At 40.1% G+C, this 288,358-nt stretch overlaps 8 protein-coding genes across 10 annotated transcripts; 6 read left to right on the top strand and 2 right to left on the bottom strand.

Annotated features, from left to right (window-relative positions):
* The first annotated feature begins 31,136 nt into the window (after positions 1–31,136).
* On the top strand, positions 31,137–46,730 carry DEK (DEK proto-oncogene). The gene is made up of 11 exons (XM_054381791.1): positions 31,137–31,148; positions 31,264–31,410; positions 33,087–33,188; positions 33,641–33,750; positions 36,368–36,462; positions 39,030–39,150; positions 40,357–40,539; positions 42,554–42,686; positions 44,691–44,839; positions 45,973–46,043; positions 46,724–46,730. Exons 2-11 carry the CDS (start codon positions 31,275–31,277, stop codon positions 46,728–46,730), a joined length of 1,107 nt encoding a protein of 368 aa, XP_054237766.1. The 5' UTR covers positions 31,137–31,148; positions 31,264–31,274.
* A 7,820-nt stretch (positions 46,731–54,550) lies between these two features.
* Positions 54,551–80,921, bottom strand: KDM1B (lysine demethylase 1B). 2 transcript variants are annotated; one of them, XM_054381786.1, is made up of 20 exons: positions 80,819–80,921; positions 79,528–79,652; positions 77,855–77,944; positions 76,934–77,045; positions 76,084–76,200; positions 75,058–75,096; positions 73,783–73,987; positions 73,338–73,522; positions 71,688–71,864; positions 70,278–70,352; positions 69,188–69,325; positions 67,548–67,719; positions 65,713–65,840; positions 64,148–64,279; positions 63,694–63,768; positions 61,493–61,609; positions 59,061–59,186; positions 57,592–57,714; positions 55,546–55,698; positions 54,551–54,634 (listed from the first exon to the last, which is right to left on the bottom strand). In XM_054381786.1, exons 1-20 carry the CDS (start codon positions 80,906–80,908, stop codon positions 54,551–54,553), a joined length of 2,463 nt encoding a protein of 820 aa, XP_054237761.1. In that variant the 5' UTR covers positions 80,909–80,921. The 2 variants fall into 2 exon arrangements, with proteins under 2 accessions (XP_054237761.1, XP_054237763.1); XM_054381788.1 differs by lacking the exons at positions 65,713–65,840; positions 67,548–67,719; positions 73,338–73,522; positions 73,783–73,987 and having other exon boundaries at positions 80,819–80,908.
* A 3,422-nt stretch (positions 80,922–84,343) lies between these two features.
* Positions 84,344–95,237, top strand: TPMT (thiopurine S-methyltransferase). Its single transcript, XM_054381842.1, has 8 exons — positions 84,344–84,483; positions 86,475–86,567; positions 87,560–87,692; positions 88,124–88,176; positions 92,340–92,414; positions 93,148–93,233; positions 94,235–94,279; positions 95,122–95,237. Exons 1-8 carry the CDS (start codon positions 84,344–84,346, stop codon positions 95,235–95,237), a joined length of 741 nt encoding a protein of 246 aa, XP_054237817.1.
* Positions 95,238–96,095: 858 nt separating this feature from the next.
* NHLRC1 (NHL repeat containing E3 ubiquitin protein ligase 1) lies at positions 96,096–98,516 on the top strand. Its single transcript, XM_054381968.1, has 2 exons — positions 96,096–96,106; positions 97,184–98,516. Exons 1-2 carry the CDS (start codon positions 96,096–96,098, stop codon positions 98,514–98,516), a joined length of 1,344 nt encoding a protein of 447 aa, XP_054237943.1.
* A 19,028-nt stretch (positions 98,517–117,544) lies between these two features.
* Positions 117,545–224,677, top strand: KIF13A (kinesin family member 13A). Its single transcript, XM_054381844.1, has 40 exons — positions 117,545–117,599; positions 117,932–118,022; positions 159,796–159,808; positions 167,085–167,145; positions 174,626–174,718; positions 175,195–175,375; positions 176,435–176,522; positions 177,820–177,954; positions 178,472–178,584; positions 183,177–183,288; positions 183,651–183,863; positions 185,551–185,661; positions 186,806–186,940; positions 188,066–188,196; positions 189,913–189,999; positions 190,107–190,273; positions 196,557–196,767; positions 199,389–199,551; positions 200,152–200,292; positions 201,846–201,995; positions 203,041–203,205; positions 203,804–203,977; positions 204,514–204,665; positions 204,785–204,917; positions 205,059–205,205; positions 206,317–206,355; positions 207,658–207,757; positions 208,393–208,519; positions 209,464–209,519; positions 210,642–210,766; positions 211,754–211,930; positions 213,226–213,318; positions 213,889–214,041; positions 214,447–214,524; positions 215,009–215,056; positions 215,501–215,606; positions 216,319–216,470; positions 217,023–217,127; positions 222,075–223,176; positions 224,292–224,677. Exons 1-40 carry the CDS (start codon positions 117,545–117,547, stop codon positions 224,573–224,575), a joined length of 5,967 nt encoding a protein of 1,988 aa, XP_054237819.1. The 3' UTR covers positions 224,576–224,677.
* A 4,160-nt stretch (positions 224,678–228,837) lies between these two features.
* Positions 228,838–240,405, top strand: SIRT5 (sirtuin 5). 2 transcript variants are annotated; one of them, XM_054381754.1, is made up of 8 exons: positions 228,838–228,967; positions 231,288–231,421; positions 234,534–234,759; positions 236,340–236,427; positions 237,268–237,321; positions 238,226–238,349; positions 239,802–239,917; positions 240,285–240,405. In XM_054381754.1, the coding sequence occupies exons 1-8, from the start codon at positions 228,859–228,861 to the stop codon at positions 240,358–240,360; spliced, it is 927 nt and encodes a 308-aa protein (XP_054237729.1). In that variant the 5' UTR covers positions 228,838–228,858; the 3' UTR covers positions 240,361–240,405. The 2 variants fall into 2 exon arrangements, with proteins under 2 accessions (XP_054237729.1, XP_054237730.1); XM_054381755.1 differs by lacking the exon at positions 237,268–237,321.
* Positions 240,406–240,746: 341 nt separating this feature from the next.
* Positions 240,747–245,205, top strand: NOL7 (nucleolar protein 7). The gene is made up of 8 exons (XM_054381967.1): positions 240,747–240,892; positions 241,021–241,081; positions 241,173–241,231; positions 241,413–241,444; positions 242,461–242,548; positions 243,200–243,321; positions 243,404–243,481; positions 244,583–245,205. Exons 1-8 carry the CDS (start codon positions 240,747–240,749, stop codon positions 244,654–244,656), a joined length of 660 nt encoding a protein of 219 aa, XP_054237942.1. The 3' UTR covers positions 244,657–245,205.
* On the bottom strand, positions 245,202–285,461 carry RANBP9 (RAN binding protein 9). The gene is made up of 14 exons (XM_054382009.1): positions 284,999–285,461; positions 276,421–276,532; positions 264,598–264,650; positions 262,418–262,585; positions 259,424–259,446; positions 257,234–257,418; positions 256,096–256,208; positions 254,697–254,805; positions 253,139–253,329; positions 251,323–251,470; positions 249,574–249,695; positions 247,502–247,653; positions 246,718–246,829; positions 245,202–246,326 (listed from the first exon to the last, which is right to left on the bottom strand). The coding sequence occupies exons 1-14, from the start codon at positions 285,459–285,461 to the stop codon at positions 246,196–246,198; spliced, it is 2,082 nt and encodes a 693-aa protein (XP_054237984.1). The 3' UTR covers positions 245,202–246,195.
* Between the last annotated feature and the right edge of the window lie 2,897 nt (positions 285,462–288,358).

Below are 288,358 nucleotides of genomic sequence, written 5' to 3'. Positions count from 1 at the left end.
ACTTTCTGTTTCAGAATTTATGTAATGCAGAACAAAAATAATCTCCTTCCATGATTCTGCATCAATCTTCATGGAACCTAACTTTATAATTTATCCACAAGAAAAGACAGCAACTACAATCACTTGACTCTTCTAAACATAAGCCTTTATCCTCTAATAATGTGAAATACATTAATCCTTCCCAACTCTATTTGGCACAACTTAGCTTCCTCCTGAAATGCTGCAATTCTCGGCAATTTAAGACCTAGAACTACAAAAGCTAAAAATATTAGAAGCTGGATGTGCATATATTAATTCACATTACCAAGAACTGAGTTAACAAATGAGCTCAAGCTTCCCAAATCACATATTCTGTATTCTGTTTTGTATTCAAACAAAGCCTAGTCAAACAGAACTAACCAAGACATAGAAGACTGAAATAATTTCAAATGTATTATGTTCTCTTCACTGCACAGTCTGTTCAGCTTAGTGCCAACACAGGCTTTCTTTAAATCTTAAACTTCATTCATGGGATAAACTGCTGATTAAATCAAAGGAACCTTCTCCTTGACAACAATATTCGATACCTGACTGGCATTTTCGCTAGCCAAGGGTGTTTTGCTAGCTTTATGGATCATGCTGCAGCTGATGCTATTTTGGTTCTATGATGGCTAGAAGCAGCAGCTGAGACAGATCCAGGACCGTCATTTTCTAATCTAAGTCACCACATGCATCGTGCTTCATCAGTGATGAAAAGCAGAAATAGAGCAGCTGGACGTGTCTTAGGCTGAAAAGTATCTTTGGCCATATAGCGTCCAGAAGATATTTTAATGAAGTCTAATATCCATAGCTCAAATTAATTTTCTGTGCAGCAACCTGAACTACACATACACACTACATGCAGACCACACATTCATCCTCAAAGAAAACTGAAGTTTGATTCTAGTAATTGTCAGTTATAACATCAGCGTTTAGGGAAAGAGCCATGCTACTCTCCATGAAATCATTTCAAGGCTCCCCACAAGACAGGCCAAGATAAATGTTACTGTGCTGAGGATGAGAAAAAATTCAGTGATTTTCTCCTCATCCCTGGACCAGCAACATAGAATTTGGGAATAGCTGCAGAGCAGGGGTATAGGTGGGGTGGAAGGGCTAGGAGGAGAGTTATGGTAAGTGGTAAAGTTAATAGACTGCAGGGGAGTACAGGTAAGGGCTTGAAAGAAGTCTAGAGGAATTCAAAAATATCCCTAGGAAATGGGTATCAGCAAAGAGTCACAGGGTTCTCAGTGTAGGAGAAGGTTTAGGAGCTGTCAGGGACAATCTGGACCCATAGGAGGTTTTTTTTTCTCCTTTCCCCCTAACCTCTCACCCTGACTTTGGTGCAGTGGACCCTTCTGCCTACTGCTTTTAAACACTGTATCCTCTTTTCCTTCTCTCTCCCCTGGCAGGCAAAGCATGCCAATTTCTCTCCCATCATCCTTAGGTACATTTCTTCATACATTTTTTTTCTGCCACTTCCGTGGGCAGCTATGTAATGAAAGAATGATAAAATGAGTTTGATGAGACTTGGAGGAAAGAGAATTGTAAAATGAACCAACAATATTCTTTCCCTACTCTGTATGCTGTTCTGGTCAGTTAACGCTTCATTCACCATCAGCCAGAATTTTCCCTTACCAGTTTAATTCTTCCTTGTAAATTCAAAGCCTCCTTTTGGATAATGGATATTTTGAGTTAATAAGTATCAGAAATCTGATTGAAAGAAAAGCCAAATGGAAATCTCTCTCTAATCCTGAAACAGTTCAAACAGAACTCTTACTCTTGTGCCCACTACACCATTATATTTATTTGCTTCCAAAAATTCCACTTGGAGGCTACATGCTTCATATAGAACAACCACACAACAGGCTAAAAATAAGCTGCATATACCTTTGAATGGAACAGAACATCATGGCTAGGAAAATTCAAGAAAATAAGGAGTGTCTGACTGACAAATAAAGTCTTTCAAGTAAAATTAGTCTACTGCTGCTGTAAACATTATTTGACACAGAAAAATCTCCACTGGTTTCTAAAGTATTGATCCCATGAACCAAATATCTATCAACCTATCTTTCAAGTCCAATTTGTTTCTTTGATGATTGATTTGCCATAGGGAAAAAAATGTCCTTCATTTTTCTAAACAAGCAACATATACATTTTCTGTCCATAAACTCTTCTTGAAACAAGTGCATACACGTGTGCATGTAGAATATTTCAAAGCACAGTTGTATTAATTTAGGTGCATAATTTCAGGCTTCCCCTTGACAATATATAATTATGTTGACTAGAGTGTGTAAATTGGGTACTATAATAACTAATTCAATTTGTAATGTCTCTCCCTTTCTCTAATATCAATTATCTTCTACAACACCACAGTGTCACTGCAAAACACTAGAACAAATTATGCGCAAGAACCACTTTACAAGGAGAAATCAAGAGGATGTAAGAAAAAACCATATCTGATTACAAAGACTATGTAAACTGAGACAGTGAGATCACTCTTTCCCTAAGCTTATAGAGTAGGCCTGTTTCATATTTTTCCCCATCCACATACAACAAGTTTTGCAGCTCCCTCCCCAAAATGGTATCAGGACTGCCCAGGGAGGTGGTGGAGTCACCATCCCTGGAAGTGTTTAAAATAAGACTGGATGAGGCACTTAGTGACATGGTTTATTTGATTAGATGGCTGATAGGTTGGACTTTGATCTTGAAGGTCTTTTCCAACCTGGCTAAGTCTGTGATTCTGTGAACACTGGAATAAACACACTGGGTCCAAATTTCAGTCAGTATAAGATGACAAAGCCTTTACAGGCTTCCCTAGAAATTCACACCAGCTAAGAATCATCCTTGACATACATGAAATCTCTGTTTGACCCTTTTCTGAGAAGCAAGTATAAAATAATTGAAAAACACTTCCAAACAAGCATAGCTATATCTTATATTCACCTCTGTGTACCTGGATCATATATAGCACAGTGCAATGCAGATTTGGGCTTTACAATACAAACACTACTGTAAATTAACTACCATGGATATTGGGAAAAATTTCTTCACTGAAAGGGTTGTCAAGCCTTTAAACAGGCTGCCCAGGGAAGCAGTTGAATCACCATTCCCTGGAGGTATTTAAAAGATGTGTTGAAGTGGTGCTGAGGGACAAGTTTTAGCAGTGGATATGGCAGTGTTACATTAATGGCTGAACCTGATGATCTTACAGATCTTTACCAGCCTAAATGATTCTATGATTCTATGTAAGGAATTAGCATAAAGAAATACAAACCACATAGTTATCTTAAAATAAACCACTTGGAACAGGAATATGAAAAAAATCTTGACTTCTAATTAGAAAAATTTAAACTACTTAGATGACTACATATAAGGGCCCCACTTCTCAAAAATTCTAATACTTGCTACATAACAACAGGTCACACGTCTCTTCTTTCAAAGATACTATTTTACTTTTTCTCGAAAAAGAAAGCATTATTCTAAAAAAAAAAAAAAGGCACAGTGGTTTTGATTATTTAATTCAAGATAACAAGGTTCAACAATGATTGAGTGCCAGCTTCTGCATTTGGGTCACAACAATCCTATGCAATGTTACAGGCTTGGGGAAGAGAGGCTGGAAATCTGCCTGGCAGAAAAGGACCTGGAGGTGCTGGTTGATAGCTAGCTGGAAATGAGATAGCAGTGTGCCCAAGTGACCAAGAAGGCCAACAGTATCAAGCAGCCCAGGGAAACGATGGAATCACTGTCCCTGGAAGCTATCAAAAACCATGTAGATGTGGCACTTAGCAGCATGGTTTAGTGGTGGGCAGGGTAGTATTGAGTTAATGGTTGGATCTGATGAGCTTGGAGGTCTTTTCCAACTTCAATGATTCTACAAAATTCCTCAAACTCCTCAGTTATAAACATAAGACTATTATTTTGTGTTAGTCTAAAGAGCCCTCTAGTGTTCACCTAGCACAGGCATAATAATTCCATGCAAATCTCTGCCTAGTTCTAGCAAATGACTCTAGCTAGCAAAAAGCAAGTAAATTTTAGGTGATAAATCTGCCTTAGGAAAATAATTTAAATTCCATAGTTAAAACTGTTTATCAGGAGAATATTTCTATATAGCTTTCTGTAGAATTTGAAAGGACTCAAAGTTTTAAATGTCATTTCATCCAAGTGTTAATAATATTCATTGACATATATTTATGTATATATAGTAAAAGTCTTCAAAATGAACCTTTCCCGTTCAGTCACCACCAAAGGTCAGTAACTAATGGGTCATGCTGCAATTATCTCAAAAGTGGTATTTTTCAAAAGAGAGCCAAACCAATCCCACAGCAGATTTGCAGAGTGGCAGTGCTCAGTACAGGAGATGTATTTTTTTCCCTGAAGGTTATATGTGGTGAGTGGAGCAACCCCCCCATCACCAAGCTGGCCACTCTTGTGAAAGAGAAAAGCAAGGCATGGGTGAAGCCACAGCCTCAGCCAGTGATTTAAGTGCCCTCTACACCGATTGTAAGGTCAGATCCCAGAGATCAGCCTCCAAGATCAGCATCCAGAGTGGAACTGTCCCTGTGGCAGTTTGGCAATGCAGCAGTGCTCAGCAGATGGGGACTTCTTTTTTTCCCAATGGAAGGTTACGTGTGGTGAGCGGAGCACTGCCCAGATGAAGTGCCTCTACATGAACGCACACAACATCAGCAACAAACAGGAGGAAGCTACTGTGCAGCTAGAAAACTATGACCTGATTGCCATCACTGAGACATAGTGGGATAAATCCTGTGATTGGAGCGTGGCTATTGATGGCTACAGACTTTTCAGAAGGGACAAGTGAGGAAGGAGGGGTGGAGGTATTGTCCTCTAAGTCAGGAAACGGATGGAGTGTGAAGAACTTCCCTGAAGAATGGCCACAAACAGGTCAAAAGCTTATGGATACAAATCAGAGACAAAAGCAACAAAAGGAACATTGTGGTTGGCATCTACTACAAGTTACCTGATCAAGAAGATTAGAATAGAATAGAATAGAATAGAATAGAATAGAATAGAATAGAATAGAATAGAATAGAATAGAATAGAATAGAATAGAATAGAATAGAATAGAATAGAATAGAATAGAATAGAATAAAGAAGGCTAGAAGAGACCTCAAAGATCATCGAGTCCAACCTGTCACCCTAAACCTCATGACTATCTAAACCATGGCACCAAGTGCCATGTCCAATCCCCTCTTGAACACCTCCAGGGATGGTGACTCCACCACCTCCCTGGGCAGCACATTCCAATGGCCAACCACTCTCTCTGTGAAGAACTTTCTCCTCACCTCCAGCCTAAACCTCCCCTGGCGCAGCTTGAGACTGTGTCCTCTTGTTCTGCTGCTGGTTGCCTGGGAGAAGAGACCAACCCCCTCCTGGCTACAACCTCCCTTCAGGTAGTTGTAGACAGCAATGAGGTCACCCCTGAGCCTCCTCTTCTCCAGGCTAAACACTCCCAGCTCCCTCAGCCTCTCCTCATAGGGCTTGTGCTCAAGGCCTCTCACCAGCCTCGTTGCCCTTCTCTGGACATGCTCCAGCAATTCAACATCTTTCCTAAACTGAGGGGCCCAGAACTGGACACAGTACTCAAGGTGTGTACAGGGGTACAATGACCTCCCTGCTCCTGCTGGCCACACTATTCCTGATGCAGGCCAGGATGCCATTGGCTCTCTTGGCCACCTGGGCACACTGCTGGCTCATGTTCAGGCAGCTGTCAACCAGTACCCTCAGGTCCCTTTCCACCTGGCTGCTCTCCAGCCACTCTGACCCCAGCCTGTAGCTCTGCATGGGGTTGTTGTGGCCGAAGTGCAGCACCCGGCACTTGGACTTGTTGAATGCCATCATGTTGGACTCTGCCCATCTGTCCAGCCTGTTAAGGTCCCTCTGCAGAGCCCTTCTACCTTCTAACAGATCAACACCTGCTCCCAGCTTGGTGTCATCTGCAAATTTACTGATGATGGACTCAATCCCCTCATCCAGATGATCAATAAAGATATTGAACAGGATAGGGCCCAGCACTGATCCCTGGGGGACACCACTAGTGACAGGCTGCCAGCTGGATGTGGCACCATTCACCACCCACTCTCTGGGCTCGGCCCTCCAGCCAGTTCCTAACCCAGCGCAGAGTGCTGCTGTCCAAGCCACAGGCTGACAGCTTGGCCAGGAGTTTGCTGTGGGGGACAGTGTCAAAGGCCTTGCTGAAGTCCAGGTAGACTACATCCACAGCCTTTCTCACATCCACCAGGCTGGTCACCTGATCATAGAAGGAGATCAGGTTGGTGAGGCAGGACCTGCCCTTCCTAAATCCATGTTGGCTGGGCCTGGTTCCTTGGCCATCCTTCAGGTGCGCAGTGATTGCCCCCAAGACAATCTGCTCCATGATTTTCCCTGGCACTGAGGTCAGGCTGACAGGCCTGTAGTTCCCAGGTTCTTCTGTTCGTCCCTTCTTGTGGATGGGCGTCACATTGGCCAGTTTCCAGTCTTCTGGGACCTCTCCAATGAGCCAGGACTGGTGGAAAATGATGGAGAGAGGCTTGGCCAGCTCATCTGCCAGCTCTTTCAGCACCCTAGGATGAATCCCATCAGGTCCCATGGACTTGTGAATATCCAAGTGACTCAACAAGTCTCGAGCTAATTCCACATGGATTTCAGGAGTACAACACTGCTCCTTGACCCCATCGACCAGCTCAGGAGGCCAGTTATCCTGAAGTCCTCCTGCCTTACTGTTGAAAATGGAGGCAAAGAAGGTATTTAGAAGAAGAGGTTGTGCCCCTGTACTCAACCCTGGCAAGGCCACAACTTGAGTACTGTGTTCAGTTCTGAGGACTACAGTATAAGAAAGATATTGAGGTCCTGGAGAGTGTGCAGAGAAGAGCAACATAGCTGGTGAGGGGTTTGGAGGCCATCTCATACTGAGGAGCATCTGAGGGAGATGGGTTTTTTTAGTCTGGAGAAGAGAAAGCTCACAGGAGATCTTGTTGCTTTCTACAACCACCAGAAAAGAAGGCTGTAGTGAGGCTGTCATTGATCTCTTCTCTCAAGTAAGTACCAATAGGATGAGGGGAAATGGGGTTAAGTTGTGCCAGGGGAGATCTAGACTGGACATTAGGAAAAAATTCTTTACTGAGAGAGTGGTGAGGTGTTGGAACAGGCTGCCCAGGGAGGTGGTGGAGTCACCATCCCTGGAGGCTTTCAAGAAGTGTGGATGTGGGATATGGTTTAGCGGTCATGGTAGCTGGGTTACTATTGGACCTGATGATCTTAAAGATCTTTTCTAGCCTTAGTGATTCTATGATCTTTAAGGGTATTATTCGTAAAGTGCAAGACCTCTCGATCCCCATGTGTAAGAAATCAGGTAAGGAGGGGGAGAGACCGGCATGGCTGAATAGAGACCTGCTGGTCAAAATAAAGAGTAAGGGAATTGCACAGACTGTGGAAGCAAGGACGGGGACACTGCCCAGCTGCGTGGAGCTGAGGTCAGGAAGGCTAAGGCTGAGCTAGAGCTGAACCTGGCAAGGGATGCACAGAATAACAAGAAAGGCTTCTATAGGTATATCAACCACCAAAGAAAGGGTAAAGAAAGCATTTCCCCTCTGAGGAGTGAGAATGAAGAGCTGGTATCAATAGACAAGGAGAAGGCTGAAGTACTCAATAACTTTTTTGCCCCAGTCTTCACTGCCAATCTTGCTTCATCCCTCTCCTGAGTCAATGGACCACTAGGTGCACACCAGTGGGGTAAAGTCCCTGCTACCACAAGGGAAGATCAAGTTCAGGACCCCTGAGGAACCTGAACATACATAAATCCATGGGACCTGATGAGATGCATCCCAGAGTTCTGAAGGAACTGGAAGACAGCTGAAAGAATTTGGGCTGTTCAGCCTGGAGAAGAGAAGGCTCAGGGGAGACTTTATAGCCACATTTCAAGATCTGAAGGGGACCTACAAGCAGGCTGGGGAAGGACTGTTTAGAAGTAGTGATCACTTGTAGTGATAGGACAAGGGGCAATGGTTTTAAAGGGGAGTAGGATATATTTAGGTTAGACATAAGGAGGAAAGCAACTCTACAGTAACATGTCATCCTTATGTAAACGTAAGACAATTGCCTCTTCATTGTCTTTGCATGGATTAACAGTCCTTCCTGTAAATGGGCTCCCAAGAATTGCACAATGCAGGGTAAGTATAGCTCCACTGATAAAGCAGTCTAATTTGATCCAGTCTGTAATCTCTGACACCCTGATTTCAAGTTCCTAAAAATGTTTATCAGTACAGTATTTATTGAGTCTTCAAACCCACATCAATAACAAGCACTATGGATTTTCCAGTGAAGAGTGGTTGCCAGCTAGTGCTGAATTACTATCACTCCCTCTTTTTGTGGAGAAACTGGTTCTTATTCAAGCTGCTGTAATATCACAATGAAGTTAATACAAAACTGTAACTAACTTGTCGCATCCTAATGTCAGCACGCTACTGTTGGTTACACCATAGAAACTCTATTTGATTGACTGTAGTCAGAATCCAAACTGGAAAGAAAAACATATTCTCTGCACCTAGCATTTACGGAATTACTTGTGTACTTACAAACACATGCCAGGGAGCTGTTCTTTACATCGTCCAACCAGTATCATGTGAAATGCCATACCCAGACTCTTCAAGCACCTTTCAAATAATAAAAAATAACAACAAAACAAATCCAAACCACCCTCCACTCCTAGTCTATCCGAAGATCTCTTTGTCTTGTCTTTACAGAAGCACAGACTGAGACCTTGGCCTTGGCAAAGGCAAAGGGTTAGATATAACACTGTCACTATTAGAAACAATAAAACTTTCACAGGAGATTGAGTTTACTTCATAGAATCATCGAATCACAGAACGGTCTGGGTTGGAAGGGACCTCCAAAGGTCATCTAGTCTAACCCCCTCTGCAATAAGCAGGGCCATCCTCAAGGAGATCACATTGCCCAGAGCCCTGTTGAGCCTCACCTTGAGTATCTCTAGGGATGGGGCCTCAAGTACCTCCCTGGTCAACCTGTTCCAGTGTTCCACTACCCTCATGGTAAAGAACTTGTTCCTAACATCCACCTAACCTCAACTCTTACAATTCTCTTAGACCTTACTATGCATTCAAAACTGTCCAGGACATGGTAGCTCTAACACCTGTGCCAGGAGTATAGGATGTATGTGTTTAGAGAATAATGCAACAGCAAAGACAAAATTTCTGAGTTTTAATCTATAAAGGCATAACTTGTATGGACTGAGTGTTTAACTGGTATTTTCACAACAGTTTAGTTAGCTTTGATGTAGCTCTTTGAGGTGAATTGAACCAAGATTCTCAAACATTTCTTTCCTGCAGGATATTTGTTCTTAGCAAGAGAGTCAAATCTTTACCTACATGGCAGCATATTCTTTAGGGAAATAAATAAATGCAATAAATACCAAAGTATTTTGATATTTTATTATTCTTTCATAATTCATAGTAGTTTTTTCTATGCACTGCATGATTGCAATTGAAAAGGAACAAGAAATGTAACCCTGCAGTGAAGTAAAAAGCAAATATATAAACACTTGGATAAATATTATTAGATCACTGTAACTTGTGAATTTTTAGAAACTCTGTGCAAAAGTTTTGAGAATGAAGTTTGATAGCAAAGATCTCACTGTGACCAGACTGACGCTCCTCCTCAAGATGTGCAAGACTCTCATTCCAGAGTCCCTTTAGATTTGCTGTAGTCTAATAATATATTATGCAAAGATATATAATCAGAAACAGTGCTAAAATATAATGGGATTACGAAACATAACATCACCCTTTGTCTGAGCTCTATCAAGCAGGGTAGACATATGAAAAGCCATTTGGTAACCACTTGCTCACTCTTCCATTAACAATATAAAACATGTGACTCAGTCTTTACTCCCACATGTTTATTTACAGGATTCTTACTTCAAGGATTAGAAAGGATATTTGTGTGTTGAAATTACTGTAAGGATAAAAAGCATGAATTATTTTTAATATGAAAACTGACTGACCAGAGTTAATTCAACTCACTGACTGGAGTAACAGAGTGTTTGTATAAAAGCTTTAGAAATGTTTTTAACTTCCTAGCATTAGCACAAGTTGGCTATCTAAACGTAAATGAAATTTATGTTTCCTATCACTATCAGTAAAATTAGCAAGTGATAATAAGCAAAAGGAAAACAGATAGTATCTTGTAGCAATTTAAGTCTAGGAAACTACTCTATTGAGGTCATTAATCACAAGGTCAAAGCAAATACAATTTCATGAAGAACAACAGTATCAAAGAAGAAAACCTCATTTTCCCAGAGGAAATTCACTGCAACTTTACTATTATTACATTTTTCCATGTAAATTAAGAGTTACATTCTCAGTATCTTGTTATGATTTCCCTTATCCTGTAACCTCTACTAGAAAATGAAAAAGCAGCATGAAAGAAGTAGACTGACACTACAACAAATTTATTATTATGCTCTGACACAGGGGAATGGAGTGTTTTAGTGTATCGATAATAATACAGATTAATTTTAAAGAATCCTACCAGTCCTATTTCACAGAGCCTATAGATGTCAGAAGAACGTTTTGTTCAAACAAGCAATAACTTTCAAGGTCAGCAATGAACTGAGCATGCAATTATTTGACAGGAACGTTTTCAAATACTTCCCATGACTTGAAATGTTGTCTGACAGCTGCTATCAAGTCAATTGTCACAAACACCAAGTTTCATTTTCACCGTGACATAGCCCGAAAGTATCAACTAGTGTATTCCCTGAGAATGACAACATCATACACCAAATTTATTCTATATGCTTTCCTCTCCTCCTTAAAAAAAAAAAGGTCAAGGTAAGGAAAAACATACACTGCAGATCCCTGTCGAGAGGTGACTCTGCAGAGGGCAACTTAATAAGCAAGTGTATTCTCTTCATCTGAAAACTGAAAACCCTACCATAAATCTGCATCTTCTGCAAATGCTTTAAAGAGAATTGTAATTTTGTTACAAAGGTTACAAGTACTTCTGTCTTTATCTTTTAAAAGCACACTGAACAGAAATAATTTGCAAAACATAGCCTCATAATTTTCATTTCATACACCAATCTTTGATTAATAACCTATTTTTCTTTTCCACTTCTCATGAGAGGTTTCAGAAATCAAAACATGTTCCTTCTGCAATCAAAAAGGTTTATAGATTTCACTGATCTCTTCAAGCGTCCCTAAACCTTACATGCCAAAAGAGGAGATTTAAATACTTGTCCAAGATTCTTTCAAACCATTTCAGGTGAAATAAGTCAGACATTACAAATTCTATGAGTATATAGAGTCAAGTCTTTCGATGAAAGCAGATGTAAACTGATCTCTCAGATGAAATCAAAACTTCTTCAAATTCTGTGAAAACCAGACCAAAGCAGAGAGGTGCTGCACAATGGCAGTATATGTTACTGCCATCATCCTATCTGGCAAATCAGCTTGTAGTCCTGATACACAATGTTGACTTCTACTTATGGAGGCTTTAAAGACAGGGACCACTAGTCCTTCACATAGGAAACCATCAGGGTGATATGGCAGTAAGAGTGGCGCAAGTAACAACAGTAAGACTTCACAGTGACAATAGTAAACAACCAGAAAACTGGTGGCCAAGTTCTTGGACCATCAGAGGGCCCATGTCTAAGCTGCTGCTGCTGCTCCCCTGGTCCAGCAGTGCTCTTCTGACCACACATCCAGGGGCTGCCTGCAGCAGTTCACAGACGAATGCAATTTTAATTCCTTGCATTTAGAGCATTGTCCCTCACAGCAACATATGACATGGTAAGAAATATTTGGCATAGGAATCTCTATTCTTTAAATACCGTTAAGAAGCCTGATTATTAGTCACAGTCTCCTATCTGTACTTGGCCTTCCTACAAAAGTACACTCAGACATTTATGTTCATGCCTTCAAAGCACATATTTACCAACACAATGAAAAGAAAAAAGTTCTAAGATTCGAACCTCCATACATTAAAACCAACAAGATTTCTCTTTTAAAATAAATATAAATAGGAAAGCAATAGGATTTGAGAATCTCCTGAAATTGTTCTTCATAGCACTCAAAGCTTAATTAAAAAGTAGGGGGAAAAAGCAACTACTCTGGAAAGCTGCCCAGTTCCACAGTGCTTCACTGTGTACTTTAATACCTCAGGCTAACGTGGTGCAGAGCTTTATTTCCTTCCAGCAGTTCCCTCACCCTGGCTGAGATCTCTCAGCTTCTGATAGCAAGCACACACAGAAAAACTAGCGTTTGCTTCATTTTCATACTATAAAAATTCCATTTAAAAAGAGGTACAAAAGGATATTGGCTCTTTCTATACTGATACCAGGACATAGAAACACAGAATGTTTTGGGTTAGAAGAGACCTTAAAAATCATCTACTTCCAATCTCCCTGCCATGGGCAGGGACGCCTTCCACTAGACAAGGTTGCTCAAAGTCCCATCCACTCTGGCCTTCAGCACTTCCAGGGAGGGGAGATCCACTTCTCTGGGTAACCTGTGCCCCTGTCCCACCGTCCTCACTTCAAAGAATTTCTTCCTAATACCTAATCTAAATCTGTCTTCTTTCAGTTTAAAACCATTACCCCTTGTCCTATAATACACTCCCTGATAAGGACTCCCTCCCCATCTTTTCTGTGGGCCCTTTTTTAGGTATCACAAGGCTACTCTAAGGTGTCCCCAGAGCCTTCTTTTCTCCAGGCTGAACAATGTCAGCTCAGTCAAACTGTCCTCAAAGAGGATGCTTCAGCCCCCAGATCATCTTCATGGCCTTCCTACAGACCTGCTCAAGCAGGTGCTGGGAGCCCCACAGCTGGACACAATACTGCAGGTGGTGTCTCACAAGAACACAGCAGAGAGGGAGAATCACCTTCCTTGACCTACTGGTCACACTCATTATGATGCAGCCCAGGATAGGGGTGGCTTTCTGGAGTGCTAACATACATTGCTGGCTACTAATTAGTTTTTTCATTCACCAACACCCCCAAGACCTTCTCCACAGAGCTGCTCTCAATCCACTCATCACCCAGTCTGTATGAATGTTTGAGATTGTCCCCACTCAGATACAGGACCTTGCAGTTGGATTTATTGAACTTCATGAGGTTTGCACAGGGTCACCTCTCAAGCCTGTCAAGATCCCTCTGCATGGCATCCCTTCCCTCCAGTGGATCAACCACACCACACAGCTTGATGTCATTGGCAAACTTGACAAGCATGCACTCAAATATAAGCAGTGTTCCTAAACCCAAAATAATATTAGTGAACAAACTATTTGGTTTTTCTCAAAACACTTTCCCCTTCTCCTAGTTGTTAATGTCATCAGGCTCTCCAAGTTGAGCCTGAACTAACAGCTTCATATCCCCAAGCTTTTCCGTCAGAAGCCAAAGAGAGAGAACAGATACTGACTTGTCAAATGATGTTATCAGTGCTCACTTGCACTCATTCAGGAGACGGACATGGAGAGGCAGAAGCTCAGTAAACCTACAGAAACCAATATGCTGGATGAAGGGGGTACACATTCCCTCCTGCCATCCCAAGGGTATCATGACACACGTGCTCCCAGATATTCTGTATTCCCACTTCTACCTGCTGTTTAATTTATTCCTGTGCATCCTTATATGCTAGTGGTATCTCCTGAGCTGATGGAAGACAAGAGGACCTTCAGAGCGCCCTTAATCCCAGGCAGTAACTCAGGACAAAGTAGCACATGCATGTGTCTTCTGAGGACAAGGAACCAAGACACAAAGCAAAGGAGGGGCCTAGGAGGTAATGAGCGTGCAATCAGTGCCCAAGGGCACACTGCACAGTTAGTGACTTTTTTTAACCGTCTGTCTTTTACAGCTTTTGCAAATTAACACATGCTGCAGGCTGGTGGGAATTCAAGTCATCTGAATTCACATGTCAAGACAACTAAATACAAGTTATGATTTTTAGGAGACATTTTTAATAACAACATAAAATAAATGACAGTTCTAATATGCCCACTTTTACTGTCAAAATCTAATGTTTATTCAGTAAATAAAATTACTATTATGCATACAAGTTTATACTTGGGTTTAAGCCCCCAAAGTCAGCTAATCTCTGTGGATACTGCAAAATCCTGTGATTAAGACTGACTTTATACTAACACACACACAAAAATTTCATAACAGAGCCAAAAAAAACCCAGAAGTATTGAGAATAACACAGTATTTTGCTAATGACAAAATATTGCTGATTTTTATTACATTTTCCCTTTATGTCAAAGCAAATCTGTTCATTCAAAAGCAAGTAATTTGATTCATGAGGAATGAAAGAAAAGAGCCAGTGAATTGAGATTTTACTCATACTGTGAGTATTGTCTGGGGCAACTGTGGGCTTCCCCTGATAAAAGAACTCTTTTGTCTTCTTGCCCTCACAGCCCCAGTCTCTTACTTTCTTCTCCACCAGATCTAATAACTGGGTAGCCACAAAGTAAGACAGTGCAGCAAGTTCATCTAACAGAAAACTTAGTCTTCTGGCAGCTTCCAAAAAAACAAAGACCAGTTTTCTATCAGAGAAGTTTACAGAACTTTCTTGGTCCACAAACAGGGAGAGCGATTAGATACAGAAATATAATAGAAACTCATTTCTTTCAGCAGGAGCTGCAATTGTACCAGACAGCATCAGGTCCAGCCACACACTCAGGGTATAGTTCTAAGATGCTGCAACAAAAAAAAAAAGTACAGTCTTGACTTCTCACCTGTGCCAGAATAGTACTGGTATAGGCAGATGACCTGCAAGTCTGGGAGATTTAATCCTACAATGATAGAAAAAAAAACCAAAACAAACAACAAAACTCCCTTTCCATCTAGACCATGTCTATCATCCAGTTAATCACGCCGTTAATGAATGCTACCAGTAGCATATAAGGGGGCAGCAACGCATGGTGGGTGTACAGGTGTAGGGCAGGAACACCTCCTCCAGCAAAAGCACAGACTTACAGACTTCAATGGAAAATTGAGGATGAGCATCATTCCCCCAAGGACCCAGCACAGAGGTGAGGAAGAAGACAGGAGCTCCATGTCATAAGGCAAGCAGGTACAGATGGGCATACTCCCTGTCTGTAAATCTTAACCAGTCCCTGTTGTGACAGGAGGACACACCTGGGGGTGAAACCTTCCTGTGTTTAAGTGGGGTTGATGGGTTCCATACCCTATCACTTCATGGTATTATTCTTTTCCTTCTGACAGCTTAATGAATGATATAGCAGAGTGGGCCCACTAAAGCAGCAACACTTTTGCAATAAAGAAATGGGACTTTTCTTGCTAGTCCATTACTATTTACTAAATAAAATCAAATATTTTACTTTATCTGGGTTTGTTTTTTTCTTCGCATCCTTATCACATTGTACACTGTAAGCATCTGGAAATCTACTGCCATATGAATGTGCAATATCTGTACACGCAACATCTGTCCCTTCAACCTTCTCATCAGCTATAAATAAGTATCACTTAATTAGTTTTTTTAATAACCTATATGCTTGCATTTTAAAATATCCTGAAATATTTCAAGTTTTCTTGAAAAAGTGTACACAAAAATGCCAATTTGCATGAACAAATATATAAAAGTTTATATATCATACAATGATTCCCAGAATAAAATGTAACACAGAAAGGACAAATGGGTCAGTTCTCAGCTCTGCAAAAGCAGACACAGAAAGCAAGCAGTGAAAAAAAAAAACAAAACCAAACAGTTTTAGAAGTCCTAACATATTGTATGAGGATGAAATATTTTATTCACATGAGCAAAATACATAAATTATTACAAGTCTATGAGCAATACTTACACCAGCCTTGACAGAAGAATCTCAAGCACAAAATCAGGTATCCTCAAAAAGTAGAATCCAACACCTAGTAGCACTTCCAAAAAAGAAGCTGCTTTCAGGAGTTCTGAACTGTTTGAATTAGTTTTCAAGACTGTTTTACTGAGGTCAGGAGCAGAGCCCATGCCAAAGAATTTGATCTGTTTCGTTAGTCAGTGGGGAGTATCTAGTTTGGGAAGCATCAGGTTTATTTAAGGGATGTATTCTGGGGCTTTTCGCAGGTTACCACCAGGAAAATTCCAGATTATTGGGACTAAATCACAGGAGAAGAAAGTGATGTAGGACTCCTTAAATGTTAAAAAACAGTTTAATATGCATTCCTTCACCTCCACTCTAAGTTTGAAAAGTGGTCAGTGGTCCTAGCCAGAACCTACATAAATAAGAAAGATTCCATATGTTCATCCAAATCTACAGAATTTCATCATAATTCCAGAGAAGAAGAGTGCCTTACCCCACCACAAACTGCATTCAAAATTTCCTCTTGCATGCAGTTTCTGCAGCATGGTCTCACTGCATGAGTATCTTTGGCCTCAGGGATGTTGTGATGTTACAGATGTTCACAACAGAAGAAGCAGTACCGTACTTCTGTACTTCTGTACTACTGGAAGAGTGTGGAAAGATAGTCAAGGATACATGGTCTTGTGTAATTAAAAAAGGACTCTTTACAGCTTATCTACATATAGAAGCTACTCTGTATTCATTGAGTGTATGAATATACTGCACAAATTCACTCAGTAACTCCTTCCACATGCAATGACTCGAACGCTCCAGGATAATGAACTACTTCACATTCAACAAGAATATTTGATAATACCCAAAACAGAAGCCAGCATGGACCATACATCCTGTCTTATTCAACAGCACCTTCTCTTGGAAGACACACCTTCAGTACCAGGAAAATGCAAACTTTTTTAAAAGCCAGAAGAGTTTCACCTAATTGCCTTCACTTTCTGCATATTTTCAGGAGAGAGCACACTCCCATTTCACAGTTTGTAGACAGAAAGCTCATTTACAGACAGAGGCAAGTCCTGCCAAATCCTGCAGCTGAAGATATTAATTACGAAACACTGAGAACCTTACCCCTGCCTGCCTCACCTTTTGACAAAGATGGCCATTGCTGAGCACAGCAAGCTGTGCCTCATGACTCCCCAGTTCACAGTCCACTCTATCTGCTTTCTCTGAACAGGATTTTATGCTACATGCCATTTGTGAACTACCCCACCTGCACAGCAAGCATACATGGTGTTCTGCTGTTCTTTGTCCAGCCAGCTAAAAAGAGGAGCAGAACGCAGATTCAGACATTGCAACCTCGTCGTTCACCCTACCAAAACAGCAGGGTTTATTAGCCAGAATCTTCAGGAAGAACAATTTGCATAAGCTTTTAAAATTTATTAGTTAAGTTAGAGTTTAAAAGTTACTGAAAACTCTTTGTTTCATTTACTTTAGAAATCAGAAAAACAAGTCACTTCCAAATAAAAGTATCCATAACAGATTTCAATGCAACTTCATTAATAATCTTTTGAAGTTAGCTCAAATTAATATTCCAGAATGTCCACGCAGTTAATTTGGAATTTTTTTTTCCTGAACGTTCCCATGTATGCAAGCCCAGAGACAGACACTCATTTTTTCTGAGGCACAACATGCAGTGAAGACAGGGCTGGAAAAGAAGGTAGCTGTGAGTAAGTGTGAAATGAAAGCATTTCAAACAAGTGTTTTTGTAAGGCATTCACAAAAAATGACAAAAATTGCTCTGTTGCTTAGCTCATTTTTCAACTGAATTACTTAACCAGATGGAAAGCCAAGATATGTGACCTTCTGTGCCAAGCTGGGAAGTAAGGTCACTTCCCCCCTTTTTTTTTTTTTCTTTTTTATAATAGAGTTTAAAAGTAGAAATTACTCTGGAAAGACAAGTAACATTTCTGTGAAAATTCAAGATAAATGCATTTTAAAGGATAACTGCATAGGCAATTAGACACACAAAACAAATGTAATCTAACAGCACTCAGATTTCTGAGGAAAAAAAACATGCATTGTATCACTCCTGCTTAACTGACCATTCCGATGCATACTGCAAGGCCAAATCTTCCTTGGTAAGTTACCTCTTAAGCACACCAGACGAAAGGAAATGTACATACTTACACATTTTGAAGGAGAAATAGCCATGACATAATTAAATTCCCACTCTGATGAGAATCATAGCATTTGTTTTTAGTAAGTCTTAACTTCTGTAGCTAATGCTTGATCCTGCTTTACTTTCCAGTATCTGAATTCCCTCACAGCAAAGCCTGGAATGGATTAGACAGAGGCTTAAATTTACAAACTGAACTGGAATTTACACGTTAGAAGTGTCACACAGAAACTCCCTGCAATTGCATCACTCAACCTGCACACTCCCCCAGCTGGCTTCAATAATGGGATACCTCAGGTCACAATTTACTGTGGGCAAAAAGACTTTTAGCAGAGTAAGCTTCATCCAGGATTCATTTAAAATAGTGGAAAGACTTTAGCTGGATTTAAGACATGACAGATCTCAGACCAAATGTCAATTGAAATCAAAGTAAATATTTTATGTTTAGGACATGTTTACTTTTCAAGACCAAAAACAGATCAAGAACTAGCAGATCTAATAATATTACATATATTATTTTTATATTAAGCTTTAAAATCTCTTATAGAGATACCACCTATTCTACATTATTAAAATCTACAATCCTGCACACAACTGTAAAACCCACTAGGTATGTGAATATTCCATCTTAATTTGTGCAGGCAAATAAGGTAACCACTTTTAAAAGTATTTATAGCACTGGGGCTTCAGGATTTATTTCTGAGAGGTGACAGGCAACTACCAAAAAGTATAATTCTCATCAATAATAGAAGCTGCTTCACGTTGTGGGTCTAAGTACTTCCCTTAATGCCTAACTAAGCATCCAAGGAAGCTTCATCCCACTAAAAGGTAGTGGCCAGTGTAATCAGTGTTAAATCATGCTTATCTACAGTAATTGAAGCACACAGCAGTATGAGCCTTATCACATGGTAGCAAACAGGGTATGAGTCTTCCAAAAAATTAACAGCATAAAGCAACTAAGAATAAACTAGAAACAGACACCAGATTTTAAAAATATTTGTTGAATTTTTTTCCAAAGTATATAAACAATGAGAAATAGTGAGGCTAAGACTGTCAAATTATGCAGTTGGGTTTATATAACAAAAGCCTCTTTCCCCAGCTACATTTCAAATGGGGAAAGTATGCAAATTTTTTTTATTAATCAAAACCAGGCAATGGATTTTCCCATAAGCTTTCCAGGAAAGTCAATCTCTGGACTAAAACCAAACACAAAAATTTCATTGGGAAAGGAGAATATTTCATTGCTAGGAGCATGCAAAGACAACATTCAGACACAAGATAATAGTGAACATTCTTCTGTAACTTTCAGTTTAGCAGGCTACTACAGACTACCCCGTTATAACAAGAATATAACATAGTGATTTATTTTTAAAAACTTGTGCCTGAATTCCAGGCACAAGCATTATCTCATGTGCCCTCTATTTGTGTCTAATTTTCATATATTAATCTTTAGTATTAAGAACAAATGCTTAAAAAGCGTGAGAATATGTTCTACTCCACAAAGACACTGTTGTCCACACAACTATGCATGTGGGTTTTTTTTCAGAAAGCACTAGATAATTTCACAGAATCACAGGATTTTACCAAGTTTGATAGATAACAGTTTTGCCAACATTAAAGAGTTTCATTTAATCTATAAAATTATTAACTTGGAGAAGGTAGAGTATTTCTTTTGAAATGTCATATGATATACCACCTTCTTGCAGGCTGAAGAAGTACAACAAATACTTTCAACACTAAAAGTTCAATAACCAGAAAAGGCATTTGAAGTGTCTTGTGATTTGTTTTCCTTTATAAAAGCTCAAAAGAGTAATCTCTGAAACACCCCAGAAACTTCTGTAAAATATGAACAAACCCAAGATCTGTATCACCAATGCTTAAATCCTTTAAAAATACGAGGAGTCATACACCTCTGTGTGTATACTGGATCATTAACAAGATTTAAGCAAGATGGTTGTTCAACATATGCATGAAAAAAGCATCATCTTAACAAACATATTGAAAAAAATAACAGTTTTAAAGTTAATTTTGCATTTCAAAGTCTTCCTTAAAATTATCTAAATAGACCTAAAAGCATGGAGTGAAGATACAGGAGACACCAGACCTGTGGATACTTGGGGTTTTTTGCCCTGACATTGGCACATTTGCAGTAACAATTGTTTGGATGCTTCTTGCTGAAATCCTGGAAAGCACAAAGAGTGCAAGTTCTAAAAGTCACTTTCAAAAACCAGAGTGACCAATTTTGTCACATTTTTCATGCCAGCAAAACATGCATAATAAAACACATGCATATTTGCAAACACAGAGGGAATACTTGGAAGTGAAAAGTCATCAGTGAGATAGATTATACTGGATATATTTGTACATTTGTTTGGTTTTCTATCCTACAGCTGTCTGCCACATATCACAACCTGGTGTTTTATCTAAACAATTCTAGCTGTAAAGCACAGAGAAGCTGCTGCTCCACAGACAGCAAAATCACCAAGGAAGACGGAATGGATATCAGAACCACTTCCAGCTAAGCTTTCTCTGTTAGTGATTAAAGGTCCTGTGGGACTGTACAGTCTGATCAGTTTGCTCTGCTCTTTTCTGCTGACTTCTAGGACACATGTTGTAAATTTCCAGTTTTTTAATTCTGTCCAGGCAGCATGGATGGCAATCAGCAAACCTGTAGCCTATTTTGACTTCTGTCATTAAATTATGTTCCTTCTCTGTTATTCTTTGTCTTACTATGTTATGAAATGGGGGGAGGAAAAACAAAAAAAAAAAAAACAAAACAAACAAGCCAACAAAACCCTAAATTAATTACTTCACCTGAGCTTTGGGTTACCTAGCTCAAACTCGGTGTCTTGGAGGTTGTTCCACTTAGAGAAAGTAATCGTTAAAGTCTGGTATTCCATTAATAGACAGGTATTTATTTATTTGTTTACAATGCATGTATACAGGACAGAGGAGGACGAGATAGAGGAAAAGGTGAGACAAAGAAAAAAAAATTTCCAACTAGCTTATGAGCTGTCACCAGGTACTTAGACTATTATATATGTAACTTAGGGATGAATATTAACTAGCTAGCCTGTCAATTTTCTGAATAAGCTCAACTAACTCCCCACAGATGCATATGGGCAGTGATGTGATGCCATTCCTAGAAAGTCTGATTGGAATGTCCACTTCTCATCCCAAGCAACCAAGTACTTTAATTCTGCCTTCTTTGACATCCTTGCAATAATGTTGAGCTGCATTTTTTTGAGCAAACTTCAGAATATGCCTGTAATTATTTCCTCCATGCTATACCTACAAAACTCAGGTACCATAAACCTTCACTAACTTATCTTGAATGACACAAGAGGTGACTATTAGATTCATGCACATAGAACTGGACAAGTGTTTTCTAGTTCCATACTCAAAAAGTCTTTCCACTTTTTCAAAAATGAACATTTAAATACTATTTGGTAAGACTGTTAAATCTTTAGCAAATGTTTTCTAAAATCCATCAACACAATTACTCCATACTAGAAAGATTTCAGAATTTATTTCTGTTATGCTCATAAGAAAAAGACAAATATGGAAAAGTCCTTCTCTTTAAAGGAGCAATAAGATTTGTAACTACATACTTCCACACAGAAAACTAAAAAAACAAATGCTCAGCAGCTGTTCAATATCTACAAGTTTAAAATGAGTGTCTTCCTCCAAAACAAATGGCTGAAGTCACAAATTCACAGGTTGCACTGGGTTGGAAGAGACCCTCAAAAGTCATCTTGTTCAACAGGGACATCACCAACTAGATCAGATTGCCTAGGGCCACAATCAAGTCAGATCTTGAAGGTCTTCAGGGATGGGGCCTCAACCACATCCCAGGCAAGCCTGTTTCACTCTTGTTATAAGGAACTTCTTCCTTACGTCTAAAGGAAGTTCTACGAGTAAAATTAGGTAGAATTCAAATTCTGCAGAATTGTCTGACGCCTTCCCAGTAAATATCCGGCCACCTTCCCTTTTGCATGGCAGCATCTCTAATCACTCATACGGCAACATCTTGATTCCTTTATACCACATCAAAGTAATGAATGCGCTTGAGTTTCATTCCTGCTTGTTGTAAGCAAACTCCTCATCATGTTACAACACCAGTCGACTCTTCTTTACCCATTATAATTCCTCCAAGCCAGATTGTTTTATCTGGAAATTACAAAGGTGAAGTCTTTATTTTAACCTCTTGTGAGGAAGTTATTTTAATCAGTATCTCCAGCTGCTCAGCTGCAGCAGTGAGTTTCACAGCGTTCAAAACTTTCCAAATCATAAGAATGCACTGTACAATAGCGTACTTCAAAATCATGGCCTTCTTCAGCCAGTTACATTCATTAGAAGGAATGGTGACCGATTCAGTCCTCTCAGCCTAAATGTGCTCTTCCTTTTATGGTTCTTAACTGTTATTGCACATGGAAACTTCTTGGATTTACGTAATGCATGCATGTCAGTGCAAACCTGTCACGCTCCACACTTTAAATGACAGGCTTCAATTGAAATTTACTTGGAAAAATGGTAAATGAAAAATCAACATAGTGAAGGAATGCAGTGACAGAATACAGGATTGCAGGGTTTTTATCTTTGTAGAACAGTTAGATTAGGACGCAGCTTAGCAGACTTCAGAATTTTTGCTTTTACTTTCCCATTCAAATGATAAACAGTTCGAGTCTGGCATTCAAAATTAGGCCTCAAACCATATGTTCTCTCCAAAGAATCAAAATAAGCAATATCATATTACTACTTCAAATAAGCTTTATCAATTTTGTTTCTAATTAGAAGTATTGTGTCAATATTTAAGTTTTTGACAATCCATTTCTATTCAGATATCAAATCTCTGTATAATAAAAAATGGGACATTTTCCCTCGTAGACTTAATAATTTAAAATATGTCTTTCTAGGTTCCTACACTGAAATTAATATTTACCTAAATGCCCCCTAAAGATACATTAACATAGAACAGGGCCAAAGCAAGCACCTGACTAACAAAACAGTCAATCTTCCATCCCGTGCTAACGTCCTGCAGCACTCTACAGGCCTCCCCTAATATTCCTTGGTGTCCTAGACCATGGTGGAGCCCACCTCACACCATGAAGCAGATGGATGTAAGAATATGTGAAGGCTCTGAGGTCCAGCCACCAGAGAGGAAAAATATGAGTTTCCTATATTTGTTTCTATTTCTAAATGTCATTCCTGGAATTCTTTCAGGCCTTTTTTTTTTCTTTAAAAGTATTTCTCATCTTGATTTTGCAAGGCTATTTATGTGCATACACAAAGTATTTTCTCTAAAGCTTTTAGTTCTATCATACCAAAATTTCCACTAAAAAGGTCAACAGAACTGAATGCTTATAGCTTTTAGCCACACAACACAGCATTGTGGTTTCTTGCCTCTACTAAAAACATATGTTACGTTCTAATGCTGCAAGTCTTATTAAACAGATTCAGTTACATTGTGCATTATCCAATTTACATACAAATCCTGTATGAAAAGCCTGGCTTGAGCTGACAGAAGTCAAAAAAATATGACAGAAGCTATTGAACAAGCTCACTATCCAGTGACAGTCAGGTAAATCTAGAGTAACAGCTCTGAAACAAACACAGTTACCATGGTGTAAAGTCTGAAGTAACTTGGAGCAGAACTTGGCCACCTGGCATTTACTCACTTCACTAAACTTAAAACCCTAGAAGGGTTGAACAATGAATAACTATGTAAATTGCGAGATGAAATGCGAAGACACAAAGGTAAAATGAGGATAAATGCTTTGCCTCCATGCTGGACTTTCTAGAGTGTGGTAGTCTAAACCAGGACATGGATACTGCTTTCATATGCCATGAATATTTTTAGTGTAAAATTCCATTAATTTAAAAATAAGGCATAATGCATACAGAATTCACATGGCAAGCCCTGGAATTTTGAAGCTGCTTGAATGTAACAGGCTGACATATAAACTTTTCAACAACTTTAGCTGGCGCTTTTTTTTCCTAGATGCTAAAGGTAATTGTTTCAGCTACAGACTGAATAGCTGGAGACTTGGAGTTTATGTCTTCCCCAATAAATACTAAGGGGTCAAATTAGCAAAGTGAGAAGGTAGAAGTCTCTTCAAAGCTTAGATGCTTTTCTGGGGTTCCACTTGGACCTCATTTGTGGCAAAGCATGCCTTAAAAATACCTTTTAAAACCTGAGATTACAGAAAATACATGCTTAACGTTATCGAAGAAAATCTTAAATCGTAACTAGGCTTCAGAATATTATTTGCAAATATGCAAGATTAAACTCCCCACTGAATAAAACCTCCACACTATGGTAGTTCTCAAGCAAACTGTCAAACCTGTATTCACAAGCTCCTGGAGTCGAGAGGCAAGGCACGAAAATCCTAAAGGTGTGAAAACTCCATCTCTTTTGCAGAAAAAAAAACCGCAATTAGCACACATGCCCCGAACCAGCAATCACTGCCTGTTCACCTGAAAGGCGAGGGTGGAAAACCCCGCCTGCCAGACTTGGACAAACGGGGAAGCAGGCTCAGCCTTCTCTCTCTCGCTTTCGCAGGTGCCCTTCGCTGCCGAAGGGAACCCCGGCTCGCACAGGAAAAAGCATGGGGCAGGGCTAGGAACGCAGCGCCTCCCGCTGCCGGGGGCCACCCGGACAAGTCGCGGAAGGTAGCGGAGCGCAGGGTAAGACGCACGCCGAGTTCCGGCACCGCACGCCGTTCCCTACCTTCGCCCCTTGCTGCCCACGGCCAGGGCCGCGACGTGTTAAGCCCGGCGGTGCTGGTCTCTTGGATGGGACAGCGGGGCCAGTAACTGGCGGGAAGGCAACCGGGGAAGCAGCTGTGAAACACCGGTCCACGCTCGCGTCCTTCTGTCCCCCTGCAGTTCTCCTCCCTCTCGTTCATCTGCCTCGCAGCCGAGCAGTCTACCGGCCCCCGCACGCACGCCCCGCCGCTGCGGGCGGAGAGCGGAGCAACCCGTGCCCCCGGCTGCCCAGAGGCCCGGGAGGGTCACTGCCGGCGGCGCTGCCGCTGCCGCTGCCTCTGACACAAAGGGTAAATTCATGTCACAGGGGCTCGGTGCTGGTAAGTCCCACAGCTAGTGAAGCACTGGAGAGACGGTGGATCTCTTTCTTAAAAGAAAAGGCTCTTTTGTAAAACTGTATCATGTCACGTCGACAAATTATTACCAAGATCACCTTAAATTATTAGAAAGCTACAAAGTTCTCCCTTTTTCGTTTTCAGTTGTTTGGGTGTTCAGGTTTTTTTTCAAATGCAGGCTTGCCACGAACTACACACAACGCACATGGAAAACCACCAGTTCTACTTTGTCACACACCTTGATGATGAGCCAGGCACAAACTTGTCCTAGTGCAAAGTAGTAACACCCGCGAAATGCTTTCCATTTACAATGCATTGAAATATGTGTAATTGTAGACTGCCAACTGCACCCAAACCTATAAACCTGTCACATAAAAATGTAAATTCAAGCCTCAATGTGTAAATGAATTGACAGTGTTTCCTTTTCTAATGTGTGAGTTACACAATATTTACATAGGTAACGGGCACATTCACACACTATTCACAGCAAAACTCTCTCAAAAGTCACAAGAGACCAGTAACTGTGTAAGCATTCACCACAAGTGAGGTACTGTCCTTGCAGTACTTCGGGAAGGAAACCATTCTTGCTGAATGTTCTTGACCAGTGAGCAGCATGTGGGACATGGAGATGGAAGCCCTTTTGCCACTGCATCAGCAGAGGATGCAGGAGAGCTTACAGGGCTATCAAAGGCCTTTTGCCACTGCATCACCAGAAGGATACAGGAGAGCTTACAGTGGTTCTATCACCTGCCAGAGCTACCCATCAGCTGTGGCAAGCTCCCAGACTATACCTGTAGATCTAAATACAAGATCTATTACTGGATCTAAATACTTCATAGACAGCACAACAGCTGCATGTGCTTTGACTGAACATACATTTGTAGATGTTATTAAACACACACAAAGCAGTAATTTTCCAATCCTGCAGAGTAAGACTTAACCTTCATGGTAACTGGGAGGTTAACAGAAATCCCAACACAGAGCTCAGCCTGATGGAGTACAGTGTTGTCATTGACACAGCAATGGAAAATGTGACTATATGTACTATTTTGAATCATTGTCTATCTCAGGTGTTTCTTATTACAATTTTTGTCAAATCTTTGCATATATTTACCCTGAAACACGTCCCATATACAGATTTCTAACATACAGAGAAACCACTCATATTGATTCCTATCAATTACTCATTTCATGTTTGTGAGAATTTGTATTTACAAGAACAACTCTTTAAGCTTTTTAAGGGCAAAAAAAAAAAGATGCCAGTGATGCAATAGTCCACTAATCCTGAAAGACTCCGATGGGGAATGAAATGGGGGATGCAGGCTGTCAGAAGTAAGCAGTTTCCTTTAGGAAACACTCTGCACATTGGGTTTTCTTATCTGTCACAAATATCAGTATCTTGCACAAATATGCAGTGAACAATTTGGGATACTTAGCATGTTATTAATTGTACCATAGCTACATACTGCTCAAATAGTTTTTGAGTTTCTCTTGTAAATTGTGCTTATTAGCTCAATTATCAGTTCATATTAGGCTCTCAATTTCAGTAATAATTCCAGCCTAAGTCCAAAGCCTGATGCTTCTGATGTTAATAAAGACATACTTGGCGTATACACAGAACTTCTCTCAGCATTTCCTAGACAAGCCATTTTGACATTTCTAGGCAATATGTAGTCACATGAATGTTATAGAGAGACTGAAGTGTGGGCATATATAGACCTCCCAGTTTGCTGCTGTAGCATTTTACTGTATGGATAAAACTTCTAATGAGAGTTACTGAACACTTACTTTGACACTGGGCACTTTCTCTACAATCTACAGATGACTTTTACTGCCATTTTGCCCGTGGGAGATCTGCTAGTTTCTGCACCGATGTCACGATACTGCAGTAACCAGTCACACTGGAATGAAAATAAACCCAACCCTGTTGTGTTTACTGTGTTACTGTATGCTCTGTGAACCCTACATTTCTATTCCCAAAATCTTCTCCAGAGTTGCTATATGCTTTATACTGAAAGCCAACCAACATTGCTTGCTAATACAAGCTGCTCTAAACTAACTAAAAAGAGCTTGTTTATATTAACAGAGGCTAGTAACCATGTTTAAAATCATACCACCTGTCACACTCCAGTATACATTATAAGCTTGTGATATATCTGCAAACATGCTAGCTTCTTTTTACAGCACTTTCAAACCATTTCTCACCATTTAATTCTACTACAATATCTAAGAAACAATCTTTGACATCTAAAAGTGAACCCAAGGTACCTCCAGCATAACTATGTTTTACGGAACTGGTGCTTGGAGATGGAACTGGAAGTCAAAATTAAATTTGTCCTTAACATTGGGATTATGGCAGCAGGAGAGCAGCCTCTCAGTGAGGGTGTAAGAGAAAGCTGTAGTAAGTGGTTCTTGCATTAACTCTTAAAACCACTTATCCCTTTCCAATTTAGCTTTCTTCCAGATCCAAGGTTTTTAACCTACATTTAGTACCTCTCACCATGCTCTGTAAACACCTTAGATAATACTAACATTTTATACCAATGTAATCATCTCACATAGGACTTTTGACTCTCAGATAAAACTACCATTAACTAAAGTTAACTTACATTACTTAACTAACATTAAATTACTGAAGTGATGCCTTCACTAAAAGGATGGATGAGGACATTAGCTGCTATTACTCCTCCAGGTGCAGCTTTAATGTGGTACTTGTAGGACATTAACATAGGTAGTTTAATTATGTAAATCTCCATTAGGTAAACATGCCCCTCCTTACAAAACAATGGTCGAATTTATCATGCCAACTTGAAAGCACAGCCTTTGGATGTCTTTTGTCAAGATTCTGAACTAATCCAAATCTATTCATGTTACAGGATTGTCTATTGTTTTCAAACATCTGTCTTGTGCCATTTGTGTAGCCCATGGCTTAATGATGAGATACTTTTCTCTATGTGTGCTAACTTAAGGCTTGTCTAATTATGTATCGTTGATAATTTACATTTTTCATTTTTAAGGCCACCACCATCTGTGATTGCATTTTAAAAGGAATCTGCATCTCTGATGCCCAAATTGGGGGACTTCCCTTTTGTACATAGTACATGAATTCCATTATTTCCTGTTTTCCTATTCCAGATTCTATTATTTTGTAGTATTTATTTTACATGTATTTCTATTATTAATGCTACCTGACTATACTTTACGTAGACCTAAGACTAGCAATTCACACCAGCATGACATTTTTCCTCCTTCCCTCTGTCTCTTCACCTGATCCCTTGCAAAGAGCGAGCTACCTACCTACAGCTACTGACACTAGCCAAAAAGGTGCTGTCAGCACAATGCGGCGTCAAGACTGGCTAGTTCGGGCGATTTCCTTTCGCCAACATATATTCTGAGTACTTCTGACTCCTGCTGAAGGCACGTTAAACCCAGACAGGCCTCCCCTCCGGTTTGAAGACAATCTTAAACTCTGGAAGGCAACAGCGGGTGCAGCGGGACCAGGCCTCTATTCTCTCTTGGGCTGCCTGCGACTCTGATTTTACAGAAGTGAGGAGCAGACCTCACCCTTCAGCCCCACCTCTAACTTCAACGTTTGTTTTCTTCCGTTGGCCTCAACCGCTCAGCCTGTAAGCGCCGCGGCCGCCGCCCGCGAGCGCCCACAGCCGCTGGAAGACGCGGCCGTTAGGAGTACAGCAGAAGCGCCAAGCACTTCCCGCCTCCACAAGAACGAAGGTGGCAGGACAGCGAGGGTACACGGGAAAGACCGGGCGCTTTCACAAGAACCCGCGGAAAGCCGCGAGCCGACAAAACGCCACTGGCAAGCGGTGGGCCCGGGAGCGAGGCAACCCCTCACGCACCCCCACACCCCGCTCCTTTCCTCAGCAAGGGCAGCCCTAGGCTAAGGCCTGACGTCAGCGCAGGCGGCACTGAGCACCGTTACGCCAATTTCGCCCCTTTTCTTCCCGTCACAGTGGCCCTCCTTGCGCGCGCACCCTCCCCTCCCCTGCGGCCACCTCCTCGCGCCGGGCTGGGCTGCGGGCGCTGATTGGCCGCCGCCTTCCCGCTTCCTTCTCCCCGTCCGAGAACCCGCCATTTTGAAAACCTTGTTGATTCCGGGAGAGAGAGTGACCGGCTGACCGACCGCGGGACACAGAGCACCCGCCTTGCGGGGTCTGTGTGTGTAGTTGTGGCCGGGGCGCAGGCCGGCGCCCGGCTCCGCCTCTTCCCCCGCCTTTCTCTTCTCCGGTAACTGTCGTCTCCAGCTGCCGTTGCTACCGCAGCCGTGTCTGAGGAAGGAGCCAGCAGCAGGGACTCGAGCTGAGGTGAGTCCTGCCGCCATGGCCATAACGGCGCCCGAGAGCGCGATCCCGCCTCTTCTTCTCCCATCCCCTTGCGGGTGAACTGGGCCGGGCCGGGCATCCCAGTGAGGCTGGTGACGAGGGGAAATGGACAGGGTCGGGGGGACACCGTGTAGCTGAGAGCGCTTATTGCTGAGCCACTGATGGGGCTGTCTCTTTCGCAGGCCTCCGTGGGGCAGCGGGCTGTTATCAGCTCGAAGGTTTCTCGGGCGCGCTCTCCCGCTCTACGGCCCGGCGGCGGGACCGCAGCGTTCTCTTTGCGTGCTGATTTGGGGAGGGGTAGGGCATTCGCCGCTGCCCCCGACGCACTTATCCTCGTCCGCCGCCTCCTCGGGGCACTACCCATCGTCGTCGCTTTCCCGGAAGGGGACAGGTGGCGAGTCTGTCTCTGAAAATTCCAGGACTAGTGTGGGAGGTGCTGTTGTGCACGAAAATCTTTCTCGGAGCGGCTTGGGAGATACCTTCTCCCTGCCAAAAATACCCCCGATTTAGGTCTTCCTAAAGGTCGATCCCAGTACCTTTTTTTTTCCCCCTAACCAGGTCGTCTTCAGGGATCTGACTGCCGAAAAGCTAAAAAGTCTCCAACTTTTCTATTCCCCTCATCCTCCCATTGAAAGGGGAAGTAGTGACTTGTACTGCACTTTTTCACTAGTAGAGACAAGTGAAAATTCAGAGAGTAATGTCGTGGAAAAGTCGGATTACATTTCCCTGTCAAACGAAATACTGGTGGCAATACCCTGAAAGAAGTTTTTATTTTTTGCCCCACCCAGGGACTTAGCAAAGAGTAGTAAACTTTATCCCAACTGTTGGTACTACAGCTTATGTTTTCTGTCATTTGAAGTGCTACTGTTCTCTGGCACCTGCTAATATTGCATACACACAGTCGATTTCAGTGTTGAAGATAATCCTAGTTTTAACAGTGGAAAAAAGAAAACGGTTAAACATGTGATAGTTCTTCCACAAGGTCTTACACAATTGAAGCTGTATTTTGTTCCAGGTGTCTAAAGAGTGAAAGGTTTTGAAGGCTGTGATTTTTCTAGAATGAACAGATGGAGTTATCTTCCTTTATTAGATAGATATTCTCTGTCAGTAGGGAAATAATGCTCACCAAAGTGAGATATTCTCATTTTAAAGTTAACATTTAAGCCACTTCTACTGCTAAGAAAAGACTGCTCATGACAAGTATAAAGCATTTGTTGATCTGTAGATTAAAACCAAAAAAGCATTTGCAGGCCCTAAGTTGTCAAAGCTATTTGAACTCTGGAAGCAGTAATAGTTTTATCTGAATTGCTTGTACCTTTTATGTTTTTATTTTCCTATTTCCGATCTGAATATGCAGATCGTTTAGCTTATCAGGAAATGTGTGTGCAGTTGATTACAGTTGAACTGTGATTAAAAATAACTATCTAGTTTATAACATTGTTCAGTAAAAGGTTGATATCTTAAAACATTACAGTTCTTAGTAGATAAAAGTATCAACTTCTCTGTGTGTTTCTGAATGCTTCACAAAGTGAGCTTGAAGACTTGTGCTTGCAAAGAATTTGCAACCTTTCAAACTGTTCTTTGCCACACTAGTTGCAGAATGGATGACAACTCCTCCTGAGAAATGTTGTCTTGTGCCTGCATATAAGGCTTTAGTGTCTTAAACACAGTGTGAGTACTATGATGTTACTTCTACTGTACAAGATAGTGGGTTTTTTAGAAAGCAAATTTTTGTCTTCATGTATAATGCTATACTGATGATGGTTTCTGTCACTGCTTTTTACAGAACAATACACCATGTCTTCTGTTGTTTCATCAAAAGAAGATAAAATGTTGCCTGAAAAAGCAGATGAGAAACAACCTGAAAGTGAAAACAAAGCTGAAGAAAGTGATGAAGAGGAGGAAGAGGAGGAGGAAGAAGAAGAAGAAAAGGGTACTTACTTTTCCATCGAATAAGCTGTCCTTTAAAAGATGCCAATCTTACTGAATGCAGTCTCCTGTGATCTCAGCTAATTGTACGATTACAGTTCAGGATATTCCATGGTATATTTATCTCATGGGTCATAAATCACTTCCCAGTAGACTATAACAGGCAACACTAGAAACAGCAGTGCTTGTGTTCATCAGGGAAGGCTGAAGGAACTGTCAGCATTCTGGATTGCTATGGTAGGGTGGTATGTTGCTGTATAAACTTATAGATGATTACTCGAGGTAGTGTCATTTATCATATTGTTTGTATAAAAATACATATCCAAAAAGTATCTTTTGTACCTGTAACACTCTGAAGTTAATCCATGTTTCCAGAAAAGATAAAGTGGGAAATCTGTGCTATAGCTTTGGAAACAATACAGATGTCTTTGCTCAGCTACTGTAAATTAATTTACTGGGTACGAAAATTTAATTATATTGGAGAGGGGAATGTTCCATTTGACTAACTTTGTCAATAAAAGTCATGATGATATCCTAGGACAAGCAAGTGAGGCAGGTTGTATGATGTGGCATGTAATTGAAGAGGATACTCTTCAAGATGTGGTGAAGGAACTACTATGCAAAAATGTTAATTTCTGTCGTGAAATCTCTAGGCAGCTGTTTTGCAGATGGAAGCATCTGTGGAAATAGAGACTCAGTATGAATATGGAGTCACTGATGGTCTTCACTTCTTAAAAGAGCTGAAGTTTGCCTTTAGGAAAGGTAGTAGAAAGAGAAGTGATTTTGCTCTTTGGCAACAAGTAGAGTAATTAGAATTGGATTTTTAGAAACTACTCTTTCTTGTGATTGTTTTTGGCAGGTTCATATCCATTTTTGAGCATGTTCATACAGATTTTGAAGCTGCTCAGATGTTAAAGCCAGGGTAGCCCATCTGTTTACTGCTAAGGATAGTTTGGTTTGAGGTCAAGTATTGTAGTATGAAATATTTAGGTGAAACTTTAGGGTTTTCTCCTGAATATCGTTAGTGATGTCCAATGTATACATAAAACTTTCTAAATGTATTTATTACTAAGCGGTACCAGAATTACTGGGAACAATACTTTCATAGTATTTTTGCTGCTCTTGATGTGCCATACAGAGTGCTGCACTGTGTAGCCCTGCGAGTTGTAGTACAGTCCCACTGTCCTTGCCCTGCTTCTCATGCTGAGATGTCTGGGTTAAGTAGTGAAAGGAGAAAGTGTGTGCACACATGTTGGACCCTGTTTTTGACCATCTGGCGCTAATAACCTCCCCATGAGAGCTGAAGTGTGGCTGTGCATGTGGGGGCTGTGGTGTCCCAGGAAGAGACTATGCAAACAACCTCAGAAAGGCAGAGAAAGGAGAGAAGGATGTGTTTCTGAAAAATGCGTGGTGTTACAGTCTCCCCTGTGAGAAGAAATTCCCTTTAGCAAATGCCCAGCCTTGTCTTCAAAGTTAAGTTGTATGCAGGATGGTGGTAACAACTAGAGACTTCTCTAATTACATAATACAGCTCCATAGAATCCCATCAGTGTAATAACCAAAGGTTTGAAAGTATTAGGGTATCTACTTCCATCATTGACAATTTTTGGTTTGTCATTTCAAAGATTAAACCTGCCACTATAGATGAATTTGCTCACGTAATGAAGCTGTCTTTTGCAGAAAAGAGTCTCATTGTTGAAGGAAAAAGGGAGAAGAAGAAGGTAGACAGACTGACCATGCAAGTGTCCTCGTTGCAGAAAGAGCCTTTTACAATTACCCCAGGTAGGCTTGTCCTCTCGCAGAAGAATTGAGAGTGTTGGAAATTATATTGAAACCTCTGAAAAGATAAACTTATTAATTTGTTGTAGACAAGACCTAACTTAGGAGGCATGATCCATTTTAAAATAGCAATGCTGTTATATGAAAACTCTTACTCTGAAGCATCAACTTAAACTGTAAAAGTTATGTACTTGGAATAGGATTATCAGTACCTAACCACCACTAACAAAGGCAGGAACAGCTAGAACAGAAAGTCCTTGTACACTGATCTAGCTAGTATCAAGGAATATAGACTCTTAGGATGCCTAGTTAACAGGAAAAGGCCTGCTTAATGTTTGGCTGATTAGAATGTCTGATGCTATTCTGAAATAACTTACTTGCTTTTTAAAAAAACTTCTGTTGCTATAGATAAATATAAAAGTGATTAATAGAATGATTGCTTTTAACTGTTTCAGGAAAAGGACAAAAACTTTGTGAAATTGAAAGGATACAATTCTTTCTGAGTAAAAAGAAGACGGATGAACTTAGGAACCTGCACAAACTTCTCTACAACAGGCCAGGCACTGTAAGAACTTAAAATCAGTCTTGTATACATTTACTAGTTCTCATGCATGGTGAAAATATTTGTAGTAGAGTTGGTGGGGTTTTTTTACATTTGCACATGGATCTACTTCTTGTCATCTATTGCAATCAACACAATTAATGTTGCAGGACTAATTAAGCAAGCCCGTAATTTTTCTAGCTCTTGTAAACTGCCCTTTATGAAAATCCTGCTGAATTATAAGTCTACTTGCTTATAGCTTTTTGGTTGGTGGTTTTTTTTTTTATTCTGTAGTTTGTTGTGTTTTGTTTTTGTTTCATTTTTAATGAGAGGAGGGATGATTTACCTTATTAGCATGAGTTGGAAATAATTTATTGCTTACATTCCAAAAGTTGCTGATGTGCACCTATGATCAGAATCCTCCATGTAACTATTTTGTTCGACATAGCTTTTTCTTACTACATCTATTCCTTTTATATTTGAAACCTCTTAGTGGGGTTTACCTCCTTTATTTTGCACAAAGCAGTAGAAAGTAAACTATATTATATGTAAAAATTTAACAGTGTTTTTTGTCACATTTATCTAAGCCAATTAAAATATTAGTTAAAAACTGATAGGCTTGCTTTTATATTTAACGATGAAACTTAAAATAGCAAATCTTTCTTGGAGTTCTTTGTGTTAGTGATTGTACATTAAATGTCAGTGTAAATATGACCCATTATCCTTGCTAAGAGAAGTAAAATGAATATGGAGAAAATGAGGTAGGTGAAATGTTACTATTTCACTACACTTCCTGTATTTCTAGGAATTTGATTTTCATCTTTTTATGTATTTTTGGGAACTTCAACAGCCATCATGGAAACTAAGACTTGAATAGTACTGGTACAGATGCATGCTAGCAGCTTAGACCACTGCTGCAAATGCAGAGCTTGTTTACATGGTAAAGATTGATCTGTGGCCTCCAAGTATTCAGGAAAAGAAAAGTATATATTCACTGAAAATTACTTTTGTGAATTGTGCTATTTATTCAGAATGGCAGTAAACTAGACTAGAGAATTTCCGACTCGATATGTATTGAGTTTTGCCAACTTTTGTACTGTCCTGCAGGAGAATTAAGTTACTTTATAGGAAAGGTACAATGATAGAACCATGTAAGTTTCTGATTTAACTGGCTTCACTGGGGAAGTCATCAAACTGTGACCATTTACCCTTCACAAAACCAGTAACACTTTTCACTTGCCTTTGGGTGGGAGTACTTGGATTATCATTACCTCAGGGTCTATCTTTCCTGCTTTAGATTGCAGATCTGAGGCATAACTGATTTAAGAAGCTGTTGTTTATTGATTATGCAACATGCTACTTAGAAACTAACAATTCAGTGATAGTTATTATTAATAGTAATAATAAATAATCAGCTAATTATGCAACTATTTGCAATTTTGTAATTGTATGCAAGTAAAATAATCTTAAATTGATACTTAACACTCCTAAATTATGCTACTTAGACACAACTGCTGTTGAATTACAGCTTTCACCCTTTCCTCCCACACCCCTTTGGTTGCAATTCCATTCCCCCTTTTGCTCCCACATGTAGTCTTTTGGACATAGTCTTCTTAGAAAGTCAGTGTGGATTGTTGCAGTGTCTCAGTGCTTTGAGTCCAAAGATACAGGACTGTTTATTTACTAGGAAATACATGAATATGTTTTCATCCAAAGCTTTACTTAATCAGAATTGTAGGGAACTCAGAGTGCTTTTTAATTTAGTGACGATCAGATGTTTTCTTGTATGCACAGTCTATTTGTGCTCTGGATTGTAATTAACGTTTTTAGTAAAACATAATACATCTGCCAATTTTCTCTAGGTGCTGGGCAAAGCTCTTTGGAAAAGGATCTTAGCTTTGGTAAAATTATAAACTAATGGAGAAACACCAGGAACAAAAATTGTAGAGCTATTGAAAGTGAGTTCAAATTATAGTTGTTAGTTCTTCTTCTCAGAAGAATGAAAGATTTGGGGATATTTCTGAACTTCTTTTTGATAAAAGAAGATGGAGTGAAAATGAAGAACTTAAGTATGTTTGGAACCTGGACAGGAGCAATTTTCCCATTATAAAGGCCACTAAAATAAAGGTGTAATGTAAACTGCAGGTTTAATGTAAAAGATGTTAACTGGGTGGTACATAAATGCAAGAATTGGTCATGCTAAAGAAATAGTTCAAAAGTACAACAGTGGTTCTGTATAAGACTTCAGAAAAGCAAGTAAAGCAAATCTGCTATGGCAGATTATATAATAAAAATAAATTTCACTATTGTGTAACAAATTACATGGGGCGCAGCATGCAACAGGCTTCATATGATGATAGTCGTGCAAGCTTTTACAACATACTGTATGTTTATCTAAACAAGCTCGAAATGGCAGATGATTTTATCTAGTAAGTTACTTAAAAGGAGTTTTAAAATACCAAGATCACAATAACTTCATTGTTGTAGTTTGGCTGTCATGAGATAAATAAGGCATAATCCATATAAATTATAACTTAGAGTATATAAATTTTTGTTACGAGAAAATGAAAAGTTAACAGAGGTGATTGGATAAAATCTTTTTAACTACCTGCAATGAAAGTAATTTGTGTGTGTGCTCTAGGTTGCTTCCCTAAAGAAGAATGTGGGTCAGTTCAGCGGGTTCCCATTTGAAAAAGGAAGTGACCAATACAAAAAGAAGGAAGAAATGTTAAAGAGGTAACAATCTCTGTTGCTACTTACCACAGCTTGACTGACACTATACCCTCCTCATTACTTTCAAAGTGTTACTTCCATTTAAGTTTAAACAGCTGTGGCTGTTTAAAATTAGCTCAGTGCTCTAGGAATCACACAAACTGGTCTCTTAAGACAACTTGAAATGTATTAAAAAGAGCTAAATTGTTAACATTTTATTCACAGTTCTACAGTCCTGGCTTTAACTACTGCAGGCTTGTTACCAGATTCTTCTGCCAAGTGAGAGGAAAGCATTATTTCCCCAGGGCAAGTGTAGTGTTGCAAATATGTTGTGCTCTATTCATGGTGCAAACTTGGATCTTTCTGTGGCTCAAAACTTTGCTCCTTCAGAATCAAAGCCATTTCTGCTTATTGTGTAACATTGGGTCTTATTCCTAGAATTACAATTAGTCTAACAAAACTTTCTTGATTTTTTGACTGCACTGAAAGGGTTTTTACATGCCCTTATATATTTCTGCAGCAAGTTGTAACAAATAAAAGAATTAATAATTTCTGCACAATTGTGGTTTTGTTTTTAGTGTCAGTGGGAAAGCTTCCAGCATTTGGAATGTGCAAATCTTCATTCCTCATATACGCAGTTTTCCAGGAGTAGGGTTTGTCAAGTACATGTGAATCTACAAGACAAACTGTGATCTCAGGAAGGGGATTTGGATACTATTTACCCTTATCTGCAAGAGGCTGCAAAATAAAGTATTTTTTCACCTTTTTTTTTTTTTTTTGTTTTCCATATGAAAGAACTACTAGTTAAGTTTTTGTTGCCCTCCAATCCTCAGCAAATATTCTGGATGATGATTGTATTGTCACTCTTATACGAAATTACTGAGCTGTGTGTGCTTGTGTTACTGTGGTAAATAACTATGTATGAAACACCACTGGAGATTATTAATTTATTCTGTGTGGTTGGTTTCTGGCTACATTCTGCACTTGCATAGCATCATGTTCTGAAAACATTAAATAAGGTGAACAAAGGACAAAATTTATTTTGCAAAATATTACTGTCATGTTTATAAAATAAAAAGAATGAGATGAAATTCTTGTGTGGATTAGAGTTCTTAGATTTTTCTAAGTCTAAACTGATGGAAATTACTGTCTCAAAAGTTGTGTGCATTTATTTATTCCACACTTGAGCTGCATTTTAATGCTTCGTACATTGTTGTTACCTGTAGATGGACCTTAAGAGCATTATAAATGTGAAATGATTTGGGAGGGAGGTGATCTTTATTCTTTTTATATGTTAGTTCTAAGTTAAAATACAAGAACAAATGCCATGTGTAACATGAGTCAGAAGGAATTTTAGTTAAAGCAGCAACAGAACCATAAAATTCTAAATTCAGTATACAAAGTCTTGAAAGTGTGAAGCAGAAGTTTCAATGTTACGCAGCTTCTAAGTCTGTTAACAAGTGAAGTGGTTTTAACTGTATAGTATTACTGTGTTTTTAAAATGCAAGAGGCTCACTTTTGATTCTGCTGGAATACCTTACAAGTACTTAGCATTCAGTAAACAGGAAGCCTTTCTACAGATTAAGATGGCACATTTTTTTTTTTTTTTAATAAGGTTGTCTAGAAATACAGTTGAAAGATTTTACTCCATCACTGGAAGGATGATGGATGAACTATACTTCATCCCTCCCTGGGGCAGGGAGATGTGTCAAATCAAAAAAAGATTTCATGCTCCTATGCCCTAAAACATGAGAGAATAAAGTTCTGCCCCCTTAAAATTCTGAGTTCAAAGAAACAGTCTGAAATTAAATGCTACTTTGGAGAAGTTGTAGCCCACCATGAAATAGTTGCCCCGACTTTTTTAATAAACAGTGAAAAATAGTTTCCTTTGACTTTGAGAAATAATTACACCTGCAGAAAATTATCAGGCAATGACATCTGCTTTTAAGGCATCATTGTTCAATGAATGAAGAGGAAGGTATATAAGTTTTTGAGGGGAGGTAATAGAACAAGTAGGGTTTTCTTGTGTTTTTTGTGATTGTTTGTTCAAATCTCATTAAACTTGCAATCCAGTGTCATATCTCAGAAGATCTGACTTTTATCCGTGGAGAAAAAAAAAAAGGTGGAAAGACTGATAAAGCAGACCAAATAATCCAAGATCCTTTTGGAGGAAAGGGAGTGCATGTCAGAGTTTCTCTGACCTTCTGCCGTCATCATTGGTACTTGTGTAAAGGGGTAAGAAAACATTAAAAAAGAAGAGAGACCCCTTTGCTCCCTTGGAGTTCAAGTCTTGTATCCAAGATTGATTCTTTCCAGTGTGATAGATTAGGAGAGATTCTGGGGAAAATTTTATAACTTTTTTATATATCCTACTTTACACATACGGATTTGGAAATCTTGTTTTATTTTGCTCTATGTGGTGATTCTTTGCTTATCTATAGATAAGACTGGAAATGTAGACATTAATGTCTATTGTCAATTGCAGGCACAAACCATGTAGCAGCTTCTAGCAGTCAAATGTTGACTGTTTACGTAGGATGTAATACTGAATTTTTTTTTCTTCTTTGTCTCTTTTTTTTTTTTTAATGAAGATTCAGAAATGCGATGTTGAAAAGTATCTGTGAAGTTCTTGACTTGGAAAGATCAGGAGTTAATAGCGAGCTGGTAACCAGAATCTTAAACTTCTTAATGCACCCAAAATCTTCAGGCAAGGTGAGATGCAGATTATTATACTTGCTTTTATAGCACCGTTCTGCTGAAAAACGCAGCTGTCTCAGTTCCTTAGTATTTCCTTGTTAACAGTGACAATACAATTACTGTCCTAACTTACTGAAGTAGTAATGGGTTTTTGAAAGAAACCTCTACTCCTGCAGGCATCCATAGTGGGTTGAGACTTACATAGAAAATGTGCTTACATGTAACTGTACCCGTTACAGACTATTAGCACACAAAAGTGTATGTGGTTAACACATGATGCTAATTAGAGATACCCATACTCAGATATCATAAGTAACTTCTGTTTTGTGGGTGAATTGGACATAATATGCAAGCAGAAAAGAAAAACAGGGGAAGAAGGGTGTCAGTGCAGGGAAATAAAACACGAAAAGACAGAAAGATAAGCTGTTAGACTGTGATGGTTTGAAACTGTCTTTTTAATTTTTCCTTGCAAAGTTCAAGCAAGGAACTTGCAATTTGTATATGCTACAAATTGGCAAATGTATTTAATCACATTTGGTCACCACAAAATTGAGTTTATTGCAAGGCTAGGAAAACTTCCTTTAATTAGTATATGCTAGTGTGTGAGATTAACCAAGAGTTCTAAATGCTACTATTAATGTTGGCATTGAGGTTTTAATCTAAAATCAGTATTTAAATAGTTAGACCGTTGTTTAGAAAATAATTATTCCCAGCAAACATTGGTAACTGATGTGAACAAGGAGTTTGCACACTGCCTTGGGGACACTGGTACTTAGTGACACCAAAATGCAGTTTTGCATAACACATAGCCAAATGCCTGCTTTTAAGCCTTCAGAAGGATTGTCAGCCTGTATGCTGCCAGAAGACAAAAACCTTGCTTTTAGGGGTTGGGGGAGCATAGGTAGATAATAGATTCCTTCTAGATTGTCTTTCTTGCTTTCCTTGCCTAACCCCTAAACTTGGAAGATTTGTTTTTATTAGGGGAGTAGAAGGGGTACTTAGCTTAGAACTCAAATTTCATTTTATTCAGCTCCACCTCTGTAATGAATTTCTGCTTACTGCAAAATGTACTAATGCATGCAATAAGCCTGGATTTTGTTATCAAGACTTAGAGACTTATATGTTTGTTTGCTACTTTTTCTCATGTGATTTGAATGAATTGACATTTTTAAAATTCACTTCTGGTTTTCTTCTTGGATGGCACACATCCCTGACTTACAGCCTTTGCCAAAGTCCAAGAAAACACCAAGCAAAGGTGGCAAAAAAGAACGCAGTAGCACTGGAACAACAAGAAAAGCAAAACGCACCAAGTGCCCAGAGATCTTATCAGATGAATCCAGTAGTGAAGAAGATGAAAAGAAGGAAAAGGATGACTCTTCAGAAGAGAAAGAAAGTGAGGATGAGGTAATGAGGTGCTTTGGTTTGTTGTTTTTTGTTGGTTTTCTTTTTTTTAGCCCTACACTGGAAAAAAAATTGTTTGCAGTTTGTCGATATGTGGTTGTTATTGATTGGTAGTTCTTGGAATAGAGCAAGTTGAGTGGTAAGTGATACTTAACTGAAGGAATGTTTTGAAAGGAAAGGGTCTATATCTGCAATTTACAAGAGATTTGCATAATTTCTTAGTGCATTATAGTTAGACAATCAGTAACAAAAGGCAAAGGTTCTGACTCTTGGAGATAAGACAGCATTTACAAATAAAATTTTTGACACCCTTTAACATAGTACATGTGTGTCATGGGTTGAGTTGAATCTGATGATGATATTCTATACCACACTGCTGTTGTGCCAGCTTCAAAATGAAAGTTGGCTGGACCAAAGTATCATGGGACTTGAAGTTCAGATTGTAATGTGGTAGGCTTCCTATTATGGTTGCTGCTTCTGGTTTCTGGGTTTGAGGTGTTGGTCTTTTCCACTGGACTGTTTTCTGCGTTCTTGGGTGGGGGGAACTTTTATCACTGGCTTCTGCTTCTGCGTTTTGCTGGGTATTTTTTACAGATAGGCTAAGGAAATTGTACATTGTATAATTTCCAGTAAAACTCTTTATCTCAATCCAGAGGGTTTTTTTTGGTGTTACTTTCCCTCCCATCTGTGTGGGGGGAAAAGGGGGTTGTGTGAGCAGATTGTGTTAACCCAGGGCAAAGTGGAAGGACACCTAGGCAGTATATCTGCTTTGCTGCCCCAGCTCCACTGGAGTCTTAGGCTTGGAGTGGTTGGAGTCCTCAGAAGTGTTTCTGTCTTGATTTCAACTCTTTATTTAAACAATAAATACAACAGAAAATCTTATGGTTACCTGGAAGCAGAAGATACCTGAAATATTTTTGTGTGCTGCAGGAGCATAATTTTATAAACTGAAATGTGGATGCCAGGTTTAACTTCTGACTTTGTGGCTGGTGATGGAGCCTTAGCAGAAATTCGACAGCTGAAAATTTAGAAGCTACAAACATTTATCTGGACATGAGCTGATCCTTGAGTGTATTTTCTGAATTTCACCACTCAGTCTTTATCCTTTGTGTAACACTGCAGAGTAAGTGCAACTAACTGAGCTAAGACGATATAAATAAACATAATCTTGTTTGTTAAATACTGGTTTCATTAGTTGCACCAAGTAGTAATGGGATAAGCAGTTAAAAGTTATATGGACTAATCCAAATTGCTTAGATCTGAGAGTTTGCTCAGTTGGCTACACTGCTATTTTAAATATAAATTGAAATTGTGAACTCAGTAAGTACTGTCAATTAGTTTGTTTCATTTTCTTTCTCTGAAGTATGGTTTATACCTGCCCAATGTTCCCTGTTTGTTTCTGTGAGGAAACCTTTCAGCCGTGTCAGAAACTATCTAAAGATTTTTTTGTTAAGCATGCATTTTAGTTGTATCAAAATTGCAGTGCACTGATATGTGTATACCAGACGTATTAAGGTTCCAAATTCCTTCTGTTGGTGTTGACTTAATGCAGTGCTTTTTTGAGTTTGCTAGTTGCAGTAATAGGCCAAATTATGGATTAGGTAATGTAGTTCTCCTTAACTAATACAAAAAGAATTAGCTGCTTGTAGTCTTGGAAAGTAATACAAAGCATGTACTTTTTAAAAGGAACACCTTTGAAGTGTTTTTGTAAGTTAAGTATAAGTAATTATGAGTGGAAAGTTGTAGAACAGCCAAACTACTGGTATCATCAAAAAGTTCTAGCTGTTTGAGCTTAAGAATCTATTTCGATGGATAATGATAAATTTAGAGGAATGTGGGAATACTCTTTGTGGGCATATTGTCTCTATGGTGTAGTGGTAGAAAATACTGATAAAATACAGTAATTAAATTTGCTGATTTAGTTTGTATTGACAGAATAAATTTCCATTGTGGAAAGGACAATATGGATTGTTCAGGTAGAAAATATCATTTTAATCTTCCAATTTCTTCTTTGTAGCCTCCTAGAAAAGCTTCTAAAAGAGAAAAACCTAAAAAGGTGACTTCCAAAACCAAGAAAGCTGTGAAGGGTGCAAATGTGAAGAAGGCAGATAGCAGCACTACTAAAAAAAATCAGAACAGCTCCAGAAAAGGTAAATGCTTTAAATCTTTCATCATACGTTGTCCTGTAGCTTAGCTGGCATGCTTATTAGAAAGCAGACTTGGGCACCTAGTCATGAAAGAAAATAGAATTTGGGCAATTGATGCCTGCTACTTGATGTTTATTTGCAATATTTGAAAAAATTTTTCGTTTGGGTGTACTTCATGTACATGTATTTTATTTGCATATAAACTGTAAGATCAGGCTAGTTCTTCCATATGCTGGAAGAATGTTAACAAAATTCTGTTGGTGACTTTGTGTCTTTCATTCAGCAGCTTGTTGTTGTTAAAATAGACATGTCTTCTACATACATCCTGTTGCTATTGGATTCCTCATATCTGATGATATGCATAGAAGGTATACATACATTGAGTTTCTTGATGCCTCTGTAAAGACAGTAGCAGTGTAGGTCAGGACAGACTGGTTTCTTTCTAAGCAGCTTTGCAGAAAAGGACCTGGGTAGGGGTAGGCAGTTCTTGCAAACAAGTTGAACTCGGTTCAGCACTGTGCCCTTGTGATTAGGAGCACTGGCAGCACTCTGGGTGGCTTCAGCAACTGTGTAGCCAGCAGGTTGAGGGAAGTGGTAATTATTTCTATTAGCGCTTGTGAGCCGCCTTGGGAGTACCATGTCCAGCTTTGAGCTCTCTGGTACAAAACAGGTGAGGAGATGCTGGACTGAGTGCAGGGCAAGATCACCAAGATAGTCAGGGGACTGGAGCACACAATGTAGGAGAGGAGATGGAGAGCTGGGCTGGTTGAGCCTTCAGAAGAGACAGAGTGAGGGGGATCCTCCTGCATTCTGCAACTGCCAAAGGCGAGAGTATGAGGAAGGCAGGACCAGGCTGTGTTTGGAGGTACACAGATAGAGGATGGAGGCAGCAGGCACAATCTGCCACCAGGGAAATTGCAATTGCTTGTTAGGGGAAGGAAAGCTTCACCATGAGAGTGGTGGTCAGACAGAAACAGGGCATGGAGCAGTTGTGGAATCCCTGTTGTTAGAGGTGTTCAGAACTCAGCCTGGCAAGGCCCTGAGCAACCATCTCCATGCTGGCCCTGTTCTGAATAGCAACTTAAAGCAGATGATCTCAGGAGGTCCTTTCCCACCTGAAATTCTCTGGCACTCTGAGATAACAGCTATATCTCTGTCACAATTGTAGTATGACTTACTAATGCATCATGTATCCGTACTGCAAGCATACTTTATTTAATGTTAGCATTGCTGGATGTATGCTATAGCACAGACATCAGGTTAATTACTTTTCTTGTCAGGGTATTAAGAAAAGGAATGGTTAAGATGGTTAGGCACAGAATTTTGTTAAACTTCGTTCATAGGTTTATTTATCAGCAGAGTAAACAGGCCTCTGCTGAACTCAGTGTATTTTCAGATTGGCTGCTGGCAGTACTCACATGGCTGACTTTGTGTGTGTGTATGCTTTTTGTCATTAATATACATTGAAGTATATCTCCTTTTTAACGTTCAGTATGTGTTTTGCATATATGTTATGTAATATATTTGTAATTTCTCCCCCTGCATTTCTGTTTTGAGTGTTTACTGTACAAAAATCAAAATATTAAGTAAGTCTTTCTGTAATCTCCTTAGCTAGATTGTTTGGCACCTGCTCTGAATTTTATCGTGTTGGCAGTAGAGGAAATGAGTGGATGTTGGAGTTGTTCAGTCTAATTTTTTAGATTGTGTATATGTGCCTCTTCACTTCCTTTCTGATTATCTTCATCTGTTGTCATGATGTTTCTGATTGTGTGCTCAGTAATACAGCACGGCAAAAATCACAAAATCCTAGTGCCCTGCACTGCCAGCGTAAGGGAGTTGAAATGCCCTTTTTAAAGCAAGTAAATACATTTTTAAGGGCTATAATGTTTCCGTTTAGAATTGTGGTAATTAATCTGTCAAGCAAAAATGTTTTATCTGTCCCATGCTTTCTAAAGTATATATTGATTTGTAAGCAAATATCAAAAGTCTTTTATTCTTTATATTTAGAAAGTGAATCTGATGATAGTTCAGATGATGAGCCTTTAATTAAAAAGCTGAAGAAACCACCTACAGATGAAGAAATTAAGGAAACTGTCAAGAACTTGTTGGCCAGTGCAAACTTGGAGGAGGTCACAATGAAACAAATTTGCAAGAAGGTAAGCAAATAGTTTTTTGCAGTCTCTTTTTGTGCAGTGGGTTGCCTGTGAACTGACTTTTGCCATCATTTCAGAAATGCAGGCTTGCATTCTGCACAGTGATTCCAGAAACAAAGTAGTTTGGCATTGATTTATTCACTTTATAACAGTTATAACAAGGATAGCTTTAATCCTTAGATATGCAACGCTGATACCCAACACTAGAAGGGAAATCTCCAAAGAACAATTAGCTACATGAAAAGCAGCAATATTACCTCCAAAACAACAGATGTTGAGACAGTGCAGCAGCTTGCTCCTGTCAAAAGGGGAGGGCTGTGTGCTGTCTTCTGTATGCTTTGCCTGCTCACTGCCCCATTAGTTGACAAGTGCCAGGAAAGGACCATGTGGTCAGAAAAGGGAAGGGAGGGGAAAGGTGACCAAAACACAGACAATACTGTTACTTTGGTGGTTTTGACCGTCTGTTAATTCTTGTGTTTGTTTACCTGGTACTTCCAAGAAGTTGTCTTGCGAAAATTAAACTAGAAGTTACGAGAAAACTGTTTATATTCTGTACAAACCTTTTCATCATGTTCATAGTCATTCTAGTAGTATACTGAAATAAAATACTCTGCATCAGTTGTCAGTGTTTGCATCTGTTTCTTGTTTTGTCTTCTCTCAGTTAACCAAAGAATATAGAACAGTACTGAAATATGTTGACTCATCTATCAGTCAATTGAAACTATCGCAATTTTACTTAACTACCAAAAAGAAGAACCTTAGAATTTGATACTTGTTTGGCTTGCTGCTCAAATTCAGGGGCATCTGACTACTTAAAGAGCACTGAAGACAAACATTAGAGAGGTTCTATTTGGTTGACACTTCCAGTTTGTTGATGTGGAGAAAAAAGAAAAACACCATGAAATGAATAGGAATACATGTATTTAAATATTCTGTGGACAAAATAAGGATGGGAAAAGGAGCTTGACTTTTTCCATAATTAGTAAGGGCATTTTGGCTGTTGTAGTACTGTAAGTATACCACACCACTTTTTGTCTCAAATTCATATAAATTCCTTTTATTCATACAATACATTGAATCATTGAATTAAAGTAATTTGAGGTTTGTTTGTTTTTCACTTTTTTTTTTTTGTTTAGGTGTATGAAAACTATCCTAGTTATGATTTGTCGGACAGGAAAGACTTCATTAAAGAAACAGTCAAAGAGGTAAAGACTTTATCATTTAGAAAACATTTGGGGTCATTTGGGTGTTTTTTAGCTTTGGCCTGTTAGTGGCACGGCATCCTGCTACACAGAAGGCTAGAAAAATTAGAGTAGTATTGTGAGCTTAGTGCTTATATAAACCTTAACTCTGGCTCTGATTTATTTTTATTTTGTATCTCATTTTCAAAACTAATTACTTCAGGCTCCTGGTATCACAGTAACATCACTGCCTTTGAGTTTGCTGCACTCAAGGTTAAGTCTGCACTAATGTACTCATGACAAAGGGTTTATTGTCCAGTCTGCAGCCTGTCATTTGTTTAAAAATAAATAAAAAATCAATTCCAGTTTAATTAATTTTGCTTGCCCCACAACTAAAAATGGAACTATAGAAGTAAGGATCACTTAGTGGAGTTAATAAAATAACTTTTCTTTCTCTTGTAGTTTCATTTGCAGAAGTTGGTATATGGCTATCGAGAAATAGTTATGTGTGTATGTGTTTCTTAGGGTGACGGGTTGGATTCGATGATCTTTGAGGTCTCTTCCAGCCTTCTTGATTCTATGATTCTATGATCAGCAATGGCTTGAGGGAGCGATTTGTCTGCTGTAGGGATGTTCTTGTGTTTTTGTGATAGCAGAAACAGTGTATTTTCTTGATAGTCTGCAGAAGGAGAGGCTGTATGTAATGGGATTGAGAGAAAGGAGAAAACTAATACACGTCTCTTTTCAGTTGATTTCATGATCTGGTTTGACTGTGGGAAATGAAGATTCCTGGTTTTTTTGTGTTCCCATGGATTTGAAGATCTGATAGGCACCAGCAAAACGAATGTGTCTTACTTTTGTGGTATTTAGTCAGAGCTGATTCTGCTGATCTAATGTTAAGATTGTTGATGTAAATTGCTTTGTGTTTTGGTTGTTTTTTTTTTCCTGTAAAACTGCATTTGATGCAGTTTGTAGTTGAACATACTTAGGTTTTGTGCATGGCAATAAATGTTCCATTTTTTTAATAGGTTTTGTACATTTTGAATTGCTTTGTATAACTAGATTTATTAGAACCATCATAGCTTTTTAGTGTGGATTGCTATTTTCCAGATTTTAAAATGAAGTTAAGATGATAGCTGCTTATCTGCGCATATACATGCAGAGACTGGAATATTGCAGTATTGGTTACAAAGGTATTTAGAATACATATCTATTCTGAAAACAACAAGAGTTAGTTACATGTTAATGTCTTATATTCTGATACCTTTTACATCTGCAGAATTATTGTAAATCCAGATTACTGTCTTGCATGTGTAGGCACTGAGAGAACTGTCAAAGCATGGTAACTAATTGGCATATAGATACTATTTTTGTACTTTTAAAAGGCTTTCTGTTGTGTATATAAAGTTATTTCAGATTTCTTTTGTGCAAATCAGTTTTTTTTAATTTTGTTATGTTTGAATTTATGACATGAAATGTCAATGTTCAGCAGTGAAGCTGTGATGAAGAGTGGTATGCAGAAGTTTCATGAAACCACAAATGAGTTGAGGTTTTACAATGTTAGTCCCATCTTGTACAGAAACTATAGTTTTATACTTAAGCTTTTCAACATTTAACTTTGTAAAAAAAAAAAACAAAAAGAAAAAAAAGGGTACAGATGCATTTGTTTTAATGGCTTGATACAGTAAATGAAGTCTCTCCAAAAACTTTAGGAAAACTTCTGAAGTTTACTTTTCAAAATATCTTTTACTTCATTGTCCTGACTAGCTGGCCTAGCATCTCAGAAGTGGGTATCCAAGATGTACAGCCAGGAGGCTTGATAGTTTTGGAAGTCCACATCAGGCTTCCAAATGGGGGCAGCACTGACATGTGGTTAAGCTCTTATTCATATGAGAGAGTTCTGAAACTGAGCCTTGGTGCCTCAAGATGGACAATGGTAGTTTCAAGCCTGCAGTCTTGAATTTTAGCCCATAGCTTTTCAGATCAAACTCTTTGCATAATGTTTTGCTGTTTAGGTTTCTGTTCTGTATACGCCTTCTTGATAATATGGAAGTTCCTACACTAAAAATGATAAAACTAATAGTTGCCAAAGTATGGGCTGCCATTAATGCCACGAGCACAGAACCCCTCTGATTATAGTATTGCTGGAAAGACAAAGCATAATTTTTTTAATTTTATTATTGTACAGTTGAGAAATAAGAATTCATAAATGATCTAAATTCTGTAAATGTTCAGCCACTTAGACTATTAATCTTCACACACTTTTGCAATTTCTTTGCGTGTAATCATTTATAATATGGCTGAATGTAATGGATTCTTTTTTATTATTAAATAAATGTCTTTCACAAAAATGTAAATAAATTTTGATCTAATACTTGCTTACATGTATAGTAAAAAAAAACAATCTATATGGAAACAAGGTTGTTGTCTTTATCTCATCTGGTAATCAGTCTATTCAAGCCAGATTTAGCAGCTTTCTCTACTTTAAATGATACTGTTGCTGAAATGCATGTCCTTGTACCAGGGTAAAGGTACAGCAGACTTGTTCAAGTGGGTTCAGAGGAGAGCCATGAAGATGATCAGGGAACTGAGCACTTCTGTGCAGACAGGCTGAGAGAGTTGGGGATGCTCAGCATGGAAGAGAAGGTGGCTCTAGGGAGACCTTATTGTGGCCTTCCAGTACTTAAAGGGGGTCTACAGAAAAGATGGGGAGGAACTCTTCATCAGGAAGTGTAGTGCTAGGATGAGGGGTGATGGTTTTAAACTGAAAGAAGGTAGATCTAGATCAGATATTGGGAGGAAATTTTTCATAGTGAGAGTGAGGAGGTACTGGAACAGGTTGCCCAAGAGAAGTTGTAGATAGCCCCCTCTCTTGAAGTGTTCAAGGCCAGGCTGGATGGACTTTGAGTAACCTGGTCTACTAAAAGGTGTCTCTGCCCAGGGCAGGGGGCTGGGGGGAGCTGGAAATAGATGATTTTTAAGATGCCTTCCAACACAAACCATTTTATGATTCTATGACTTAAGATATAAAGTGATACTGGTTTGCGGGGTTTGTTTGTAGTTTTTGTGTGTTTTTTCTTTTTTTTCAATTTCCTCAGCTATCCTAACATAAAGAACACTTTCTAATTTGAAATTAAAAGCATCAGAAGTGTCCAAGTCCTGCTTAAAAGCAGAAAGTTACTTCTGTCAAGTTTTGCTGGGGTTTTGGATGGATTTTCTACAAATACTTGAACTCCCTTATGATATTTCTGTAAATACACTGGTCTGTTTTCATTCTGTGGATCAGGAAGCATTTTTAAGATGAGTGACTCCCAAGTATAAATTTTCTTTTCTTTTTTTTTTTTTTTATAAAAGGATAGTGTACTTTATATACACATTACCTGCCACTTTGGAATTGCAGAGATGGAATGGAAATTAACTCTGCATCCTTCAAATACTGTAAATCTCTTAACCACAAGCCAGTGTAGTCCTCAACAGAGAAGAAATGTCTGAGCTGTTTCCCCATTAATCCATACCATTGCAATTCTTTGTGCACCTGACGGAAAGCTTGCAAGTCTACTGAAAGGTAAGTAAAAGGTCTGCTTGTCCTGATGCTAAAGGATTAAAAACACAACTGATCAGGGCTCTCAATCTGTATAGTCATGTTCATAAAACCCAGAGACTGGTTAACTGGATAAAAGATAACTGAATAAAGTGTTCAGGCATATGCTTTCCAGATGACTATGTCCTGACCCCATTGTATTCTAGAAAAATAGTGCTAACATCTTGATTGGATTGCTTACAGCATAATTCCTATACTCTAGTGTTTTGGTTCTGTTTAGTGTTCAGTATTTTGGTCAATAACCTGCAAAACCATTCAGATTAATCTGAACGACTTATATAAACAACTGCTCTTATGAGTGAGCTTGGCACTTCAGGTAACAAAGTATGGGTCCTGTAGGAGAAGGACGATGGAAAGGCCTAGGTGGGGAAAGAGATGAGTGGAAATTTTGGGTGAAGTTACCTGTCTTAATAGGTAAGTTGGAGTTACGTGGTAACCCATGCTATAATGCTCAGGCATATCTAACCAAGACAAAATTAGGACAGCACAACTAAGTGCCATCCCGCTTTATTCTAGAAGGTTTAGACTAACAGCCTTCTTGGACCTGAGCAGGCCACTTAACAGCATGTGTTCTTTCTGCATTATCCTGTTGCAAGGCACATGACAAAGCAAGATCTATGCATGTTGAGTTTAGATTAGCCACAACAAAGATGGATTTAAAAATAACTCTTCGGGAAGCCAGTGCTTAATCTGGACAAATAATGTCCCTGAGAGCCAGTGTTGTGATTTCAGTTAGGTTTATTGCTGTTTCACAGAGGGTGTCTTGTGACCACTTTAGTAGATCTAATTATTCCTGTTTCCAAATCAGAATGTTGACTACAATCAAGTAGTTTTGACTGAGCCAGATGAAGCATTCTTGAAATGACTTCTGGTGGTAGTCATTGTTACTTAAATTCTTACTCTTTAAAGAGAACAGAGGAGAAAACTGAGGCACCAGAATACTTTCTGAAGACTTGAAAAAAAAGAAATTTAGTAGCAGGAATGTTTTATTTGCTGAAAAATGTCAAGAAACAGTCTGAATGCTGACAAGTGTGATAATTTCCCTCTGCAGAGAAATCTCTCATGCCTTTTGAGTTGGGAAAAGTTTATTAATGCAAGTAGCTGGAAGCTGTAGATCTAAACGTTTATCCAGACGGGCCTTGACTTGCAGGAAAAGTGGGATGACAACTCATAAAGGTCAACAAAAAAAGATGCAGCATCCTGCTTCTGGTATGGAATAACCTTCTACAACACTGCATGTAAAGACAGACTGGTCTCTTTCTAAGCAGCTTTGCAGAAAAGGACCTGGGTAGGGGTAGGCAGTTCTTGCAAACAAGTTGAACTCAGTTCAGCACTGTGCCCTTGTGATTAGGAGCACTGGCAGCACTCTGGGTGGCTTCAGCAACTGTGTAGCCAGCAGGTTGAGGGAAGTGGTAATTATTTCTATTAGCGCTTGTGAGCCGCCTTGGGAGTACCATGTCCAGCTTTGAGCTCTCTGGTACAAAACAGGTGAGGAGATGCTGGACTGAGTGCAGGGCAAGATCACCAAGATAGTCAGGGGACTGGAGCACACAATGTAGGAGAGGAGATGGAGAGCTGGGCTGGTTGAGCCTTCAGAAGAGACAGAGTGAGGGGGATCCTCCTGCATTCTGCAACTGCCAAAGGCGAGAGTATGAGGAAGGCAGGACCAGGCTGTGTTTGGAGGTACACAGATAGGGGATGGAGGCAGCAGGCACAATCTGCCACCAGGGAAATTGCAATTGCTTGTTAGGGGAAGGAAAGCTTCATCATGAGAGTGGTGGTCAGACAGAAACAGGGCATGGAGCAGTTGTGGAATCCCTGTTGTTGGAGGTGTTCAGAACTCAGCCTGGCAGGGCCCTGAGCAACCATCTCCATGCTGGCCCTGTTCTGAATAGCAACTTAAACCAGATGATCTCCAGAGGTCCTGGGGATAAGAGGACTGTAGCGTTACATAACTTCACATGCCTTTTCACCTGACCTTGTTCAATAGACTATGTTCAGTTGCAGCTCACTACTTCTTTTATTTCTGACCTCAGTTTTGAACAGCTGAGCTAAAAGAAAGGGGAAAAAAAAATCCCTCCCACTGTTTTCTTGAGGGACTGTTATTCTTTAAGGGAGTGTGATGAAATCATATTTCTACTTTCAACAAAAAAAACACTACAAAATCCAAAACATGAGTATCCTGTGGATACTTTCCAGTTTTATTCTGCTGCCATAACATAGTCACACAGAAGAAGTGTAACAGATCATGCTCTGCATTCAAATATTTTTGGTAACATTTAAACAAATCTACTCAAAACATTTCCCAGTTCTTTGTTTGCAGGGAATAAATTAAACACAAAAGAAAAAACACATACATGCTTGAAATTAACTTTAACATAAGTATTAAATATATTTTGGGGGAATAATTAAAGAGTGAAGTCTCAGAACCAGCCTGATGTTCTTACACATTTCAAATGAATGTAAATTAAAATGGAACATAATTATTTTATTTACTCCTCAAACTTAAGTGCAGCACAACACAGTTTTAAAGTGCCCTGGCACCAAAATAATATACAAGTAATAAACTAGGCCATTGGTAAATTTATCATTGGTTATCCTTTCTTTTTTTAAATGCTATAAGAATTGTGCAGAAGCTAAAGCCAAATGTGACTGTATTTGCTTACATCCATCTCTATCCTCTAAAATATAGCATTTATCTCCCTGCAAAGCTGTAGATGGATTTAAAACCCTAAGCACAAATTAACAGGAGGGAAGCATATGCCTAAAACTGGACTTCAGAAATGAATGCTGAGCTAAACTTCCCAGACAGTTCTTACCCAAATTGGCATGTGTTTCTTTGCTGTTATTGAGCTGACTGAAGTTTTGACCAAGGTCAGCTGCAACAGCCATTGAATATAATGTTTTAGCATTATGGCAATAAGCTCTTTTCTCACCTTCAGAAGCTCCTTTCCTAATATTGTCAGATAGGATAAATTGGCCAAGAAACTTGGAATTTAAACATATGCAGCTCTCAATCTTTCCTAGTTACGATCTAAGTTAGCCTATAATACATGGAATTAGCAAAGTGCAAATGATTACCAAAAGCAAAATCTGATGCATGATCATCTTTTATCAGAGGTTTTTGTCTTGATTCTTACAGCCTTTAAAATTACAGTACTTGGAAATATTTTAAAACTGTACATACTAGCATTTATGTAGAGGAAAATTAGGAACAGTTACACTTTTCCTATTCATTTATATAATTCAGCTTTAAGAAGCAGAACAGAATATATATATATGAAAAACATCTAGTTATATAAACATCTTCACCTTGTAAATTTGCGATTAAATAAAGGTATTTAACAATATCATAGCTACTCAAGAACCAAAATATTCGGTATTTAAAAAGAATAATTGCTTTTATTCAGTAGGATTTTTCTTAAGGTTGCTTGTTGATTTTTTTGTTTGTTTGTTTTTGTTTTTTTCCCCAAGGATACAGCTATATGGAAACTAGCACTGTAACTCTAATGAGAGATTGCTGTATCACTCTCAAATGAAGAGAATTTTTCTTAAAAAAGCCTATGCATGAGAATGGGGAGGTGTGTGAGGGGTGGAGATTACATGTTGACTTTCCTTTGAGTAAATCATTAACTCTGTGCAGTAAAATTATAGGGAAGGTGTGGGGGAAGAGATCTAAAAGCTAGGTTTATTTTTCCTTTTTTTTTTTTCCTTTCTTAATACCATTTTGAGTGGAACAGTATTATAATATATCTCAGTTGTGCCTGTCTTAGTTCTATTGAAAAACGTTTTTTCTTCTTCCCTGTTCCATGGAAAAGTTATTAGATAGATGCTTATGCCTTACTGAACTATTCCCGCAAGTTGTTTTTAATAATACTTTAATAACGAAAGAAAGCAGGAAAACTTGAAGTCAAAGTGCAAGCCACCTTGTTTCAGCCCTTCATAAAAGTGTTAATATTTTACCTCATTCATCTTCACTTTTTTAAATATAAAAGCTGAATGAGCCATTAAGAACCTAGAGTCCTTCACCCAGTGGTGTGCACTCCTACCAGTAAGATACTTTCTCTATGCAACCCAAATGACTTTGGAAGTTTGTTTCCAAAACAATCTTAGAAATACAGTATTTTTAAGGTGTTCTGATTCTATATTATCAGAAACACTAAGCAAATCTAAATCTATTACTGTAACAATAATTTCTCTGAATAGATAGCAGAGAAAATATTTCAAAGTGGTTTTTTTTTAAATTAATGTAAAAATTTTCAAGTTTTTGTTAGCTACAATAATGTTTCTATGATTGCACTGTAAAGTGTTCCAGCCATCTGATTTAAGGAACAAACCTGATACTCCAAAGCCCACTTAGTGGAGACTAAGAATATGAAAAAAAGACTATAGAAAAGTTTATTGATTGCAAGTGGAAAGAATGATACTTGAATTCCTTCCTATAATCCTAGAGTTTGTCTAGGCTATTCAGGCTTTTGGGAGCACGTTTGAACTCCTATGAACATAATCAACCTGAGAAGCACAGTTAGTGGAAAATTCTCATCATTATTACTGCCAGCATTTTTAATGCTGTATGTTAACTTAGTCTTGTTTTAATGTGACCTTCTGAAATGAAGGTTTAAAACAGCATGACTTCAGCCATACAGAAGAGGACTCTCAAAAGTTCTGTTAGTGAAGCTATGGCCAGGGACTCCAATGTTACTCTTCCTAGTATTACGTTAGCTGGAAAAAAATTCCCAACAATATGTATCATCAGGGCTCAAAAAAGGGGGGGGGGGGGAGGAACAGGAAAAGGAAAATGAAGATTTTTATCTTCAGGTACCATATACTGTTTATGTACCACTTAGGAAAAAGGCAGCAATAGGAAACTTGAAGATAGTTTTACCCACAGAAAACAAGTAAAAATATATCTAAACCACAAAATTTTGATACTTAAAATGACGCTATTTTGCTTGCTTCTCGAACCCCACTCAGGTAAGCTCCTGTAACGGTTTGAGGAAAGTGCCTATTGGTGGCCTGTATTAAAAAAAAAAAAAAAATTGTTTCTAGAACTATTAGATAGAATTTCAGTTTATAAAATCATGTTTGTTTTCCTTAAGCATATGTTTGGTATACATTTTTAAAAGCCATGGAAAACCTAGTATTTAGAAGGAAATACTTGAGATTTTTAGCAACTTTAAAATTTGCAAGTCAAGTAACAAAATTAGGGCTCTATTTTGCCACCTGCACATTAGTGGGGCAGTTAAGTTTTATTCCAGTGTAGTGCATCCCTATACCATCAGCATTTGTGCATTTGCTGTTGCCCACAGACAGAGTAACAAAGATAATGTGACTAAAAATTGAAGTGGATTTTATAGCCTTGTCGTGTTCTGCACTTCTTGGTTATGCAATGCACTTGGTTATGCAACTGAAATACTTGAGCGGAGACCTCAGTCTCTACAACCATCTGAAAGGAGGTTGTAATGAGGTGGATATTGGTCTCTTCTTCATAGTAACAAATGATAGGGTAAGAAAAAAGGGCCTCAGCTTGCACCAGGGGAGGTTTAGATTGGATATTGCAAAATACTCCTTCACTAAAAGGGTTCTGAGACACAGGAACATGCTGCCAGGGAGGTTCGTTTAAAAAAATGGAGGTGTCCGTGGAGGAGTTTAAAAGATGCATAGATGTGGTGATAAAGGACATAAATGGTTTAGCACCAGTTTTGATAGAGTTAGTTAATGGCTGGAATCAATGACCCTAAAGGTCTTTTCCAGCCAAAACAATTCTATGATCTGGCAGTCTTTTCATGCCAAATAATAATACAAATAAAGAGGACTCTGTGTCAAAGTCAGGATTCTACACTTGTAGATTAATGGTGCTGGTTGGCAAAAGACAATCTTTTGTAAGTCGCTCCTCAATATACTTCAACAGTAACAAAGATACTTACTTCACCAGCAAAAAAAATTTTTCCTTGTATGTCTTCAGCTATAATGTCATAAGCTTCACCGCTGCCCCCTGTTTTCACAAAACTATATGCCATCTGGAGCCAAGGGTCTGTGCTCCATCGAGTCACAAAAAACTTCACTGGGTCAGGAACCTCCTGCAAAATCGAAGTAGAAGTTAGGCACTGCAAAGAAAAGCTCGTAGGTGCATAGGTTTGTTTCATAAAGTTTCTTGCAATCATTAGCGTGTGTAGCATTATTATCATACAGATTACATCACATTCCAGAATTCAATTCTGATTTTCTTTATTATACTGTGGCAATGCACCCAAAACCCCTCCCTGTGCCTGCAAAGATGAGACGGGGGGGGAAAAACAGAGAGGCTGAGATGAAGGGAGCCAGAGAAGAGATACCTCCCCCTCCCAGGCCTGTGGATCAGTAGATTTCACACAGGCCCTTCCCCCAAGCCATGTGTCATGCCAGGAACTGACCCCATGCAGGGTCAAGTCTGGGCACGTATTGCATGTTTAAGCAGAGAATTGATGGTTATCAGTTCTAGCCTTTGTCTAGTGACAATTCTGGGAAAAATCAGCTGGCTGTATAAAACAGGTGAGCTGTAGAGAGCACAAGGCTTGTCCACAATGTCGGATAAAGCTGAAGGCAAACCATCCAAACCAAGCCCCAGCCTAACATATCACATAGGATAAGACACTCTGGAGTACCTGACACAACCTTACCAAAAAGAGCCAGGATAACAATTATATGAAGGCCAATCAGCTACAACTCTCTTACTCTTGAGGAGCTTACGATGGGTGAAGAGAAGCATCCCTGGTTACCCCTTGCTGCCTCTTATGCAGTACCTACTATCTACAAGGAGCCTATTCCATTCAGGTAGCCCTTGAGAGACTAAATCTCAAGCAACCAAGACAGTGGCTAGCCAAGTATGACAACTGTCATGGACATCTTGGAAGTTCTGGTACACTGCTGAAAGCTATCTTGTCTTTGAAAACCCTGCTGCATTGTTGTCAGATGACTGAAACTGCTCTAAACCACAAACACAGACATGAAAATCAGTTTTCTGGAGTAGGGTGGAAACAAAAGACCTGTTTGTTGCTTCTACATTTTCATGAGATCAAGGTAGCAGGTATGTGGACTTATATTGCACATGATTCTGGTACCTGTAAAGTCATTACCAAAAGTATGTTTTCTAGGAAAAGCCAATCTTTCAGATGCCAAAGTTTTCCCAAGATCATTAATCCTAACATCTGAACCATCAGTGAAACTTGAGAGGGATTACCTATGAACAATAAGCCTTCCTTGGGATCTACCTGCTCCAAGTAACTTAATTAAGGCATTAATTAAGAGTGGAATGCAAACAACATTAAGTCATAATATTCTGCTTACCCCAGCATTCTCTGATTTTTCCTATTAGCTTTTAGTGGAAGGAATGAAGGTAAACATTTTTCTGTAGTTTTTTACAGTCAGTTTTTTACAGATCACTTTGCTTGTACCTTCATCCCAAGATAGAAGAGGAAGAGTTGACTGTCATTAAAAGAGTAATAGGTTGGTTTGGTTTTGTTTGGGAGTGTTGTAATTTTAGTTGTTTTTTTACTTAAGGGGGGAAATCATAATCAAATTCATCGAGCTTAAAGCTTTTATCATGTATTGAAAATAGTGATGACCAAAACAAAACCCCGAAAGCCCCACATCTGGAAAAAGTGACAGCTAAATTAGGCAGGTAACACAAAAGCACTTCTTAAGTACTGGTTTAAATTAATTTTCCTTTCTAAAAGCACTTTAAAGGATGATAGTTTATTTCTGTTTTTCAGTTCATTACCATTTTCTTTCAGACAGGTCTAGAGATATTTCAATTACATTTTTCACACGAGACCAAACATTGTGTATCTCAAAAGAAGCACATTCCCTCAAACTGACAAGAGAGATAGTTTAAAGTGTCAAAGGTTTACCTGTGCATCATGAAGTAACACAATCAAAAGCTTTACTTCTGTTGGCAGATTTATTCATTTCTTAGTAAAAGAGGCTTCTCTTACCTGTTCCTTAAACAGCTCTTGAAGTACAGTCATACATTGTTGCAGTACTTGTTTATCATCTAAATTCTTAATAGTTGTCACAGCATCTCCAGTGACCACTGACATTAAAATGCTTTGTTTGTTCTAAAACCAAGACATGAACAGATGAGATCATTTAGAAATTACTAGGTGGTTAAGTGTTTCTTGAAGAGTCCTTTTTAAATGTTATTGACAAAGAATTGCAGCTGCAAAACAACTTTTGTTCTAGAGGAAAGTGGGTTTGATTCCTTGGAATAAAGGGTGCATATTCTACATCTTAAATTACTAATGTCCTCTGATGTCTTGCCCACATATCTACTAGTCAGCCCCTCGTACTACTTCCTCACTTAACTGAACACTTACTATCTACTTATTCAAAGGCTGCACCAAATTCATTTGACACTTACAGCATTATTCTTTGTGACAGACCTCTTAAGCGCCAGTTCCATGCCAAAATTTCTCCTGAACTCCAATTTCAAAAGCTGGTAGCAAAACAAATCTGTTTAAATAGTTATGGTTTGGATTAGGCCAATACTAGTTCTTACCAGCAAATTTTGGCACAAGAGATGAAAGCTCAGTTTTACTGATGTTTCCTTCCACTTCAAGAAATCTGCTCCCATGCAGAAGTTTCAAAAAACAAATAGTTCCTTTAAAGAACTCTCCCTCTCTTGTTTATATTAGGCAATTTTTCTGTTCCTAAACTTGGTAGCTAGCAGAGAATAGGGTTAGTGTCTCTGGAAGGTTGTATACAGGTAGTGTAGTAACAAAGCATAGTCTTCCCAGGATGGTTTCCTTTTGCTACATAAGGCTACAAAATGTCCTAATTTTTGCTGAGTTATAAGCAACAGTTGTTGTAAAAGCATGGAAAGGTAAGGTAAAAAATAAGTCAAGTGTCTGCTTGGAACTGGTAGCGAGGGAAACATGATGTCAACACACTGGCTTGAATTTGTTTTAAAATTCAGGAGTTTGGAACTGACCCTACAGACCTTAGTTTCATATCAATCTTAGTGTTTATCTTCTGTTCTGTCATTCCATGCAGTTATTCAGGCTAGGGCAAGCCATGAAGTGTTAATAAAACAGCATGATATTTTTAACAGGCTTTTTAGCTGATTTAAACAGAAGTCCTAAACTGGAAGTAACTGGTAGAGTTTTTCCCATATTAGTACATCTGTAGTCAGGTATTACAGGCTTCTTTTCAAGATAGTTGGGGAAGGTTTGGGGGGCAAACATTAACTTTTATATTATTTTGTATCCAAATGTAAGAAAACATTCCCATTTAACACAATTGAGTATTAGTCAGATTTTTCTTGGTAAATAACACTACTTCCACTTCTAATAGTTGTGGAAGTGGAGAGGAAAAAAAGAAGCTTTCGTTATTCACTAGTTACTGCACCTAGATTCCAAACTGAATTTCTGAAGGGCCAACAGAGAATACAGCTAGAATACACTACCTCTGGATCCATGTCATAGAAAACACTGAAGAGGCCACGTTGGCTGGAATTGGGTGGAACATGGCCAAAAAAATCAGCTCCTTGAATTTTACTGTCCCAAAATCTGTAAGGAAACTGCAAGGCAATCTGGAGAGAGAGAGATGCAATTAAAGTCTTAACTGGATATTGTAGATGTTCTTCTAATTATTTTTCCCTTTTCCACTTGAGACAGCCTTATTTGTGAGAGAGTATCAACAGAGAATACAGTGTGTTCTCTGAAAGCAACAAAGAAGGGAGAAAAAAGTGCTAGTCTCACAAAATGTGAAGGCATAGACTATCAAAGTCACAGTGGAATTCATGGTCGAAAATGCTGAAGAAATTCAACAGATTTTTTTTATAAACCATCATGTCCACTGTGTGGTTTCTGAATCATGTCTTTAAATTCCAACACTGCTATATTCCTGTTTCTGGCATTACTTCTGTTATGTTTTGTTCTATGCACACATCTTACTAGGGATTTTTTCAGGAGAGTCTGTCTTACTGCATTGGGAAGGGGTAGGAGATTTTGCAGTGGTCAGATACAGCAATTTCAGTATTATTCTGAAATAATTTATGCAATTATTAGGTTGAAAGGACCCAGAATAAGTACACTATTAGAAATTTGGGAGAACCAAGACCATCATGAAGGCTTACTCAAAATTAAGGCATGAAATACTTAAACTGTGAAGTGATTATGTGTACATTTTCTTTTAAAAACCCATCAAGTTGCAAAATCTAAGAAACAGAAATACATTGAATGGTTTGGGTTGGAAGAGACCTTAAAGACAATCTAGTTCAACTCCCTTGCTGGGCACAGAGGTGAGACTGACAGGCTTGTACTTCTCTGGGTCTTCCTTTTTTCCCTTGTTAAAAATTTGGGTTCTACTTCCCCTTTTCAAGTCAGTAGCAACTCCACCAGACTGTCACAACTTCTCAATATGATGGATAGTGGCTTAACCGCTTCATCCATCAGTTCCTTCAGGACCCAAAGATGCATCTCATCAAGTCCCATGGACTTATGCACCTTCATGTTCCTTAGTCTCAGAGTTGATCTTCTACAGCAGGCAGTTCATTCTTCCAGTCTCTGCCTTTCCATTCTGTGACTTGAATGGTATGGCTGGAGCACTTGCTGTTGAAGACTGAGGTCAAAATTTCACTGGAGTACATCAGCCTTTTCCATAGCCTAGGTAACCAGGTCTCCTGATTCCTTCTGGAGAGGGCTCAGATTTTCTGCAGTCTTCCTTTCATCATTGATGTATCTATACAAGCTTTTGTTGTCTCTTTATGTCCCTGGCCAGATTTGATTCTATCAGGGCTTTAGCTTTCCTAACCTGATCCCTAGTTGCTCAGACAATGTCTCTATATTCCTCCCAGGCTACTTTTCCGTGCTTCTATCCTCTGTAGACTTCCTTTTTGTGGTTGAGTTTGTTCAGGAGCACCTTCTTCATCCATGCAGGCCTAACATTTTTACCTCACTTCCTGTTTCCTGAGATGTGTTTCTCCTGAGCTTGGAGATGCTGATCCTTAAATATTAACCAGCTTTCTTGGGATCCTCTTCCCTCCAGGGCTTTATCCCATGGTACTCTAACAAGCAGATCCATGAAGAGCTCAAAGTCTGCTCTCCTAAAGTCCAGGGTAGCGAGCTTGCTGTGCACCCTCTTCACTGTCCTAAGGATCTTGAACTGCACCATTTCATGGTCGCTGCATCCAAGGCTGCTCTTGAGCTTCACATGCTAGGGAACCACCATCCCCTCCTTTTTGGTGAGAACAAGGTCCAGCATGTTACCTCTTCTTGTTGGTTCCTCTATCACTTTGAGAAGGAAGTGATCGTAAACACATTCTGGGAACCTCCTGGATTGCTTATGCCTTTCTGTGTTGTCCCTCCAACAGGCATCAGGGTGGTTCTAGTACCCCATGACTACCAGGGCTTGAGAACATATGGCTGCTCCCATCCGTCTGTAGTGTCACCTGTCACAGTCCTCCTTTTATCCCTGACCTATAAGCTCTCAGTTGACTCCAAGGGGTGCTCCAGCTGGTCATTGACATAGAGGGCAATACTCTCTCCATCTCCCATCTGTCCTTCCTAAAGAGCTTATATCCTTCCACTGCAACACACCACCCATAGGAGCCATCCCACCACATCTTCCTGACATGGCTCTTGAGTCCTGCAGGCATTCACACATCTCTTAACTCCTCCTGTTTATTCCCCATGCTTTGTGGGTTTGCACAGAGGTGTTTAAAATGGGTCCTGAACGAACCTGACATAAATCCATGTGATACTCAATCACATTTTGTTCTGGGCTGCTGTATATAAGTAATACATAATAAATCCTGAGAAATACACAGCAAAAGGAACAGGGACAAAGCCAATATTTCTAGGAAGAGAAAATGAAATATAATCTGAATTCACTTACCTTCTCAATGACTCCTGCTCCCAAACTGTTAATGGCTTTGATTTTTTTTTCTGACAGTGGAGGATTAAACTGAATGGTGTTTCTCTGAAGAAGGGCCAGTGGTACAGTCACTAAAACCTGAAAGAAATAATTACAGTCACAACAGCAGCAAAAGCTGAACACTGCACTTAACCCTGACAGCATCCTCTTAACTGTCTTGGATTATTGTAGGATGCAGCATCATACTCACCAGACATCTCTAGATTAGTGTCTGGCTTTACTCCCAAGTAGGGGGAAACATGCCTTACATTCAGGCAAGAACAGATCCTGCAGTTCACTGGTTTTAAGTTATAGTCTATTTATTGCTTGTGTCAGAATGCTTAACCATGCTACTAATTGTAGTACATCCTGTAAATCACAGTTAATGGCTCTTAGATAAACGGAACTGTCTTCACAGAATGCCAGGTTGGAAGGGACCTCCAGGAACATCTAGTCCAACCTTTCCAGGTAATGATATAGTTTAAATGAGATGGCCCAGCAACCTGTCAACCAGTCTTAAAACTATCCAATGCAGGGGAATCCACTACATCCCTTGGGAGTTTTTGAAAGGAGAGATGGCAACCATTGTTTTGGTTTGGTTTTAATTCTTTCACAACTCCTTTCTCCTTAGAATAGGCTCAGTAGCACTGTTGATGTCAATCCAATCTTGATAAATTTGTGCATAATTTTTTAAATTACTAAAAGCTAAATTATGCAGCATGTAGTAAGTGGGGATACAGGGAATAAGGGAGACTGAGAAATACTGCTTGTCAGGTCAACTAGCTGAAGGACATTGCTCAGAGGGTTGTGGTCATTGTGTCAGAATCTAGTTGGAGGCCTGTGGCTAGCGGTGTTCCACAGGGATGAGTACTGGGTCCATTGTGGTTCACTATCTTCATCAGTGACCTAGACAAAGGGATAGAGTGTACCCTCAGCAAGCTTGCTGACAATACCAAACTGGGAGGAGTGGTTGACACACCAGAAGTCTGTGCTGCTATTCAGCATAATCTGGACAGGCTGGACAGTGGGCAAAGGAAAACCTAGTGAAATTCAACAAGTGCACATGTAGAGTCCTGCCTGTGGGGAAGAACAACCCCATGTACCAGTACAAGTTGTGAGCTCATCTACTGGAGAGCAGCTCTGGCGAAAAGGACCTAGTTGTTGTTGTCCTAGTGGACAACAGGCTCACCGTGAGCCAACATTGTGTCCTTGCAGCCAAGAAGGCCAATGGCATTCTGGGATGCATCAAGAAGAGTAGGGCCAGCAGGTCAGGGGAAGTTCTTCTTCTCCACCCTGGTGAGGCCTTCTCTGGAACAGAGTGTGAAAATCTGGGCTATGTAGTTCAAGAAGGACAAGGAACTACTGAAGAGAGTCCAGGGGAGAGGACCCAAGATATTGAGGGGACAGGAACATCTACCTTACAAGGAAAGGCTGAGAGAACTGGGTCTGTTTAGCCTTGAAAAGAGAAGACAGAGAGGATCTTAGCTGTGTTTATCATGATCTGAAGGGTGGGTATCAAGAGGATGAATCCAGATTCTCAGTGGTGTCCAGTGATAGGACAAGGAGCAAGGATGGACACAAACTGGAATGCAAGGAAAAAACTCTTCATTTTAAGGGTGGCAGAGCACTGGAACAGGCTGTCCAGAGAGGTTGTAGAGCCTCCATCTCTAGAGGCATTCAGAACCCACCTACTCTAGGTGATCTTTTTACTCTAGGTGATCCTGCTCTAGCGGGGGGGGGGTGGAACTAGGTCATCTTCAGAGGTCCCTTCCAACCCATAGTATGTGATTCTGTGAAGTCCTGCATATTAAAGGGAACAATTCTGGGCAGATTCACATGCTAAATGGGGTAAATTAAGCAGGAAATTAATCCAGGAAACATAACTGTTAGTTCAAAGACCAGATAAAAATTGATTTGCTTCACAGTTTTTGTACTATATTTATAGTGCTTAATTCTTCAAATCAACTAGTACTCAAAACTCAAGCATGGTCAACAAAAGTAAGCTCTAGGACATCCAAATACAGGTCACTAGAATATATGATCTTTCATCTTTGAGTGGGGAGAAACCAGACTAAACAGTCTTCTAAGAAGGAAGAAAAAATTAAAAATACAAAAAAGGAAATGTAGTGTGGTTGTTGTTCGTGTGTTCCCTAAAATCCTTAATCTTGGAGTGTATTTGGTACCTTCTGTGTCGTCCACACTGTCCCATCTGTAGTTGTGACCTGTACTTCTTCACCAGAGTAGTCGATACTCTGTACCTGTTGAAAGAAATTGAAGATTATACAAAATCTACATCTGCAATGCAAATTCAGACAAGAATGTCTAATATGTAGAGCACCAGTCTGAAAGCTAGAAATTAAACAACATTTATTTCCAGGGAAATACTGAAAGAAAAACATGGAAGCTAGTGAAGAAAAATCATCATGATTCTAAACAATAAGCTCATTATAGTAATAGTTAAGTACTGATAGTTCTCCAAAAATATTTCCAGAAATGCTGAAGTCGTCCTCTCTAAGTTCTTAAAGACAAGTTGAAATAAACACAGGCACAGATCTGCCTGGTCCAAAAGAATACAAAGATATGATTGGGTGCTTCAAAGCAATCTAAGAAGCCTGCATCAACATTTTCCAGACTCACTGGGAAATTCAGCCGGATGTCCAGCCCTTCTGCCAGCTTATCAATCAGAGTAGAATATCCCACAGTTAGAAGAGTGTGATCTCCAGCAAACTGAGCAAAAAATTCATTGTGGTCCCATGAGCGTGCAGATACCTGTGAACAGAACATAACTGGCTGTCTCTACTGGTGAGGTGACATGAGTATTAGCAAAAGTTCCACAATTTAGAAGCAGCCACCTTAATTCTCATCACAGCTGGAAAAAGAAAGGGTATCACCAGAATATATGACAGGGCCTGCAAAAGTAAATGGCTTATTTACCCAAGGCCACTAGATAATATAAAGTCATAGAATGGTTTGGATTGGAGGGGACCTTAAAGATCAACTCATTCCAAAGCCCCCATGCCCTGCCATGGGCAGGCACATCTTCCATTAGACCTGGTTGCTCAAGGCACTGTTCGAGCCTGGCCTTGAACACCTCCAGGGAGGGGGAATCCATGACCTCCCTGGGAAACCTGTACCAGTGTCTCATGACTGTTGGTGTAAAAAAATTCTTCCTAATATCCAGTCTAAATCTATCCTCCTCAAGCTTAAATCCATCCCCTCTCATCATATCACAACAAGTCCTTGTAAAAAGCTTCTTGTAGGGCCCCTTCAGGCACTGGAAGGCTGCTATAATGTCTCCCCGGGGCCTTCTTTTTTCCAGGCTGAGCAGCCCCAACACAAGAATGGCTGGATTAAGAAATGTCCTAATATGGGTTGGTCACTAGCAGGTGATTTATAGTTCTGCTTGGTAAAGAAAACAAGGAAAGCAGCACAAAAATTCAAGTGGACCGTAGTGCATTTATTTCAGTTTTCTGACTCTAGCAAAGAGATCAGATTTTACAGCCTTGACTTCCAATAAAAATGGAAGTATTTTATTTCCCAACATGAAGGGAAAAAGAGGATACCAAAAAAATCTCAGAGGAATTTTTCTGTTACTTTGAAGGTTCTTTCATGGTATCTTTCATTGACCTTTTCCCCCCACCCCTGCAAACTCATACTTAGTGCAATAGTGATTTTGCACTATGGAATCATTTTTAGCAGTGAAAAACCTGAAGCCAGTCTCACACAGTTTTTCAAATGCCAATTTCTATCACTGCAGTTGCATTTGCTTCATGTTTTGATTTTTAAATTGAAGGAAAGATAGATTTTAACATCTTTCTTATTTTCCCTGGGCGCTCGCGAAGTGTTTTAAATGCAGAATCAAAAAGTGGAAGTTGCACGCAACATCTGAGAAAGTGTAACTCTCCTGTGAATCCTACACATCAGCAAAATGCCCTACTCCACATTACCATCTACTCTTAATGTTGTCTGTCTTAAAGAGGATCTCACTGGAACCATGTCATGAACTACCATCACGTTCCTTAAAGCAGCACTGCAGACTCTGTCTCTGCTTTTCAAGAATGGTCTAGGGAGGTAGGAGCAGTTTAGGGATAGCTGATTCTTCCTCTGGGGCCATTGGTTGGATCAGGTGGCTTCTCAGTATTATTTCCAAACTTATTTTCTCTGAAGCTCAACCACTTCAGAATACAGCTGTCAAAACTCACCTGAGAGAGATTGCTGCCACAGGCATACTCCAAATTACTGAGATGGAACTGTAGGACTTGTTCTTCCAGCTCACTGAACTGGATACCAGACTCCTGAATAAAGGCTTTATAGATCTCTTGTATTTTTTCTGTGAAAGAATATGTTTAAAATGAGAATATATCACGATTCATCTGAAGTCCTTCTGCATTTCAGCATGCTGTTCTCTGGATCACAAGATTTTCATGTGTATTGCTAATTTGCACTATGGTATTTTTCTTCCCATAGGAAAAAAAACCAAAACCAACTAAGCAAAAAACCTCCAAGATCTTTCCAGTGATAAAATACAACTCATAGGATTCCCTAATAAAATCTTCTTCTGCAAAAATTAAACCTATATAGCTTTATATTAAAAAAATTAAAGCACAAAAACCCCGAAAAACATTAAAACACACTGTGCAACAGCACAGCTTGGCTGGCTAACTGAGACATGAGAGAAATTAATTGTTTAGCTATCATAGAATTGTTTGAGTTGGAAACGACCTTAAATATCCAACCCCCACCCTGCAATGGGCAGAGACCTTCCACTAGCTCACATTGCTCAAAGCCCCATCCAACCTGGCTTTAAGCACTTCCAGGGAACGGGCATCCACAACTTACCTGTGCAACCTGTTCCAGTGTCTCACCACCCTCATTGTGAGGGATTTCTTCCTAATATCCAATCTAAATTTATCCTCTTTCAGTTTAAAACCATTATCCCTTGTCCTATCACTGCAGTCCCAGATATCCCTCCCCATCTTCCCTGAAGGCCCCCTTTAAGTACTATAAGGCTGCTATAGGGTCTCCCCAGAGCCTTCTTTTCTCCAGGCTGAACAACCTCAACTCTCTCATGGTGAAGGTGCTCCAGGCCCCTGATAGTCTTGGTGACCCTTTTCTGGACCTGCTCCAGCAGATCCACATCTGTCTTATGCTGGGGGGCCCAAAGCTGGACACAGTCTACAGATGGAGTTTCACAGAAGCAGAGTACAGTGGGGAGAATCATCTCCCTGGACCTGCTGGCCACACAGCAACTGGCATTCTGGGCTGCAAGCTCACACTGCTGGCTCATACTCGTTTTGGTTTTTTCACTCACCAGCACCCCCAAAGTGCTTCACCGCAGGGCTGCTCTCAACATACAGTTGAAAATATCTCAAGGGAAAACCCCTTCAAGATAATGGAGAATCTCTGCAAATAAGTCCTGCTTCATTTTTACAAAAATCAAAAGAACTGAGAAATTTGATCCAGAATTCAATGCAGAATTCAGGAGCTGCTAATTTTGTGTTCAGAATCCACCCTGAAAGGATCTTGGAAGCAGACATTTCTAAGCAGATTTTTTTGTTGTTGTTCTTGAATGTGCTTGCATGCTGTAAATGTGGTGGGAGGTGTTACCAATGGAGATGGGGCTATTCCTGTCAGCAGAAGGCTTTGATCAGACTCTTTTTTAGAGAGATTAGTCCAAAAGTGTGAGAGTTATGACTAGATGTGGCCGCCTTTATCAAGATGCAAGTCTTTTGAATTGGTCGTGACACTAGTTACATTGAAAAAGCTACCTCATTAAAACAAGATACTCCATAAGAAGTCACACAGTATTGTAAAAGCTTTTAAACAGGTCCTTCTTAAAAGTTACCAGAGACATTTTGGCCTGTGTGCATACAACAGTCAATCTCCCTTTTTTTTAATCTTTGGAGCCAGGCTATCACTGTTGGATTTAAGGTCAGGCATACAGTCATACATTTCTAAAAATGTCCCATGTAAAAGCCAATTTAATAGAATATGAACAGAGCTAACATCTTCACTTTGCTATGCATCTCCCACTTACCACCAAGAGGAACATCCTGATGTTGGGTTTTATCTTTTCTCCACTCAGAGACGACATCTAGGATGGCATTGAAATGAAAGTCCATACGTTTATCAATAGTGGGATCTGTTATCCTTCCACCTTCCTGGATCAAGTCACATTTCTCCCCTAGTTTGTGCATTTTAATGCCAAGCTTAAGAAAAAAACATTTTATTGCTTTTTTAAGTATGGTAAAACTGCAGAGCCTAGCCTGCTCAAAGTGATTTCAAGTAAAGTGAAGCCCTTAATCTCAGATTTAAGTGATGCCACTTTAAAAACATCCTTGACTTTAAACAATTAGTTTAACTAAAATTCTCATTCTCTTAAAACTGGAATACCAACAATCCTTTTATCCATTAATTGTCTGCTGTTTTTCTCCCACTGTTCTCTCCTTTATCAGAAATTTCCAGAAACCTCTTCTCCAACTTTCCTATCAAGCCAGAGACTAGTACGGAGATGTTTGGTCTGGTAATCAAACATGATAAAGCAGTCTCATTTCCACCTCACTTTATTCTCTAAATCACCATTGACATCAGTTCTTTTCTACAGTTTTCTAGTGCCTGATACCCAAACATTCCCTGCATTCAGGAATTGACAGGATGTTGCTTGCCAGTTACTGCCGATTCTATGAACAAACAAGCAAATAGTAACTGGCAATTAAACCTAGTATCTTGCTCTGCTTGTGCAACTTGTATTGAACACACAACAGAGCTAAATCAGATTTGAGTTCTGCAGTTATTCTAGAGAAAACAGCACAAATACAGTGCTGACTTCTTCCTGGGGCCTTGTTACTCAGAATGCACTCCAGTGCCTTTTCACATATCCTCATATCTCACTAGGCTGTTGGCCACCATTGCAGGTTTCTTCCCAAGAGATAGCTGTACTTTGAAGGAAAGATGACATCAAATGACCACAAAGGGATGGGCACGCAAAGTGTATTCAGAAGTCATTGATCCTCACCTCATAACTAAGATATTATTAAAAAAAAAAAAAAAAAAATCTTCATGGCACTATAGAGCACTAAACAGTTAAAGCAGCATGGACTGGATTTGCATGCCTCTGAACAAAATCCATACTGAGGCTCCACTTGGAGAAATTCAGCTTCCTGCCTAAAAAACCCCAAACTAAACCAACAAATAAATTAATAAATCCAACTGCAGTGTGTTTGCATCAGTTGTTGTTAGACACAATTCATCTCAACTTGTGCAGAATTGAACTAGAAATACAGAGGCTGAGCAAAGACAAATCCATCACAGAAGTATGTGTTATGACAACATAGCCATGTCCTCCCACAGTAAAGCTTTTCTGGGCTCTGAGGAAGTCTGCTAGGGACTTTTTACATTACTATCTCCAGAAAAGCAGGGGGGGAAAAAGTGGTTTGTTCTTGTTCTGAAGCCAGAACAAGCTTTTATTCACATAAGGTGCCCCAAACCATTCTACAGCTCTTCTCTGTCCCCAACAATTACCAGATACAAAAGCAACTTGGAGTTTACTTGCAATGCAGAACAGTGTTATAATCATAGCAAGAAAAAAGATCTCCCACCCTTATCCAGCCACCCAAACCTGGCTTTAACAACAGTTTTTCACTAGTGATAAATACATGACCACTGCAGGGAACCCACTTGCTCACACATTAGTGCCACTGGGTTGTTGACACATCCATTGACGATTTGTGCACCTCTTCCAACCGTGACTCCGCTGAATGTCTTATCATCCCACACTCGGCCACCAATTCTGTCTTTAGCTTCTAAGACAATGACCTATGACACAATGCAGCTTAGTAAATTTATTTCTGGGACATTCCAAGAAAACCCCATTCTCATGTATTTCCACCATTCATACATCCCTCCTTTAGCATCCATGACTTGTCACAGGCAGAAAGGATTCTAGAATAGATGGGTGTCTGACTGAGTATGCTAACCCTTAATTACTTATATTATCTTTTGCTTTTTAGACACACTCCATCTCTCCAGAATAGTAGAAAGCAAGTGTGTGTATGTGTGTGTGTGTGCATTATTTATTTATCTAACATATCTATTTTTATATGCCATGCCAGTTGGTATTTATGTATTTTATTGCAGGATAGCTTTTCCATGAGACTTGAGGTACAGAAAGGCTGCACTGACATTTGCTATTTGGCAACCAAAGAATGAGGTAATGAGCCATATAAATATCTAAATCTGGAAAGTCAGATGCCCATTCATTTTCTTAAACATCAGCCCTGCAAACACTTCATGTGTGAGAGTCATTGATTTTCTTCAGAATATTCAGATATGTAAAATTATGTCAACATATAAATACTGTGAGATCACACTGCCCATGATAAACATGAGGGAAAAGGGAAACACGTGTGATTTGCTTGGGTTTAATTACCAACAAGCAAGTACAGTCAAGGGCACAGAAAAAAAAAATTAATCCTATTGAAAGAGCCATCATCATCAACAGTCCTGTGCATATCCCTGTCTCTCCTATCCTCCCAACCCAAGCCTACATAAAATAGCCACTGCATGCTTTGTTGAATTTTAGATGGGAATAAATGCTGGTTTTAAACAGCAGATTTAGTCAGTAAATCCCCAGATTTTGCAAATTAATTAGGATACATAAATGTTTATATCAAGAATGGAGCTTTTTTTTCATTTTGATGAAAAACAATTTCAAAGCAGAGGAAGTCTGGGTTGTTGTTTTTAACTAATGTAGTGTAAAGCTTCTTACCTTAACTCCAAAGTTGTGCAGTTGTCGAGCTGCTGCTAATCCTGCTGCACCTGCCCCAACAATAATGACAGATTTCTAAAAAACAATAAGACATTTAAATAAATAAAAACAGTTAGAACTAAACCAGGAGTTATCATTGCACACTTATCTTTCATGCTAATATTGAGGCTACCTGTAGGTTTCAGAATTCTAGGCTCTCTTGTCCTCTAAAGTAATCAGTGATAACTTAAAGACGATAGGGCATTTAATACAGTGAAAATAGTTACAATGTTTAAGGGCTTTAAAAGCAATTGTCTCAATATCTTTTAACAGAAACAGATGAAGTTATCAGTCAAGTAACAAAATCTGATTGAAGTTATCTGACAAGAAACACACTTACCTTGTACTGATTTCAATCACAGATTGGATTGACCAGTAAAAACTATTTTATAAATTAAAAATATATATAAATACACTTTGCAAACATAAATCAACTTACAATTACTTACAGAGTACAATAATTTGCTAAGTTTCTGTATGCTGTTGAGCAAATTGCTAGTCATAAATAAGTACCCTTTAATCATAGTTGTTACAAACCAAAATAGAATAGGAGTTGCCTCACCTATGGAAGAGGAGCTGTAATACACAGTTAAGCCATGAGAAGAACCTAAGTGTATTGTATATTTTTCACACAGTTCCCATCCATCTGGAAAGCTCATAGGAAATGCAAATTTTTAACACTGAATTCATAGATTCCTACAAAAACCTTGGTGGGAAGAGTCCCATGTCTGTAGTTCACATAACCATTGGAGGCAGAGGAGAATCACAGAATTTTCAGGGTTGGAAAGGACCCAAATGATCATCTAGTTCCAACCCCCCTGCCATGGGCAGGGACACCCTCTACTAGGTCAGGTTTCCCAGAGCCACATCCAGCCTGGCCTTAAAAAACATCTAGGGATGGGGCTTCCACCACCTCCCTGGGCAAACTGTTCCAGTGTCTCACCACCCTTATGGTGAAGAACTTCTTCCTAACGTCTAACCTAAATCTCCCTTCCTCTAGCTTGGATCCATTTCCCCTATTCCTATCACTACCCAACACTCTAAAAAGTCCCTCACCATCTTTCTTGTAGGCCCCCTTCGGATACTGGAAGGCTACAATAAGGTCTTCTCAGAACCTTCTCCAAACTGAACAATCAACTCTCTCAGCCGGTCCTTATAGGAGAGGAGCTCCAGCCTCCTGGATCATCCTCATAGCCCTTCTCTGGACACGTTCCAGCACATCCATATGAAAAACATTGTATGTTTGCTTTTAGATGTACTTGTTACATGAATGGTTGGAATTATAGGTAAAGAGCAAAAAATACAGAACAACAACCAAAAAAGTGCTATTTTTATAGCACTAAGAACATAAGAATTATTACAGCAACTTACATTGTGGTATTCTTTAGGAAGAAGATAGTGGTCAGGACTGACTGATAAAATCCCTGTATTAATTAGCCCTTTCCTTGACATAAAATAAAGTATCCTCTCCGTTTCCTGCACACAGCGAATACGCACGAGCCCCCGAACAATGATGTGATGGATACATTTTTGAGGGGTAAGAGCCTCCTGCAAACCAGAAACAAAGAATAGATAGCGCCGATTTTCTAATATTCAAGTGTTTCATATGTTTACATCAGATTTAAACAGGCAATAAAAATTAATCATGAATCAGGCTTCTTAGTGTATTTTAAAAACAAGTTTTGTGGAAGTTTCTTGCTAGCCAGCTTTACGCAGTAAGGTAACATGGTAGGTTAACATCGAATAAGAGCAACTGAGTCTAGAAGATTCTCTTGCAAAATCTGTGGTGTGCTCCATTAGCACAGGAATGATATTGAAACACATCCTTGACTGCAAAATGGATCTGCTTGTTGGCAATGCTCACAATGACATTCCAGTAAAATCCATTTCAAAATGGCATTTCAAATAAGATTCACATAAACCTTCACATAAATAGGCATCAATATCTAAAAGCTTCAGTATGTGAAATTCCAGCAATTCCATTAAAGATGGTCTCATGGAGTTAGCATAAGTAAAAAGACAATCACTTCCCTGTCCAACAGTCATATGAAAAAAACCCAATAATAATCATAAAGCACCAACAAAAGCTGTTTGGAAATGTTCGAGCATCTCTTTAAAAGTTAGTAGCTGGGAAGACTCAGTAGAGCTTTAATATTTTTAAAGCTTTTGTATTTCACTGCAAAAAAGCTCCTAGGGATTAAGAAACAAATATCGAAAAACCCAACAACAAAAACACCAACCAACCAAACACAAACACACACACAAAATCAAACCCAAAAAAGCCCCAAACTAAAAGCCAGTCTTGGACTGGATTTCAAAAAGATGCAAGTAATTTCTCTGGACCATAGAGAGATGTCTAAGAAGAGAGTCATAGAATCATAGAATCAAGAAGGCTGGAAGAGACCTCAAAGATCATCGAGTCCAACCTGTCACCCTAAACCTCATGACTATCTAAACCATGGCACCAAGTGCCACGTCCAATCCCCTCTTGAACACCTCCAGGGATGGTGACTCCACCACCTCCCTGGGCAGCACATTCCAATGGCCAACCACTCTCTCTGTGAAGAACTTTCTCCTCACTTCCAGCCTAAACCTCCCCTGGCACAGCTTGAGACTGTGTCCTCTTGTTCTGCTGCTGGTTGCCTGGGAGAAGAGACCAACCCCCTCCTGGCTACAACCTCCCCTCAGGTAGTTGTAGACAGCAATGAGATCACCCCTGAGCCTCCTCTTCTCCAGGCTAAACACTCCCAGCTCCCTTAGCCTCTCCTCATAGGGTTTGTGCTCAAGGCCTCTCACCAGCCTCATTGCCCTTCTCTGGACATGCTCCAGCAATTCAACATCTTTCTTAAACTGAGGGGCCCAGAACTGGACACAGTACTCAAGGTGTGGCCTAACCAGTGCTGTGTACAGGGGTACAATGACCTCCCTGCTCCTGCTGGCCAATCCCTAAGAAGAGAATCCACATCCCAAAAATGGACCTATTATTTGTAAACAAGCAAATTAACTATTAGCATCTTTTACCTTGCAGTTTGTGTACCACAGAGCCAAAATCAGGTTTCTCAAAGCCAAGTACATGGTAGGGTCTCGTGAATATTCTGGGAACTCATAGAGCTCATCCAGTTCCATGACGTCTGGCCTCACACAAAGTGCTTTCCCACATTCATTGGGCTGGTAAAAAGGCTGGAAATACTTGTTCATGCCTGCAACTGAACAAAGACACACCAAGACCCAGTCATATTCCATCATATCTTCATCATGTCCTTTTCCCTCTAAAACAATCCCCTTGACCTCACACAGATAAACACACAATGAAGCTCTCCAGCCTCCAGCCATCTTTAGAATGTATTAGTGCTGAGAACTAAACCAGTATTTCTGAATCAAGAGCATTAAGTGCCTTATAAACTCAGTTATAAGACAGAACTTATCACACCTATTTAAGCAACAGAGCCCTGCAGATGGCCCTTACCAGTCAAATTAGGCACGCTCTTTAAGTGCTCTAACTTCACAAGGTTGGATTCCCCAGGTAACCGATTAGTGCTGGTACAGGATGGACTCATGCCCACGCAGTCTGGATAATATGCAGCTAGAAAGGGAGCTGCCACACTGTCTTTCAGCAAAGGAGGGAGTATGAGCATGGAATACCACCAATGGTCTGAAACTTCAGCCACTCTCTGGCCAAGCGGAGAAGTGAAGGAAAGATGGGAGAAGAGAACACGTCAGTACTTTGAAAACGGAAAATGAACCGATCCCCCCCTCCCTCCAAAACTGAGACCAAAAAGCACTAGAAGTAGCAATCTCAGAATTGCAAGTCATTAAGACATTTTCTCTCCCTCTTTCCCCTTCCTCAGCCTGACACAGAAAACCCGTAGCTTTCATCTCTTCCTCAGAAATGGAGCCGAGACTTCACAAACTCCACACCCATGTGGAAAACAAACAGATGAGACATGCCATGACAACACATCTATGCCTCACCAGGCCCTTTTTTAAAGTCTTCACGGTTGTTTATGCATCCAGAAATCTGCATTGGGACAGTCTAACTGATCAATTTAATTCAGTCTGCTATTCCCATCAAAGACCTTCTAAAACCCTAACAAATGCCAATGATTCATCCATAATTTACAAATCAAACATGCAATAAGGAAACAAAACCACAAAGCTTCTACAAGAGTCAACAATAATCTGGAACATGTTTCCTGGGGCAGAGGTGCCTTGTCAACATTAGCTTCTTGAACATAGATCATACTAAGTCTGAAATGTAGCGTTACAGGATCATAAACCCATTGAAACACCAACACACATCAAATCTAGTTTTGTGTTATGAAGAAGAGAGAGAAAGCACATGTTTATGTTCTCTCAGTCTTCAAAAAAGAGGAGACTAGCTTGACTTAAGAGAGAAAGCATTTAAAAGCAGGGAAATTTTAGGATGGGGAATTTTATTTGAAAGTTAGCATGTGAATACTGTTTCACCTGATCAGAAATGAGAATTAGGAGTAAACCTTGAATCACAGGCAACAACTCAGAGACCACAAACCACCTGCAAGCTATGGTAAGGGAAAAGAGGTAAAAAATGAGAAAGTAGAAGCCCCTAGGCTCTGTTGCAAATAGTGTCCGATAGTTTCCTGAGCAAAATATATAAATACCGATGTAAGTGCCAAAGGACCAAGAAAAGGAAAGAAATACACCGTACTTTAAAACTGCTTTCATGTTCTAGGACAAATGAGGAGGAACAGCCACTACTCACCAAGTCCTCAGGCATTGAACACTGGTCTGAGCCCTCGCTCTGAAAGAAAAGGGAATAGTATCAGGGCTATTCTTAAGCTGTACTACACAAAGTAAACATAAAATGAAACAGTTCACCAATAGTGTAGTCCTTTAAACTTAAAAACAAACTGAAAAATGTGTTAGTTTTAGCCTTCTGAAGCAGAGATGATTATATTGGTAAAAAATAAAGAGTAGAGAAATAGAAAGCTAAAAACCACAACATGTTGTAAAGCAAAAACATCCTAGAAAATGTTTCTCATCTGTTATGGTAGTTTCTACTGATCAGACATTAAAATATAAATTGTATTCCACAAAATTGATTGGAACACTGAAACAAACTTTTTCTTTTTTAATAAAAAGGAGTTTTTCTAAAAAAAAAATCTGGAAATATCCCGTATTTTCCAGACAGTCTCTTCTGGTCTAGACTATAAAAAAAGAGTTTCTCTTTTACTTTAAAAGTATGTTTATCACAAAACTTCAAGATTAAATGCCAATCTTTCTTATTTTCATATGATCAGTATTTTCTTGTTATGTCTTTAAACTATATAGATTCTATGACACTGTAAGGACTGTTTCAAATTTCAGGAGTTATCTTCATGCCAAAGCTGCAAGTTTTCATGTAAAGCCCCATGACAGACTTGCTAGAAATTACTAAAAGCTCACTGAGCTTTTCAAAGGCTTTCTTTAATAATGAAGTATGGCCAAACAAAACCAAAATAAACATTTATGTCTATGTTGTACATGCTGATAAGTCTTTCCACTGCTTCAGAAGGGAAGATTTTACAATTGACTCTACAGATAAAGATATTCCAGATACTTCTTCTTTATGTTTCCACTCTGGAACCAAAAAGTCCAAAGAGCATGTAGGCCTGTCACAGTGCAGGCCATCAGAGAACCATTTTGGGGAAAAAAAAAATGGAAACATTGAGCAGGGAATAAGAAATTAATATCTGCAAACAGAAATACAAACTTGTTAGTTTCGCTATGAACAAAACTCTTCTGTTACCTTGGTGGAATTGTTCAGTTTCATACCACATCTGTAGGTTTTTGCTATTTGTGGTGTTAGCTGGATTTCCTTTGTCAGCTGACGCCATTTACCACAGTCTGGCTTTGTGCACTGCACCTACAAGTGAAAAAACAAACATGCTTTTCCTTGTTGTTGCTGTTCAACTCTAGATAAAACCAATGAAGCATAACTAAGTACTTAGCAGTGAGATGTGAGGAAGTTGACAAATATAGTTGTAAAAGTTGTTCTCATGTAATCCTCCAGTCATAAGTAAGACATTTGGTATACAGAAACCTTGTATCCATCTCCTGTAAGACTGAATTTCTCCACAGAACCTATCTTCAAAATTAATCCACCAGCCAGTTGCTATGGTCTTCAGAGGGTTTTGCAGCGATGCTTGCGAAACCACATTGTTCACCGCTTCAAAAATAACAACAACAAAAGACGACCCCACCACCATCACCAACAACACACTTTCTTCCATTCCAGTCTCTCCTGCTCTCCTTACCAGGGAAATACAAAATCTGTTTCGAAAGTCTTTTTCACACTCATACTTTCCTGTAGCTGGCATGCTTCCTTTTTTCCCACTGACATCTTATTCTGCCTGAACAATCCCACATCTTGGCTACTACTTCACTAAAAAGCAACAGGTTATTCTTGGCAGTGTAGAGAAGGTCTACAGCAATGGAGGATCTGATCAGAGTTATTATTTTGATGTTTTCCACAGTCCTCTAATACTAGAAAACACCCACAAAATCTTAGCTGACCTGCTGTTTGAGTATACAGTATCAGAAATTCACATGAGAACATCATGCTGAAATACACCCTATTAAATCACCTTCCATCTTACCCAGTAAGGAAGCTGTTGATCAGCCATGAAAGCTTTTGGACTGGGCTCACTTTTACCGTTACTTGTCCAAATCCTTTTCCAGGCAGTGTATTTCTCATAACCATCTTTATGGCTAAGAAGGAGAAAAGAAAACAGCAAGGAGACAGAAAATTGCATATCTAGTATAAATCAAGCAACAGCAGTTACTCTAAAAATTGAATATTTTATATCAGGACAGAGAAATAAGGCTGTAGAGAGTCCCATATTTTTCCTATTAAAAAAAAAAAAAAAGGAAAAAAATGAAAAAGTCATGGTTGTTAAGATAGCAAAAAATTGCATCCTGACCACTATGGCCTTTCGATTATGAGCATGCTTCCTGGAATCAGGCCTGGACTGAGTCAGAGATACTACTGAGCACGTAAGTGCCCAAAAGTCTTAGCAGAGCTGGCTGGATTCAACTCCACTCAAACAGGAAGGAACTTGGAGCTGAAAGCACTCTGTGAGCCTGACCAGAGTCTTCAGTGTCATCAAACCATAAGAGTTAAATCTGCTCACTGATCAGATGTTGCAGGGAATCAAGGTGTCCTGAACTTACACTATAAAGTGAATTTGCTTTATAAAGGAAATTAGATCTACTTAAAACTGTTCTTATCACTTACAATTTTTTGATGCTTTAACAAAGACAAAAGCATCAGAATAACTGTACACACAAACTAGCCTGCCTAAAGTAACCAGTTTTATTCTCGCTGCTGTATTTAAGTTGGTGATTAGTCCATGCAACACCTGCAGTTTTAGCACCAATATCTAAGCTTCACTTTGAATAAAGCAAGCACAGGGGATAAGTCTTTGTAATATGTTTATGTACATGATGTTTCAACAGTTATAGTAACTGCCAAATTTTAATAAGCCCTGAAAAGGTGCAACTGTAATTGGCAAATCTACCTTCGGTAATAGTGGTCAAAACATTCATTGCAGAAGTGTTCTCCACAGGAAAGATGATACCATCGAGATGTATACCCATTTTTAGCACATCTGTAATGCAGGAGACATAGAAATAGCTTTATGATACATTTAGGAAAAAATCTTTTGCTTGACAGTAGGACATTCTAGAATGTGAACAAAATATTCAGGACAAGCCAGGCCTTTATATTACATTCATGAAGGCTGACTTGCACAAGGCACTACAGTCATACAAATAACAGTAAGATCATTTCAATTGTGTCAAACATTTCCAGTTTCCAAACTAAGCAACACCAGATACAAAAGAGGCAAAATGTACACAATGTGCAGTTTTGTAGTAGGTCTGGCTTCCAGCAACCTCCCACTAACAATGGTCAGCTGAGCCTATCTTTAGTTCATTTTAAGCAGACGTTTCCAGAACATCTAATACGTTTGCTCTTACAGCATGTGCTGTGACACACTAAGCCTTTTGCAGATGTGTAAGAAGACACAGTCTCTCTCCATAGGTACTTAGGAGTTCTTTTACTTTGCTCCATTTTGCTCTGATATTACTGCAGGGTTTGGGAAAATACCCATTAGCAAAGATTCTATTTGTCAGACAAAGCAATCGCTCTTCACTTACAAAACTCTCATTAAATTGAATTAAATGGTTCCAGATAAATGCATGAAGTAAAAAGCAATGACCTAAGCTAGTCACTGAAATTACTAACCATTAAATGGTCTCATCTCAAATAAATAATATTGAAAGCATGTACTTTGGAGGTTGGAAGAAGTGGAAATCAAAGCATTAAAATAACAATTCAAAAAGATGACTAAGCAGTATCTATTGTTTCCTTAATAAAAAATGTAATGTCACCAATGCTGATCTCTCAGGTGCTCATTTCCCCTACAAGTTCTCTTCTGCAACTATGAAAACATTTGACTTTCCTAGGACAAACTCCAGAGTACACTGACCTGCCACCCCACAATCCCCACAGATAACTGAGTTATTTTGTATCATTGGAAAATAAATAAAACAAGGAAAGTTTGTCTCAACCAGAGAAGGAGGAATGCTACCTAATTACAGTCTGCCTACTGCATAATAAGGTCTAACATGTTGCTTATTATAGATACACCTTGCCAGTATCCACTCATTCACTACTGCCAGGGTCAGAATGCAAAAGGACTCGTGCAAGTGCACAGAAAGTCACAAACAACTCAAGAAGAGTTCAAATAAGTACAACTTTCTCCCAAGACATAAAATTTCAAGATCAGAATCTCCCCTCGGACTGCAAAGCCTTCCAACTTGAGAGTGATAGAGACTTTTGGCAGTAAATGGTTTCATTTTCCATCTGAAAGCAAGTTCAGCTTCCTCAGATTACACTAATGCACTCTCAGATTCACAGAAGCAAGGCATGTTCCAGCAGACACCATTAATAATATAAATAAGCATGTTCTAAAGATACTCTATATCTGAAGTAGCAACTTGCACAGTAGAAAGTTAACCGCAACAGGAGTAACTTGTGACACTTTCCTGGCATCTTGGGATTCATATTACTACCTTTTGATTCTCCCTCCACTTTTACAAATGGATTTTTCAGAATAGAGTGAGGATCCTAAACTTCAGCTGAAAGTTTAGAAAAGCCCATGGAAAATGCAAATAAAAAGAAACAAACCTTTCACCTGCACTGGCAAAGCAAACAGGACATGTTGCAGTGCATCCAGCTTTTTCACACTTTCTGTATTTCTTCTCTGATGCTTCATCGTCATCATCTGCTGCTTCAGATGCTTTCTTTTTCACCTAATAAAAAATAGCTGAAATCCGACCAGCAATGACACAAAAACATCTTCTACAAAATGGCACTCTGACAGTTTTACAGCATGTGGGTATTATCAAATGGTTAAAATGGTACTAATGAAAATTACCCATTATGAAATAGCTGCAGCACAAAACAGTGTCAAAGTAGGTCAGTTTTTCTACCGAAAACAAACAAACAAACCAACCACTCAGTAGAGGCTGGAAATATCATTTAAAGCTAAAAATGTCCTGGTTTAGTCTAGTGATGCCACTGAAGAAATTATAAGCAAAGCTTCCAGTTTAAATCATATTTTAAGCTTCACCACATGCTAATGAGTCAAGCCTCATTCTATTTCTCCTTCAGCAAAAGACAATTTCTGCTTCACATACTTATTAATTAGCGGCAATCTTATCTGTGTCTCAAATAAAATATTATGGCAGGCTTGGGGCTTTTTTTGGACGCCAGATACAAAGCTCTGTATCAAATGTCTGTTCTGGGCCTCAAAGGTACAGTGTATTGTGTTGATTTAGATCTCAGTCTGGATGGACAGACAGCTTTGGCTATAGTGATAGGATGAGGGACAGTGGTTTCAAACTAGAGAAGAGCAGATTTAAACTGGATGTTAGGAAGAAGTTCTTTACCATGAGGGTAGTGGAACACTGGAACAGCTTACCCAGGGAGGTAGTTGAGGCCCCATCCCTGGAGATATTCAAGGTGAGGCTCAACAGAGCTCTGGGCAACCTGATCTAGTGGAGGATGCCCCTGCTTACTGCAGAGGAGGTTGCACAAGATGATCTCTGGTGGTCCCTTCCAACCCAAACCATTCTATGATTCTATGAAAGTGTTGGGTGATCAGTTGGACTTGATGATCTTGAAGGTCTTTTCCAACCTGGTTAATTCTGTGATTCTGTGAAATCCAGGGTTGTATTTTTAACACGTCAAGTATTTACAGGTTATGTTGAGCATTTCTCTTTTCTGAACACTGTTCTACTTTGTCTAGTGAATATTTTGTCTACTTATTCACAGAATTAACTAATTCTCCTTCTCTCTGGATGAGAACCCAAAGCCCTAATTTATCCACAATGAAGTCCACTTTCTTTATAGATGCCAATGGAAAATAAAAAATACCAGAGTACAAACTACTGTGTATTTAAGTTATTATAAATACCTGTCTTCCAGAACTCCTCAGGGGAAGGTTGTCTGGAGACTGGTCTGAAGAACATGCCTTTTTTTTTGTTCGTAGCCTTCCAGTTGACATTGTATTATTAGATCTGCAAAAAAAGAGTAGGCAGCAGTTAAGAAAAAAATTTACATTGCTTGACTCTGTAGAGCTGTCTGACCACCTGGGCAGGACAGCCACTCACAATACTACTTTTGTCAGAATTATCTATGCAATAATATCTTTTGCTTGACTATTAAATCAGGAGGAAAAAGCGAATAAAGCATTATGGGAAAGGAACAATACTACTATTTTAAACTGAATTTGGACTTAAGATTAGATCCTTGAGTACATATTGACAGGCTGTTCCAGATCAGCAAACCCCGGATTTCAATAATCTGATTTGCATTACGTGAAGACCTGGACTGGAATTCGGTTGGCCAAGTGAACAGACATCGGCTCATAATGCAAGCACTGAAATACCACTCTGAGCAACACACATCCTGATAGCTACTGATTTATTGGTAGCAAGAGATTTGCACAGTAAAGCACTTTGCCAAACAGCGTACTGAGGGGATGGTTGAGATCACTGACCTGTTCCAAGACTTGCACACACTCAAAATTTAAAGTCTAAACTGCAGTTGCATTGCAACTATAGGCGATCAGAACACAGTACATTAAGCATACTGCAGGAAAAAAGGTCTAAGCCGTAAGACAGCTCTACAGCTGTCTGACTACCTCAGCGGAAACTCGGAGAAGCCCAGTTTTCCTGGTAAGCTAGAAAGCATGGAGTGTGAGAAAGTATGCCACAGAAATATGAAAGCATATTTAAAATGGTATTCTCAAAGGCATTCTTTTCACAGGGAGTAAAACACAAATTAAGACATCCTAGAGGAAGAAGTAAGTCTAAATCTGTTCCACCATGAAGAAAGGAAATGGAAATAAACCTGTAATACTACAGCACCACAACATGAATGTTATCTTGTTGCAGGAGGGATCAGTTTGTAATTTATTTTATTTCATTTAAATGTATCTGAGATTTCTCAATTCTCTTTGTTCCAGTCTGCATACTCCTCATTCAAGCTAACAGTGATGGACATGGTAGCAGGAGCATTGTTCAGGAATTCTGCTAAACGTAAAGGTAACAAGAGGAGAGATTGGGCATTTTTGCAAATTTTCATATTAAGCTGATGCAATCAAGTAAATTAGTGCTTCATTTGCCTGTCAAGATAGAAGAAATTGATTTGGGAGAGGACAGGAAATCACATGATGGTAACCACGTAAGAAAAAAATTAATTCAGACAACCCAACACAAACATTTCTTTTTTTGTATGCATCCCCTCCCCTCAAAATTATAGCTAATTAGACAGAGGAAAAAAAATAATTAAGTCAATCTTTATTACCTAAAAAAACCAAAACCATCACCATAACTTACCACTGTATGGGGGTGGATGACATCAGAGTAGAGAAAGGAAAACCAACCAGTTTCATTTACATGAGATTTCCTTAAACTACTGTGGAATGCCTCAGGAAATGGTGACTTTTTGCCTCACCAGCTTTCCTTCAGGATCAGCACTACAACAGTATCTGTCTGTATCACCTTAGGATCTGATGCTAAATAGTTGTTCCTACTGCTACAGTCAGAGGCTACCAACTACGTCAGTACTGAGCAAAGCACCAGGTGACTCATTTTGGTTACTACCAGGTGACCACAGTCTGCTGATGATGTGAGGCCCTTCATCCAAAAAGGTAAAAGAACATGCAGCTACTTCATTGTGTATATGGGGTTAGACAAAAGAAAAGGCAGCAGTTATGATTCATTAAGAAGGTGGGTAACAATATTTAAGATGCAGAGGCCTCCTGTTTTGAAAGGCAGAGGCCCAGTCATACAGAATTACAAACATGTTTTTGCTGTAAACACTACAAGAGGGGGAAGAAGAAAGTGGGGGAGAAAGAATATCAGTTTATACATGTAACTGTAAGAAAGGCCATGGCTTGCAGCTGTATGACACTTTGTCCCCAGCTTCCCCTCCCCCCAAAACCACAGATTTTTGAAGAACAAGCAAACACCACTTACTTTACTAAGCTTTACGTGACTCTGCAAACATTATCTTATTGGCTGAGAAAATAAGCCCTTTCAAAAGGGAGCAAGAGGGATGCATAATATGCTGTCACATTCTGTAACATCTCACCTGTCTGTAATTCATGGCCTATATGGAAAGCGTGGTGGGGCTGACCGGCACAGCTGGCAGCAAGTTTGTCTTTGGAAGAGGAGAAAAAATAACCAAGAACACTATACTCTCACACACGCACACACACACACACACACACTGGCACCGAGAGCAAGGAACCAAGGGCAGTCTGATCAACCAGGGAAGGTGGTATGCCATTAGAACTCAGCCTCAATCAAACCTCCGGGGGCTGACAGCCGGCTCCCCCCGCCCCGCCCCGGCCCGTCGGCGGCTGTGACAGCTGGCGGCTGGAAGCGGCGTCCCGAGGGGGAGTACCCAGGGTGTCCCGGAGGGGATGTCACCGCAGGAGGGTCCCGGTGGAGGAAAAGGGGAAATACCTGGTACTCACCTCGGGGCAGGGTCACTCGAGGGCCGGAGGCCACATCCACGCCTGTCCGCGTCGCCTCCTGCTAGAGCTGCGGCGGGGGAGAAATGGAAGGAGAAGGGGGAAGGAAGGGAGAGAGGGAGAGAGAGAAGGGGAAAGGAAGGAAGGGAGAGAGGGAGAGAGAGAAGGGGAAAGGAAGGAAGAGAGAAGCGGGAAGGTGAGGACAGGGGTAGCGCCCGCACCTGCCCCGTCACCCGAGGAGCGCGAAGGGCGAGACCCCGGCGGGCGCTGCAGCCGAGGGAAGGCGGTCACTCACCGCGGCCGCCATCCTCCTCCTCCTCCTCTCCGGGGCCGTGCACCCTCAGCCCGCCTCCTCCTACCACCGCTTCCGCTCTCTGCGGTGCGTAGCGAGGGGAAGGGCGAGGAGGCACCGCCCCGTTCTCGTCACCCCTCGCAGCCGCCGCGCAGGTACTCGCCGCTGCCACCCGGGCCGAGGGTTTCCCGGGGGCGGGTGAATGAGCCCCGCCGGGTACCCTTCGCCCCGCTTCCCGCCCCTTTGGTCTGCCCATGGGTTTGACGTGGAGAGAAAAATGTCGACTTCTACCGATTTAATTACCGGCCCTGGGCTTGGGCCCGCCGTTATCCACGGTCTCCTCGGGGCAATGAGGCCAGGCAGCCTCCGGGTGACTTCCAGATGTGTGCAACACGGAAGGTCGCCGCCGCTCCCGTCCTCCTTAAACAGGACGCGCCTAAGAGTCTTCACCGCGGGCGGAGACTCGGGGCGAAGTTCGGCTGAAGCCATGGGTAGCAAGAATATTGCATTCAATGCAGCTGCATGTGAAGAGTCGCCAATTTATAATCTCTTAAACTGTACTGAGTTTTTATTTGATTCTGGGGGATAAGAGCTGATTCCAAACTGTTAATTGGGTGGGGGTAATTTTTCTCTCTCTTCACAGCTACTAGCCCTTCCTGGGGATGATGGATGGCTCAGCAGATATGTCCAGCATCCTGGAATGTTCTGATATTGGGTCACAGAAAGACAGAGTGGTGACTGAAGAGGAATGGCTGCAAAAATGGGAAATGGGTAACATTGGATTTCACAAGGAGCATGGGCATCCGTATGTATCTTTACTCTCCTGCCTAAGGTTTTTAAAGAAATGCTCTGGGATGAGTGACTTAGAATTACAGAATAGTTTTGGTTGGAGAAGATCTTTAAGATCAAGTCCAGCCATTAACCCAGCACTGCCAAGTCACCACTAAACCATGTCCCTCAGCACCACATCTGCATGACTTTTAAATGTTTCCAGGGATGGTGACTCAAAGACTTCTCAGGGCAGGCTGTTCCAGGCTTTCACAACCATTCTGGGGAAAAAAAAAATTCATAATAGCTAACCTACACCTCTCCTGGCACAACTCAAGGCCGTTTCCTCTTGTCCTTGTTCAAAATTCTTAATAGAAAATGGAGCACTGGCAAAAGGAAAATTAGTTTCAAGCTGCACCTGTGGTTTTACACGGGTACAGCTTGAAACTAAAATAAATATAATTTTGTAACATACTGTAATGAAGATGTATCTTTTTATATATTTTATGACTTAATATCTTGGGCAGTGGTATCTTCAAACACCACTGTAACTTATTTACAGGCTGTATTCACAGGTACAATTATTTGGTTATGGGTTTTACCTTTCACATATAAAGACAGTTAAATGATTTAAGCACAGATCTAACATTTCCAATACAGCAATTCAAACTGGAAATGCAGATGCTGTGATCTGTGGTTTTCCCACAAATGGGATTCCATGGCAGATTGGCCAGGTACTCGTGACTTGCTCCTCTGTCTGGTATCTTCCCAGATGCTGTGGCTATGATTCGAGCAGTTGTTGGCTCAGAGAGGGCTAAGGGGCCTCTCTTGTCATGCCCAGTTCACAGTCTGGAGCTTGCCCTTGGCTCAGAGAGGGCTAGGGGGCCTCTGTCTTGCGTGCTCTGTCGCTGGGGTGCAGCCTCTTCTGGGATTCAGTTCCCTTGCAGTTTTTCCCCTCTCTGACTTGGTCCAGGTGCAAGGCCTGGGTGAAGTTGGTCTGCTAGAGCAGATTCTTCGTCTGCTACTTGGGCAGCACTTGGCTTTTCTTGCTGTCTGGGTGAGAACAAGGCAAGTTGCCTGACTTCTTGGCTGGTTTAAATACTGTCCCAAGATAATTAATGCCCTTTGGTAACACAAAACCCTGATAACTGGACCTATGGGATGGGGTATATCCAAACATGGGCAAGAAATGGGGTATATCCAAACAAGTTCACAGATGTGTTACAAACTTAATTACACGTGGTACATGTTTGTCTGGACCCCAGGAAGTGTCCAGGTTTGCAGACTCACAGGTGCTTACAACGTTAATCGCATGTGCTATACAGTTACCTTGGTGCTCTGGACCCCAGGAACTGTCCAGGTTAGCACATTTGCAGGTGCTTAGCCCATTGTCTGGGTTAGGGCATGTTTGGGGGTTTGACCCTTCAGGACACCTACATTTGTCAAAAAAGGGTAGAGAAAAGAAAGGATTGAAATTTAGAACTTTTAGTCTTGAATCAGGTTTTAAACTACAAAGCTTGGTGAGCTTGGCTAAATATCTTAAATTTTCTGATGCAGAAGCTCTGCGCTGCTTATCATGAGTTATGAAATTGAGGCCTAAAGCAGAGGGCCTCAGAGCAGTTGTTGTGCACTGGAAGACAAGGACCTAAGGGGGCAAACCTGATTGTACAGTCTTTCAACCAATGAACTTTGTTTGAAACCTGTGGATGTGATTAAATTGATACAGAGGTTTAAGAGTCATTCTGTTTGTTATTATGGTCCTCTTAAAGGTGAACTGTTTGGTTTACTTGAAAAGACAGAAAACAAAGAGAAATGTGCTTGTTTCTAACAAAAATTTAATTTACTTTAAATGAAAGGTGAATGTTGTTTCTTTTAAATGTTTTTATTCCAATTATATGAAATAAATTGAACTAAGAACCTGTGTTCCATCATAGAGTTTGTGTGGTACCTGGCATAGGGTATGGCACTTGGCTTTTAATGTGCCAGCACAAACACAGTGTCAAGTAAAACGTGTCTGTTCTTCTGCAGGCTCCTCCAGAAGTATCTGGATGTTCTCTTAAATGGCAGGAGTGGACTGAGGATATTTTTCCCACTTTGTGGTAAAGCAGTAGAGATGAAATGGTAAGGCACAAATTATAAGAGCAAAAATCTTATTTGATGTGGGGAAAGAGGGAGAGGGGAAATTCCCAACCTTGTATTGGCCAACAGAAATGTCACACATCTCGACTGGTAGGAAAGCGGCATCACCGGAGGCTGAAGGGAAGAGGATGTTTGGTTTAATTTGCTGGTGTTTTGTGTAGTAGCCTAACTGCACTAATCTGAGAGTGCCCCTGATTATCCTGAGTTCAGCTTAGAGAATGATGAAATTGTGATAGGGCAACTGAAGCCAGGCCCTTACTGCTGCTTCTCATGGTGGCAATGCCAACTTAAGTTGCCTACAATGAGGCTGGTTGTGCCAGAGTACTGCCAAGGGACCATGTGACACATCATGTTGGAAACGCAGTAGAACTTCCTCTTTTTTTACATTTACTATTTTACTTTTACTTTTTTGGTTGGGTTGTATTTGTAACAAGGGGCAGTACAAACCAGCATTTTTTTGTTGGAGGGAAAGGACACAAACCAAACTGCAAGGCTGAACTGCATGCTCAAGGAATCCAGTGAGTCCCAGTTACCAGGTTTTATCATGGTAACCAATCACTAGGCTGACTGCAGCTCTGCCTTGTGCTGCTGTTGCACAGAGCTGCAGCAGTGCAGAGGTTGCCCCACCCTGCTGCAGTTCAGAACATACTGCTGAAAACTGAAACAAACAGTTGCTCGGTGTAATCACCTTTGTTCTAATTGAGTTCATAGAAATAAATTAATAATCCATTGAATTTAAATAAAGCCTATAAGTCCTTGTCAGGTGTGTGCTGAGTGGTGCTAATTTAAGCTTAGATGGTGGAGTGCAGGTGTTCAATAAAATGTGAACACTTCAGAAAGTCATGGTTAAAGACATAAGTGCATTGTGAAGCCAGGATATCCCTAACATAAATGCTGCATGGGAGAGGCACATTTGGTAATGGCCTAACCTGCAGGTATCACATAAATGTAAGACCTCTTTCTTCTGTCTGCAGGCTGGCGGACATGGGACACAATGTTGTTGGCGTGGAAGTCAGTGAGCAAGCTCTGAAGGAATTTTTTACAGAACACAATCTGCCTTATTTTGAGGAACCAGTTCCAGAGATTTCAGGAGCAAAAAAGTTGCAGGTACATATCCTACACTGGTGTGGTTAATCATGCAGTGCAGGCATAACTGAGCAAAGAAGTTATTCTGCTTTTATGCCATTGTCTTACTGGTAATCAGTCACCTCTACTAAAGAGGTCTGAAAGGAAGTTCTGAATTGTAATTTTGGACTGAGAAGTTGTTCTTCTGAACTTACTGCTTTGGCCTTCTTTTCTTATGACATTAAAGCACCTGAATGTAAAATAAATACATTTGAAATCTGGGCAGTTATGTGCCTTTTAAGAGATCAGAACCTCTGGAGGGAATGAGGGGAGGTATCTCAGTAAATTAAAAACAAAAATGTTTCTCCATTTATGTTCCCCTAGGCATATATTTGAGACATAAATACACACTTATAAATACACATTTAAAATATATTGGTGCTAAATATTATTTCCTTTGCTTTTTATTGTAGACTACCTCTGGGAACATTTCTCTGTACTGCTGCAGTATTTATGATTTGTCCAGGTAAGACTACACAGTGAGTTTTACAATTCTCTGTAATCAGATATGTATTAATACAGTGTCATATTATTTCATTTGAATCAGCTATAAAGATTTGGAACAGGTCTTCACAAGAAAACTCTCATTAACCTGTATAAAGAGGTGAATAGCCGACCTCCAACCACAAAAAAAATCTTTTGTTGACCATTAGATTAAGACACCACCTAAATATCTTTAAACGGGCTTCTTGTTGTCAGCCATCCTGTGAAAATTACAGTAAAACATATTTGCTTTTACAGTAAAAGCAAATTAGCCACACTAAAATGGCGCCGACCTAACCAAAATGGCGCCGACCGCACTAAAAAGGCGGCGACCGCACCAAAATGGCGACGACCTCACCAAAATGGTGCCAAATTTCTTTTTCCATTTGGTCTCTTTTGAGGAGAGAGACTAAATGGAGATTGCAATTCTGGGCTAGCTCTTTCCTGTCACCAGTTACAGCCATGTCTAAGCATGTGGAAAAGAGTTACTTTAGAAGCCGCACAGAGACAAACAAAAGCATTGGGGGCTATCACATGAAGGGAACCTCCTAGCACCAAATTTCTTTTTCCATTTGGTCTCTTTTGAGGAGAGAGACTAAATGGAGATTGCAATTCTGGGCTAGCTCTTTCCTGTCACCAGTATGTTAAGTAAATCATCAATGGGCTTAAAGTACCTTACATCACTTTCGCTGTTTGAAAGCTTCAGGGCAAAACCTCCTGGGACAGATTTTAGCTTACCCTTCTCTTTCCCCCCTTTCACCCTCCGCCCTCTGTACGGTAAAAAATAGGTGGGAGAAAAGGAAAGGGGTAGACAAACAATTTCCACAGAATTGAAGGCTAAAAGGATAATTTAAAAAGTAAATAACAGATTTTAAGGAAGAAGGAATATACAGGAAAAAAAAAAGGAGAATATGTATACTGATATATATAGATATATAGATATATAGAGATATAGAGATATATAGAGATATATATATGTGTATATATATACAACCCAATTGCGGATGACCACAGATTCCCCCAGATGATGATGGATTTCTGTGGAGGTAGGCCCTGATACCTGGAGGTAGACCAGTCAGCAATTGGACTTGATTATCTTAGAGATCTTTTCCAACCAAAACAATTCTATGATTCTGGAAACTGGGGAAAGAAAAAGAAAAAAATAAAAGAATATTTATTGCTTGAGTCCAAAGTCTGTTAGACAATAGACTGTTACTAATACTTCTGCTGCTGCAGCTGACTCGCCCTGGTTTAAATAGTGTATATGTAACTAGTCTTGTAAAGTGAGTGCCTTGGAACAGATGGACTGTGTATGAATGTGACTTTGCAGATACTGCCTCGTTTCTTCCCTGTCTTGTCCCTGCAGTGTAGCTGCTTGCTATGTAGATCCCTATACATCCTTCTTGCTGAGTTGACAAGTTGCCCAGGGATTGATAATACTTCTTGTCAGTAATTTTTGAAAAATATGGTTTTAAGTATTGTATCAAGTAGCATGGTGTTACAATACTATGAAATAAACCAAAATTAGACAACTAATGACATTTTTGGTGCGTATTACTGGGTCCATTACATAGTTTGTCATCCACTAAATAAATCATACATGTTCTGTATGCATAGTTCTGTACTGGGTGGAAATATGAACTGCATTCTTTACCGTAGTCAGCAGATACCTGTGACTGGAAGAATGCACACACTCTTCTAGTTTCTGTGGACAGGCAATTTGATTAACTACCCAATAATTACAAAAATCAAATTTATTTCACTCTTGCTGAGGCTGGTCTGCTAATACATCATTTTGATCTCCATCAGCCTAGCATTCATTCAAGAAGCTAGATGTGCTCCTGACCTTTGTCAGAATGAGCCGTTGCAAAGACTGTTGCTAGTTAAAGAATAACAGGAATCACCACTCTTTGTGGGAATCTGGGACATATGAAAAACGGTTACATTACACAACCATTGTACTTCCTAATCATGTGGGAGTTTTTAAACATAATTTAAAACCCGCTTTAACCGAAACTGTTAAATATATGCAGAAATAGAAAATCACAACTTTAACTGCTTAAATCCAGTGGTATTTCTGCAGATATGTGAATTTCTGCTTCATATTCATTTTAGTTGTAGTTGCACCTAGATTGTGATCTCTGGTGCTACACATCACATAAAAGATTGGGTAGTGATACAGTTAAAGGGACACCCAAGAGGAGCATTTCCTAACACCTTTGGAATCAGGATGAGAAAGAGCTGTCTACCTTTTTTGAACTTTTCCTCATTGTTTGTTCCTCATCGATGTGCAGACAGGTAGGGAGCACCCAGATGCTCAATAGGGCCCTGAGCTCTGGGCAACCAGGAGACCAGGATTGGGGGATGGCCATAGCATGACACTACCTGCAGTTTGTGACGTCTGTAGGCCCTGAAGAAATTATTGGGGAATAAAATACAATAATACCAGTATGGAGCCACTGCTGCCATTCGAGTTAGACCAGATTGAAGTTGGTAAGCAAAAACAAGAGCAAAAAAATTCAGAAGCTTACCTAAGGTCATGCATCAGACTCGGCTGTGTAGGGAGAACAGCCTTCAAGCCTCAGAAGATCAAGTTTGTCACCTGCCCCACCAGACTTTGCTTTGGTCCTCCTCATGCCCTTTGCATGTTTAACTGTCTCTGAAAGTTTCCTGTAAGAGGCAGGTTATTGAAACTAGATGCTTAGTCTTGGTAAATTTTAAAAGAAGTCACAGCTTCAAAGAGATACCATCTCTCATCACAGTAGCGTGGGAAATACAGGATCAGCCTCTGGGTTAGATACCAGAGTCTTACCAGAGCTGTTGCAATGAAATGAGCAGCAGACAGGGAGAAGGAATTGTTATGGTTTAACCCCAGTTTGTAATTTCACCACGCAGCAGTTTGCCCACTCCCTCTTGTGGTGGCATGGCAAGGACAATCAGAAAGGTAAAAGTGAGAGAGAAACTTGTGATTTGAGATAAAAGCAGTTAAACAATTAGAAAGATTTTTTTTTTTAAAGAAAGGAAAAAACCCTCCCTGCCCAGCTTTATATGCTGAACAGGGTGTCCTAATGGTCTGGAATATACCTTTGGTCAGTTGGGGTCAGCTGTCCCAGCTGTGTGCCATCCCAACTTCTTGTGCACCCTCAGCATACCTGTTGGTGCAGTGAGAAGAAAAGGCCTTGACCACACTGTTTCCAGCACAAACCCAAAACAGAGCCCTACACTAGATACTGCAAAGAAATGTAACTCTACCCCAGCCAAAACCAGTGAAGTGTTGCAATTGAACTCTCATGCCCTCCCAGTAGGCAAAAAGGTATTGTACAATTCCATACCATATTTTTTTTCATCAAGTAAACCTATTTCAGATTTTATTTTAAATCATGCAATTTAATTATTAGTAACTTATTATCTAAATTTCTGTTTCAATAATTAGCAGAAACAAACTCTTCCTTCCCTCACAGATACCCTCATTTCTAGGATCACCGTGACTGCTCTTACCATTCATCCATAAAGGCTGTCTTGGCCATTTTCAGATTTTGTGTGGTCACTGAAGCCATCTGCCAGCATATCCAGAAGCAGCAGTGTAGCTCGGCTTTTCTGAGACTAAACAAATCACATGCTGGAGCTAACAGCCCTGGTCATGTTGCTGGGAGCTGAGGTGTCTAACAGTAATGGGTGTGCCAAGTTTAATAACAGCAAAGCACTGAGGCAGCTTCATTTGAAATCATGCATGGGTTTTAGAAAGTGGCCAAGAAATATTGACATGTTGACTGCATGTTAGTGCTGCCTCAAGGGTCATGGCAGAGTATGACTGCCAAAATCTCAGGCTTGTGACCCAGATGTGTTTAAGCTACTTCCTCCCAGCCTTGTTTCATCACTCCTTAATGATGGGGAAATGCTGAACAATTCCAACACCTCTCCTATTGTGGCAGGGCCATGATCCATGGGGCTTTCTTGGGTTCCAGATCATATTGGTTTGGGTCATGAAAATGCTGGACTGTAACAAAAAGGCACTGGGGAATCTGCACAGCTAGCTGGGGAATCTGCACAGCTAGCTAGGGAATCTTTATGACTTCACAGAAGTATGTGAATAAAGATGAAGATTCCTTTTTAGTATTTTTAAGCCTTTTCCTCATCTTCCTGTAGCTCAATAGTTGGCAAGTTTGATGGAGTTTGGGACAGAGGAGCTCTGGTAGCTGTGAATCCACGCGACAGACAACGGTTAGTAAATTTAATTTGTTGTTGTCTTTAATGTATGCAGTGACACATTTCCCTCTTGCTGCTTGTCAGTGGGTCCTCTTTCACTTAAAGGACTAACCTACACCAGTTCTTCTTGCCCACAAGCATCACAGAGGGCTGTACTTTACATTTGTGAGCTTTCTTCAGGAAGCCGCCCTGCCTCTTGGTGGGGAAATACGTGGTTTGTTCCAACCCAGCAGAAGCAGAGCTGGAAGTCTCATCTGAATTTTATTTCCTTTTCACCCTATTTGCTTCTCCTCTCTTTGTTCTTTTATGCCTCACTTTCCTTTATTCCAGTTTTTCATTCTTGCCTATAGCCAACCCAAATGTAGTTTGACCCCACCCCCAGGATTTTTGAGATACATAAACTTGAATTGACAGTAATGTGAAAAGACCAGTACTGTATTGTGTACTGTATTCGAGACTGTGGCAGATGAGTACTGTGCTTTGTCTGTTAGTTTTGAGATGAATATGCAAAAAAACCACCATCTTATTTATGAGGAGTAATCACTAACCTTTATTTGAGATGTTTCATGTGTAAGCTAAATTTCATGCTCAGGAAATTCAAACTAAGCTTTTCTTAGTTTCTGTGCAGTTCAAGTTCAGGTTGTCTCTGCATAGAAATGCATGTTACTACTTTTGATTAATATTTTGAATGCTATGTGTGAATGTTTGTACTGTTCCAAAATAATAAAGCATAACTTTCTCCTTTTAGCTATGTCAGTTTGATGATTACCCTAATGGAGAAAAAATCTTCTTACCTCCTCGTTACAGTTTCATATGATCCAAACAAACACAAAGGTGAGAACTTTGCACTGTTTGTTCAAAGTGTTTTGTGTATTTTAATACAGATTGTATATAGAATTGATAGATACATTAATATCTTCCCCAGGATTTTTTATCAGCATAGCTTTTGCCAGCTGATCACAACAAAACTGTGTGTCAAAAACTTCAGAGGCTGACCAAGCTTGAGACTACATTTGCCTTCACTCTAGCATTCAAACATGCTTAGGGTAGGTAGAGGACAGACATGCTGTATTAACAGGGAAATAAAACTGAAAGTGTGGCTGTGATAGTGAGGCTGGAAAAATGAATGTTCAGAGTAACATGAAGCACTCCCAAGAGTATTGGCTTAGCTCTGTTTACCCAGTACTTGCAACGCAACATGTTCCCCGTCTTGTGCCTCTCTCCTAGTCACTACCATGGTCTGAATATACTGAAGAGGAGAAATTCTGTAAAAATGTAAAATATATTTTTTCCTTTTATAACTTTTACTACATATTGAGGTCTGAGGTATTTCAAAAGAATAATTTTGTTTGTTAATTATAACTCTGAAGTTAAATTAATTTCTTGTTGCTTTTGGGTTCTTCAGCATAATTATCCCTGAAAAAAGAAAAAGATCTTGTTGTCTTAAGCAACAATAGTTTAATTAATTGTTCACCTTCTGACATTATTCAGCATTTAGCTTTAATTATGTCATTGGAGCATAAAGACATTGTGTGCTGGATTCACACAGTGCCCTGAGAGTGGCTGTATCCATGGCATGTTTATGGCTTCTGACAATGTGACTACCATCGCCAGCTCTGGAGATGATGCAGCAGTAGCAGCAATACCTGAAGCTGTCTGTGGGCCCACCAAAGTGCCATGAGTTCTCGAATGTGATTTTTTCTGGTTTCTGCACATGGTGCTACATAGTGGGGCCCCATGGCAGGCCAAGTGCTGTGAGTGATGGAGCTGTCTCTCTTGCTGCAGTGTAAGTGTTTGAGTCTTCTTTCTGATTAGTTTCACCCATTTTCTTTCAGGCCCACCATTTTATGTTCCTGAATCTGAAATTAAAAGCTTGTTTGGTGAGTAATATTTCATAGAATCATAGAATGGTCTGAGTTGGGAAGGACCTCTGAAGGTCATCTAGTCCAACTCCCTCTGCAGTAAGCAGGGGCATCTTCAGCTAGATCAGGTTTTGATTAACCCTTACAATTTTTTTTCTGAAACAGATCAACATATTTATATGCTTCTACCCCACCTTGTAACATGTGATAGAGAGTTATTTGCTTCTTATTTAAGGGGTGGAGGCATGGAAAAATAATGGGAAAAATAAATACCATTTTAGCCACAAGGAAAACTCAGCTCTTCAAAAGATATGAAGAAAACCCAAGAGACAGATGCTATCTCTTCCTCCCCCTTGGCATCTTTTCATTCTCCTAGGATTCATACTGCACGCAGTGATCTTGTAGCTGCAGTCTTAGTCCCGTTTGACCATTTTGTCTTTCTTTCAACTTCATCACCAGCTACCCTAGTTTTAATACAAGGTCTTTGCATACCACTACCACTATTTCTGCTGTATTTCTTTAGCCAAAGAAGGCAAGTAACATGCCATATAAAGAAAATGCTTAAAGTACAACTCAAATCCATTAAATAATGAAAGCTGGAATTATGGCAGGAATTTAATTTAAAATTCCTCTTGATGGCTTCCTCCTGATATTCCACCTCTTTCAAATTTACAACTTCCAGAAAACTGTGCAGTGAGTTATCAGCATGGATAGCTGCATCCCAAAGCAAAAGACATGGATAAGTTTTCTGCAGTGTTTGTGTCACTGTGAGGAAAGCTGTGAATAAGATTTGGGGTTTTTTTCCTGACAGATTGCATTTTTTGGTGAATAATCATTTGTTGTTCTTTCTTCCTTTCCAGCCAACCACTGTGAAATAAAGTGTCTTCAAAAAGTTGATGACTTTTCAGACAAACACAGACAATGGGGACTAGATTATTTTCTGGAGGTGATATATATACTAAAGTTTGCAGCTTGATTAAAATTAATTAAAATAACTTACCTTCCATCTTGGTTTTATTTATATCTCACCTTTTAAAAAGAAATGTTTCAGGGCACTCCTAAAGCAGGCTTCATCATATAGAAAAATGCCTGTGGAACATTTTTGTCCATTTTGCTTAGCAAATCAGCTCTCCTACATAACTGCCTTCACTGTTTTGGGATGCATGTAGCTTTTCTTAAGCTCCTTGCACAAACAAGCAATTTAAAAGTATATCTTTTTCTTCCATATCTATTCAAATCATCAGAGCTGGTAAAAAGAAATTGGCCATTGCCTGGTGTTCCATAGGTCAGCCTTGTTGGCTGGCAGCCCCAGGAGCAATGGCAGCTGCAAATGCTGTTTCTTGCCATGCTGGCTTTGTGCCAGGCTGGGCAGCTGGGCAAGAGGGCTGGGAAGTTGGCGCAAGTTGCTTTTCTCTATCCCCATTAGTTGTGATTACAAGTCAAGAGATGAGCTGCCAGTGAGCTGGCAAAAAACAGTTGGCAGCAGCCACCAAGGGAGAACTATGATTGAGCAGGAAAGAGGGAAGTGAACTGAATGGTAATAAAGGAGAGAGTATGGGGAGAAAATGTCCCTGCAGTTGGTGGCAAGTGTACTGTTGCCTCCCTCACTCAAGGAGCAACTTTGATCAGGCAAACCAGCACAGAGTTTTTAGGCTAAGAGGGTTCAAAGAAAATCCACAGAGATGCTGCATGTTCATCTGAATCCAAATCTTCCATTGCAGGTCTTCTATCACTCCCATATGGATACTACTGCAGTTTTTAGATATTACAAAATTTGAGACTCTCAAAACCCTTTCTCACCCTGACCTCCTCCTCTTGGCAGCTTCTTTTGAAAATGCTGGAAAGGTACAATTACAACCAGAAAGCAAGTAAAAACCTTTAGAATGTTGTAGTCTTAAAGCTGCAAGTGAGTCTTGGTTTTGGCACAGCAGTCCCCAAGTTACAGCACTCTCAATACTGCCTGTAGCTACTGGTGCTTCAGGGTGGGGTAGACAAAAGAACTGGCCCATGGACCAGTTGCAAGCTGGGAGCTGCTACTTTATGATGCTTTTAATTTCTGGACAATACTGCAGCTATACCAGGTTAAAAAATCTCCCTCCTCTTGACCCAGAATTTTTTTCCAATTGTAGTGTGAGAGCTGCTGAAATTTATCTGAGGCTTGCAGATACACAATAGCTGCAAAAGGCCAGGTGCCAGTCATGAGGCTGCTGCATAATCAGTGATGTCCTGCACAGGATTCCCAGGTATGTGACAACCTGTGAAGAACAATGGCACATCTCAAATGAGCCATTTTAAGATGTGTAAGATAGCTCTGACACAAAGATGGTCCAGGGGCTGAAGCATCTCCTTTATGAGGATAGGCTGAGAGAGTTGGGGTTGTTCAGCCCAGAGAAGAGAAGGCTCTGGGGAGACCTTATTTTGGCATTAAAGGGGACCTTCAAGAAAGGTGAGGAGGTACTCTTTATCAGGGAATTTAGTGACAGGGCAAGGGCTGATGGTTTTAAACGAAAAGAGGGTGGATTCAGACTAGATATAAGAAAAAAATTTTACAATGTTTGCTAAGACACTGGAACAGGTTCCTGAGGGAGGTGGTGGAAGCCTCATCCCTGGAAGTTTTTAACGCCAGGCTCGATGTGGCTCTGAGCAACCTGATCTAGTGTGAGGTGTCTCCTGCCCATGGCAGGGGTGTTGGAACTAGATGATCCTTGAGGTCCCTTCCAACTTTTTGACAATTCTTGATTCTGTGGTAAGACACCTGACACAGGTTGCCCACAGAGACTGTAGAAGCCCCGTCCCTGGGAAACATTTCAGGTCAGGTTGTTTGGCTCTCCTAGCCGCCTGATCTAGTTGAAGATGCCTCTGCTGACTTCACAGGGCTCGTTGGACTAGATGAACTTTAAAGGTTTCTTGCCCACCGCGTAGGGAGGGCGGTTCAGAAGGGCGGACTGGCGCGGCGCGCGGGGCGGAGCGGTGCTGCCCCGCGGGCAGCGCCGTTGCTCCTCATCTCGCTCACAGAGGGCGCCTTAACCACCTCAGCTCGCCTCGCCTCATCCTTCCGCCGCCGTCTCGCCTCAGCCGCCTCTGCACGGCGGGTATGGCATCGGAGGACGAGGCGGAGCTGAGCCTGTTGGAATGTCGGGTGTGCTTCGAGCGGTACGGCCCCGGTGGGCAGCGGAGGCCGCGGAACCTGCCCTGCGGGCATGTCCTGTGCCAGGGCTGCGTGTGGGCTCTGGGAGGCCCCGAGAGCCGGCGGCTGGAGTGCCCCTTCTGCCGGCGGGCCTGCGGCTCCTCCGAGACCAGCGACTGCCTGCCGCTGCTGCAGCTGTTGGAGGTCCTGGGCCCCGAGTGCAGCAGCGTCTCCTTGGCCTTGGGGAGGAGAGCTGGAAGGGCGGCCGGGCCGGCTGCCGCGGGCCTCGGGCTGCGGCTGACACTGGGAGGCTGGGGGTCGCTTGTCAACCCCACGGGGGTGGCGGCCTGCCAGAGGTCGGGGCGCCTGGCAGTGGCACACGATGGCAAGAAGAGGATCCACGTCCTAAGCCCGAGCGGATCCTGTCTGCAGCGGTTTGGGGAGCGGGGGGATGCGGGCAACGATATCAAGTACCCGCTCGATGTGACGATCACGTCGGACGGGCATGTGGTGGTCACCGATGGTGGGGACCACTCTGTGAAGGCTTTTGATTTTGAGGGAAGGGGGGTCCTGGCTGTCCGGGAAGGTTTCTCGTTGCCCTGGGGTTTGGATGCCACCCCTGAGAGCGAAGTAATCCTGACCGACTCGGAGGCAGGGGCTCTCTACCGCTTGACGGCTGACTTCAAGAAGGGGAAATTAAAGAAGTGTCAGATGATCCGATCTCAGCTGATCAGTCCAAGAGGGGTTGCAGTCTCCCAGACCTCAGGTGCTGTGGTGGTAATAGAGCACCTGAAAGCTCAAGGACTGAACAACAGCAGCACCCGAGTGAAGATATTCAGTGCAGACATGGATCTCATTGGCCAAATGGATAACTTTGGTCTGAGCCTTGTTTTCCCCTCCAAAATATATGCTACAGCAGTGACATTTGACAAAGAGGGTCATATTATAGTAACAGATGTCTGTAGCCAGGCCATAATATGCTTAGGGAAACCTGAGGAGTTTCCCATCTTTAACCCTCTAATTAGCCATGGGCTTTCTTATCCCATGGGACTGACTTACATGGCAAACAATTCCCTCATCGTTTTAGACAGTGGGGATCATTCAATAAAAATATATAGCTCCACCTGAATGGGTTTAGATGCATGCTGCTACACATTCAAGCTACTTTTGACCATAAAGCAAAGTTCTGTTGTTAATAGGTGTGTGAGGAGGACACATTTTCTGGGCTTGGAGTAAAAGTGCTGTCTTTGACCAACATGTTGTGCTTCCTGCAGAACTTATGTTGGAATCCCTTGCCTGTCTAGGGGAGAAAACTTGGCCACTGCAGCCTGTAGTCAACAGTGAAGCGATCAAACTGATTATCCGGCATTTTAAAACTGTTCCATACCTTGACAACCAAATGGTTTTGGTACTTTTTGACAAGTAATACAATGACATTTGGAATGGAATAATCAAAGACCAGAGCCTGGGAGAGCAAGTGATGCATCATTTATGTTTCCAGCACGTAGTTTTCATTATTGTTAAGCATAGGTAAACTCATGAGAGGGACAGAGTTTCTGTTTCCAGGATTTCTGCATGAGGAAGGAGACTGGGTTGACAAAATGATAGGAGAAATGGAAACTTCAGTCCAACACCAACTGAATCCAGCTGAGATCGTTGCAACGGAGGAGCTGCCACTGATGAGTTGCGTGAAGTGAATTGGTGCTCAAAGCCTATTTTCTCCATACCAAGGAAATGCAATTCTGGGAGCACTCTTCTCTCTACTAGTTTATCCCCAACTTTACTAGGGTTGTACTATATAGCACTTGGTCTTCCTGTATAATGCACAAGTCTGTGCCTTTATCTAGAGATAAATTTGGTGTGTGGTCACCAGCATGGGCAGCTTTCCCTAAAAGTCCCTTGAAGGAGTTGTGTTTAGACCACAAGTACTTCTGCATATACAAAATGGAGTTGACCTTGCTGCTGTTTGGGAGTTTCTGATACTGTCTGCCTCTGTCTTGTCATTAATATAGTACTGTTTCACCCCAAAGTCCAAGATTCAACTGAAAATTGAAATGTTGGTGAGAAGTAATAGAGAAAGGGGGATGTAAGCCTCTTTTTTTTTTTTTTCTAGCTTACAAATGAGATTTTTTTGATTGTGAATACACAGGAGGTTTAGATTGGTTTATATTTCCCTGAAAACAGTTTCACTGTGGACAGAAGTTCTGTGGCCTTACTGCATTGCAGAAACTAAGGTATATCTGACTTACCTGGAGAAGGTTTTAACACCCCCACTAGAAGTCACTGCTGGATTCTTAGGCATTTACCTGTTGCTAAAATGATTAGTTAAGCAGCTCAGCATTGGGAAGAAGTTAGATGTAAATGCTGTTTGAGGTAGAGGCAAATAGATTAAAATGGCATCAAACTTTAGAGGTAATTTAATTAGTCACTGAAACCATTACTATGAATTAGCATAATTTGAAATTCTCAGGCAATCTAACGGTAAATCTTTAATCACACTTTTGGTCTGACTTTAGGGCATATAGTTTAAACTGAAGCAATTTAGCCCTCTAATTCAGACAGTGTATTAATCTGTGCAAAAATGTATATAAACAAACCAAATCTGTTAAATAGAGGTGTTTGTAAAGGTTAATTCAACAATGACCTGCCAATAAAGTATGATTTGCTTACACCTATGTTGAATAATGACAGCTCCTCAAATCTTTTCATCATGGGTTTCTCTGTTACAATCCAGTTTCTCCAGTGTGGTTGCCTTGTTGATATTTGGTTTGTTGCTGTTGTTGTTTTTTTTAATTAGGAGATATCCTGCTATAAAGTTTTTGTAGGGTCACTTGTTGCTACTGAAAAATATTTGTACTTGCATGTTTGGTCTTTTCTAGCCTTCTCTACTACCACGTTACACTGGTGAGACTAGAAGTACTCCTTGGCTATTATGCAATAGGTGTACAGCCCTGAGCAGGAGCACTCCTGAAGGGTTAGGAAGGAACTTTACTAGTGAAGCAGTTCCCCTGGATTACATTTCTAGGTTCCAAGGAAACGTTTGTCTTCGAGGAACATGAAACCCATCAGATAACACTGCCCTTGGGCAGCTGCTATGTTTCAGAATGCATGCAATACCACTGGTTCTAATGGTTTAGTGCAAGGGCTAAACTCCCTGCTCCCCCAATGCAAAAGTGAGGGAAAAAGTAACACAGAAAACTCAGGGTTGAGATAAGGAGATAAGAGTTTAATATATCATGAAATATCATAATCACAATGTATAATTACCTTAGCTAATAATCTAATTAATCTAATCGTACAATACATGATTACCTTAGCTTAGCCTATTTGCAGAAGAAGCACAGTGGAATACAGGGAAGAAGCACAGTGAAATGCAGGGAAAAAGCATAAAACAGAAAACCAAAACCAGCAGCTATCTAACTCCCACCCATTCCACTGCCATGCCTACAGGAAAAAGCCCACACCCAAGAACCTGGAACCCAGAAGCAGCAACTGGAACAGGAAGCCTCCCATTTTGCAATCTGAATTTCAAGCCCCATAGTACTTTGCTCCAGTTAGCACTTTCATTTTTTGAAGCTGGCATCACTGCAGCATGGTGTGAATAACAGCAGCAGGTTCAACTCAATCCATGACAAGGTGCCTAAATTGAGAAACACGTTAGGGAATTGAGAACATGGAAAATGCAGCAGTAAACCTGAAATTTTTCTTTTCCACACAAGAGAATTTAAGAGAGAATGGGAGACAGAGATCCACCAACATGCAGATAGCATGCCTTTGGCATTTTTGCTCACTCTTGCCTCTCTTTTAACGCATATATGCACATTTTCCCTATAGCTACTGCAGATATCAGTTGCCTTCAGGTTGATACTTTTATGCTATCTGCTTTTCAAAGGCTCAGAGAACGCATACTCCTCTGTTGAAATTTAGTCACAGATTTCCAAGGAACAAAAACTTGTGTTTTGAGACAGGGATGGCAAAGGGCGAGGGGCCCACACCTGAAGAGTTATCATTAGGTGGGTGACGCTTTTGGAATTTGACTGGATGTGCTCAAAATGGGAACAGTGAGATGTGTGCTCTACCTTTGGAAAAGAGAGTGACCATTTCGTATAGAAAGTTACATGGGACTGTGTCTAATTGCTTCATAGAATGGCTTGGGTTGGAAGGGAGCTTTAAAGGTCATCTAGTCCACCCCCCCTACAGTCAGCAGACATATCTTCAACTAGATCAGGTTGCTCAGAGCCTCGTCTAACCTGACCTGGAATTTTTCCAGTGATGGGGCATCTACCACCTCTCTGGGCAACCTGTGCTAGAGTACCACCACCCTCATTGTAAAAATGTTCTTCCTCAGATCTAGTCTAGGTCTTTGCCCTTTTAGTTTAAAACCATCACCCCCTGTCCTGTTTCAACAGACCCTGCTAAAAAGTCTGTTCCCATCTTTCTTATAGGTCCCCTCTAAGTACTGAGAAGCTGCAATAACATCTCCCTGGAGCCTTCTCCAGACTTCAGTGATAGGTACTGTTGCATTTCTTTTTTCTTTTTTTTTTTTTTTAAAGAACCTAAGCTAAACTTTGAACAACTCTCTGTACCTCATGCACTAGCAATTTGGATTAAAACCAAACAAATATAACAGACAGTATTCCCCTAATGTCCTCTCTGCAGCCCCTGCTAGAGATTGGTATGTCTGTTGTGTGCACACACACTGCAATTCCTGTTGGTTTATTTTTAAACATCGATCTCAGGTTGCTGTCGCTGTGTATAAATATACCAGGGTATGTTTACAGTGTTAAGGAATAAGGCAGTGAAGGCTCAGGGTAGACTTTACTGCTGCCTTCCAGTACTTAAAGTGCACCTATAACAAAGATGGGGCCAACCTTCTTAGCAGGGCCTGTTGCAACAGGGCAAGGAGTGCTGTTGTAACCTGCACAGGAGGAATTTGCCTTCATTGACTTCAGTGTTTGAGGTCTTCTTTCTGACTCTGCTCAGAAGCCTATCCTTGTAGTTTACAAGTCACCCATGAGTCACAGCATGCTTCCACAGGAGGATAATATAACTAAAGGAAAAATACACAGATTTTGCAAATAAGTTCTAACCTCAACCTTCATTCAGGCATTTCAGAAAAACTGACAGATCATTAAGAAAGCAGCAAGTACCTGCTGTAGTCCTTGTGTAGACACTTTAAATTTACTGATAATAAGCTTTTCTCCCCTTGTTGCCTTCAGTTCCCCTGTAGGTACACCCAAAGCTTTGGTATAGGATCCACTGTCCCACTCTTTTTAAAAAAGTCTGGTGGGAAATGACTCACAAGAGGTTGCGTTTTTGTACCCTTCTTGTCAGGTCTGTCATGCAGCTTCTCGATTGGCCCTTTCCATCCCCAGCAATTGCTGCCTGAGTTGCCAGCTCATCTGATGCAGCAGGCTGCCTTTATGGCCATCTGTGTCCAAAAGTGCATCCATCTGAACAGAGGATCTTCCAGGTGGAGTGTAGAGCCCCCAGCAACAAGGGAGCTTTCTCCTGACCTTGCTTTAACTTAATGTGAAGGCTGTGGAGACAGCACAAAGGCACAAAGAAGGCTCTGGAAACAAAGCAGAGATTATCATCTGAAATAGGTTTGTACAAACTTAGAAACTGTTGAATGAATTCAAAAGTTGTCATGTCACACCTGTGGTCACTGACTGCAAAGAATAGGCCAGGCTACCTGAAATAAGCATGCAGTGCCCAGCCATCACTGGGCAGAAGGTTGGCTTAGCCCTGCGGGAGATGAACTGAGACCATGTACTGTCTCCTTGATTCCTCTTCAGCAAACCCTTTAAGTTCCTGAAAGTGACAAGGAATTACTATAATTAAAATATAAAAATTCCAAATGTACAAAACATGTAATCTTTAAACTTGAAATGCATCAAACCAAAGGCCCAAAGGAAGCACTTTTCTCTTTCCCATGTACTGCTGTGGATCATACATTCGTCTGGGGGCAAGTGCCAGTTCATGTTTCTTCATGTGCATTGACATTGACAGCATTGACTGTGCCTCTGTTCCACATTACATTTTCCACTTCATTATCACAACTAAATGTGCTAGTAATAACAGGTTTCTATTTGATACTACAACATAAGCATACAGACTTTCTCTAGCGTGCTTTCGTAGTATAACCTATCTGATTCTCCTGGACAGCTTCAAAGCTATCTAACACTGGAAAGGTTCTTGATGAGCAGATGATTTTTCTCACCATTGCTTTCTGAGAGATTAACAGATATTTTTGAACATGGTGCCCAAGCCTCTTTGAGGCAAACAGTGGTGGTTTTGCCCTGGCTATGGGCCAAATGCCCACCAAAGCCGCTCTATCACTCCCCTTCTTAGATAGACAGGGGAAAATATAACAAAAGCCAGTATAAGATAGAACAATTTAATAATAATGCTAAGCACAAGCAATAGACTGCACACAGAAATGCAAACAAAGAGAGATGTTATTGTCTACCTCCCATCAGCACACAGTGGTCGGTGACTCCCGGGAAGCAGGGTTCTATGGGTAGCGGTTCCTCAGAAGGACAGATACCATGGGTGAATAGCCCCACACTTCCTTCTTCCACTTCATTCTTCTTTCTGAGCTGACGTCATATAGCATGGAATATCCCTTTGGCCAGATTGGGTCAGCTGGCTTGGCTGTGTCCCCTCCCAAAATCTTGCCAAGATCTCTTGGGGTGGGGAAGTGTTGGAAAAGCTCAGCCTGGATGCTTGTTCAGCAGTAGCCAAAACACTGGTGTGTTATCAACTACAGCACTGCAAAACACAGCACTAGAAAGATGCTTTGAGGAGAATTAACTCCAGCTCAGCCAAACCAAATACACAAATGCGACAAAAATGTCTTGGCCCTGCAGCTGCAGGCAATAGAGCTGAGAATGAAGTAAAACCTTTGGCAGACTTGAGACTAGATTTCAGGCTTCCCATTACAACTTGATGCCTTCATGAAACAAGAAGAGTCTGTGTTTAACTATCCCCTTGTCTGAGAGTTGCCATATTAATTTTGGAAGAATTTTTGACGTTTTCACAGAATCACAGAATATCTGTGGTTGGAAGAGACTTTCAAGATCATCTAGTCCAGCCTTCGATACAGCACTGCAAAGTCACCCCTAAACCATTTCCCTAAGCATCAGGTCCACATGCCGTTTAAATACCTCCAGGGATGATAACTTCACCACTGCCCTAGGCAGACCATTCCAATGTTTGATAACCCTTCCAGTGAAGAAATATTTCCTAATATCCAGCCTAAACCTCCCCTGGTGCAACTTGCACCATTTCCTCTAGTCCTGTTCTTGCCACCAAGGAGAAGAGGCTGTCTGCCTCCTCACTCCAACCTCCTTTCAGGTAGTTGTAGAGAGCGATAAGGTCTCCCCTCATCCTCCTTTTCTCCAGACTGGACGACCCCAGCTCCCTCAGCCATTCCTCACAGCACCTGGTATCGTGTGGGGACCACTGCGCAGTGGTAAGTGCACGTTGCTGGAAATGGTGTTTAAATAGCCCAATGGGTCCTAGAAACGCCCCCTTGTGGCCACATCGGTCTCACTTGCTCACGAGATCTGGTGGCTCCTGCCGAATCTGTGCGTTGGGACCTGCTTGCCTCTTACATGAAAAGCTGCTGTTTGCCTCGACCCAGCCCAGTCTAGCCCACAGTACTTAACCATTGCTGGTTCTGAGATCACCCGGTGACCACTCCACAATGGTGACTAATGATCTTGTTACTAATTCCTTTGATGTTTCCTACAAATCATGGAAATTAATACTTTTCTAAACCACATTGTATCCTTAGACAATTGCTTCCAATGCTCTCCACAACGGTGTGTGGTTTCAGGGTTGTCAAATATTCTAAGGTGTACTGCTACAAAGCCCCCAGTGTAGCAATCAAGTTCTTTATTTCATATTCAAGATAGAAAGGAGGGAAGATTGATTCTGAAAGGAAGAAAAAAAATAATGAAAAGTGTCTGTTGCTTAAGCAGAGGGTGAACACCACCAAGTCAGAGCACAGTTCACAGCCATCATTCCAGCAAAGGGAATGCATTCTTAAGAGGTGCAGTATTTCATCCTGGACAACAGACAAGATAGTAAGGGCAGCTGACTCTTGATTTGTATTGACCTCTGCCAGGGGAGTAACCCACACTTGAAAGATTTCCCAGCCACAATTAGGTACTTTTCAGATGCTAAGCCTTAGGGGAGTGATTTGTCACTCCCAGATCTATATTTGTAACAAAAATCTGTGGGATATGAAGACTTGGTACACATTAAGGATGGGGAAGGACTGTTTAGAAGGGCTTGTGGTGATAGGACAAGGGGTGATGGTTTTAAACTGGAACAGGGAAGATTTAGGTAGGACATAGAACAAGAAGAAGGTCTTTACAATAAAAGTGGCAAAATACTGGAAAAGGTTGCCCAGGGATGTAGTTGAGGTCCCATCCCTGGAGACATTCAAGATCAGACTCAATGTAGCCCTGGGTAACGTGTCCCTGCTCACTGCAAGGCAATTGGACAAGATGACCTTTGAGGGTCCTTTCCAACCCAATACAATCTGTCAATATTGATTATTTTTTTTTAATGAGGAAAATATTGCTAGTCAGAAAATACTGATTCTATCATTTAAAATATTTTAATCAAGGAGTTTATTTTGAGAAAACTGAAGATGCAAAAAAATAAAGGAAAATAGGTCCTTTATCAAAGCTTGCTTCTAAAACTTCTAATGCAAAGAGGATGATATTAAAAAAACTATCACACCTACTGTCTAGGGTTGGGGTTGGAAACTAGAAACACTGAGTGTTAACCACTGCTAGAAGCAGACACATGACATTAACTGCAGAAAGTGCAGTTACTTAGACTGAGCTGAAAAGTAAAATCACTAAACAGAATTAGTTCTGTTCTAACTCAAACCAGGATACCTACACAATCAGAAGAGGTAACTCATTTACTGTTTTTTGTTCCAAACATAAACAGACAAAGCATGGATGCTCACCTAGCATTATTTCCTGAATAACACAGACTATGGAATTTAACCAGCATTAACCAGTATTTAATAATTACTGACCTGTATTGAGAGTAAGGAACAAAGAACAATCATGTCTTCCTACTAGGAGGTAATGTGAGAAGAAATATAATGTCATTAGAGAGATACTTTATAAATTAATCTATCAAAAACAGACAGGTTAAGTATTAAAAATTTATAAGCATCTTCATATGAAAAGGATGTGCTTGGCTCCCTTATTTGTCATTGTCTTTAATTAGGTAGGAAATAGAGCTCTTCAGTGAGTTCTGCACCAACTTCCACTCAACTTACAGCATGATATTATGGAGTCATAAATATTTCAAATACATGTATTAGACTTTTTCTATTCTTAATATTCCTTACAGTGACTTGTTTGAGTTGAGGCTTGCTCAGTCATAATAGTTCATATTGTGCAGTCACAAGTACTGCAAATGGAATTGTCCACATAAACAAACATTGCAGGACTGAGCTTCAAGTCTGGTAGATTCAGGCTAGTGCAGAGGTTGACCTTGGAGAAGTCTTTGCAGCAGACTTTGTTTTGATGATTTCTGGAAATGCTGTTTTGTTTTTTTTGTGTTCTGGAAGCCCTGCCCATGTTGCCCATATTGTAACTAGTTATGACAGAAATCTTTTGAAACAAATGTAATGGTTTAGCTTTTCTTATTTATTTTTTTGTAATATACTGAACAATTTCCTGTTTCATAAGACTCCATCAGACTAAGTGGATCAGTACCACACTTCCTTTTTAGAACATGTGGTTGCTCAGTAACCAGCAATCTGGGGCAAGACTCACTCTGGCTGTCAATAGCAGAGACCTTATACCTGAGCTACTTTTGCAGATCCTGAAGAGGATTAGTTATTAGTCTTGGCCATCAGTTCAAGAAAGTTATGTTGTTTTCATCATGGTAGGGACTCATGATGCTAGGTTCCCAGAAGACTGTGTGAAAAGATTGCTAAGGTTGTGAGGCAGTTAGCCACTTTTTGTTGCATTTCAGATGGAGGAATGCCAGTTCTTAAAGACTGTGTGGAAACTGCACCTTTCCCCCCTACTATGGCAAAGCGAAATTGAAGTTGTCCAAGGCCTAAGATTAGAGCTACAGGTCTATTTATCCCTTATTTTCTAATGTTCATACAGCTGTTTGGTATTTGGATGGTGTTATCATTGAAATACAGACAATATTATTTGTCTCATATAGGCATTGCATCAACGTTACTGAGACTGGGGTTGGACTCAAAGATCTCCCTTCCAACCCCTAACATCCTGTGATCCTGTGGTAAAATACAAAGCCAGACACTTAGGAAAAGTTCACAATATAAATAGTGGGAAAGGACTTCAGTCGTTCAAGGAATTCGTTTGGGAGACAGGCATGTGAGCTGTATTACAGAGGAGAAGGCGGTGAAGGACTGTACATTTAAACTGTGTGTGGAATAACAGTTTTAGGAACCCTTCTATCCCAGCTCCCCCAGTGCAGCTCCATGTGTAACAGTGACGGTGGGAAGCACTACATCAGAAGTTACTAACTTGTGAGTCACTGGCTTTTTTTTTGGTGGTTCTCTGCATTAGCAGCAGACTGCTCCCAGTGATCCAGATGCCCTCCTGTATTGGATTTCATGGATGACGCCTCTAACTGGTCTGAAGTTCCCTTTCAAACACTAGTGTAGACAAACTACAAGAAGCCTGGATATGCCATATGTTCCTCTCATTTTGTCACCTGTAAAAAGCAAGACTTTTTGACATGAAACAAAGAGGATGACATTTGAAGTGAGGTATCAACAAAGCACACCCAGTGGCCGCACTAGTTTACAGTCTCCAATCTAAAAAAATGAGAGTGTGGTCTGTTGCTGATACTTTGTTGTTGTGGTTGTTGATCATGAGAGGATTATATTTGGTGTGCTTTCTTCAGGCTGGGGAGAAGTGGGTGGGGGAGTGATTGGGTGTTTTGTTTTCTAAATAGAAGATCCCGAGTCTTGTTATGCATTTTAATTAGCACCTTCAGCACTTGTTTCCACCATATGCAGGAACTGATGCAACTTGCTGAACTCAATGTGAATCTTCCTGTTGACTTCAGTAGATAGCAGACGGATCCAAGATCTGTGCTGAGCTGACTTCCGTATGTTTTAACAAACAATTCCACCTCCTCTCTCAAGGCTTTGCCTCTCTCGGCTTCCTTATATGCTGATGTCCTGGTGCATGCCGTTCTCTTTTCTAATCCATTTCAAGCAAGATCTTTTCCTCTCCGCATGTTAGAAAGATAATGCACATTTGGCGAGAGCATATATTTGCAGGCATTGCTAATTGTAATTGCGTAAGGAGAAATTTTGGCTTGGCCAGCATGATTACTCGTTCAGCTTACTTAGCAAGCAAGATTGGCGGATGCGCTCCTCCCTCCTCACCCTCCTCCTCCTCCTCTTCCCAGGGGCGGAGCCCTTGTTCCAAATCTCAGAGAGCAGTCAGCAAAGTTCAGCTTCTCTCTGAAAGCAGAAAGTAAAGGAACAAGGAGAGTCTGGGTGCAGAGGGGTTAACAGGAATGCTGCACTTTTGTTCCCAGAGGCTGCTGTCACTCATCAGGCTGCTTATATTTACAGCTTTCCTGTTCATCCCTCCCCAGCAAAAATCAGCCTCTGGAAATAGAGCCTCAGCACTGTTGCGTGTCAGACTGTGTGTAGTATCTGAGTGCTAGCTCAAGAGATTTGGAGACTGCAGGCTGATTCTATCTGTAGTAAGGCACACATCTGTGCTTAGCAAATGCATAATAATTAGTGGTGCTGTGGACAGTGTTGGTGAACTGGCTCCCTGCTCGTGAGTGCCCTTAGTCTCGTTTTGGGCCTCACGGGATGTGCAGGGATGTGCTGGAGTGACGCTTGCATACCAGACATTCCTTATCATAATGATGAAGAGGGGCAAGAGCTTTCTGGGCAGGGGAAATAATGGCAGGGTTGTCCCCTCTCCTTCAGTTTTTTGGGCCTGGCTACTGATTTCAATTTTAAATAATGTTACAAACCGGCTAAGGCAGTTTGTCACTTCTTAGAAGAAGCATCACATTTCTACTAATATATAGTGGAAAAGGGTGGGGGGGGGAAGGAAAAATTATACATCTCTACTAATTTAGCATCAATCTCTTTCCATAACTTAATAGTTATATTAGCAACAGGGAGGTGGTGTCAGTTCCTTTGAGACCCTGTGATCTTACCTTTTTAGCAGCACAAAACTGTTTCCTTTTCCACCACCATAAACTAGTATCAACTAAATGATGTTTAGAGACTGTAGAGTGGCATATGTCTTGCCAAACAGATTCCCTGCTATCCTGGCATCTAATAAAATCAAGGCAGTTTACACTCATTGGTTCTTGTGCTTGCTTTTGCCTTGAACTTGAGTAGCAGCATGCTTCAAACTGGCCTGAAAGGCAGCATAAACAGTCTTCATGTTGCTAGACTAAACAAAATGAACTTTCCTAGTCTGCTGTTGTTTGATAATATTCACAGCTCCCCAGTCCTTCAAGTAACCCTTTTGTGGGTCTGTTCCAGTTCAAACTCATCTTCCTTAAATGCTGTACTGAGTTTTCCAGATAGAGTCTCAGAAGTGCGTTTTACAATGTCACCTGTACCTCCTCTTTCACAGGAGTAAACACCTGAAGTGATAATAGCCCAAACTACAGATGCTTTTGTCACTGTTTCACTTGATTGTGAATCCAGGCTGAATACCCACAGCCCTGCTCTGCCCTGTCTAAACAAATATAGGAAGGTATCTGAGTCAGGGGTGAAGGTTTCCTGAGGTGGAAAAAGGGTGGTATCCAGATCATACACACAGTAGCCCCAATAATATAAATAAACCCATCAGTGTGTTATTTTTTTCCCTGACAGCTAAGGAATGTGAGCTACACAGCACACAACTAGCTGTGAGAGGGCAGAACTATTGCCTATATCTGAGGTGGGGATTGCAGGGATGGTAAAATCCCTTACAGAAAGCAAATTCCTCCTGAGATGACAGAAATCTTCACTCTGAATTCAGTAAAATCTTGAATTGAACTTTGAGAGTGCAGGGAAATGTATCTGAGCACTATACAGAATTATTCTAGCTACTTTCCTCCTCCTTCTTCTCATCCGATAAGTTCCCTAGCTGTAGTTCCATTAGTCTGCTTCTAAGTTCTTTTATTTCTATTAATGTGACTTTTGATCTGTAGGGAGCAATGACCATAAGAATTCCCACAGCAATTTGAAACTATTTCTCCCTGCTAAGTGATAGGTGATGGAGAACAGAGCTCCCTGGCCCCTGCTCTTCTCTGAGTGAAGCAGAGATTATCCTCTGCAGAACAGCCATGGAGTTAAATGTAGTTATATTTGAGCAGCTCCTCTCATGGATGGCTAGTCTCACCTATACTGAACTAAAGTTTCTAAAAGACTACTTCAATATCTTATCCATGAAAGGGAGAAAATGTCAGACCTGAGCAGTGAAATTGCATTTGATATTTTTTTCCCCTCACAGCGAGGAATATTTCGGCTGGATGGAGACACAATGGCAGCTGCATTGGGGACTCTTGTTCATCTCGGATCCCAGAGTACAAGCTATTTTCAGGCACTCAGCATGGGTGTGGAAGCAGAGGTAGGGTACTAGCAGAGGACCCTGTCCAGGTAAAGCCAAACAGGTCATGCAAAACATAGGTAAATTAACCTGCAAGGACAGATTTAGTCTGTTGACCACTGGATGTGCTTGATAAGCCACCTCTCTTCATAGTGGAGGTAGGTTTAAGATGCAGTGTCTGTTGGAAGCAACACACTGTGCAGGAATCTAAACACACAGCTGTCAGCTACCTCATGGAGCTTGGAGCAGCCTCTCAGGCACGATAATGTTTAGGTGCATATATTCTGCATTATTCCTAACACTGGCAATTAAAACTACTTTTCTTTCACAGTGTCAGAAGAGCATCTGTCACCACAGCCCCTTTCTGGGCCCAGAGTGTTGCCATAAATATGCTGGACATCAAGGATGATTTTCATGCCTCCAGCATAGCTTTAAAGACAGTCAAAACAGATCTCTGATAAAACAGAGACGGCAAACATCCAGCCTGACTAACGTTCAGCCTGAATTTGGAGCAAAAAGATGAAAAAGCAGCCTGAAAAGTCATTGGGTGAAGTGCTCTGTTGTGAATTTAGTGCACCTGTCAGGTGGGGTTAATCACAAAGCCCAGTGATGTGTGTGAGGCAGAAATTTGCTTCCCACTGTACAGTTATAGGCAGGCACTTGCTTCTTTAGGTGCTCTCTAAATGCACTTTATTCAATCAAAAAGACAAGCTTGTGTGTATAACAGTACACTCATTTGTGTCCTGTCACAAAAATAAAGTAGTATCTTATCCTACCCCTCCAATATAATGTATTACTCCCTTTTGAAATGTCCAGGCCTCCTTCCTCTATGTTCAATTCTATTAAAAGCCCCCAAATTATTATCCAGTCTTCTTTTTCATCAAAATTAGTAGAAGATTTCTGAATTAATTTGTTAGAGTTCCAATTTCTTCCTATGCTAGCCTTACGCTAGCATTATATACGTATTATATAAGATTACTAACCTTAAAAGTATCAGTTTCATTATATAGTATTTGTTCATCTTACCTCTTTCTCTCAGACTGAATGATGCTGTGATGTGTTTAGGTTTAAAATAAGGTTTTGGGTTCTCTCCTAATTTTAATATAAAAATATTCTCAGTAAAAATTTGGAAACCCAAAGAAAATTTAAATTTTGGTCAATCTTATATATCATATGTGCCTTGGGTTAAATTCAGTAGTAAAACCTTTTGTTGTAAGCTTATTTTGGATTACAGTGCTGTAAAATTAAGCATTTTGTCTTCTTTTTTGACACTTTCAACACCGTAAGAAAACCGCTGCTTTGCTTCCCATGCTCTCACTGCTGCCAGCTCCTCTTCTTCGCTGGCTCCTGTGACATGAGATGAAGTTAGATGTGCCAATGACAGTGTGCACCAGTCAGGCACAGTAAGATATTGGCTGGAGACACTGCTGATATTCTTGGCAGGCACTGTGACATTTCTCATTGCCCTTCACTGAAGGAAGGAGGTCAATGGAACACTGTGTCCTACTGGTGGAGCTTCAAGCATCACCTCTGGGCACACAGCGTTGCTCCCCCATTTCCATGTAATGAAGTGGAACAATTGATCCTTCTCAGAACACACAGGAAGACATGGGCACACCTTCATATCATGTCAAATAGTCCATGTTATGCCCTGAGAAAAAGAGGAGCAGTTAGAACTTCCCACCAGACTAAAGTAAGGAGTGATATTTTCTATTAAAGTAAGGGGTGATATTTTCTTTATGCACTTTCCTGAACTGTAGATTGATGGACAAATGTATGGAAATGCTGAATGAGAAGAAACAAAAATGAAACAAATGGAAAGCCAGAGACAGACAAAGATTCAATCCTGGCCCTAATAAAACTCTAAAATTCCTGTTGACTGCAGTGGTGGAGAACCAGAATGAAGCAGGAGGTGGAGAAAAGGGGGGAGAGAAGAATAAATTAGGAAGGATAGTTTCAGATTATTTCATTCCCATATTCTGATTCCTGTTCCCCTCATTCACCATCAGGCTCCACTTTCTCCAGCTGTCATCTTTTCTCATTGCTGAAGCAGTAAGTTGTCATTTCTCAATCTGGTATCTTCCATCCATCCATCCATCCATCCATCCATCCATCCATCCATCCATCCATCCATCAGCATGTCTGGGATAGCTGGCAGCTAATTCTGATGGGGTGAACAACTCATCAGAATTCCTCACTAGTTCCCACAGGGCATGTAAACTGAACAAGTTAACAAATGCTGACAGGTGAAAAGACATTCATCCACAGCTGCTACTGGCTGCAAAGACAGATGTAAACGGTTCCATATGGTAACTGTGTTCAGGAGGAGATACAATGCCAGATGAGAAATATCAGCTTCAGTTGTACTCACTTCCCACTGTCCTTCACAGGTTGCTTTTTGGGCTACTGAATGATCTGATGGGGGTCCTGTAATGTAACTCTTTTCTTATCCTGTTGTAATGCCAAAGATTTAGGGGAGACCACAAATAAATTCTGCTACATGCTTATTGCCTAATGGATGTTAGGTCGTGGTACAGGTGTTGCCCATAGCCTTGGTGGAAGAAGCACTTAATTCTTGGCAGTGTTTTTCAGGGCGTGTTGATGTGAAAGAGCAAAAATCTTTTTCCCAATTACCTAACACTGGAAAATAATCAGGATTTCACAAGAAAATAACAGCTACAGTCTGTTTTAGAACAAACTATGTCACATCTCCCTTTTCAAGTGCTTTTACATGACTGGCTTCTGTACCTGCAAGTGGCAGAAATATAATTCACAATCCTACTTCAGACATTAGTGATAATTTCTTCCCAAGATTCTTCCCACAGCCAAAATCACAGTCAATCTTATAGACTCCCTTTAGTTTTTCTTCAGCTTTTTATTTAATCTTGCAATGATGTAGTTTTTCCACTAAGAGGTGGAAAATTGGGGTGGAAGGGAACATTTTCCCTTCCATATGTTGGCTGTCTTCTCTCTCCCAATAGTGTCCAAGTTTCACTGAACAACTCCCTTTCTGCACAGCCATTTCAGACTTCATGCCTTATCTTGAGCCACTGCTTGCTTTGATCTGGGTTCTTACAGTCTATAGTCAGAAGCAGGATGTCTCATTTCAACATTGTTCCCTTTGTTGACCCACATGCTTATGACGCGTTTCATCACGAACTTCATTCCTTATGCCTGTTTCCACAGGCAAGACATCTGTGTGTGCCAGCTTCTGCTAGTGACATACTCCAGATGCCCAGCTCTATTTGGTAACATTTATCTTTCATGGCACCAAATGCATCTCTCATTTCCTTTCAGCGTTCCAGCAAGCCATAGCCACTTGGAGCAGCCAGGCCTCCTCCAGAGACATTCCTCTCATTTGCTTTGACTGGTGTGCTGGCAGCTGTGGGGGTTGATTTTATTAGCCCCATCCATTGCTTTCACTTCTGTTTGAAAGGTCTGATCTTTCCTATGCAGCTGTGGATTCATCATTTCTTGTTTAGCCTGTTCTCCTTACAGTGGTTTAGCCCCAGAGGAGACAGACAACTCCCACTTGGGTTTGAGCCCTGTCTTTTCTGTGAAGAAAACGTTACAGACATCACTATTTTGCACTGGGATTCCTGCCAGTTAGGTGCATTGACAGTAGGGATCAATTCATTGGAAGATATTTTACTGAAGTGAAGAAAACACTTCTGGAGAGAAACCAAAGTGTTAAGAGAAGACTTCAAAAAGAAGGCTATCCTGAGGTTAGAAGCCTACTGCAGTTTAAGCTAAAAATCTTTCTTGCCTTGTCCACTGGAAGCTTAGCCATTCTTGGAGCTTGTGTTTGCTGGAGTAATGCACTGCTGTTTGCAATGCTTCTGATGCTGAACTCAATGCTAGTAGATGGACACAATTCTGTCCTGTAGCATTTGGGCAGGCACTTTTCAATGATGGCTTGTTGATGCATGAAAAACACCGTGAGCAACCTTGCCTCTTTGCAAGCAGCCCTATCCCAAAGGGGTGAAGCACAGTTTGAGGTCAGGGAAGGGTTTGCCAGCCTTGTGGGAGGTTGTAGCCAGGTGGAGCTTGGTCTCTTCTCTCAGGCAACCAGTGACAGAACAAGAGAACGCAGTCTCAAGCTGCACCAGGGGAAGTTTAGGCTGGATGTTAGAAAAAAATTCTTCACAGAAAGAGTGATTGGCCATTGGAATGGGCTGCCCAGGGAGGTGGTGAAGTCACCCTCCCTAGAACTGTTTAAAAAAGACTGGATGAGGCACTTAGTGCCATGGTTTAGTTGATTAGATGGTGTTAGGTAACAGGTTGGACTTGATAATCTCAAAGGTATTTTCCAGCCTAGTTTATTCTGTGATTCTGTGGTGCAGCACTGCTTCCAGGCCTCCATGCTGTGCCACATGCATGTCACTCAGGTCTCCTGTGCTAATGCCAGGACTGCATCAGGCAGGTCATTATTTTCTAATGAGCATCCCTTTGTCAAAAAAAAAATCCCCTAATACCATGAAATTTCATTTGGGGCCATTTGTGGGCTTCTTTGTGGCCTTTCTGTTAAGAGTGGTCAAGGTTGGAAAGGGACCTCTGGCAATCATCTAGTCCAACCCTCCTGCTAAAGCAGGTTCATCTAGAGCAGGTTGCACAGGATCACGTCCAGGTGGATTTTGAGTATCTCAAGGAGACTCCACAACCTCTCTGGGCAGCCTGTTCCAGTGCTCTTGCACCTTCACAGGAAAGTTTTTTCCTCATGTTCAGATGGAACCTCCTTGGTTCCAGTTTGTGCCTATTGCCCCTTGTCCTGTTGCTGGGCACCACTGAGAAGGGTGTGGCTCCATCCTCTTGACCCCTGACCTTTAAATATTGGCAAGCATTGATCAAATCTCCTCTCAGTCTTCCCCAGGCTAACCAGCCCGAGGTCTCAGTCTTTCCTCACAAAGGAAGGCTCTGCAGAGGGATCTGGGCAGGCTGGATCAATGGGTCAAGGTCAGTTGTATGAGGTTCAACAAGGCTAAGTGCTGGGTCTTGCACCTAGGTCACAACAACCCCATGCAGTGCTACAGGATGGGGACAGAGAGGATGGAAAGCAGCCTGTCAGAAAAGGACCTGGGAGTACTGACAGCCAGCTGAACATGAGCCAGCAGTGTGTGGTAACCAACAGCATTCAGACTTGCATCAGAAATAGTGTGGCCAGCAGGACTAAAGATATGATCACCCCACTGTATTCAGCACTGGTGAGGTCACACCTGGAATACTGTGCTGAGTTTGGGGCCTCTTACTACAAGAAGGACATTGAATTGCTGGAGCATGTCCAGAGAAGGGCAGCAAAGCTGGTGAAGAGCCTGAAGAGCAAGTCTTACAGGGAGCGGTTGAGGAAGCTGGTGTTATTCAGTTTGGAGAAGAGGAGGCTGAGGGGAGACCGTATCACTCTCTAGAACTACCTGAAATGAGATTTTAATGAGGTGGGTGTTGGTCTCTTCTCTCAGGTAGGAAGTGATGAGAGGACATTTGCTCAAGGAGAGGTTTGAGACTGGGTGTTAGGAGAAATTTCTTCACTGAAAGAGTGGTCAGGCATTGGAATAGGTTGCCCAGGAAGGTGGTGGAGTCCCTGTCCCTGCTTCCATAGGCCTGCTCCCCCTCCCACCATGGCCCCTGAAAGACACCAAACATTCAAAAAACGTGCAGACATGGCACTTTGGGACATGGTTTAATGGCCATGATAGTGTTGGGTTGATGGTTGGACTTGATGATCTTGGAGGTGTTTTCCAACCAAAATGATCATGATTCTGTAAGACGTGCTCCAGTCTCCCCGTCATGGCCATGGATTTCTTGCCACAAGGAAAACTTGGTGTCTAGTTGGACAAGCCAGTGGTTTTTACATATGCTCAAACTGTGTCTGTAGTCTCAGGAAGGACCCAGTGGCACAGATCTTCAGCACCCCCGGGTTTCCCAGCACCCTCAACAGCGGGCCCAAGCAGGCTGCGCGAGGACACACCGCCACCATACCTTCCTCCGCATTTACAGATGCGCGGGCGAGCCCACCAGCGCCACCTGCCTGCCTTCCGCGCCACTGCCGCGCGTGTTCTGCCTAGGAAAGCGGCCGTCTGAAGAGAGGGGGAGCTCCTGTCCCTCCCTCCTCTCTTCTGGACCGAAGGCGTTCAGCTGTTTCCATTCCTTTCCGGCGTCGCGGCTTTTCCCCGCCCCCTCGCCACTTGCTTGGGCGCCGCGGCGGGAGGAGGCGGAAGATGGCGGCTGGGATTGGGGGGGAGGCGGTGGCAGGCGCGACTGCAGCAGCAGCGGTTATGCAAACGAGGCCGTCGGCAGCCAGCGCCAGAGCCGGTGTGGATCGTAGCTGAGCAGGGAGGCGGCTGGGGCTGCGCCACCACCGCCCTCCCCGACGCCGGACCCTCCTCTTCACCCTCCCTCCTTCGCCGCCTCTTGTCTTCCCCGCCTGCCCCGGCCCCCCGCCCTCGTCCCGGCCCGGCATGGACGTTGGCGCTCCGCCGTGTCGCTGTGAGCGGCGCTGCGAGGCCGCGAGCCGCCGCTGCCGCTGAGCGGGTCCGCCCGCCGCTCGCGGGAGAGGAAAAGATGTCGGACACCAAGGTGAAAGTTGCCGTCAGGGTCCGGCCGATGAACAGGAGAGGTAAACGGCGGGCGGCGCTGGGGAGGTCGGCTGCGGGGGGATCTGGGGTCGTGGAGGCACCGCGGCTGGTGGGGGTATGTGTGGGGAGAGGGCGGTACCGGGACGCGTCTGGGGCAGATGCGGCGGGTGCGGCGACCCCCCGCGGACCCGGTTTGCCCCCAGGCTGGCGGGAGGATGAACCCCCTCCCGCGTACACCGCCGCCGCCTGCTCCATGCGCCCCGGAGCGTCCCCCTGCCGAGGGGGAGCCGGCGGTGGACGAGCTGCCCCGGCGTGCCGGGAGAAAGGGGGATGCTCTCGCCATGGGTACAGGCCCCGCTGTGTCGCCTTGCAGAGCTGGACCTGAATACCAAGTGCATCGTGGAGATGGAAGGGAACCAGACTGTGCTTCACCCTCCGCCTTCCAACACCAAGCAGGGAGAAAGGTAAAAATGCAAGTCTCTGTGCCCCAAGTGAAAACGCAGCCCCGGCTCCTCAGCCTTCGCAGACGCTTTGTTAGGGGTGCTGCGCAGTCCCGAAGTTCTTGCTCGGTGCTTTTCAAGGGGCTGCGGAGCAGGGGGGAGCCGGCCTATGGAAGCGGGTGAGAGCGAGCTCCAGCCGGGAATGGCTGCGTTGGGCCGGCATCCCTGGGAAGTAAAAGCTAGACCTCCCTCACTTGCTTCTTGAGCGGAGTCGGAGGTACCCAAATTGGGATGTGGCGATCCGTATTGGCCTCCTGTGTTTAAAAGGTGATTCTTAATTAACTGCTCAAAAAATAAACTGTTGATTTGGTAAGGACTTAACTGACCATAGGTACTGTTTTCATACTTTTTTCTTTAGTGTGGGCTTCTGATAACTTGAGGTAACCTGCCAGGGGGAACAAGAATTTTATGCTAGTGATGTTTTGGTTTTTTTTTTTAAGTTCGTTTACTAGGTTTTAACGTATTAGCATTTGAAAAGGCTGTAGTTGCTAGATTTATTCGGTGTTGTTCTGTGAAGTAGCCTATGAGAATATGCTAAAATAATTTTGAAATCTGGCATTTAGTTGTGATGCCCCAGTAAAAGAATACCCTTGGAAATAATCCAAAATACCAATGCACTAGACTGTAAAAATAGATCAGAACAGGAAAAGATTTCTTGCCTTTGAGGGAATATGGGGGAAGACAAAGAGGTGTGAGGGGAATAGATATGTTGTGTGCTTATCTCTTCAGTTACCTGTTGATTGCTCGAATTAAGTTGATCTGTTAAATGTATTTAATGCCAAGCAATGTGAAATCGTTTGCATGGTTATAGAGCTTTAAACCTGAATATGTTCCTACTACTCAAAGTTCTATTAAGAAATGTATTTTAACAAGTTCGTAGCAGCTTTGAGGAAACTGTAATATGAGAATATGAGGCTTTTTCAAAGGCTTATGTCACACTTTTATATTTTTCTATCAGGAAAGGTTGAGATCTTTTCTGTGTTCATCTGAGATGTGAAGGTTCTCATTAATCCACTGAAATATAGCTGTAAAAGCACCAGTTTTAACTTTAATCCAGTTTGTATTGTCTTCAGAACCATTGTTGTGGCTAATGTGCTGGTCTGGATCTTGAAAGATCTGTGATCGTTTCCTGCCCTTTTTGCAGGTCTGTATGTGATGTTATCCAAGTCATGGTGCCTCTGTAGGTCTTAGTAGCCTGTCTGTAAAATAGAAATCCTAGGGTTTTTTTAGGCAATAGTATGGAGGATTTTCCTCATGTTTATTGAAGTGTATGTATGGCCTCTACTATGATGAAACCAGCATAAACTCTTTAAGTGGATTTGACAGCTATAAAATGTGAAATACAGTTTACAAAGCAAGAACAGAACTAAGATTCAAAAAAAATTATTTCAATAGACTAAAGAATCTAAGGGACAGAATGGTTTAATAAAAAACCCTGTAACCTGTGACTTGTGCACGTTGACCTGCAGGTATTCATTGAGCCTGTGCAGTTACTGTCTTTTGCAAGCCTGTGTGGCTTGTATTTATCTGGCTTTGATATTTCTTAATTATATATATGTGTGTACAAATTCTTACTGGATTGTAAATGGCGTCTGGCTCTACCTGAAGAGAGTTACCGGTGAGCTGTGATGCTTGTGTAAAACCTCATCCTGTTTGCAGCCAGTGTGAGACTGGAATTTGACTGGTTGTTATATGTGTAACTTGTGTGTTTGCAACAATTGCCTGATGTGTTACTGGCAGTAACAGAAATACTGATCAAAAATGACTCACGCTAATGCAAACATATAGTTTGGGTACCTTCTTACTGGCAGATGTTGTATGTAACCTGTTGGATGCCTTCTGAAGATCTGCATGTTTTCATCAGTGCTAAAGTGTCAATTTCTGTTTTATCTTAACAAAAAAAAAAAGTTTTAAATTTTTCATGATGAAAAATGAGTTCTGTTATGTGTGTATGCACCATGAAACGCCTGTATAAACTGGCTCTGAATTGCTGAGTAGTTGCTGCTTGTATTTGGACTGATGCCTTTGCAGGGTTAGAGATGTCAAACGGATTTCTGGTTTTCTTTGTGCAGCTTGCTTTTATATAGCTCAACTGGATTTTTCTTTCACAGCAACTATGTCATTGCAAAAATGATTTCACTTGTTAGGGTGATTAATTGCTCTTTCTTTACTATATGCATTATTTCAATATTCTGTTTAGTGTTACCTTTCTCTTTTTATATTTTGTCTTTTTATATGGAAATTTGCCTTTTCTAGATGAATGTAAGTACAAGTTTGTACTAGACTATGGAATAAGTAGCCTTGTAAAGCAAATTTGGTTTCCAGGGCTGCTTTTCTTAATTCAAGTGAAGCCAAGAGACTATAGGGTGTGGGGAGTAGAATTCAGAACAAGCTCTTTATTTGCTTTGTCCTCGCAGTTACTATTTTAAAAGTACTGACAGAATTTTCTGAAGTAAAATGAGGTTAGCTCTGTAATAATCATAACATTATCAAATTTTCTCTTGGAAGAATGTCCAAGGTTAGGAAAATGAATTTTACTGGCTCTGCCTATTCTGTAAGGAGTTCTTGAATTGAATCACTTTCTAGGTTTTATTAAGGATAGTTTGGAAAGATTTTAGGTGGGCAAGTAATGCTACTTTTACAAGTGGTGAAAGAAGCCTAAAATCCCAGACAGTGCTGCCGTTTGTCCAACTTTCACTATTGTATTAAAGATAAAGCAGTAAGTTGTAATTGTAAATTAGAACAGGGTTCTGACTGCTAAACCACAGAGCATCTGTACCTTAAACACAGCAGCAAAATAGTAATTGTTATTAAATACAAGTGTTCTGTCTTTTAATAAGCAGCAGGCCTGCTGTTCCCCACAGACGCACAACTTGTAGTGTTCCAAACAAAGCAAGTAGGAAAACCAGAACTTAGTAAAACTGAACATTCTCAAGTCTGAAAGGCACGGGAAAATCTTTATCGACTGGAATAGTAGGAGGCAGAGTTCAGAAAGGAATGGTTTTCATTAGCTGCTATCAGGTATAATCTCCAGTGCTGGCAAACTTTTTAGAAGGTGGTTTGTTGGACTTCATACTTTAACTCTTGTTTTACCATTACCAGTAGTTTCCTTTATATCTAAGTTTACTTGTGTGGTGATTTAGTTACCTCTGCTGTCTCTCATCCATTTCCTCCCCCAAACCACTATGCATTTCCCTTTCTTCAGGGGAAGAACATACTGTCTTTCTGGGAACCCTCTGTTTTGTTCTGTCTTCACCTGGGAATATGAATATCCTTTTTTAAAGTACCATCTTCCTGGGGAAAAAAAAAAGGTTCTAACCTCAGTCTTTTAGAAATGGGCATTATGTTTCAAAGCCAATTGTACACATCCTGCTGTCTTGCTAGAGATGTTTGTATTTGGTTGTTGGCAGTAAGGTGCTGTATTAAAATGTGACTATGAGATGAGTAGATTTTGGGGTTACAGTCTATTTTGGGGTTTCAAAATACTTGAGTAGCTTTTTTACAATGGAAATTTTATCTCTCTGTGAAATATTTGACTTTACGTTAGGGATGTTATTTTTTAGTAGGACAAATTAGGTTTTTCTGGATTCCTCCTCTGCTTTTGATTGCTAAAATATGCTTTTCTCCACCCTTTCCTTTCAGCTACACTTTAACACATAGACTCCGAAATGTTTTATTTTAGTTCCCTGACAACAGTTCTTTGCGACATGATTTTTCCTTTAGTAAGCAAAATATTTGTCTTGTAAGAAATAAACAAGGAACTATGGAGACACTAGAACTGAAATACCATTTCAACTGTAGTTCTGACAGAAACAAAAAAACAAAAATGTATCTCTTGGGCAATTTATTCTATTAGAGTACACTGGTCTTGCAAACTTTGCCTTACAAAAATCTCAGGGCAGAAAATAAGGAACAAATCATCAGATTGTAGAGTTGAATGTAAAATTACCACTTTTCCATGAAAGTATCTTAGTTGCCTGGCCAAACTCTTATTAAAAATAAAAAATCATAACTTTCTCATGTCTTCCATCCTCATTGTAATAACAGACAAGTAACATCAAGGCCTAATTCTACTTAGGCGTAGCTCTTCTTACAGCTTTAAAGGATTCCAGGATATATGGCAGCTTTGGTTTTAATAGATTTAAACTCTCATATAAAATAAATATGTAGAAACAGGTGTGTGTGTGTGTTTGTTGGTCATGATATTTCCAAGATGAATAGCTGAAGCATAGATTTTTATCCCTAGGTAACTTGTCCTTACACTCATGTTTCCAGAAAACAACTGTTGCTCCCCCTGCCTTGGAGAAAACATGTCCTTCATGTGATGGTTGTGCCACTGTATTTTTTTTGATGTGTTGCTTTGAGTAGCATCTGAAATGGGAGAAAGGCACTGTTATAGGGAGAGGATATGTGTTTCTGGTAATGGTCACTTTGTCAAACTGAAACTTGTAGAAGCTGAAGTAGGACAGCTGCTGGTTATTTCCATGTTTGAAGGAATGATCAATGAGATCATGTCTCTGATGTGTATACTTCAAATTATCACCTGAGATAGATCATAAAGTAATAGCAGCAGCAACTTTTATCTTGATGTGGAGGAAATTCTAAAACTAATCTGACTTTGACCTCTTCTGTTAACTTTCCTGGTAGATGTCAGTGTTCAGGATGTGAACTGTTAGCTTTGAACCTTTGCAGAAGAGTTGTATTTGAGTTATGAAATGAGTGGCTTGGAAGATTGCATTTCAGGAACTATTTTTGCATTGCTTTAATTCATTCGTGCCTCAGTTGGACACTAGATGCAGTTCCTTGAAGTCGCTGTTCGTAAATTCGATGTAATTGGAAACAAAATGAGGCGCAAACCTGTAATTCACAATACTGTGTGGCATGACTCTTGGTTCTTCTTAAGGTGGCCTGAACTGCAAGTAAATGTAAAGTCCATTATTTTACCATGTTGTAAGATCTAGACAGCTGTTAGGGCATTGTACTTTGGTCTTTAAATGGCATTGCTGGAGGAAACTGCTGTCTGAGCTTGTGAGGATTGTGGGTAGGCAGCTAGTTGTACTTAGCTGGCAGTATTTCAGAACAAAAATAAAGTGTTTAAAGAGAAGGAAAACCGTGCTTGGTATGACCATGTTTAGGCAGTCATTGCTTTGTAGTCATTCTCTGCTGTTGGACCACTGAGTGTTATGTTCAAGTAAGAACACAGTAAAATGTGGTTCAGTTGTGAACCTGTCTAGTTTTTTCTGTTCTGTGATGTTGAAATGCCTACATTGTGCAACATGCATAAATTTGTTAAAAGATGAGCAGGCCTTTAGATATGCTTTACTTCTGTGTTTAGAAGGGGCAGGTACACATGAGCTTGCTTATTAGTGCACCCAAACGTGGTTTTTGAGCTCTGCGTTCCTAGTCGATGGACCTTGAATATGCTATTTATTAAAATTCAATATGAATTTAAAAGATTTGCAACTTTTTAAAAATTGACTTCTTTTTAATCCTTTTATTTGGGACATCAGGACTAAAGGAGAAGTTTATTTTCACCTTCTTTGTCCCTGTAGTATAAATAGTAGGGAGCTTTCTTGTTTTGAAAACAAGATTATTCTTACTCTGTTGTGCATCCAGTAGGTTTATTAAGTGTGCATATGGTGAGATTTCAGACCTCTAATTGGATTCACTGTAATTTAATAGTTTAAAAAACTTAAAGTTAATTGATACTTGTAAACATATTGTAGTCACCCAGGTGTGGGCTAGATCCACAATACCTGAGGAAGCGCTGAAGTCCCTATTCTGCAGAACCTGAGCTCAGGGAGAAACAGTGCACACCAGCTGCCCTTCCATACAGGTCTGTGCGCCACACAGAACCGGACTGCAGTGTGCAGCATAAGGTTCTGTGGACAAAGCAGATCCCTTCTTGGTCTCAGGCCTGTGGTGCAGCGTGCACAGGCAGACATCTGTCGTTGAGGGAGTCAGCATGGTGGCACTTCAAGTAATAAGATTAGAGCTAAATCTTTAAATGGACAAAAGTTCTTGTTGCTATTGTGTTTGAGACATTTTCAGGTTTGAACTCCTTTGTTCCTTTACAGTTGGATGCCAATAGAGTAGCAGCAGTGGTGGCTGCCTCTGATTGTATTGCTGGTGTCTTTTGCATGAGCAGACTGTCCTTAATGGTTGGTAAGCAGTGCAGTGTCTTTGCTTATTTGGCCTGCCCTGGGCACAGTTTGAATCTATTAATGGAAACAGTTACTGCCTACCATGGCAAAATGCCAGCTGCTGCAGCAGTGCTGTGCAGATGCTGCTGCTTAACTGAATAGCTCTGTTCCTTGTATTTTGTGAGGATATCTGTTACTGACAGCAGTGTGAAGGCTCTTAAAGGATGTGTGAAAGTGTTGGCTGGAGACTGAATTTTGCATCTTCAGTAAGAGTAGCCTAAAAAGAGAAGGCCCTGGTGTGCAATGATGTGCACCACAGGACTCATCTCTCAAGTTAACTTGTGACCCAAAGCACCAAGTACAACAGTCATGCTGTTGCCTGGAAATAATGTTGCTGTGTGTCTTTTTACAAGAGACAAATAGAAGGGATATAAACGTGTTCAGTCAGTACATAGCTTTGTATGTTGGTGTCAAATTGGTCATCAAGAGTTTGAGGTCTGCTGGGGCTTGAGTTGGTCTTTACAATCCTCCTGTGGCAGGTCATGGGTGTTCTCTGTGGGCCAAGGAGGAGCTTGGTAAGTTAAGCAGATTGAAAATTTGCTTTATGAATGCCAATTAGAAAGATGCATTGCTGACAAGAGTTGAAAATCATTGACATGAGCTCAAGATACCCATGTTGGTGAAGAGTAGGAGTTTCACAAGCTCTTTTCAGTGCCATGGGAAGGTGTTCCTTTAGGCCATGTCCCTTTTGGTGGAGAAGAGGGCATTAATAGCTTTTTGATACTCTTGTGGTTGGTTAGTGTTAATTAATCTCTGCAGTCCTAGTCTTTATTCTTGGTAGTTGCCTTTTAATTTAAAAATAGTAACTAAACCTGCCAACCCTCAATCATCAAAACATCTCTTGAAATTTGTAACTGTATCTTGAACTAATACATTCCCTAGTTACCATCTTCCACCTTTATTTGACATTTTGTCACAGCCTAAATACACACATCCTCAAGCATGTATGTGCTTACCAAATCACATTATCTGGGACAGATGTAGGTGTAAGTTAGTGGTTTCTAAGATGTAGCTTTTTCACTCTGAGGCAAGCTAAACCTTCTGTCTCATTTCACATGTTTCTATATTGTAACAGCCCCTGTTGAAGTTCCTAATGATTTCTTGTCCTGTAGTAACTAACTTGCTATTTAACTGTTCTAAATCAGGACAAAGCTTTATCACGCCTAATCTCTTGACAGATGAGGCCATGAATACTTGTTGGTGCTTACTAATGGTACAGTACTATTCTGTATGGCATTTTCAGGTACAGCAGTCAGCATAGTGGTAGAAAGGTGCCTGAAACATTGCTGTGTGCTTGTGTTGGTTAATGTCATCGTGCTGAAGACTGGGACAAAGATGCTCATTGTGCACTAGCAACAGGGTCTCTTTTCTTGATGCTAGCCCCCACCAAGCCTGTGCTGCTGGATCTTCATGTTTAGCAATAGCTTGGCTAGGAGGCTAGTACTGGCTTACTTTGAGATTTGTGGTGTCACAGCATCTCCTTTTGCAGTGGATGTATATTCCAAGAATCTCAAGCATTTCATGAGCATGAATCAAAGCAGCTGCTGTGGCATGCTTATCTCTGCATGTGTTTATGAAGATACTGTTCAATGTGTTTAAAAACTATTAGGATGCATTCTGAACTGTAAATGTTCCAGAAAGAAATTAAACATTTTGTTTTAAAAACAGGTTGCTGAAAATGTCAACACAAATTTTTTTTCTGTCAGTTTTTGTTAGAGAATATTTAAGAATTATAAATAAAATGGAAAAAAAGTTTGTGATAACACAAGCTCAATAAAAAGGGTTTCTTAGCTTATTTCACAAGCTCTTTTTTAACTTAAATGTAATCTCAGTGTACAAAAGTTTCCAGGTGAAGTTAAGTTTTCTTCTGATGTAAGGCTTCAAAATTCTGAACCTGTCTCTGGAGTTACTGGGATAGTTGTTCTATCATTAAATGCAAGTATATGGAGCTGTATGTTTTGCTTGATGTTTCTTGTATGATGACAAGGAGCAACAGATGTGAGGTAAGAAACTACAGGATTTGATACTTTTTCCCACGTGGTTTCCTCTTTTTGTCTTTCTGATAAAAATCACGTGCGGTATGGCTGAGAAGCCTTTCACAGATTTTGTTCTTTCAGAGTTGATAGAAAAAGAATTGGGTGAGGTAGGAATGGATTTGTACAGTGACCGGCACTGTCTGCAATGTAATTTTTAATACTTAAGTTATTATTTTTGTTGACTATTTAATTGGGATTCAATTTGACTTTGATTCAAAAGCCAAGGCTTGTTTTACAGTAGATGAGCTTTTGCTAAAGATAAGTCAACAGAACATTCCAGTGGAGACATAGAGCTGGCGTAAGTTTTCTACTGGCAGAGCTACTTTGTGGACCTGAATGAGCAGCATCATAGTCTGCTTTGGAAACTTTCTTTGTCAGCATCTGTCAATGTGAGTTTTTAATGTATGCAATATGATGTAAGTCAGCAGTGCTCTCGACATGTTTTGGCTCAGCAGTGCCACCTCCCTGAATGATGCAAGTCCTTGGTATTTCGATGTTTTTTGGTATTTTTTCTTTCCTGTCATATTGTATTGTCATTCCCTATTTTGAGAAGTTTCTAAATTTCATTTAGATTTCAAAAGTGATTTTGGAGAGTTTTATTTAATGAAATGAGGCCAAAATAGAAATTGCCCATTTGGTAAAATAAACAAATGTTCCCATATTCACTGTATACAGCTGAAAACATTAATATTTATGTATCCTCTGAATGCTCAGATGAGTTTGAGTATGCATTTTTAAAGTTAACTTCGAAGTTATGTTGGGGAGTAAGAGCAGAAACCATGTGAAATATTCCTGCAATTTGCTGTTGTACTGTATCGGGATAAAAAAATTGTTCTGAAGGTTTTGTTGGAGTGGGCCATGGACCATCATCCCACCACTTGGGTTTTTTCATTTTGGAGCTTCTTACTGTCACCACAGCCAATATGCTGTTTTGAAATAAACTGCCTGGAAATAATTAGGTATTTTCAATAGTGCCTATTACATTAAAAAAAAAAAAAAAAGAAAATTTTGAGTAGTTTTCATTATTCTTCTGGTGTAAATGTAATCCTTGTACCTGCATTCTTGATTGGAGTGCCCTTGAGAAATGCTGCCTCAGTGTCTGCAGAGAAACTGACACACAAGGAAATGCAAAAGGTGGCTTGTTAATGGATTTGCTGCTGATGTGGTAAAATATAGGGAAAGGATACTTGGGAACCAGGACTAGAAGGATAATGAAAGGCAAAACGGAGATACAGAAATGGATGTCCCGCAGCATCCTCAAAGTACATTTTGGAGGAAAACAAATTAAACAAGCAACAACCCCCAACAGCTTTTTTGCATCCTCATGAAAATATGTATGAGGAACTGGCATTCTCTGGGGTGGTACTACAGTCTTCATGTGTGTTCTCATTGAGATCCAAGTTGAAAACAAAAAGGAAAATCCATTCTTGTAAACAGACCATTGAACACTGGACAGCTTGCTGTGTAATTGCTTTGTCAAGAGCTTCCAAGTTCTTGGTATGGTTATTTTTTTGAGGTGTTTATAACATTATAGCTAAGTTTGTCATGTTACTAATTTTCATTGCATCATTGTAAATCATATTTTAACACTAGATTTTTACTTTTTATTACATTAAATGTTATGTTTGCGAATCTATGTACATTGGCTATAAAATAATCTAATTGGAAACACTTGTGTCTCCATAAAAAGGATTATAAAAACATGTTTGAAGATGCAGTTTCAATTGTTCTCCTAAGGTCTCTTTCAGTGGAACAGCATCTTGAGTTTTTGTAATAAATGCACTAGAAGACCTGTCCCTCTCAGCATCCCGGTTCCATAACTGGATTCCCTCTTGGTGTCGTAAGTGCTGTGTAATGCAGGAGGGGGACGTTTGATTTCTCTGTGGTGAAAGATAAAAGTTGACTCTTGCCAGTTCTGTTTTCAGGTGCTCAGTAGGGCTTGGTGGGTAAGTACTGAACCCGAACTAAACTGAATCAGTTTAATCTCTCCTTTCTTGTTTAATTGTTCTTTGGGCAGACTGCATCCTCTCCAGTAGTTTTTGAAGTTTCAGATTTGCAGATGTGAATCTTTCAGTCGGAGACTCCCTTTCAGAAATACTAATGGTGTGCAAGCTTTGTGCTTTTGGTGTTGTCTATCCTTACTGAAATCTACACTCACAGATAGAAGCTTTGTATGTGCTTCAAGAAATGGGGTGTACCTTTGAAATTTCATCATGGCATTTTGCACCTTTAAGTTGCTTGCTAGTTTAAGCTCAGAAATGCAGATCTGCAGTGTTGGATGGGCTAAATGCCCTTAGTTTTTTGCAATCTTTGTGTGTTTTCTGAGTTATGGCTCTTCTGGAGCATCGTCTGACTCATAATATTGGTTACTATTTAAGAATTTCTTAGCTAAATGAGGAAGACATTCATGCCTCCTGTGCGAGATAGATCAATAGACTTTGAAAATACACTTTCACTCACGTGACCAAGGTGTAACCCTGGTTTTTATGGAAGCTTTTCCAAGTCAACTAAATCATAATCTCTTATCTTTTGTCAAGGAGGGTGTTGTAGGTTCACTCATGGAGGATCTTGCGATTGAAATATTTAAATGCTTATGTTTTTTTCAATATATCTGTGTCTTCATTATAATTCAGAAAAGAGAGACGAGTCACTTAAGTCTTTGTTTACGGACTCTGAAATGAGAGGAGGGAGGAATTTTTCACCATCAGTGTATATAAATGACAGAAAACAGAAACATTCATGATGACATCCTCAGTCCAGAAGTTAGGAGAGAGATGCAGTCCTTTTAAAACATTCCTGTGTGTGAAATTAGGGTACAAATGGGGCCAAATATCAAAGTGAGGCCATTTATTAAAGAATAAAGTAAATGAAACAGAGGAAGGGAGAAAAGGGAGAGAGAAGGGGAGGGAAAACTGAGAAAGAGAGAGAGCAGGAAAGAAATTACTACCCCAAGGCACTTTTCTGTCTTTGGCGGGGGGGGGGGGGGGGGATATGTCCCAGGATCCAAGTCCTTTCTGGCTTGTGATGTCTCCAGCTGGAGGAGGGAAGAGGTCTGAGAATCCTGGTGAGTTCTGGCATGTAGTGTGGTCTGTGATGCAGTTATGTCAAAAAGGAAAATCTAAATTAGTTCAGTTTCTTGTTTTCAAGACACATGTAGGAGTGATAAGATTCTGACTGGTAGCTGTAATGAGCATGTGTCAGAGTTAAGTGTGCTCAAGGTTAATTTGATTAGAGTAAGACACTTTCATGTTTTTTCCAAATAATGGTGAAAAAGTTTTGGTTTTTTTTTTTTTTATACTTGAATGATCATTATAAAAGTATTTCTACTCGGCAACAAAAGAAGGCAGGTTACAAATTTTAAATGGAAGGACCAACGGATGCTACATGGTTCTTGTTCTTGTTTTTCTCTTAAAGATCTAAATTGAGTAATTCAGGATTCTTTCAAAAATCATGATACTCATTTTTTAAATTCTGTCTTTGTATCTGCTTCTGCATATGAGGCAGCTCACTTCTTTGGCCCACTGCTGTTAATCTGAAGTCAGATGCTTGCCTTAGTTGCATCTTCTCTTGCAGCAATTCTTTCTACTCATGCTCTTTCATGTGTGAGTTTGCAGATGTAGTTGTCAGTGATCACATGACCTGACTTTTAGCCATATTTTGAGTAGAATTGCTGAGAATTGAGTGCTGCTGCTCTTATTGAAAATACTAGTGGTGATGGTCAAAGTGGGAAAGCTATGCTGAAAATTTTGTCATAAACTTTTCAAAAAATTTTCAATTTAATTCTGTTTGCCAAACTCAGATTTTTGTTGCAGTATTGTTGCTAACATACTTTGCCCTTTCACATTCTTACCCTAATGTTACCTATCAAAACCTGCTGATCTCTGTAGTATTTGCCTTCTCTGATCACTGATAAATGTAGTGCTTCTCAGATTACAAAATGTATGTACCCTTTCACATGACTTTTCATGGTGTTTCAGACTGACCTACTTGCTCTGAGTCTTTCTTTATGACTTCTAAAGATTTTTGTCAAATTTCCAAGAGACCTCATGTTATTCTTTATTTCTTCTACCTTGTTTTGTGTAACCATTATTCAGGCAGATCTCTGGGTGGATCACTCAGGCTGTGGGTTATTTATAGCAGAGATAATTAGCTGAGTTGCAGCTTCTGAAACAGAAGAATTGCAGCTTGATGTGTTGGAAGTTTAGCTGCTAAGCTTTGTGGAGCCTCTCCTCCTCCTGTGGAGATACAGATCAGAAGGTTCAATGCTGGACTCCCACAGCCTGATTGCACAGTAGTGCAAATACTGGGTGTGTAGCAAGGCTTTGTTAACCTGTGCTGTTCGTGCTTGTCATGGGTTGACTTGAATCTGCTGATGACATTCAATACCATGCTGTTGTCATGCCGGCTTCAAAGTGAAAGTGCTGGCTGGAGCAAAGTATCATGGGGGCTTTAAGTTCAGGTGGTAGCATTAGAGGCTTTCTGTTGCAGTTGCAGCTTCCATTTGCTGGGTTTTGGGGTGTTGGGCTTTTCCACTAGGCTGGCTGTGTGGTGGTGGGAGGTTGCTGGCTTCTGCTGCTGTTTCTGCGTTTTGGTTTGTTTTTCTGTCGATAGGCTAAGGGAATTGTGTGTTGTATTACCTCATTTTCAGTAAAGCTCTTTATCTCAACCTAGAATGGTGGTTTTTGGTGTTATTTTCTGTCGTGTCTGTTGTGAGAGAAGAGCTTGTGAGAGTGGGCTGTGTTAACCCAGGGCAGTGCTGTACCTGGTGTTTGTGGTTGTCCTTGTGGAGTTGGAAATGGGAAGAGGTGGCAGTGACAGGGACAGGAAAGGGCAGAAGGTAGGTGTGGATGGGTATCCACTACTGTTTTACTAGTTCAGATGCAGTGAATGATGAGCACATTTGAGGTAATTAGGCAAAGCTGAAGGGAGTCCCTAAAACTTAACAGGATGGGGACTGGCTTTGTGGAGGTGACTGTCTCCATAGTGTTGATTTGGTGTTTGCAAGTATCTGCAACATGCTCCTGAGCATCTTTTCTTTTATCTGGCATTTTCTGTTGTCAAGTGTTTCAGCTTGCACTTGTCGTGAGTAGCAGAGCTGACTGCAGATCACAATGCAGATGGTACCAAATGAACTGTATGGTTGTGTGTGAAGACTTAAAGTAGAATTTAAAGTACTTCATTAAATATTGGAAACAGTGTAGTTGAAATAGTTTGCTGAGAAGTCGAGCAGAACTCCCAGTTTGATTTAAATGTACCTGTTGACCTTACTGATTAAGCTGAATGTTAAGGCATGGCTATTTGCAGTACCAGGAAAGAACACATCAAAGAATTAATGAGAAAAGAACACATTTTTCACTGCTCTATGAAAGAGACATTTCCTTGTGTAACTACTGTACAGGATCACATGCATACATTTCATATCCCAGTGCAGAAGCCTTAGATCTCCCTTCTTAACTGCCTTGGAAGAGATGCCAGCACAGGGCACAGACCGTTCTGCAGTGTCTGGTTTAGCATGCAGAGCGCTGGGTCCAGAAGGCACGCTTGACTTAGCCTGCATGAAGGCTGTTTAAACATACCCAACTAATCTTTATACTAAACCTCATCTTTTCTGTGCAAGCATGTTCATAGATAAAGTTTGTCTTTCTCTGTTCTTGTGTTCACAAGTCTATGGGACTGGATGGGACCCACCCAAGGGTACTTAAGGAGCTGGCAGAAGTGCTCACCACCAAGCCACTCACCATTATTTGTCAACAGTCCTGGCTAACTGGGGAGGTCATGGTTGACTGGAGGCTGGCAAATGTGGCGCCCATCTACAGGAAGGGCTTGATGGATGATCTGGGGAACTACAGGCTTGTCAGTCTGACCTCAGTGCCAGGGAAGGTTATGGAGCAGGTCGTCCTGAGTGCCATCTCATGGCACTTACAAGACAACCAGGCAGTCAGGCCCAGTTCGCATGGCTTTATGAAAGACAGGTTCTGTCTTATTAATATGATCTCCTTCTACAACAAGGTGACCTGCCTAGCAGATGAGAGAAGTGCTGTGGACATTGTCTGCCTGGACTTTAGTAAAGCCTTTGACACTGTCTGTCACAGCATTCTCCTTCAGAAACTCAGGGCACAAGGCTTGGATAAGTGCACTCTGCACTGGATAAAAAAATGGCTGGATGGCTGGGCCCAAAGAGTGGTGTGGAATGAAGTCGGGTTGGTGCCCAGTTACTGGTATTGTCCCCCATGGTTCAGTACTGGGGCCTGTCCTCTTTAATATCTTTATCAGTGATCTGGATGAGGGGATTGAATGCACTCTCAGTAAATTTGCAGATGACACCAAAGTGGGTTGCCTTATCAATCTGCTAGAGGGTAGTGAGGCTTCGCAGTGGGACCTGGACAGGTTAGACTGATGAGCCAAGGCTAATTGTATGAAGTTTAACAAGGCCAAGTGCCAGATCCTCCACCTTGGTCACCACGACCCCACAGTAAGCTACAGACTTGGGGAGGTGTGGTTGGAAAGCTGTGACCTGGGCTATTGGTTGATAGGTGAATAAATAGGACTCAGCAGTGTGCCCAGGTGGCCAAGAAAGCTGATGGCATCCTGGCTTGTATTAGAAACACTGTGGCCAGCAGGAACAGGGTGGTGATCATACCCCTGTAATCGGCACTGGTGAGGCCACTTCTTGAGTACTGTGTTCAGTTTTGGGCCCCTCGCTACAAGAAGGACATTGAGGTTCTGGAGATGTCCAGAGAAGGGCAGCGAGGCAGGTGAAGGGCCTGGAGCACATGACCTACGAGGAGCGTCTGAGGGAGCTGGGGGTGTTCAGTCTGGAGAAGGGGAGGCTGGGGGAAGACCTTGTCACTCTCTACAACTACCTGAATGGAGGTTGGAGCGAGGAAGGGCCACCCTCTTCTACTTGGTGGCAAATAACAGGACTGGAAGAAATGGTATCAAGCTGTGCCAGGGAGGTTCAGGCTGGATGCTAGGAAATCTTTCTTCAGAGAGTATTATCAAACACTGGAATGGTCTGCCCAGGGTAGTGGTGGAGTCTCCACCCATGTAGGTGTTCAAGCAGCATGTGGACCTGGTGCTTAGGGACATGGTTTAGGATTGACCCTGAACTGGGTCAAAGGTTGGACTTGGATGAGCTTTGAGGTCTCTTCCAGTTGGATGTCTTCTGTGATTCTCGGATTCAACTTTCTTTTTTCCCTACCTTTCATTCTTACGACCTTCTACTTGCATTCTCCTGTGCTCTTTAAAGATATTATTTAAAGTGTTATCTCCAGAAATTATGGTGCTTCAAAATAGAAAGGTTGAGCGCTGCTGGCAACTCATGGCAGCGCTCCACTGCTTACTCTAAATTGGAAACTGTGATTACATTTAATTGCCTGCCCTTGGTGTGGTAGCATGTGTTGTGTTACTTGTGTCTCAGCTCCTTTGTTTTCCTGTGCTTCACTCCTCTGAATAACTCACCTTGTAGTGGTCACTGACAGTGGTTGTTTTGTCATCCTATTATCAACTGCTTTGTATTTATGTTTCTGTGTGCTACTTTCTCTCTCCCCTGTCCTGAAACTTGCCAGGGTTGACAGCTTGTAAGATGGCCAAGTTTTCCAATTTAGAGCTTGATTGTTTGGCTTTTTATCTGCTGCATTTGGACAAATCTTGTAAGGCAATATTTTTTCCTTCCCCCACCCCTGCAGTGCAACTGTGTTTAGCATGTTGCTGCTGAATAGGAGCTAAAACACTCAGCTAAACCCCAGTGAATTTATGCAGGGCAATGCAAAGGCTGATCTTCTCAAACTCCTCCTCCCTTAACCTGCAGTACTCCTTGCTCACTATCCAGGCTTGGGCTGCATGCTCATATGGTGCTCTCTACCATGCACCTTCTCTATTTTAAGACCTTGTCTTGTCTCTTTGCCACTCTTTTGCTTTGTTTTGTGCCTGAACTAATAAAAGCATGGATGAAGTCAGTGTCTGCTTTTCTGTCTGAACAGCAAACCTGCACTGTGGATAAAATTCTCATAGGTAATGGCAGTGGCGAGGTATTTCAAACAACTTGTATCTTTCAGTATAATAATACAGTAGTGTTGCACGCTGTAAAAAAATGTTCATGAAATGAATTGTCAATATAAACCTGGTTTTGCAGCCTGTAATTACAGCACACAAAACCCCCTCAAACACATTTTGAGGGGATAATACTGTTGGCTGCAAGCCAAGGAAATGAAAAAAGGTTCAGGGAGGACTTGAATGAGAATGCATATTTTTTTCAAGAAAGTATTTTAAAGATCTGATAATCCTTAAAGTGTAGATAGACTTCAGGCTATTACAGTAAAATTCCATTGAGGATATCACGTGTTGTTTGAACACTTATTTGCATAAAATCATCTGGAGAGAAATAATTTGTTTAAGGAAACAACTGTTTTCTGACAGTGGTATACTGTGTAGGCTGCTCAGCAGAGTTCAGTATGTCTTTGCTTGTGTATTTTGTAAAGATTCCTGTGTAATGATGTCTGTGATCAATAAATTGTAAGAGTTGCCTAGTGCAGAGAGTCAGTTTGGGAAGGCAATCATGATGACTGGCAAACTTTGACTAAACTGTCTCAAGAATTTGATAGCAAAGTTGCTCAGTTTGTCAGCATGGCCTTTAAATTATGTTCTGAAAAGTTCTAAGTTCTGAAAAGAAGCAAATACAACATTTAATTAATAATTATAGCTCTGTGGATTTCAGAGGCTAGATTCTTAATCTCTTTTTATTTCCTGTTGTAAGTTGATTGTGTCTATATTGTCCATCACTGTGTCTCTTGGAGCTTGACACCTGTTGTTGTGGTGAAAAGGAGTTGACCTGTCAACCTTTTCCATAGCAGCTTTGATTTTGAGAATGCTCATTTTGCTACCAAGTCAGCATGTTACTGCAAATTCACTGAGCAAGTTCTGTGGAAGGTGAAGTTGTTGATCTCTGGGATACAGTTTTTAGGGCAAAATTATCTTCAAGCTAATCTGCTAGGTGCCTGTTTCAATCCTATTAGTGTGCTTTTATGCAGAGCAATACATGGAAAAATTTGATCAGATGCTTGAAGCATGTGAAAGGAGTTACAGTAGTTGGTCTGGGCATGCTTGTGTGAAATGCCAGGGTTTTGGGGAATGGGACAGGCCTGAGTTGAAAGTTAAAATAAATTTTTAATGCTTCTTTTAAAGTTATATTTTAAACTGCTTTTTGTATCAAAGGCTTCAAAAATGTTTGTAGGTTAAAAGCCAAAAAGAAGAATGTAAAGGTTTTTGTAAGTAAATACGGTTGGTATTTGTTTTTTTTTTCAATATTTGATGTGATGATGTTTTTGAAGTAGAGACATCAAACAGCTCATATTTTCTGTCCCTTTCTAGAAGTGCTTTTTCTGAGCACTCAGTTCACTGATGAACTCAAAGACAGGTGAAGAATTACCCATTCTGAGTGTCTTCTTACTGTCAGAAGGATATTTTTCATCATGTTCCCTATTTCCTTGAACAAAGTGTTCCAGCTGTCTTTGTTCAGTAAAGATGCCATCATTTGCAATTATTAATTGCCTTAATAAGGTAAATCAGATTATGATATGTGGGTTTTAATTTTGAGAGGTAAGATTATTAAAATGTAGTTTAATAACCTAATACTCTTCTTGTAGTCTAATAATTCTGCCTATGGAAGATCTGACCTGAAGCTCTCTTTCTGAGGAAGGAAATAAATTTGTGGATGCTTTTTCATGTTGAACGTTAGAATTCAGAAGATATAAATAAGTTGCAGAAATTCAACCAAAAATGTGTTCAAATTGTCCTAATTGATTATTACTTAAACACTGGAATATCTTTCATATAGTCTTAAAATATGGAATACAGCAGTTTGAAGGGCTTAAAATAATTTGTCAAAGTGCCAATGAAATGATGATCCTTCCATCATGTTGCTCCTTCAAATGCACTGCAAGAGTGTAAGGGAGAACATGGCCCATCTACTTAATTCTTTTCCAGTAATCTGCAATGGTAGAATACTGTATTCTCTCAAGTAAATTCAGTTCACAAATTTTTTCAGGAGACTTCTCTGGTAGTCACACATCAACTATCCAATGAAGATTTTTCCCCTGGTTCTCTTCTTACTGCAGCGCATTAATGATAATGTTTTTTAGGGAATAGATTCAGCTAATCTTAATTATATTGCTGTGACTTTTTAATTTACATGACTGGAAAGAAGCCTGAGCCTCCAAACTTTTTTGTGCATCATTGCTAAACTTAGAGGACCAAATATCAAAAAAGGAAAAGGAGAAACAGTCAAAAATAACAATTTTGAGGAAGTGATGTGAGCTGTCTTAAATGTCTGTGGGCCAGGCAAACTTTGCCACCTTGAAATTGCTGTTTTCATCTGCTGTGGTTCAGCTGATACTTGGTAACTTTATTATGTCCAAACTTATTCAAAATATTGGGAAGTAGAGTATTAATTGCTGTTTACAATCATTACACAGCATAAATTATGCAGAGGTCATAGTAACTCCTTGAAGGCAATTTGTGGAGTGATTGGTAGGTTTATGTAGTGTTAAATCTTTAAATTTGTTTAAAAAGAAGTCTTCTTCCTCCTCAATCATTTCTAATGACTGGTTTTGGATGTCTGTCATTAGTGCAGGTTCCTATTTTAATAAGATGTTCATGGGAGCTGGCCAGGTCATGATACAGTGTTTTAATATTAGTCCCTCCTATTGGATTTCTCCATTGCTACAATTCTGACTTTGCCCTTTTATTGACTGATCGCATTTTGTGTTACTGTTTTATAAAAATTGTTCTAGCTGATACAGTGATTTCAGATCAAAGCTTCTCTCATCCTTTCTTAGGGTTGCTCGGGTTATTGTATTTGGGAGTGTGGTCATTTAAGCTGAGCATTGAGAAACCTGTGAATGAAAGCTGGCAAGCTGGATGAGTCCTCTGGGAGCTCGTGGCTTTCCTTCAGTTTCCATACGTACAAAATGGCTTTTACTTATCAGAGTATTAATAAATGGTAAAGCCATTCTGAAAACTGGTGGCAAATGTGCTTTGGTGTCTTTTACTACATGTAGGACTTTCCTAATATACACTCCAGTTGTTCCTGTGTAGTATTAATCTTACAAACTGGTTGTGAAGGTGAGCAGACACTGACAGACCTATTGTGATGCAGAAGATGTGGGTTACTAAATGAAAACACATGAAGGAAATTATAAGACAGTGTTCACTTATCAGCAAAAGCTTTACTCATTCCGTCTGACAGTCCACAGTCAATCCATGTGAGATGCAGTGCTGGTGAATTCCTATGAGTTGATGAGAGGTCAGACTACTTTGGCACAGCAGCTAAATCTCTCCAAGGTACCTTCTTCTTTCTAGCTTCTTAAAATTAAATGCTGCAGGATGTACTGAGGACTATAGGTTTCAGGCTTTTTCCACAGAAAAGTGAGTGAAACTGTAAACAGCTTAGATTGGATGAACAACTGACCTTGAACTCAAAGGTGTGATCAGGTGCAGTGCCTTGCACATCTGCTGAGGTGGCATCAGAAGTTACTGCCCTTCATCAGTTTCATACTGTGCACAGAGAGCTAATTTCAGTGTGAAGTAGCTCTTTTTGAGGATGAGGTGATGTGTAGCATTTTTTTTAAACTGTGATAGTTATGAAATATTTTAATTAAATAATGTTTTAAAAATATTTTATTTTTGTGAATGCTAAAAGAATAACTTCACAGAAATAATATATTCGGAACAGAAGATTTATTGATATACCAAAGACTAGTACCTAAAAGGTCAAGCCCAGTGCACAGTTACTTACTGACTGGAAGAAACTGCTAAAGAAGAGAAAGAATATAGCTGCTAACTTGAGGAAACAAGATAAGTCTTTCCTTTTGCCTTTGACCATCTTGTGCTTCTTTCTGGATTGCGTGGTGGGTGAGACAAGTCAGCCTCCTTTCTGAAATGTCCTGCTGCTTTGGACAAAGTTGGATGGTGGTTTGCCATCCTCTGGGTTTCTGGGTCTGTGGAAATTAAAAACCTAACAGTTTCAGGAATCACAAATTGGGATTTCGTAGTTTCAAGAGGAAGCAGGTGATAACACATTTTGGTAACGATCAAATACATGGTGGTTAATTAATTTTTTTTCATTTTCTGTGTCTATCACTTTGGGCCAATTTCTTGTAACAATAGCTTTTTCTTTGGTTATTTTTCTACCCTGTGTATTTGGGCTCAGTGGTTTACTGCAAGATAAGAATCAGAAATTTCTTGGAAAATTGAAGCCTTGTGCAGGCAGAAGAAGGTTGACCACACTGAGTCAAGCCAGCATGGGTTTAGGAGGGGCAGGTCCTGCCTGACCAACCTGATCTGCTTTTATGATCATGTTACCTGTCTGGTGAATGCGGGGCAGGCTGTGGATGTAGTCTACCTGGGCTTCAGCAGAGCCTTTGACACCATCTGCCACAAGAAGCTCCTGACAAAGCTGGCAGCTCGTGGTTTGGACAGATTCACTCTGAAATGGGTCAAGAACTGGCTGGAGGGCCAGGCCCAGAGAGTGGTGGTGAATGGTGCCACATCCAGTTGGCAGCCAGTCACTAGTGGTGTCCTCCAGGGGTCAGTGCTGGGCCTGATCCTGTTCAATATCTTTATTGATGATCTGGATGAGGGGATTGAATCCATCATCAGTAAGTTTGCAGATGACACCAAGTTAGGAGCAGGTGTTGAATGTTGGACAGTAGGAAGGCCCTGCAGAGGGACCTTGACAGGCTGGATGGGTGGGCAGAGGCCAATGGGATGAAATTTAACAAGACTAAGCGCAGGGTTCTACACTTTGGCCACAATAACCCCAAGCAGTGCTACAGGCTGGGGACAGAGTGGCTGGAGAGCGGCCAGAGACAGAAAGGGACCTGGAGGTGTTGGTTGATAGTAGCTGAACATGAGCCAGCAGTGTGCCCAGGTGGCCAGAAGAGCCAATGGCATCCTGTCCTGTATCAGGAATAGTGTAGCCAGCAGGACAAGGGAGGTTATTCTTCCCCTGTACTCAGCCCTGGTCAGGCCACACCTTGAGTCCTGTGTCCAGTTCTGGGCCCCTCAATTCAAGAGAGATGTTGAGGTACTGGAACGTGTCCAGAGAAGGGCAACAAAGCTGGTGAGGGGTCTGGAACACAAACCCTATGAGGAGAGGCTGAGGGAGCTGGGGTTGTTTAGCCTGGAGAAGCGGAGGCTCAGGGGAGACCTCATTGCTGTCTACAGCTACCTGAGGGGAGGTTGTAGGCAGGTGGGGGTTGGTCTCTTCTCCCAAGCAACCAGCAGCAGAACAAGAGGACACGGTGTCAAGTTGTGCCAGGGGAGGTATAGGCTGGATGTTAGGAGGAAGTTCTTCACAGAGAGGGTGATTGCCTCTTGGAATGTGCTGCCCAGGGAGGTGGTGGAGTCACCCTCCCTGGAGATGTTCAAGAGAAGACTGGATGAGGCACTTAGTGCCATGGTCTAGTTGATTGGATTGGGCTGGGTGGTAGGTTGGACTGGATGATCTTGGAGGTCTCTTCCAACCTGGTTGATTCTATCATTCTAAGTACTGCTTTGGACAGAAGATGTAGAAGGACAAAAGGCAGAAGAGCATTATGGATTATAAGATATATGAAAAGAATTTCTTACAAAATCTGTAGATGAGAAAGAAGAGTTGCATAGTTCTGGGGAACCATGATAGTCAAGAGCTGGTAAAAATTCACAGGATTTCTACTGCATATAGATATTTAAGAAGATTATGGCAGAATTTAATTTTTAATATCTGCCAGTTCATACTCTCAGAATTCTGCAATTTGCAAGTAGGGGAACATAAAATCCCCAGCGTACGTTTCAGGTGATGAGTTGCTTGAATGTTTGTAGTTTGCATTTTCTCTTTAAAATATAAATGGATGTGTAAAGTCTTAGTGTTCAATTAAATATTGTTTGAGCGATAGAAAAACCATTTCCTGAGCACTTGCTCCAGAGGTGCTCATTCTTTGACTGCCTATTGAAGCATTAGGGATGCCTCTGATGTTAGAGATTTATTTCAATTGGGGCACAGGATACAACATCTTTCCTTGGTGTAGCAGCTTTTAATTTTTTTTAAGCAGTTGCTAGACATGTTGGGGAAAACAAAAAAGAAAAAGTAATTGTAATTCTTTTTGAGATTGTTATTAAAAACAAGTGTAATGTAAATTTTTTTTAATGGTGAAAAGGTTCATGGAGGTGCTTAGTCCTTTCTCTGAGATTAATAAAAACTTTTATATGCAAGGCTATTGTTAATGAGCATGACTTTTATTATTGCCAGATGAATAAGCAGCTCAAAGCAGCTAGCTGAATTTTATATTAGTCTTATACCAGCTGAAGGCAGCAAGAGTTTCCACACAGGGCAAAGATAAATGGCTGCCCTGTTGTAAACATGGAGGAGTGTTAAACAGAGGTCCTGAGTAATGTCTAAGAATCATAGAACAGCTTAGGCTGGAAAAGACCTTAGAGATCATCTAATCCAACCTTCCTGCCATGGGTCTTTTCTAGTATTTATTAAGAAGCAAGCAATATTACATTTCTGTGAAATTCATTATTATGGACATATTTGATGTTAAGAAAAGCACTTTTTTAGTAAATAATAAACTTGCTTCAAGAAGACAGAGAAGTGAAGTATTTGGAAAGAGACAAGGTGCAATGGATCAGATGGTGTGTATGTGCAGTTACAGGAAATCAGAATAATCTGTGTCTTGGATTTGGAGGAAGAAATGGCAACTGAATTGTTGGGAAATGTTTTCTGTTTCTTCAGCTTGTGTCAGAGGTGGAGAATAGAGACAACATCTCACATAGGAGAGGTTTTGCAGGAGGTTATGAATAGAATGATCAGTGTTCAGCATTGGAAGAAAAAAATCCTCTGATACAAATTGAAGCTTAGATGAGGTGATTTAGTTGGAATTGGGTCAGAAAGCACTGGTTTCTATTGGGAAGGCAAAACTACTGTAAATCCCTTATCACAATTTTCTCAGATTATGGAAGTCATTTGCAGTAATGAAGAAGAGATGGCTTTTAAAAGCTCTTCAGGAATTGGTTTGCAAAACCAATCCAAACAAACAACAAAAAAGAAACCCACCCAAAAAAAAGTTCATGAAAGTAATTTGTTTGTTTTGGTTTTCCCTGAATGCAAAAGCATTTGAAATGTGTTCTCTGAAGAAATACATCTGCTTGTGTGTTGGTGTTTTTGAAGTTTATTCCATTTCTCCCCACCTCCCAAGACATGAGAAAGCCCTTTTTAGTCATGCTTTATGCTCTTACTAAGTTTCAGGGGTTTGTGTCTTTGTCCAATTTAGGACTTTACTGTTTTTGTTCAGCATTGTTTTTAGACCTATAGATAATACCATCAATTCAAGTAACTTTTCATGCTTGGTGGTGAGACAGCTGCACAAGAAAAGATTCTTTTCTGCTATCTTTCAAAAGTGAGTAATAAAGTGGAGGTACAAAAGTGCACGGCATAGGAACCGTAGTAACTTGTTACAGAGAACAACCTTCCAGATGTAACTATTTTTCAGTTACAGCATGGAGGAGAAGAAACTAGTAAATAATGATGTAAACCATGGAGTTCTTTACAGGATGTGGGTAAAGGAAACAATTGAGCAAGATTTGGAGAGCAAAGATGGGTTTTTTCATTGTTCCCTGACAGAGTCATTGAGCCTTCCCTTGCTGTAGGGCAGCTTTCAGAAGTTCTAGCACCTCATGCCACCCTATAGATGAAATGAAATGAGCATATGTATTTGGTATGGCTTTGAATTACAGTTGCTCACATAAGGTGTTAATGGCTCAGATGACATCTTGGAAGAGTGTTTCTCACAGTATCACAGTATATTGGAGGTTGCAAGGGACCTCAAGAGATCATTGGGTACAACACCTCAAGTTGAGGTGTTTGAGAATTCTTAGCAATTCTCTGCTAGTACAGTGTTGCTGTTGGCAGTGAGAGAGGCTGCAGGTAGTCTGTGTGAAGGTGTCTACCTTTGTGTGAGAAGGATACTCAAGGCTCTGTCAAATATTGCTGTGTTGTGCCTTCCTTCTGGAGGAGATTTAGTGTGAAGGGATTAAATTCTGACTTTGGTTTTGCGTTCCAGGCTGTGCCAAGTGTTGGCACCAAGGTGAGGTGCGAGAGCAATAATCTCCTATTGAGGGAAGCCTGGGATATATTTCACTGCGGCTTCCTGGGGAGCAACTTGAATCTGACCATGAAAGCACAATGGGAAGTGGCCAATTGCTAAAGGATAGTCTGGATAGAAGACACTTTGTGTGGTTTTTATTTTTTTTTTCCCCTTTGTGTGAAAGATGTGTTTCTAGAAGTGAGTTTTTATTGAGTGATGAGGAGATCTCTAAGACAAACTCTTTTGAGACAGCTCTTCAAATGAGCCCTGTAATTCTTCTGGAAACAAGCATAGAGAGGTTTTAAGTTTGAAAACAAAACCAACAAACAACCAAAAAACCCAACAAACTTTTAAGCTGTTCAGTTAGTTAGAAGCAATTACTTCATGCTTATTTTCTTGTATTCTCTTCCCTGCTATTGCCTTCCCAAATTAAAATGTGTTTCCAAAAATGACTCTTGCAATTATTTTCTTACATGCCACTCTGAAGGCTTAAGTAGGAGCTAGCTACTCATACTGCAGTAACAATAGGTTTACTTCAGACATACTAAACTACTCCCTAGGACTATCATTGGATGAATTTTATTCCTTCTTTGGAAAATTAGTGACTGAGATACCAAGTTTACCAAGACTGCTGTCATTTGTCTATTGTAGTTATTTACCCCAAAATGTGAATTTGATATGTGCCTTCAAAAAATGATGTGAAATTGATATGTGACTTTAAATTCATCCTATTTGGGATCTGAAATTTGATCACATCTGTTTTTGCAGTCTGTGGGTTTATATGGTGTCTGTCTACATTGGAAGACTGCACAATATGGTAGAAGTGCCATCAGAAGCAGAAATAATCTGTTGTTGTACTATTCAGAATTTGGATATTTTCCTGAAGTTGTCTGTTGTTTGTCTCTCTCCCTTTTAAACTGAGAAATTACCGATCACTTCTTCCCCCCCTCGCTCTGGCTTTTAATTAACATAGCAAATAACCTTGAATTGTATCACTTGTTTATAGAGGTCTTAATCAGACCTTTTTTTTCCACAGCTTTGCTCCATTTCCACAGAGCTTCCCTTTTACCATAATTCAGTGTTATGCTTGACCTGAAGTATAAAGCTGTCATGGGAACACGAGGTCTGGAGGACTATTCAAGGACTAGTTTGCTTTTGAAGCAGGATTCCTGGTTAGCTTTCAAGCCAATAGTTGGACGATGCCAATAAGGAAACAATTGCTTTTGCTGATAATGGTTCCTTCACATGCTTGTTTGGGAGTGTTCTTTCAGGAGGAGGATGCATGCTTTGATGGAGATTATGACTGCATGTTTCTATCAGTGTTTTTCTGAGGAAGACGGGAAAAATATAATCTGTGAGGTATTAGTACAGTATATGAAAGAAAAAACTCCTCCTGTGCTTCACATATTTAAATGGTGCTGACTGTGCTTTTTTCATGTTGTTTGTGCTGTGGGTGAGTCATTAACGTGTAGAGTGTGTGTGTGTATATCTATATGTATATATATGTACCTGTAACATGCCCCAGGACACAGACATATGAATCTGTTAACCCATGGCATTTCCATCTCTGTTTTGAAAGATTGCAGCCACCTTGTGAAACTCTTGAAGGTGATTTGTCTATAGATAATGGGACTAAGTATATCTCTGGATGAATTCAGGCTGCATTTCTCATGCTTAAATTCTTGCCTTTCAAGGCCCAATCTTCTGTTTGTCATGTTTCTGTCACTGTCTGGTTTGTATATACATCTAACTTAATCTAGGGTTATGAGTTAGACCTTTGCCTTTCTGCTCAAGATTCATAAAGCATTATGTCTTTAAGTTCTTGGGAGATCTGGCAGCCTAATACTGAAAGATGAGTCAAGCCAGCCATCAGATTATTATTCATGTCATTGGAACCATAAGTGCTATGTTACAGGAGCTTTTTCTGCTTTGTTTTAATACATGATGTATTTTCCCTGTCAGAACAGACCAGATGATTTATACACCCTTTCCAGATATTTTGGGGAAAAACACTCCTTCACCTTGTATTTCTTCAATTTTAATCTAAAATCTGATGCCACTGTGTGGTCCTCTGTCTGTGCACATGGGACAGGTCCAATTGCTTCTTTGCCCTAAACAGATTTATGCTGAATTTCCCACCAAGATCACTGGCGGGTTACAGAGCTCTCCTGTGCACACCCTTATCTTCTGTTCATCACATCTGACTGGACTGTTGCTCTGGAAACTGTTGTAATGTCACAACTGACTTCATTATGATTAAATGATGGGAAAAAAAATAGAACAAAAGAGCGCATTCCTGTTTCAACATGCAACTTGGAAACTGAAACTGTCTCACATACATTCTCTTTATTTCAGAGCATTTTTTGATAACAGGACACAGATCTGTCCTGCTAGTCAGGAATAAAATCTGTAATTTGAAATTGCTGTTATTTCCTTTAACAGAATCTATAATCAACTGATGTAGTTATAAGCATAACTGTTCTAGACTCTATTAAAAGCTGTGCATGGATCTGTGAAAAGAACCAATTAATATTTACACTTGTATCTTTGTCCCTCGCAGAGCCTTAATTAGTTGTCTTAAACTGTGAGAATGTTTTAGTTTCCAATTACATCTGGGATTATTTTCTGGTATCTGTGTGATATTCTCGTTTCTGAAGCAGGTCTGTAACTGAAATAATAGAAGATAGTAAAAATTTGCCAGGTTGCTACACCATTACTTGGTGCTGGCTCAGCACTGTTACTGATCTAAAGGCATTTCCCTGTCTTTTGAGCTTACCTATATTTTTTTTCTCAATTTGTACTTAATTCCTTGTCTGGTAAGTTTAAATTTCTAATGCTGTATGGTAAGTAAATAAAACTTACTAATGACTCAAAAAATTAGAACACAGAGTTATGGTTTCCTAGACCTGCCCCTGTCTTTTTTTGCCCTTAGCTCTATGGAAGCTGCTTGCTGAATCTCAGCCAGTCTTTAGCTTTCTAAACAGCAAACTCTTCTACACATACAGCTTGAATTCAAAAATGTATCATGGTTGGGAGTCAGATCAGGGATTCTTGCTTGGAGGTGAGAGGAAGGAGAACAAGAGGCGATCAAGTAGCTCTGCAGGGGTGCCACCACTGCATAGAACAATGGTGCATGTGCAGTGTTGGTTGGATGTCTGTCTAATTAGCCCTGACTGTCCCACTGGTTCTCAGCTGCAGGTCTGGGTTATTCACTAGTTTCTGCAGCAGCACAGTGTGCTGCTGGTACCGTGCTGATGCTTTGCTGAGAATCTCCCCAGAAGTGTTTCTGAACTGTGGCAGCCTGTCCTTGTTCCAGGCCTTACAATAAAGTGGCTGCTGGCTGAGGGGTGCGTGTTCATCTGCATTGTTACCGGCAGCACTCCTCACCGCTACTGCTTCTCTGCAAAGGTGAAGTCTGGAAAGGTTTAAAAGGGCTTGGCATTTTCATTAAGACTTAAAAGATAATGGCAAAGCTGAGTGACGTGAGTGCAAGGAGAACTGATTTCAGTCATATTGCTCCCAGGAGCAGCTTGATAGATGCCATGACGAAGTAAGATAATGAATTTTAAGTATACTTAAATCCCTCTTGGTTTTCTTGTCTGCTTCATTCATTCGACTTCTTTATCGTCACTGGTTTGTTACAGTAGTAGACGTGTGAGATGGTGTGACAGCAGTGGCAAAGTATAGAATGCAAGTGAGGTGCATGCTGCAAAGATATTTTTTTCTTTGGCTGTATCCATATGGGTTGCTAAAATCTACCTTTGCAGACATAGATAAACTTTAAAGTCATTAATACTTACAAGTACACTGACTTTTTCTTCCCTAGCAGTGTCTTAACACCTTCCTTTTTTGACAAAGCAAAATGAGTAAGCCTGTCCTGAGTAACACATGAATTATCTTTTCCATTATCTCTCAGGAAGTTCTTGTTGTTTCTGAAACCTTGCATATTACTGATCTGCTACCTGAGGAATGTGTCCACTCCCTCTATTGTATAAATACACTCTGTAACCATTACTGTGAATCTGTTGTTCAGTTATTTTTTTTCTCTGAGAAAAACAATGACATGTATTAAAGAAGTATACTTTCTTGTACAAAGCAAGATATCGATGAGCATCTTATCTCTAGGGGTCCTTGCGTAAGATCATGTGTCTTTTTTGCGTTTGTTGCTGAAATCCTGAGTTAATTTCTGAATCAAATTCCGATCACAATACTAAAACAACTGCTCTCTGAAGAAGCTCTGAAGTAGGACTTCATTAGCAAGGAAAGTATTGCCAATCTGTACATTCCTGGGTAAATCAAATACAGGTAACACTCACATGCCAAGTGTACATTTGTTCAGTCACAAATCCATCACAGAAGTGCTGTAAATTATCATCAGTTTCATAAATGAGAACAGATGTGTAAGTAGCTATTCAATTCACAAAATTCAGAGAGACTTATTTTCATTGCATGCTGTTACTGAACATATTTAAGCTGATATTTTTAGCAGATACAGATTGTACTGAGGCACTGTAGTTGTGAGAGGCCAGGTTTTTTTCTGAATTGCTATTTATAGACTGGCCTGGAATGCTCACATGATATTGTTTGTAATCTTGGGTATTTATATTGCCAGCGATGCTATGGCAAAGAGCTTCTCACTATTTCCATTATACAATTCTATTTCCAAGATGTATACCTAGTACCTAACATAAAGCTTGGCTTAGAGATAGAGGATGTACCTCCTCTGTGAGTGGAATAAATGCTGCTTTCCTATTTTTGAAAGTGCTGTGTAATTCTACTGACTTGTATATTTCATTATCATGTTGCTACAACAAATATTAAAACACATGGAAGTTAAAACAGGATCTGAAAAGTATCCATGGAAAAATGGTCAAAGAATAGACAGAAAACTGGAACTTAAGTGTTGCAGCTTTTATGTGAGGTCACTCTAGTACAGTGGAGTTCAATCCAAAATGTCCAAGGCACAAAATGGTTTGGAGCAAGGTTAGTGAGGCTCTGTTGAAAATACAGGCCAGAACGATTCTTGGCAATATGTCAACATTTTGTTTCTATGCTCTTTAGCTTTATTACCTTAGGTTCTCTCCAGTTCTTTAGCATAGTGATTAAGAAAACAAAACACCATCATTTGTGTGGAGTAGAAAAGGAAGAGTAGAAAATAATGAAGCTGGCAGGGAAGAAAGTACCTGTTTGGTGGTTTGTTTTTTTTTTTGGCTGCTTAATAGAATTTTTGTCTCTTTTACCTGTCCTGTAACTTTCCTGTCCTTATTTCTGAAATAATTTGAATTGCTTGTTTCTTAGGATACTGATCTTTGGTGAAGTGAGGTGAGGCTTCCCTCTGTCTGTCTTGTAAAGTATTCAGGACTGAATTTTGCATCTTCTGAGTTTACTGACCCTTCAGTTTTATTCTGAAATACCATTTCACCACCTTAATTTACAGCGCAAGGAGTGAAGAAGCAGCTGTGTATAACAAAGGGTACTTCCTTGCATATAAACCTGGGCTTTACAAGCTAACTAACCTGGTCTTTCTTAAGTTTAGTTTAATTTTTGAGAAGTCTTAACCAGTCAGCTTTTGGAATTTGATCACTTTGTTTTTTAAAAAATTGTTTTATTGCAAAATTAATCTCAGTAACAAACAATAGGGAGGGAGGAGTTGAATATTTTTGTGGAATCTGTCTTGTTTTTATAAGGCTCCAAAGGTAGCTTCTAAAGTTCACCCAATTTTAAAAATAAATATGTGCATTTACTAATAATATTCTTTCTAAATTTTCAGCCACTCAAAAGATATATTTTCCCACTGCCTATAAGTAGACTCTTGCCCATGGTACTCTCTGAGCAGTGTGTTGTTGCAACATTCAACAGTTTTTTAGAGGATAACAGCAAATGTAATACTTGAAGAAAGGTTTTATTTATAATTAGGCCCAGGCTTTTACATTTGCATTTGTGAGGATTTCTCCTGACTACAGACATGCAGAGCAGCATCTTGGTGCTGCATTCCCATTTGTTCAGCATTGCACCACTGTGACAGTGCTGACTATTTTATGGTTGCTCTTTGCACGTCTCTTCTGTGAACAAAGAGAAAGGTGGTCCACTGAAGTAGCATGCTTAGGGGACAGAAAGGTGATGACTATGCCTGTGCAGAGCATGAGTCCACAGAGCTGTTACTGTGAGGTCTTTGTGTGGTGATTTCAGGTGAGGGGATGCTGGTGCCCATTATACTTTCAGCTGTGAGGACTTCTGCTCACTCGTGCTCATGTTGTTGCAACTAGATCCTGTGAGGTAAAAGATAGAAATAACAAGCACTGTCCACTTATGCCATCTACCACTGGATACCTGGGGAATTGACCACTGATTGCTGTTTTCTTCTTAAAAGAAGAATGAATCTCTTCCACTTGCCCAAGGTTGAGAAATTTATTCATTATACTTCACAGATTGACAGGTAGCATCAGGTTGGAAAGGTTATTTTGTCCAACCCACTGCAGTCTGTAGGGACACCTCCAACTAGATCAGGCTTGAAATAAAGAATGAAATAATTTTGTAAGGGGGTTTGAGTGTGGGATCCCAATGACAAAAATTAGGAGGTGATGTGGCTTTTTGGTGTGCAAAGGAGGCCAATAAAAGTCACATGCTCAATAGGAGTAAGCCACTTGTCCAACTAAAATCTTCTCTCCCACCCCTGTACATCTTGTGTGGAGCCCTGAGGAAGTCTCTGCTTGGTCTGCTATTTCTTCTTTTGTAAATGAACTGGAGAAGGTGAATGCTGGTATGAGGGAACATACTAGCAGCACTATGCTTTTGCTGCGGTTAACTGTGGCAGCCACCGAAAGCTGAGGGAAGACTGTCAGGCAGGTTGTGGCTGGCTGATAAAAGGGTACATGAAACTTGCTGTGAAACGCAAACCTCTTCTGACCTTGTGTACCCAGATGTGGTTTCTGCACACCTTGACGTTGGGAGAATCATCTTGAAATTACGCTTGTTCTAGGGTAACATCAGCTTAGTGCTCAGCAAATTGATGAAGAACAGCAAGGGACTGTTAATGGCCTGCTTGGGGGAGCATGTTGGGAAAGAGATGGGAATGATGGAGGAAGCTTTGTGTCTGCACGTAGCTGATCTTGACTGCTGGCTTTTATTCTGGCCTTCCTGTCTCAAAAAGGTGTGCTGAACTAGGAAGAAGTAGAAAATGGCAGTAAGGGTGGTGACCTTACAGACCACTTCTACATGAGGAACCAAGAACAAAGTGAGAGGTCTTTGGTCTAGAAGGTAACATCTGACATGGGGAAAGAGCTATGGTTAGAGACCTGTACGTCCATGAACAGCAGGAATAATGATTTACTGGTTGTGATCGTACAGGAACTGTGGGACTTTACCTTAAATTATCAGGAGGTGGGTTCAGAACAATACAAAGATATACCCATAATTAAACTGTGGGCTTTGTCACAAGATGGTGTTGCTTTTAAAAGTCTGTGTGATTTAAAAAATGGTAAAATAGTATAAGGGAAAATATAGGTAAAATAATATAAGGAAAAAAAAAAATCATCAAAGATTATGAAACTCCAACATACCAGTTAGTTCTCTTAGGTTTCTAGTTGCCCCTGACTAGTGAGCACGCCTGTGTTCTGCAGCTGCACTAGACTGCTGCTGAGTTTTCTACTGTGTTAGTTGGGTGGCTTGTTTGAAGGGTTTTATGAGTGTCAGAGGCAGGATCTGCGCAGCCTGTGATATGCCAGTGGCCTAGCAGTCAGTACAACTTAACCTCTTTCTCCCCAGGTTCATGTTCCCAATTGCACATTGATGTTTGGTGTGGACATTCCCTCCATGGGTACAGCTGGTTTCTGGTTCTGTAAACCAAGTCAGTGAAGACATTTTTAAAATAAAGAATGGCAAAGCAAACTAATGCTCCCCTCAATACTCTGACTTCCTTAACTCACATTTATCTGGCAGAGGCACATCTGAATGTGAGAGATTGTGGCATGGAGCTGAGTGAGACCTAGAAGCTGGAGAAGAGCAGAAACTTCTAAAACTGCCTTTGTCTTTTCAACAGTGACAATGAAGTGTTTTTTTGGACAACGATTGCCCATGTCTGTTCAGTCTGAAGCTTACTCATTCTGCCTCAGATCTGAAACAGAGTGTACACAGTTGAAACCCTGTTTTTCCTCTTCCCTCGTCCAGTGCAGAGATAAGACTATTGCACCGGCAGCCTAATGTTTACAGAACTTTGCTTTCAGGGTTTTCTTTTCTCTGTTTCTGTGATGTTCTTGGAAAAAATTTGCTAGCTATAAGGTAGTTCTTCAGCTTTCAAAAATGCAACAATTTCTATTGTTCTTCCCTCTTCCTTTCATTCTGATCTCTAATTCCACAGAAGATCTGAGCCTGCAGAGCACTATTGGACTATAGCAAAGACTAGAAAGATTTCTGCTTTAGTTTTGGTTAAACCACAGCAGCTTTCTATGCAAAAAAATTTTTGTTTCTGTGAAAAAACGTATTTTCCAAACTGCTTAAATGCAGATTTTGCTTCATAAGCAATGCAGTGTGGACAACAGTGTGGAACTATGCCATTCCAAAAGACACTTGGTAGAACCTTTTTTGGAATATTCTCTGTGTTTTAGATTCACTGTGTGCAAGAAATACAAGTTCAAATTGGTTTGAAGTTAACCATAACTAAAGGACTGCAGAACCTGCATAAAAGTATACTTAAACCTAGGGTGGAAGAGTAACACATGAGAGTGTTTGCAGCAAGCTGAGTTGGAGTGAAGTTTTAAATTACAGGGCGATGCTGATATGAGAACAAATAAAGGAGACTGAATTTCTTCAGTATGAAAAATTGGGAAAGTTTTCTAGACATCAAGAGAAGGAAGAGCCTTTCATGAGGCAGAATACTTTGAATTGTTCTGGTTCCATCTCAGAGGACTTCATGGCCTTGTTGCCTGTGACAGATGTAGACTATATGACCTGGAGACCATTGCTCTATGTTTTACTGCTTTTTTTCAACCAATTAGTGTATATTGGCAGATGTGATCTCACTTTGTTATCTGTAAGAATAGACATAACTAATTTTCTTTTCAGGAACATGAAAATGCCTTTCGGTTCTTAGGTATTTATTTGGTCTCATTAGTGACTTGTGCACCATAATATTGTGATCTCTTTCTAGAGTTCCTTAAATGCTGTTGGTGTTTATGAAGTATAAGATAATTTCTGTTTCTCTCATGCTATCTTGTAATGCTTACTAAAACTGCATTATTCTTGTTCTTCTGATCTGGTGGTACCATTACTCTTCAAAATTAATGCTTGTGCCCAAAGAAGGGCAATGAAGCTGATGAAGGGTCTAAAACACAAGTCTTATGAGGAGCGGCTGAGGGAACTGGGATTGTTTAGCCTGGACAAAAGCAGGCTGCGGGAAGAACACCTCGCTCTCTACAACTACCTGGAAGCAGGTTGTAGCAAGGTGGGCGTTGGTCCCAGGTAACAAGGAACATGATGAGAGGAAATGGTTTCTAGTTGCTCCAGGGATTTAGACTGGATATTAGGAAAATGTTGTTCACTGAAAGAGTGGTTAAGCACTGGAACAAGCTGCCTGGGGAAGAGGAGCAATCATTGCCCCTGGAAGTGTTCTAAAAACCGTGAAGATAATGGTGCTGAGTGTCCTGAAGGGACAAACCCCAAAACATGCCCTCACCTAGACAATGGGCTAAGCACCTGTGCATGTGCAAACCTGGACATTTCCTGGGGTCCACATGGTCCAGGTAAACGTGTAGCACATGTAGCTAACCTTGTAACACACTCGTGAATTGCGAGCCAGATGACTCTGGCTATCTGCCTAAAACTAAAGAAAATAGAGATTAAATTGAACCCCCTTTATCTACTAGAGGAAATGGAAAACTGCTACTTTGATGTTGAAGTAGTACTATCCAAAGTCATTCATTGAAGATCAATAGGTCAAACCTGGATGCCAGTCCTTGCCTGATAATGTCACTTGTTGGGCTTACTGACTGTCTTCTTGGAAACAAGGAAATTTCACCAGGTGTGAAACTGCACTAAAAGTTGCTGGGCTGCCATGAATCTTATATTTCCTGCTGAAAATGTCTTTCTGTGAAGCTGATACATATGGATTAGTGTGGGGAGCACATCATATAAGGATTTTTAGATTATTTTTTTTTTACTTTAATTGCTACAGGTCTAGGATGATAGTAATGGTTACAAATTCCTGAATCGCCAACCTTGCAGATCATCTCTTATATTAATGTTCATGTTAGTCTATGCCACAGTATCTCACAAACCAAAAAATAAAAAAGGGCATTTTGCACTGAATGGTTGCAGTAGACAGGGATGTCTGGAGATCATTTGGACTAGATGATCTGCAGAGTTTCCTTCCAACCCCTACTGTTGTGTGATCTGGTCTAACTCCCCACTCAAGCAGGGCCACTTAGAGCCAGTTGCCCTAGATCATGTCCAGGTGGCTTCTGAATGTCTCCAAGGAGGGAGACTCCACAACTTCCCTGGTCACCACTGTGCCAGTGTTTGGTCACCCTCACTGTGAAAAAGTTTTCTGATGTTCATAAGGATTCTCCTATGTTTCAGTTTGTGCTCATTGCTTTCTGTTGCTGGGGACCACTGGAAAGAGCCTGACTCTGTCCTCTTTGCACCCTTGATGAGATATCACCCTTGAGCCTTTTCCAGGCTGAACAGCATCAATTCTCAGCCTCTCCTGGTTCTATTATTCTCCATCATATAAACCCAGACTTCTTCAAGAATGTGAATGCAACCATTTAGGATTCAACTAGGTCTAGAAAAAACAATTTGCTGAATACTGAGCTCAATTATCATTTGAGTCTTTTAATCTGTGATCTGTTACTGTCATCTGTTCCAATCACAAGGTGATCCTTGGGTATTTTAGTCCTGCAAAGGTGTTAGGCTCTTACTGCTGCTGCAGGTCTAAATATTTCCTGTTTTGTTGCACATAAGCAGTGCGTACTTCATTTTTCAGTCCAGGAAAATGTAGGGATCTTGTTTATTTTTCCCATGTTGCTAGTTGTAGTGGTTGCATGAACTGTTTGTCATTCATCTTACTTGTGTCTTAGCATATGGCACATGGCGAGGAGGTGGTTGTCACAACCAGCAAGTGCATATTTATTGGACTCGATAATCTTTGGAGGTCCCTTCCAACCCCTAACATCCTGTGATGCTGTGATTACATAGATGACATAATGCCTGCTAGAGACATCTTGCCTACAAGCTTTGCCATAAGAAAAGGAAATGCTCGTGGCTTAAAGTAATGTAATATTTATATAAATCGTCTCAAATTCATGGCTCTCATGGTAAGGAGGAGCCTGTTGTATAGTATGTGTTCTATGAAAAGGTATTCAGCCCTCAACTCCCTGGTGTCTACCAGAAAGGCAATCTAAACTTCTGTCTGAAGCCCTCAGGTGGAAAATCCATCTGATAGGTTCCTTTTTATGTTCATGCCACTAAAAACACACACTAGGATGAAATGCAGATAGCAAGCTATGACTTTTGCTGAGTCTCAGGCAGCTTTCTCATATGACAGTTATGTGTAAAGAATGCAGAGCTGTGTGAAAGGCGGAAGTGCCAAGCCCAATTAGTCTCTCTTGAAACCTCATTAGTAATGTAGAGTAGATGAAATTTGAATGATTATTTTCCCTGTTGTGATAAAGGAATGTATAAGGGAGACTTGGGGATTCATGTCTGTTGTTCAGCCAGAAGACATCTTCGGAAACTGTCACCTATATCATTGTCCTAATTTAACAAGGAAGAATACACTTACCTCTAGACAAGGAGGAGTGTTTATTTCCTGTTCATTTTTTTTTGTCCTTCCTTTTCTCTGTTTACTGATCAATGTAAGGTATTGCAGCCAAGATTCAACTCAGTTAACACCTATGGTTTAGTTCTTTACAGTGCATAGTGTTTCCACTGCCTAGAGATTCTAGTCTTTACAAGTAAGCTGCTAATAGTCATTTGTGTCCTTGTAGCAAATTGTAATATTGGAGTTTTGAACAGGAAAACTAGCATTTTATAAATAAAATTCAATTTAATGTTGCTTATTAAATTTCCTTTGAGTACTGTCGAAGGTAATTTATCTTGCAATAAATAATGTATGTAGTGGTAAAATAGCAGGGTGTTTTTCAAATAGCTTTGAGCACTGCCTGAGCAATGGGTATATCTTCACTGTGGCCTAGTGTGTAGATGGTTCTTACAGGCAGCATTTCTGAAAAAACTTCTAAGGAGTGGTAACTTTTAAAGGGAACATTTTCCACTGACATTAGAGACTTAAGAGGTAGTTAATAGCTGGGAGTAACTAACCCAAGGGACTGGTTGGTTTGGTGTGAGTCTCTATAGAGTTTATGCACAGAATTGAAATCCCAGTTAATGCTCACGGTGGCTGTCCCCTTGAGTGCTGGTAATAAATGCAACAGAATAATGGATGCCTAGTAAATGCCACAGTAATTTTATTAATAATTCTAGAATGCGTTTCCACATACTTTCTCTAACTATAGGATATTTGCCCTGACAACAGTTTTGTTGTATACAGGCTAAGAATAATTTATTTAAGACTAAATTAAGAGTTAATAGCTCTTGTGTTCAGAGACAGGATTCTTTTCCCCTTACCTCTTTTCCTCATCTTGATCAATTTGTAAAAAAAAGTGATTATTTAATAAAAATCTTGTTTACATTCTTTTATAGTCAGTTTTCTTGAAAAGGAGGGGAAAAGAATCAGTTTTAGAAGGTTCACAACTACTTGGTAGCATAACTTCATTAGTAAGAATGATTAGGTAGATTTGCACTGCTTTGGCTGTCTTGTTTATGATGCTAACCGGATGTTAGTAAGAACAAGCTTAATATACTTGTATGGTGGTTATGCTGCACCTCATAGGTGTAGCAGGATTTCATTACAATAACTAGAATATTGGGTAAGGTTTGAATGAGTGATGAGATACTTGGGGAAAACAAATTTATTAATGTGGTAGTTCTGGATGGGATCTCAGTTGGCAGGGTTGAGCTAGAGCTATTTGATTGCTGAGCAGAATTACAATTTTAGTTTTTGCCTTTTTAATAAAACTAAGATAATTAACTGAAATAGGATTTATTTATTTTATTTAAAACTTCCCATATGTGAAAGGGTAGAAAGAATTTTGTGTTGGGGTTTTTTGTGATCTTTCTAGCAAAATAGATTAATCTTTCTGTGGTGACTGTTCTAAGTCAATCATAGCTTGCAAAGTGGTGTGCTATTGCATGTAGGACAGGTTTCAGTCCTTTCTTGGACTGTCAGAGTTTGTTTTTATATGAACACCAAGGCTTCTGTTTACAGATTAGAACCAGTTGAACTTCACATCAACAGGTAGCTGGCACTGCAATAATAATGCCTTGGGCAGTAAAAACAGTGAGAACCTGGGAGTGAAGGCAGGTTGGGGACTAGTGGTGTTCCAGGGCATTTGTCACTTTATCATCTTGTAAATGTCAGAACATAATGCCTTTTGATTATTTTAATGAGCTTGTATTGGTTTTGATAGTTCATCAGTGCTGTAGTCAATTAACTTAAGTTCTTGGAGTGAAACTTTTGTTATGGTGAAATATCCAGGCATTTTCTAGGCTTTTTTTGAGCTATGGAAATCACTCTACTACTGTAATGTTGAGTTTGTTTAACTTCCACTGCAGTATTTGTCATTTTGACCTTAGTGTCTGACACTTCTTTGCCTGTGAGCAGCACAGCTCCTTGATGCAGGGTTTCCATAAAGTGTGGGAAACCAGTGTATTTTCTGGTGGTGTTTCTGGTTACGATCAACTGCTGTCTTATGCAGACACTTGATCAAACTGCTTTACTTGTTGAAATATTTTTCTTTTGCAGTTCTTCAGAGCATTATTTTGTCTATAGAACAGACTTTTGCTAGGTAGGAGGATTAAACAGATACAGGGCATGTTCTGCCCACCTTATGCAAGAATAAGAAGAACTAAATATCTATGACTGTGCACTCGTACGGTATGCAAAGTAACTCTTCCAGGAATCAGGGTGTTGAATTGTGATATCAGCTTCATTAGTCAGCTCTGCAGGAGGTGCCAAGCAGAAAGGTGGGATGCAGTTCCTTTAAGGGCATAGCTCCTGACAGATCCTTTGATCCTTTGGGGGAAACGGTCAAATAAATTACCTTTTTCTGCGTACTTTGTAGATAAAAATGATGTGCTGCTGCCAATAGTTTGCAGTACATGATCATCAAAAACTGTTACTGTGGCAGATGTGATGTTTTTCTTAGTTAGGTGCTTTTGTTAAGTAGTGCAGTGTCTATTAATAATGTATAGATGTGCTTTTTGAGATGCTTGGTATTAAGCCTGCAAGTACCAGCCTGCAGTGATAAACCATGAGACAACGAAGGTTCTAGAGGTGTGTGATCTTACTGTGAAAGATAGGAGAAATATTATCCCTTTGTCGCTACATTATTTACGTTGTTTGCAGTTGGGAGTGCTGTCTGCTCTCTCTGCTACAACCACCCTGGAAGCCTGATACAGGTGGGCAAAGAATGCAGCTGCTTCAATCCAGTAAAGGCAGTTTATGATGGTCCTACCACTTGTTTGCTCCCTTGCACTCTGCCTCTAAGTGAAGCAGACATGCTGCTGGTAATATCCTCAGCCTGACTGGAAAAAAAAAATTTCAAAACTCTCAGAAAATACCATGCTATTTGTTTTGAACAGCTGGGCTTTAGATTCCATAGATGCTGGAGCAGTGAAATCAAAAAAATATTATTTTAATCTATCAGGATGATCCTTTTCAATTTGCTCATCTTTCTGCTTGAAAGGAAGGAAAATTTTTTCAATTAATCTCAAGTTCTCTCCCTTTTCTAGCATATTGGGAGTTCCTTGTACTAATACTTTTGACCAGTGATCCTAAAGAACACACCAATAACTATGTAGCCTCTACATGTAAACCCTTAATCATAAATTTTGGAAGACAATGAGTACCATTAATTTACTGTGGTTGCAAGTGTGGCGAAAGCAAGAAGGTATTTCAGACTCAGTGTCTTAGATAATGATTTCTGGTGTAGTCAGCGTAGAAGAACAAGCAGCAGAGCCCTGTGGTTTGTTCATCATCTGCTATAGATACTGTTTGTGGTCACTTAACATATCTGGTTATGATTGCTTCGTTTTCATTAACTGACTGTGAGAAAGGAAAAGAATCCACCCAATACTTTCCAAAAGTGAAATAATTATAGTACAGTTGTGACCTACTTGGCCTCTTAGAGCTGAATTGGAGATGAAATGAGATGTGTGGATGTAGTTTGGTCTTAACAGCCAAAGAGTTTGGAGCAGCAGGAGGGAAGATGAGGTAGAAAGCTGCAGCAGCTTGGGCTCTGAAATCAGGATCACTGATGAACATCCTGCTGCCAACTGGGGAACTTGGGTGTCCACCAGTGGTTAACAAAGTTGCTATTAAGCTTTACTTGCAATGGGAAAATTAAGAGGCAACTTCATAAAGGTTTACATTTCTTAAGTAAATATCTTAAGAAATGTGTCAAACCGTTTGTTTACTTCAGTGACATTCTGTAGCTTTCTCAGTTGGGTCTTACAAGAAGGATTTTTAAAAACCTCTAACCAGTTGATAAACTTTCTGCTGATTTTTACTTACATTAAACTGTTTAGGATTCCTGCTGAACCTGTAGAACAGTCTAGCAGGAATTCCCTAAGAAAGTTTATGTCTTCTGGAATTAATTTTCGAGATATGAGTGTATTTAGAAGCTTTTATAAAAAAAAGAAAAATCTTTGATGACTTCCTTGGAAGTTTAGAACTGGGACCTTGCCTAGACAAGCTGATACTGCTGGACTTTCATCACATTTGAAAACTGATCAAAGTGAAAAATACATTTGGTTATACCTTGAATATTTTTCACTTAGAGTGCACTCTACACAAGTTTTGAGCTACCTGGACACGAGTTAGCTACAAATTGTGGCTGTGTAGCCACCATTAATGAAGGGGTAAAACTGGAACGAGTAGTTTGGCTCAGAGGCAAATACATTTACATCATACCAGTGCTGTGTACCAGCCATGTAACTTCTGGTTTAGGCAGACATGTCATCTAAGGTACGCGCTGAGAGTGGGCAGAAAAGATTGCGTAAGATATATTGGGGGATTTGCATCTCTTCAGCTCTTCAGCTCTTCTTGCTGAGCAGTTATATTGTGGGTTGCTACAAAAACTGCTCAAAGTGTTGGGATTTTCCCTTCTGACTTGGTGGAGTTTGTGTGTAGTCTGGTGGATGAAAGCATGGTTTAGTCTGATGTGTTTCTGCACTGAGACTGTGGCCTCTCTGTATCTTTGAATTTTGTGTACTGTGTCTGTTGCTGGATAGGTAGAGACCTTTCATCCACGTTCTTATCTTAGTAAGATTTATATGTTCTCTGCTGTTTTATCTGTAGACCTTTCTGCTTTTGTTTTTACTCTTCATCCCCATTTGTGTGCTTTGTTTTCCTTATAGTGAAGAACAAGTAGAAGTTTAAATGTATCACTTCAGTCTTGTTTCAATACATAATTTAAACATCTGCCTGATGTTGTAATGCTCATGAATGTCCTAAGTCAGTCTAATTCTGCACCATAATTTCAACTCTTTCCTTGGATTGGGCTGCAATGGGCTAGTGAGCATAAAAGGCTGCACAGTAAGATGGAGTAGCAATCTCACTTGAAACTAATCGCACCAAAAAACCTCAAACATACTTAATTTACTATGTGGCCACATGGTTGCCAGCAAAAACATACAAACATGTAAGGACAAGCTAAAGTAATCTGACCTGGTGTCTTTAGTTTAGGGGGTTGCCATCTCTGTTTTATTTCTGACAATTCGTTGGTGTGTGTTTTTGTGTTGGCTTCCTATATATTCAGTGTAGGCTTTCTGTGTCTAGGGAAATCACAGGTTTGTTTTTCTTCCCACTTCTCTACAAGTAACATATGTTTGACTCTTACCTTGGTCTTCCATATGTAGCACTGCTGAAGTCAGTGGGGCTTCACTCAGGTACCTTGGTCTGCCAGTATGCAGGCTGGTTTGTTTCCATAAAAATGGGCAGTCTTTTGACTTTTCATGACAAAACAAATGCTTGTCTTCCTTCTGGAACTCACTGCTTTTGGATTTTTCTACCTATAAGAAAGCTGTCATTTCCCTTTTTTTTTTTTTTTTTGGTGAGGCTATATTAGTAATTAAGTAATCACTGGTCATAAATGTATCTTCTGGTTATTGTTAAATACATTGTGGATTACAAAAAAGCTCAGATTGCAGTAATGATATATAACTGACTTGGTTTTTTTTTTTGCTTTGCTCCCTTCCCTTTATGTGAATGCTGTGTCCGTCCTTCTCATGACTGCTGATGTTTTTATTGCCAATCACCTAGAAAACCACCTAAGGTAAGTATTTCGTCTTTTTCATTTCACCTGCTTGCAAATGTTGAGCATGTTGCCGTAGTACATAATAAATACAGCTTTGATAAAGGAAAATACATTAAAGATCTATTCCTCATACTTTTAAGTTAAAGAGTTCATAGTTCCAGAAGAACTAATTTTAATCCAACTGACTTGCAGACAAGACACATGACTTGTTAAACCTGTGTCCAGGACAAGCCATGATTTTAATGCGTTAAAAAAAAACATTTGAAAGATTAAGTATGTTTGTACAACACTGCACATAACTCTGCTAAAAAGTTAAAATTCTGTTCTCAAAAGGAAGACAAAATACATCTAGTAAGAAACAAACCATTCTTGTTTGTAATTAAGGATATTCAGGAACTAATGATTTGTGTAAAAGCAGCCAAAGCATGTTCAAATTCACCTTGAAAATATTCTCTGTGTTGTTACTAATGCAGAGGGAGAGAGAATGAGTGTTATGCACCTATTGAGATAGAGGAAGACTCTTACTGGGATGACAAATAGAGTATTGGTGGAGGGCTCGTAGCAGCAATAAGGTAAAAGGACTGTATGAATTATGTCAGCACATGCAAAACTGTGTTGATATTTTGCTTCAGTAATTTGATTTTATCCTGTGTCTGTTGGATGCTACTTTTTACAGAAAGCTGTAGTTAGCTCTGGGTGAGGTTTTATTTTGTGGTGTTCTTTGTTTTGTAGACCTTCAAGAAAGAGTGTATATAAGTCTGATGTGACCACTGCAGGAGTAGCAGAGTGCTCTGTAGGCCTGCAGGGAATAGAAATTGGGGTGGATATTGATCTATGTATCTGTCCTATCACAGTACATTAGAGGATGGAAGGGACCTCGAGAGATCATTGAGTCCAACCCCCCTGCCAAAGCAGGATCCCCTAGGGCAGTCTGCACAGGAATGCATCCAGAGAAGGAGATTTCACAGCTTCCCTGGGCAGCCTGTTCCAGTGCTCCATTACCCTCACTGTAAAGAAGTTTTTCCTCATGTTGAGGTGACATCATCTATATTCAAGCTGGTAACTGTTGTTCCTTGTCTTACTATTGTGGACCACCAAAAAGAGCTTGGCCCTCTCCACTTGACACCCACCCCTCAGATATTTATAGATGTTCATGAGATCCCCTTTCAGTCTTCTCAAGACTAAATAGCCCCAGGTCTCAGTCTCTCTTCACAGGGGAGATGCTCAAGTCCCCTAATCATCCTTGTGGCTCTCTGTTGGTTTCTCTCCAGCAGATCCCTGTCTCTCTTGAACTGGGGCGCCTAAAACTTGACACAGTATTCCAGGTGTGGTCTCACCAGGGCAGAGTAGAGCAGGAGAATAACCTCCCTAGACCTGCTGGACACACTTTTATTGATGCACCCCAGGATACTATTGGCTCTCTTGGCCGCAAGGGCACTATATACTTTATCAATCAGACAGCAGGTTTAAATCTCTTTTGGTTTAAATTTTTTAAGTATCAGAAGAGAGCATCTCCGTAAGTGATGTGTATTTTTCCTAATAGGCAGGGAAGAATGGAACAGACTTTATTTTAACATTGACTGATATAATCTTAATTGGGGAAAAGAAAAACGTTAAAAATCATCAACAAACAAACAAAAAAGCAACACAAAAGCAAACAACAAAACAACAAGCAAGAACCAACCAACCAAAACAAAAAAAAAACCAAACCAACAACAACAAAACAACAAAATTCAAACCAAACAACAAAAATATGTAATTGAAGGTCACAGCAGGTGAAAATTAATCACACTGATAGTACAGTTTAAAATGGTGCAGTGTGCTGATTTATACCCAAATACATCCACACACCCTTACCCCAGATACTGAATTTCTTAAAATGATAGACCTAGTTTTTAGGTTCTCAATTTTGTGAAAAGCATTTAATAAAGCACTTCTGTCAGTCCCAATTATTGTATCTAATACAAAAGTGTTTGATCATTGTTAAAAAAATATTAAAGGGAACAACTTTTCTGTTGTAATTTCATGAAATGTTTTTTGCAAAAGCCTTCATTTTATGTTCATGTTCCATCACAGGCATGTAAAAGCTTAATTCTGGCATTTCTTTGACAAAAACTTAACAGCTCCACCCTTGTTCACATGTACCATGTGTTTGTTAGGTACAGTTAGGTGGTTATTCCCATCCTTAAGCTCTGATGCCAAAACTGAAAATGTGTGAAATATTTATCCGTTTGAGACTGAAGAAGGTTCTTTTCATCAGTGGAAATAGGCTTTGTGAGTTTGTAAAGATGTGATATAAGGTTTGGAAGTGTCTTGATATACACAAGTATTGGGCTACTGCATGTAGTTGATCTTCAAATTGGGATTATTTGTTTTAATATGAAATTTCATGAATATTAAGTTTCTTTATTTTTATGTTAATGAACTACTTTATCATCAGCCATGGATGAATTATGGTCCCAGGTCAACTTGGTAGCTCACAAGCTGTGATAGAAATTATGTAAGGTGTTTTTCTGTTTCTGCAAACATCCTGTTTATTACTAATCTGGGCCTTTTAGTGCAATTTTGTGACAAAATAGCTGATCTGAGCTGAGATTTGTGAGCTGTGCCCTAGGCCATCTTCAGATTTCTGTGCTTTAGGCTTCTGTTAGGTCTTGTCTTTTTCATACGGTGACCAACTTTTTTTTCAGTTCTTTAATGATTTCCATTTACATTAAGGTTACTGGTGGAGACTTTGACATTTCCTAATGTATCTCCTTCACTTATCTCCATCACCACTTGTAATAGGGATGTAAGAACAGCTGCCTGGTGAAGGAAAACTTCTCTTCCTCAGTTCTCCCTTGCTTTCCTTTTTAGCAACCAGGTAGCTCTGTGAGTCTCTTCAACGTATCAGACTGTTTCATTGAGAGCCCTGTGAGCAATATCTACACCTGTCCAGCACAACTTTTTTCTGATAAAAACCACAATATGATTAACAGACCATCCCAGTCAGATGGAAGTGGCTATTAAGTGTTTGCTGTACATTTACAATATTTTATAGCTATGTAGACAGTATGTTAGGGATTATGTTCAGTCTGGGTAATGCAGTGCTGGAGGCCCCAGACTCTGTAGCCTATACCAAGGATTAGGCTTCAAACCTACTAATAATGAATGTGAAATTAGATTCTTTTCTAAACTAATTATGTCATTTGGCTTAATCCAGCAAGCAGTTAATAGTGGATATGGTACTCATTACTTGTAAGTAGTTCACATAAGTATCCTTGCAGGTATAAACCCTTAAAATCGTTAATTCTTCAAGGCATTGATTAGGTGCTTTAATAAAAACAAGTTTTGTAGACTATTGTTTTGGCTAATTAAAGTGGGAATACCCTTTGGCTGTCTCCTCTGTCAGCAGCTCCCTGGGAGTGCAGCCTTTTACTCTGCACCTCCAGTGTGGTACACAAGATTTAGTTACCTGGTCTGCAAACCAATCCTTGGTACCATCTGTAAGCATGGAGTGTTATCACTGCTAGAAGCTGCCAACTGCAGAAAGTGCTGTTTCTTGTAAGAGACTAAGCTGAAAAGTTAAATCACTGGAGAGGATAAGTGCAGAGTCCTGCATCTGGGAAGGAATAATAAACTTCACCAGGACAGGTTATCCATGGTACAGCAATGTGCCCTTGTGGCCAGGAAGGCAAATGGTATCCTGGGGTGCGGTAAGAAGAGCGTGTCCAGCAGATGGAGGGAGGTTCTTCTCTGTCCTAGTGAGACCTCACCTGGAATATTGCATCCAGTTTTGGGCTCCCCGCTTCAAGATGGATGGGGATCTACTCGAGAGAGTCCAATGGAGGGCTACCAGGATGATTGAGGGATTGGAGCACTGCCTTATGAGGAAAGGCTGAGAGAGAGAGACCTGGGGCTTTTTAGTCTGCAGAAGAAAAGACTGAGAGAGGATTTAATAAATGTTTATAAATATATGAGGGCTGGGTGTCAAGAGGGAGGGGATAGGCTCTTCTCAGTTGCACTCTGTGATAGGACAAGGGCCAGGGGGTATAAACTACAGCACAGGAAGTTCTACCTCAACATGAGGAGGAATTTCTTTTATTGTGAGGGTCACAGAGCACTGGAACAAGCTGCCCAGGGAGGTTGTGGAATCTCCTTCTCTGGAGACTTTCAAGATCCATCTGGATGCATTCCTGTGCAAACTGTGCTAGCTTCTATGGTCCTGCTCTGGCAGGGGGGTTGGACTCGATTTCCAGAGGTCCCTTCCAACCCCTAATATCCTGTGATCCTGTGAAGAGAATTAGTTCTGTTCTAACTCAAACCAGGACAAATACTTAGAGGTTTTTATCTTCATCATAGCATAGACTCTGGATCTTGACCCCAGGTATGCTTCATCACTTTTCTTGGGACTGCATGTGCTGCATTTTCATCACTGGATGTCAGGAAAATATAAGCTAGTGAATTATCTTTGTACTGGGAAGATGATCAAAAGGGTCACTCTTCAGTGAAATTTCCACCAGGAATTTCCTATGAAATGCCTTTGTGATGATTGTGTGGAACAGCCTCACTGACTGGGACCAAGTTTCTTGCTCTTTTATGCCTCATTTCTTACTCTGTTAATTCTTGTATTTGGACTCTTTTGCCAAAGATCTTCAGTTGTTTTGAAAACTGCTTTGGTTGGATGCTTCCTGAAACCATCATTGCTGGGAATGTTCATGGTGGCTTTTTCGTCATCACCCATCAAAGTACTTGTTAAATGTTTGCCTACCTGTTTTCATGGAGAAGGGAAATTTACTGTAGCTGCTCTGTGTTTCACAGATAGTGCATGACCCTGCCCCAGCAATTTCCACTTCTTTGCCTGACAAGGTGGTTTTTGTTGTTGTGGTTTTTTTTGTAATCTTGTTAGTTCTGTTAGAAGGAATTAGTGCTTTTCCAGAACAGATTTTATAAATGTACTGTCTGTGCCCTGACTTTTTAGTATGAAAATATACTCAAATTCCGTATTTGCATTTGTTTTATTTTGAAGTCTCTTCCTATTGCATAATAATTTTTTAACTTTTAAAAATCAGTCTAACCAAGTTTTAGCTTTGGAAAAAAAAATCCAAATAAAACCTGCTTTTTTACAGGAAACATTTTACGATAAGCACTTTTTTTTTTTTTAATCTCTTCACAAGATCAGTGTTAAGATTAGGAGTTATTGAATAATCCTGCTATGATTCTCAGTGTTAGCCAGGGAGAAAAATGCAGGACAATAGATAAAATCAGTCTACAGTACTGCTGTATTGACATTTAAGTCATTACATATGAGCATGTGTAGCTGGGTAACCTTTGTAACTGGGCTGTGTGATCCACTGCAGATAACAATTTCAAGGTAGAGGAATGGGCATCTGGTAGATTTGGATCTCTACAATGGGGATGGTGGGTTTTTTTTTTTTGTTTGTTTGTTTTGTTTTGTTTTTTTGGTAATTGAACTGCTGCTGTTTAACTGTTGAGATACTAGGCATTGTTACCAAGTCCCATAAGGAAAATTTCTGTAGAAGTGAAATGTGAGAAGAGAAATAGGAGTTCTGGGACTGTAAAAGTTGATGACAGAGAGTTCTTTATGCTTAGATTTGAAGCACAATGAACAAATGCACAGAAGTAATTTAAAATGCCCCTACTTAGGTGGAGGCCAGAAGATAAAGTGAAGTAACTGCTGATTTTGCCTGCAGTTCAGTGGCAAAACTACATTTTTGATTCAGTCATACCAGGGAACGTCCTGAATCATGAAGCGGTGTCTGCCTGTGGTGCAGTAAATGACTCTGACTTCCCTGTCAGGTTATTATTATTACGGGGTATTTTTTGTTTATTTGTTTTCACATCAGAAGGGAATTGCAGAATTCATTTCGCTGTTGTGGACTGGGTGTAGTCTCAGTATCGAGTCTTTGTGCAGGCCGTTTGATATGTTTTGTATTAAGCTGGGGGAAAGGGAAGGAGGTGAAGTCACCATGCTACCTGCTTTTATCCTTCTGAAATACAGCAAGAGACATTTTGGGAGACCAAGGAGATCAGTTGTTGAAAGGAGGTTGTAGTGAAGTTGTTGTTGGTCTCTTCTCCCAAGTAACAAGTGACAGGATGAGAGGAAATGGGCTTAAGTTGTGCCAGGGCAGGCTTAAATTGGACATTAGGAAAACTTCGTTACTGAAATAGTGGTGAGGCATTGGAATAGGCTGCCCAGGGAGGTGGTGGAGTTGCCATCCCTGGAGGTGTTCAAGAAACATGTAGATGATGTGGTGCTTCAAGATAGAGCTTAGTGGTCATGGTAGTTGGGTTATGGTTGGACTTGATCTTAAAGGTGTCTTCCAACCCTAATGATTCTATGAAAGCCCAGGCACAGAAAAACTTAGACCAGACAAAGTTTTAATAAAGATGACTTTCCCCATGCTTTTTTTCTTTTGTTCCCCACCCTCTCCTTCTATGCCCCCCCCCCCCCCCCCCAATTCTTTCTCATTCACTCATGCACAGTCAGTATACCATGGTAAAATGTGGACAATACACTGCAGCTGAAGTGTGCTTGTGGCAACATAAAGCTGCCAAAACAACAGTGTTAAATGTCTGTAGCAGGATGTTAAGTGCTGTAACAGGATGCTGTTCAAGGTCCACAAGCCCACTGAGCACAATATTGAATCTCGTTTGATTTCTACCCAGCTGGAACTCTTGACTGAAGCGATACTCAGTCTTTGCATTAGAGTAGGCTCTGATAGCTTGCCTAATGGAGCTACATTTTCTGGTTGTAGTTTTTGAGCCACCTGTTGAGATCCAGCACTGTGCTCTTGATTCAGACAGGTAATCTGATACTATTAATTTACTCTTTAAGGCTTAGAAGTTCAGCCCCATGCTAAAAGTTGTGTGCATCTTGTATTGGTGTCTTTTAAATAGTCATCATGTTGTGCTCTGTGTATTGAATCCTTTCAGTGTCATTTAATTTCAGTGTCATTTCATTAATGTTGGCAAAAATGTGTCAGCATTAGTACCTGGAGAAAAGTGGAGCTGATTGTTAGGTGTTGGCTGTGTTTTGAAGACTGTATGAAAGGATACAGTAAGCAGTATTTTGCATTGTGTATAACACAGGTAGAAAAGAACTATTGCACTGCTGCAGCTCTCAAGATTTCCCAAAAGTATTCCAACTGATGAAGCCTTTTTGCACTTCTGATGTAGTATCCATAAGAAGAGTAGAGCTTAACTGCTGTTAAACAGTGATGGATTTGCACAGCTTGAAGTGAAATATCTGATAGCCTGAGTTCCTAATTTGTCTTTTTATGTGCTTCTACAGGTGTTTGCCTTTGATCACTGCTTTTGGTCCATGGATGAATCAAACACCACAAAATATGCAGGTAAACTATTTTTCATTCATTTGACAGTGTAAGTAATTTTAGAACATGAGGGCTAGGGCTTTTGTGGGATTTTCTTGCATTTTGTACTGTGATGCTCAAGTGACTTCCTCACAGAAATGAACTTCTCGTTTTTACAAGGATTGAGTCATTAGATGATCTGTCCCTGGTGCTTAGGGACATGGTTTAGCGTTGACCCTTCAGTGCTGGGTCGAGGGTTAAACTGGATGATCTTTGAGGTCTCTTCCAACCAGATGTATTCTGTGATTCTGTCTTTTCCAGCCTAAACCATCATGTATGATCTGAGTGCTAGTGCCTCAGTTTGGAAGGCATGCAAGCTTTAAGGTGTCCAGTACACTATTCAGGAGGATGATTTTGCATCTAAGTTGTAGTGTTCTTTTTGTTGTCCCCTGGAAGAGTCTAGTTTTGGGATTGATTTCAATTTCTGCCAAGAAATTACTTCTGACTAATGGTGGTGGTGAGCGTGTGCGTTTTCAGTGCTTTGTGTTCCTGGACATGAGAGGAATAAAATGTGTTCTTCTCAGATAGTGTGATTATTTCAGGTCTTTCAATTAATTCATAGTCTGATCGTTCACATCCTTATGTTTCTAAGTAATCAGCTTTTTGACTTCTTCCTCCCAAAAGCTGGATAATCCACACAAGATTGTAATGCTTGTAGTTAGCTTTCTCATACCTGGATTTGTGTATTAGCATATTCATATCTCATAAGAGGACTTGTTTGATAGAGACATCTCTGAACAGTGGCATTTCAAGACTGGTCCATGGAAAGGGGTGGGGGAAGTAAGCATTTAGATTAGATATTCATGTTAGGAAATTTTGTAGTCCATAAGAGATCTTGATGATTGACAGGGTTAATCAGCTCAAAGTTTGGGACCAGTGGTCTAATAAATGAAATGATATATTTTAATACAAATACGCTGCACTGGCTGTTGTGGCTGCTGGTATGAAATCCCAAATTTTAGGAGTTGCACTTGATCATAGATTCTGCTCTGTTTCTTACTTACCTAAGCAAAGGGAGATTTTTGTCAGGAAAAATTCTTCTTGGTTGATATATCTTTCGGTGACCAGCTGCATAGCACAGTATTCATAGATGTTCAGGTTGGTAGAGCCATTTGGGTGCTTAGCATCTCTTCTGTCTGCACCCCTCTGATTTCCTTTTAGAGGAAGGAGGTGATGGTACCACCCAGATTTTAGGCCCATGTGCCTCCTGCACTGTGGGGGTGTGAGCTGCACCTGTTGGGTGCACCGTGGTGCTGATCTACTTGTAGGGCAGAGGTAGACCAGACAAACACTCCTAACCAGTTAAACTTGTTTCTGTCTCGGTTTAACCCATTTCCAAGTTAATTCAGTGGGGTTCTAGACCTATCTGGTTTAATTTTTTTAAAGTAGATTCCTCTAGCCTATTTCAGAAGTTGCCATTGAATTAATCTCTTGAGAATTGAGGTCTTATTATCTGTATGCAGATGAGCCTTGCAAATAGACATGTTGTCTATGTCCAGAGATCATGCCATAGGTTGTTACAGAAAATCAAGTTTAGAGTCCAGACAAACCACTTGACAGCCTGAGTTGTTGAGCTAAAACTGTAATTTCTTGGTTGGGCAATGGACTACAGAAGGGGTGCTGATCTGGAAGCTGGACAGATGCATTAAATACTCCCTGCTTAAAGTAACTCTGGGTGGATGCTTAAGTTCAACATCAGTGGCAAGAGCAGTGATTAGTTGCACAATTAAAATGAAACATTTATATAGCTTGAAAGCTAAGTCCAGAGTGCTTTGTAACTGTAACTAACATAGGAACTTCAAGCTTAAGTAATGTTCTTGAAAAGGACAGGAGACATACTTGGTAAAACTTTATATCACAGAAAAGGAGTGGAAGATGTGACAGTTTAACAAGAGATTCTCAAGTACTAGGCTACTCTATCAGTCACTGCTTTTTGTGCAAAGCCAAAACGTGTTCACTTTACAATACGTTGAATTCTGTTGTGTCCATGATACCATATTAAAGATTTGTTTGACTGACATGTGTGAGCCATCAGAAAACCCACAGAATGGTGCCTACCACAGACAAAGCACATCTGAATTCTGTGTTTAATTAGGTGGGTAACTCTTCCATGTGTGTTCGGGTTTTGTTGTTGTTTTTTGTATTTTAATGTAAACAAACCCAAAGTTTATGCTCTCCTGGAAAAGCGTGTTTGTTATAGGATACTTAAAGCTATCACACATGATTACGGGATGGTTTTATTTTTCACTTTCTGATTGATCTGCTTCACTGCTGGGCCTTATTAATATTGTTTGCACAAGACCAAGATTATTGTTTGGCTAAACTTAATTGCATGGGTGATTTGTAACAGTTCTCAGGCTGTGGGAGAATGGATCTGATCCTGACTGGGATTAGCTGTCACTTTTTTCTTGCACTGAACTTCTTGTGTGAGATACCTCCAGCTTCTTTGGCTGAACACAAATCTTCTTTTGAATGTACTAATTTTCTTTCTGAACTTGTATTTGGAGGGATTGTTGCTGTTGGTAGCAGAATTGCTTTTGTAGCAATTCTTTCCAGTGAAGTAGAAAGCGAGTTCTACGATGAAAAAACGATCCCAGCAATATTAATAAAAGAAATAGTGAATGAAAAACATTTAGAGGCCATCTTTGCAGCTGTCCTTGCAGGACTGTATCTCTCATAAAGGCACTAGAGAGTCTGAGGCACAGAAGAGGAGTGAAGTCTTTACAAGAACGTTGTGGAAGTGGCGGTTTGGTTTGGCTCCTTAATAACTTGATATCCCATCTTAGAGACTGCAAGATGCAGAACCACCTCTGAATTGCTCTTAAGGCTGAAAATGAAGTGTTTATAATATTTGTTAAAGTGGATGGGGGGTTTGGTGAGTATTTTGAGTGGTTTTTCATTTTTTTTGGTTTTGTTTTTCAAGCCAACCAGTCAGCAGGTAGAGGGAAGGTTACTCTGTATGCTTTTACCATGTATTTCCAAACAATTTGTGGCTATGTCATTCCAAGCAAGGAATGGTTAAAGGCCTCTGGGTTTGTGCTGATCATACTAGGTCTGGCATCTTTTTTTCCTGATGATTTAATTCTGAAAAATCTAGTTGATATTTGGGGAGAATATGAACCTCTTATCAGTAAGGGAAAAAACTCCAAACCTCACATCTGAAAAAAACAAAACCAAACAAACAAAAAACCCAAACAAACCCAAAAAACCTACCCCACAAAAAAAAAAAAAAAAAACCCACCCAAACCAAACAAGAACAGTAAAACCCAAACAAGCAAAACCCCCAAACTATTAAATAAATAAATCTATTAGAAAGGAAGGGAATCTGGTTGTAGGGCAGAAAGAGTTTACCTTGATCTGGAAAAGGGATGAACTTTGCTCACTAGCCTCTAGGAGAGGTGTTTTGAGAGTAAGCAAAATAACTTATTATTGTTTATTTCTTGACTTGAGTGGGTCAAGAGTCAGAGTCAGTTCATGGGTAAGGACACACCTACTTGCCTTGAAAAGTTCACAGACAAATAACAGCTTGTCATTTTGGTGAAGAGGAGGACACTGAGAAATTCTCAGAGATGAGAAGAATTCTTTTTTTAAGTGTGGGCAGTAGTAAGAGCCTATTAATGTCTATAATGAAGTGGATTTTTAAAAGAAAAAAAAGAGACCCTTCAAGAGATGGTACAAATAACTATTGTAGCACTTAGGCAAGGACCCCATGCTGTATCCACTTCTCTGTGGATTTTTGCTAAACTCCCTAAGCTGCATTCATTATCTTTGGCCTGAAATCTCAGCTCTGTGTTTCTGCAGGCTGTGTTGTCCTGAATAGCTGAACATCTGACTTTGGACTAAGCTCTAATTTTAAAGGAAATATGTATGCTGACTACTACTGCTCTTCCAGCTTCTCTTTTAAAACAAAACAATCCAGGCAACTGGCTTAAAGAACCACAAGCTTCTACCCTCATGAGAGATCATAAGGTGTGGCTTTTGAGCAGACACTGAACGTCTGCAGTTCTGAATAACATTTAGGCTGCAACATGGGAAACAGGAGAAACTTCTTCCTTTCTTACTGTTCCTCTGATTTTTTTTTTTTTTTTTTTTTTAAGAGGAGACTCTACATAGCATGTAGGACTCAATTTTCTCTCATGCAGCTGACATCTGACCTGTACATTTTGGGAGCAACTTAGTTATTTGGAATTATTTTAGTGCTGTATGGGTCAGGCACTTAAAAGGTAGGTGTTGCAGCACCTAATTTGAAGCACTGGAGACCTTTTAGTGTATGAAGGCTTCAAACGTTAAAGACTCCAGTGACTGGTCAGGCTGCAGTGCTAGCTGTTGTGCTTTTAGATTCTTGTTAAGCTGAACCACAGACATCTTTCTTCCCATTTCAGAGAGACTTAGAGTATTATCTAGCAGAGCTTTTAATAATTCTGATCTCCACAAATCCACATTTTATTTTAACTGTTAGATCATGGAATCAACTGCAATTTATTGCAGTCAATATTTGCTTATTAAAATGTTCTGGATCAGAAATTAAACCATGTAGAGATTTGAGGTTTCAGTGTTGTACATAACAAGTTATTACTTGGTTCTAGCTATGTAGGGAAGGGGGCTTCAAGAATGGCAGCCATGTGTCATAACACTGTAGTCACAACCTGGTTGAATGAGTCTCTGCTGATATGAGAAAATTATCCCTATTTCAGCTTGACAAGTTGTCTAGTATTGCTAGTTCACAACATCTGAAAAACAGACACTGAAGCTACTAATTTTTATTATGGTGCATCTCAAATGTGCTTGTCACTAAATGAGCAGATCTGTTAACTGCCTTTTTAAGAGGGAATTTTGTTGGAAAGGGTGTGGTGCTATTGCCTGCCCTCACTTTTCTACCCTTTGTCTGGCCAGTATCGCTAGTGTAGCAAAGTTGAGAATATTTGAACTTGTAAATAGCTTTGTTTTGCAGATTGTGACAACAGGTCCTAGGGTTCCTCTGCCATGTGGAGGAACACCTTGGAATACTGTCAAATCTGATTTGCTGACCAGGGCTTTGAAAATTGCAAGGGCATGATTTGGAGGATGAGAAGAGGAAAGAACTGGGTGGAGGGCCAGGCCCAGAGAGTGGTGGTGAACGGTGCCACATCCAGCTGGCAGCCAGTCACTAGTGGTGTCCCCCAGGGATCAGTGCTGGGCCCCATCCTGTTCAATAACTTTGTTGATGATGTAGATGAAGGAATTGAGTCCATCATCAGTAAGCTTGCAGATGACACCAAGTTAGGAGCAGGTGTTGATCTGTTGGAGGGTAGAAGGGCCCTGCAGAGGGACCTTGACAGGCTGGATGGGTGGGCAGAAGCCAGTGGGATGAAATTTAACAAGACTAAGTGCAGGGTTCTACACTTTGGCCACAATAACCCCAAGCAGTGCTACAGGCTGGGGACAGAGTGGCTGGAGAGCGGCCAGAGACGGAAAGGGACCTGGGGGTGTTGGTTGATAGTAGGCTGAACATGAGCCAGCAGTGTGCCCAGGTGGCCAGAAAGGCCAATGGCATCCTGGCCTGTATCAGGAATAGTGTAGCCAGCAGGACAAGGGAGGTTATTCTTCCCCTGTACTCAGCCCTGGTCAGGCCACACCTTGAGTGCTGTGTCCAGTTCTGGGCCCCTCAATTCAAGAGAGATGTTGAGGTACTGGAACGTGTCCAGAGAAGGGCAATGAAGCTGGTGAGGGGTCTGGAACACAAACCCTATGAGGAGAGGCTGAGGGAGCTGGGACTGTTTAGCCTGGAGAAGAGGAGGCTCAGGGGTGACCTCATTGCTGTCTACAGCTACCTGAGGGGAGGTTGTAGGCAGGTGGGGGTTGGTCTCTTCTCCCAAGCAACCAGCAGCAGAACAAGAGGACACAGTGTCAAGTTGTGCCAGGGGAGGTATAGGCTGGATGTTAGGAGGAAGTTCTTCACAGAGAGGGTGATTGCCCATTGGAATGTGCTGCCCAGGGAGGTGGTGGAGTCACCCTCCCTGGAGATGTTCAAGAGAAGACTGAATGAGGCACTTAGTGCCATGGTCTAGTTGATTGGATAGGGCTGGGTGATGGGTTGGACTGGATGATCTTGGAGGTCTCTTCCAACCTGGTTGATGCTATGATTCTATGATAAGAGAGAATACTTTAAGTATCTAATTCTGACAATGATGTGTATTGTATTCTGTCGTGTCAAGGTATGTATTGGACTTTGTTTTCAGGGACTTTGTATTATCTTACATATTTTCCAAACCTAAATGTTCTGATAATTCATGCTGGCTTAGAGATTCCATCTAAGGTTTTCAAATGCAAGCCTGGGTAGATAATGTGAGGCTTTTATTTTAGAATCGTTAGTAATTTCATAGCCCCTCTTCACACATTAAGGATCATGGAGTACAGTTATTCTCATGCAATGTATTGGGATATAGTTAGAAATTTTTAACACGAGCGTGTTCTGTTTTGAGAACTATGGAAATCACTGTTGCATCACTGTACAAAATTTCTTGTAACTGACAACTGCTGAAAGTAAACTGCCAAAATGGGAGATTCTGCTGAGCATAGCTGTTTTAAAAGGTCACCAGGTAGTGGATTTAAGTTTAAAACCAAACATTGGAAGGTATATAAGTACTTTCCCTAGCTTAGATCTACTTACTTTGTGTGTACACATAGCTGGTGCAATTCCCTGATCTGAACTAAAAGCAGACAATCCATTGGCCCTTCTTGCAATGTACAGATTCCAGGCTTTCCTATTAAAAACCTAACCACTACGCCTGTTCTTATGTTCAACATGTAAAAGCATGAAGCACGTCTAATATCTGACTGGCATGGGGAGACAATGTTCAGACTATGAAATTCTGCAGCTGCTGTTTCAAACTATACCTCTGGCAGAATATATCCTCAAACAGCTCTGAAGTCTTGCAGCTTCCTAATATGCTCTTCCTCCCTGAATGTTATTGTAATGCTTTGGTCTTGCTTCCAGCATCACCTTGCCACAGAGTTAATCATAATAGTTTGTGGTGAATCTTGAGACCAGTTCCCAAGAGAACAATTACAGCAAATACCATGCTAGAAATAGTAGTATCTCTAATAGTCTAGTTCACTAATAGGTTTGATTGCTATTCTGTTTCAGAATCATTTTGGGTATAGTTTGTGATTTAAAGGATGTATATTTGCCAAATTTCCGCTTAGCTGTCTAAATTTTATATTATTTTCTAAGCATTCAGCCTGTATGACATCTCTCAAATTATTGCTCCCTTTATAGGAAAATCAGCAAGGTATTTGAATGCAGAGGTATCGATTACACTCATTTCAGCCAACAGTTTTGAACTTGTCAGTCAGTTGTATAGGAAAATATTTGTTCACCAGTCTTTACTCAGTAGTAAAAAACAGATGGCAAAGCTTTTTTTTTTTTTTTTTTTTTTCTTTTTTTCCTATTCAATTTAAAATAAATTTAATTATTTTCTAGGTCAAGAAGTGGTGTTCAAGTGCCTTGGAGAAGGAATTCTTGAAAAGGCCTTTCAGGGATACAATGCTTGTATTTTTGCCTATGGACAGACAGGTGAGTCTTCTGTGCTAGAGGGGAATGATGCTTTTTGTGCACATGGGAAGGACAAAACAAAGATTAAGCTAGATAATATTTTAAATTGTATTTTGAAATGCCATAATGTTAAATGTCAAGCAATAGCACAGGCAGTGACCATGTAAATTTCTTAAAGCAGCTCTGTAAGTATGTTCCTAGTTGCTACCTCTTGGAGCCACTTTCCAAGCCTGAAAAGAGTAGTTCATACTGAAGGCTTGTTCAGTCTTGTGTTTGAGTATGTTCAAAGAGGTCCTAAATAATGGCTTTGCTGAAAGAAAACTTTGAGATAATTTCTCTTTTTGTTTACATGTGCTTTGTAGTCCAAACAACAAGCTGTCTGAAATAGCATGTCATGTTGTTGTGATACGTGCTTCTGGAGGAATAAAAATGCGCTTCATGAACAAATTAGTATCTCAGACTTATGTTCTAAAGCATTTTCTTCTTTTTCCCTTTAGGTTCAGGAAAATCCTTTTCAATGATGGGCAATGCAGAGCAGCTGGGTCTGATCCCACGGCTCTGTTGTGCTTTATTTCAGAGAATCTCTGTGGAAGAAAATGAGTCCCATACTTTTAAAGTTGAAGTGTCCTATATGGAAATCTACAATGAGAAAGTCAGAGATCTGCTTGACCCAAAAGGGTGAGTAGCATTACTCTCCCTCTCAGCCTTCCTTATTTTTGTCTGAAACTATAAAAGTAGAAATAAATTTTGGAAGTTTTTCTCAAGATGTATGTTTATACCACTTCCTTAGAAAGGATTAGATACCAAACATCAGAAAAAAAAAAAAAGTGAAGTCTGTATATGAAGTAGTAACTTGCACAGATCAATTTAAACTTTGGGATGCCATTATAATGATGCAAACAAATACTGCACGAAGTAGTCTACCACCAGAATGTGAGACTAGGTACAAGTAAGTTGTTGGGTATTTTTGTCAGATGATTCAGATCATGTTCAGGTAAGAATTTTTGTCAACTAGAAGGAGTTTGAAGCTTATTTACAACTCAATTTTTGTGCTTCAGATGTTGAACTTCTGAATGCGGAAGGGCAACTCTGCAGAATATGCTTGTGGCACTCTTCCATATTGTCTACATAAAAATACTGGTTAGACTCTGTGGCTTGGAGACATCTAGACGAGGTAGTGTGATAGGCTTTTTCAGCTGAGTACTGGTTTTACATACATGTATATATGTACTACATGTATATATATGTACTACATATATGTAGTATATTATGATTCTTGAACATAATTGCACTAGGTGGTGAGTAAGTATGCAAGTTAGTTAAAAAGGTAGATTTAAAACTTTCTTGATAGATGTCGAAGCATGAAAAATACAAGAAGAGATAAAACTTTAGCAAATTGGTGGAGGAGGGTTGATACTTTTTTTGTTTCCTTTTTTTGGCAGCTTCCTTTCCACCAAATAACACGTTTCAGGTTTTGTTGCAGCCACTTACTGGGGTGGGAGGATACATTAAAAATAATTCAAGTATATAGATTAACACTGGTTACATTAATGTGTTCTTGTGGTTAATTTGATTTAAAAACCATCTGGAAGACTCTTTTTTTCCTCCTGATACAATTAAAAGACCCAAATTGTTTTCTTTTATATAGAAGATTCTTACAAGTTCATACTATAACTTTTGATGTTTCAATTAAGTCCACACTAGTGGATTGTGCATGAAGTCTATTTTATTCCATAGGAGTCGGCAGTCCCTTAAGGTTCGAGAGCACAAAGTGTTGGGTCCATATGTAGATGGCCTGTCTCAGCTGGCTGTTACAAACTTTGAGGTAAATCTAAACCAATGACAAGTTTATAAATAACACCTGTGTACATAAGCAACAGGAATATATAAGAGGAAAGTGTCCATCCAGGTATTCTGCTTCATGTGTTCATGGTCTCTGTCAATCACAAAGTTCTCTGATGCTTCAGGAGTATTTATTTCATGTAAAAGCATTGAATGCTGGTTAAAAATAGAATAGTAATACCTCTTTATTTTGCAGTGTCTATATGCAGTATATATAGTATACACCAAGAACACAATTTTTCCTTGACACAGGAAATATGAGGCTTCCAAAACAAGAATGTTAATATTAATCTTCCTATGACTTGGTTGTTGAATGCAACCTCTAATTTCATACAGATGTATTGTGTGGGAAGCTACAGTGTGGCTTATATAATTCATAATTTATATCATGACAGCACCTGAGCCCACCTCACTTACCAAAACACATTCAAATAAATCAATGAACTACTACAGCTACAATGGAAATATTGCAGGTAGTGCAATTGTATGAATTGCATAGGCTGTCCATTTTATAAAGAAACTGTTTTGGAAATACTAGTTTTATATGAAGAATTAACTTCAATTTTTTTTAATATGTGTAAACCATTTTGCTTTTTTTTATAGTGATTTTTATTTCTCTGAAGCATTGTGCATGTTATAGTTATGAAAACTGCTTTTGCAGCTTTTATGGTGAATTGTCTGCTTTGAATAAAGAAAGTGTGCTTTCCACTTCTAGAAAATCTTGTTCATGCTTAGCTTTTGGCTGATAACTTTTATGAAAACTGTCTTGAAAGACTCAGCAAGCACGTAGACCAGACTTAGCATAGTCATCTTATCATGCCTGCTTACGTGGGAAGGTCCAGGCTCCAAGTGAGGTAACACTTTGAGCCAATTAAATGAAGACAGTATTAGTGCAGTTCAGTAAAGAGGTGCATCAGGTTCACTTGTGTAAGTAGATCTGTGATGGCCTGATTACTGGCATTGAACAATATAATCTGTAATGTGGATGTTGCCAAGATATTTCAGCAGCAGATAAGGAAATGGTGCATTGAGTGTAGTTGCTGGGCTTTTAAGCACAGCCCTTAAAACCAGAGATGTGATTTAATGTCTTTCTGTGGAATTTCATGCCCTCTGTTCCATTGCATTTCAAAATGAGTTTTAAGAATTTTCTCATTACTTCTAATTTCCCTTGTTCCTTTTCTCCCACACATACACACCCTTCCATCTAGATGGGGATTTTATTCAGCAAGCACAATACTTGCTTTTATCCCTAGCATCACTTCTTACTCTTTTTGCTCTAGGATATTGAGTCACTGATGTCGGAGGGAAACAAATCACGAACAGTTGCTGCAACCAACATGAATGAGGAAAGCAGTCGGTCTCATGCTGTATTCAATATTATAGTGACTCAGACACTTTTTGACCTGCATTCTGGTGTATGTATTTCTGTTGATTAATTTGTGAAGTTGTGGTGATTTATTTTTCTTCCTTCCTCTTCCACACACTATCCGTTTGGCTGTGTTTCTACCTTAAATGCCATGGAAGTCCAGTGATCCAAATAATATGGCAAGACCAGTTAAGACTGAGAGATCCCTGCAAAAGCAAGGAAGCATACCAGATAAAGCAAACTTTTGGGTCACATTTCAAAGATCATTGGCACCATAAAACCTGTCTTAGGTCCTAGCTGTTGCTGAAGTTTATATATTTTAATGGGCTACTCTGACAGGAAGGTTACTGATGTTATCACATAGCTGATTCTGGATCATTAGTGCTTCAACCCTTCAAGCCACTCATGTGTTTTATAGTAAATTGCTGTGAAACCTCTGACAATTCCTTTTTTCTGTCATACCTTGAATTTTATATTTTAACCCACAGTGTTTCATATTGCCAGTGTCACACGTGTTAGAACTTTGTGTTTCTTAGTTGTTGTTCTCCCATGTCCCATCTGGACAGAATTCTGGAGAGAAGGTCAGCAAGGTCAGCCTGGTGGATTTGGCTGGGAGTGAGAGAGTGTCCAAAACAGGAGCTGCAGGAGAACGTCTGAAGGAAGGCAGCAACATAAACAAGTAAGATGTTGGCATACACAGGCTGCAAAGCTTTATCTTGGCCTCCTTTTCAGGGTGTACTTCTCAACAAATTCAGTTCAAGCAATAGACCTCATCAGAAAAAAAATCAATGCAGTTTTCAGCTGCTCTGTGCTAAATACTGTGTTTCCTTACGTTGACATTAGGGTCCTGATTCATACTTGACTCACATGAGGACTGTATGAGTTTTATCTGGAAAAAGTGACAGCAGAGCTCTTTAATTAAGTATATACCTTTTGTGATTCATTTATACACCCTGTCCCCAGGCTCATGTGTTTGTCTCATCAGCTCAAGGAAGAATGCAAAGTTGCAGAGTTGAATGGCTTTGTTCCAACATGTATTAAAATATGTAAGAGTATAATTCACAGTTTAAGAAAACCAGATCAGAATGAAGCTGTGTTAGTTAAGTATTGCCTTGGGCATTTGTATTCAAGCAATGACAAGTTTCAAGGCACTTTTTAACCATAATTACTGTGATATTGTCCAAAAGCAAGAATTTCACACACTCTTACCTCTGCCTTAAATACAATAATTTTCCTGGTAAAGAAAGAGTTTAACTATTACATTAAAAGGTACTGCTTTTTCAATTTAATTTTAAAATGTTACAAAGTGTTTTGGTGTTTTAAGTTAACAATGACAGCACAAAGTGTGTTTGAACAGCTTTTATACTTAAAAATAGTTTAACTTTTTAAAAAGTATGCACGTATTCTACTCTTTCTAGCTTAATTTCTAATCTGCCTTGTGTTTAATGCATCATGTTGATAGCCACGCTGACATTGTCCTTATGCCTAATAGCAGGTGTTGTACCTTTACCCCACGGTTTCTTTTACTAGAAACTGTACTTGTATTTTGTATAAACAAAGGTGGAATTAGATGTATTTTTCTAATTCTCACAGAAGAATTCAAATGTCAACTATTCTAACAGCTGCTAACAAACTGAAAGTGTGGCTATAGGTATGGAAAACCTTTTTTTTTTTCCCTATTGGGATGTTTACTCTGTTAAACCTTTCTGTGGTATGGATGCAGTAGGGGAAGGTTAATTTTCTGTGCTGATCCTCTTTGACAATACAGGACTTCAGATGCAATCACCAAACTTTTCTGTAAAAGATATTTACAAAAAAAAAAAAAAAAAAAAGGGCGGGGTGGGGAGGGACAGCTCTGCATTTTCCCATCAACTAAATTCTTATGTGGTACAAATCTGTATTACTTGGCCCATTTATTAAGCATTCACTATTCGAAATCTATTTTGGAACTGGTAGAAGAAAGAATTTGTAGTGCTGTGCTTGGTGTCTCCTGTTGGACTTTTGCTGTTCTTGGAGCTTTGATAAAGTCTAACTTTTACTGGAAGCCTCAGAAGTTGTAAACATGTTTTATAAGACCCTGTTGTCCCAACCTCAGGACAGCAAGTCACATTGGGGAGGTGGTGGATTGCTCTCCCACTTACTGAAACGAGAGTTGTGTCATTTTATTAACATCTTCAGAAAGTTGTAATAAAGATTACTTCTGCTTTTTCTCGAAGCTGATGCAGAGTTGCCTTGGTGAAGGTTTTGAGTAGTCTGCTCTTTGTTATTGAGGTTTGGGAGGGCTTGCTATATGTCAGAAAAGCTGGATGTGCTTGTTCCTCCCTAGGTTGCCTAGTTCCCATACAGAGCATAGAAATGCAGGTGCTTAACAACTCTTTGTGGTGTAGTCAAAGAATTTCTGGAATACAATAGTAGGAGGAAGCAGAATAAACAAGCTGTCAATTAGTGGCTAAGAGAAATACTTTCTGTAAGCAGTCTGCAATTTTAACTCTGATTTAGTAAAATCAGCTGTTGTCATTCTTGAGAATGTGGAAAAAAGAAGTCTTTAAAATGTAGGTGGTAGGGGGGTGAAGGAATGGGTTGAGACAGGTCTGCCTCAAAGCTGGTTTTAGGGAGGTTTTTCCTCTTGGGAGTTAACTAATAAATAGAAAGGTGGATTCTGTTCATTGAAGATTTTGGTTGTAAATTGTACAGAAGTAGCTTGAATGAGTGTAATTTAGGAACCAAGTTGTTCCTTATGGTGAGGAAGTACCATTTCCGTTTGAACACTGCTGACTCAGGCTGATAGTGGAGCCTATGAGCTTCCCACCACCCATTAGCAAGGGCAGCATGGTCATGTCTGAGGAGTAGGGACAAGGGGAACAGAAAGTGTACAATGGGTTCTTTCCCATGCTCTTGTTCCATGTAAGGTCACTCTACTGCTTCTGAGCTGCCTCAATCTGCTGTGCTCTACGGGCTAATTAGACCTTCTGGTTGATTGATTATATAAGTAGTGTGAGGCAGGATCACAGTAATGACGGAACTCTGATGCATCACTTAGCACGAAGGAAAGCAGCAGATGAGTCCTGTAATTATGGTGTTGGGCAGCCATTTCTTTTACAGGTTTCCTTAAAGTCTTTAAACAGCTTTGTGTTAAGAAATCTCAAGCAGAATACATAAAGGATCCTGGTTTGGCCTTTATTGCAGATGTTAACAGTTAAGTCTTAACATAAAACCGGTATTTATTAAGAGGAAAAATATTATCATATCTTTTAATCCTGTGTTAATAAAGAATAACTTATAATTTCCTGTTCGTTAAAATACAGTGCCCATAAGTTGATGTTGCAGCCCTGTTGTGAAATAGTTTTCAATGACAGGCCTTTTTTAATCCCTGTTCTTCCCATCCCCCTGAGTGTCCTTTTCTTCCTTCTCCCACAGTTTTGAATTCTGGTTTTCACATTTCCCCTCATTTAAAGAGGGGGAAAGGAATTGGAGGAAAGTAGGCCAAGGTGGCTTTTTAACTTTATGCTCCTTAAAGGTGGACTTCATCAAGAGTGTGTTGGTGGTGCTCTTCAGTTGTGCAGTAGGAGGTTGCTATGGAGCAGTGTACAGTACCATAGTATGCATATTTAGCACACTGTCATCTCTTGTCTGTGGAGACCAAGGACTGGAGGCAAGAACCAGTTCTCCCTCCCCCATCCTTCCCCCCACAAGTTTTCAGAGGTTGTTAGGCTTTTGTTTAGGTCACAAATGAACAGTGTCCTTTTTGTTGTGAATTTTCAGAGGTGAATGGGAAAGTTATCCTACAGACAAGTATACAAAATGGAATTCTCTCTTGGGAGATCAGGTTGTCTAGCCTCTCCTTACATTTCTTTTTATTTTGCCTTCAGGTATATTCTATCTTCATACCACTTTGTGCGATATGCAACATGGGACATCTCCTGTGACACACACAGTGGTTCTCGTTAACTTGTCCTCCGATATCTCCCTTGAAATATTATTCTGCAACATTTTTATTGTTTTCTAGACATTATTGTTGAACCACTGGTAGTTTCAAGCGATACTAAGACCCTGTTACAAATATGTGCAAACACTGCCTATCCACTAAAAATAGTACTACTAATTTGAAAAGAAGCCTCAAAAGGATGGAGTGGAGCAGTACAATTAAATATTTATTTGACTGTCTAATTGTGACGCTGCTGAAAGTTTTCCTTGGGAGTCATAGAGAGTAGCTGGATAATTAGGCATGAGTATGACAGACAAGATAGCCTCTTGCACTTCAGTGCTGTCTTTTTAAAAACTCTTCAGGCATCTGTTTAATGTTCTCAGGCTTCTGAACCACCTCATTATCTTAAACACACTCACCCCAAGAGCCCCAATGTCGCTTACAATTTACACAGGATTGTATAACAATTGAATAATATAATGCACACATGCTTTGAACAGATTGCTGATACAGTTGCCCCTGTCAGTAGAAGTGGTGCATGTACCAAAGTGAGCAAGTTACCTGTAGTATTATCCTGATGATTCTAGACTGATGTTTGGGATGTCTGCTAAGCAATTTGGGGACTTTTCTCTTTCATGCTTGCACAACATTTTTCTAACTGGGAGATGGTTGGGTCTTTTCCCCCCACAAGAAGCTAGTGAGACTTCACCTCAATTGCAAGTCAACCCCTTTTTCAAGGGAGTTCCTAATCAGTCGCTCTAATGAGCAGTCTTCCATTGTTTTGTGATGGCTGATGAGTTACTGCTTCACCAGACAGACTAGTTCTCCTGGGCTGTAGCTAGCTTTGTGTTGAGGGTGCCTCCTTATGGCTGGAAAATTGTTCAGTTTGTCTGTTGTTGAGCCAGTGCTCTTAAAACGTGGATCCTAGAGACAGGGCATTCTTGCTGTGCTGTCAACACTGACTCATAACAGTGTCATGAGATAGTGTCCCAAGATGCAAAGGCAATGAAGTAGTTTGCTTTGCACTTTCAGGAGTTCTTTAAGTATCCAGATATTTCAACTTAATCTTCCCAGAACTTGGTCTTAGTACCAGATGAAACACTGTAGATATCCAATTTTTTTCTTCCAGATATGAAATGTGAATAAATTCATTGCTGTGTTTGGAGCAGGGCAATGGGCTAGCTGATCGTCTGTGACCATTTCCAGTTTCAGTTATTCTGATATTTTAACATCATTTATATCCTGCAGAATTTCATTAAACTCCTTATCAAATCCCCTTTTCTGTGTTTAACTAAAGTTACATTTTGACTATGTGTTAAAGCTGTTCTACTGTTCTACATTTATAGATCACTTTCAACGCTGGGCTTGGTTATATCATCACTTGCTGACCAAGCAGCCGGGAAGGGGAAAAACAAGTTTGTGCCTTACAGAGACTCTGTACTCACTTGGCTTCTCAAGGTAATTAATATTTTTTCATTCACCCTGTTCACAAGAAGTCAGCTCAATAGTTTGTGGGGTCATTGTGGCATGCCTTTGTGTATGTACACTTCTCGTCTCATAGCTATAAGTTGTTCCAAGATATGGACAGCTAAGTCTACTCTGTGTTAATTCTATGTGAAGTCCTGTTTGGCCTTTTTCAGTCATAGTGGAATTAAAGCTGGTGGATGTGGCTGGAAATGTTTATAGATCACGTTGGGTAGTTTACATCCAGAGTACCTTTCAGTGTTTAAAGTATAAGCTTTGTATTTTAAGTGTCGTAACGATATTGCATAGTCTCAGAGCAATTTTTTACCCTCAAACTTTGTGGCTACTATCTACAGGACAACTTGGGAGGAAATAGCCAAACTGCCATGATAGCCACGATCAGTCCAGCAGCAGACAACTATGAAGAAACACTCTCTACGCTGAGATATGCAGACAGAGCCAAAAGGATAGTTAATCATGCTATAGTGAATGAAGATCCAAATGCCAGGGTCATCAGGGAACTACGTGAAGAAGTTGAAAAACTGAAAGAACAACTCTCTCAAGCAGAGGTAATGTTACAGCACAATGTAAACTGAGCGTCCCAAGGAAACATCAAACTCTGAATAGAAGATTAACATTCTCTTTAAGCCTTAAAAAATGAGAAGAGTCTTGCAGTCTTACACTTAAAAAAACCCTCATCCTAAACCCTAACTTTATTTTCTGAAACAAATCCAACACAGTGTTTGTTTAATTTTAATAACTTTTTAATGACATTGTACTGATGGTGAGCTTTGTCAGAATAGGCTGCTCTTGAAGAAGTTGAGGCAGCACAGATAAAAGCTTGATTACAACTTCATTCTGTAGACTTACTAGCAGAAATTTACTTGGTGATATCTTATTGTGGCCTCTGAAAAGACCTTATAGTGACCTTTCAGCACTTAAAGGGAGCCTATAAGAAAGATGGGTGACAAGTCATCTTAGTAGAACCTCTTGTGACAGGTTAAGGAGTTTAAAAGAAGGGAAATTTAGACTGGGTACAAGGAGTAAAATTTTACAGTGAGGGTGGTGAAACACTGACACAGGCTGCCCAGAGAGGTGGTGGATGCCCTGTCCTTGGGAACATTCCAGAGCATTCTGGGACTCTAAGCAACTTGATCTAGTTAAAGATGTCCCTCCTGACTGCAAGGTGTTTGGACCAGATGACCTTTGAAAGTCCCTTCTAACCCAAAGTATCTTACGATGCTGTATCTGGAGAAACTAGGCACTGCAGGAAATTATTGCTGTGGGATTTTTTTTTTGTCGTTTGGGTTTTTTTCTTTTCAAGCAAGACACAAAAATGTTAGTGGAAAAAGACCAGCAATGTGTAAATTTCTGTGGTGTTTAAACTTCATATTCATTTAAGGAATAGCATGCCTTGTATGAACGGTTCCTTAGAGACTGAAATGGGGAAATCTGCTTTAAGAAAAAGGCGCCATTAACTTTTCCATAAATATCTGCTCTAACCCCGTATTTAAAATCAGAAAATATTATTGTAGCATGCTCTTAATTATGTTGGTGGACAGTGGGTGAACACAGTCAGTAGGGAAGTGTCCAAGGCTTAAAAAAATTTTTAGAATATTTTTTTTTCTTGTATACCTTCTGTTAAAAACAGTTGTATAGAGTTATAAGCCAACCTATAATTCCAGTTACAGTTGTTACTTGACACTGGGCATATTTGAACTCTCTGCTTTTGTTTCCTGCTGTGAAATGAGACATAGTTAGCTCCAAAGCACTTGTGTCTTTGAAAGTAATCAACAGGTTGAGTCTCAAAGCATTAATATGACTCTAGGAACACTTACACAACCAAGATGGAGTTAAAGGGTAAATATTGAAAGGTATTTGCATTTGAAACTAGTTTTGGAAGAAAGACTTTTGAGTTCCAGACAGCTAAGACTTGAAGTTTTTCAATATGCAGATAATTTTATGCAGACATTAAAGCCTGAGTGGCCAGGCCCAGAGATTTTGTGGGTTCTGTTAGCCTCTGGAGCTGTGTCAGTCTTCAGCTATTTCAAATCTAGACCCATTATAAGCTTGATTCTGTCTTCTTCCTTTGCAAATGGCCTGTTTCTTGCTCTTCAGCCATGAAAAACCTGGAGATACAGTTGAATTCTGTATTTGTTGCATTTTGTGTTCTGTTGCTGTGTTTACTTTCCCTGTGCAAGCAGATGTTGAGGTGGGAAGAGTAGCTGAATGTTTTTGCTAATCTCTATCATTTAGGCCATGAAGGCACCAGAACTGAAGGAAAAATTGGAAGAATCTGAAAAACTTATAAAAGAGCTAACAGTCACCTGGGAAGAAAAGCTAAGGAAAACAGAAGAAATTGCACAGGTATTTCAGAGCACAAAAGGCCAGATGCTCACATAGTGCAAGTCAATTGAATTTCATGAGCTTTAGTGGACTGTACGTCTTTGCCACCAGCTATTTAAAAACCCTCTATTTTTTTCTATTCCCCTCATTTCTGATTTTTTTTTTGGTTGGTTGGTTGTTTTTTGTCTAAATTTCTGTCTAAATTCCACTAGAATAAAGGTTGCTGTGTGTCACAATATCACTGATAAAAGCTAATAATTTGTTTAAAAAAAATCAACTGAAATATGTGAAATATGTTTGGGTGGCTCGTTTCTTTCTAAACAGTAGAATCTTAGATGTGCTTACCTCGAAGTAACTAAGAAAATGAAGAATTAGAAAAGGATCAGAATTCTGGGCAATACTTCTTTTGGTTTAGTGGGTTTTTTTGTTTTGTTTTGGGTGGGGTTTGTTTTTTTTTTTTTTGGTATACACTAATTTTTAAGTACAATAATAAGAAGCGAAATAAGACTTCTGGATTCCTGTGGACTTTTACATTATTTCCACCTTCTGTGGCTTGCAGAACAAGTATTGATGGTTTCTCTTTCTAGTCTGAATGTTCCAGAAGCACACTTTGGAGCAAGCACTGTTCAAATAAAATATAAAAAAGCCGGGCAAAAATCAAACCCAGCCAGACAAACAAAACCCCCCAACCCTCAAACTGTAGCAAAGCAAAGATGATTTAGCATCTCATTAATTATTATTAATAATAACAACATTAAAGAATAAACCCAAACTGTGGCTTGCTACTTTCTAAATTATCTATGACTGTGATCATCTTTGAAGTAATTGGAGCTGAGACTAGTTTTTAACTAACGCAGAGGTTCAAAGCCACAATGTGTTACTTATGAGTAGCTCTAAGAACATCGATTGAGCTGTGTAGTGAGTAAGTTCCACTTTGGGGAGCAGGTGTTTGAAGATTAGATCTAAATTTTTATCGTTGGTGTGTACAACTACTATTAAACACATGGTACTTGAACAATGTCTTAAGTTCTGTTTCTGGTAGTGATGTACAGAACGCATGCTCAGCATATGCATCTTCAGCTTTGGTTCCCCTGCTTTCATTTACTTGCTCTAGTTGTCTCTACATATTGCAGAAGATGAGGTTAACCTATTTTTGTGCTTGCAGGAGAGGCAAAGACAGCTAGAGAGCATGGGAATTTCTCTTGAGTCTTCAGGTATCAAGGTTGGGGATGACAAATGTTACCTGGTGAACCTGAATGCGGACCCTGCGCTCAATGAACTTCTGGTTTACTATTTAAAGGTAAGAGTACAAACAGGATGCTGAAGAGAATGAAAGGACACTTGCTTATTGTTTTGATTTTTCTGGCTCAATGTGTTTTTCAGAGTGTATTTAGATTTTGACGCCCAGTGGCAGCAAAATAGGATAGGCTACCTCCTACTGTTTAGGCTTTTGTTTTCCCTTTGCAGTTCAGCTTTATTGTTTTGTTAATTATCTCCTGATTGCCAAGAGTGGGAGAGAGGCTCATTGTGTGCCAGGGCTTGAGATAAAGTCTGGCTTTCCCAGACAGGATATGAACAGAGTTGCCTTTTGGCTTGAACTTGAAGTGAGAGTCTCATGTTAGATGCTTGTTCTTGATAGTGAGTTGAGGATTGCTTTAAGTGTTGAATGAGTTAGTCATGAAGAGGTGATGTTTAGTAGCAATCAGTAAGAGTAAACATAAACACAGGTTTTGGCGACAGGAAAAGAGAGCAGGGAGGAGTGGAGGGCAGGGGGAAGAAGGAAGCACTGGTAAAAATACCCAAAAATGTCTTTTCCTACTTCCATACCATTCTGTTTAGCCTAGTCTCACGTCAGAGTGAAATAGTATCAAATACTCGCCTAATGAGCTTGTAAGGAAATACGAGCTCCTTGTCAATAAAGCTGTGAAAGACTACTGCTTTAGAGGCAGAGATAAGGCTTCTGCTTTAGTGCAATTTACTTCTCTAACAAGAGCAAAGCATAGCAGCAGAATTTACAATATAACTTGAAATTATGTAGATACTAATATATTTATTGGAGTTGCTGCATAGCTGTTATGTGAAAAGGAGCCAGTTCTGTCCACCTTGTTTTACTGTATCATATATATGCCTTGGTAACATGGCTGATTATCCTTACTACTTGTATTTATTGCTTGTATGCAAGGATAGTGTGGGAATGTTTTTAACTCAGAATTTGTCAATTGCTTTCTTTTGTTTTATCTAAAAAGATATGAAAATAAAGTGCAGAACAAAGAAACAATTTGTGACTTTGTCTCCAAATCTGCTTAGCAAAGGAAGTGCTTAGCAAAGGAGAGCATATAGCAGGTGCAGTCTCAGTGCTTTAGCTGATATGTTCCTTGTAAATAGTGGTAGTTTGCTTGTCTCTTAGTGACAGCTTATCTTCTAGGATCACACAAGAGTTGGTGCAGATACCACACAAGATATACAGCTCTTTGGTATAGGAATTCAACCAGAACACTGCGAAATCGATATTGCTTTAGATGGAGAAGTTACACTCACACCAAAAGAAAATGCAAGGTAAGGGAGATCAGCAGCACTTTCCAGGGAAGTGTTTGCTTTTCTTTACCAGGGGATAACATGCATGTAGTTTTGTTTTACATAGAAGTATCTTTAAGTTCTGATTAATGAGTAAGTTCAATATAGATGACTTGAAGAAAATATCAGGAATACAAATGATGTGTCCACACCTACCCACCCACTTTGCCACGTAAGAGGCCAGCAGTGGTTTGACTCAGAATTAAGAGAAGGTATTCAGTAGGAATAAGGGGTCATTGCTTGTCTGTAGCTTTCATGATAATAGGATCACTAAGGCACTATTGGCAGTCCTACCTGTACAATGAGTTAAGAAGCTGTGTCTTAATGGGGAAGGATAAATTATGCCTTCTGAGTAGTTCCTGGTGTAAAGCTCAGTATTTAGTGAGAAAGAGGTGTTTTAAAGATCTGAAGATTTTTAAACTCTCTCCTAAATCTTTAATTACAATTGTATCTAGTAAATATGCAGTGTGAAGTCACATTTCTCCTTTTGGTTCTACTCTGTATTTTTCATTCTGGGGTACTGTGGTCCCTTGGGTGGAATTGTAAATGTCTTTGTCACTGCATCTCCAATGGCTTGATAAGCACTACCTCTGTCCTAGTTGAACAGTCATGCTGCTTGTTTGAAATCTGAACATCTAAATTATGTATAGATTAGTATTGAGGGGGGAAACAAACATTTGAGAGGCACCTTCTAAAAAAATCTGATCCCCTTTGTAAAGAGTAAAAATATCTCTTGGCATTTGCTTTTTTTTTTTTTTTTTAAGTCTGCAGTACAAAATTTCAAACAGATGGGACTCAGACTTGTGGTGATAGAGTTACTGTACTGGAAATCAGTCATTTTGACTGGCAAGAACTAAGTCACATGCCAGTGGAAAAAAGATTCTTGTGCCTGATCTGCCATGCTTAAGTAGCTGTTCTTAAGACACTAATGTAAACAGAGATTTAGTTACCAGAATTTCATTGAAAAAAGACATTAAAGCTTTTTTTGGTGTTTGATTATTTTTTTTTTTTTTAAATCAAATACTTAAGTGTCAGAAAACTGCTTCTGAAAAGACTTTTTACGTTTTGCTTAAGTATTTTTTCCTCTTTCAAAGAAAATGTTTTGCTTTGTGACTCCAATATGTTGAAGTTCAACAGCTCCACTTTCCTATTTTTGTGATTTAAATTTAAATACAGAGAAACCTAAATGCAAGTCTAGCAGTATACCAGATGTTCACAAAAATAGATCCCTGTTAATAACAGACAGTCTGCTGAAGGAATGAAACTTGGATCTAAGAATCTTTTCTTACTCTTGAATGTGGAGTGTGTTAACAGTATTTTTATGACTCTGTGTTGAGTAAAATGTGTCATGGAGACCTTTTATCTGTAGGATTTGCATGCATCCAAGTTTAGAGACTGTTCATAAAAAATAGGCAGTGTGACCCACATTGAGAAATGGGTATGCAACTGAAAGCAACTTTGTATGTTTACTGAAGAGTCATACCCGCCAAAGATAGAGGGGAAAGGTGCTTTGTGTTTAATTCTGGCAGTAAAAATCAGATCAGTGACTTTCAGCTTGATTATTTAATGAGACCTAGTGTATTTGTATACCCCGTGATACAAATCACTGTCTGTAGATGGGAGAAACAGTAGATCTTGTAGTTATTTTTCAACTTTTTATTTTTAGGATTCAGCTGAAGTTGTGTTTTCTTCTTTCAGATCCTGTGTAAACGGTACGCTGGTATGTTCTGTCATGCAGTTATGGCATGGAGATAGAATATTATGGGGAAACAACCACTTTTTTAGGTAATAGATGATATTTATAATACAACCTCTTTACATTCAGCTTTTTTTTTTTTTCTTCTGCTGTTCTGTATAAACTTTTTAGAAGCTGAATTTCAATTTTTACACAGAATCAATTTACCAAAGAGGAAACGTCGAGACTGGCTGAAAGACCTTGAGAAAGAAACTTCGTTAGGAGACCATGATCTGGATGCAGCTAGTGAAGCTTCTTCAGAACCAGACTACAACTATGAATTTGCACAAATGGAAGTTATTATGAAGACACTGAATAGTAATGGTAAGGCAATGGCCAGATAAAAACGTTCTTTTAGATTGTCTTAAAAATTAAGATCCTTAATTTCTGGGTAAAACAAATTATACTCTTACTACAGAGGTCTTAGGACTATTTTCAGGAAAAGACAGTTTTACAAAACATACATATATATGGCGCATATATAATATTAAAAAAAAAAAAAAAAGAAAACTATGCACGTATGTGTATACACACACAAAATAATAGTTGGTTTGTGCCTTGGCACAATTTTATCTGTACGTTTGCTGTCCTTTACAGTGCAGTTAAATTGTGCCTCTCGAGTGATTGTTCCTACTAACCTCTTGTTTTTGTAAGTTATTGCAGACAAAAGGATTCTCCAGATATGGCTCAGTTTGGTTCATCCATCCTTTTGTATCAAATATTACTGACCCCATTTTAACCTTAGTAGAAAAACACTGAAATGAAACAAACCAATATTTGAATGTTACCTAGTGGGGTCTTTACACTTGATAACTCTTAGGTTTTTAGCAAAGATTAAATAAAATACTATCATGAGTCCTTTTTTGAACAGTATAAGAAAATACAATCTATATAAAATAATGATATATATAAAATATTAGGACGTCTTCATGCTTTCCAGAAGGCAAGTCGTACTTCATAGGATGTAATATAGCATGAAGAAATGCTGAAAGACCCAGTAAACTACTGAATAGTTTGTACAGATTTTGTTAATACACAAATTTTCAAAGGAACATACTCTGCGTTTTGATCACTGACCAAGAAGATGTAATAGATGCTGTTTCATTGGGTTTTGTTCTCCTTTCCTCATATCTTTGTGGTATTTCCACTGTTGTGGTTTAGCTGTTGAAATACAGCATTTACTTTTTTTTCCTTGGTCTCTTCCTTCTCTTTAACTTTCTCTGTTTTGCTGTTGAGTACAGCACAATGATTTTATGTGCTTGAGGCTCTAGCAGTAGTTTGAAGATTTTTTTTTTTATATATGTGTGTTATGTATGTGTGTGTGTGTATATATATATATGGTGTTTTGGGGTTGGTTTGGGGTTTTTTGGGTGTTTTGGTTTTGGTTTTTTGTTGTTACAGTTTGATTTTAATGAGATTGCTTGTGTGAGCATGTTACAGGGCCAGGTCATTTAAACTGATGTTAAGTTACTGTTTGATAATGGAAATATTCTCATTATGATTCACTCATACCAGGAGATGAATTTCAGATGAATCTGCCATCCTGGTGGTCTTCAGTGTTGTCATCCCTCGTGAAGATTCTGTTGCCTGTTTTAAGGCCTCAGATCCTCCCGTATCTCTGCCAAAACTGGGACAAAGGTTTTGAACTCTATTGGCTCATGCATGAGACTGCTGGAGAAATTTGAAAGCATTAATTGATGCTTGATCTGCTTGTCACTAACCAGAGGTTTGACTAGGCTGTAGCAGTCTACAATGAGTCTGTGTTCTTTGAACAGGGGGTCACATTTTTTTGGTTTTTATATGGTGTTATCTAGCTGACTGAAATGATTCTTCACAAGTGTCTTAATGTTTTAGTTCAGTAGGCTTTTTGGATTGTGGTCCAAGCCAGTTTTTGTTGGTTGTTTTCCGTCTTTGCTCATGAACATTACAGACCTTGTTTCATTACAGCTCTTTCCTCCCCTAATGCACAGCAAATATTAGCAGTCATATGTTGCACAGTTTCAGAGGCATAACCCAGTAATTCAACTTCTTGTCTCTTCTGCTCCCTCTCACATAGGTGTTGCTTAACTAAGTTGTAGTAGTAAGTGATAATAAACCCGTGACAAAACAAGTGGCTCTGAGGATCCATAGGCTGGTCTTCTGATTCAAAGCTAGATAGTGCTTCCAGGTTCTGATATTCTCAATGCTAAAATACATTCTTTTCTGGCAGCCTTCCAGTTTGTTGGGTAAGAAGCAAAGCAGCTTTATTACAATACAATTTATTTATTCTTGCTTAAAATGAAAATTAAATATAGGTAAGGAAGAAGAAATAAACTGAAGACAATTAATTCTGTTATATACTCTAGAGAACGCTGGAGTGGGGGAAGGGGAAAAAAGGTAATTTAAAAATTTTAGATAGATTATTATCTTTTAGGGATGTATTGACATATAGCCCAAAGCAAGATGTTTTGGTTTTTTCCTTTGCTTTGAGTTTTTGGCTGTTTTATCTCCCACGTTGGTCTATTTGAGAACAGTGTCTCTCTTTAAATAAATATCCTAGCTTCTCCAGGGTGCAAATGTATTTGTTTCTATGGCATGGAACCAGCACAACGGTGTCACATAATAGATCTATCTTTAAAGAAGCTCTGAGGAGAATGTCTAACTTTGAAAACAGCTGTAAAGTAAACATCCAGATTCCTCCCTTCAGCATGTTAACTTTCTTTGTGGGATTCTGTCAGATCAGCTTTTTACAGCTGATTGTGATGCTGGTCAAATACAGAACGCAGCAAAGAAGTTTACTTTATTCTTGTACACTATGTGGTGATTAAATAAACAATGTGATTAGGTTATGCAGCTTCTCATTTAAGCAAACAACACAGTTACAGCTCAGTATTGGGATTTTGATTGTAGCAAAGCAGCCTGTGTCAAAGCCACCTTCTAACTTGCATAGACAACTGCAGTTAGATGACATCTTAAGGAATTTGTTCAGCATTGTTGTTACTGGACTAACAGATGCAAGATGTGAATTAAGTGACATTTGTAGCAACATAATAAATGCTGCTCATACATTCTTCTGGCTCAATGTTAATATTGTAATGTTTTGTAGAGGATTAACTGAATACAAATGGTCTTTTCAGGGCCGTTGAACTCTTGTTACACAATATGTAAAGGATTGGGACTTTGAGTCTGAGACTGTATGGAATTTGCTGTGTGTTTGGCAAGCACTGGGTAGAATCTTCCCTAATTTATTTAACTTTAAATGAGAAATCCAAAATAGTGGAACATCATGTTTATATCTAACTTAAATACTACTGTAGATATTTTGAATTATGAGAAACTTGGGTATTTTTTTTAATCTTTTAACTAGATGGTTTCTAATTAGCACCATATTTTGCCTTTTTTTTTTAAACTGTGAAAAGCTTGGGGTTTTCTCTGTAAGTTCTTTCAAAAGTTAAGACTTATCTAAAAGTATAGATTTAGATTAGATTAGAGGACACAGTCTCAAGCTGCACCAGGGGAAGTTTAGGCTGGAGGTGAGGAGAAAGTTCTTCACAGAGTGATCTGCCATTGGAATGTGCTGCCCAGGGAGGTGGTGGAGTCGCTGTCCCTGGAGGTGTTCAAAAAAGGGTTGGACGTGGCACTCGAAGCCATGGTTTAGTTAATCATGAGGTGCTGGGTGATAGGTTGGACTTGATAATCTCTGAGGTCTTTTCCAACCTTGTTGATTCTATGATTCACCTTTTGTGTTTTAATAAAAGCATAACTCCCCCCCTCAACCAGTAATGGATTTCACTGAAATAGTAAGTTTCAGACTAGGTTCTTGGATCTTGTTCCAAGTATTTTCCATGGCATAATTTAACCTTGTGGTGGTTGTGATTCTGTAAACCTAGGTGGCTGAAAAGATCACTTTAAAGGTAATCTGTTCCCTGAACTCAGAGATGGTCTTTGAGCAGTTTAGGGAAGTCTCAATGAGTCAGCCTTAGATTAATTTCCTGTGTTTGCAAACACAATAGAAGGCTTTTAATTTCTTCCATGCCTCTTCTGTCTTCTGCATAATACCTGATTTCTCAACCGTTCTTACACATAATTAAAGATGGCTCATGGACTACGCAGTAAAACCTATGCATGTGAAGGTAATTCTAGTATTATCTGGAGGATAAAGATAGGAGGAGAAAGATGTTGCAGATCAACATGAATAGCTTTGTAATGTAGAATATGAGAACTCTGTTCAGTCAATTGTTTTAGCTGCACTGTCTGTTTCATAGCTAAAAATAGCTATCTTTGAGAATGGCATGTACTAAAAAGTAGTATTTCCAGTTACTTTAAGACACTTCTATGCATTACTGTATTGCTGTTTTATTGCTAATTATAATGACTGATTTTCTTTTTTAAACTGTGCTTTATAATTGCCATTGTGGTGGCATTTTGTGATGCCTTTGTGCAAAGCCAGTGATTTCTTCCGTGGCTGGGAGTAACAACTTGCAGAAGTGTTTGTTTCCTTCTAAAAACAAGGATGTGCTATACATCAATCTTATATTGATGTATATTATATTGATTTGAATATTTCAAAAAAGGGCTGCTGAGAGACAAATACAAATCCACTGTAACAACAGAATCCAGGAGATCCTGTTTGCTTATCTGGCATTTGTAACAGGGAGGAATTGTTTTATGAGGTGATGCCTCAATGGCCATGTGTGTTAAAATTGCAGACATTGAAGTAGTTGATGTTTAGCATAATTGGTCTCAGCAGATTTAGTAGTAAGTTGTTACAGATTACTAGATATAGTAATGCCAGGATACAGGGGATGTGGTTTTGGGGAGAGTCTTATGTATGTGTTTTGATGACCAACATATACTATTAGTGATGAAACCCTTGCAGAGCCTTTCATGTGAATTCTCTATTGTATGCTATAGTAACCCAGTTTTTGTTTCCTGTAGCTTTGTGGTATCATGAAAAATTATACGAAGTCTTACAAGGATGAGGTTTTGGTAATAAAGGCAAGATCACCCATAACTAAATCACACTGATGTGGTTTTGGAGTGGTTTGTTGGTTTGGAAGCGTTGGTTGGTTGGTTGGTTTTGTGTTTGTTTGGGGGGTGGTGGGGTTTTTTCGTTGTTTTGGTTTGATGTTTGGTGGTTTTTGTTGATGTGGGTTTTTTTTGGTGGGGTGGGGGGTGTTGTTTTGGAGTTTTTTTGTAGTTTTGTTTTGGGGTTTTTTTGAGAGGTGTACAATCATCCTTAAAAGTCACAGCAGCTCTTCCCCCCCCCAGTTTTTTTATTTCCAAAGTGGAAGAGGTATCACAAACGATTATTTTAAAACTGAAGGGTTTTGCATTTGAAAATTCTGCCATGACCTAGAGCTGAAATGCTGCTTCCCTTAATAATCCAACACTCCAGCTCCTCTTCCTTCCTTTCTGATGTATGGAACCAGTAATATGCTGGGTGATTTGCTGTCACTCATATATTCATCTAGACTGGTCCTCTTGCAAACCATTCCCTTGCTGTATTTTAATCCTTCAGATATAATGTATGAAGTAGATATATACATGTACTATATAGAAGGAGCTTATTCCATTGAATTGCTCTTGCAGAGGCACATTCTGGCATTGGACCTAAAACCAGGAACAAATGGAGTAATGTTTCATAGAATCATAGAATCAAGAAGGCTGGAAGAGACCTCAAAGATCATCGAGTCCAACCTGTCACCCTAAACCTCATGACTATCTAAACCATGGCACCAAGTGCCACGTCCAATCCCCTCTTGAACACCTCCAGGGATGGTGACTCCACCACCTCCCTGGGCAGCACATTCCAATGGCCAACCACTCTCTCTGTGAAGAACTTTCTCCTCACCTCCAGCCTAAACCTCCCCTGGTGCAGCTTGAGACTGTGTCCTCTTGTTCTGGTGCTGGTTGCCTGGGAGAAGATTTTCTTTGATTTGAATGCAATTTCTTTGATTTGAATGCAATTTAGATTTCACCATAGCTGATTGACATAAGCAGTTATTTCAGGATAGAGTATCTAAATTGATATTTATTCTGGGCTGATATTGAGATGAAATATGGTTTGTAAAGCTAAATGCAGAGGTTCCCTCCAGAACATACTTTGCCTGCTTCAGTGCAAAGCACATTGGTGCAATGCAACGTGTGACTAGTCAATTTGTTTCTCTAAGTTTTCATCTGAGCTTTCCAACATGCTTCATTCTTTGCCAAAATGGAGAAAGTAAATGGCTTTTGACTTCCTAAGTCATTTCCTTCTCTGGCTAACATCATCTTCCCCTGTATTTTGCTCTGTTTTCTTATTAATCTGTTCCCTTTTCTATTTATTCTTTTTCCTACTGGGATTCTGGAACATACTGTCACATCACAGTGTGACATAGGCAATAGATAAGGGTCTTAACCGTTTGTCTAGCCTCATTGCATGCTGTATTATTTTCCTGTTTGGATGTACCTATTTAAATGCAATATTGATTTTGGCTTTTGTTTGGGTGGGCAATGACCATGTTGTGTTTGCAAAGGCTCTGGGATGTGTTGATTGCTGTTACCAAATAATGAATCGTCTGTAATGCTGAAATGGCATTTTCTCACCTTTCTGGATTTTTTTTTTCTCAATTTTTTTTCTTTGTAGACCCAGTACAAAATGTGGTGCAGATCTTGGAGAAGCAGTACTTGGAAGAGAAGCGGAGTGCTCTGGAGGAGCAGCGGCTGATGTATGAACGTGAGTTAGAGCTGCTGCGGCAGCAGCTGTCTCCAGAAAGACAGCATCAGCATGGCAGCGACAGACTCTCCTACACTGCTCAGACTGCCCAACAGAAAGTAAACCTCTGGACAGAAGAGAGGTGAGAATACTGGAGTTAAAACAAAAGAATTAATAAGAACTGTAAAGGGCAAAATAAGAGGCCGGAACCATCTGTCATAAACTAATATTATTTTTTTGGTGGAGTTGACATGCCATACAAGATCTGCCTCCACAAGTGGTAGTATTTTGTTTAGGATTAGACTCTGATGTGTAGCATATATACAACATCTTCCTGTTTAACACTCATGAAATAAGAACATAGCTTTTAATGGTCAGCATTATAGCTTTGCCTTTTTAACTAGGAAAATGTTTCTGAAATGCTTGATTTAGCAATTACTGTTTAAGTTAGTGAACACTCTTCACAGTGATCAGTAAAGAATCTGATAATGTTTTCTTGGCATTGCCATAGAATAAGTTTTCCTAAACTAATTGTAAATTTCCTGCCTTTATGCTGACTGTGGAAAGACAGATGATAAACTGACCAGGTGTTAAAATCTGTTGGCATAAAGTTAACCCATTGTGACTTTGAACAAAATTAATTTGTTGGAGTGAAGAGAGGTGGTGGTGTACTGGACCAGAGGTTCAGCATATTCATTGTCTGCCATTTGGAATTCCAGAGACTTGCAATGACACCTCCTTAGTGTTCAGATTCTGTTTCCCTTGTCTGGGTTAAAAGATTGTTTCAGGATTTGATGCTCAGTGGGCTTTGGTTAATATCCTAATGGAACTCGTCATATGGATTTTGTAGAAATAATGAAGAAATGCTATCTGAAACTTTTCAAAACTTGCTTAAATTTCTGGAAGGGGGCTGGCACAGCTCTGAATGGAACAGCACAACTGTAATGAGAACTACCCATAGTAGTTGATTATGTTACTCATAAGGCTGCCTTATAGTCTTAAACCATTCCTTTCTGGAGAATAAGAAAAAGTTGGTGTGAGAACCTCCTCAGAAAGCTCACCAGATGCCAGTTTTCTGGATTAAGGGAGGAACTGGCTGTAGCTGGATCCCATGGCTCTTGCAGAACTTAGAGATCAAAGCTGCCTTCTGTCTTTCACTCAAGCAAGGCAACAGTCTTGCAGTGGTTGCAGGTGTAATGCACTCTGTGTTAAGTACTGTTTAATGAGCAAGTCTTGACTCTGCTTTCCTTTTCTGGGTGAATCCAAAATTATAGCTGCCTGTGGAATGTGTCACTCCCATGATCTGGAATTGCTCCCTTAATCTTGATGGCCTGGATAACAGAAACAAGAGGCAAAGGGAAAGGAATTTTCCGTATAATGCTGAGAGTAGATAAGGAGGGAGCATACTAAAATTCCACTGAAAGTAGGGAACTATTTAAGATCCAACAAAACCCTCCAGTGTTGCAGACTTAGGCTAGATAGGGAAAGAGACAAAGCTGCATGTTTAAGCATGTTGAGGGCACTAAGATTTAGGGCTGCTTGCTAACCCTTGCTTACCCACTTTGGTACTGGGGAGCCAGCAGGGTGCAGTTTGGCTGTTCTTTGGGAAAAAGCCACTCGAGAAGAATTCTGTTGGGAACTGAAAGGCATATTGACAGTTGTCTGTGGCTTGTACTGTAAAGACATAAAAAAGATCTAAACTTACCTGAATAAAGGCAATTAGCCAAACTGCCTGTATTCACAGCAAGGCCTGTGAGTTTACTCGTTCTTCCTACACTTGTCTGTAATGTAAAATGTATTCTCTAGAAATGAGAAGTGTATGTGCACAACATGTACTGTATTTCAGGAGGACTTTAGCATAGAAAAGCTTTTAAAAAAATCTACTGGGAAGTGCTGGTCACTGAAATCTGATCATGACTTTTATGAAGATGATGAGACACAGTAAGTGCTGTTGGGATTACAAAGAAAGGCAGAAAAGGGGGACATCACGTTTGCTCAGAGGATAATTGTGATACTTTTAAAAGGCAAATTAAAGACAATCCTAGGTGAGAGCATATCTTAATATCACAGGTGGAGGTATAGCATGTGTCATAGCAGATTTGCTCAGACAGGCCTGAGAAACCTTCTTGGTATTTGTCCATACACTTTATGTAGTGCACAAGCTCTAACCTGTGCTCATTCATATAATTATTGAAAAGATACTGTGGGGATATAGGACTTACGATTTTTAATGTATATGCTCAAGATGGCTAAAGGATATGGAGGGAGGTCTGGGTGTCTGTAGCACTGCAAAGCCCTAGCTGTGTAATGTCAGGCTGTGGCCTCCAGCAGTTGCAGGTTCCGACATCATGATCTGAGGAAAAGTGAGTTTCATCAAGATGAAGTCTCACACGTTGTGACTGGTAGTTTTTGTGGAGTAGGACTCCAGATTAAAGACAAAGACAGCTGCAATTATTTCATTTCTGGAAAATTAGGAATGTCCCTAGGGCTTTTAACAAATAACAGCTCCCACAGCACTGTGCCCTTTTATTTGGTTGTTACTCTGCTAGACTTACCTCAACAGTAATGTATTTGTTTGGTATGGGATCATTGCTTTTCCTCAATAAAATTGTCTGACACTGTTTGGTGTCTACTGACATAGTGCAATACAGCATTTCTTCTTAAACTTGTTTCAGAAAAATCTTTGTTAGCAACCCCATTTGCAGCTTTCCAATAATAGAAATAGGCTTCTGTGTATTTTTCATGTTACCTACTGCACCACAGGGATGAATTGTTTCGACAGAGCCTGGCTAAACTTCGAGAGCAGATCGTAAAGGCAAATACACTGGTGAGAGAAGCAAACTTCTTAGCAGAAGAGATGAGTAAGCTAACAGATTATCAAGTAACACTTCAGATCCCTGCTGAAAACCTCAGTGCCAACAAGAAGGTAATGACAACAATGAATGCTGGAAAATGTAGTTTTATGATTAAAATATATAGATTATATAACATTCATCTGACTTGAGGCTGTAAAATGTTACTTTTGTTAGGCAAAATGTGGGTGCTACCTGGCTTTAATATATTGAAAGTATTGAATACTTATGCTATGCTCCCATTTTACTTGTAAGTATGGCTCTTGCTTGTCTTCTGAGTGTATGATCACCATACATGCATGTGATTTATGAACAAACGTTTGTGTTCTGTTGCTGTAAAACCTGCATTTTATGTATAATTACAACAATCACTGTTTTCTATTACAGATGTCTACCAGTTTTGTCTTAAGGGTTTTCTAGTTGTAGTGCTGCTGTAAATATAATGATAGCAGTTAGGATAATGTGCTTGTCGTAAGTGATTTTCTTGAAAGTATTAATGTGCCTGGGTGAGTGGTCAAAGAAGTCTGGACCTTCATAGATGTATAGGATAATGCTGTGTTTGAGAACAGAGAGTATGGCTGTATTTTATTCCTCTTTGGGAATGCAATATGAGTGAAGAGTTAAAGTACTTACATGTACTTCCCTACAGTAATTATTTTTTTCCTCTGATTTAGAGGAGCGCAATAGTAAGCGAGCCTGCTATTCAAGTGAGAAGAAAAGGAAAAGGTACTCAAGTGTGGACTATTGAGAAACTAGAGAACAAACTGATTGACATGAGAGACCTCTATCAAGAGTGGAAGGAGAAAAGTCCTGAGGTATTGTATACATTTTCTGAAAGGGGTCAGAGATTGATATGGTTGGTTTTTTTTTTTTAACCCCATATAATATGTTGTATGGATCCAGTGCAATGGCTGTGTATTAAAGGATGCCTATGCAGATAAAACACAGCTATGTCCTATCTTCTCTTGTGTTCTCAGATACAAGTATGCTGAGGTAGTGACTCATGATACCACTAAGCATATGTTTACCTGGCATAATGTGCCATGCAGACAAGCACCAGCTCTGTATGGAAGCACCAAGCTGCATTAGAGAAATAAGATTATTACACTGTGGTCAGTATCAAAGGTAGCAAGGATGCTGCTTAGGTATGCTCAACTTGCAGAACATGTTAGCAAGGTAGAAACTGATCTTAAAATGTGAAATATTCTATAATTTCATTTGTATGTTCTAAAGAAACGAAGAAATCAATTAAAGAAACTTGGCCTATATCAGTACCTGTCAAAACCAAGTGGCATTTCCTGAGAATTTCAGTGATAATTTAGCCTTGGCAAATAAGCATGAGACTTGTCAAAAGCTTGCTTATTTACTGGCAAGAGAAAGATGTGAGATTTGGTTTTCCAGAGGATGTCTCCTCGAAGTATCCAGGTAGAATTGCCTAGAAAGTATATCTTGCTGTCTTGTGGCTGATAGGGAGCACCTAAATTACTTGTACCAAGAATCATTCTCAAATATGTTTGAACAGCTGTTGTGCCTTTGTTACATGCCTTGGACGGGACAATGGGAATCTCTAAAAACATAACACAGGGGAGGTCAAGCAACTTCATCTGTGCCCATTGAAGACAACGATGATTTTGCTGCTGACTTTAGTAAGAACTGATAGCACATCCTTTGAATACATTATGTCTGCCTGAGCTAGGATCATCCTTGCCATGACCTATGTCATTCATAATGCATGTGTTCTATGTGCTGCATAGAAACACGTAGGTTGAATGCATGTGTTGAAGATGAAGGAAGAGGAGAAAGGAAGGAGCTAAGAAGTCCACTGAGGAGTGCATATCCTGCTAGGAATCTGCATGAATTCTTTGTGGCTGTATATGGGGTACTTGAGTAGAAAATGCTGCAGATGTGATCTCAGCTCTATGGGAGTCATGAAAAAAGAACACTTGCAGAGTTAAGTGGTAGTTATCCTGCACCTTCCCTTTTGCCCTGGTAGTGCTACCCAGCAGCCAGAACAGCTTTTCAACCTGGAAATGACTTGCCCTGTCATTTAAAAAGTGTAAGGAGAAGTAAGGTGAAATCAATGGCTACTGTGCTAGCTCATGGTAAAATCTGCTTCATCTTAACATCACTAAAAAAAATGTAGGTCATCATAGTAAAGAAAGGATTATATAATGTCTCATCTCAAGGATTTAATTTCGGAAAGATTTAATTTCATATTTGTGATATGCTTCCTGTCTCTTTCTAATTGTGTAACAGGAAAGATTGGTAGTGACTTAACTTTCATACTGCGATCTTATACTAGGTGGTTATTTGGTCCTGTGTTCCTATATTCAAAGTTTTAACCTAACTTTTGTGGTCTTTATAACAGATAAGGAAGCTGATTGGGAAAAGAGGTGATCCTTTTTATGAAGCGCAAGAGAATCACAACTTAATTGGCGTTGCCAATGTGTTTTTGGAGTGCCTTTTCCATGAGGTGAAGCTGCAGTACGCTGTGCCCATCATCAGTCAGCAGGGGGAGGTAAATCCCTGACATGCCCTCACCTAGAGCAGGCTGGGTACAACCCTGTGCTCACACTGGCAGGGTGGCATTGTATTGTGTTATCATCTCATGCTTTCGATTGGAAGGAACCTTTAAAGGTCATCTAGTCCAGCCCCCTTCAGTGAGCAGAGGCATCTTCAACTAGGGCAGATTGCTCAGAGCCCTGTCTGACTTGATCTGGAATGTTTAACTATTTACAACTGCCCAGATACTAAAATAGTAGAATAAAATTCTTGGTATCAGTGTAAATTTAATCCCAGCTGGCAACTAAACATCATGCAGCTGGTCACTCTGCCTTTCCTCCTCTCAGTGGGATGGGGAGAAGAACTGGAAAGGAAGAAAACTTATCATTTGACATAAGAACAGTTTAATCACTAAAGTAAAATAAACTATAATTATTACTATTATTTAAAATATAAGAATTGTAGTGAAAAGGAAGAGAACAAAAAGAGACATAAATAACTCCCAAGAAAAGGATAGTGATGCACAGTGCAAGTGTTTGCTGCTTGCTGACCGATACCCAGCCAGTGATCTGCTCACCCTGGCCAACTCTTCCCAATTTATATACTAAGCATATGATGTTCTACGGTAGGGAACCCTTCAGCTAGTTCAGGGAAGCTGTCCTGGCTATGTTCCCTCCCAGCATCTTGTGCACCTGCACACTAGCACAACATGGGAAGTTGAAAAGTCCTTGATACGTTATCAGCATTGTCCAAAACACAGCATTATTTTAGCTACTAAGAAAAGAAAATTAGCTCTGTCCCAGATGAAGCCAGGACATAATATTCTGATGCACAGTCATGACACTGTATAACTTTTCTGTTTGTGAATTAAGAAGGTCAGTAGTTCTGCATGCAAATACGTTTGGGATTTGTTATTCCTTCGTCCTCTTTTTTGATGTTGTTTTTCATTTTGTCGTTGAGAACCATTCAGTTCTGTTTCTGCACAGCTAGACTTAGATGTCTGCCCCCTTAATGTATTTAAGTCTCTTACACATAGGTTCTTAGTATTTATCTTGCCTTAGGTTGCAGGACGCTTGCACGTTGAAGTAATGCGAGTCACTGGGTCTGTCCCAGAACGTGTAGTAGAAGGAGATGACTCATCTGAAAACTCCAGTGAGAGTGGGAGTCTGGAAGTCACAGATCACAATGGAGAAATTATTCATCGAGCAAAGAAGCTCTCCTGCAGGGTAAGTGAGAACACTTGATGAATTTGCTTCAGGCCTTTCTAACTCTGTGGTCAGTCTGATGTATTGAGCCATACAGGCTATTGCTTGTTTAAAATTATCTAAAGAGAAAAGAGAAAATTCCCTTCTTTTTGTTCAATGTACATCAGTCTGTGGTTGCCAGTGACTAAAGTAATTCACATTAGTATATATAGATCTACATCACAAATACTGGTGTTACAAGGACTGTCCTTGGCAGATAAGAAAGGACAGACTGTTTCTCCATGTTGCTATCTCCTACGGTTTGTTTAATCAGATAATGTAGTATCTGTGGGTGGTGTTTGGACTTCAGTTCTGTGATTATGTGCTTGTTCTCTATTTAAGCTTATAGGCTTCCTCAAAGAAAACATGTACATGTGCAGGCTAGTTAGATGCATCTACCTGCTTTCCTTGCATATGCATGTCCTAAATAGGGACCCCCTTAGGAAGTAGTTGGAGGTGTCCTTTAAAAATTCTTCTTGGCTGTTGGTGCTTTTTGGATAAGATACTTTAGTTTTTGAACAATTTACAAATTAAAGAAGAAGCCACCATATTTATGACGTCATCAACTTTGTCCCCTCAGGTGAAAATAAAAGAAGCAACTGGACTGCCACCTAATCTCTCTAACTTCGTCTTTTGTCAATATACATTTTGGGATCAATGCGAGTCAACAGTAGCAGCACCAGTGGTAGACCCAGATGTGCCTTCACCTCAGAGTAAAGATGCTCATTTTACAGTGACCTTCTCTCACTGTAAGGTAACTAATTTTATTATGAAATAGTGTTACTGGGAGGATGGTATGTTTGAAATAAGCTGTTTAGAATTTGAGAATGAAGGAAGGCATTGGTTCATGTAATTAATGACTTTTGACTCTACCCTAGAATGCCATAACATTTCATTTTATCACTTCTTTAAAATGCAGCCAAACGAAAAAATCTTTTAGTTGGTTGGTCTTTTAAATTCAGATATCTTCTTTAGTACATGGGGGAAACTATAATGTATATAATGACACCTTATGTACTTGTTTAGTAGGATTAGTAGCTTTAAAAAGATCATTTGAGCTGTGACATCATTTTAATGGAAATTTTCAAAGCATGAAATGCAGGATGCAAAAGCAGGAATTGCCGAGATTATATAATTTGCACAGCTTTCTTGACCAGAGTTGAACTTGATGATCCAAACTATACAGTTTTACCCTACAGATAGGCACGTGCTGGGTGTGTCCTTACAAACTATTTGAGGAAATACAGTTACTTCATTTAACTGAATGTAATTTGCTCATCTCATTGCCAGGACTATGTGGTGAATGTCACAGAGGAGTTTTTGGAGTTCATTTCAGAAGGAGCTCTTGCTATTGAGGTGTGGGGTCACAGATGTACTGGCAATGGCAGTTCTGTTTGGGAAGTTGATTCTCTTCATGCAAAAACCAGAACTCTGAGAGACAGGTACAAATAAATTACACCTGAATGCTTCCATCAGCTTTCCAAAGGCTTGCTAATACTTGTAGCGCACAAAATATCCTTTGGTGAGGCAACCGTTAGTTTTTGTGGGGATGTCTTTGTAGGTGGAATGAAGTAACTCGAAGAATAGAAATGTGGATTTCTATACAAGAACTGAATGAGATGGGAGAATATACTGCAGTTGAACTCCATCAGGCAAAAGATGTGAACACAGGGGGAATTTTCCAGCTTAGGCAGGTATGTATCTTTGCCCTTTTTTCTCATTCATGCTGAAATTAATGCTCAATTTTATTCTTAGTTTCTCTCTCCTTTTTTTTTTTTTTTTTTTTTTTGTTTCTTCTTTTCTTTCTTACTTTCTGTCTCTTATTACCTGGTCAGGGTCATTCTCGCAGAGTTCAGGTGACAGTGACACCTGTACAACATTCAGGAACATTGCCTCTCATGGTGGAAGCAATTCTTTCAGTCTCTATAGGTGGTGTGACTGCCAGATCAACCAAACTGCAAAGGGGCTTGGACAGCTACCAGGTAAGACAGTTAATTTTTCATGCATTGATCATCAGTTTTGGTTTTGCTGTGCTAGAGCCAGCCAAGCATAATTCCAAAGAGACCTTAGCACGCTGGTACATGATACGTTGTTTTGCCATTTTACGTGTGTTTGAGGTTAATACATACAATGTGAGCGTTCGGTCCTAGGTCTGCTGCCCTTTTTTTTTTTTTTTTGCTTAAAACTCAGTCTGTAACTGATAACGTACCAAGTGTGGTATTGGAATATAGCCAAGAAAATGGGAATATAGAAATTATTTTTACCTTTGTGTGTAAAGGTGATTAATACTAGAGAAAATGTTTTCTAGTGAGATGGTATTTACATTTTCAAAAAGGGCCAAGTTGCTATTCGATCAGAAGCAAACAGCTACTGATGAATGTGAAAGGGCTATTTCATGTAGCAGAAAAAGTCCTTACGAAGTATAAATTACTTCAAGCTGATACTGGGCAAGTTCATATTGAAAATAAAGCATGATTTTAACTGTGATAGCTACAAATAAGTGGAATAGGCAGCCAGGGGAAGCAAGGTGCCATTCATCAGAAGGGCACAGAACCATAAGTTATTAAATGTAATGGGTGGTGAGACACTGGACCAGGTTGTCCAGGGAGGTGGTGGAAGCCCCATCCCTGGAAGTTTTTAAGGCCAGGCTGGATGTGGTTCTGGGCAACCTGATCTAGTGAAAAGTGTCCCTGCCCATGGCAGGGGCTTGGAACTAGATGATCCTTGAGGTCCCTTCCAACCTTGTCAATTCTGTGATTCTGTAATATGACCTTATAGATTAATCTATGAAACGTGAAGATTGGTAACGTTGCTTGCTCAGTCCTTTTTCTAGCGCTGTATGTGTATGTGGGTTTCCAATTTTTTTTTTCTGAATGTATTGATTAATAGTGAAATTATGGCTGAGCTGCTATAGTCTGTCATGGAAAAAAGAAAATCTGTTTCTACCTGTTAATAAGATTATGGTTACTACAATGTTGAAATTTTAACATTTTGCAAAATGTAATGTAGCAGAATGTTTATGTTTTGGGGTATTTCTGTTGAGAGAAATGCATGGGTTTTTTGTGTTTTACAAAATTTATTTTCTCCTACCAGAAGGAGGAGGATGATGGTGGTGATATGGATAGTTACCAGGTATTACTGCTGTTGCTGTCAATCCTGTGGCATGGGGCACAGCTAATGCTAATAGCCAGCAACTTTCAAATGAGCAAGCATACTGGAGCAAGCAAAAGCGGCTTTGAAATACATCTGTGCTGTGCATTTCAGAGGCTACCTGGGCTATAAACCACTGCTATTTCAGTTTACCTTGTGACTTTATACTCCTATAGTATGCTTTCTTCTCTAGTCCTCAGCACTCAGCTCTCCTAACTGGCTACATGAATTCATATGTGAACAAAAGCTTAAACACTTTGATTCAGAATGGAAAGTTTCCACTGAATATCACAGGGAAAAGAACAACCACCTGCAGCTGCAGGCACTTTTCCAAACTAGATTGTAAAGTACAGGATTTTTTTGTTTGTTTTCCTAAAGAAAACATCATAATCTTTTAAGTTGTGCAGTTTTCCAAAATGCTTGTGGGAAAAAGAGGGGAGGATGTGAATACAGAAGCTTCAGTGAAGCAGTTTTTTTAATCTACACGAAAACCAACCTTGAGCCTGAGTTTTTTTTTGTGTGGTAAGTAAATATAAGTCACAGTTTAGATAGTATAGCAGAAGGCTCATTTGAAAGGCAACAAAGGTCAGAAGATGAAATAGCTAAAAAAAGAAAACACATTTCAGATTTCTACTTATTTCCAATAGGCTGCCTTACAGAAGTAAAACCAGTTAGGTGAGAATGCTGACTTCCCTTCAGATAACGTATTAGGTTTTACAGGAATCTTCAAAAATACCAAAGTACTAACTTCTTGCGGGCTGTTCGTGCGCTTCCTGACATATCACAGAGAAGAGCCAACCAGATTTTCTGTGATACCACAAAGCATGATTGCATGATGGGTTTTGTTTGCATGAGAAATCTTTCAATTGCACTGATAGCAGCTACTAGCAATGGAATTTTTGTGCAGATTTGAGGGCATACTGACCTGTCTAATCTTCAGGAGAACTTTTGATCAACTGATGATACCTGTTTTTCCTATTCCACCTGCTATTCAAAAGTTTAATTGCCACCTCCCTGAGAAATATCTTATGGTGTAAAATTCTGTCCAGCAACCGAGGCAGTCACATTTTATTTACCTCCAGTTGGAATTTCAGACTTAAAAGCAAATAAGTGTCTATTCATGGGTGATGAGGTTCTTAATCAGTGTGCATGTAATTTGGGGAAAAAAGTTTTCTGCATCACGCAAGCTGTTTAACACCTATTCTGATGAAATTGCCGCAAAATTCACTGCCCTTTAATCTTAACCACATAGGCTAGTAATTTTCTTCTCTGTTTCTTTGTTAGGAAGAAGATTTAAACTGTGTACGAGAAAGGTGGTCTGATGCATTGATAAAACGCAGGGAATATTTAGATGAGCAGATTCAAAAGATCAGCAATAAACAAGGTTTGAAACTTGAAGTCCTACTTTATTCCCTATGGTTGCCATTTGAGTTTTCCTGGAGTCAAAGACACAATGGAACAAAATTTAGGTTGCCCCCCTTCTCCCTGTGGAGAAAAGTTAGGCAGGAGAAGACAAAAGGGTAGGCAACAAAAGAAATGACTTGCACCGACTTGGAAATTAAAAAAGTATCTCTACCAAAAACATAAAAAGAAGGTTACAGAGATATAAGGGAAGGGGGATAGATACAGGTGTATTACAGAACTAGATCGCAGATGGAAATGGATTCTCTGAATGGCAGTGGATTCTTTGGAGATAGGTGTGACCACGTGGAGTAGCCCTGCACCATGTGATCACTAAGAAGCAGCAGCAGCAGTTCTCAGGCAAAGCAGGGAGGCGAAGGCAAGCGAGAGAGACAGGAAGTGGCTCCCCCTTATACAGAGTGTAGACAAGAAATGGGAGTGCAATAAACGTGACCCAGGGACCCCTCCACCTGCGTCACGTTTCCCTGCCCATCTTGGTCCACCTGGGTTCACCTAGGGAGTCAGGTTTCCAGCGCACCCCCCAGAAGGCCTTAAAATCACAACATCTATACCATGAAAAATGTCTCTCTCATGCAATGCTGATGTCTTTTGCTGTAGAAAAATCTGAGGATGATATAGAGCGAGAAGCCCGGCTGGTCGAACAGTGGGTAGGGCTGACAGAAGAGAGGAATGCAGTGTTTGTTCCAGCACCAGGCAGTGGAATTCCTGGTGCCCCTGCAAATTGGTATGTTCATTAAAAAAATTGGAGTGGTTAGCTCTTTGCACAAACATCTCATCTGGGAGAAAGCAAAAAGAGCAAGTGCTGGTTTGAATGTAAGAAAGATTTACTTGGTTAATATACTATTTAAAGTATCTTTGAGATAGATTTCAAGGTTTGAAAATATTTTTTTTTAATTTAACATAATATTTTACAAAATTCTGAGAAAGTTATCCTGTAGTTTGACTCTTCAGAAAAGTGGTACAAAAAATGAATGGTAGAGCATGTGATCATTTCACTGATAAGAGGCAAGGAGGAAAGAAAGTCTGATTTCAAAGGATATGTTCTCTTCAGTTTCATTTCAGTTTCTAATATATTTATATTTTCATTTAAATGTCTGTTTTGAGTAACATCATTGGAGCTGACATGCAAAAATGAGGAATACAGCATGTTAGGAATTATGGACCTTATCAAGTGTACACTGATGTCTCTGATATCTTCTTCCAACTGGGTGAATGATGTAGTCATACTCTTTTGTCACCATTTTCCCCCTTATTTGCCTGAAAAGAGGTATGGTCATATAGCTAGAAGTTTATTAAGTGATATAAACACCATCTCTTGCCAGTAGTTACATACCCAGTTGTTTGAAAGGTTGTTAATTTTATGAATGAGATTACTACAATCAATTAACTTTTTATGAAATAGGAAAGGGTGTTTAAAGCTCATCCTCACAGCTGCTGGAATATGCTGTGTGCAGTGTGAATTAAGTTTTGGGAAAGCATTGCCTTTAGATGCATGTGTAAATGAACAAAATACTGCCTGTGCAACAGAAGCATTCATATTAGCCATCAAAATGTTGAAAGCTTTAGTCATTTGTAACAGGTAATGAAACTTTCATGGAGATCTATTTGCTCAAATTAGCTTAGATAGGAATTTGCCTTCCTGTCTGACAGCAGTTTGTTTTGTTTCAGGATTCCACCTGCAGGGATGGAAACACATATACCTGTCCTTTTCCTTGATTTGAATGGTATGTTGTAATAGCAGATTTGAGAAACTGGGAAGGGGGTTTGGGTTAGTTTGAATTTGGATTAATAAATTGGTAAATGGAAGAATGAATCTGTAATGCCTTGGAAATCAACTCCTGGCAATGGCACTGCCTGATGTGTCTTGTAAAATGCTTTTTTCCATACAATTCTGTATGTTGAAATAATTAAGCAAAGCTATTTGAAAATAAAGATAGAATTTGAGGAACATGAGTACAGGGGTACGCTGTACAACAGAACAGCCAACAGAAATAGTTGAGAGGAAGCTTGGTTTGAATTGAACAGCAGATAAGAAAATCCTGCAAATGTTTTGAGGTACAAATCCACATGTCTTTAAAGCACTGATATAGACTCTTCCAGTGCTTTCAGATCTCCTTCCACTGAGGTATCTGTAGAGTCTTAACTCTTTGTTAGAGAATCTTTATCTTCTCCCATGAAGGTATTTAGCTTTACATGTAAGTGGACTATTGATATATATTCTTAAGACACAGATAGTAAGTGTAAGTGACAAGAAACTAAAGTTATCACCACAATTAAGGACTGCTTAGGAAGCAAATCTGTAATTATAAACTTGGACATAAAGCAGACGGGAGGAACCAGAGGCATGGTCATCTCCAGCACTGCTGTGGGCTCCTAGAAAGGTATATGTAGGCAACACGTTAATACCTGCTTGTAGAAAATGATACATGCTCATTCCTTCATCTCTGCTCACAAGGAATGTTTTCATTTGTTTCTCCTTATCTGCAGAGATTATCAGACAGAATAAATTATTTAACTAAGAAATGAGCTTGTTAGGGTGACAGGTGGATACATCAGAAATTTTCTGGCTGGGTAAATTAATGTTATGAATACCTAAAAATAGTTTCAAATTCTGTTTGGGTTATGTGAAAATGTGTCCAGGCTGAGTCTCAGCCTGGTTTTACTTCCCTTCTTTCGTATGCTGAAATCACCTTCAAAATGCTGCCTAGTAATAAGATGAATTAGGATTAAATGTACCATGAAATACAGATAAGACTTTATTACAACTGCATATTACAACTTTGCCTCTCTATATTGATATCCTTTGGTATAAAACTCTTTCATTCTTTGCACATTTGTTTCATTAGCTGATGACCTCAGTGCCAATGAACAACTAATAGGTCCCCATGCATCAGGAGTTAACTCAATTCTACCAAAGGAGCATGGGAGTCCATTCTTTTATCTGCCGATCATAAAACACAGTGATGATGAGGTAAATTGTTAGCAAGCCTCCTTCTTGACAACTGCAGCCAGCTTATGTTAATAATTTCTTCTTATGCTTTATTTTCTACTTGCATGTATTTAATCTTTATCTTTTTGGCTTACAACTACCATTTCTATGTTGTGCTGTCTTCATTTTCTGGCCTATTTATTTAGAACTTAAGAGGATATGACTTGTTAGCTCTTCTACCTTAATTCAGAGGTGACAAGTCTTAGCTTTTTTTGGCAAAATATTATTTCAGCTATTCTAGTAATTCCCTTTTTCTTCATTCCTTACCCTTTCATCATTCCTCTTGCAGGCTTTTGATTCTTCAGAGAAAAACGTTTCATGCATTGTGCACGCTAGGCAAGCTTAATTTTTAAATAAAACTTTCTTTGTAGTACACTATTTTTTACATACAAAGATTGGGAACTGTTGGAAATGAATGGTTGTGAAGCCATTTTGGAATATCTTAACTCATTTTTTCCATGCTCTATGCCAGCTCAGGCCATTGCTTAAGAGAGTCTTTCCAGAATAAATGGGATGCCAAAGCTGGGGAGGAGGCAGGGGGGAAGTGAAAAGATGTTCTGCAGGATGGGGACATGTTTATTCTGTATAGTCTAATCCAACACAGATGGAAGATTTGACATTGGATTTAATAAACTTGTAATACAGTTGCAATAGGATTGGTATTCCTTCCTCCAGTCTTGCTTCTGCTTTCCTGTCTGTCTCCAGCTGTTTGAATATTTCCTTTTGAGGCAGGGTCTGCACAGTGCAGGCTGTGTGCTCACAGTTGTTTTCCCTAATATTTTATCACCTCTTCTATGCTGCTTCTGATAAATTCGTTACTATGAAGAGGTTTAACTCCACTTTGTTGAATAATGCTTATTTTTCTCTTGACTGTTTTACTTACATTAAATCATTTCAAGATATGCTTGTTGTTAGAGTAACAGAATCTTTGATTTCCTTTTCCTTTCTCCACATAATTTGTCTGCACAGGTTTCAGCCACTGCTGCTTGGGACTCTTCTGTCCATGATTCAGTGCACCTGAACAGGGTAACTCCTCAAAATGAGAGAATTTACTTAATAGTGAAGACTACTGTGCAGCTCAGCCACCCTGCTGCAATGGAGCTGGTATTACGCAAAAGGATTGCAGCCAATATTTACAACAAACAGGTAAGAACTTTAGATATTATCATATTATTAGTCTTGTTTCATATCCCTGATTTTATGAATGTGGTTTCTTAGCTTCTTGCTTCATTTTGAGAAAGTTGGGTCATTCCAACTCTTTTGAATGAAAAATAGGTTCTTAGAGGTTGCAGTGAAGCTGTGCACTTCTCATATATTCTTTTGAATTGTCCATTTTTCAACCTGATTTGGTTCAGTATAACGAACACTCCTGTTTAAAACAAACAAACAAACAAAAAATACCTTCTTATCTATACAGTTGGAAATGTTCTTTGATTCAGAGAAGTTTGCAGTAGCTTATCTAATACAAGTCACTGTAGCCACTCTGTTCCTGACAGCATCTTTTGGGCCTTCAGATGCTCAGTGTAAACAGAACAGATCTGCTAGATCTCTTTTTTTTTTTTTTTTTTTCCCCTGTTTGCTGCTCTCTCTCGATTACAAACTAGGCTAGTTTCCCACCACTACCCAAATCTGTACATTCTCTATCCCCTCACTTTAACATGATTGTTTTGAAGGAGGTGTTTTCTTTGGCCACAGGAGTGGTTGTTGTTCCTCTTGCTTTGCTGCTTTGTAGGTTTAGATAATGAGGTGCTCTCTGAAATTGTGTCCTTTCTGTTTCCCAGATGATTGAGAACAAGAGCGTATTTCAGAACTGATTCAGATTTTGCAGTGCATTTGGGGGGGGAGGAGCACAAAATAGTTTTTGTGCTACTAAGCAACTTGCCAAACAGCTGAATTCCATTTGTCACATTGCCCTCTGCTAGTTTCTTTTGTCTAAAATACCTTGTTAAATGAAAGTTGTTTAGAGTTAATGATGCAAAGGCTAACTAACCTGGCAACAGAACTTGGTAAGCATGTGATTACAGCAGTGAAAACTCTGGTTTACTATTTCAGTGATGCCTAGAAAGCAGAGTTAGGCTTTGTTTTTACAGCAGGTGTTTTCTACCTGCTTAACAGGTGGCTGAAAAAATGGGAAATTATATTACTTGTATAGTAGAGATTTACAGCTGCAGTTTCACTGTGACAAGTTAGTACAGGAGGATAGAACATCAGTGCGTAACAGGGAGGAAACTGTTACTTAACATAGTAGCTTTGTGTACTGAGCACAGGGCTGTAAAGAGTACTGAAAGGATTGTTAAAGCTAAAAAGGAACTTACTAAGTTATGGTCCTGAAAAATGTGCTGTTGTGGTAATATTAATTTTTACATTGCAAGCTCTTATTTCTTAGGATGTCATAAATAATCATTATCAAAACAATCATTAAAAATTATTTTTGTTTCTAGAGTTTCACCCAGAGCCTGAAAAGGAGAATATCCTTGAAAAATATATATTATGCCTGTGGAGTGACCTATGAAATTGTATCCAATATACCAAAGGTAAATTGTACTGTATTTCTCTGGTAAATTCACAGAAAGGAATGGAATGACGTACTGGAGTGGGTGATACTGATTGGGAAGTAAATGTCCTGCTCTGCTAAGAGGGGACAGCTTGCCAAGGTGTATATCCTTGAGTTCAGTGGCAAGATTCTGTTTATCTTTAAACTGTTGAAAACCATAGGGATTTTATTTTTTACAGCATTTAACTGAGCTCATGTAGTAGAGCTATTTTTGAGATCATATTAGTGCATGCAAAGAGATTTGGGAAGGCAGGTGCATTTACTTGCTTAGGAAGTTGCCATTAGTTAATCCTTATCATAGGCGATTTTCTAGAAGAACATTGATTACAGCAAATGGGCAAAGCTTCTCCCAGCATGACCTCTTAGTTCTGGATCATTTGTGTCTGTACTGAAAAGTCCTTTACTGATTATAATTAGAATTATTGACTGAATTAAGCATTATTGATTCAAATTAATTCCTGGATTGAGATGGTCTAAAGAAGTGAATTAATAGATTAAAAGCAAAAGACTTTAATTTTTATAAACTTTGGTGGTGTAACTTGTAATTTAGGCTACAGAAGAAATTGAGGACCGTGAGACCTTGGCACTGATGGCTGCAAGGAGTGAGAATGAAGGGACGTCTGATGGTGAAACCTACATTGAAAAATACACACGTGGTGTGCTGCAAGTGGAGAACATTTTGAGCCTTGAACGACTAAGACAGGCAAGGAAAAGGCAATTCTTGTACTTTTTGAACTGGATTGTAAGAATTCAAGTAGAGATGATTATCTTTTTAAAAATAATAAACGTTGTTTGCTTTAGTTTGGAAGTTCATAGAGAACATTGGAGGGATAAATATAAGACTACTTCTGTGAAACACACAATTTCCATAGCAGTGAGTCTAGTAACTATAGCTAGCAATGGTGTCGTACATGGAACTTTGAACAGGAAAAGACCAAAGAATGAATTTCACATACAAATTTTGGTGGTTGTATGTTCAAACTAAGGTTTGTAAATGCAAGCGACATCTGATGTTGTTAGCCACATTGAAAGAGGTTTCTGTCCTGCTTGACCGTTTCTCATGAGGAGACCATGTCATTGGTTTTAGTTTGTTATTTTCTTCACACAGGCAGTTACAGTCAAAGAGGCACTCTCCACCAAAGCGAGAAACATCCGCAGGAGCATCAGCACTCCAAATGTCCACAATGTAAGCTGTTTGTGTGCTGCTGTAATGGTTGCACAGTGACATAGTAACAATCATTCTAGGCTAGGACTAACCAACCTGTAGGAAAGTTGTCATGAACGAAAATGAGTCATTCAAAACTCCTTCCCATGACTGTCCATCCTAGGTAGGAGAAGTATCAGAGTTGACAGGGAAGTGGGAAGCCAAGTCAAAACTCTTTTCCTTCTGTAAGGATTCTCATTCTGGATGTAGAATCACCCTGATTCAGATTACTTTCACATCAAAGTCCCTTTAACTTTTTTCATAGTGTTAAGGGATAGTTTCCATTTTGTGTATATTTTGTGCATTCTTCTATCACTCACTCATACAGCACATACATATAAATAATCTTAACTGAAAAGAGATAAAAGAAAAGTTGTTAGGACTAAATGATCAGAGTGTTTCCTTGAGGCATTGTATTTTATAAATAAAAAGTAGACATTTTGTCATTCTGCCTGTTGTTCTGCAGGTATCCTATAGCCGGTTAGATCTTTCTGCCTGTGATGAAGATGATAAGGTATGTAAATGTGTCCCTTTCCTCATAAGGGAGGTGTTCCACTCCTTAATCATCTTTATGGCTCTGTGCTGGACTCTTTCAAGCAGTTCACTGTCCTTCTGGAACTGAGGGGCCCAGAATCCTTCTTGTCCTTCTCTGCTTGTCATATTAGAATTGTAGGAACTGCTATTTAAGAGGAGGAAGTTATAGCAAAACTCAATATGCTTCATTGAAAAGCTAATTAGCTTCTAAACAATCCCTTTGTGACAGAATATTGTCTTACGTCACTAACTTGACACACCTTCGGTTTTGGGATATTTTTGTGTTTGGTCTTGGGTTGTGTTGGATTTTTTGTTTGGTTGGTGTTTGTTGTTGTTGTTTTTTTAATTACATTTGAGTTTACCAATGGATTTTTTTTCCACGTTTGACTGTATCAACATGCGTATTTATGTTTTTGTTTCTTAGGGTTGGTCTGAAAGTCACCTAGATATATCTGGCTGTTCTTCCAGTTACCAAGATGTATCATGCTATGGTACTTTACCCAGGGACTCACCTCGAAAAAGCAAAGATGGCAGTGGTGAGACTTTAAAGTATATATATAGTGGCACTTCGTCATTGTCAGTGTTTTTTTCCCTGCAAAATGCATTATCCAGCTTCTTGCTTTAGCAGCAAAACATGATCTGGAAGTAGAGGAGAAAGAAATGCGTGAAGACATTTGTGGGAAATTGAAGGTAGCCAGAAAACCAAGAGGAGGGGAGAATAAGAAGCAGCTAAATGTGAATCAAAACAGTAGAAAGAAAAAAAATGCATAAAAAGGAGCCATTGTTATTTTATGACTCTGAAAATGAAGATTTTTTTTTTTTTGTTGAAGTGGGAAGGGTCCCTTTTTCAAGTTCTTCACATGATGTGGGTGTTTGCTCTGCCATGTCAGTGTGTCACAGGTGGCCTTTTTTAGGTCAAATTGTAACACTGTTTTTGATCAGGGTATTACAGATAGAGCTACTGCTGCAATTAAGTGAGACAGTTTATTGCTTCCTTGTCTATAATTTCCTCATTGATCATCCTGGTTGTGCAAGATTGCTGACAGCATTGCAGAGGGACATAATGTCTTTTTGAGCTCTGTTCTCTCATGCTCAGACAAGTGGCTGCATACCAAAATATTGACATTTTTCTGTAGCCAGCAACTTGCCAGATTCATGGCTTAACCTTCAGTTAGTTTGAATGATGCTCTTGCAGCTAAAATATGAAGGACTGAAATAGAATATTTTTGCTTTTTTACTTAGGTGTTGTAGCAGAGAATTCCCATGCTTTAATGGCCAGCCCTTTTAAAGCATTTTCTCCTCAGCCACCAAAGTTTTTCAAGCCCTTAATGCCAGTGAAAGAGGAACATAAAAGGAAGACCCCGCTTGAAAGCAGACCTCTGCTTAGTCAAGAGGTAATCTTTGAAAACCACCTGTTTGTTTGGTTGGGTTTTTTTAAAGGAAATTGAGTGATTTTTCTGCACTTGGCAAATAGTTTGCATTATGCATCTGTTGCAGTAGAACTTTGTCATTCTCTGGTAAATTTAATCATGCTTCTGTTTAAATGTGGTGGTGTTCTGGTCTGTGTTTTTTACCCAAAACACTGAGGGTTTTTTCACTTCCTGGTTAAGTATTCTCCTTCATGGGGTGCAAAAGGAACAGTGGTTTGTGGGGGGTTGGTTTGTTTGTTTGTTTGTTTTCCGTGAGAAGTTGGTGTGTTTTTTCAAACAGTTCTGGGAAACAATGTTCTAGGGTGGTTATAATTCTGACTTTTATTCCTCAGCCTAAAACTCTGATGGGATGAGAGCATGAGTTTTAATACCTATTAACTTGAATTTTGATGTGTATGTGCACAGCATGTATGTTTTGCTTTCGTCGTGTCTTAATGGCTTTCTAACTTGCACACATTTAGTGCCGTCGTCAGAATTGTGGTTTGTGTGATGTGTTGTGTGTCTTAACCTTTGCAGAGCATGCCTTCATCTCAGGTGCATGGCGCTGGCAGTGTGGTGCCTCCAGGAAGTCATGCCAGCAGCATGCCTGTAGAAAGCAATAGCATACATGAGGAAAAGATTGTAAGTTCTGTACCAGTTTCTGTTACAAGGCCTGGTGGTGGGCTTAGGGCCATTTGATGGTGGGCTTAAGGCACTGATGTTCCTGCAGCAGAAAAAAAAGTGTAATGTGGGTGTAATCACTTGTGATTGTTTGTAACTAATGCTTATAATGTACAGTTGCTTGCTTGGCTTGCAAATGCAATCTGTTGCATGGGAACTAACTCAGTTGGGCTTTTGCATTTATTTTTGTTTTGTCTTTTGTATTTCTGGTTGGTTTTCTTTTATATTTATATGTGATTTGTGATTTGTCTTGTGGGGTGGGCATGAGAGGCACAAATGCTGAAGTAAAGGGTGGCTTAGTGAACTGTTTTGTTGTCACTCTAATGTACCTTGTGTGTTACCCAGATTTTGTGACTATACCCCAGAGTAAATGGAATGATCCCCTTTGGTGTAAGTAACCATGCATTTAGGTGTGGGTACACTATAAAAAGCTTCTCATTGCCTGGTCTGGAAGTAATATGACTAAAATAAGATTGCTGCTCTGAATTAACCTGCAGCCTGCCTTCATCATAATTCAAGTGGTGAATTGAGGTGGAGGGCTTTTATTTTAATCTTCACTTGCCAAATCCTTTTCTCACTGCTGCTTCAACAAAAGGTGTATCATCATTTCTGCTGTATGGTGGACTCAGTTTTTGGGCTGTTGAACAAGGCTGTAAATAACTTGCTTTAATCAGAACTTTAGATTTAAAACTTAGAACCTTCCTATTAGTTCCCGTAAGTAATTTAGGCCTCTTTTACCACAGAGTGCTACTGATGTTTTCTTCCCATTCAGCAATTATTTCCATTCCTACCATATAGCCAAGGTATTAAAAAATCTATTCTGGGGATTTAATGCTATTCTGTAGGTTGTTATACCAAAGTATCCTGAGTGTTCTGGTGTATGTATTTGAAGCTTAGCTGCTGGTTTTGGGTAGCAGCTGTTTTACTCTCAATCATGTTAATTTTCCATAGGGTAGCTGACATGTTGACTCACGCTGAGTCACTGATGTAAATAGCATGAAGGTATTCAAAAGGCAAAATCTTCTAGTGGGTTGAAAAACATCCCTTGGAAAAAAAAAATCATTGCACAATTTTTCCTAGCAACTTAAGGGCAGTTTTAATCCCTTGAGTGAAAATGAAGTCCCACCCCATGCATGCCCTGAATTAACCTCAGCATTTGCCTGTGCTGTTTTCCAAAGATAAGCAGAAGCATTCAGAGCTGGAAAAGGGCGATGTCCTGCACCACGCTTTTCCAAATAGAATGGAGCTAATTAACTGAACACCATAAACCTGCTGTAGCCAACAGCACCCTGGAAAGAGCCCTTCTTTCAATTCTCAGCTGCTTGCACTAACTTCTCCCATGCATCAACCTTTTTGTTTGGTTGCATAGTAAGTCAGATCAAGGGAATTGATCCATCCAGGTGATGGCTAGACTACCACAGAGTGACATTTCTTAGAATGATGGGATCATTAAGGTTGAATAAGACCTCCATGATCATCAGGTCCAACCATTAACCTAACGCTGTCAGGTCCACCACTAAACCACATCCTTAAATGCCATATCCGCATGGGTTTCAAACACTTCCAGGGACAGTGATTCCACCACTTCTGTGGGCAGCCTGGGGAGGAGGTTGAGAAGGTTACTTTGCATAGCTCTTCCAGCTTATGGTATCATGTTTATCAAATGGTGGCTTCTGGCATTTTTTCTCACATTAGGGAGAAAGCCTTTGAGCTACAGACTTCCCAGACTACCTCACATTCTTCAGAGCTGGCCCGAGCCTGTATGTTAACTAGACTGTAGTGTAAGTTTCACACATTTGAATGAAAGCTGCTGTCAGAACAAGCTCAGGGATTATACCAGAACAGCATTACACCTCCACATGAAAATTCAGCTGTCTCCTCCTCTCTGTCTGATTTGTAGTGAAGTTCTCACATTATTAATCAATGCTATGAATGATTGCTCTAAGATACAGAGTCTCACACTCCTAATTAATCACTGGATGATTGGTGCCGCTTCAGGTGTGATGCTCACTTGTATCTTACAGCATGTAAAAGAAGCTGTAGAAATAAAGTGAGTAAACATACAGGAAGCTGGTAATTGTAACTAGATGAATGCTCTGCATCTAAGTAGGCATAAAAATGATGTTTGGATTTTTTTCTCATGCTTCTCTGAGATCTGTACTTACCTTTTCTTGAATATTCCAAACATATCTATCAAAGGAAGACCGGGGAAAAAAGACAGCTGAAACATTTTCATTCAATTGGCCGGGAATAGAGCATTTGACATAAAATTTCAGACTGTACTTCCACATGCTCTCCACAACACCTGAGTACAGTGGATACATTAAAGTCAAATGCACTGTTTTCATATTGAGCATACTTGAACACTACCTATAATGACATGTCTTAGAGGCATCTGGCTTAAAAGTCCTCCTAGTGTGCAATGAAAATTGAAGCACTGCTGATGGAACCACTAAGTACTACTGATCTTTAAATTAGCAAAATGGGAAATAGCATTTTTGAAGTTACTTGAGAGATGTAACTTAGGGATCTGAAAGCTCGGGTACTTTTAACCTTTAATTACACAGTATGTTTGTTACAAAGCAGTTGTAGGGAAGGTGCTCTGTGTTCTTGCTTACTTTGCTTCTGTTCTTGATGTATAGTCTTCTCTATTCTTGCTGACACATTCTCACTGTTACCAGTTCTTAAATCTGTTTTTCATTATAGTCTTTCTGTTACTTCCCAAGGAAGTGGCAACAGTTTCTTTACCAATTTTTCAAGGATTTTATCTTTATTTCTACCAGTAGCCTGAGCAGTACAAGGTCATTTCCATCTTTTTCCCTCATATCTTATGTCCACAGGAATTTGAAGAACCCTGAAATTGCTTTGTTCTGGCATTTCCCAGTTGGGAAGCTCAATAGGAGTTTCAAAAGGGAATTATTCCTTGTCCCTGGAAGGGGCACCTTTTGTCTCTCACAAGGCGGTGTCTTGTCACCTATCTGCAGTGTTCTTCACAGTCCATGTTCTTAATAGTAAGACTGTTTCCCCGTAGTTTAGCTTTTGTGTCTATCATGATAGATAACCCTGAAACAATGCACTACTGGCAGTGTGGTTACTTGCTTGGCTTTTCACCAATGTCTGTGTGTCACCAGAGCCATTTTTCACTGATGCTACCTCTTATCCCATTTGATTTTGAACAGGGGCCCTGTGTGCCACATTTTTTTTTGTTTCTTTTTTTTTTTTCCCTGTCAAATGAGGAATCTTGCAGGATTTGAAGGAGAAACATGCCTTTTGGTTTCACGTTTAGGTAGTATCCACTAGAAATCCTTCATTAAACGTTTATTGGTTTGGAGTTCATGTCATATCCTCAAATCACCGTATTTTATAAACAATCAAGCTTGTAGTGTTTTCAGAACAACAAACTACAAGGTCCTGCTAAGAAGTATAAGTAATATACTTATTATACTTATTATACTTAACCTGCTAACTGAGTATAAGTAATAAGGGCAAAAGGGAAGAAGTAAGGAGGATAATTGAGAAAAGTCCCTCAGAGACATGCAAACATATACTCCAAAATGCAAGAAGATGCTTTGATTAACGCTTTAGTGCTCAGAAGGTTATTCATAGCCTCAGTAAAGTGGGTATGGATTTTGCCTTTCACAGGGACTGCTGGCACATTTCAGATTGAAAGAACAAGTTCTTTAATAATCTAAATCATCTCAACAGTCTTACGTGACATTTCATAACACTGTCACTCCTCTGCAGAGAAATAATTTCAAAATAAAGCCTTCTTCCAACTTTCATATGAAAAAAACTCTGAAGCAGAGCTGTGAAGATTAGTAAGCAAAGGATTCCATGGCTTTGCTTCAGCAAATATTAACAATCTGGAATTTGGTTGGATTTGTCAGATATTCTTAGACAAATAGAGATGTCTTCTTCAGATACTGATTGCACTGCTAACAAAAAAATTAATATTGGAAATTTTGGTTCAGCTTAAGTACTTCATCAGTTATCATTTTTCTGGATGTTATCCTTTCTAGTTGGGATTTGCTGTAAAAGAACCATTCTTTTCATATGCTTAAAAAACATCCATTCAGGGTCCTGCCTGCAGTATTGCACATTGTGAGAGGAGCACAGACATGCTGCTGATGTTTTCTCAGATGCATCTTGATAGGCAGAAGCCCTCAGTTTCAGCTGGGCTCTGTGAGAACCACTTTTGTGGGCTGGTCACAGTGCAATCACCACTTTTCATCAAAGGGGAATTCAGGGAGCTATCTCCAAAGTCTGCCAGGTTACTTCCCTCCAAATACACTTGTGTCTACACAAATGCTTTCTTGAAGACTGTGCAATCCTTTTCTCTTACTGTCAAATATGGTGAAGGTTTTTAGGTGTGATAGCTAAGGGTAACCAAAATTATTCAGCCTTACTGGTATCAGATTGATAGAAAATCCCATTGTGCAAGGTAGTTTTTAATAATCAGTAGTTAAGTAATCAGTATTGCACTGGAGACTTTGCAAGACCTCTTCCATTTATATTTGTCTTGTCAAGTGGTCAGTTAGCTTTATGGAATACTCTCAAAAGGTTTAATTAGTCTAGATCATGGGGGGAAAATGTAATACATGGCTTTAAAAATAAGAAAATATGTACAGTACAGCTTTTTCACTTTGTGAGCTTTTCTTATGTCAAACTTCTTTTTTTTTTCTGAACAGTTTAGAATTTCTTCTATTTTCTGAAAATAGAACAGCTCAGTGTAGTCAGGATATGTTCCCAGCAGCTCTTTCCAGTTACCTTCCATTCTTCAATTAAAGAGTATTCAAAGTATCTATTTCTCCACCTTCAGAAAGAAAAAAATCAAGGAAGGTCTATTTATTTTGAAAACTTTACTCTCTTAGGTTCCTAATCCCACACAACTCTGTTTTTCTCTTGCAGGACTCTGAGGAGGAAGACAATGAGTTGGAGGCCATCAATAAGAAGCTGATAAGTCCACAAAGTTTTCAAAATTTCCGGCCGTATGTACCAGAGGAGTTTGCTGACTTCAGTGTTTACAATGCTAGCCTGGAGAACAGGGAGTGGTTTTCTCCTAAATCAGACTTCATGAGTTCACGTGTTCTTGAGAAAGAGGTATCCCGCAGCCCTACCACTAGCAGTATTACTAGTGGCTACTTTTCCCACAGTGCCTCTAATGCTACCCTGTCTGACATGCTTGTTCCCTGTAGTGATAGCACAGACCAGCTAGCCAGTCACATGAAGGAGATGGACTCTAACGATCCCCCAGGATCATCAGTTGCACATGATGCAAGATCTTTGAACAAGGAATGTCGAGAGGCAGAAAAGGAGTTAGCGAGAGAAAAGTCATCTGTGTTACCACTGAAAGTAAACAGTGCCTTAGTGGAACAAGTACCACTGTCTCTTGATGCCACTGACAGAGACTCTCAGCAGTTACTCAGAGCTGCATCAGTTTCAGCTTTAAGTTCCTCAGGTGGCAAAAATACTTGTCAGACAATTGAGTTTTCAGTGCGTGAAGCAACAGTTGAGCACGTGACGGACATTCTGGAAGATCACTCCTTTACGGAGTTCATGGGCGTCGAAGATGGAAAGGACTTTGACCATTCAACAGTTCCACAGTCATGTTCCCTTGTGTCCTCTAATGGATTGAGGTCCTTGGAGTTACCCCAAAGCACTGACAAAGAGCAAAGCCTGCGTGTGGGCCAGCTGGGGTCTGCAGAAGCAGCAGGCAACCGACTTGCAGATGCTGTGGAAAGCCCTTTGCGTTCTATATCGGTAAAAGAGACTTCAGACCATGAGACTTACCCTGATGCTTCCATAGATGATATTTTTGGGAAGGACCACTTGGATGGTTCTGATTGTGAAGAAGGTGCTTCTGCAGATCAAGCTTATGTTTTGCCTAGCTGGGTGGCAGTGGGTGAACAAGTCTGTGTTGGAAGTAATAAGATGGGCACAGTGAGATATATTGGAACGGTGGATTTTTCTGCTGGAATCTGGGTTGGAGTTGAACTGAACGTTCAGATGGGTAAGAAGACTAAATATGGTCTACGTTCTGTATGCAGTTAGTGTTTTTGTTTTGTTTTGTTTTGTTTTGTTTTTTTTAAAGCTAAGCCACAATCTGCTGTCCACTCTTGGGAAATACTTCTAGTTTCATACAGGCTTAGAATCTGATACATGCAGTTCCAACCTTACTGTTTGTAGGGATACTTTATGCAGAATCATGCTTTTGCATGTTGTGGTAGTTCCCATTAGTACTCCTCTCTTTTTCTAAATATGAAAAATAAGTAGAGCCTAAAATTGGCAGACTTCTTAAAAACTCAGCATGCACGTTCATGGTCACTAGTCACAGCGGACACTACTTGTCAAATAGATTTGCTGTCTGTAGCTTTCAGATACAACTTTATTATTTTTCCACTTGGGAAAGCTTAATTACAATGTGCAGGTTTTCGTAGAATAGAATCATGGGGTGGTTTGGGTTGGAAGGGACCTTTGAAAGTCATCTAGTCCAACCTGTATACAGTGAGCAGGAGCATCTTCAACTAGAGGAGGTTTCCTAGAGCCCCGTCCAACCTGACCTGGAATGTTTCTAGGGATGGGAGCTTCTATTACCTCTCTGGGCAACCTGTGCCAGTGTTCACCACCCTCATTGTAAAAATATTCTTCCTTGTATCTAGTCTAAATCTCCCCTCTTAGTTTAAAACCATCACCCCCTTGTCCTGTTGCTAAAAAATCTGTCCCTTATCTTTCTTGCAGGCCCCTGTTAAGTACTGATAGGCCACAATAAGGTCCCTCCTGGACCCTTTTCTCCAGGCTGAACAATCGCCAACTCTCTCGTTCTTTACCTTCAGTTTGAAGGAGTCAGAAAGTCAATGCATGCTGCAATTGTTAAGAGACTCCTACTGAAATGCTTCAGATCTTTAAAAAGATGATGTTTTTAGTAGTTTTCTAGTATCAGTGTTAATATCTATTATTTTCTCTGGCACCTGAGTTTTAAGCTTTGTAAGCAGTTGGTTTTGAGAATGATTTAATTTGTGAAATGGACAAACATTTGAGTTTTTAACATTTTCATACTTCAAGACTACAATTGTATGGCTAATGAAAGTACTGACAACTAATACTGTGCCTGTGTTTTCATTGAAGGGAAGCATGATGGAACTGTAAAAGGCAAAGAGTACTTCCACTGCAAACCACGCCACGGTGTCTTTGTTCGTCCTGGGCACCTCAGCAAAGCATCAGCTTCCGCGAGGAGTTGGAGTAGCACTTCACGGTCTCAGGCATCTTATTCCACTTCAGAGAAACGAAAAAATTCCATGCTTCAAGGCTCATCACCTTCTCCTTCAACAGAAGTCCTCTGTCATTCAGCAGATGCAGCAGCTTCTGCTTTTTCTAGGAAACAGGAAAACAGGAAATCTTGGATTAACTAAACTGCAGTATTTTTGCACTTACTACACGCATCACTGTGTAGACACCTTTATGGATTTTGGAAGCTATTGTACATTTTAATCTGTCCATATGGAATGTGTATTCTCTAGAGTCCTCGACTTAATACTCTAATTTTTTTTATAAATAATATATATATTATATATATATATATGAATGTGTATCTATAGTATGTCTGCCAGTAGGCAGACATGGCTGCACACTAAAATACAGTTAAAGCTGATCTGTAGATAGCTGAGGTACTGGACTATTTGTTACACAACAACTCGGGAGATATATTTTAAACAACAAAAAATATTTTATTGTGGGGAAAAACCAGGATGTAAATCCATATTTGGGGGGGGGGGGGGGGATCTACAGTTTGCTGTTCTTAATTACCAAAGAACTTGTTTTAGACTGACAAATTTGCTGTTTCTATCTTTCTATTGTAAATGTTTTAACTGATGACTTGGTGCCACATTTCTTCTAGCCACTGGGCACCGTGCAGCCTTATGTTCTGTGTTTAAGCACACTGAAATATCCAACTGCTTCATATTTTTTGTCTTCCTAGAGGCCTGCCACTGTGCTGACTTGGCATTGAATGGAAATGATTGACAATGCCTGAAGCTATACATCTGGCATTTCGTATTTTAGCATAAGCCAGCCAGGCAGTTTGACTGCAGAAACAGTGTTACTGCAAGGGGTGAGAGGGCAACTTTTGAGGGGTGAGAGGGGTTGGGGTTTTTTAAGTGTAGGGGGGAAATGGAGAAACAAAGAAGCAGTAAATGGATCATGACTGCAAACTTTGCACTTGTTACTTGCTGGTTATTATTAAGGTGAAATAGAACCTGGTAAAGGAATTTTAATCTGTAAAGTTTATTTTAATAATGGGAATGATGGAGGGATTTATGTCTGGTGCTCATGAATTCCTACGAAGGTTGTTCCACGTGTAGATACTGTAGATGTCTGTACAAGTGTTCTGGATATTTGTAAAGTAACATGGTTAAAAAAGAGTGAAGTGAATGGCCTGCTGTATCTGTTCTTTGTTTCTTAGCAAGTGAGTGAGTGAGATACCTGGGACCTTACTGAAAAGCTGCTGTTCTTTCTTTGATTGTTGTGTACAGTAAGCAGACTTTCATATTTTAAAATTTACTGTAAAGAATTGTAATTTATATACTGCCATACTGTATTTAATTGGTACAGACCTATTGTGTGTTAGAATACAGACTGTTTACTTGGGATTTAAAAAAAAATGTTTTGCTTCTATTTGGTACAATTAGGTTTCATGGTCAAATAGTAACTTGGTTTTTAGCTGCAAAGTACCTTGTAAGAATGCTGAAGGACCGTGTGATTGGAATGGAAGGCTGGGTGGCATTAACCTCTTTTAACACTGGTTTATGCAGTGTTGAGAGGAGAATAACAGCCCCTATGGATACATGTTCCTCACTTGCTGCTTTCCCCATCCTTCATCTGAGGGAGAGTGGAGATGGGAAACTCCTGCCAGAGAATGGTGTTATGTGGGTCAAGGGGAGAGCGGACAAGTTCTTGGAAGACAGGCTCATTGCTAAATATGTAAATGTGTTGGCCAAGTACAACATAGTTGGCAGTTGGGAGGGTAACATGCTGGGGGTGGTGAAAGTGGGTGGTGCAAAATTCAGTGTGCTTGTCCTTGAGATAGCTTTGGGCTCCTGTGAGATAGGATGTGTTAATTGATTTTGGTGGAATGAATTACCTTTGCAGGAAATTTCATACTTCCAGTGTCCACCTGGAGTTCCTCTTGCTGCGTTGATGATACTACTGCTGGAGGAAACTACCAGAACAGAAAAAATACATTGGCATGAAGTGTTGTTTCAGTCGATGATCCAAAAATGCTGCCAGGTACTTACACGCAACACCAGTCTCCAAGTTAATTTTAGACTTTAATCTCTTTATAATGCTTTTTAGAAAATCCACACTCACAAACATATTTGTCCAAGGCCACTACCAGCAATTTTGAAAGCTACTGTGGCCTTTTTCTTATGGCAAAAGTGCAGTACTAGTACTAGGTTAGTACTGGCCAAACTAGGTGGTTCATGGTTTCAGACTTTTGTGAATACAGCATACATGATTGTTTAAGAAACACCAGAATAATTTTACTACTTGGGGTATACAATCTATACGGGCCAGAGAAACCTAACCAAGCCAGCCTGCCTTTGTGCTGTGCACATTTTGCATAACTGTGCTGTCATGACTTTTGTTACTAGGGAAAGGCCTGTACTTTTGCAAACCTGGGTTAATTTAAAATTAGGAGGAGCATATACGAGTACAATGAGGTAATGTGGCAATGGACACGTGGTACATAGTGTCCTATTGGTAATGTTAGACTATCAGTTTGCTGTCTGAACTTTGTAACCAGTGGAAGAATGTTGTGGTGATAGTCCACCTGCAAATCACCATTTTCTTTTGTTTTTGTTTTGTTAACATTGCTTTAAACAGTGTCTAAAATACACTGCCTGATAACCAGAATGTACAGTCCATACTAAGACCTCAATCTATGAGGTCTCATAGTACTGAATAATGTCAGGCAGAGCTAGTCCCTCATTTGTCTTGGCTGCCAGAACAAATTTGTCATCTCAGTGGTTTTCCCAGTCCAGAAAAATTACCTCATTTTAACCATCAGCATAGTGACAATGTTAAATGAGCTTATGCTGGACTCTGTTTACTATGCTGTTTTTTCAAGCATACAGGCCATCATGGAGATTCAGCCAGACTGCTGAATCCAGCAAGCAAAACCAGTGTTTGATCAGTACTGCTGGTGGCCTGAAATGCTTCCTCACAAAAACCTTCCTTTATGTTTGCAACTGGAGGCAGAGTTACATGCTGTTATGATGTAAGTAATAAGAAGTGCTGTGAAGCTGAGTAATGAAAGAAGTGTAAGCTGCATGCCCCTGGGAGCAATCTCTGGGTATTCTCTTCCCTTGCCTTCAGGTCCCTCACACCCTGTGCCCTGTACCAGAGGCCACGTCTGAGGCAGGAGCTTCTCCTTGGCCATGTGGGCTGGTGAGCAGGGGGTAGGCTTAAAGGAGCATTTCTGTGGTATGCTGGGACCTGCCTTTCAGCATTCTCTATGTTTGGGCACATGTTTTAGGGACCGTTACAGCTCATGAGTTGGTAATTTACAGAATTCAAAGGAAAAAAACATGTAAAATCTCAGATTGACTGAAAAGGATTAGAGAGGAAGGGTGGAGAGGAAGAGGCTGGATAGAAGCAGTTGCTATCTTTTTACTGCAGGAAAAACAAGTTAAAACAGCTTTCCTCATAAAGTCTGTGGAAACTCTGTGTAATCTGTCCAACCTGTTAGCAGAGCAGGGTGCAGTAGCTTCTTTAGTGAACGTCTGAGGGTGGACCTCAGCCTGATGGTGGAAAAACATCCAGTCTCTACAGGAACTACTGTAGAATGTCTGGCTGAGGGGCTATGACAATAACAAGGGAACTGGAGCATCTCTCTGACAAGCAAAGGCTGAGAGATCTGGGACAGAGAGGGGATCTTTTAAGGGGTGGGGGTCAGGAGGATGTGGCTGGGCTCTCTTCAGCGTGCAACAGCACACACTGGAACACAGGAGCTTCCACCTGAACATAAGGAAAAACTTTCCTGTGAGGATGACACAGCATTCGAGCAGGCTGCTCAGAGAGGTTGAGTCTCCTCTGGGCCGATTCCAAAACCGACTTGGACACGATCCTGTGCAACACGCTCTGGGTGACCCTGCTGTAGCAGCGGGATGGACTAGATGATCTCCAGAACTTCCACCCCGCACCGTTCTGTGATTCTCGGACCTACTCGCGTGTAATTGAATCTAATACGTCTCGGCTCTGCCATTACGTGGCAGGGAGGGGCGGAGCGAAGCGAGAGCCAGCCCCACCGTAAAACCTAGGGCGGGACGTGCGGCGCCGCACGCCTCCAGCTCAGGGCCACTGAGGTAAGTAACCGGCGGCGGCGACGCGCTAACCGGCGGCCCCCGGGGCGGGCCCGCCAACTGCGCGAGCGAAGGAAGTCGCGCCGAGGGGGAGGCGGCAGCGGCCGCCGCAGCCTCCCCCACAGCACGGCTCCTTTCGCCCGCCTGGTTCCCCTTCGCCCTTCTGCAGGCGGGCAGCTGCACGTAGGCTCGCTGCCCGCCGAGATCGCTGCTGCAGCAGCTTCCTCCCCAGGGGAGAACTGCGGCCGCTGGTGACTTGGAAAGGGAACGAGATTGGAGGTGCTGCTTGTGATTCGTCTGTTTCCTCTCAGGTGAAGCGCTTGCGAGCGATACTGATGAGTCTTTTTAGCGCTCGAAGGTTGGTTTCTCAAGCGTATTGCGGGTTTAAGGCTGCTTCTTCGAAGAAACAGAAGTTTCTATTGGAAATGGCTCGTCCTAGTTCAAGTAAGACATCTGTTTGTTTCCTTTACTTATCCTGGACAGGATTTTAAGCTAGGTTTGAATTTCCAGAAGGTTTTGTGTAACAGAAAAAATCTACATGCTGTATTTTTAAATTTCTCTTTCTAAAACCTGATCAAGGAAAATGGCATTTGTCAAGTTGAACTGTCAGGCTAAATGCTCCTTCTGTGTTTTCGTTCTGGGCTTGCACTGGCACTAACAACTCCTGCAGAACATTTCTGGCCTCTGAGCCGGGACCTTTTACTTCAAACCATCCCTCAGGCGAGGGCATGGGAGGGCAGGGGGCACAGAGACTGGGACAATGCTAACAGTTGGACTCCATAATCTTAAAGCTCTCGTTCTTCAGAATTTTCTGATTATGTGTGAAGTGGATTTTTTTTTCCTAGATGTTAAAAATTTATCTTCTCTATCTGTATAATGTGTAGTTTCAAAAATCCTTATGTAGCTGTGGTCAGTGTGGTCACCTGGTGCTATGTTTTTAGTAATGTATGCACATAAATGTACACTAGTTAATTGCATTGCCTTTTCATAAGCAATAAAACATCTCCTTCCTTTGTACAAGAATTATGGAGGCCCTTGAGCCCTTGTAACCATTCAGGAGCAGGGTACTGGGTAACCCTAGGAGCCCTGTTCTGTTCAGCAGTAGTAAATATCCTCTTGTTTGTTTCAGTTTGTAGATTTGCCTTAAGTTTTCAGAAACATGCCTAGCAGTAAATCCCCAAACCGTTGGGCAGCCAGCATGCATTTGCTGTTTTCTGCTGTCTGAATTCAGCATCAGTTCTATAGCTCATGCTGTGAGTCTTCGGATTTCCCATGTGACTGTCTCTTCTTATAGAAACTTGTTGCTTTTGGTTTAAAAAAACAAACAAAGCAAGCCACAATGAAACCACAGTAAATTGTGAAGATTATGGCTCAGAGTTCAGCTGCAGACTAGTCACTAGTGGCATACAGTTGGAGTCAGCACTGGGGCCAATATTGTTTAATACATTTGTTAACGATCTGTATGAGGGTACAGACTGTACCCTCAGCAAGTTTTTAGATGACATAAAACTGTGAGGAGTGGTGGATAGATCAGAGGGTCATTCTGCCATCCTTTCTCTCTGCTCAGTGCTGGTGAAACACCTGTAGTGCTGAATCCAGATCTAGGCTCTCCAGTATGAGAGAGAAGGACTTACGGGAGAGAGTCCAGTGAAGAGCCACTGAGATGATTAATGGCTTGGAGCATCTGACATATGAAGAGAGTCTGGGAGAGATGGGACTGTTCAGCCTGGAGCAGAGACACCTTAGCAGTGCATGAGAATAACTGATGGGAAAGAATGAAGACAAGACAGACTCCTCTTAATAGTGCTCAGTGACAGAACATCAGGCAATAGATAGAAAGCACACAAGATTGCATCTGAACACAAGAAAGCACTTTTGTACTGTGAGGTTGATCAAACATTGGAATGGGTGTGGAGTGTCTATCCTTGGGGATACTCAAAAGCTACTTCACTGGACACAGTCGTGGAAAGTCTGTTTGAACAGAAGTGGTTGGAATAGATTACCTCTAGAGGTCTTTTCCCACCTCAGCCATTCTGTGATTCTAAAATCTATTGCTTTAAAATTAATATCTGGGTAAACCTGAAAAGAGTTTTTAAAAGCCTGTGTCTCTTTAGGTAGCCTGTTCTGTTTTAATCTTGTTTTGATTCTTAGAAAAATCACAAAGAAAATTGCCCATTCTTTTTCAATGTACTTTATTTTACCATGCAGGAAAAGTGGAGGAAATACTCATTACAAAACAAAACAAAACAGATACCCCAACAAAAAACACCAAACCCAGAACCAAACAATTGCAAACCTAGAAAATGGGCAAGATCCCTCAGACGGAAATGCCTTTTCCCAAATTACCTTAATTTTAAAGGTGATACTTGGTGACTAAATGTAGAGTTATTTTCATCTTAGGATCTTGCCTTACAATCAGGAAGCAAACTGGTTTTGGGTGGCGGTGGCAACAGTGTTATCAAGATAGCATCTAGTATGGGGTTTAGTTTAAGACTCTGTCTTTCATATATTGAGTATATCCATGGTTCACTAAAACTCTCTCTACTGAGGTTGCTCAGATGCATTTTTGAGGATCTCCAGGAATTTGCCCTTCAAATTCCAGTATGCAGGAATATCAAAACAAATTAGTATTCTGAAATTAAAGCCATGGGAGGTGTATGTGGAAGCCATTTCTGGATGTGTGAGTTTGCAAGCACTGTCTGTCTGGTCTCTTACATATGTAAGTCCAAGTTTGAGCAGCTGTTTTTTTCCTCCCCACACACAGATATGGCTGATTTTCGAGAAGTGTTTGCCAAAGCAAAGCATATAGCCATTATCACAGGAGCTGGTGTGAGTGCAGAGAGTGGAGTTCCTACCTTCAGAGGGGCTGGAGGTTTCTGGAGAAAGTGGCAAGCCCAGGTATGTACTGGTGGCACACATCTGCAAAGCTGTCCATCAGGTAGGTGAGTGGGAACAATCACAAGAACCTAGGTGGAAGAGCTTGAGCTCTCCCTACAGTCCTGTATGCAGCTCTTCTCCATGTCCTGGACATCTCCTTTGTGCGACTGCAACATCTTTTCTCATGTTTAGTTTATTGATGTTTGGGAAAAATATTGTTCTTACAGACAGCTCTTGGTCTTTGTACCATTCTTGTGCAGTTTAGCTGTTTGCTTATCTTTTGACACTCTTACTGTTTGCCTACCATGTGGGGCCTTTACTGTTTTAAACTCTTAAGAACCATTTACCAAAACAATAAAGGGCAGAACCAATAATACTAATTAGTTTTTATTACAGAATCACATCAGAATCATAGGGGTTGGAAGGGATCTCTGGAGGTCATCTAGTTCCATCCCCTGATAAAGCAGGTTCAACTAGAGCAGATTGCCCAGGCTGGGCAGCTGTTCTAGTGCTCCAGCACCCTCACAGTAAAAAAAAGTCTTTTAATTCAAAATTTCTTTTAATCTTGGTTTCCCATAATGGTCTGTAATAGGTTAACCACCTGTTTCCGTCCAACACAGAAGTGAGGGAAAGTTAACACAAAAAACCCACAAAAACAAACTCTGGATTGAGATAAAGAGTCCAGATGAAGAGCTTTAATAAGAAAAATGAGATAATACAATGCACGATTACATTAGCCTAATTGTAGAAAAAGCACAGCAAAACGCAGAAAGCAGCAGCAGAAGCTAGCAAGCTAACCCAAACCCCCTGCAAACTCACACCACCCCAAACCTGGAACCCAAAAGCAGCAATCAGGACACAAAGCCTCTCATGTCACCATCTGAACTTCAAGCCCCATAATACTTTTCTCCAGCAAGCACTTTCACTTTGAAGCTGGCACAATGGCAGGATGGTTTTGAATAACAGCAGCATATTGAACTCAACCCATGACATTCTCCACCCTTATTCTATACCATCTGCATCATGACCAGCAGCAATTAACATCAAACAACACACATCATGCATCAGTTACTGTCCATCCCTTTGCAGTATAAAGAAGACTTCTTACTGCAGATGTTCTGGAGCTCCACCCTGTTCCATGCAGTCTAGATCAGTCCATGACCAGTCCAAATGGGGGACTATGTTTCCACTACTGGGACAGTGTGATGGTTTGAATCAGAACCAGTGGGTTAACCTGGCTATTTTCCCAACACAGAAGTAAAGAAAAATAGCACACAAAAACTTGGGATTGAGACCAAAAAAAAGTGAGAGAAGAATAGAGTTTAATGATCAAAAATCAGATGAACATGGTACAAAATGCATAATCACCTTAGCCTATTTGCAGAAAAAGCACAGTGCAAAGCAGCAGCAAGCAGAAGCAAGCAAGCCAAAAGCCCAAGCCAGAAAACTATTCCCTCATCCCTCCTTGTCCCACTGCCATCCCAGTGGAAAAGACAACACTCATAGAACCTGGAACCTAGAAGCAGCAACCGGAACAGTAAGCCTCCTATGTTGCAATCTGAACTTCAAGCCCCATACCTTGCTCTGGTTAGCACTTTCACTTTCTGAAGCTGGTGTGACTGTGGCATGGTATGAGTAACAACAGCAGGTTCAATTCAATCCATGACAGTCAATTCCAGTGGCTCCTTCCACCCCTCCAAGTGAAAGCAAACTGTGCTTTCCTTGTATACTTCTGTTTCTGTACAAGGGTAGCTGATACTGGCACAGGATGGTTCTCTGGTGCAACTGCTGTGCCTCTTGGTCTGTCTGTAGCCCAGAGACCTTCTCTTGCCCCTGAGAACTTGGGGCAGTGATGAGAAGGGCTCAATAGGCATGGGCCAGGCCCCAACACACTGCAATGATTTGTCTCTTGGGAACTTCCAGGCTGACAACAGACTTTTTCTAAACATTTCACCAGCTTGTCAGGACTTTGCACTTGCTCAGGGGTGACATTCCAAACCACCAGAGGGGACCACTGGCCTTAAGAATTTACTCATATGCTCACACACACCCTGCGACTCATCATTATCTGGCGTTGAGGTAGGTATCTCAGTGGCATTCTTGGGCATTCAGACCAATACAGGACTTTCTGTTCTGGATGAAACTAGAGCAAGCTGGCCCATCAGTAAACAGCACAGCAAGAGCACAGCTCTAAGCCACTGCTCTGGGATGATGCACATCACCAGAGGGAATATAAGGAGGACCCTGGCATATTTGCTCCAGCTGCCCATGGAAAGCAAATACATCAACATAGTGAACACACCGCAGGCTGGATGTGGCTTTGGGCAACCTGATCTAGTGGAAAGTGTCCCTGCCCATGGCAGGGGGTTGGAACTAGATGATCCTTGGGGTCTCTTCCAACCCTAACAATTCTGTGATTCTGTGTGATTCTTTGAAAATGCAGAAGGAGCAGCAGAAGCCAACAACCTCCTCCTCCACCCCGTGATGAAGCCAAGAGAAAGACCAACACCCCAAAATCCTGAAACTGGAAGTAGCAACCGGAACAGGAAGCGACATGTTAAAATCCAAACTTCAAGACCCATAATACTTTGCTCCAGCCAGCACTTCCATTTTGAAGCTGCCATGCCAGTAACATGGGATTGAACCTGAACAGTAGATTCAACTCAACCCATGACAATTTTGCCAATGGCTGTAATTTGGCTTGTGTTGCACTTAAGGTAGAAAAGAAACTACTAGCAAAATAAATATATCTGCACCATGCTGTGGTTTATGTGTACTGTGAAAAAGACTTTTGAATGCCAAAAATTACATGGATTGAATTATCTCATCTTCCTTGGTGCTGTACTAAACTCATAATAGTTTGGTAGGGCAGCACAGAGATGGTCCAAGTGAGTGTACTGTGTGAAAGCACACACGGCACTATTGATACCAGTTATTTCCTCATGTGATAAGACACTTTGCCTTACCCTCATAACAGCTACTGAACTATATTCCTAGCCACAGCATCTGATCATAAATAATCTGCTTTTGTTTTATGCTAGTAACAGTGTAAATAGCAGTCATTTATCAGGCTTATTTGGGGAGGGGATTTTCTGGCCTTTCTGTTGGCAGAATGAATTTTTGTCTTTTCCAGGACCTGGCCACTCCAGGAGCCTTTGCGCGAAACCCCTCTCGTGTGTGGGAATTTTACCATTACCGCCGGGAAGTGATGCTGAGTAAACATCCAAATCCTGCACACATTGCCATTGCAGAGTGTGAAAAGCGACTGAGCAAGCAAGGAAGGAGTGTCGTGGTCATTACTCAGAATATTGATGAACTACACAGAAAGGCAGGCACTAAGCACCTCTTAGAAATTCATGGTAAGAATCAGCTTACCTCTCTGCTACAGGCTGGCAAAGCTGGAGGAGAGAAGAGAGAGCAGGATGAGTACTGGGACAAAAGAAATCTGTCTCTCTAAACATGCAGGTGCAGCACATGGGGGTTAGCAGGGCTTTTGGATCTGAGGAAATACACAAGTGTGGAGACAGTGCCCCCACCCCTTCTTTCTCCAGTCCACAGGCCCTGCTGAAGAGTAAAGGTCTCCCAGAACAGAGCATCCTGGTCCAGCACTATGGTGCTTTTTAACTTCAGTATCACAAAAGGTTTAAATGGAATTTCCTACTGCCATGTTATGATCTGGACACGAGAAACCTGTACAAATTGTTTGCAGTTGTGGAGCTAGGGAGGCAGCTTTGGGGACAGTTTAATTTTGTGTCTCCTTATTCTTTACAGAACAGAAACAGTTTTAAGTTTTTGGTAATACTGCACATCTCTACAGCATGTTACTAATGCTACAAGTGCATAAACCAAAACAATGTTAACTTTTATGTATTAAATTTCAGGAGGATTGTTAATTTGGTGGGGGGGGAAGTTATTTGGGGTGTGTTATGTATTTTATGTATTTGGGTTATGTATTTAAGAAAATTTCTAATTTAAGGGGAAAAGCAATAAGCAGAAATCATCTCCCTCAGTGGTAAATAATGATTTTCCTCTGAAACACTGTTACAAGGGTGCATTATTACTTATGTGGTGAAGTAGAACAAGGTGATGAATCATAGCTTAGAGGGACTGTTGCTGCTGTTCACCTCAGCCTTTTAGCTGAAATGGCTTTGTCTGATAGTGCTGGGTTGTTGAGCAAAAGCATGAGTATGTGTTGTGTACAATACTGTCAAGCAGGTCTAGGGAGATTCTTCGTCTCTACTCTGCCCTAGTGAGCCCACACCTGGAATACTGTGTCAAATTTTGGGCTCCCCAGTTCACAAGAAACAGGGATCTCCTGGAGAGAGTCCCAGCAGAGAGCCACAAGGATGATTAGGGAACTTGAGCATTTTCCCTATGAAGAGAGACTGAGAGGCCTGGGGCTGTTTAGTCTTGAGAAGACTGAGAGGGGATCTCATCAATGTCTATAAATATGTGAGGGTTGGGTGTCAAGTGGATGGGGCCAATCTCTTTTTGGTGGTGCATAATAACAAAGGATCAGTGGGTACAAGCTTGAACATAAAAGATTTCATCTCAACATGAGGAGAAACTTCTTTACAGTGAGGGTTACAGAGCACTGGAACAGGCTGCCCAGGGGGATTATGGAGCTTCCTTCTCTGGAGACTTTCAAAACCCACCTGGATGTATTCCTGTGCAGACTAACCTAGGTGATCCTGCTTTGGCAGGGGGGTTGGACTCGAAGATCTCTGGAGATCCCTTCCAACCTCTAATGTTCTATGACGCCATGATAATATTGCCAGTCTTCAACACTTGGCTGTTACCTTCAGGTAGTAAGTTACCCACAAGATGTAGTCTTCAGAGTCAAATAAAGACTGTCTGGGAGGAACACAACCACTTGCTGGTACAGCTGTATCATGGAGCAGTCACCTGATCCCTGGTGTTTTCTCTTTGTGCATTTCAGGTAGTTTATTTAAAACTCGATGCACCAACTGTGGAAACGTAGCTGCAAATTTCAAGAGTCCGATATGCCCTGCATTGGCCGGGAAAGGGTAAGGTCTGCCTTCTAAACACTCTGGATTGTCTACTTAGAAATGGGAGCCATTTTAGGAGCATGCAGCAGTTTAAGCCAACTACCCCATTTTCCTTTAGTAGCTTAAATTTATACAACTGTTGTGAAATGTAAAGGTTTCAAATGTTTGGTGACTTCAGTGAGAGCACATGATACCATCTTGTGGATGATGTTAACCTCCAAATTAGCACAACATTGTGTATGCTTTAATTAGAACAATCTCAGGTCATCTGAAACTCCTCACACTGCACTTCAAGTACTTGTACTAATTGAGAACATATGTTTGCTCTCATCCTCTTTACCTTCAGAGTTTTTTTTCATTATATCTCATGCTTATTCTTTGAATTGGACAGTCATCACCCATCAATAGATGGGTTGTCCTCTTCTGCATCTCTTGAGCACCTGGTAACTTTTTTTTCTTTCAGCTCATCTCTAAGATTCTCAAAATACAAATGTGTGAGACAGTCAGTGGGGAGCATCAGTTCTAAGAGTTTTCTGCAGTTCAAAAAGTTGCAGAAGAATTTTTCAGTCTCCCTTTTTATAGCTGCCCTCTTTCTTTCACAATTAAAAAGGGAGGTGGGGTGATGGGACAGCCATATACTCATAGATTTTTAGTTTTGTAGCCCCTTTGCATTTCACCAGATCTTTAGATAGCTACACAAATATTCACTCTGCCTTTTCTGCTTATTGCAGTTGCTTAGCTCTGGGACAATTCTGGACAAATGCTTGCCTGCCCTATGTGGTGTTGTAGTGCTGTAGTAGGTGTTGAAGTTGGCTGAAGTTATATAAATAAAAAATTATTTCAATTTTGTTACTTCAGGGCTCCAGATCCTGAAACAGAAGATGCCTCGATTCCAGTTGAGGACCTTCCTCAGTATGTATGGACTGTTACAGTTTTTGCTGTTACCCCTTCATGCTTTGTGCATCTCAAAGGCTTGCATTACTGTTCAGCTAGTTTTGGAAGGACATGGAGGTGTTCTGCAGGAGCAAAAGGCGTGGAACTTGGCCCCAGAGAACTGAGTCTAAAGTTAGGAGGAGCAGCAGACAACAAGAGTGTGTTCTAGAAGTTGACCATGATGCTAAATGGATTGCATGTTTATGTGCTTGAGCTTCAAGCTGAAACATGCCTAAATTTGTGGGATTTATAGTAAGTGGAGTAGTAGGAGAACTACAATAATAAACCAAGTGCTACAGAGCGAATGTTTTATAACTTTTCAGGTGGTACCTACTCTAATTCAATCTGGAATGCCGTGCTGGGGTACAACGGTTGTAGCCCTTGCTGCCATAGTCCTTGCAGCCATTAAATGTGCTGTGGTGCTTTTTTTATAATGGCTGAAGCTAGCTGCAAATGCAAGAAGCCACCATATTTTTCATTTGGTTCCTAAGGAAAAGAGGCTAATACCATGCTTCTGCCTTTCAGCTTACTTTCTCCTTAAAAATCTGTTGGCCAGTGTGTTAGAACTGATGGAGGCTGAGTTCGGTAGCACATACTGTATTTTAAGTTTCATGTAATTCAGGAGCTGAGTAAGGGGAAGATAGGATGAAGTATTTAATTTGAACAACTTGTTCAGCAACCTGTTCTGTGTACATCCAATACACCTGTAGCAGGGCATCAGCTGCCTTCCGCCTTATGTGTGGTAAAGGAGCATATGAGGAGAGCTGTGAAAGAAATGGGATAAAGATGGCAGATAAGACATGCCCACATGAGAGCAAGAACTATCTTGCTGTTTTGTAGCTCAAAATGGGTTTAACACTGTTGCTTTGTGGTTTTTAAACAGGTGCGAGGAGGAGGGCTGCAATGGGCTTCTCCGTCCCCATGTTGTGTGGTTTGGTGAAGCCCTGGATCCTGACATTCTCACTGCAGTTGAAAAAGAGCTTGATATCTGTGACCTCTGCTTGGTAGTGAGTGACACTTTTGTTACCTAACCTCTTAATGGGAAGGGAAGCCATGCCAAAGAGGTTGTTACCTCCTGGGTAAAGGAGATGCATCTGTACTTCCTCACAGGAATTAAAGCCCCTGAAGGACTCTGTAGTGTCAAATGTAAAACATTAGAAGACCGACCATGAAGTGTGAAAATGTGCATGTGCTTCTCAGAAGGTAACAGCTTCAGCATGTGTATCTTGCTGAGCTGGCATCTACAATCTGCACTTGGTGCAGACAAATGTTAGAAGCTGAAGTGTTTGAGGTTAGCAAACACTGTTTAGCTGTTGAATTTGTCAAACAGTGAAACTGAGAATTGTTTTAATGCTCAGCTTTTAAAAAGTGACAAAATATTGTAAGAAGGTGGTTATGTTGACAGCCGGCTGGACATGAGGCAGCAGTGTGCTTAGATGGTTCAAGCAGTCAACAGCATCTTGGCTTGTATCAGGAATAGCCTGATCAGCAGGACTGGTGAGCCTGCACTGCAAATACTGTGTTCAGTTTTGGGCCTCTTGCTACAGGAGGGACATTGAGTTGCTGAAGTGTGTCCAGAGAAGAGCAGCAAAGCTGGTGAAGGGCCTGGAGAACAGGTCTAATGAGGAGCAGCTGAGGGAACAGCGATTATTTAGGCTGGAGAAGAGGAGGCTGAGGGGAGACCTCATTGCTCTTTTAACTACCTGAAAGGAGTATGTTGTAAGGTGGGGGTCACTCTTTTCTCCCTAGTACCAAGTGATAGAATGAGAAGAAATGGCTTCAAATTGTGCCAGAGGAAATTTAGATTAGATATTCTGAAAAATTTCCTTACTGAAAGGGTGGTTAGGCATTGGAATAGGTTGCCCAGGAAGGTGGTAGAGTCATAGTCCTTGGAGGTGGTAAAAACTGTGTAGACATGGCACTTCGGGATATGGTTTAATGGCCATAGTGGTTGTTAGGTCAACGGTTGGACTTGATGATCTTAGATCTTTGTCTTTTCCACCCAAATCAGTTCTATGATTCTGTGTGCTGTGTTTTTTGTGAGGCTGTTTACATGCCTTATAGATTCCAGACTGCTGACCAAAACACTTGCTCAGAATAGTGTGTACCCTTCACAAAATAATCTCATGTAAGAGAATAAGTGTCTTGTTTCATTTCCTTGAAGGCAAAGTTCACCATTTTTTTTTTTTTTCATCTACACCTATAATCCACAAGCAAGCTTCTTTGAGTTGCATCAGAGGAGCAATTTCTGATTCTTACGCTATGTTAAATAGCCACATGTGCACTGACACTAAATAGAGGTATTGATTTGGTTTTATTTCTATAGGGATCTTCCATAATTCAGTGGGTTTGCACATCCAGTGTTCCAAGAAAGGTCCTTAACCTTGTGGGTTGGTTTGGTTTTTATCTGTTTAACTACTAGCTTGCTACACTTGTGATTTTTCGTTTTGTCCCTGCAGGTTGGGACCTCCTCAGTGGTGTATCCTGCTGCTATGTTTGCCCCTCAGGTATCAGCCAGAGGAGTGCCAGTTGCAGAATTTAACATGGAAGCTACTCCTGCAACGGACAGATTCAGGTAAAGGTATTGGGTTTTAAACTAGGCAGCCTTTAGCCCCCCTTGCGCTTTGCACTCAACTGCTCAAGCACTTAGGCAATTCTTAAACATGCATGACCTACATTTCCCCCCAATGCTTTAGAAATGTTATTTTCTTCTAGTAAGTAAGAAAAGATGATTGTTCTTTCTGGGTGTAATTAAGACTGAAGCCACAACAGTAATTTCTCTAAGCATGAGGCTGAAGCCTGTTCCTCGGTCCCCGAAGGCCTCAGCCCTCAAGAAGCAAGACTGAGGCGTTGTCCGAGCTCCCCCTGTGCTCTGGAACTGCCACGCAGCAGCGCCGCGCGCTGCCCGTTGTCCGCCGCTTCACCTGGATCTTTCTTGCCAGGTTTCACTTTCCGGGACCCTGCGGGACGACTCTGCCGCCGGCGCTGGCCCGCCATGAAACTGAAATCATCTCCTGAGCACCTCGGAGTGGCCGGGCCGGCGAGGAGTCAATGCGGCAGGGGTTCAAGGGACTTTGGGAGCGGGCGGGTGATAGGCGGCGGCGGCGGGTCTCGCTGGAACTGTCCGCTCTCCTGCTCCCTATCGCAATAAACAGACGGCGGCGGGTTTCCGCCGCCGTCATCCACGGCACCGCCTGTCGCTTCCCCTGCCGCCTCTGTCCACGCGCGCCCTCACCGCGCGGAGTAAAGGGCGGGGGAGAACAGGCTGCGGTGGGAGCGTGAGGCAGCTGTGCTCGCGCCCTGGGGCGGGGTCTCCCCAGAGGGGCGGGAACGGACTGCTCACGTGGACGGCGGGAGGCAGGGAACGCTTCCGGGGCGGAGGTCACGACAGCTGCGTGTGCAATATGGCGCCGTGGCGGCAGGCAGCGACAGGCGCGGGGCTTCTCGCCTCGGCCTCTTCGGAGGATGAGGCCCCGGAGGAAGTGGCCTTTGGAGTGGGGAAGGAGGCGGCCGAAATCGAACGGAAGCTCGTAGGGGAGGCGGCCCGGAGGTACGGACACAGCCAGCTCTCCCAAAAGGGGTTCTCACGTCCCCACCCCCTCGCCCCTCACACCCGTTCCCTCGCCGCTCGCGCTCGGCCCGAGGCCGCGCTGACGGCGCTTCCCGTCCTCCCCGCAGGCACCGGGAGCTGCTGAAGGAGAAGCGACGGCGGCGCCAGGAGCTGTTCATTGAGCAGAAGGTAAGGGGCCCTTGCCCTACACCACCGTCTCATCCCCGGGCGGGCGGGCAAGCAGCGCCTGCGCCTCGCTTAACCTCCCTCTCCTCCGTAGAAACGGAAGCTTCTCCCCGAGGCCGTCCTGCAGGAGCTGGCTGCCGCGCCGCCCGCACGGTGAGGGGACAAATCGGGGCGGGCGGGCGATGTTGGAATGTTCGGAGAGCGTTGGCGGCCGGAGTTGAGCTCTGTCCCTGATATTGGGGGGGCCGGGGTGGAAACGGGAGCTCTACCGGATTCTGAGTGAACGAAGGCAGTGTGACTCAGAATGACCTGTCGCCTCCCCCTTACTCCACAGACCTGCTGCGCCGGCTGCGGCAGCTGACCGAGGTACGAACTTGTTCTGCTGGGTCGGTGCTTCTAACCATAGCTCAGGGAGTCAGTTCTTGGCTGGAGCGTGCAACGGGGTGGTGTCCGGGGTCCCTTAGACGGGCTGAAACTCGGACAGACCACCTGCTGCGGAGGAACAGTACCTGAGGAGGAATCTGGAGTCGCGTTTAATCCGATTCGTGAGCTTTGTGCAAAAGTCGTTTGCTGTACAATAGTTTCAGTTAAAATCATCCAAGATGTTTTAAAGATATAGTGGGCAGGTGGGAAAAGCACAGAAAACGAGAGAGAGAATTAATATTTAGCACATGTTGAAGTTACAAAGGCTATTTCTGGATCAAGTTGTTAATCACCTTGCTGCTTTACATATCATGCTATGACTTACCTGCATCTGTAAAAATTTAGTAAATTTTTTCAGATTCTGAATTAGAAAATCAAGAGTCTTAAGTATTCCTGACTGCTGTTTTCCAGCCTTCTTCAGCTGTACTTTAAAATGCTTTAAAAAACAAATAAGTAGGTTGGCTTTTAAAAGGATTCTCTATCCATTTCTCACATAGGTATAAAGCTGGATGGTTGAACTGCTACTTTTACTCCCTTTTATTATTCAAACCAACACCAGCTGTTGACATAACAAGAAATGAGCTCAGGGTGATTTGAATGCTCAGCTTTGCTCCATATTTAATGGCAAGAATAAATGTGAAGCTGGACTCCCATTTGTGCTTCACTTGTAGCTGCGAATGTCTGTCCTTTGAGTCCTGGTTTATGTGATGAATACCAAGAAAGGGGAGAACTAGCTGGTGGTACTTTAGATGGTGTCCCTGCTGCTTCCTCTCCCTCACACTCCTGTGAGGGCCACACGTTCTGGCTCTTAGTAGTTACTTTGTGAAAAATGCCTGTTGGAGTTATCTAAAGATGTTTTACTTCCCACAACCTGATTGTTATTTCATTCCTGTTTCATGTACAGCTCTTGATTCATAATGTTGGAGAATTATTTTGTTTTCTAATTAAATTTACTTCAGCTAAACGCCGTGGAGGTAGAGCTGCAAAGGGGAGACAAGACAAAGCCAAAAGGCAGGTGAAGAAAGACAAGCAAAGAAAGGGTACCAGGTATGCTGGAAACAGGAGATCCAGGATCTGTTCCCACTGCTCCTGCCTGCTTTGGGGAGGGGACATGACAGTGGCAGTGGGGCTGTGTTTGCTTCTGCTTTGGTGTTCTCTGTGCTCTTCCTCTCCTTGAAAGCATGTTTATGTACTATAAAGAATCTTTAATATGCCTCATATTCAGCGTTTTGTTAAAAAAAAATCTGTATATGCATATATATATAAAAGAAATCTCTCAGGTAATTTTTATATATTGCATATACACAACTGCTCTGAGGCAACTAGATAGTCGTAAGTGCAGCAGTAGACATTCTGTTGTGCGCTGCTCTAGGTCTGGTGGTTGAGCACTAAGTTCCTGCATTTCAGTCTTTTTTCAATTCTCTTTGTTTGTCATGGGTGTCCCTACAGAGGACTTGCATTCTGGTAGGACTAGTTTTTAGGACTCCCAGGGAATTATTTGGGGCATGTAGAGGCAGATGGTGGCAAGTTGAGAGTCTTGTTCCTATTGCAGTTTTTTTAGTATTGCTGCAAAGTGAGGCTGAGCAGCAGAAACCAGCCCCTGTCACTGTTGTGCTCAAGTATCAAAGCACTGACTCTGTGTCTATTGTTCTGGATTCTGCAGCCATGCTGCAGGGATTTGCATCTCTGTTCAAGCAGGTCCATAGGCAACTATACAGCTGTGTGCTTAAAAGATCAGAGTGCAACAGGCCTCCACCAGCAGCTTGCCAAAGATTTTATAAACACTCAGCTCTATGGACCAGGCACCAACCGCATTCAGGGTAAGGATTCCTGAGGTGGGTCTGCATCTAGATTTGTCTGTGTTAAACTTAGTAATGAATTAATACTCCTCTCCCATTTCAGCAAATGAGTTTTTTTCCCTGGAAAACAAGAAAAACCCAGTTAAGAAAGCGGCAGTTCAGTTTGTGGATAAATCTTGGGGTGAGTATTGACAGTAAAAGCTTTATGCAGATGTGCTTAAAGTACACTTCTTAAAAATGAAACTTTTCTGGGGTCAAGGGCTGTATCTTGCTGCCATGTAACAGAAAACTTGTAGGACTGTGTCATAGGTTGAGTTTTAGTCTGCTGCTATTCATACCATCCTGGCTCATGCCAACTTCAAAATTAAGGTGCTGGCTGGAGCAAAGTATTTTGGGGCTTGAAGTTCAGCTTGTACCATGAGAGGTCTCCAGTTCTGGTTGGGGCTTTTCAGTTCTGGGGTTTTGGATGCTGGCTGTCTTCTGCTATGAGGGTAGCCAGATGAGGAGGCATGGGGGAGTAGCTCCTGGCTTGGGTTTTTAGCTTGTTGCTGCTTTCTGCTCTGCTTTTTCTGCAAATAGGCTAAGGTAATTGTGCAGTATGTTAGCATTTATGTTACAGTTGGAACCTGAAGTTATTTTTGTGTGTTACTTTCCCTCACTTCTGTGTTGTAGGGAAAAGGCTGCATTAGACTAGCAGGGACTGCAGCAGGTGTAGTGAGTGCTCAACTGGGGAGGGGGGTTGAGACAGAAATGGAAAAAAATTGCCTCACTTGTGGTACATTAAGAAACTGTATATGGGCCTAGAGCTGTGTGTACTTGTTTGAGGTAAAAACTAATTGTTGTATCAGCCTACAGTTTCTAAGCTCTTAGAAATCATTTCAGGTATATGTAAAATTTAAAGCCAGAATTGCAAAGCATGCACCAAATTCTCTTCCTAAATACTTTCTAAATACTGGCATTGCAGGAAGGCACGGGGACAGACTCATTAACACACACTAGCTGCAGCCACCTACTGCCCCTAAGTCACACCAGCACAGTCTGAGGCTCAGGACTACCAGGGCCAAGTTACTGGTCCTTAGTAGGCAGTGTCTGCTTTCCAGTAGTGCTTAAGCAATGGAAGTGCTATGCCCCTGGCCCACGGAAGCCCCTGTTTTGTATAAAAATATTGCAGGAAGTTCTGTCAGCTTTGCAGTCACAGTAATCAGGCAATGGATTGCTGCTTCTGCACTACATGGGCTAAGAAAATGGTACAGCTTTGCCTTTTTCTTATTTTTTTTTTCAGGGCAAGAAATAAAGCAGAGAGCAACAAGATTTAAAAAACAGTGGCTCTCAACACAGTTTAATAAGTGCACATGAAGAGAACTTTTACAGAAGATGCTGCTAAGGACTTTTACTGAAGTTAGTCTCTCAATGGAAAGGTATTTTTTCTGTACTTCATCATCACTCTGCTTTCAGCACCAGCCAAGAGAATGCACTAATTTCCAAAAAGTCATATCCAAACTGGCTTTTCTGTTCTCTTCCCTCCCCCAAGGGAGCAACTAGGCCAGGGGAGCAACTGTGTGTCCTTAATCCTGACTTAGAGCAGCTGGAGCTGGTGTTATGCCCAGGCTTGTAGAGCTGCCTCCATGAGACAGCATAACTTTGCAGAGAATAAAGATGAACAATTTTGTATAGACTATTTCTTACAGCAATCACTTAGTCCTGATTTTTCAGTTATTTGCACCTCTAAGGCTATATTCTAATACCAAAACCATTTAAGACAGCCCACACAGCAGGACCCTTCTGTCCAGCTTGAAGATTACTTTCAAGAAATAAATAAAGCTTTCCCCCTCCGCCTATAGGAGTGCTGACTGAGCTCGCATTAGTACCTGCAGTAAGCACTGAGCTGCTGCCAGCTCAAGTCCTGCAGTGTTCTGATACAGGGAAGTGGCATCTCCAGTTCAACCAGCAAGGTGGGGGTCTGATTCTGGGGTTTACCTGAGAACTGCTGTTCCAAGACAGAACTCTGGGAGCAAGGCACCATAGCATTCAAGTCCATGCTACCATGTATGTAGAAGTAAGTTTTTAATGGCTGGTTAATTATGATATCACTACATTTTATTGCAATATAGTACTATTTAAGCACTTTTAAAAATGCAAGGTGTACAAAGATTAAATTAAGACTGTAAATTGACTAAATATTTGGTTTTTATATAAATAGGTCATAACCACACTGTGTTGACATGTAATACTGTTATAATACAACAGTTAAACTGGTGAGTCTACACAACAGAAGCTGTCTTGTAGTTAAACAAGGAAACAAAGTTGAAAAGACCATGTTAAAACAAAAAAAAAAAAATCTACTAAGATCAACAGCTTGGGATTGTAAGTAGCAACAAACATATTCACTCAGCTCCTGAGTAATTCAAGTTTTACAGTACACATTAAAAAATATCATTTCTTCCCATCAACACTATAATATCCAAACCATCAGGTGTTTATGCATTTTGCAAATTACACTGACTGAACTATGTAACAATGGGGGTGGAGGTTGGCAAGTCATCCTGCTTGGTGTTCACCCACCTGCTGATCCATCCGTGTTCTCTTCCATCCCACCACAAGGCAGCAGGACTTTTGGTCTGTTTTGGACAATCGTTTCAAGGATTGGTACTTATCAATTTGTCTGACATTATCAGTGATATTCTCTGCTCTTAGTTGTCTAAGAGGTTTAAAGATGGAAATTTTCTCCTAACACTAAGTTAGAAATCATTTGCATCATGCTGTAAACTAGGAAGCAACATAAAGCAACAGACTTGTCCTTAGTACATAATGAAAACTCCAAATTCCAGTCAGCAGAGCTGGTCTACTCTCCATGTTGAATATGCCACAACACCTTTCAGATCTCCGACTGCATAGCTAGTGTAGGTAGTCTTCCACCGTGGCAAACGCACAGGATCCAATTCCTGATCGAGCCATCAATCCTAGACACTGTGATGCCTGTCCCATGGCTAGGGCGAGTGGCGGTTGCTTTGGCAGGTTGTGAGTCTCTGAAAGAGAATCCAGTGGCATTTAAAATACCCAATTAATTGTATAGAAGCACACTGGAAACATTTTAAGCTTGCTTGTATCAGTCATTTTCACATTTCTGGGTTTACTTTCCAAGTTTGCTCTGACAGGCAGACAAGGCAGGAGCAACAAAGGAAGCTTTTCAAATGCCCAGCACAGCATCATCATTGAACAGCCCCACAGCAACAGAGGATGACCTCTGTTACTCTAGCATCCCCCTAGACCTACCCCTCTAACAGTGTACAACACCATTCCTATGCTTTGTTACTCAGCACAGCCAGTTGTGCATGCTGAGCAGCATTGGTGCCTGCATGGAAGGAAAGGGAGTCCAACATGCGTCACATTGGAGAATTGCCAGGAACTCTCACCTACCGAGGATTGCACTGTTCAGTACAGAGCACACTGGTTCTCTTTGTATTGGGTCAAGCTGGTTTCCAACAGGGCTGCTCCAGGGATCCGAGTATGCAAGTAAACTGAATGCATCCTGTGGGAAGATGGGGTTTATTGCATCACACAGCTATATTCTACTAGTGAAAACAGGGATGGTTTCCTTCACCAGTTTTGATGCAGAATTAAAAAGGTGACTGGACACACACTGTGTTTTTTTGATGATCCTTATTTGATGAAGGACAGTCAGCTTCCTTCACCACTACAGAAGGATACAAAGAAATTGTAGCATGCAGTGTTTTTCCCAACAGAGAGGTAACAGGTGGGGGGGGAAATAGCCTGAAAATCACCCCAAGTCAGTCTTCAGCAGTGAAATTATCTTACAGAGCAGTCTCAAATCCAGGTAAACCAATTAGCACCCCTCAGTATTAAAAAGAACACATTAGGCATCTCTATCAGTTCCCTTCCTTGCAGTTCATTTTGTCATTACTGCTGAAAATGGCACTTGGATTCAAGAGGCCAGACTACATGGTCAGAAATGAGACAGAGGGAGGTGCTACATTTGTCTCTGGTTGTATTGCAGTATGGAATTATTTTCCCTGTGACTGTGCTACACAGATCAGACAGGAGACTGCTATACCACAGCTGACCAGAATACTGCTCTCAGCAAAGAGCTGCAGACATTAAAGCAGAGCAGTACTGTCATGTGTGCATTATTTTCTGGGCAGCAGTTTTTCCCCTTGACACCACATTTCAAGATCACACATACCTTGAGCATTTTCTTATTTGCTGTGTTTTTGCCACATTCTCTTCTTAGCTGCTCACTCATTGCTTGCAAGTCTCTTCCAAAATGGATCATTCTTTCGATAGCGGCTTGGCTGCCACCACAAAGCTGACGTCTTAACTGACTTGAATCTACTTCTGCAAAAATGATATCGTCATCATCACCACCAACAGAGCTGCCAGTTACAATCCACAGATCTAGAGAAGCTGCACTGATTTCACCCAGATGACATCTGCCTTCTCAGAGAGAGAGAAAGCACATTGGGCTAGAGCCCCTTGGCATAACACACTCCTACACCAAGTGCTGCTGAACCGCTCCCTTTATAAACATGAAGAAACTCGATAACTAACAGCAAAGAATGGGCTGTTTACTTTGCAATGGATCATTTTAAACTAACTAGACTATAAACCAAAATCTACCTTAAAATTCTATGGGAGTTGAAAATTTAAAGCCCACACAGTTCTACCTTTTTTTATTCTTTGGCACTGCACTTCTGAAGATATGCCAAATCCAGAGGTAGTAGAGGGCAAAAAAATCCTTAACTTCCCAAACAGCCACGAGGGATGTTGCTACAAGATGATCACTTAGACTATTCACACTCCTTGTAGAAGTATTGTATTGATAATTTGGACATTTCAGGTGTGTCTTTATAATCAAGCAGAACACTACAATAGATTTATTTACTGTTTGCTATAATATTCTCAGTCTTAGTGATTTTAAAAGGTACTAATGAAGCTTATGAACAGTAAATCAGCCCTTGACTTCTCTGAAAGTTCTGCCTTTTTTACAACTAAAGCAACCTGTAAAAAAAAAAAAAAGGCATTTATCTATTCCTTGCCTTTTTTCATCAATGGATTCAAGTTTTTAATCAGAGTTTTGTTGTACACTTGAATTACCAGAACCTCATCTTTCTGATTTTAACACTGCTATCTAGTGATGGATTTAGACCACAATTATAAACAAGGATCTACAAGTGGCCACTTCACTTTTTTCTCTTAGATGCCAGCGTATCACCTCTGGAAAAAAAAAAAATCTGCTTACTTAACATTACATATGCAGTACTAAGAGGAATACAAATATTTCAAAAAGAAACAAAACCTCAAACACCAAGACCCCCAAATTCGGACTGTGGGGAGTAAACAACATCCGTTGTAGACCCACATATCTTTTTTACAAAGGTGAAGCACCCACAAGTCTTCAAGCAGCAGTGTTTGCTGCTAGCTGCAGCCCAAACTAGAACATCACTTTCCAAAGGCAAGAAAAAACAACACAAGCGATGCGCCCTGTGTAGCTGCTTCGTGTCTGTCACAGCAAGCCTCTGTGGGAAAGGCTGCAAGAGTAAAGACCTGTTTTGTTGTTTTGGTTTGGTTTTTTTCCTTCTGTCACAGAAATGAGGCCTTGTTATTATCCAGCTCTAGAGTGTAACATAGGGAAAAAGTCTGGCAATGTGAATCTCCCCTCTTCAGGGCTGTGACAGAATTGTATTCGCTTTTCAACAGTCACCTAGCATTTACCGGGAAGCTGCACAAACCTGCAGCCGCACACACCCTCAGAAACTGAAGGGTTCACAGCTACCTCTACACACTGCTGCACTCTTAAAAGTTTACCAGTGATGTCCTCATTTTCACATCTCATTTAAATTACCTATTAATTGATGTCTGCTTAAATAACTGGTTTATTCAGTTCCAGTGACTTGGAATTTCCCCTCCTACTGTCGAGTTCAAACGTACCATGAGTAGTAAAGGGACGGGGGGAAGAGGGAGAAGCCAACCCTAACCCAAGTGTGCTCTCAGTGCGGTCTTTCCTCTCAAAGGTACTTCCTTAGAAATTGATGCTAGTTTCAGTATCTGTGAGTTAACAATTTCCCCTGTTCTCACACTGCCATTGGAGCACTTAAATCAGTGGTTAAAAAAATGTACATCTAGTAACAGCAAAACAAACACACACAATTAAGATTGGAGCTAATATCCCTAATTATCGAGTTGGGAAGCATTGCAAGTAAAAACATAACCTTGTTGCCATCACTTAATAAAAATGTAAGAAATATCACTGCAGACCCATTTCTGTGTCACATTCTTCCATTTCGTGATCATGTTTAGAACTACCATTTAGGAAGCCATTGGATGAAGTCTCAGCAACCCCATTGGAGTAGTGATCTGTTTCCATGTCTACATCATTGCTGAAAAGAGAGTAATAAAAGTTTTACTCACATTCAAGTACTTACAGTTATCTTCACAACTTCAGCACAGTACTTCTCCCCATCTTGGCTACTGAAAAGCTGTTTTCAAATATTACTAAAGGTAGGCCACAGTTCTTCCCATAACTGGTGATACCAGAGCCCCAGGGAAATTTTAAGGCACTCTCAACTAACTTTTAGTAAAATAACATTTACAGATGCCAATATTAGAGTTCACTATTATTCAGCAGTAAGTATTGTAACACTTTCGGTTTTTAATTATCTGTACATACACAGAACCAAAGCAAATGCACTTAGAAGATATACTATTCCCATTTAAAAAAAAAAAAAAACAACAACATAGTTAATATACAGTTTGCTTTGAGAATATCATATTTAGGTAAATAATTCTTTCCAAAAAGCCTTGATCTCTCATCTACTCTGAGGAATTACAGAGCAAAAAAAGAAAAACCCAAAGCAAATACTGAGTAAACCAAGAAAAAGAAGAGATACTCAGAGGCCAACCCAGAACATTACACACCTCCTCACCACACTTGGCTTGCAGCAGGTCAAAGAAGCACCTTCAGAAAATGCCAGTATGGCTTTGGGGACTGAGCTTCACTGACAGTTACATCCTAGCCTGTTCTGTTTTGTCATGGAGAATGACAACCTAAAACCTCTCTCAAGACCAAAAAGATTAAATTTTAAAGTTTAGTATCTTGCTTCTAAGCAACCAAAGATATTCAGCTTCCTTTGAGGAAGGAAACAAAAAGGCCTCTCTGACTGGGCAACACTGCAGCCAAGGAACTGTCTTCCTCCTGTGAAAAAAATCTCAAAGTTCCTTGGACACTGCTAGGCTTTTTGGCAGAGACAACAGTTAAACACAAATCAAGTCAAGAAGCCAGTTGTGACTCTTAGTTCTCCCCCACCCCCAATCATCACTATCCAACCAAAATATCCTTTATTACCACCACCACATCACCAGATCCCAGTTGGAGGTTTTGGAAATCCATCTTGATGCAGCTGAAAACTCTTGTATTTCATTTCAAATTATGTTCTGCTGCATCTGTGCAACCCAGACCTTAGTATTTACTGGTTATGAACAACCATAATTAACCCTGGTTAATATATCTGTTTTCTTTCTTTGAAGGGAGTGTGTTTGCACAAGTGACAGTGATCACAGTAGGCAAACAATTCTTGTGTGCAATGGAAGGAAGTCCACACTTAGTGTACATTTCCATTGTATTTACTTTGCAGACTCTGCTGTAAATGGGGAATTATTCAGATACTTTTCATTACCTACACACGTGCTTAAATCAATGTCAGTGCCAGAGAACTAGTTCATCTTCACTATACAACTTCAAAACTGACCATAAATAGCTATAAGCCAAGTAATTTATTCTTATCCATTACATTTCTTTCATCAAACAGGAGAAAACAGTCTATTGAACTACTGACAAGTTAAAACCAAAGCCCAAGAGAGCGATCATGAGCTGTTGGCCCCTTACACAAAATGTTTGAACTGTCCTTGAAAAATGTCACATCAAATCCCACTGAAAGCTCTTTGCAATACAAGCACATGAACAACACAAGCTTTAATGTAAATTAAAAGCATCTGAAGTTTATTCACCTGGAATAGCTGTTAACCTGCTGTGATCTTGACACATTTATGTTGTTGAGCTCTGGTACATTCAAGCTGGTGGTCGAGTGTTTATTGTGACAGTGAGACTGATGTGCTTTATTTGATATTACTCCATTACTGCAACTACTTTCAAACCCTGAAAAGAAGTTGTAATAATTGTAATAATCTACAAGCTTAATTTTTAAGTACTGATTGATAGAAACAAAGTATAGCTTAATTGCTCCTGGTCAGTAAACATTTTATTTGCCAAATAAACCCAAACACTTGGCTTCTGTGTTTCATGCATTTAAACCTCTAAGGCTTCTACAGTGCAGAAGTTAAGTGTTACTTAAGTTTTCAGTTGTACTTTTACACCAGTAAAACAGAAAACTGTATCAACTTAGGATCATTTTTTAGAACTGATACACTGTTTCTGAAAGGTCTGAGAATCTTCTTCGAGGCCACTGTAATAATTCTGAATGGAAGCACACATGCATCTTACTAAGTTTTTAATTACAATTCTCTTGATAGATGAATTTAGTGCTGAAAATACTTTACATGTTGCTACACTTAAATACAAGCTCCCTCCTTCCCCATACAATCACTTTAATTGTTAGTATTATGCTTTGCTAAATAAAATTACGCCATGCTGTGAAATTGGCTACAATCTCTTCTGGCCATTCTAAAATGTAATCAAGAAGCTACTGTTTGATGCAAATTTAATTGCCAGTTCTATCAAGCCCAAAAGCAGGAGCTCTTTAGCGTCTTCCAATACAGAAACAGGTCACAGGAACAGCATATTATAAACAAACTAGTTGCTGCCATTCAGGAAATCCCAAACCTCAATTCTGATAACACATTCATCAGCTTGCTTACAGAGTGGTGCCTCTATTTTCAAGATAAGGAAGTTAGAGGTACTTTCTACAATACACCCCAATAACCACCTGAAGAACAAACAGAAAATCTGAGTTGACCTCCACTCACGCACAATAGCAGCCTTGACTCAGAGGGAAGAAAAGCAAAGCTGTTGCCTTTCCAGGCTACACTGGCTTCCTACTCAAGCCCATGAGAGAGGGGGAAAAGAAACCAAAAAAGGCAAGTCCACAAACGGCTCCAGTTTGGATTTAAGAATGAAACAGAAGTGAAAGGTGATGGCTTCTGCTACCTTAAGAGTCTCGAGTTCAAAGATGACACATTCACACAGTATTTTAACATGCCCAGCTTCTCTGCAGGGGTGCTGTGGGAGGCACAGGGATCTCCCCATAGACACAGGGCAGCTCTGAACATTCATGGCTTCCCACTGAATCTTTTATCACCATGTAGATTCTCCCAGAATTGTTTCAACTGTGCAGACTGCAATTTGTCTGCCAGCAAAATGCCTTTTACCTTACTCCATCACTTTGCTTCTGGCATTTCCTACACAAAAGCAGCTGTTCCTACTATTCCATAAACACCATAGGAAATGGATTGTATACTCCACTTACTGGATTTAAACCAGCTTGCCCAAGCCATAAATTATCATTGAAATTACAACAAAAATGTGTCAGAACCTTCCATCTCCTGGAAGCACATATTTCTTAGAACTCAGTAGCAATTTACTCTGCAAACACTTAGTAAAGCCAAGAGCACATGTGAAAAAGATCTCATTCTATTTAGACACTTCCCATTTCCCCAGAGACTGAGACACTTCAGTACAAAGCATTCAGTATTAACTCTTAAATAACACACGTCATCATTCTGTGAGTATTTTTAATTTCTCCTGATAGGCATTTATAAAATAAAAGAGAATAATCTCCCATGTTGTATATCCTCCACATGAACTTACCAGAAAATTGTGTGCTGCTCCCTTTGCCTGTTGCCAAATTGTGAATATTCATTCCATGGCTGGGACTCATGCTAGGACTACTGAATGACCGAGGGCTAACAGGGTAACTATCTTGAGATTTTGGACTGTGGCCTCCCAAACACCGCACTTCACTGTCTGTACCATTCACCATCTCTATAAACTGGCGCACCCTAAACAGAAGGCAAAAAAGTTAAGCTAATAAAACAAGTTGCACATTTCAATTTATCAATGATATCAATGATTTCATTTTAGTGTTAAATATACAAGAAGTCTGACTCAACAAGAATGGGGGATGTCAGTAAACCAATTGTCAATGAATTTTGGAGTACTCGGCTAAAAATACACAATCGCTTGTGAGGGAGAACAGGAATATAATCCTTTGAGCACAGATTTTGTCACTGAGCCCTCAAGGTTAGAGAATTAAACTATATTTTCTTGGTTTAACTGTTTTGCTTTATTGGCAGGGGCAAGGTTATTTCTTGAGAAGGGTACATTGCTAGATTGTCATGTCTGTCATTTCAAAGTAAATGAGAACACTGGAACAGTAGGCATTCAACAGTAACTCTGAACGTTAAACATTTGCACTAGAGAACAGTTTGAAAAGCAAGCTCATATACAAACCTTCCCTTTAGAGGCTATTACTCTTTAGTTTTGTTTTAGATAAGGAGGTTTTACTATGGACTTTAAGGAAGCTCAGAACTACTGCTTTGTATTTTAGGCTTGGATAGCCTCAACAGAACAGGCAAAATTTAGACAGACAGATTGAGAAAAAGATAATAAACACAGCTGACATTATCAAGTGAAGTCTTTCATCAAAATGTTCACATTTTGTGAATTCTGTGATGTCTGCAGCGCTACCATGTGAATTCTGTTCAGCACTTGAGCATGACAGACTTCAAACACATTCCAAGTTACTTAACATAAAAACTGAAGTGCTTTGTTCTTACAGGAGATAGCAGATTTTTTTCCACATTCAAGCACTATGTGATACAAAATTCAGGAGTATCAGCCCAGCTGGCAAGTAAGAATGCCAGAATGAAGGTGACTATTGTGTTCCTGGGAGGCCAAGAGAACTCTTTGGGATATGAAATTTCCACAGTATTAGCCAGAGGTTTCTACTTAAATGACATGGAGTGAGACCACGCATTTAAACTGGTCTTTAAATCACCCATTTAGAGGAACAAACTAACTCATGCCAACAAATCTCTTAACTTTCTTGAATATGGTACTGTATCAGTTTACAATTCAAGTTTCACTTGACAGCCAAACTGGTAAAAATGGATTAAAAAAAAAATTACAAAACTTAATTCTAGAGAACAAGTCTACAGTGAGATGTGAATTATGCTGCAGAACAGGACCTCGATGACAAAACCTACATGTAGCAAATAATATAGCACAAAGAAAGTGAACTATACACATTTTTTAGAAAACGCTGCTTAACTTTAAATTTCTGTGAATGCTTTAAATGAGTAACTCTCTTGTCTCAGAAGGTACTGTGCCATCTATAAACACACATCTGTATAATTTGAAGACTCACTTTAATGCAAATAAGAGATTAGGATTTCTTTCTAGTAAACTTGGATACAACTGTTGTGTTGTTTCAATGGCTTCTCCCATTCTTCCTGCTAAAACCAATTTCTGAATTCCTGTTCACCAAAAAACAAATAAGAGATTAGGATTTTTTTCTAGTAAACTTGGATACAGCTGTTATGTTGTATCAATGGGTTCTCCATTCATCCTGCTATACCAGTTTGTGAATTTCTGTTCACCAAAACCACCATCAGTTAAATGGACAGCTTACAAATCAATACATGTAAATTAAGGATTAAAAGACACTGCAACCATCAATCAACAAGGTTTCTCTCTTAGAGGAAAAAAAACAGCATAAAGAAACATCATGCTTCCATAGAATGTTTGATAGGAATGTTTAAGAACTGCACTCTACCTACATAGGTCTAAAATTAGTACTCAGTATTTTTGTTTGTTGCCAGCGTACAACTGCTTTGTACTCAGAGTGCACATTAAGACTGCTGACACTCTTCTGCAAATTATTTCTCATTTAAAAATAAACCCATGCCAAACTAACATAACCCAACAACATCCAAATCCCATCCCACTCCCACATGTTCAATTCTGATGAAAACCAAAACTTACTCTCTCACACCTATGACGTAATTCCAAGCCAGTGTGCATCTGACTAAACCTTTCCACAACAGTCCCTGCTTTTAGTTGCTGCTTCTGTTATTGTAACCCGGCACAAGTACAAACAGCCTCACAACTCTATCCACCAACAGAGAAATTGATCCAAATGAAAAACAGCCTAGGAAGGGGTTATTTTTCAACCAGAGCAGTTTCTCCCTGTGGTTGGTGTGTCATGCAGTTACACAAATGCTTGTGTAGGCATTTAAACGAACAAAGATATAAATGAACATGGAAGGCACTCCATGTTTAATTAGGCACTGTTTAATTAGGCTGCCAAACAGCATTGTCACAGTAAGTTAGAAGTGAACTGCTGTTAGATCTCATCCTCTTTTCCACTCACATCTGTAAGCAGGAAAACTCAAATTTGATTTAAGTTAAAAAGTCATCTCTTAACTCTAACCCTTTTCAGTTAAAAAGTCTAAATGTTTGTCAAGAACAAGTTTTATATTCCTGTTTATGACTAACCATTAGCTCTCACAAACATTTCTTTAAAACGGATCACAATTTTCCACCTAAGAGAAACAACAGCTAACTTACCACATTCTGCTACCTCAAGTCTCAATATCTTAGTGCAGAAGTTCATCTTAACCAGCTGTTCATACATGTTTAGCTTTTACATGGCAGCAAAGAACTGTACTACAGAGTAGAGCAGAAAAGGAATTCTACAATGATGCTTAACAGGCAATACGTAAGAGAGGGGGGGGAAAAGAATGCAAAGTGCTTTCCAGCCTTACTTTGTCTATTTTTAATGGAAGCTAGTTCTTCTAGCACAGTCTGGTCTGTGGATCTGGCGAATGCCTCTGCTGTTGCACAGTATCCATGGTGAACTAAGTAAGATGATACCATTCTAAAACAAAAACAAAACCCAGAGACACTAGTTAAAAACAGGTTAAAAAAATCTACAATTTCTTGAATATAAAAACTCTTTTCTGAAAAGTGACTGAATTAAGGAACTCAAAACTCAGAAGTTTCTGTCACACAATTCAGTTAAATCCCAGCATCTTCTTCAAAACACTGTATAGTAAAACAATTAAAAAATAAAATCACTGCATCATTTTATTATGAGAAATTTTAATTGAAACAATTCATCACCCAAAGGTAGGCTCAATTTAAGTACTACCTGGTAATGCAATTTCTTCCTTTTTTTTTTTCCTCATGACACACACTGAAGTGAAATTTCTGCACACAATTTTTTTGTTGTTTTCACTGAAGAAACAAAAAGTTCAAAGCCACAGCAGTTTTTCCAAGTGAGGCTCCAGTCAGCCACCTCTTAACCTGATGTGGTGAAGGCTGAGAATGCAAAGAGAAGCCTCCAGAGCCCCAAAGTATTAGAACTACTGATTGCAACCATGGCAATTTATCTTCCCAATCCACATGAGACAGGTCAAATCTGAATGAAAGGTTTACAGGCATCAATACAAACTCCTAACTCATGGAATTATCAAATGGTTTGGGTTGAAAAGAGACCTTAAAGATCATCTAATTCTCCATGCAGGGAGGAACAGAAAGGGACACCTACTAGATCAGGCTGCTCAAGGCCCCATCCAGCCTGGCTCTGAACACTTTCAGGGTTGGAGCTTCCACAACTCTGGGCAACCTGTTCCAGTGCCTCACCACCCTCAGGGTGAAGAATTTCCTCCTAATGTCTAACCTAAATACAGCTTCTTCCAGTAATGATGTAGATAACTCTTTCCCAAACAATGATTCATACTCAATTTTACCCATATTTATCAAACCTGTTAACAAAACTATTTGTTCTAGTTTTGATACTACCTGCAATGTTTGCACAATAGGCACAACATTTAAAAGACCTCTGAAATCATGCAATTATTAACCTTTTTCTTTTCAAATGAACAATAGTCAAAGTCTTACTTCTGAATCATTGTTTGCCACTCTCCTTCCCGATCTCCTATCGGAAATCTGTCAATCTGTGCTTGAATTTTGGTTCTCCATTCTCGCATATAGTCTTCAATATCAAACACAAATGGGTGTTGTCCAAAATTAGCATCCACAACCTCTCCTGGTGTTTGAAGCCCTACTGTAGGGTACAAGTTTGGCTGCAAGAAATGTTTTTAATTAGTTTATTCCTCTTATTCTAAAGTCCCCACTTTCTTCTTTTCTTCTCTGTAATATCCCCACTTCTACTAGCAGTGTGAAGAAGCTAACACGTCTGGATCATCTGTCCAGCAGTTAAAGCAGCTTCAACAAATCAAGCAGTACAATGAGTGATTAATTTCATTCCCAGTGGTCATAACTTTATTTTAAAAGAAGAATTCCTCACTGATCATTCATTTTCTATTCAGAAAATGAACTTTTTAAACTGTGCTAAAGTTTACAACTTTTTGTTTCAATTGCACAAAGTATTAAATACCAAATTTTTTAAACGTTTTTTAATGACCAGGATTAAAGTTTCTTTTCAAAAATAAAGAACAAAAAATTAAGCTTACAAAGTGGGTTATTTTCCTTTTGGGGTGAGATACTTAAAACATCACTGAATTTTAGTGGCAAGAACTGACAGGATAGAGAACTCGGTAGCCTCAAAGTCCAAGTGTAGCACCTAAAAAGAACTGTAACAGTACATTGAAGTTCTTATGAATTCTTGGATTTGTATCTAGAAAAAGACTTTAAAGCATTTATTGTTGCCTCCATTTTATTTTCTGCTTAGAGATTAGGTCTCCATGCGAATCTGAAATATGTCAAATATGAGAAAAGTGAAACCTGCCTGGTGGAATTAAACTATCTCAAATGCAACTAGCATCTCAGCAATGGCAATGAAATCAGTTGGGGTTTGGAGTGGGTGGTGTTATGTTCCTGTTTTATTATTTTTAAATATACCTACATCACATTTACATTGCAGACATGGTGGTATGTTATAATGGTATACAACCAACAGAACTATATGCTAAACAAATTAAAGCTATCAGTGAGAAGTTATTAGCGTGCAGGGCAGCAGGAATAGTGAGCCCACAGAAACTGAAGGAAAACACTGTGGTTGTGAAAACCATGCCCAAGATGATCTCTCCCCCAATTCCACCGCTTCCCTCTCTCCCCAACACCTCTTCCCCACCCCCCCCACTCTTTTTTAATAAACATTGTTCACGGCACTACCTAGACTAATCAACAAAACGCAAATCTCAAATCTTTTAATGAGATGAAAACAAACATTCCTAATGAGGAGGGGCTCAGCTTCAAACTTTAGATTAAAGTACCAGTTTTCCTGTGCTGGTACAGAGTACTAGCAAGGAGCCCTGCTGGCACTGTCCAGGACAGTGACAGTGGCTTCCTGCACAAAGCACCCAACTCTGTGGTGGGGCTGATAGGTGCCCTGAGTTATTGACTTAATTTCTCCTTGGCATCTGTCCTTGCTTCTTCAGGCCACAGCCAATGGAGTAGGTGGCCAGATGGAAGGGCATCACACACTGCGCCCTAACCAGATTAAATCAGAAATTAAGTGGACGAGAAAAAAAACAACAAAGTGCCTCGAGCACCATGCCTGTAGCAATGGGAACACAATGATAAGGATTTTAAGGAAAGTACATTTTAACTGACTGAAAAGTTAGACTTCAGGTATCTGCAGCTTTCTTTACAAAAAATTATTTTGGTATGTTTTATCTTGTAGAATGAACAGTATAGGGAAAGATTTTAAAAATCAGGCATCAAGCATGACTTTAGAGTGACCATGCCTTCAGTAGTCAGCACTGCTGCATATGATACACAGCTGTAAGCACACACACCATGCTGATGTTTAATATAGCTTTGACTTTGTATGCAAGGCCTGCACGTGTCAAAGTATCTATTAAAGACCTGAATGCATTACTTGCTGCTAAACTTCCACTAGAACTGCCTGTTAAAAACCTGAAAAGGAAAGCCCCTGTGTAAAAACAGCAACCAAAAATATCTGCTTTAATTAGCACATCACCACTGAAATGATTAGAAGTAGTATTTGAATTCCTTAAGAAGATTATTGTTGTATTTCCAAGAAACATAAGGCAAATGCAAGTTACATCTGAAACATCTGTTTCTAATATAAGGGAAAGGTGTTTGAAAATACGCTTATCTTACCGGTAAATCTGTGAAAGCGATGCCTGTAATGAAGAGAAAATTAAGATTAATTTCCACATGGCTGGATTCTAGCCTCATTTACTTAGGGGTATCATGGTATGTTCAGGAAGCTCAGAAATAAGGAGTTAAGTATAGTGACATCCATGATTTTTAGGCGCAACTGATGTGCTCGAGTAATAAAGGACAATATTTGGCAAACAAACAAAAAAACCCAAACCAACCAACCAATCAAAAAAATCATTCACAAATACTCAATTTGCCCTCTATTTCCCAAAACAGGTCATAAGATTTAGCCAACTCATACAGATATGTAGATTAGAAAGTATGAAAATTCTGGCTACAGATTAAAATTATGAGGAAAAATAAGACTACCTACAGGTATTTTTTCACTTGATGTCTCGACATGCTGACACACCAAGATTTAACAGTGTCTTTTCTTGTTTGCTATTACTTTTCTTCATAAATCCACATGATCTTTACACCAGCAGCACATGCCTACAATATTCCAAACCAGCCTGGTAAAGACTTCATCTAATCCAGGTCACAGCATTTTGGTTTTCAAGCAGAACATCTTAGTATCTTGTTATATAATTACAAGGCTCCATCTACCCTTAAGACCATAGCTCTCTCAGATTTAGAGAAAAATCTGACCTCTGTATACTTCAGGAAGTTCACACAATTGGAGGGGGAAAAGGGATTTAAATTTATTTAATAAAAGTATCAGGAAGTCTCCTCTGTTAACTGTATGTCATAATTTCCTTCATTCTTGCAAGTATTTCTTTTTGTTTGTTTGTTTTTAACAAATACACAAGGATTCAAGTCTACTAATTCCTTCAAACTTATTTTGCATCACTACCTTTCCAAAATTAAGATAAACCAAAGTTTTTGAACTTTTGTCCTGAATTCTTGATGCAAAAGAATGATAGAGTGAATCTGTTTCCTCCCATCGCATCTCAAAGCTGTAATTTCATTTCTTACCTGTTCACACCCTACCTTTTTCCTAAGCTATTAACAATTTGTTTGGCACATTTTGCCATCCAGCTTATCCTTTCCAAAGTACCCATGGCAGTAGGCAAGATAGACAAACGATGACTGAGTGACATGTAGGTATTAAGGTTTTGAGGGGAATTTGGGTTTCGGTTTTTTCAACTGAGGATTTCACACTTGTATAAATAATTACTTAGCCCTGTATGTAGCAACGAATCTCAGGCTGAGCCAGAGATTTCCAATATTCTAGATTGCACCTGCTGCCCAGAGAAGAAACACAAACATCCAAGTCATGATCATATAGGAATTCTGGACAAGCAGCAGCAACAACTCAGCAAGACAGCCAAAATGTCTAATTTCTTTTTTCCCTAAACACAGAATCAATTTTCCTCTGTCAGGAATTCAAGCTAGCAAAGCCCACAACGGCAGAACAGCTGTCAGGTTTCCTTCTGAAATCCATAGTGTATTTGTCAGACTGTCTATGAGGGATGACCTTTTACTAGCCTCTCCTCACCTACACTGTTCTGTTCTCCTCTTTAAACAGATTTTAATCACTTGCAGCATTGTTTCACGGCTGGCTGAATCTGGCCTGCTTTAAGACTTCCACCAAAAGAGAAGGTTATGCTTCTCCCTTCTTAGTTTTCCCATGGATGGTACCATATAGCAAAAAACTAGTGTCTCTAGGTCATCAACAAAATGATCCAACCTACCTGAAGGCACACGAGTTCCAAAAAAGGAGTAAGGTAAGACTACCCTTCTCAGCTTTAACCCAGGTAAAGGTTAGGCTAAACACAGCATGAGCATGTCATCTTGCATTTTAACATATACCCTGAAAGAGGGCTGAAAGATACAACTGCACAGTGTATGGTTCAAGTGCCCAGGTATTAAGTTCATGTACATAGACTCATTGGAAGTAGAAGAAACATTAATCACAATAGAATAGAATCACGTAAGTGATTACTTGGATTTGACCTCTGGAGGGACCTAAGCTCTACTTTGACTGAAGGCACAAAAACTCCACTTAGATCTGTTTGCTCAGGGCCTGAACAAACAAACAGGTAGTCCTTCTTCTGAGATAGGAGAATTTAAACCATGTCTTTCCCTTTACTGCTTTCCAAACCTTCCTCATGTTTAGCAATGTGAGGAAATAAAACACTGACATCAAGAGTCCTTATTTCTATTATTTCTTTCAATCCATCCTCTTTTCTCCTTATCACATTTCTACCAATGACAAAAACCTGTTTTCCTCTTTCTGAGCTTCATCACTTGAAGCTTCCTATACCTCTTGGTAGATTTCCAAAATCTCCCCAAAGCTTTACCTTCTCCTTAATGCAGGAAGTGGATTTTTTTTTTCTTTCTTTCTTTCCACTCTGCATCTTTGCTCATTAAACTGGATGAAGTAACTGAATTATTATTTTATACATTGAATCAAAAACTTAAATTCTACCTCCTCCTGACATCACAGTCTTGCAGTGTTGCATAAAACTAAAATTTACCACAAGAACTTAATGGACATTTTATGCACAACTTACATAATTCCCAGCTTTAGCCCAACTATGTCATAACTCCAGCCTGGGAAACCAAAAGACACTCACTGTTCTTCAGCATGCATTCAAAGTAACATCTATTTGGCTCAAGCTTTTAGCAAAGGCTATGTGTCCTCATACAGCAGCAAATGAATTTCAGCTGCATCCATCCTCCATTTCCCCAATACTCTTAATACCTTTTACATTATAGACATCAAATAGTATTTGTGGATTGAGTAGCAGAGCTCCTAAGTGTGGGTCCTGTGGAATGAGACGCTATGACAAATCCTTCCAAATTGACAAGGAATGTTACTGCAAGTGGCATACAGGAAATTATTCTTCCCCAATTCTTCAATTAATTCATAGATTATGAGCCTAGTTAAAGAACTATCCAAATGCTTTGGTCCTGACATGAAGAGAGTTTCAGATTTACAACAGACTTACAGACAATGTTATCAGTAAAGATAACATTTCTCCATACCCAAGCTGTGTCCATTCTTCGTGTAGAAGCAGGTATTATTGATAAGGTTGACACAACAACCGATGACATCACCAGTAGTAAACGTTGGGCCATAGGGTTGTCCAGTTCCAGAGGAACAGAATGAATGTCCATCATCTCCATGGTAACCATATGAATGCTTATCCCAACCTAGAGAACAAAAGCATGTGTAATGTATTTGTTTCCTTTATTCTGAAATAATGGAAAGACTATACAAAACTAGTATATTCTAGCCAAGTTAATATAGCTAGTTACTATGCTCAAGCTTTCTGCTTTCTAAGATTTTATCGTCTAACAAATCTGTTTCACTTAAACAAAATGACAACTTCTACCATCAAAATGGCTGAACAGGTAATTTCATTTGCAGTACAAACAGGTAATGCAAATTCTGATAACACATTTTTCTCTTTAAGCCAGCACACAAAATTTTCAACACTGAAAATGCAATTGGCCTACAACGTCGAAATTTGAAAAGCTATATGTGGATCTGACATGTCCCAATAACGCAGTGAAGGCTCTCCTCTTCCCCCTTTCATCTTGTGAAACTGTTGCTGCCATGTGTCATAATCAAATTCTTCCTGGCTACAACCCAAACATGGATCTGTGAGGAAACACATTCCTACTTCTCATTATTCTCAACGACTATTCAGCAGCAAGCAGTCTCTGCATAATAGCAGACTCTTCAGTCTATAGTGTCAGTAGCTTTGCTGCCCTTAAAAATCAATTAAACAAAAAAAAGAAAAAATTATCAATACAGGTAGAAGTCACAGGCAGCAGAAAAATCATTATGCATGCAAATACAGTGCTAATTTTGCAGATGAATGTGTTGCAGAATGACATAAGAAGCTTCTAATTGTTACACTTCTCAATGAAATTCACAGCAATTTTGGTCTGAACTCATTTAAAAATATCTGTCCACACACTCTAATTCAATACTAAACAAAAACCACACAGAACAGGAGTAAACTTCCAGGTACCACAAAATCTTCCTAACAGATCCATTCAATGTCTATTTAAAATAATATAAAGCATCATCATTAATACAAATTACTAAAGTTCACCTATGTATGCATGCTCTAAGAATTTATACTGACAACTCAAGTTCTTTTTAAGAGTAAAAGGTTGGGGATTTATTCTTCTTCTGTCAAGCTGCTGCCTAACAGGTTAATTTGAAAGTATTTTCCATACTTAGACCCTTAATCTGTATGATCAGTAGCTTCAGCTGGCACCACATTAAGCACCTCTCAGTAAATTAAATACCCCAAATTACTGCAGTTACACTGATTAGTAGTATCTTTGATAATTATTTGCAATGCATCCTAAATCATACTCAAAATAAATTTAATGCCACCCACTAATAATTTATCACCCTTAGTTGGCCTCACAGCGCAGCTGGGACTTGTCATCATGAAGATCTCTACCATAATATTTGGGTGAGAAAACAGCAAAGCGAAAGGAAGTGAATATAGATATTCTTTGGTCAATTCAATGCTAGTTTACACTTAACTAATAGTGACAACTTAAACAAAAAAAAAGGTTAAAAATTGCTTGGCTTGTTTTGGGGATTTTTTTTTAGTTTTTAAAATTAAGTATCTATTAAAACCCCAACATGTACACAAACAAAACTTGTTCAAATACTACGGAGAGAGCCTGCAGACAGCTGTTAACAAGACATTGTTCCTGATCATGCAGGTTAATGGAACAGTCAAAATCATGACACGTCCTTACTATCAAGTTTTGGAAAGTTAATGGTACAGAAACTGGCAGTAAGAGAGGTCACTCCATGTCTTGACAAAGCTTTTATCACGGCAGCTCATTTTTATTGCTGGAAGTTCAGTTTACAGAGCAAGGAAATCTATAGCTTTATTTTTATTTGGAAACATGATGACAATTTTAGTATCTATTTGTTTGCTAAAAGGTATTGGCATAATGCCATAAATAACACTTAAGAGTCAAGGGAAATAGCACAGGAGCAATGATACAAGAAAAGCTAAACTTTTAACCTGCAAGCTTTAATAATTCAGATAAACAGACACAACACAGATCCAATGCTAACTCTCTGCAGCCCACCAGAACCTTCCAACGAAAGGTCAAGCCTATTTTATGGAACACCACTATCCAATGTAAGTAACTTGGCAAACATAATAAATGCTGAAACATACCTGGTAGTCTGTTCATGTTGACACCCTGTGCTGACAGCCCAATTCCCATGTAACTGTGAAGAAGAAGGAACAAAAGAAATGTATCTACCTCTTACAGAAATACATATATATGTGGGTAAGGCCATGAAACAGTGATGATTAATCATGTACCAATTAAGCTGCAGAGAGATCATTTCATAGTGGTGTAACAGCAAGGGAGTTGAATGGTAATTCCTAGCATATATCGTTTAATGCAGACAGCCTCTGTCCCTGCAGGAGGTAAGGACAACTTTCTTTTTTAGACATCCTGGATAATTGATGGAGAATGCTGATATTAGCCATAATGATCAAAGCATGAACAAAGAAAGCCAAAGGCCATGCCTTTCTCTAGAAAGAGGGCTAAAGCTATACAGATATGAATTTCATCATCTTCAACATACCTAATCATGTTTTGCAGACAATCTGCAGTAAGTGATTTTACAAAATACATGCAAAATGACCTTATTTGAGCAGCAAAATGCATCCTTGCACAACAAATGGGAAAAGATCATACCAAAACACCAAAGGCCTGGACCATCTTCAGAAATATACATACAACATTACTTGCTGTTGGCAATCTGTTGGCAAACTAAAGAAGGATAATATTTACACTATATCAACCAATAATCTTAAGTCTGAATGAGTTATGGCTAGGTCCAAAAGCCAGCTTTACAAAAAGTAATTTTAATAAAGTCAGTGTCCAGTACAACTCTTAACAATTTAATAGCAAATATTGGAAAGTTGAAATGAATGAACTTCCCACTCTCGTTTCAAATGTAAAAGCAATTCTTCTGCCTCTTAGAGCAAGTAATTTCATGGCCAAAATGACAGGATCTGGAGAATAAGTCTTATGAAAAGCAGCTGAGGAATGGGGTTTAGTCTGGAGAAAAGGAGGCTGAGGGAAGATCACCTCGCTCTCTACAGGTACCTGAAAGGAGGTTGGAATGAGGTGGGTGGTGGTCTCTTCTCCAAAGTAAGAAACAATGGGATGAGAGGCAAGTGGCCTCAAATTGCACCAGAGGAGGTTTAGATTGCTTATTAGAAGAAATTTTTTCCCTGAAAGGATTCTCAAACATTGGAACAGGCTTCCCCAGGAAGGTGATTAAATCCCCATCCCTGGAGGGGTTTCAAAGATACAGAGATGTGGTGCTGAGGGACATATTTTAGCATCAGACTTGGTAGAGTTAAGATAATGGTTGGACTCAAATCTTAAAAGGTCCTTTCCGAACAAAACAATTACATGAATCCAAAAAGAAAAACGGCATAATAAAAAGCTAAGCTTTAACCAATTCCCCCTTGCCCAAAATAAACCAATCCCTCCTCATTAACTAAAGAAAGTGTCCAAAAATAACCTAAACATTTCCTAGTTTATCAAAACATTCAAATTATTTTGACACTAGATCAAATTAGTTAACATAAATCGGTCCTGAAATAATAAACTCTATGAAAAAAAATAAATTCACCCCTGTCAACTTGAAAATAGTTTAAGTCAACAAACATGACCTTTGTATTCCCATCTCATAAATTGTAATTTTGAAGCAACTACTCTAGCAGGAAGTGCAGGTTAATCTGATATTTTAAGTATATTTCACATTGAATGAAACTGAGCAGCAAATCCCAGAAGTCAGATGCTTACTTGTATATTGGACTTTTTGCTTTTTCTTTTGATCACTTCCAACAGTGATCTTACCTGCTTCTATGCTTGATATTTACAAAGCTCTCCTCTGATAAATTCTAATGCATGATACCATCTTCCTCTCCCTCTCATATACCAGCATGAAATGGAACCTCAAAACCATTTAACAGATGTTACATTTAGAGATACTAAAAAGCTGAAGTAAATGGCAACAAACAAAAGGATTTGTCTTTGCTACATTGCCTATTATATTACTGAGGCATCACTACAGCAGCAGAGACCACAAAACAAACAGTAATGAAAGCAACAACAGGAAACCCCTTGATTTTACTTGAAATAAAGGCAGAATTGTTACTAGCATAGTGTGGAGTCTGACATGTGAAGGATTCTCATGTAAAGACTGAAAACTTGTTACTACAAAGTCACTTGCTCAGACGTATTAAAGAAAGGAAAATTATTTTTAAAAATAATCATAGAATTGTTAGGGTTGGAAGGGACCTCAAGGATCATCTAGTTCCAGCCCTCCTGCCAGGGGCAGGGACACCTCACACTAGATCAGGTTGCTCAGAGCCACATCCAGCCTGGCCAAAATAACCCCAGTGACTGCAAAAGGCCTTTCAACACGAGCCATATTGAAAACCCTTTCATTACAATCAAATTTTCATTTCAGTATTCATACAGAAACAAGATCACGGTTACACAAAACCGTAAAATGCTAAACAGAAAAACAATCCTGTTAGTAACATTCCAGTACCATCTTTTTTTTTTTGTCCCTCAGGTATCATATCTTCTGAACCTTCTCTAACTCAGTAGCAACTGCAAACAGAGACACACTGTATGTAATACAGCTGGGAATAAGAATTCTTTACCCACTGGCAATGACATCACCTCAAAAAGAAGAAAGGTAGTCAATGGGATACATTTTTTCCCCTAGGATTCACTTGAAACTACCTGGAATGTTAATACCATTTCATAAAGAGGGCTTGGTATCAACAGAAGCTCAAGTAAAATGAGATTAAAACATGTGAAATAATTAACCCATTTACTATAGACATCTTCCAAAAGGAAAAAGGAATGGCCACAACTTATGGTTTGTACCTAAGTGAAGTCAAACGCTCATCAATTAAGCTAATATATTATTTGTTATAGTTGATGCATAGCTAGTGTCATGTTATATATACACTATAGAAAGGGCAAAACAGTACCAGCATAGATAAGCTTTAGATGCTCTAAATTTCCACAACAGGAGCTGTAATTTACCTGTTTTCCCAGCACCTGTAAGCTTCATAGGCTTAAAAAGATATTTTTGTTGTTGGGGTTTTTTGCTTGTTTGTTGGGGTTTTGTTTGTTTGGGTTTGTTGGGGGGTTTTGTTGTTGTTTGGGTTTGGTTTGGGTTTTTTTTTGGGGGGGGGAGGGTGTTTGGTTGGGGTTTGTTCCTTTTGTTTTTGTTTTTCAAAGACATTCAGCCAACATTTAGGTCCAGAGTCACTGGTTGCAAAAAGACTTCCTTCAGTGGGGAAAAACTACTAAAATTGTCCTCCTGTTTGCTTCTATATCATTCACATATGAGATGCCTGAGAACCCAGAGAAGAAAACAGCGGCAGGGCTATGCATTTACATTTTCCTCCCTTAGTCCACAATAAATATGCAGGGCAGGCCAACAAGCAGACATGCTAGCACCCAGGTACAACACAGACCCACACTGCTCTCAGTCAGTTCATGATGCGTTTCGTGCTGTCCTGTTGCACGAATAGGTTTGGCCTAGAAGACAGCCACAGACAGGAAGAACAGGTCCACTTAGACTATGTCAGACAGTAACAGCAGCCTTGGGGAAGGGGTGCCAACACCCAGGAAGGAGCACCCTCACTGTGACATGCAGCACCTTCCAAAAATGGACATGACACAGCATGGGTGTGAGACATGAGAGAAGGTGAATAATGGTGTGGGCTCCCTCATCTTTGCCCACTGTAAATATCCCTGGGTGCTGTGGTGTGAGGATCACTTACTGAGGCAAACTGAAGGAAGTGGCTGGGACCCTTTTTATCAAGAAGTCCCTCTCTCTGAGCATTTTGGTCCCACTGGCTAAAGTGCTTAAGTCTTATAGGAGCTTGTAAAATTATTAATAGCATGTAAACCCACTGATGGAATACATGAAATCAACCCAGGAGAGACAGAAGTAAGAGACTATGGCTGAAAGGTCACTTAAAGCACAGAAAGTGGTATTAAACTCAAGAAAGCAAGTGCATCTTAAATACTTTCAAATGTTTTCATTTCAAATTGTATTTGTTCTTGTTCCAGTTCATTAAACATATAGATTACCATTTTAGTGTCTCAGCACATCTTTAATTTACATTTCAAACTGCGAGCCATATAGAAATCTTGAAAAATACTACTATGTTACAGAGTTTCAAATTTGATGAAGATTCCAATTTTTCAAGAAAACAAAAGAAGACTCAGTGTCAAAAACACCCAGCAGTATGACACCTATTTTTGACACTAACAGACTGGAAAGTCCAGGCTACTCTGCAGTGGAATGTGTGAAAAGTAGCAAGCTCACAATAACCATTTTCTTCTCAAGTATCTTTCAAAGAGCTCAATTCACATTTTTGCTGGAGCCTAAAGTTTCCACTTGGATGTCTGAATAGACTGTGAAAAATAAAATAATTTTTAAAAAGCACAAAAATCCCTCCACTACTAGAACCAAATATAAGGAGAAATAGCAGTAAGAGACAGTACAGAACTGGAGACTGTTAAAAGATACACAATTCTGACTTTTATTTGAAATTGTTCCACTAGATTTTTTAGTGACTGTATTGAAGTTGTATGGAAGATCTTTCAATAAGGAAGTTGCTAATAATAAGATAATTATGGTTAATTACATCCTATCCCACCCACTGCATGAAACAAAATAAGGAATCTCAAAAATTATACCAACTCACAGGTACCTCAGAAAGCTTACTAATGGCTTAAGATAAATTTAAGTACTAAATAACCAATTCTCTAGTTAGGAAAATTAGAGAAATAAAAAGCAAGTATTCTATACAGTAAAGACAAGTAAAATATTTTTTCATGTTTTTAAGCAATAGCCTCTCTACTACAGAGATTTCATTAGCAACCTGTTATCTGCAGAGTCAAATTCCTTCTGACTTTCACCGTGTCTCCATGTTCTATTAAAGAAGTACAACCTGAGGAACTACTACCTCATGCCTCAAAAGTCAAGCTTTTTTTGTTGATGAGAGTAAATCATCAACCTGGTATCTCATCATGCACAAGAAAAACTTCACCCACACAGTGTTAAGATCTAAGTTACCATAATATCTGAAAGGAACGTCAGTCCAAGCACAAGTCCTAACAAATATTAACACCCATAAATAAGGCAGCTGAAAACATCCTGATGTTTCAAATACACTGAATGCTAAAAAACAGAAACAAAACCAAAAAAACACAAACAACACAACCCTGCAGCCTACACAACAGGTGCTGTCTGTTTTACTACCAAGTTAGCATCTTAGAAAAGGGTACAAGTAGAAACAAATGGAACTTGTAAGAATTTTAGAATAAATGATCTTCTATGGGGCCTTCACAACTGACTCTCAAGGACAAAATGTCTAAATGATGTTCTCATAGTTTTCTACACTGCCTTCATTGATACTATACTATGAGATCAGAAATAACAGCACACTAAAAAAAGGTATCTACATTTCATCTTTAATATAGTTACGCTGTATTAAAATTTTGTAGGGATATGCTAATCCAATATTCTTATTGTCAGCACAATCACAATTAAGAAATGAGCTCTTAAATTTTTCTCTGTTTAAAATGTTTCAAAATATGCCATAGACAGTTTGAATCTTACATTTCAAACTGAAAAGAAGTTTTTTTTATGGAATGTTTCCAAGGAAACTGTATTTTGAACCTGATAAACCTGAGTTTCAGATCAACCCAGTTCTACACAGAAGGAAAAAAAAACCACCAACAAAAAAAGTAAGTTAGGCAGTTACCCTACAGTGCTTGAAACTGTTATTCCTGTAGTATTTTGCTTGTGATTCCTAAAACGTTCCCATTAAGTATTCTCATTTACTGATATCTTGTACTTTCTAAGGTTGCACAATTTTGTCTTGTGACAACTCTAAGTACTGAAGCCTTTTTGGGGGCCACAGTATCAGAAAATAATAGTAGTAATAGATGTAAGAATAACACAAGGTAAGTCCAGGCTGCAGCAAGATTATTGTCTCTACATTGTATTTATGAGAATGAACCTCATAAAAAAGCAATTGACTTAAAGATTTTCAAGAAGCAGGGATGAGGAAATTAAATATATTATCTTGACTTCCTTTTTAAACTAAAAATCATAATTTCTGGAAAATATCAACAAAATCAAAACTTTCTTGTTCCACTTCCACTTATTTCTGACCAGTTAAAGACAAATCTCAAATAATCCTCTTAGTTACTATACACTGCTGTCAAATGTCTGGTCCTGTTAAATCAGGTAAAAATGAAATTACTGCTACTATTAAGAAAAGGTACACTTGCACATTCATAAGCCAATCCCTTCTTGCACCTGCTGCAATTCAAATGACAACATTAATGCAGAAAGCTACTTCAAACATGAGTGGATTCTGCTTTAAACACAAGTACTTGGCTAGCAATGCAGTAAGACATACATGTAAATAAAGACTGCAGTTTGCATGTTGTAACAACTGCTGAGAACAGCAGTTTGCAAAGTTTTTACATTAGGTAAGTAGTGTACAAAACAAACACAAATCAGCAACTGCCAGTGTTCTATGTTTTATTGACTGTTTTACGCTTTTGTTGTGGACAAGCAAATGGGTATACTGGATGTTAAAGGAAAAGCCAACTTCCTACAACAGAAAATTTACAATTAAAAAAAAGTGTGGTTTCTATCTAAAGGGTTACACATACATGCTCAAGAGTAACACCACTCAAATGCACTGAAGTTGCTCAGGCTAAACCATAGGCATGGGTGTCAAGAAAACTCAAACTTAACTGTCATGGTATTTTTGGCTTGGATTTGTTTTGTTTTATTATTTCTTCACCCACTTCATCACATACACAACACAAGATACTGCCAAAACAGGTAACTCATTATGGCCAGTGTTAAAAGTCAAACACAGTCCAACAGGTGTCTAAAGCCTTGGTTAACACTGCTTTACCAAAAACATACTGATTACTTGCATGAGTTGCTGTAGTAACATTTTAGTTTAATGCAGAACATTAACATCTTACACACGTGCAATGTAAAGCATGCCCATGAAGATCTGAATCAACACCACCACAGACTAAACCACTACGTCCACAGAAGTGTAAAAGCCATGCTCTCCTCTAGAAGACTAAATAAAGCCTTTCTAAACTTAGTTTTCATCTTTTCTTCTAGATGACTTATCACTTCCAGTTCTTGTCTTAAAACAAGAAAGCACATCTGCCTAGAGAATTTTGCATTTTAGGCATAAACCTTCCTCAGCTGTTCCAAAAGCACCAAAGACTGTCTAGAAGTAAACAGTATTACCAAACTAACCAAACCCAAACTAAAATTCATGGGCATAAGCTGGTGCCATGACCAGAAGTAGCATTCCCAGCTCTGGTGCTCAGATGCTCATTTCTGCCCCAAATTCCCCTCTCTCCTCCTGCCATAGCTACCACTGAAGTGATACAAACAGCCATGCTGGGGAACAAACCTGGCTGAAAACTAATTCACTCTTGAGGTCAGCTTCTGAAGAATGAACTACCCAGTCTGTTTTACCATGAAGCTAAAACTAGTCACAAACTGGGACAGAGGAAGCAAACTCACTGAGTGTTCAGACGCTGCTTCTTCTCATGGCCAAATCACCACAAAATCTTTAAACTATGGTTTCAAGTAAGAATTGCAAACATTGAAAAAACATTGCCCTGACTGGAAATGAAAAGATGCGTTCCACGAACCAATCAAGCCTAAGAACAAAACTCATGTAGGAGTGGATCATCACTCAGTAATCATACACACATAAGCCATTTACAACAAAATCATGGAAAGTGGTTTGTTTCTGAAAGCCAGGTAGCCAGCAGATACACTTGAGACAGCCCCTTGAAAGTGTAACCAGAGTAATGCTTATGTCAAGTATGAAATGCCAAGGAGTGCAACCCAAGGTTACAGCAAAGTTCACAGATGCTCAATTGAGAGAGATTGTTATAGGATGTTCACAGCACCAGGACAAAACAATTCAACTTGTAATTTACATGACTATGACAGTGCCATGGCAAGCATCTTTTTAGTTGTGGAAAAGAGGGAAATGGTAATTGTTATCTGAAATAAAACATTAACTGTGGGGTTGTAAGGCAGGTGCATTTCTGCTTTAGACAAAGTGGGAGGACTAGCACAACTTAATTTGGTAAAAAGCAGCATACAAAAACCAAAAATCAAGACTGGAACTCATTTTGATATACTTACCTAGCTTAGAGATAGGTCACCATGGTGGTCATTTTTGGAAAGTGAGAGGGCAGTACCATATTGTAACAGATTTAGAGACAGAGGCTTACATCTCCAAACCACAAGAGCCCACAGGACTTAGCACATCCTTGTTCATTCCCTTCTGGCAATGTAGGTTGCTTTAATTGAGTTCCTATTCTAGAAATTTTGACAGAACTAAGGAGTTGTATGCAGAAGACAGTATTACACCTTGAGTAGTTAATAAAGAAATTACCGAAAAAAACTTCTCTATATTACTTCTGGTTCTTTGATAAACTACAAATGAGGGCTGCATTAAGAGCATACAGCAGTTATATTTAAAGCTAAAGCTATGTTTAGCTTCCTCAACTCTAACAGAATTATTGACAGTGCTTGCTGCAATATTTTGCATTAATGAAAACACATATGCATTTAATTTATCTTTAATGAACTGGAGATTTCAGTAGAGATGCAGATACAATTTACTGCAGTTGCTCTACTTCCTACCATGTCTTCTAATCATCACCTTGGTACTTGTTCCCCATACTTACACCCATTACTCATCTACTGTTATCACCTCTAACCACTGACATCACTGTCCACAATGTTCTACATGAAGCCAAATAAAACAATGCAAAAGAGTACAAAAGAACACTGTAAATAAATAGAGATCCTCAGACTGCAAAATGAGACATGAAATTAAAACCTGAAGAAATAAAGAACAACAAAAAATATTTACAGAAAAGCCCAACAGCCAGACAAATATTTTAAATTTCTTGGTAAAAGCGTTCACTATTTTACTTCCTACTTCCTAGTAAACCTTTCATGCTTTCTTCAATGTCCCTATAATGCCTACAAGTTGGTCATCATGAACGCCTGCAAAACTAAGCTATTACGAACCTTTAAACTTCTACTCAAGGCTGCTAGCCCTGAAATATACATATAATCTAATGACCTAGCTTGTTAGAGAAACACAATGCTGTGCTTGCACACAGCCAGCTACAACAAGTCATACTGGAAGCCATGCCATGTCTATGCATACCAAAGTGACTGCCCAGCAACTTTGAGATACACAAGATTGTACTCTGGAAGCAGTGCCACCAAGTGCTGTAATAGTACCAAAAATTAAAAATAAAATAAAATAAAACAAAATCCCCTAGATTTTGTTTTAGGACAAGTTTTTGATTACTTTAGGCCAAGCCAGGCTAAGCAAAGCACACAGGCTTCTGGACATGCCCATGCAACACAGTACATGAACTAAATACGCTAAAATTTTTGTTAAAAAAAAAAAAAAAAGAGAAAGGGGGAAAAAAAAGGCTGTTACCAAAAGAACACCATTACATTGCCCATTGAGATTTATTAAAGTTGAAAGCTGTACTTGCAGCCTGCAGACAGACATCTGAGTTGCTTCCAGTAGTCTAGGTTTTATTTTAAACAGCCCTGTAAAATACAGCCGAGCTAGCGTCCACAGCTAGGCTCAGCACTTGAGATGCTTTTGCAACAGTAAGGCATTTTAACTAACTGACCATATTAGTTACATGCTGGCCCTCTGCAAATACAGTCTTCCTGAACTCCTTTCCCATTATCAGATGCCAAGTAAAGAAGGAAAAATGGTAAAAACGTACCTGGAGCAAGCCAGGTGAAAACACAACAGGCAGTGAGAAAGAACTGATAAGCCCTATCAGGCACAAGCTAGTCTCTATAGATTTACTTATACATCTCTGCATTAAATTCCCCAGTTTACTTATTGCAGAAGAAATTATTAACACTGAACCATAAGAGATTCACACTGCATCTGTAAAAGACCTCTTGGAACTGAAAACAAAGTCTACATATACACATTACATTCAGCAAAGCTCCACATTTCGACTCCTGCTCTTTTTCAGCTAAGCTAGACTTGGCTTTAGCTCTGTGCACGGTATTCCCCAACACTGTGTTATACAATAAAAAACTGAATATCTCAGTTCATTATGCAGCTAATGTTTCATAAAGTGACACTAAAAAAAAGGTCACATTTTCATTATCTGAAAAAAAAAACTACCCCTCTGGTTTTTTTTAAACTATCTCAGCAGGCAACTTCAGGAGTCTTGGCTATATACACTTCACAAATAACCACTTAAAACAACAAAACATTGAAACATTTTACTCAAAGGTTCTTCCTACTTTTGTAGGGTTGCCCCGAGTTGTCTACTGAGTTAGAAATCACTAAAAGGCAACACAAACAGGTCTAAGGTAAAGTGTTAGAGGAGCATTGTACAATAACACCTCCTCATATGGGCACTTTTTGAAATCCATCACTTTGGAAAAGCTAACTCCCAAACTAAGCAGGCAGAAATAAATTTCAGGAAGAAACATGTATATCACTAGCAAATCACAATAAGAACTTTGTAACAGACAGGAGCAGGGCAATCAAAAAAAGAAAGTTTAAGAAATTTAAAACAAAAAACCGAAACCACCAACCACAAAAGTTATTTCTAAAATTAATCATAAAACATTACTTGAAACATTCTTTTCTATCATGACAATTTAAAAATAATTAGGCCTTCACAGTGTGACAGAAGAAACCAGAGAAACAAGTTTTTCATAGCAAAGAAATCTTGCAGAGAAATTTGGGGAACAGAAATGATAAACTCATTAATGGCCCCAACATGGCAGCAGCAGCACTGGGAGACTATTTTTTCTACATAGTTCTGTACAACACTGTAAGCAAACCAAAAACATTTGAATGCTGCTTCTGATTTACAGAAGGCTTACAGAACACTGGGAGAATGAAAAAAACAGCAGCAAGACAGGCAAAGAGATGACAGAAGTACTAAATTTCATCCAAAGAGCTACCGCATAGTTATTTTCTCAAAATTTATTTTCACAAGAGGACATAAGCATCCACAACAGGTCTGAATAGTACCTCAGACAAAGACATTCAATCCTGACTAGAATCTTGAAGTAGAACCACATTATATACCAGAACATATTGCAAAGAAGTGTCACTTACGTAGTCATAAGCAACATAACTGATGTCTTAGGATTAAAATCCTCTACCAAAAGCAGTGAAAGATGAAAAAGAATTAAAGTGGTCTAGCAAAGATTAGCATGTCAAGGTTTTCCCAGACTAGGTTCTACCTGCATGTTATCACCTGTGCTTCACCAGATTCAGATGGATTCTGGGAAGCAGCAGCTGCAACCAGTCATCAACTCCTCTTTCCGTAGGGTGAAAAAGTCCCAAGCACCTATTCAGAACATTCCCCTTTATTCTTCTTACTGTTCACCAACAAGTAGCCTCAAGAGTAACTTTCCATTTTAAACTTCATACAACATCCATGAAAAGTCTCGACTGAGGAGGTACGATGATCCAGAGCACACCCTAAAAACTTCCTAAAAACCCTACTGAAGTTTGAAAAGTGGTATACAGTCAATAACCAACACCTTTAAAAGGTAAGAGCAGGGTCAGACTACAGTCATTCAAACTCTAATTTCTCAGTCAAGTGAAAACGATGAGATACTGTTACAAGATTTATTGTGTATCCAGATCTGTGGAAAATAAAGACCAAAACTCTTAAAACAACCATGTATCAGACTGCAGCTCCCCGTGAAGAGAGAGTTAAGCTATATAAAAAGCAATAGAATACAAAAATAACTTTTGATACCAAAGATGCCTATTGGCTGAAAGAAAGATGATGTGATACAGTATTTTGAATAGTATTTAATTAATAATGCACTTGATGCTTACCCATCTCTTCCCTTGCTGACAATTTTAACTTCGAAATAGTATATGCCACAGGCTGCAGGGATAGGATGTGTAGCTCGAACAGAAGCAGCATCTTTTGGAGTTTTTCCGTGACCTGAAAAACAATTACATTCAAAACACAACAAAAAAATATTTTAGATAACTCTAGAAGATGACTCAAAAGGTATACATAACTACTCCAAACAGAAGGCTTATGTAATGAGCAGCAACATACAACACTCTAATGAGTCTTTCTGCTAGAAATAACATTCTAATCAATTTTTCTGCTAAAATATTTTCTTTTAATATTAAGCTTTTGTTGTAGGCACTTGCATTGCAACGAAGCACGCTATGAGAAGTTCTGGATATACTACCCAAAAGGCCCTACAATTATTTGATGGGAAACTAGCAGGAAAAAAAAGTTTCACAGCATCAAGTAAAAATTTACAAAAGCCTACCTGGGTTCGAAAGAACTTTGTGATTTCTCTAATGCACAGGGCTTGCTCATTTTTATAGACTGAAGTATGATGTAACAGAGTTTAATCTAATGCTTAATGCTTCTGAATCAAGTTATTTAAGGTATTTTAATGTCCTTCAGAACAAACATCAGTCATTATACAGAACACATGACTCATATTTCAATGTTCTGAGTATTATTTCAGGACAACAATAAGCCTTACAGCCTGCAACTGAGCTAATGCAGCTCCTAGTCCTTCTTAGAACGTCTGCATGTATCAGCTCTGCCACAAAAAAAATTCCTAGTGCCAGCTCTTGTCTGCTCTAGGGATTTTCAGTCTAAACCCAGAGAGCCACCTGCACTGCACTAAAACTAACTCTTCTGAATATGCCACCCTTTTCACAGTCCCTTGTTCCAAAGGCAACTTGGATGCAGGCTTTTGGCCAGCTGACTTTTGCAGCAGCAAGCTGCTCAAGCAAGCTCAAGCCTCTCCCAGGGACACCAAAATCCCTCCATTAGTGTGTGAAAGTCACACACAGGGTCACAGGACATGGTTTAGGGGGTGGGGGGGAAAGAGCAAGGTAGACAGTATATTGGATCCTGACAAGAGCTATTTCAATAAAGCGGCAACCAGAAGCACAACTGCTATTGCCATGAGAATAATTCACGCAGATCTCATGCCTGTTCTGCCTGTGGATCTGAGGCATGATGAAAGACTGGTTTGAATATGCTGTATGAATCACTTGGGCTGCAACACTCCAGCTGTCATCTCCAGTCCAGGCAAGAAGGCCTACTGCACCTGCATAGCAATTGATCTGTGTATGCCAAAAAAAAAATACAACACACTCCTTCCAGTGGCATCAACACGAGAATTATTGCTCAAAGATGAATCACATCTCATGTGCAGCAAGCTAGGTCATAGAGCAAGGAAGAAACTACAGAAAAATGACAGCATAACCAGTCAGAAAGCCCAGGCACAGATGACCTCCAACCACAGGGCCCTCTAGTGTAAATGGTGAAAAAAATAGTAAACACCTGCCCACAGAGCTGGCATCAATCAGCTCTCACCAAATGGCATGCACTCAGCTAAGAAGGACTCTCCATTTCACCATTTGCATCCAAACTTTGCTAGCACAGCATGAATTCTTCACACACTGAGATTAGGTTTAACCTGCAAAGTTTTTCTAACACAACTAGTTCACCTCAGTGTGTTATTCGTTAAGGCAAATAGCCAACTACTTTCCTTTTTGGGCTACAAATGCATTGCTCACTTCGTATGTCATTACTCAGTATTTTATATAAGGAGCCTTTGATCACCTTACAGGTTTTACAATATTAAGCTTATTTTCTACCAGCTGCATGTTGTTAGAGGAAAAAAAACCACACTAGTCTACTCCATACACAAGGCACTATGTATGCTTTGTTGTTCACCACTTCTAAATTATTTTCTGAGGCTGTGTCAAACAAAGTAATAACCAAGTACATAACTCAAGAGCTTCCATAGGTTTCCTTGGTTTTCGAGTGCTGGTAGCTCACTGTTTAGCTACTATAAATTAGATTATTATTTTAAATATGCAGAAATCCTTCAGCTAAAAGGCACCAAAAACTTTACGGGCAGAACATTGAACTCCTGAGAAATCCCTTAAATTCAGGCAGCTCTGATGAAATAATACATTAGATGGGGGTGGAGTGGGTGGGAAAGATACTTTCTTTTTAAACATCCTTAGGTTCTTACTTTAAAATAGACTGCAAAGAAGTTCCCTTGGTTACTCCATGCAGTTGACAATCTGTGTAGTTTCAGTCTGAGTCAGCCTCCTTATTTGGGCAAGTGTTCCACACATAACTAAAGTAGTAACAACTAGCCAAATATTATTGAAAATGTACATATATTACCCAGCAGACTTTGTTTTGTGAAATCACAATCTAAGTGTTTGGAAACAATACCAATTTAAGGTATTCTTAGCACCTCTTCCTGACATTGCTCCCATTCTCCCACCTTCTTTGCAGTCCAGGCAGCTATCTGCAAGGCCATACAATGAACCAGATTGATTCACTGATCAGGCTTTAAGAAACCTACCAGATTTTTTTAAGCATCAGATCAGTTCCCTGATCCAGTTCACAACACAGCCACATGCAGCTGTCACACTGCAAATAAGAGGTCAACACAGGGGCAGAAGTAACAGGATACCTTACCAGTATTGCCAAATACTTCATGTGGTGAAGCAACATGCTTGGGGAAGTCAGTGCCCAAAACGACTTTCATCCCATCAAAACAGGAGACATCCTAAATTTAGAACTCCTGTCCTTTTAATATAATCTCCTATCAATCCCATTTTTACTTGAGTGTGCTGCCTTTATTTGTAGTTACATAAAGCTATGATTTCTAACAGCAAATGCAACAGCATCAAGCAGTTACCTATTGTCAAATACTCCAAATACCTCTACATTGTCTCAACTTGCTAGCTGAGACTTTCAGTACTACCAAGCTATGCTGCATTACCTGAGGAGTCAAGATAAACTAGTGGCAACTTTAAAGAAAGAGGCTTTTTACAGAGCAGGTAAAACTGCAACATTTCTTACTAAAAAGGTATTACAAATCCTGGTGTTTAAGTGGACCCAGGGCCATCTTCTACCACAGAAATTAACTGAGAAACTGCCTTCAGCTCAGATGTCCTTCAGTTCAAGATGGCTGGAAACTGAGAGAGAAAAGCACAGATACACCATATATGCCAAATAATTTCAGATTTTTCCATAGACACTCACAGCCACTGTCACTGCCAGGACACCAAGATGAGTGGCCTATTAGCTTCTTATACTCTGCTGCCATGTTCTTCAGTAACCTGAACCTCCACTTCCTTGCTTGTGAATAAAAAGGAACTTTGACACACAACTCTGAACTTCTGAATCAGAGGTTTCAAGTGCCTGAAGCAGATCATATGAACTCGGCCCTATGCTCACAAAACCCTACCTTTTAGTTACAAACCATAGTTTAGTTATTTAAGATAATAAAGTATGTATTATTTAACAATAAAACTTAGTAATTTTCTATGTTAAAAAGAATTATGCAAACAGATGTAATGGGGCAGAGAAGGGAAAACAAGCGAGCAATGCATGAACTGCCCACTGTAAACCAGCTCATAGATGAGTTCAATCATCAGAATTGTTTTCAACTGGGCTTTCATTAAAGTGTTTTACAACCATGAGTGGACCATGCTTAAGGAGTAAAGTTTTATTGTATTTTAGAAGCAGTCATTCACAATGATGGTTCTTACTAAAAGTAGTAAACTAAGTGCTTCAGCAAAGTTGCTTTAAAATTAATCTAAATTTAAATTCTATCTACTTGAAAAAAGCCAGTTCAGATAAAGACATATTTGGAGAGGCCACTTCAGCTTTCAGATTTAGGTTTGAAGATTGTTATTTTAAAGTGTGCAACCCATATGCACCAAACAATCCAAAAGGAATCTATGGCAGTGTCTACCAAGACAAAAGTAAGCACGTTTATACAGTTTAAATCCTTCAATGAAGTTTACATAAGCTCAACTGCAGTTATTTCCAATAGGTGGTTCAATGACTTGCTCACACTGCCAAAAATAATCAAGGCCTAATTTTATGTTGAATTCATTAGAGAAGTTTCAGTGAGACAAAGAAACTTAAAAAAAAAAATCTGCCAACGATGTTTTTTTCCACAGTTTAAAGAAGTAAGACACCTCAGGGCTACAGAGGTGTCCTAACAGGTACACTGTACTGTACTGTACTGAATGTGCTTCAACTGTTCTCTGCCACAAAAACTGACATCACCCCTGTATCACTGTGTATGACAACACAGGACTATTACTACAGAATCACCTTCTGTTTGTTACAGGAATTGGGATGCACAGTTGTAACAGTTTGTATCACAACAGTTTGCATTAAAAAATAATTTCGGGGGGGGGAGGGTTTTGGTGGGTTGTTGGGGGTATTTTTGTTTGGGTGGGGCTTTTTGTTTTGGTTTGTTTCTTCGGGTGTTTTTTGTTTGTTTGTTTGGGGTTTTTTTTCCGTACATCTGGCACTAGAGACAGTTTAAGTGCATTGCAGATAAATGTCAGGCTAGGATTTCCTGGCCTATGATACAACAGAAGAAGTTCAGGCAATGGCCAGCTTAACTCCACATCTTGTAACTTTCCTCAGCTTTTTTTGGACAATCATCACAAGACTAACTTCAGTTACTCTAGGACTTTCCATTATTTTAACACTGATGATTTAGTCTGTTTACCTAATTCTGTATATAGTTTCTTTCATGGTTACATCTGTGTTGAGTCTGTATTTTCATCTCCTTATATTACATAGCGTAGATGATTATCTGCTGGAAACTGAACTTGTCTTTCTAGTGGAACATTCATATTACATAAAACATTTATTAAATTCCTGTTTTTCAACAAGATCCATATGTTAATTCTGTGTATTCTAGAAATATGTAGGAGTATTTTTAAAGATTTCTTGCCTTAGTATCTGCATATTTTGTGTGGTAACTGTTTTACACGTAGCACATACTTATCCGAACCCTGAAGCTTTCTTTACCTATAGCTCAGAGCTGTTAATATGACAATTTTGTGACATGACTAATTTTTTTTTCTGCTACTGTTTGTCATGTCTCACTTACACACATATACCATGAACAACAGTCTCTAGGGCGGCTTAGCTTTCCATCAGCTTGCACAGCTAAATGGCAGCAACAGAAATGTGCATCAGTCCATCCAAAAAATACAAATACCCTTGAGTATAGTTCTTAATAAATTACGGTACCACTGATGCCGGCGTATGCACATTTCACTTCCAGATTCTGACAAAGCTTCCTAATCAAGAGTCAGCATTTGTGAAAGTATAACAGAACAGACCACTGCAGAAAGAAATTGGTATGTTCTAGTAACAACCCAGCACTCAATGCATCTTCCCACAAACAACTCCAGTGTGTGTTTTCCTCTTCTATGTAAAACTATGATTCTGAGAGACAACGCAAGAGAGCACTGACCCTTGGGTTTTGTTGACCCCCCAAAAACATTAAAGAGCTGTTATGATGCTAGACTATTCCTTTCTTTAAACCTCCACTGCTTGCTCAATGTCTGGTTTTGTGGTAGTTTTTAAGCACTTTCTAGGATGCCTGCAAAAAGTTTCAGGTCCAGAAATGCAATACATGAATCACCACAGCTGCAGTGGATAGAAAGAGACACCTTCTGTGGCTCAAGTTTCCATACAAGTTGTCCACTGAAAGGAAATCTTTGAAATTACATAAAGAGGATTGCCACTCTTCTAGCAAACCTATGCAACAGAAGCCTCACTGCTCACCGTACATCAGCATCTTAAAACGATGAACCTAGTTATATGAAAAATTACTTTGAGAGCCTTTGCTCTGATTATTTCCCACCGTCTCCATTTTTTTTTCCAGAGGAAGATATCCCCAACACATCCAGAATGGAAGGCAGGCACTCATGTTACCACTTGCTGCCTCCTCTCAGTCCAGACACTGGGACTACTCCAGAAAAAGTTCTATAGCTAGAATCTACAAAGGCAACAGAGAAAGCTTCAGTGTACAAGGCATCTATACTACAGTAACAGAAAATAGTAAGAATTGCTTTTAATTACTGTTTCTTTGAAACAGATCTGTCTTTCTCCCTTCCCTGAGTATTTTGGTCAGGAGTACAACAGATCTTTATCCATGCTCAACGTGTGATTCACAGTTCCTTTCAACACAAACGTCTAACATTCTTCCATGACTACTTAGACAACTTCAGAAGCACTGAAAGTGTCAATATTCCAGAAGAAGGTATTTTGAATACTTAGAGACCACTATTTGTAACTGATCTGTAGAACAAACATTTCAGAATGCTATCCACTTTTACTTGCTATCCTCCCTCATTCTCTTAATTAAACCTCCTTTTATCATGTTCTCAGTCCTGAAGGATCCAGCGGGGGGGGGGGAAGGGGGGAAAGGCAGCAGATGTGATTTTTTTTTACTCCAGCACTCAGGCAGGTGTCCTGATACTATTCACTGCTTAGGCCAGTTAGTAACTTCAGGTGCCAGGCTGGTAACTTATACATGGGGCTACCCTGAGAGCCACCTCCAGGAAATTATCAGGAAGATGAGCTACTTAAGAGACCATTCACTCCCATTTGCAGTTAAGAGAGAGAAAAGTGTGTAATTGTTACATTGGCACCTCTCTTTTTCACAGTCCTCTGGGGTGATCTAGGAACTCTTGAACTTTCATCATTTACTATTACTTAAGAGCTAAAGTAAAGGCATTTTATTATTATAACCCACTAACTGTGCTTTATGAAGTCCCAGAGTATCTACAGTATTTCCTATATTAACTATACTTCAGGAACATGCTGAGCCTCTTGGAATTTGTTTGAGGTAACAAATCTCTTGTTAACACTCAGGCAAAGGAGAGAAGTGACAAAAAATAGGGATAATACAAAGAAAGCTTGAAAATATATTTCTACAATTGCATTGACAGACCAAAGAGGTTCTTCCTCTAAATTCCATTCATAAGAAAAAGAGTTGGCCAAAGCAAAACAAACAAGCATGAGAACTCCATGGCCGTAAAGCTATGATCATCTTAAAAAACAAACAAAACAAAACACAGGAAAAAAATCCACAGCACCCAAAAACCAAAATCCCACTAAAAAAAAAAAAAAACAAAAACCACCAACCCACAAATAAAAAAACAACAAAAACCCAAACTCAAGCCCCTACCACTAAGCACCAGAAAATACAAAACGTTTCTAAAAATACAAGGTCATAAAACACTGAACAAAAGCCAGGAAATTCAGAGTTGAGTATTAAATAACATGTCCTTAAATCACTCATTGCCTCCCAGAAACCTACTCTGTAGTAATCAACCTTCTTTATTATCTTTATAGAGTGTATTAAATGTAACATATTTAACAGAGTATTTTGTATGTAATAGTAAAGCCTCTCTATTTAAAAAAAGTCTGTCAGAGTACATTTAATCCTTTCATGGCAGCCAAACCCTGCCATGTGTTTGTGTTGCCGTTTTCCTCCTCCGATTAAACAGTAACATATTTATCGAGATTTCACTTGAATTTCTCCACTGTAAATTCTGAGAAAGGCTAATTCCAAGTTCTTCCCCCCCCCTCCCCCCCCCCATTACATTCGACTACGGACTGACAAACGGTCCAGCCTTTCACAGCCAACTCAGAAGTGGGTTTGAATCCACACCACTTCAGGACTCGGGCCTAGAATACCAGATGTGCCTGTGTTTCCTCTGGTCAGAGTGCACTTATGTTTCCAGGTTTCATGACATTTCGCAACAACCAACACAAGCTTTTCTTCTATTGCCTCTCATTTACATCACTCTGATATTTACCTTTTCTTTGAAAATAAGTAATTAACTATGGAACGTTTAGGCAGAAAGTTACAAAGTCACCCTTGTTAATTTAAGTCCTGCTGTCATTCCTTCCCTCAAATCACTCTGCAGTCTGTGCAATAGTTAGGCGAGACTATTACCAGTGACTTTAATTCCATTTTTTATAGTTTAAAAATAAACCGTGTTTTTCCCTGTGCTCTCCCCTCTCGTCATTTCCGTGTTTAACAGCTTAACGCTCGCTGCTCTTAAACTCCATTTAACCCTTACTCTTCTCGAGAGAAAAAAAAAAGCCACTTCTTTTCTCGCTCATTACCATAAACAGGACACGTCACAGCCGATTCTCCTTTATTCTCCTGCCTCAGACCTAAACCTTCTGGCGATACCTGAATCCACGGAGGAAGTCTGAGTTTACATAAAGCCCACTCCAGAAGCATAAGGAGGCGGGGGGCGGCCCCTTACCCACCCCCACCCCCCAATAGCGACAGAGGCAGGGGGAGGGGAAAAGAGAGAAAATAAAGCTGAAATAAGGAAAAACAAGACCACTCTCTCCACGCTGTGGGCAACTAAGGGGATCAGAAAGCACAGGAGGAGAAGAAAGAGGGAGAAGAACGTGTGTTATTTCCTGTTATTGTTACTCTTGCGCCCACTGCCTGACGGAGGGTTCGCGCCCGCCGTTCCCGGCCCGCAGACCCCGGCCCAGGGAGGGACCCCGCGCTCTCCCTGAGCACGGAGAGTCTCGGCGGCCCGGGCTCGCCCTCACCTTTGTAGTGTACCCGCAGATTGTTCTGGGAGAGGCCGATGTAACTGAATTTGTCCTTCGGGCTCCAGGAGCGGGGCAGCGGCGTCTCCTGCTCGTCTACGGCCGGGTAGAGCCTCTTCAGCCGCCGTTTTAGCTCCTTCTCCTGCTCGTTCAGGGCCGGGTCGCCGTGCGGGAAAGGGGCCGGGGCACTGGTGCCGCTGCTGCTGGCCCCGGCCGACAGGCCCAGCGCTGAGCCAGTACCGCCGGCCCCCGTCGCCGCGGGCCCGCTGCCGGCGGCGGGTGGCGGCGGCGCAGCGGTGGTCGGCGGCGGTGGCGGGTGGAGCAGGAGCGCGGCGGCCGGTGCGGGACCGGGGTTGGCGGCGGCGGCGGCAACAGCAGAGGGAATCCCCGGCGCCGGCGGGGGAGCGGCGGCCGCCAAGGGGAGCTGCGGCGGCGGTGGCTGTTGTTGCTGTTGCCCGGACATCCCGGCTCCGGCCTCCTCCTCCTCTGCCGCCACCTCCCGCAGTCGCGACTGTCACTGGACGGGGCCCGGGGAGGAGCGACGGACAGGCCCGGGCGCTGCGGAGTGCGGCGGCCGCCGGCGGCTTTGGCCGACGGGTCACCCCAACCAAAGCGTCTCGGAAGGGGGCGGGGTGGGGGGGCGATGACGACGACGGCGGCGGCGACTACCCGCGGAGGTGCCCGATAGGAGCGAGGGCCGTCGCAGGATGCGGCGGAACAGAGACGGGGCCGAACAGACGAGTGAGGCTAGGAGGGGAGCAGCAGCGCCGGGCGGAAGCGACGCGGGCGGAGAGCGCGCGCCAGGCGCCGCGGCAGGGCTAGCTCTCCCCCCTCCCTCCCGTCTATCGCGCGCGCGCGCGCTGTGTCCAGCCCCGACGCGAGGCGCCACCGCCGCCGTGCGTCCCCGAGTCAGCTGAGCGCGAGACCCTGCCCCGCCCACCAGGGCCACGGCGCGAGGGCAGGGTGAAAGGGGTGGGGCCTGTATCCGTCGGCGGGCGCGAGGCGTGAGGGAGGCGGCGATGGCGTTGAAGAGCTGAGGAAAGGGTGGGTGGGAAGAAGGCGGTGCGGATAGTTGCCACTGTCGGTGGTGAAGGGTGGAGAAAATACGTGTCGATGGGCTGGTTTGTCGCCTGAGGTGCTTGGTAGGCCGCCTCCCGTCAGGCCCAGCTCGTCTCTGCTGCCCGCCGTCGCGTCTTGGCCTGGCCGGCACCGCTAGGGCCCAGGGACAAAGGGAAGTGCCATCGAGAGAAACTTTTTTGACTGAACGGGTTGTCAAACACTGAAATAGGCTCCCCAGAGAGGTGGTTGAATCACCATCCCTGGAGGTATTAAAAAAACGTATAGTTGTGCTGAAGGAGATTGTTTAAGCACCAGACTAGGTAGAGTTGACGATCTTAGAGGTCTTTTCCAACCAAAAGTATTCTCTCAGAGCAGAGCAGAGTGCCCCACAGAGGAAACCTGAGGAATACCTCAACTGAAAAGAGCAGGAGGAGGAAAACGGTTGTCCGAGGGGAGTTTGTTTGGGATCTTTATTTTTTCTTTGGTTTGTGATTTGAGAAGTACATTTGCCTATGCTTAATGTAATTGATCAATCAACAGTTGCCTATACCGGTACTTTCACGTGGCAGCAGTGAAAAAGAAACATCACAGATAAGTAAGCACAGCTTTGAAAATACCAGAAGAGGAAGGGAATTTAACTTGCAGGTCTAGAACCTGAAACATTGGGCACTTCACAAACCATTTCCGGCTGCCAGCATGTTGGGGAACAAGTACAGAAGCAGGAAATAGAGCAAGTTAATTATGCTTCATCTCTATGAAATGGCTGGTGAGGTAATGCAGGTGTGACACAGGCATGTAAGAAGCTAAACATTTCTTACCCATAGTCATCAAAATATCCTGTCACAGGAGACTGCTCCATGATGTCTAGTGACATCAAAGGCATTCTGGAATGCAATTATCTACAAGTACCCGATCAAATGTGCTGCAAACTATACAAGAGTAGAAATGCCTAAGATAGGTGTCAAACGACAAACTGAAATATCCCTGAGGGTCAATTATTCTGGCCCTGGTAACTATCTTCTACTAGATCTAAGTTTGCTTTCTATTATCTAGAGGTTGTTGTAAACCATAAAGCTTAGTAGTTTAATTTTTAAAGGAAACATAAACTTTGGGGGATATATTTATTAAAGTCATACGTGTAGATGTGTGGTAACTCCTTTTTTGAATTTCAATAAATTTTATGCTATAGCTACTTCCTGGGCTCACTTAGTGTTCGTGCAAAAATATGTCACCCATTATCAGATTGCCATCATCAAGTTCCTGGGTTTTGTACAGTAAGAGGAGAGCAAGTGTTTTGTGTGTCATTCTTGATGTTACTCACTAGTCTGGTTGCTTTTATCCTGCCATTTATCACCTTCCAAGGATAAATAATCCAAATCTGTCCAAACACTGTTTTTCATAAAAGTCTTTTCCACCAAACATGCCCACAGACAGACTTATCCACTTCCCTTGCCCTGAGGTGGGGATATACTGTAGACTGCCAGAGGAGAAAATAAAATCCTTTATGCAGAAGTAGTTTAATACTTGGTAATAACTGGTATGTCATTTATTCCTCCTGTAGTTCATTAGCTTATTTGTTTTCTGACTAAAGCTTCATGAGGGTTAGCGATAGCACACAGATATTTACATAAATGCCTAGGTTCTACTTTTCAGTAGACGTAGATGAATTGGAACTTGTCAGACAGAAGCAGTACTCATGTTCCACTCTAATGTGTGTTATCTGTCATTTTCAGTATTGAACTTAGTTCACCATTATGTGATCCATTCTATTTTGTTACAACTTTGTCGACGTCACAGCCCCTTCTTGTCTTGCTTAACTGAAATAATTATGACAGCTGCAAATTTTACTATCTCACAATACAGCCCACTTTCTAGGTCAGTAGTACATACAGCAACAGTATGAGACTGGCCACAGAGCCCTGAAGCAGGCTGTCATTAACCCCCCACCATTGCAGAAACTGGTTATGGAATTCTGCTCTTTGTTTTCCATACCCACTTTTGGAGCTGTATATTTCTTTTTAACCAGTGATGACTTAGCTGCTTGAGTCGTCTCTGGTCTAGGGAATTAACCAAAGGCCTTTCGAAACACTGAAACGTTAACTAGACCAAAATCTCTTTGGTTTTGGGGCAGGGTTTTTCTGACACTTTCAAAAATGTATCACCAAGAAATTGCTTTACAGAAAAGCTGTGCTAGGCCTCATTTCATGTGCAGAGATTTTGTTCTGTATGTTTGGTATTTATTTACATTTACTTTTAGCGTCCCTTTCAACCAAGGAAAACACAATCCAAACAGTCCAGCAA

This window comes from Indicator indicator, chromosome 6 (assembly GCF_027791375.1).
Source record: "Indicator indicator isolate 239-I01 chromosome 6, UM_Iind_1.1, whole genome shotgun sequence".
NCBI classification, from domain to species: Eukaryota; Metazoa; Chordata; class Aves; order Piciformes; family Indicatoridae; genus Indicator; species Indicator indicator.
Note: the sequence above shows the minus strand (reverse complement) of the source record. Positions and strands in the feature narration are given on the sequence as shown.

What these genes read in the sequence shown, in the direction of transcription:
- DEK (XM_054381791.1), top strand. Translation starts at nt 31,275, where the DNA reads ATGTCTTCTGTTGTTTCATCAAAAGAAGATAAAATGTTGCCTGAAAAA. An exon ending in AAGGAAGAAATGTTAAAGAG is followed by an intron (nt 36,463 to 39,029) that starts GTAACAATCTCT and finishes TTTTTAATGAAG; the next exon opens with ATTCAGAAATGCGATGTTGA. An exon ending in TCAGAACAGCTCCAGAAAAG is followed by an intron (nt 42,687 to 44,690) that starts GTAAATGCTTTA and finishes CTTTATATTTAG; the next exon opens with AAAGTGAATCTGATGATAGT.
- KDM1B (XM_054381786.1), bottom strand. Translation starts at nt 80,908, where the DNA reads ATGTCAACTGGAAGGCTACGAACAAAAAAAAAGGCATGTTCTTCAGAC. An exon ending in TGTGGTACACAAACTGCAAG is followed by an intron (nt 71,865 to 73,337) that starts GTAAAAGATGCT and finishes TCTGGTTTGCAG; the next exon opens with GAGGCTCTTACCCCTCAAAA. An exon ending in CAGTGTGGACGACACAGAAG is followed by an intron (nt 61,610 to 63,693) that starts GTACCAAATACA and finishes TATTTCTTTCAG; the next exon opens with GTTTTAGTGACTGTACCACT.
- TPMT (XM_054381842.1), top strand. Translation starts at nt 84,344, where the DNA reads ATGGATGGCTCAGCAGATATGTCCAGCATCCTGGAATGTTCTGATATT. An exon ending in CACAAGGAGCATGGGCATCC is followed by an intron (nt 84,484 to 86,474) that starts GTATGTATCTTT and finishes GTTCTTCTGCAG; the next exon opens with GCTCCTCCAGAAGTATCTGG. An exon ending in AATCCACGCGACAGACAACG is followed by an intron (nt 92,415 to 93,147) that starts GTTAGTAAATTT and finishes TTCTCCTTTTAG; the next exon opens with CTATGTCAGTTTGATGATTA.
- KIF13A (XM_054381844.1), top strand. Translation starts at nt 117,545, where the DNA reads ATGTCGGACACCAAGGTGAAAGTTGCCGTCAGGGTCCGGCCGATGAAC. An exon ending in CCTTTTCCTTGATTTGAATG is followed by an intron (nt 209,520 to 210,641) that starts GTATGTTGTAAT and finishes TTGTTTCATTAG; the next exon opens with CTGATGACCTCAGTGCCAAT. An exon ending in CCTGTGATGAAGATGATAAG is followed by an intron (nt 215,057 to 215,500) that starts GTATGTAAATGT and finishes TTTGTTTCTTAG; the next exon opens with GGTTGGTCTGAAAGTCACCT.
- SIRT5 (XM_054381754.1), top strand. Translation starts at nt 228,859, where the DNA reads ATGAGTCTTTTTAGCGCTCGAAGGTTGGTTTCTCAAGCGTATTGCGGG. An exon ending in GCACCTCTTAGAAATTCATG is followed by an intron (nt 234,760 to 236,339) that starts GTAAGAATCAGC and finishes TGTGCATTTCAG; the next exon opens with GTAGTTTATTTAAAACTCGA. An exon ending in TCTGTGACCTCTGCTTGGTA is followed by an intron (nt 238,350 to 239,801) that starts GTGAGTGACACT and finishes TTGTCCCTGCAG; the next exon opens with GTTGGGACCTCCTCAGTGGT.
- NOL7 (XM_054381967.1), top strand. Translation starts at nt 240,747, where the DNA reads ATGGCGCCGTGGCGGCAGGCAGCGACAGGCGCGGGGCTTCTCGCCTCG. An exon ending in AAGCAAAGAAAGGGTACCAG is followed by an intron (nt 242,549 to 243,199) that starts GTATGCTGGAAA and finishes CTGTTCAAGCAG; the next exon opens with GTCCATAGGCAACTATACAG. An exon ending in AGGCACCAACCGCATTCAGG is followed by an intron (nt 243,322 to 243,403) that starts GTAAGGATTCCT and finishes CTCCCATTTCAG; the next exon opens with CAAATGAGTTTTTTTCCCTG.
- RANBP9 (XM_054382009.1), bottom strand. Translation starts at nt 285,461, where the DNA reads ATGTCCGGGCAACAGCAACAACAGCCACCGCCGCCGCAGCTCCCCTTG. An exon ending in CAACATGAACAGACTACCAG is followed by an intron (nt 262,586 to 264,597) that starts GTATGTTTCAGC and finishes TTTGTTCTCTAG; the next exon opens with GTTGGGATAAGCATTCATAT. An exon ending in TCGCTTTCACAGATTTACCG is followed by an intron (nt 257,419 to 259,423) that starts GTAAGATAAGCG and finishes CATTTCTTGCAG; the next exon opens with CCAAACTTGTACCCTACAGT.